The 288,358-nt window shown below is 46.1% G+C and overlaps 3 protein-coding genes across 6 annotated transcripts; 2 read left to right on the forward strand and 1 right to left on the reverse strand.

Annotated features, from left to right (window-relative positions):
- Positions 1–19,414: 19,414 nt before the first annotated feature.
- On the reverse strand, positions 19,415–20,183 carry LOC308507233 (ras-related protein Rap-2a-like; the record flags this gene model as incomplete). Its single annotated transcript, XM_081071937.1, has 1 exon — positions 19,415–20,183. One exon carries the CDS (start codon positions 20,181–20,183, stop codon positions 19,632–19,634), a length of 552 nt encoding a protein of 183 aa, XP_080928063.1. The 3' UTR covers positions 19,415–19,631.
- Positions 20,184–21,864: 1,681 nt separating this feature from the next.
- Positions 21,865–113,390, forward strand: LOC308507602 (uncharacterized protein). Of its 3 annotated transcripts, none has more exons than XM_081072807.1 (22): positions 21,865–22,235; positions 25,658–25,772; positions 25,934–26,107; positions 31,458–31,564; positions 32,866–33,003; positions 35,314–35,384; positions 47,637–47,687; positions 50,320–50,353; positions 53,471–53,543; positions 64,533–64,572; positions 64,943–65,001; positions 67,052–67,124; positions 69,146–69,325; positions 69,985–70,018; positions 72,568–72,619; positions 77,399–77,525; positions 77,812–77,870; positions 80,427–80,499; positions 82,480–82,659; positions 83,330–83,363; positions 85,881–85,953; positions 111,168–113,390. In XM_081072807.1, the coding sequence occupies exons 1-22, from the start codon at positions 21,985–21,987 to the stop codon at positions 111,333–111,335; spliced, it is 2,166 nt and encodes a 721-aa protein (XP_080928933.1). In that variant the 5' UTR covers positions 21,865–21,984; the 3' UTR covers positions 111,336–113,390. The 3 variants fall into 3 exon arrangements, with proteins under 3 accessions (XP_080928933.1, XP_080928935.1, XP_080928934.1); XM_081072808.1 differs by having other exon boundaries at positions 21,875–22,235; positions 77,399–77,438; XM_081072809.1 differs by lacking the exon at positions 82,480–82,659.
- Positions 111,308–180,183, forward strand: LOC308507601 (ankyrin repeat domain-containing protein 26-like). 2 transcript variants are annotated; one of them, XM_081072805.1, is made up of 15 exons: positions 111,308–113,755; positions 116,558–116,628; positions 117,801–117,941; positions 119,356–120,285; positions 121,624–121,773; positions 125,292–125,362; positions 125,702–125,795; positions 132,028–132,137; positions 133,416–133,470; positions 140,479–140,681; positions 148,246–148,474; positions 156,340–156,542; positions 157,750–157,975; positions 178,033–178,238; positions 179,461–180,183. In XM_081072805.1, exons 1-15 carry the CDS (start codon positions 113,728–113,730, stop codon positions 179,744–179,746), a joined length of 3,003 nt encoding a protein of 1,000 aa, XP_080928931.1. In that variant the 5' UTR covers positions 111,308–113,727; the 3' UTR covers positions 179,747–180,183. The 2 variants fall into 2 exon arrangements, with proteins under 2 accessions (XP_080928931.1, XP_080928932.1); XM_081072806.1 differs by lacking the exons at positions 132,028–132,137; positions 133,416–133,470.
- The last annotated feature ends 108,175 nt before the right edge of the window (positions 180,184–288,358 follow it).

Here is a 288,358-nt window from a genome sequence, read left to right on the forward strand (position 1 = left end):
GACAGCGACTGGGACAGACATACTAGGTCTGAGTTGAAGTGGCAGCCTCCCCACCAGACTGTGGTGGTGCCCGGGGCTGGGCTCCGTTACGGAGGCAGTGCCCGGGCGCTGGCAGTCACCGTGGGACCCCGGGGCAGGCCTCCAGGGTCCGCGGATTGCCACCGGGCTCCGAGCCCCGCCCGGGGTCCCGCATGCGGGAGGAGAGGAGCGGCCTCAAGCATCCTTCTTGTGTGGGTTGTGTGCATGCCCGCCTGCCTGCTTTTCCCCTGTGCTGCTCTCTCCTGGAGCCGGAGGGCACGTGTGCTCCCAACTCCTGCCGTTTTGTCCCTGCTCTTTTGAGGCTGTGGGCGGGGCCACCGAGGTCTGCGGGAACGGAGGGCGCCTGGTGCTCCTGGGAGATGAAAGGGGGGCGGGGAGGGGTCGTGGTGCCGGCCATCACAGACGGAGCTATCCGGTGGGGTGGGGCGGGTGGCGTTCCCCTTGGTCCGGTGTCGGGCGACACCTGGAGTCTCTGTCTCGGGGCCCAGGGGCAGGCAGAGCGATGGTCGTGCCCTGGGCTGGGTCCCGAGGTGCCAAGCACCAGCATGTCCTTGGCTGGAGAAAGCCGCCCAAGGCCGAGGCAGGCCTGCGCCTGCAGGCAGATCGGGGCTTGGGCCTTGGGGGCGGGGCGAACGGCTGCTGGCAGACGGCTTGCGGGAGGGAAGGGGACTAAGAAGGGGGTGCGTGGGGGGGAAGCCCGGGCCGAAGGGCCTGGCGTGGGGCCGGGGCAGCGAGATTGTAGTGCCGTGTGGCGCCACCCATTCCTCTCCCCCTGCTCACCAGCCCCCCCAGCGCCACCCCTGGCCTGGGTTTATTAGGCGGGCTGGGCCACTCCCGAAAGACGAGGGCCGGGGCGGCCGCAAAAGCAGTGGCGGGCGGAAGCAGAGGGCACCCGGTATTCCCGGGCGGTCCCCCATCCAAGTACTGACCAGGCCCGACCCTGCTTAGCTTCCCAGATCAGAGGACATCGGGCGCGTTCAAGGTGCTGTGGCCACAGATGCTGGGAGCAGGCCCCCGCGCCACAACCATAAAATATCTAGAAGAAAATATGGGAAGAAACTTCATGGACATTACCCGGAGTAAGATTTTTACTGATATATCCCCTCGCGCGAGCGAAGTAAGAGAAAAAATAAACATGTGTGATGACATCAAACTAAAAAGTTTTTTCACAGCAAAGGAAACCATCAATAAAACAAAAAGGGATCCTACTGTATGGGAAAAGATATTTGCCAATGATATATCTGATAAGGGATTAATATCACAAATGTATAAAAAACTTACTCAACTCAACTTCAAAAAAACAAACAACCCAATTAAAAAATGGGCAGAGGACTTGGGGAGACATTTCTCTAAAAAGGACATACAGAAGGCAAGAAGACATATGAAGAAATGCTCAACCTCACTAACCATCAGAGAAATGCAAATAAAAACCACAATGAGATACCACCTCACTCCAGTCAAAATGGCTATTATCAATAAATCAACAAACAACAAATGCTGGCGCGGATGTGGAGAAAAGGGAACGCTAGTGCACTGTTGGTGGGACTGCAGATTAGTGCAGCCACTATGGAAAACAGTATGGAGGTATCTCAGGAATCTGAAAATGGAACTACCCTATGATCCAGTAATTCCACTCCTAGGCATCTACCCGGAGAAATCCAAAACTCCAATTCAAAAATCTGTATGCACTCCTATGTTTATTGCAGCACTTTACACAATAGCCAAGATATGGAAACGACCAAAATGCCCATCGGTAGATGACTGCATTAAGAAGCTGTGGTACATTTATACAATGGAGTATTACGCAGCCATGAAGAAGAAAGAAATCTTATCATTTGCAGCAACATGGATGGATCTAGAGAGCATTATGTTAAGTGAAATAAGTCAGAAAGAGAAAGACAAGTACCATATGATCTCACTTATATATGGAATCTAAAGAAAAGACTATGTGAATGAACTAATCAGAGACAGTTTTGGGGACGCAGACAAAAAACCGAGAGTGGTTAGATGGGTGTGTGGGAGGGGGTTGGGCATAAGGGGAAAGGTGAAGGGATTTGGAAGCAGCTGGTAACCACAAGATGGCCTCAGGGTTTTTTTGAAAATTAATTTGGGGAAGGTATTCTATAATGTTGTAAAGATTTTGTTGGGTATCCGATGGACATGCGTCCTATTTGGGAGACCACCTCAGGGATACAGTGGATACCTGATCATGGCATTGTACACCAGAAGCTAAACATTAATGAATGCCAACAATAATTTTATATATATAATGTGATGGTTCAGTATGAGGTCGGAGGGATAGTGGATGGGGGTGGGGGGTTCACAGTATGAGGGATATAAATGATGAACGTCTAAGTATCACCTTGTTTTGTACACCTGAAACTAATAAATGAATTAATTAATAAAAAAAAATAAATAAAATTTTAAAAAAATGAGCAGCGGACCAGCCTGCGTGGTGAGCGCGAACCACGCTGCTGGGCTGCTCCAGTCCGGAGCATCTCCCCGCTGGCGGGCTCCACCAGGGCCCCGCCTCCCGCCTGCTCCCCGCCTCCTCAAAACGCCGCCTGGGTGGACTGCCTTTTACTCCTTGCCCGAAGCGAGGCCCCTTCGCGCCATCCGAGACTCCACGGGGCCTCTACCACTTCCCTGGAGGTGGCAGAAGACAGACAGACAGGGGTTGGGAGTTGGGGAGGAGGGGGGAGGGACGCACAGCGTGGGACAGCGACTGGGACAGACGTACTAGGTCTGAGTTGAAGTGGCAGCCTCCCCACCAGACTGTGGTTGTGCCCGGGGCTGGGCTCCGTTACGGAGGCAGTGCCCGGGCGCTGGCAGTCACCTTGGGACCCCGGGGCAGGCCTCCAGGGTCCGCGGATTGCCGCCGGGCTCCGAGCCCCGCCCGGGGTCCCGCATGCGGGAGGAGAGGAGCGGCCCCAGGCACCCTTCTTGTGTGGGTTGTGTGCATGCCCGCCTGCCTGCTTTTCCCCTGTGCTGGTCTCTCCTGGAGCCGGAGGGCACGTGTGCTCCCAACTCCTCCCGTTTTGTCCCTGCTCTTTTGGTGCTGTGGGCGGGGCCACCGAGGTCTGCGGGAACAGAGGGCGCCCGGCGCTCCAGGGAGATGAAAGGGGGGCGGGGAGGGGTCGCGGTGCCGGCCATCAGAGACGGAGCTATCCGGTGGGGTGGGGCGGGTGGCGTTCCCCTTGGTCCGGTGTCGGGCGACACCCGGAGTCTCTGTCTCGGGGCCCAGGGGTAAGCAGAGCGATGGTCGTGCCCTGGGCTGGGTCCCGAGGTGCCAAGCACCAGCATGTCCTTGGCTGGAGAAAGCCGCCCAAGGCCGAGGCAGGCCTGCGCCTGCAGGCAGATCGGGGCTTGGGCCTTGGGGGCGGGGCGAATGGCTGCTGGCAGATGGCTTGCGGGAGGGAAGGGGACTAAGAAGGGGGTGCGTGGGGGGGAAGCCCAGGCCGAAGGGCCTGGCGTGGGGCCGGGGCAGCGAGATTGTAGTGCTGTGTGGCGCCACCCATTCCTCTCCCCCTCCTCACCAGCCCCCCCAGCGCCACCCCTGGCCTGGGTTTATTAGGCGGGCTGGGCCACTCCCGAAAGACAAGGGCCGGGGCGGCCGCAAAAGCAGTGGCGGGCGGAAGCAGAGGGCACCCGGTATTCCCGGGCGGTCCCCCATCCAAGTACTGACCAGGCCCAACCCTGCTTAGCTTCCCAGATCAGAGGACATCGGGCGCGTTCAAGGTGCTGTGGCCACAGACGCTGGGAGCAGGCCCCCGCGCCACAACCATAAAATATCTAGAAGAAAATATGGGAAGAAACTTCATGGACATTACCCGGAGTAAGATTTTTACTGATATATCCCCTCGCGCGAGCGAAGTAAGAGAAAAAATAAACATGTGTGATGACATCAAACTAAAAAGTTTTTTCACAGCAAAGGAAACCATCAATAAAACAAAAAGGGATCCTACTGTATGGGAAAAGATATTTGCCAATGATATATCTGATAAGGGATTAATATCACAAATGTATAAAAAACTTACTCAACTCAACTCCAAAAAAACAAACAACCCAATTAAAAAATGGGCAGAGGACTTGGGGAGACATTTCTCTAAAAAGGACATACAGAAGGCAAGAAGACATATGAAGAAATGCTCAACATCACTAACCATCAGAGAAATGCAAATAAAAACCACAATGAGATACCACCTCACTCCAGTCAAAATGGCTATTATCAATAAATCAACAAACAACAAATGCTGGCGCGGATGTGGAGAAAAGGGAACGCTAGTGCACTGTTGGTGGGACTGCAGATTAGTGCAGCCACTATGGAAAACAGTATGGAGGTATCTCAGGAATCTGAAAATGGAACTACCCTATGATCCAGTAATTCCACTCCTAGGCATCTACCCGGAGAAATCCAAAACTCCAATTCAAAAATCTGTATGCACTCCTATGTTTATTGCAGCACTTTACACAATAGCCAAGATATGGAAACGACCAAAATGCCCATCGGTAGATGACCTAAATTTTCTTGAACATTAGAAGCAAAAAATAAAAATAAAAAGAAGAGAGAGAGAGAGAGAGAGAGAGAGAGAGAGAGAGAGAGAGAGAGAGAGAGAGAGAGAGAAAATTAAAAATATTTTTAAAATCCTAACCTTTTCCTGGCTTTGCAAATTCAACCTAGGCTGGGGCACTCCTTCAGCGCTTAGCCAGGCCATTCACAAGTGCTTCTTACCCTTTCCTTCCTGCTACACTGAGCCCAGAGATCAGCCAATGGTGAAAGCTTAGAGTTTTCTTGTGTCTTTCCTGAGCAGGCATCCTGCCTTGAGGATGTGTGTGTCTAAATTTCCAGCATACAGGAGTGCCTTTGAATACCTCAATTTTACAAAGAAACTCCATCTCTAGCTCTTCACCCATGGCTTTCACTGGTCTATTGTGTGCCTCAATCTATAATGTTTTGTCCTTACTGGCTGTGGGTTGACAGTTTGCCTTACATTGCTTTTGCAGACCGCCTGCCTCTTTTCACCAGGAGTGAGTTCTGAAGTAGTCAAAAGGGGGCAGTGCTTTGTGTGTCTTTTAGCTTTCAGACAGGTTTGAACATACAAATACCTCTTTGTTAACAAGCTCTGTTCTGCGCCCTCTGAAACACAGCCAAGGGTCCCATATCAGGAATACAGGCCCCCTTCTTGAAGACCACCACCAGCACTGTCCTTACCAGGCAGTGGGTTGGAACAAAGGCTAATTAAAATGCCACAAAACATTCTATCATTTTAAGTTGTTTTTTTCTCTCCCAGATTTAGTGTTCACTTTGTTGATATAAAGATTGGCTTGTTTTCTAGAGTTCTGTCAGAGTTGATTTTGACAATTTTATGTAATTTTTTAAAGTTTCTGTGGTGAAACAGGCTCTACGATTAGCCTCTTCTCTTTTGTGCACTTATGTCAACCCAGATATATTTTGCAGTGTGTTGTGAGTTCAATCCAGGGCCCCAAACCAACAAATTTCATAACCAAAGTAAATTGCTTTGTTACGATAAATCTTGATTATGATGAAGACTTTCTTAAATTAGAGTATCAGTTTATAAAAGTTTAAGATAAAAGTACCTAAGGTAAATTTTGAAATCTGAAAGATTAATGAGGACAACAGTTGTATATGACGTTAATTCTCATTCTATCTTTCAAATTTCTGTATTTTGTGATGTAATTTTTTCAGAGAATGGAGAGACTAAAGTATATTATTGGGTATTGTGACATGACTTGACTAGTTGAGGTGTTGACTTTCTCTACATGACCTATATTTTAATGTTCAGTAGACAATGGGAGAAAAGATTTGAAGGTGGAACACCATAGGAGTTCAGTGAATAGACTTGAAGATATTCCAGTTACCAAGAAGGCAATCATTTAAGCAGTTTATCAGAATGAACGAGAAGAGTGTAAAACCTTAGATTCCCTGGAACCCAGCGGTCTAGATTCTGATTTAATAGGTTTGTAGTGAAGCTTCAGAATCTTGTGTCTAAAAATTTACTGATATAATTCCAGTGCTCAAGCTGATTTGGACATCACTGGCAGCAAAATAGCCAATTTCTTGAATTTTCAATTCACATAGTATGGAAGGCCTCAATTAGAAAACCATCTATATGTTTGGTGAGGAATTCACATCTCCTTTGAAAAGGATCATGAGCAAGGAGTAGTTTACTGTATATTTGAGAGGCACAGATTTTTCCAGATTTTATCGTCAACTGACCTATTTAGTATAAGTTTTGTCATTTCCAAAATGTCAGACAATTTTGAAATAGTTTACAAGCTCAATATACCACTACATGCCATAGAATGAAATTCCTTTTGGAGCATAACCTTTTAAAAACGTCTCACTGTTGCTCAAATGCATCTCTACAAAACAATAAGTATGGAACCCTAGGTTGTATTTGCATTAGGGTCTGTCTGAGGTGAATGCAGGTAGGCAAAGAATAACCATCACATATGAGTGTGTGTGAGACAAACAGGATGGGGATATCTTAGGGATGGTCGAGGAGGTGCTGTCCAGAAAAGAGTTGAAATTCTCAGGATAACAGAGAAGTAACAGTGAGAGATGTCCAAAGAACTTTCAAAAGCACTCACGTGAGAATGAGTTTTATATTCAAGCCCAGAGAAGGCATGTATTAGACCATCATGGCCGCATGTGTGACTTAAGAATTTTCCTGCTCCCTATCCTTTTCTCATTGGGCATATTCCCACCCAGGAACCAACTTGACAAGATGGAAAGGAGAAGAATCTATGGTTGTGAGGCCTGGCAAAAAAAAAAAACAAACAAAAAAGTTTATTCTACTAATTACACAACAGAATGTTTTCATTCTGCCTACCCCCATGCTTTTTTGGTTTGTTTTCTAAGAGATGTTGTTTCCTCTCCAGAATAAGGAATTTATGAGGCAATTTATTAGTGGTACTCACAGTGGCCACGTCCCTATACCTACTGGGGCCATGTTTCTCCTCCTTAAAACTAGGCCAGAAACCAGTATTCACAAGGAATGGAGTTGGCTCCTTGCTTGGCTTGGGCTCAGCTTGTGCTCTGACAACCAGAATATCTCTGGGCCCTGCCCCAATGCTGGTCTCAGTTTAGGGCCCTGGATCTCAGGCTTACAAAACCTGTGACTTAGGGCCAGTTGTGTGGCTTGGATATGGCCCCTGCTCCCATACTTATCTTTTTTCTAGATCTCCCATCTTTCCTTTGAGGACCCCAGTGTCTCTGACCCCTGTTCTGACTGACGACTGCTAAGAAACCCTCTGGGGTTGCCAAAGAGCTCCCTGCCCTGACTCCATTTCTGGTTCCAGACTTGCTTCTGGTTCTAGCCTTGCTTCTGGTTTTAGGCTCCCTTCAAGCTAGGATCAGACTGGGCTTGGGATCTGCCTCTTACACAACCTTAGAGGGACTGAGGATCATGTCCTGGAAAGAGAGGCAATGTTCTCAAACAACAAAGTGTCAACTGATTGTCATTGGTGCTAATTCAATGTCAAGAGGATTTACAATTTGTGGTGTGGTGAAAGAGGGAAGTTTATTCAATGTAAACTGCTCAAGTGTGATACAGCAAAGCTATGGTGGAGCTCAATAGTGCTACAGTTCAATTAAGAGACAGCACGACTGTGCGTCTGCATGGATTTGAGATGGCCCTGGGGCACGGCCCCTCTCTGGCTTGATAGTTCTGCTCTGCTACAGTCTTGTCTGGCCCACTCCACCTGCTCTCCTCCACTCAGCTCTGGTCTGCCCTGCTTTGGTGAGATGTCTTCGGTATTTCAACTCCAACTAGGTCAACTCAGCCTTCAATAACAAGGGAGAGTGTGGTCTCGAATGGGGTTGGAGGGGGTGATTTATACAGAGAGAAGTCCCCACCCCAGGTCCCTGATTGGTCTTTATGCCCATGAGAATGTCAAATCTCAATTTAATTGGTCCAAAAATCACGGTCTTATTTGGTCAGAATGGAGCCACTCTGTTTGGTCGGTGTAAATGCTAATGGGGTTATAGCTGTGCAGTTCCAGCTCTTATTGAAAGAAGAAACAGCTCAATCCTTTTGGTTGAAATACAATTCCAGGATCTCCTCTGTACAGGTTAGCTCCAATGGTAGGAACACAGTGCAGGCAGAATGTTCTGTTCAGTGTGGGAGGCACGCAGCTTAGAGCAGGTTTCTCCCTGAAGGGCAGTTTGCCTGAGAGGCCCTTGTTTAGAAATGGCTGCTAGGCTCTGTTATCATAATTGAGCTCAGTTAGCCATCAGGAGCCCTTCTTGGTGGGTATCTTCTCAAGATCACCAAAAGTAGCTGCTGGATATGTTGCCCATCTCCACCCTACCCAACAGTTTCCGGGAGAATTTCCAAGGAAGTCAGTTTGAGCTCTGATTACTTGCATGCAGATGCTGGAGCTCTGTTGGGCAGCACGTTATTTGCCCTGTAGCCTGACCACCCCCATATGTGTCTGTGGCCTGTCCTCTCAGGAGTCCAGTTAATACAAGGAACATTTTAAAGGCAAATAATGTGTGTGCCTGTCTTACATGATCCACGTTATTGGAAGACTTTAGCTTGTTCACAGGCAAACACATACATATCACACAGATATTACATGTGTTGTGATTGACATTTTTTTTCCTTCATGAGACTCATCCGGTGGCATATTTCTCAGTGAAGGCTTTAATGAACCTGGTTTCACCTAATTTATTTTTTCTAACTACAATTATTTTTCCTAACTACACATGTAATATATACACATATGTTAGAAATAATTATATACAATGAAAGTTGAAAATAAAAAATCCAAAATCTATCCCTAAACCATCTTTCTATCCCATTCCTCTCTTTGAAGAACGTGGAAGAAAGTGGGTGTTTGTCCTCACAAACTCTATGCATTTATAGGAATATCAAAATATATGTAAATATATATTTTCATAAATATTATTGAATTATTTGTACATGCAAATTACATTTTTGACCTAAGATGTACAAAGAGCTCACCATAACATATAAGTGCATATAAATTTATCTTCTTCTTTTAAATTGCTCCATAATTTTTCCAGTATATGGGTGAAACATAAATTAATGAGTCATAACCTTATTGATAGACCTGTGAGTGGTTTAGAGTCTTTTACTGATACAAGCAGTGTCGAATGAATGAATGTCTCTTATTTAGAGAATAAGAACTGTGTGTATGAGATAATTTTAGAAGTAGGTTTACTAGGGCAAAGGGTATCCCCCTTTTAAATTTCTACAAATATTGATTAAGATATGTAGAAGTTGTATCAATTGACACCTTCATAAACAGTGTATGAGGTTTTGTTTTTCTATAGCCTATCTCAGAATGTCAGTCAAGTGTTTGATTTGTTCCATTGGCATATTATTTTGGTTTTATTTTTAATTTATTGCTTAGAATCACCATATTTCCTCTTTGGGTGAACTATCTTCTATCTTTTGCCAGTTTTCCTTTTGGATTGTGGGGATTTTCTTCTGGATGTATAGGAACCATTTATATATTGAAATGATTATGTTTTACTGTCTTTTGAGTCATGAGCCTCCACCCTGCCTCACCCATATTGCTGCTTGTCAAGGCTGTGTTTTCAGTTGAATTAACTAATTCTTTTCTTCTATGAGCTCTGGATTTTGTGTCATAATTGACAGACTTTTCTTTTTTTCTGTTATTATAATTACCTACTTTTTTTCATTTAAGTATTGATCCATCTGGGGAATTCATTTTACTGAAATACATGAAAGTAAGAATCAATGACATTGAGTGCTTGCTGTCAATCAAAAATTGTGTTACCTTTCCATAATATAAAACTGAAATGGAAACATGACAGCCACATCAAGGACGGATTTTCTAGTCCTTTTGACTCGAATGTGTGACCAGTAAACAATTATAAAATATGCAAAGAAGTGGTATGTGTCACCTACAGGCCAAGACTTTTAAGAAGTTCTCTGTCCGGTTTACCATCTAGACATAGGCAACAGAGGAGCCTATTTGAAATATGGTGACGTAAGTTACCAGGAACTTGGGTCTCTGAATCACCAGGGGCAAGATAACTGTTCAGTGACCAGTCACATCTTCAGTGACTATTACATGAAGGAGAAATACACTTCCATTGTAATAAGCCACTAAAATCTTGGGGCTTATTTATTAAAGTGGCTGGCATGGCTTTACCAATAAAGAGTCCAATGAAGAGATAGGTATCTCTAACCACTCGTATGTGAGCACACTTCATTTTATTTAGTGAGTGTTCTGCCCACTGCCGATGAAAGGGAATTGCTAGTAACCTAGCATCTGTAAAGGACCTGGAATGGAGCTGATAAATCAGCTGGTGATGTTTAGAGTTAACCACATATTCAAGTGAGAATTCTGTTCAGTGCACCTGTGTCATCCACATGAGTAGACCAGAACTTGGCAGAATCTGAAAGTAAAAAACAGAGGTATATCAAACCAGTGAAAGCTTCTTATAATTCACCTATTAATCATCATAATGCATTTCAAAGAAGACATCTAGGACAAAGTTAAATTAGAGTTGTATACCAGGACAACAGTAGAATACTAGTTCTGGCTGAAGGCAACAGAGTTACCTATTGCATAGGAAATTTATTAATGACCTATACCATCCAAAATAGGCATCATTTGTCAACACGAATGGAGAACCAAAGATTTTATCTGCGGAATACATGAAGAAGGAACTTGATGAACAAATAAAAAACAAATATTTGGTGCTTAAGCTGAGGTTGATTGAAAAGCGTGACTGTATGAACTTTTCCTCTTGGCTGTCTGGCATGAGCCAGATTTTACAAGTAGTTCTTTGAAGAACTACTTGGAAAACCAATCTAGTGCTTTACAGTAGTATTGAAGTAGTTTGTGAGTGCATCTTCTATTCATTTTTGCTGCAATCTCTTCAAAACCATTTGTGAATCTTTAATCAAAGCGTTCAATGAAGGGAACACCTTGGAAACTGAAAGTTTTGAAGCCTTTAGCAAATTGGAATTATTAAAAACGGAGTGTGTAAATAGGAAGCCATTGAATTTGTCACTACCAAAGCGAGGAAGGATGTGAATTAAACACAGAGAGCTCGGTGTATCTGGTTTAAGTTTGAAATGTTATAACTGTGTTTTGTAATTTCCTCCCTTTTGAGAAGAATTTTTTGATGAGCTTCCTGGGGATGAATTTGCATTTGTATTGAATGGAATGAAATAGAAAAGGCCTGTTATTTTGCAACATCTCCATTTGGTTTGACAAAACATTCAAGATAATCAGAAATGGAAACAACTTATTTGCTGAGTTTTATGGCATAAAATATTTATCTAAGAATGGCAGTGTCAATGAAATAATGAAGACAATGATGACGAAAATATTTGGACTAAAATATTTAAACATTTTCACATATAAAAGCATAAATCATAAGCTCTACATAGTAGAATTTCCTTGAACTTTCCAGGAATCTCACCATAGGTAGAAACAGCATTTTTTTTCCAATAAAATATGGGCTACAGAGAAGTGTCAATTAAAGGCATCAATAAATTCAAATTCATTAATGATAAAATGCAAACTTGAAGAATATTGCCATTTTATAAACCGACTAAAAATAACAAGTTGGAGCACCAGAAAAGGAGGAGAAATACTTGAAGAAATAAAGGTTAAAATATTTTCAAGTATGATGGAAAATATCAAACAGGTTCAACAGCTCAAAGAGAACCTTAGAGGCCTGAATAGAAAACACATCATACACAACCATATCATCGTCAAATTCCTGAAAACCAATCATGAAGAAAAAATATCTCAAAAAGTAGCGAGAGAAATAAAAAAGGCAGATTTTATAGAGAAGAACTATGTAACAGGGAAGGCTGACTTCTAATCCAAGCATTACATCAAGAAGACAATGGAATTACATTTTCAAAGTGCTGAAAGAAAATAACCATGCCAACATAGAATTCTATGCCCAGTTAAAGAATTCTTTAAAAAGAAAGAGGAAATAAAGGCATTGATTGATCCCTAGTCAAAGAAGAAATCACAAGGGAAATAGGAACTTATTTTGAAATGAATGGTAATGAAAATTTCTGGGTATAGTTAAAACTGCATTTAAAACAAAATGTGTAACATTAAAGGCTTTCAGAGAAAAGAATAAATGTTTAAATCCATGGCTTGAACTACCACATTAAAAAGCTTGAAAATAGAAAGAAAATTAAAGTAAAAGTAGAAAACAAGAAGCAATAAAGAAAAGAAATCAATGAATTAGTGAATGGAGAAATCATAAAGAAAATTCAGAAAGCCAAAATTTGGTTCTTGGAAAAACATGATGTCATCAGTAATCCCTTGATCAAGACATAAAAGGATGTAATACACATGGTCAATATCAAGAATTGCACAGGAGACATCACTGGGAGCTTTAAAATGATGCTAAGAAAATAATTAATGGCCACTTATGAATATGGGTCCTTGTAAGATAAGACATACCTAAACTGACCCAGTAAGAAACACGACATCTGAATGGTATTTCATTTGTTAAAGAAAATGAATTTGAAATGCAAAGCCTTCCCAGAAAAACTGAAGGCCCCAATGATTTCACTGGTGAATTCTTCAAATATTTAAGGGAAAAATAAAGAAATGATATTAATTATACATCATAAATTTCAAAAAATAGAAGAGGAGGATTATTGACCAGCTCATTTCCTGAAGGCAACATAACCCTGATATCAAAACTTGAGAAAGATGGTACAAGTAAATGGAAGTACAGACCCATATGTCTCATCATCACAGGAACAAATATTGACAAAGTAGTCACAAAACAGAGCAATATTGAAAATCATCATATGACATGATCAAATGTGAGTCATCCTAGGAATGCAATGTTGGTATCATATTTTTTTAAATTTATGTATTGGGGTGACAATTGTTAATGAAATTACATAATTTCAGGTGTACAATTCTGTATTACATCATCTATAAATCCCAGTATGTGTTCACCACCCAGAGTCAGTTCTCCTTCCATCACCATATATTTGATACCCCTTACCCTCATCTCCCTCCCCCCACGCCCCTTACCCTCTGGTAACCACTAAACTATTGTCTGTGTCTATGAGTTTTTGTTTCTCATTTGTTTGTCTTGTTCTTTTGTTGGTTTTGGTTTATATACCACATATCAGTGAAATCATAGGGTTCTCTGCTTTTTCTGTCTGACTTATTTTACTTAGCAATATACTCTCAAGATCCATCCATGTTGTCACAAATGTTCTTATATCATCTTTCCTTAACGCTGAATAGTATTCCATTGTGTATATATACCACAACTTCTTTATCCATTCATCTATCGAAGGACATTTTGGTTGTTTCCATGTCTTGGCCACCGTAAACTAAGCTGCAATGAACATTGGAGCACACGTGTCTTTATGTATAAATGATTTCAAATTCTTTGGGTAGATACCCCGGAGAGGGATTGCTGGGTCATATGGTAATTCTATTTGTAATTTTTTGAGGAACCTCCACACTGCCTTCCATAGCGGCTGCACCAGTCTGGATTCCCATGTTGGTGTCATATTAAGAAGTCATTCAACATAAAGAGAATTAGATTAAAGTAAGAAATGACATGATAATCTTAAAAGATGGATGAAAATTGTATGATAAATTTCAGTATCTATTCGTGATAAAGCATTTCAGCTTACTCAGAGTAGAGAGGATCTTTCGCAACCTGATAGAAACCACTATGAAATACCTCCAGGTAATTATTATACTTGATGTTTCCCATAGAGATGGGAACAAGGCAGTGATCCTGCACTTAGTATGTTTTCCCACGTTTTTCTGGATGTTTTAAACCAATATAATAAGACAAGTAAGAAATAAAGATTATATCAGAAGAAATAAAATGGCTTTTATGTGCCCTTCCCATAGTTGTATAGATATACTACTAAAATCTGCAAGAACTAATAAATGGACATAATCAAGTTACACTATATAAGGTAAGTTTACAAAATCAATTGTATTTTTATGTACTAGAATAACATGGGAAAGGAACTTAAAATTAGTGTTATTCAAAATGCCATAAAAATAAACAATACTTGGAAGTAAATATGCCTAAATCTATAAGATGTTCTTGAGACAAATTAAGGACATAAGTCAATACACACATAGACTATTTTCACAGATGGAAGAATCCACATTGCTAAAATGGCTATTTTCCAAATTGATCTGTAGATTCACCATAAACTCGTCATGATCCCAGAAGGCTTTCTCTCTCTCTGTCTCTCTCTTTTTTTTTTTTTGGATAAATTGACAGGTGATTCTAAAATGAATATTTAAATCTAAAGAAACTAGAATAGCAAAAACAATTTGGAAAAGAAGAAAAATGTTGGACAACTTACACAACCTAATTTCAAGAATTACTGTACAGCTTTAATAATCAAGGCAGGGTGATATTGGCTTTAGTACAGATAATAAGATCAATGATTAGAAAAAAGCCACACATAAATTGTCAACTGATTCTTTGACAGAGGTGCCAAGTTAATCCAAATTAATTAGGGAAAGGTTAGTCTTTTTACTAATGATGCTGAAAAAACCAGAAAACTATTATGGAAATAAATGAATCTCTTTGCATACTTCCTGACAAACACAAGTTTATGGATCAAATGTAAAATCAAAACTACCGTGTTTCGCCCAAAATTAGACCTAGCCGGACAATCAGCTCTATCGCATGTTTCGGAGCAAAAAATAATATAAGACTGGGTATTATATTATATCACATTATATTATATAAGACCCGGTCTTGTATTACAGTAAAATAAGACCGGGTCTTATATTAATTTTTGCTCCAAGAGATGCATTGCAACTGATTGTCCAGCTAGGTCTTATTTTCAGGGAAAGACGGTGTCTGTCTTGAGAACAACACAGGGATGAATTTTTTTTGTAATCTTGGAATAGGCAACATTTTCTTAGAGAAGACACAGAGAGCTCTAACCAAAAATGGAGAACGAAGGGGAAGAGGAGGAGAAGATGGAGAAGGAGGAGAAAGAGAAGAAAAATGGGATTTCAAAACTTTAAAAACTTTAGTTCATCAAAATACACCTCTAAAAGAATGCATAGCAAAGCCCCAGATTGAAAGAAAATGTAAGTTGAACTTTTACATAATAATGCATATTGGAAATATAATGAAAATAATACTCTATGCAAGCATAACATAAAAATCTGAAAAATACTCTTCATCTAGAGTAAAATATTGTGTCATGTAGAATCGTAACTTGCTAAATTTCAAAGATCGAAAATTTTTGCACTTGGAAACAGCTACGTCCACTACTTAGGAGGTGCATAATGTATAGAAGCACTGCCAAAAACTTGCACTCAGTGCTTGTGACAAAAAGGCCAAAATACTCTCCAGAGCATCAGAAATAGTCTTTCTCTGCTGGAATCCATTTCTGAAAACTCAGAAAAACGCAACAGCTAAAATTGGACTCTTTCCTCTGAAATGGTAGATTAGAAAAATAGTAGATACTTTTTCCACTAGCTGCCAAACTTACGTAGTGATTAAGGAGAAGTGATTATTAGTGCATAGCATTTTAGGTTCAAATGTATATGCAACTTAAAAGCACAAAAACCTAATAGTAGCCTTAACGTGTTATAATGTAAGGGTTTCATCCCAAGAAAGTTGTCAGAGCTATTACTGGTTTTACCTCGATTACCTCGATTTTTACCTCGATTTTTAGCTATAATCTTCCATGATTTATTTCTAATGATTTATATATTTAATTTGTTTCACTTGACGTAAGGATGTTTCTCAGAATGCCTAATGATGTCTTAGTTTAATAATTGTATTATGTCTGTATGATCTGTGCTTCTGGGTGTTGGTAAATTCATTTTTATATTTCCCACTCAGTTTTATAAGGACAAAAAGATGATTAAATACTCAAATATTGGCAAAATAATTGTACAGACAAGTGTGGTGACACTGCCAAAAATGAACAGTCAGTAGTGTGGTTAGTTATGAACTGATTAACTTAATGCAAACTCACCTTTGGAAAGACAACTGAAGGATTTAAGTGACAAATTTAAGGTGGGTTTTTATTTTTTTTTATTTTTTTTATTTATTTATTTTTTTTTCATTAAATAAATTTATTTGTTAAAATAATTTAACTCCAAATACAACTGTTGAATTTGCATTGAGTTATAACTACAATTCATGTTTTAATTGAAACGTCAAAGTTTAACAACTGACATTGTTACAAAACAATAAACTGTTGTTCAATTTTAAATGGTCAGTTGTATTAGAGCTCAACAATTAACTGTGAACTATATTTTTCTCTGGGAAACCCCAAATCAATAATGATAAGTCTGTTTCCAAAACCCACTGCAGTCATTCTTGAAACCCTGATCAAGATTTAATAGATGCACAATGACGCATTAAAAAAAAAATAGACCCTCCCCCATAGTCTTTAACATTTGATTGGCTAAGGAGACAATTAAAGCTTACCCAGAGCTAACACAAGACTACAAAAAACTAAAAAACAAAACAAACAAAAACTCAACACAATAAACAAAATAGCACTTTCATATTCATACACGCACAGACAATATTCCCACTGGACAACTCTTGAAAACAAAGAGCAGACATCCTTAGGCAACATTTCTTTACATAGAAAAGCAGATATCAGTAGTTTTACCACAGAAAAGTGATGGCAACTATAGCGATTAGTCAAGTTCAGTCTTAATTCTATAAACCAAAGGAGAAAATCATCAAAGCACCTTTCAATAGTTTAAGATATTATGTAATACTTTTGATCAGATGCTGGCTTGTTTTGTGTAAGTGGAACAAAATGAAAGGCATCAGTTACCATCACTACCACAGCGTAAAAGAACCAAAATAAAAGCTGCAATATAAAAGAAAAAAAATTTAACAAATGCTGCCTTTGTATAAAAAATAAGACAAAACAAAAACAAAAAAATCCTTAGCATAATAGCTAAAAAAAAAAAGTGGGTCTTTGGATCAAACCATAATATTTTTAAGGCATGTTAGAAAAACTTTCACTTATCTAGTTGCTAGTCTGATCAGGGCATAAAATAAATAGTGACACAAGGTCACAAACTTTTCTCTGTAGCCACTATTTTACTTCATGTGCCAACAAATTTAATCTTGTTCTTAAGCTTTTTATTAACATCTCAACAAACACATTCATTCAAGCTGAGTTATAGTCATACCAGATGAAATACCAACAGTAAGAGCGCACGAGGGTTTCCCCGTTTCTGGATCTTTGATGCTTTGTCACTAAATATGTAGGCTGTGTGGAAACACTGTGATCAGGCAGCCACTAAGTCAGTTATTAGTAACATCTTTACAGTAAAAGCCCACCTTATTGTCTGACACAATCACTTCTAAGTAAAACCCCAATTTGAAGATAATCTTTTCCACCTTACATTTTGCCATACTGTTCATATTATTTTTCTTATCTGCATAGCAATCCATAATGTGAATGTTATTAGATGTTTCTAATAAGTAATTTTAGTTGTGATAAATTGCTATTAAATATGGAATTCTAAAAATCAATCATTCTGAGAAGTGAGAGGCTTTAAAACTCAACCAATTCACTAACAAAATATTTGTTTCAGTAGATAAATCGTATTTCTCGAATCTTTGATTTCTCTACATGCTGAGTCGAATTTTACACAATGAAATTTGTTTCAATAGAACTGGTTAGGGCTTTTGTTCTATAAATGAGGTGCTTATAATTGGGGTATAAGAAAACCTATACTGAAGAATGCAAACATTCACAATTCAAAGACGCTGATCACCATGGCCTGGTTTCCCCCACATAGTCTGTTTTCTTATCTATGAAAAGTCCACCTTTTTCTATCCTCTAAGCTTAATGCCAATTTACTAAACACTTGGGGAGGGGGGGTGTGGGCACCAATGATTTCAATTATGTATAATAAACATTTAAATAATTTATATTCTGCAGTACGGATTTTCAGTATAGGCAATTATCTCCAACTTGTGCCAAATTCTTAGGAACAATAAACACACATGCACACATACAGTCTTCTCTCAGTTACACACATAAGACCAGAGGTTACTTGCACAAGAGTGTGAAACCAACAAAACATGGGGCAGTATGTAGATCACAGGCTCAGTGATATTGCAGTTCAAGGCCAAATTTATCTCCAGAGAATCAGCTCAAGATACTCTCTTTAGCATTTGTAACTCTGAAGTTAGTTAAAAACCCTTCTACACTTGATTGTAAAATGTATGAGTAGGTTTTTCCTGTGCCATTACTCATGCAAATGATAAATACTTCACGGCTATGAAAACCAAGAGTATCAGAGCTTGAGCACCTTTTCAAAACAAAATGTTCTCTAGCTTTATTTGCCACTTCAGTAATCAGAGCAAAATTGTTATAAGAAAATCTTAATATAATTCTCCAGGAAAATGAAAGATAAAAGGTTTTTCTGTCCCTTACCTTCCACTCTATAATTTACGTTCTACTTTTAAGCCCAAATTATTTCACATGGTTATTCAATTTTTTTAAATGCCTGCAATAAAGCTCTGCTAGAGCAAACTCGATTTTGAAAGCAGGTTAACCAAGAATCACACCACAACCATAGCCCTTAAAGGCAAGAAGGAATTTGCTGCTTAAACAAACGTAAAAATGCAAGATATTTGTAGTGTCCTGTGAGGTTCTGCAAATGGGAACATGTGGATGCAGCATGGCTTCATTTTCCTTACATGATGGTACTAGTCAGTCTATCAGAACGCTTCTCGTTAGTAAGGCGAGGCAATCTCTTTGCATCCCAGTTGCTCTTCCTTCTTGTTCAGTAAAGTAATCAAGACCATACCTGCTTGGTTAACAGAGGGTGGGTTTGGGGTTGTAATTCGGATCAAACCCTTGTGAGAGCCTCCATTTTCTGTGGCAAAGCAGGTGATTTAACACATTTAAAACCAGATTGTATTTTTACACAACCTGTTCTGACTTATGCTCTACTAAGGATTGATGCATGAATTAGTTCCGTGTCACAAATTAGGATAACATCTACAATTAAGCATCAATTTTGAAAAACAGAAATGTGTCGGCTGAGCAAAGAATCTCTCCCTGTAATGCTGCTGGCAGGTCAGCTGTTATTATGTTACTTGACAGAATACATTGGTTAGAAGCACTATCTCAATGCCTGAAAATTCAGTACTCTCGTAGGAAAATATTTCTCCTTTACTTATTTCTTTTTTAAAGAAGACAAAATATTTTAATTGTAAGTGGTCACAGGAATTCTTCTGGGTTCTCTCTTGTGATTATTTTTAATTTATACAATAGTTGCTTCTGTCAACTCAGGGACCATGCCATCATAGCTTTCAAAGGAGATCACCCTGAAGATCGATTGGCTATGCCTTAAAGTTGCAGGTGCATACAGGAGACTGAGGACAATGGTGAAAACTGTAGTTACTGAACCCAAATGTTACTCAGAGACGTCAACTGACAATCACGGCTGAATTCTGAATAAGGGCAGCTATTTCACTGTAGATCACACCACATGTCCTGCAAACTCCGCAGTCGAGTAGACGGCGTTTGTATCGCCTAGGATATGGGGCAAATCCTGTCCAGGAGAGCCATTTTTGAATGCTATTGTATGTTACATGCGGAACAGCATGGGTCGTCTTTGTCAGGCTGCGCGGCATAGTTCATTTGCCTCACAATTTCTGCAAAGAGTTCATCCACCATTGTTTTACTTTTAGCAGAAGTCTCCATACAGGGGCAGCCCCACTCTTCAGCAAGGGCTCGGCCTTCATTGGATGACACTTCTCTCTCACTTTCCAGGTCCACTTTGTTCCCAACCAAGATGACTGGCACTTTCTCATACCGCTTCACGCGGATGATCCGGTCCCGCATGGGCTTGATGTCCTGGAAGCTCTGCTGGTTGACAAGGCTGTAGACGAGGATGAAGCCCTGGCCGTTCTTGATGTACAGGTCCCGCATGGACGCGAACTGCTCGGTACCCGCCGTGTCCAGGATCTCCAGCACCGACGACGACGAGTCCACCTCGATCTCCTTGCGGTAGAAGTCCTCGATGGTGGGGTCGTATTTCTCGATGAAGGTGCCGGTCACGAACTGCACGGTCAGGGCGGATTGGCCGACCCCGCCCGAGCCCAGCACCACCACTTTGTACTCGCGCATCGTCCCTCCGCGGCCGCCCGCGACATAGACCTACGCCCGCCGCGCCGAGCTCCCGGACCCTGCCCCGGCGGCCGGCACCGCTGCCTGCCGCGGCCGCCCCCACCTCACAGCCGTCGCGGCCCCCCGGGCGCCGGCGGAAGGAGCGGCGGCCCAAGACATGGACCGATCCCGGCGGCAATGCGCCCCGCGGGGGCCGGCAGGAACTAAGGGCGAGCAGCGAACGCGAGCCGCCCGAGCCGCCCGAGCCCCCCGAGCCGCCCGAGACCCCCGAGCCGCCCGAGCCGCCCGAGCCCCCCGAGCCCCCCGAGCCGCCCGAGCCCCCCGAGACCCCCGAGCCGCCCGAGCCGCCCGAGCCCCCCGAGCCGGCCGAGCCCCCCGAGCCGCCCGAGCCCCCCGAGCCGCCCGAGCCCCCCGAGCCGCCCGAGCCCCCCCGAGCCGCCCGAGCCGCCCGAGCCGCCCGAGACTCCCGAGCCGCCCGAGCCGGCCGAGCCGCCCGAGACCCCCGAGCCCCCCGAGCCGCCCGAGCCCCCCGAGCCGCCCGAGCCGCCCGAGACTCCCGAGCCGCCCGAGACTCCCGAGCCGCCCGAGCCCCCCGAGCCGCCCGAGCCGCCCGAGCCCCCCGAGCCGCCCGAGCCGCCCGAGCCCCCCGAGCCCCCCGAGCCGCCCGAGCCCCCCGAACAACCCGACCCCCCCGAGCCCCCCGAGCCCCCCGAGCCGGCCGAGCCGCCCGAGCCCCCCGAGCCCCCCGAGCCCCCCGAGCCGCCCGAGCCCCCCGAGCCGCCCGAGCCCCCCGAGCCGCCCGAGCCCCCCGAGCCGCCCGAGCCGCCCGAGCCCCCCGAGCCGCCCGAGCCGCCCGAGCCCCCCGAGCCGGCCGAGCCCCCCGAGCCGCGGGCCCGCAGTGCTGCCCGCCAGCCTCCTAAGGTGGCTTTTTAAAAAGGTGTCTGAAAATCAAACCGGCTATAATAATACTGGTCCAGTTGTCACAAATTGACAAGTGAATATAATACCAACTAAAGAAAGGATTGGAAATGTGGATCTTTTCTGGCCATTCTAGACTGAATAAATCGGTGAAATCCTGAGGCAAAACAGCAAATTTCCTTTCTTTCTTAACATATATACTGAAAAGAGAAAGAGATTTCTAGTTTCACAGGCCTTATTCAAAAAGCAGATAAGTACAAAGTATACTCCAATTTTTAAAGAAGATTTTTGGGTCTAAGGTGATAGATATTGAGGTTGAAAATAAAACGTTTCAAAATACAAGAGTTTTCTCTGGGAAATCAAGCTTTTAAATGCTTTTGTGTTTTATACATCGAAATTAATACATTTCAGTTTTAGGGTACATAAAGTTTTTTTTTTCTTCTCTCATTTATGGTTTTTGCTTCCCCCAAGTTCTCTGCCTGTTACATACCTGTTTTCTTAATTCAGGAAATGAAATTTCGTATTTCATTTTGCTCAGACGACCCAGCAGAAGCCTGGGCCAGCGCCCACCGAGGTCCGAATGGAACTCAGCGCTGCCCACAGGCCACCTCTGAAGCTTGAGGCGCCTGGGCCTTGCACGTGGGCTCCGGGTGCCCTTGACCTTGGCCCCGGGGCTCTGTGCGCATGCGCAGCCCTCGGCCTCTGCCCCGTGCACCGTTGCTTGGTGACGGCCGTTCTGGGCGGAGAGATTCCAAACCGCCTTGCTGTCCTGCGGGGATACTGTGGCGACTGGAGTTGGCTGCTCTAGAGGCTACTGTTGGCTGGGCGCGGAGAAAACAGGCGTGAGAAGTGCGGAGGAGGTTCTGAAGCCCGTGGCTTGGCCATGAAGAAGTGTTTTGGCTCTGGGCTTCAGAAGGTCAGGTCCCGCTTGGGTTTCCGAAGGAGACCCCAGAGCGATGGTGGTGGCTGGCAGCCTGAGACCGGAGGTGGGGTCACCTCGGAGTCCGGGTACTGCAACCAAGGCAGAGATCGCATACAAATCTACAGAGCTGCCGCCAGGGGCAACGTATCAGAAGTGCAGAGGCTGCTCTCGCTCCATCCAGAGAGACTGGATGACAGAGACCTGCAGAAGAGGTGAGCGGGCCTGGGGGGCCGCAGGGCACGGGCCGGAGGCGGCGGGGGCCTGGGAGAGGGGCCTGGGAGGGGCGCTACGCTGGTGGGGACCTTACCCCGGGGGCAGGGCCCAGGCCGCCGTGGTGAGCACCAGGACAAACTCTCAAGGTCCCGTCACTCATAATTCCCCTTACAAAGCACTTTACTGACAATTTTAAACAAATTCAACTAAATATCAGTAATAGAAATGAAAAGAAGTATAGCATTTGAAAAAGAAGCATTTTACTTTTGATGTGCACAGTTTTAGACCATGTTGTTAAACACTACAGAAAAGTGCGTAATGAGAAAACTGATTCCCATAATAGAGCGACTTGTGGGCTAAAAAAATCAGCTAAAACCCAGTATCCGTTTTACATCAGTGTCCACCCATGTATGTATGGTGTTTATTGAGGGGCCTTAGAAGGGAAGCTTCCAGTGGAAGATGGCTGTGGTCTGTCTAGGAAGACTCGTTTTCTCACCGCGTGTGCTCTTCCTCTAGTTATCAGTTTTCCACAAGCCAACTAAACTCTCAGGGTTTTAAAAGTTTTGGGTTGCACATGGTGTCTCTTTGATTGTAGTGATAAAATTAAGAATCATTCTGCATAGTAGACGAAGATTTGCCCTTCTAGGTGTCAACGGGTGCTCTATTGCCACCATTTCTTTACTAAGAGCTGAAAAGAGAGATAAATGATTGGAATATAGCAGAAAATGCCCAAACACCCTAATATATGCAGGATGTTAGAGCTTCATAGTGATGACATTTCGCGTTAGTAGAAAATATGAATTACTCATGAATGATGGAGAAATACCTGTTAAGTATTTGGAGAAAATTTGTTAGATTTTCATGTCACAAAAATAAGTTCCAGATGTACTGTAGATTAAAAATTATAAATATACAAAATGAGGAAGGTACCAGAAGAAAACAGAAATGCCTATTTATACAATTTTTTATGTTGGCGAAGACTTCAAAAAAACCAAGAGTTCAGAAGGTTGGTTGAGCAATATAAGAAATCAATAGTCTCTGTATATCAGAAAATAATACTAACAAAATAAAAGAAAAGGTACTTGCAAATTATGTACAGCATACACATATCAGGGAAAAGTGTATCTTTGTTTTATAGAGAAGTGTCTGAAATCAACAGAAAAAAGCGCTCGAATTTTGAATTGGACCAAGTTCTTTCTGTGTATCTATAAGTGACCAATATTTAGTGCCCCAGGTAAAAAAAAAAAAAGGAATTAAAGTTGAAAGAGAAATGAAAACTTCTTTTCCATCCTCAAAGGTTGAGAAGATGAGGAGTCATGGTACTTGTACTTCTGCTTCAAATTAAAGTTGCTTCAGACTTTTCAAAGTTTGGTGACTTTTCATTTTGGTGATAAGTACCACATTTAAAAATGTATATTCCCTTTACTCATCAATTCCAAGTGCTAAAATGTTTTTATGAAATAATTATATAAATCACATACAATTTGCTTTTCTCAGCACTGCTTACAATATCAATGTATTGTGAAAAACTCACATCAACACATTTCGTAAATAAATTGCAGTGCATCTGTAGGATGGAATTACCTGAGACCGCTGAAGGTGGTATGGATAATACATACATGTTTACATGCAAAGATGTACTTTGGTAGATTGGAAAAGGAGAAAGAATTCCTTTGATTATACACACACACAGACTACGATGTTATTTTAGCCAAAAATATGTGCAAACTTGATTACTGAGTATTTGTACAGTGACATTTTCTTTTTTAAAAAGTCTGATCTCTACACTGAACATATACAGAAATTCTAGTAACAGTTTATTATTAATAAAGTAGTCCCAGGTAATATTTCATTATTCCCAGGAATATGAATCTTGTACAGATTAAAACAATTTCTCACTTCTATTTTCAATTTTTTTTTTTTAAAGATTGGTATTTTCTGGCAACTTTTAGCCTCTTCAGAAGTAAAGGCAGTCTTTTTATCTGTGCCGGTAGAAGTTCATGTATCTATATTTCTGTACACACTTATTTTTTTATTATATAGAGCTTCATTACCTATAACATTAAGTGATTTTTGATTCATCATTTTGGTTCTGTCTTTATGGAAATCAAAAATAGCACATATAAGTGATTATTACTATTGCAGAAGTACTGCTTTACTATAAACATTTTGTTTAAAAACATTGAACTCTCCAGCTGTAGTTATCCCTTCTTTCAATCCATTTATTCATCAAATATACACTGAATAACTGTTACGGAGCAGACACAGTCTACTCGGGACTCTCAGAATCTATCTCTCAGGCCCTCTTCATCCTTAAAAACTTTATGTTGCCCAGTAGGAGCGAAATGAAAAATTGTAAATGGACGTAATAGTACCTAATCTCCATTGAAGCTTTTCCTCCCTCGTTTCAAATAAAAGGATTTCTACAGTTAGGACATTGTGAACAGTAACCAAACTTGCTGTTTACCTAGTGTACAATAGTATTAAATATGAGTATCGATCACTGGAAATCGTCCGATTTTCATATAATCTATGACTCGAAACAGACAATGAAAGGAGCCATCCTTAGTCACTTGAATGCTGAGTCTCCTTTGGCTTCAAGTTTCTTGAAAATCAAAACAAGAATTACTTTGTGATTTTAGTCCTCTTTCCCCATGATGCCCTTAAGAATGAACATTTATTTAGATGCCAATTTATGACGAGAACTGCGGAAGGTCTGGTGTGTTTCCATTATTTCACTTCACGTCAGGGTGGTAAGATGCCGGTTCTTGTAAATACCAGTAAGAAATTATTTAAATGCTGCCAACTATACTTTCAAGGCACTCTGAATTGTACATTGCCTTCCAGAGTCAGAGGTGTTAAAATATGAGAAAAGAAGCATCTTAGAACCACTGAAATACAGTGTTCTTTCTTAATCCTTAAAACATAGCTGCAAAGTAGGTGGAATGATATCATTTTACTTAATTGAAATGTTGTCTTGTAAAGTAGTAGTGATGGTAATAATTCTGATAATATTACCAGTTACTGAGCTGTGTGTTTTGTGCTAGGAACCTAAGTAAACACTTTACATAGATTTCCATGTGAGCCCACAACAGTGTTAACTACTGTTTTTATCCCCACTTTGTTGATGAGGAAATGGAGGCACACAAAGGCTAAGGGACAGCTAATAAGTGGTCGAATTAAATTAGGATCAAACCGAGTTGAGCTGATTCCCCAGGGCATGCTCTCTGTAGTCACATAGGCTGCTCTGTCCTTAGTGTGGCGAGTAACCAGAGCTCGTGAATATTGTACTTTGTGCAGAAGAAAACTCCATGTTGGTTCTGAAGGCATTGGAGTGGCGCGTCATGTTTACAATTGCGTGCAGAGCTGCATGTTTGAGACAGTGCCCTGTAATGTCCTAAATGTCCTCTCACCCTCATAGGACTGCTCTCCATTTGGCCTGCACCTTTGGCCATTCGGAAGTGGTGACTCTTCTAGCAGAGAAAAAATGCCAGATGAATTTCGGTGACAACAAAAACAAGACAGCTCTAATAAAGGTATGTGGTAGCCAGCTCTGTCAACAGGAGATGGATTTTATTTTAGTATTTAGAATAAAAATGAATTTATCTCAATTAACTATAACTAATTGTGGAAACTTGTGGAATGCTTACTTTGAATTCCCATAATTTACCGTTTATTTAATGACGTATCCTGACAGGCCGTGGAGTGCCAGGAAGAGGAGTGTGCAACAATCCTACTACAACATGGAGCGGATCCACATGTGAAGGACGATTGTGACAACACGGCTCTCCACTACGCGGCCATAGGGCAAAACACCGCGATAGTTGAACAGCTGCTGCAATATCAGGCAGATATGGAAGCAACCAATGAGGTATAGATCCACAGACTGTATTTACACAATATTTGTTATACGTGTGTTTCAGTCACAAGCATTTTATTTCTAGTCGACATATACTGCATGCTGTACATCGCTCCCTGTCGCCATAGAAACAAGTCCAAAGCCAAGTCAGGAAGGGGAAATGAGGTGGCCACAGAAAGGGCCCAGCTCTGTCCTGTAACAGTCCTGTTACTGCGTGGGAGTGGGTGGCAGGCTCAGAGCCCACCAAGGACTGACGACCCGGGGGGAGGGAAGTATGTGGGGGTGGCTGCTGCAGGGCAGGGCCTAGGAGATGGGTGAGCCTGGGTCCCGCCAGGGAGCTGGGGGGTGCAGGTAGGGAGGGGAAGCAGCAGGACACAGGCCCTGAGCACCCCAGGCCTCGGGGATTCTGAAGATCGGGGCAGGAGGGCCAGCACGTTTGGACATCCAGCAAGGGCATCGGCCTGTGCTCCTAGCCACTCTGCCAGCCACGGCCCCCCTTGGGGTCTCCACCTCGGAGTGGGGCTCCTGCTCAGGCTGGCGGAGGTGCTGGGCGGGTTTTAGGTGTACAGAGGGAGCAGGTGATGGGGACGCGTTCACCCCTTTTTGTTCTTGGACATACATCACCGCTCGCCACTGCAACCCCAGCAGGAATGCCCTTGGTTGACAGAGGAAGGGTCAATTTTACACCTTTGGAAGCTCAAGTGTTCCCTGAATGCAAACAGTTGGAACTTAATTTTCTAAAATTTTACTTTACGTGATGATACCTCTAAAGTAGCAGTAGAGGGCACAGCTCTCTTTTATGCACTTATGATAAATTACTTGTGAAAACAACACTTGTAACAGGCAACACTTCCTTTTTTAAGTGTTTTTTCACGTCCGAGTTGTTTTCCAATTAATGCAAAACAATGCAGGAAAGCAAAATTTGCCTTTGAAATCGGCTTTACCTTAAAACTCAAACAAACAAAAGCATTTTACAATATCATAGTAATCTTCCCGCTGTTGACAAATTGCTATTTATAAACAAATGATTTATATAAAGCTATTTAGTTTTCATTGGCTAAAGCCTAAGAGGTAAAAAGGAAAGGGAAAGGAAATAACTATCAGAAATATGCAGGGCAATTTGGAAATTTGGCTATTGAGGGGAAATAACAAGAAGAGGTTTTTCAAAACCTCATGGACACAGACAGCAGTTCAATATTTGCCAGAGGGTAAAGGCGGGAGGGGTGATAGATGAGGAAAAAGGGGTCAAACATAATGGTGGTGGAAGGAGAACTGACTCTGGTGGTGAGCACACAATGCGATATACAGATGCTGTATCATAGAAATGACACTTGCAACCAACGTGATTTTACTAATCAATGTCACCCCAATAAGTTTAATTAATAAACAGAGGTTTTTTTATTTTTGTTTTCCTTCAGTTTATATGCTTAGTCAAGGTCCTCTTCAGTTTTGGGGGATAATAATCCTTAGTTTGGGAGAGAGAGTTAGTGAGTTTTAAATTCCCCTAAGACCACATCTAGGAAGGCTCCGAATCCACCAGATTACAGTGAACAGGTGGCAATTAAGTGGGAAAGGAAGGAAAGACAGATAATTAAGTGACATATCATCTGTTCTGGCAGAAAGAGCCACCTAGGTAAGAGTCTAAACTCTGCTGTGAAATGTAGACTGTCCCATGAGAAGTAAGGAGTTTAGCAGTAATGAAATCAAGTTGCATTTTAATTGTTAATCCCGTTTCCACTCCTACCCAGGAAATTAAGTGTGGTTTTCATAAGTGACATGTCTCTTCCACTTTTATTTGGCCTAATCCTCAATATCAGAGGAAATTGGTGACATAGGCGAGAGAAGAGGAGACTGAAGTGATCGTCTACTGGACTAGTTCTTGGCTAGAATTATGCTGGCGAATCACAGTCACCCTAGGAACTTTAAAAACATTCACAACCATTTACAAGCTAGGCTCTTCCTGAAGGTTTTGACTATGTAAAGCTAATAAGGCCTGGACATGTGTTGTTTAGAAATATTTCCCTGAGATTCTGATACAACTCTTGGTTAAGAACTACTAGTGCAATATATCAATTCGCAGATCTCAAATACTTAAGAAATCTCTAGAAGAGGTGGAGTTTGAGAGGTGATTTTCCTTCAGCTCTCTCCTTCCCAACACTCTTTGCCTGACTTTTGAACTGTCTGTACCTCTGGGCTCGAGAAGTGGAAGGAAATATCATTGGCAGTATCTACTGGCTTAAAGAAGAACACCTTTTTCCTTTCAGCCATCAGTCATTCACTGGTGCTCTGAGAATCTTTAGAAACTTGCTGATGGGTGGTCTCCTAATGCATAGAATCGGGCCCTTTAAGAGTTTTGCCGATGGACATGCGTCCTATTTGGGAGACCACCTCAGGGATACTGTGGATACCTGATCATGGCATTGTACATCAGAAGCTAAACATTAATGAATGCCAACTATAATTTTATATATATAATGTGATGGTTCAGTGTGAGGTCGGAGGGATAGTGGATGGGGGGAGGGGGGTTCACAGTATGAGGGATATAAATGATGAACGTCTAAGTATTACCTTGTTTTGTACACCTGAAACTAATAAATAAATTAATTAATTAAAAAAAAAAGAGTTTTGCATGTTTGTTTGTGCTCAGGTTGTTAGATCAACAAATGCTTACTGCATGCGGGGTTTTCCTGCAGTAATAGGAAATTGTGAACCTGCTTTTTTTGCCTGTTGTTCTGTAAATCTCCAGTTTTCTTTTCTTTGTTTTTAATTAAATTTATTAGGATGACAATGGTTATTGTATTTAAATAGGTTTCAAGTGTACATTTCTATAATGCATCATCTATATGTCATAGTATGTGCTCACCACCCAGAGTCAGTTCTGCCTTCACCGTATATTTGACCCCCCTTACCCTCTTCTACTATCCACCGTCCCCCCTTATGTTCTGGTAACCACTGAACTGTTGTCTGTGTCTGTGAGTTTTTGTTTCCTTGTCTTGTTCGTCTGTTGCTTTCAGTTTCATATCCCTCATATGAGTGAAGTCGTATGGTCCTCGACTTTTTCTGTCCGATTTGTGTTGCATAGCATAATACTGTCATGATCCATCCATGTTGTCCCAAATGGCAGCATTTCATTTTTTTCTATGGCAGAGTAGTATGCCATTGTGTTTGCATACAACATCTTTTTTATCCAGTCATCTATTGAAGGACAGTTTTGTTGTTTCCATTTCTGGGCCACCGTAAATGTTGCTGCAATGATCGAAGGTGTGTGATAAACTCTCTCAGTATGTCTGTGAAATTCATAGAGCCGTGGCATAATCACGATGGTAGGTTTCAACATGAAATCCCGTGAAGTTAGTAGCAATACAGATGGGAAGTGTCAATAATTTAGTGTCAGCAGTTCTATAATGTAATTATCCATTGGGTTAACAATCTGAAAAATGAATACAAATAGATTATGGTTTGAATAAGAATGGGAAAAATTCTTGAAGTGGGTGTAATGAGTCTACATGACAGTTTTATTGCATGTTGGGGCCCAGTTTTTTAATGAAGCATATGATACTAAAAAACAGAAAGATTTTACATACAAATATTCACATTATACACAAACATTTGGAAACAGCAGATAAAAAATTCCAAGTGGGCCACGGACTAATTATGGCTCCTCAATATGTTTCGTTTGCCTCCATATGTTGAGTCAACATCGAAAGTTTTGGAGACTCATGAAGAAGTAAGGATGTCAAGCTTCTCTGAAAGAATCAAGCCTGGTCCCCTTGAGCCCTGACTACAGTTGGGTGTCCTGTGGCGAGGCTGCACCTCTTATATGAGACATGTGTTCCCTAGTGTGCCACTGTCCCCACCTGGGTTCTTCACTTACTTGGGTCACCTTCTTTGCCTCCGTAAGCACTGGAGTGTGCGATTCCTGTTTTATAGAATATTTTGATAAACGCTTCAAGATTTTCAAGACAGTCTATATTGATTTATTATATGTATTCTATATTAATCTCCTTAGAATGAGAGTGAGTTTTTCAAGCTAGAATTCTAAGTTTTTCTTTTTAAAAAACAAAAACCAAAAAACTTCCTTTTTCATTATATGTCCTATAAATAATTATACCCATTGAAATGTCTTTAAGTCTTATGAGGTCAATGATGGTTATAGTTGTAGATGTTATGCATATTCCAGGCAGTATTCTATCATCCTCCTCAACGTGGTTCCTTAAAAATGCAAGTGATTTAGTCGCTTTCATGATGCTAAAAATCATCCATATAGATCAGCATTAAAACGTGAACTGATAAGCCATGATATTTTATTTCGGAGTTACATTTTGCCTGAGCTATAAAATAATTTTAAGTAGCAATTAAAATAGAACCAGAATAAAAAAGAGATTTTTTCAGAAAGTAGATAGGCATTGGGGTCCCAAGGTTATCATTGTAACTGAGAATAAAATTTCACATTGAGCTTACCAACAGCTAAGATAAAAACCCATCGTCTTATAATGGGAGAAAACCAATGGACCATTTAGTGATAAGCAATCAAAGGTCATTTGAAGCCTAACTCTTTTTAATTTAGAGTCCACTTCCTTAGTGACCCTTTTGGAGCAGGAGAGCCTGAAGTTGACATCTGGGATCCTGAGAACATGGATAGAAGAGAAGCAAGCAAGTTTGTATAAGCTGCAGAAAACCTCACCTCTGTTGGAAAGCTCTCCGAACTGTATCCCTGAAATTCTGTGATATTTCAAACGTTAATGTTTGCCACAGAAAAGTATTGTCAAATCGGGATTAAGCAACCTGAAACACTTCTTTAGTAATAACCATATAAAGCACAGTTTTATAATACTTCTCAAACACAGGTGATCTTTCTGGAATCTTCCTACTGGGGCACAGTAATTAATTTCTGCTAAAGTACATATTCTTTGGAATATAATGTAACAAACACTACCCCAGAAATAATTATTTAGGTTATCAATTCAATGAAACGACTTAAAGCATTTACATCTATGTTTTCGAGCTTGGAGATACAGGGATGAAGAATAGCCCCTGCCCTCAGAAGGCTCTGGGTTCTGGTGGGGAACGATAAAATAACTGCTGTATAGTGCGATAGAGATTGTGATGGGAGCAAAGTTCTTGGCACCAGGACTGTCAGTGTTTGAAGGGAGTTCTGGAGAATGAGGTGGAAGTCCATCTGTTGGAGAGGAAGGGGGAGGATATTTTAAAGGGAAGGAGCAGCAGACGACAACACAGAGGGCTACTTTTTATTTACTTTCTCTAGTGTATGTTCAAGTTTAGAGGATCTTTTATGAGTTTTCAAATTCAATTTAGAACTACGTAGTTTTTTAAGCTATAAATTGTTTTCTCTGTTTTACAGTTTGGTTTTACACCACTTTTATTTGCTGTGAATGAGAACTGCCCGAAAATGGTGGAATATTTACTCGAGAGACATGCAAACATACATGCAGTTGATAAGTGGAAAAGGTACTTGTTTGTTTGTTTTTTAACTTAGAACTGTTTTAGAGCGGTAACAGTTACTCAAGTCAGAAAGATTAAATTAAGAAGAAGAGGATTAACCTATAATTACAAAGTGAAAAATATCAGCACATCGTCAGTTAGGTAGAAAAGCAATTATTCTGCCTGGTGAACAGGAAGAACCGTATCCTGCAGGATTCATATTCATTTATGATATCGACTGATGTCATTTGTCATTGCAGTTTTTGGTCACATGGTATTATATTAGCTAAAGGGTTTTCACGGTAATTTTACTAGTTTTGTATAGTATGGACTCTAACTTAGTTTATGATACAATATTGGGTTTAGTCTCTCTGACAGTTTTTTTAACCTCTACTGTGTATTCAGGTTTCCTTAAAAGATGCACGTTAAACATAAATAGGAGTTGATTTTGTTGTTTGGATGACTCTGCTTTAAATTGTTTTCCTGAAGGAATACTGATGTTATAGGGTTTTCCCTAAATGACTGTGAATTACTACTACCAGATATTCCTCAGTTTTTATTCTTTTTTCATTTCTAGTCTATTTTGATGTTTTTTTAAATCATTTTTAATTGGTATGGGTAGAAGGGAGAAAGACAACATTAACTGAATAAACTTCTTCTTTAATGAAACAAGTCATAGATGGGTGATTAAAAAAGAGATGGGCTTTCAGTTCACTCAGGACTGGGTTAAAAGCTCAGCTTTCCTACGTGTCACGTGTGTGACCGTGGGAACATTACTGTCATCACCAAACATGTTTCCCGATGTGGAAACGAGGGAAATAATATCTCCTTCAAGTACGGTCGTGTGTCATGACCTGGCATGTGATTCAGTGCCCAGCACATGCTTATGAGCACCGTTAACTCAACGATGACAATGTTTACTAGAATTATCACTAATATTATTGTTTTGAGCCTGCCAAGTAGCTTTAACTTACTTGACTTCTAGCTGACTTTGGATGCACCATATATAAGACTAAGGAAGAAACGGGAAATTCTTCATTGAAATCTTCACCTACTTCAGTTAAGTGACCTCAGCAGAGTTACTTGGCTATTAGAGAACTTTAAATTAGCACCTTCTAGGTAATACCCAGTGGGGCAAGAGGCTTTTTTTTTGTTTTTATGTCCCTTCATTTTAGCCTTGGACATAATTTACAAAGATGAACACTTAAGCATGTAAATGGTCGATTGTATACAGATAAGCACTGTATTGAACTTGGTAAAGTCTCTCAATGTTGCTGTGTACGTAACTGAAAGTTCCTAAGGGTGAAGTTGTCTCTCCGTTATTTCAGAACAGCCCTCATGCTTGCTGCAAGGAATAAGTCCTCAAATACAGTCCGGCTTCTGCTTCAGGCAGGTGCAGATGTCTTTGCTCGAGATGACACTGGGCGCACCGCGGAAGAATATGCTTTCTCTAAGGGTTTGAAGGAGTAAGTGTGTACATTGAAATGCTAGTTATCACCAAACTGGGCTTCCAAACACTTGAACTGTTACTTCTTAGGGAACAGGTGAGACGTCCTAACTGGGGTCAGGCAGGGGGGGAATGGCAGTGAGTTAGTAGACATCCTCAGCCAGAAACCAAGCAAACGATCAGACGTGTAAGACGTAGCAAAGGGACAGATTCCTTATCCCAGAACTTTGAAGACCTTTATCTTTAGGGATCCCCACATTCTCCGTTTCATTCCAAGCATAACCCCTGTGTGTCAGGTACCAATAATGTCTCTTCTCTGACTTTTCCTACTAGTTATTTGGGGGTGTAAAATGTACAGTTTAGCAGGAAATTCTGTATTTTCTGGAGGCTATTGGCTATGCTCCCCCCTTGAATTTTTCAAGAAGCCAGAGTGTTCCCTAAGTCCAAGGGGGACCATCCTCTTTCACAAGTCAGATGGAGAGGGAAGGAAGGTCATTCTGGTCATTCATTGGTTTCCATCGATTGTGTTGCTGCATGGTTGCTATAGAAACGGATCCTGTCGTCATGACTCCCCGTGCTCCCAGGTTCCCTTGCTGATCCCGAGTCCTCTGTGTCCATGGTTTTCCACATTTGGACTTCGAAGTGGCGATATTTTTAACTTGACATGCAGATGCTTGCTTACATTCTCAGCCCCTATTCCAGAGCACCAGCTCCCTGTCCCGGGAGCCAGGACTTCTAGCTTTAGCCACACACAGCCTTCCCTAACACTGAAAAACTATGCGGGGCCCACATCTTAGCCCAAACCTCATGATGACTTACCCTTTGGAGTGTCTTGTTGTGTCTTCTGCTGGCACATGTTAGTTGGAACTTTCTGAGCTGTCAGAGAGGTGCTAGTAATGCTGCAGGAAAAGATCAGACTTTCCTTTCTCCTGTTACCAGATCTGTACCCCAAGGCCACTTGCTATCCCATGGAGTATCTTTCCTTAGGTCCTGGAAGGTCCCATAACGCCTTTCCCAGAGTAGACACTAACTTGCCTGTGATTCCTTAGTTAAGATGAGGCTCAGTGATCTGTTTTCCAAAATAATGAAAATCTGGCCAGTGACTTGACTCTCCCTCAGGTTTCAGAATATTTAAAGTTTTGCCTGACATGGAAGCCAGTAAACAGAAAGCTCTGGATCTAAAGGAGGTTACTTGGTGTTAGAATAGCTGCACCCCTTCCACGCCTCATGAGTGTGCATATATGTTCTATCTTTCAAGTCAACTGGGGATGCCTAGGAAGGTTAGAAAGATCTGATAGGTCAGAGTTTCAGCAGGTAGACATGAGACGGAAGTAGTCCAAGCCAGGTCTTGACTTCTGTGACTTTTCTGCCACTGGTGTGATTAGCTACGATAATAGGGGCAGTTATGTTATCTACCTTATTGAGGTAACATATTTCTAAACGCATTTAATTACAAATTACATAATAGCTGAGATGTACTGAATTACAAACCACAAAGAGAGTAGCTGATAACCAAAATTAAAAACATTTTCTGTAAACTGCAACATTTGAATGTTAAATAGAACCTATGAAAAGCACACATTAGGTTTATTTGGAATTCCAAAATAATTTCAAAAACTAAAGCTCAAAAAAACTTATTCCGTTGCCTTAACATTTTGCTGTATTATCTATTTGATCCTCTGACAACCTGTAAAATAAGGCAGTGAGATGCTTGGTTTGTAGAGGAAAGCTCTGAGCCTAACAGCGGTGACTTCCCCGAAAATGGATCTTGTGGACTATAGAACTAGGATTTCTGAGTTCTCAACTCTCGCCCCTGCTAATTCTAATTAACTGACTGAACTATACTGCCCTCAACATGACTGGTTCACCTTGTTTTTTTGTCTTCTTTAATCACATGCTTAAGAAAAATTTTGTACAACTTACTATGGTTTTTTTTTTTAACTTAAATTTATAGGGGTGACAATGGTTAGTAAAATTACATAGGTTTCAAATGTACAATTCTTTAATATATTGTCTATATATCACATTGTGTGATATACCACCCAGAGTCAGTTCTCCTTCTGTCACCATATGTTTGACCCCCTTTACCCTTTTCTACTATCCCCTCTTCCACTTACTCTCTGACAACTACTGAACTGTTGTCTGTGTCTATAAGTTTTTGTTTCTTTATTTGTTTGCCTTTAGAACTTACAAAATTGAAGCGTATGGGATAATTCAAGTTTTTATATTAGTTCAGATATTACCTGAAATACTCTAAGAATTCCATGTTTTGATAAATGTTTTCCTGTCAGTATTAAGACAGTAATATTCTCACCTCTTTTATACATAGCAACGTCCAACTAATTTCTGGTTATAAAAAAGGATGGAGATGTGAAACGTCTTCTGACAGTAACAGTCGAGGTAAGACTCTTAATAGTGAAGTATTCTTTGTGGTCCTACCAGACATACAGTAAGACTAAGAAAGTTTTGCTATTGAAAGAGCTGTTAAAAAATGTGTATATTGCATGTATATTTTTTCTTTGTTAGTTAATGTCTTTCTTAATAGTCTAGTATTCAGAATTATTATAAAAGTTAATTGTAGGTAATTTAAAATCTGAGAGAGTATTGTGTGAAAAGAAACTCATTTATCTAGTCATGACCCCTACAATCCCATATGATATTTGTGTAAATAAGAAAAATGATTTTTAAGTTAGTATGTTGTATGTTGCTTCTATAATCACCTTATAAGTTGGACAATAAGTTGGACTTGTAAAAATGGATATTTGTTTAAATTTTACAGCAAATGGATTACACGTAGTGAATGAATTCTTGTTATTACATTGTGGTTTGTCTCACCATAATGTAACTAAAACTAAGAACTCAACAATACCTTCATAGTCCCATAAACAAATGGCAAACAACAAGAACTACAAAACTTAGCCAGTGTGAAGGAATCGCAGTGAGACTGTTTTTTTAAAAAATTTATTTATTGGGGTGACAATTGTTAATGAAATTACATAATTTCAGGTGTACAATTCTGTATTACATCATCTATAAATCCCAGTATGTGTTCACCACCCAGAGTCAGTTCTCCTTCCATCACTATATATTTGATCCCCCTTACCCTCATCTCCCTCCCCCCACCCCCCTTACCCTCTGGTAACCACTAAACTATTGTCTGTGACTATGAATTTTTGTTTCTCATTTGTTTGTCTTGTTCTTTTGTTGTTTTTGGTTTATATACCACATATCAGTGAAATCATAGGGTTCTCTGGTTTTTCTGTCTGACTCATTTCGCTTAGCATTATACTCTCAAGATCCATCCATGTTGTCACAAATGTTCCTATATCATTTTTCCTTAACGCCGAATAGTATTCCATTGTGTATATATACCACAACTTCTTTATCCATTCATCTATCGAAGGACATTTTGGTTGTTTCCATGTCTTGGCCACCATAAACAAAGCTGCAATGAACATTGGAGCACAAGTGTCTTTATGTATAAATGATTTCAAATTCTTTGGGTAGTTACCCAGGAGAGTGATTGCTGGGTCATATGGTAATTCTATTTGTAATTTTTTGAGGAACCTCCACACTGCCTTCCATAGCGGCTGCACCAGTCTGCATTCCCACCAACAGTGTAAGATGGTTCCTTTTTCTCCACAGCCTCTCCAACACTTGTTGCTATTTGTCTTGTTGATGAAAGCCATTCTGACTGGGGTGAGGTGATATCTCATTGTGGTTTTTTATTTGCATTTCTCTGATGATTAGCGATGTGGAGCATTTTTTCATATGTCTATTTGCCATTTGTAAGTCCTCTTTGGAGAAATGTCTCTTCAGGTCCTCTGCCCATTTTTCAATTGGGTTGTTTGTTTTTTTGTTGTTGAGTTTCATGAGTTCCTTGTATGTTTTGGATATTAGACCCTTATCAGAGGAACTGTTTGCAAATCTCTTCTCCCATTCAGTCGGTTGCCTCTTTATTTGTCGATGGTTTCTTTTGCTGTGCAGAAACTTTTAAGTTTCATATAGTCCCATTTGTTTATTTTAGCTTTTACTTCCATTGCCTTTGGAGTCAAATTCATAAAATGTTCTTTGAACCCAAGGTCCATAAGTTTAGTACCTATGTTTTCTTCAATGCAGTTTATTGTGTCAGGTCTTATGCTTAAGTCTTTGATCCATTTTGAATTAGTTTTGGTACATGGTGACAGATAACAGTCCAGTTCATTCTTTTGCACGTGGCTATCCAGTTCTCCCAGCACCATTTATTGAAGAGGCTGTCTTTCCTCCATTGTATGTTTTTAGCTTCTTTTGTCAAAAATTATCTGTCCATATTTATGTGGTTTTATTTCTGGGTTCTCAATTCTATTCCATTGGTCTATGTGTCTGTTTTTCTGCCAATACCATGCTGTTTTGATTACTGTAGCCCTGTAGTACAAGCTAAAGTCAGGCAGTGTGATACCTCCAGCATTGTTCTTTTTTCTTAAGATTGCTTTGGCTATTCAGGGCCTTTTGTGGTTCCAAACAAATCTGATGATTTTTTGTTCTATTTCTTTAAAAAATGCCATTGGGATTTTGATGGGGATTGCATTAAATCTGTATATGGCTTTGGGTAATATGGCCATTTTAACTATGTTGATTCTTCCAATCCATGAGCACGGAATGTCTTTCCATTTTTTTGTGTCTTCTTCAATTTCTTTCAAAAATGTCTTATAGTTTTCAGCATATAAATCCTTCACTTCCTTGGTTAAGTTTATTCCTAGGTATTTTATTCCTTTTGCTGCAATTGCAAAGGGATTGTTTTTTGTATTTCTTTTTCTGAGATTTCATTGTTAGTATATAGGAATGCAATGGACTTTTGTATGTTGATTTTGTAGCCAGCAACTTACTGTATTCGTTGATTGTTTCTAACAGCTTTTTGGTGGAGTCCTTAGGGTTTGCTATATATAGCATCATGTCATCTGCAAAGAGTGATATTTTAACTTCTTCATTCCAAATTTGGATGGCTTTATTTCTTTCTCTTGCCTGATGGCTCTGGCAAGGACTTCCAACACTGTGTTGAAAAGCAGAGGTGATAGGGGACAGCCCTGTTGTGTTCCTGAACGTAGAGCAAAGGGCTTCAGTTTTTTACCACTAATTATGAGATTAGCTGAGGGCTTGTCATAGATGGCCTTTATTACGTTAAGGTATTTTCCTTCTATGCCTTTTTTTTTAAGTGTTTTAATCATAAATGGATGTTGTATCTTATCAAATGCTTTTTCCTCATCAATTGATATAATCATATGATTTTTGTCCTTTATTTTGTTCATGTGATGTATCACATTGATGGATTTGCGGATGTTGAACCATCCTTGTGCCCCGGGGATGAACCCCACTGCATCGTGGTGAATAATCTTTTTGATGCATTGTTGTATTCGCTTTGCTAGAATTTTGTTCAGGATTTTTGCATCAGTATTCATCAGAGATATAGGTCTGTAGTTTTCTTTTTTTGTGTTGTCCTTACCAGGTTTTGGTATCAGGGTAATGTTGGCCTCATAAAATGAGTTAGGGAGTACTGACTCTTCTTCAATTTTTTGGAAGAGTTTGAGCAGGATTGGTATTAGATCCTGTGTGAAGGTTTGGTAGAATTCACTAGGGAAGCCATCTGGTCCTGGACTTTTCCTTTTGGGAAGGTTTTGGATGACTGATTCAATTTTGTTACTGGTGATCGGTCTGTTTAGATTTTCCAGTTCTTCATGGTTCAGCCTTGGAAGGCTATATGTTTCTAAGATCTTATCCATTTCTTCTAGGTTATTGAATTTGGTGGCATATAGTCCTTCATAGTATTCTTGCATGATCCTTTGTATTTCTGTGGTGTCCATGATAACTTCCCCTTTCTCATTTCTGATTTTGTTAATTAGTGTCTTCTCTCTTTTTATCTTAGTGAGTCTAGCCAAGGGTTTGTCGATTTTATTAATTTTTTCAAAGAACCAGCTCTTTGTCACATTAATTTTTCCTATTGTCTTTTTGTTCTCTATTTCATTGAGCTCTGCTCTGATTTTTGTTATTTCCTTTCTTCTGCTGACCTTGGGTTTCACTTGTTCTTCTTTTTCTAGTTCTTGGAGGTGTAACATGAGGTTGTTTATTTGGGATTTTTCTCGTTTCTTGAGACAGGCCTGTAATGATATAAACTTCCCTCTTAAAACTGCTTTCGCTGCATCCCAAAAATTTTGGTAGGATGTACTTTCATTGTCATTTGTTTCTATGTATCTTTTGATCTCTCCTCTAATTTCTTCTTTAACCCAGTCGTTCTTTAAAAGTATGTGGTTTCATCTCCATGTATTTGTGTTTTTTCCTGCTTTCTTTTCGCAGTTGATATCCAATCTCAATTTCAAAGCCTTGTGATCAGAGAATATGCTTGGTATGATTTCAATCTTCTTAAATTTGCTGAGGCTGCTTTTATGCCCCAATATATGGTCTATCCTTGAGAATGTTCCATGTACACTCAAAAAGAATGTATAGTCTGATGTTTTAGGATGAAGTGCTCTATATATGTCAATGATGTCCATTTCATGTAATGTGTCATTTAGGGCTGCTATTTCGTTATTTATTTTCTGTTTGGATGATCTATCCATAGCTGTCAATGATGTATTTAAGTCCCCTAGTATAATTGTGTTTTGGTCAATTTCTCCCTTTAGTTCTATTAGTAGTTGCTTGGTATATTTCGGTGCTCCCTGATTGGGGGCATAAATATTGATGACTGTTATGTCTTCTTGTTGTATAGTCCCCTTTACCATTATGAAATGTCCATCTTTGTCTCTTGTTATCTTTTTCACCCTGAAGTCTGTTTCATCGGAAATCATTATGGCTACACCTGATTTTCTCTGGGTACCATTTGCTTGGAGTGTCAATTTCCACCCTTTCACTTTGAGTCTATGCTTGTCCTTGTAGCTGAGATGTGTCGCTTGGAGACAGCATGTGGTTGGGTTTAGTTTTTTGATCCAATCTGCTACTCTGTGCCTTTTTATTGGTGAGTTCAGTCCATTTACATTTAGGGTGATTATTGATACGTGAGGATTTCCTGTCATTCTATCTTTAGTTTTCTGGTAAGGCTGTGACTCCATTGTTTCTTTGCCTTTTTGTTGTTGTCTATTATTTCTGTGTGGGGTATTCTATGATGTTTCTCTCTGTTTCTTCTTTTATTACAGTATATATTTCAGTTCTGGATTTTTTTTGAGTTGTTACCCTTAAGATTATGTAAAAGAAAGTTTTATATTTAGAGTATTCCATTTTCTTCAGCACGCTTACTTTCTCCATTCTCCATTTCCATATTCTGGTTCAGGCCTTTACACTCCCCTTTTTTTTTTTTTATGTTTCGGTTGCCACAAATTGTCCCTGTTGATGGTGGTCTAATAGCCTCCTTTAGTGTTTCTTGTAGTGCAGGTCGTGTATTAGAAAATTCCCTCAGCTTCTGTATGTCTGGAAAAGTCTTTATTCCTCCTTCATCTCTAAAGGATATCTTTGCTGGATATATTATTCTTGGCTCATGATTTCTCTCTTTCGATATTTTGAATATTTGGTTCCACTCCCTCCTGGCTTGTAGAGTTTCTGCTGAAAAATCTGATGATAACCTAATGGGGTTTCCTTTGTAGGTTACCGTCTTCTTTTCCCTGGCTGCCTTGAGGATTCTTTCTTTGGTGTTAATTTTAGACAGCTTCAATATAATGTGCCTTGAAGAAGGCCTGTTGGGATTGAGGTAATTAGATGTTCTATTTGCTTCTTGGATTCAAGGATCCAGTTCTGTCCACAAATTTGGGAAGTTCTCATTAACAATTTCTTTGAATATATTCTCTATTCCCTTCTCTCTTTCTTCTCCTTCTGGTATGCCCGTTATTCTTATATTGCTCTTTCTGATGGAGTCAGATACTTCTTGTAGAGTTCTTTCATTTCTTTTAAGTCTCAAGTCTCTTTCTTTTTCCATCTGTGTAATTTCCAGGTTTCTATCTTCGATGTCACTGATTCTTTCCTCCATATGGTCAACTCTACTACCTAAGCTGGTTATTTCATTCTCAATTTCTTCTATTGAGTTCTTAATCTCCAGAAATTCCATTTGGTTCTTTTTCAAATTTTCAATCTCTTTCATAAAATGCTCATGTTGTTCTTTGATTGCGTTTCTGAGTTCATTAAATTGCCTACCTGTGTTTTCTTGCATCTCTTTGAGGTTTTTCAGAACTGCAATCTTGAATTCTCTATCATTTAAGTCACATATTTTTATATCTTTAAGTTCCTTTTCTGCAGACTTCCCTTTCTTTCTGAGCTGTCTTGTTGCCTTGGTTTTTCTTGGCAATTACTGATTTATTATTTCTCTTCTTAGACATCTACAGGAGAGGCTTCTGCAACAGGTTGATAGGAAGAGGTCTTTCTTTTGTTTTCCAATACTTGTTGGTAGAACATTTTATTTTCTCTCTGACTGCAGCCTTTTTTTTTCTCTCTGACACAGTAGTGCTATGTTTTCTCTGCACTATTCCAGCTTCTCACACAATGGGGGGATTTCCTGGGAGACGGGCCTCTCCTCTGTTAACAGTTCACCTGGGTCATAGGGCGCCACGTCCTTGTGGGGGTGCAGAGAACTTTTGAAGTTCCAAAGCTCTTTTTGCACCCGATTAAGAGCCCGTATGTTTTAGCAGTTCTGTTTACTCCTGCAGGGATCCGCCCAGATAGGTTGGGCCAGGGGCGGGGTGAGTTGTGAGAGGTGGCCCAGAGCAATGGCGGCGACCACCACCACAGCCGGTCCCGCTTCCATAGCTCCCAACCCTTCACCGGAACTAGTTGAGCTGCGAATCTGTGTCTACGGTCCACAGTTCTCAGATCTGCAAATATCCTGTCCTTTTGATCTGACACTGCTACTTTTTCGCTTCTAGCACCGGGCAGGTGGGGGTGGGGCGAGCTCTGGGAGGGTAGGGCGGGGTCGCTAGTCTCCGTGCCTAAGGCTTCCGTTCTCCGCTCGGCAGTGAGGGCTTAAACCACCGTTTTCAGCCTTCTTCCCTCAGTCTTCACTCCAAGTTCTCTGCCGTGAGCGTTGGGTTCAGCTGTGTTATATGCTGCCCCCTCAGTGCTGTGGGCCGTAAGCAGAGCCCTAGCAGTCCGAGTCCTTCCCTCTCCCGCAGCTGCGGTAGTTCCGGGATGCAGCGAGCTTGGAGCTCTGAGCTAGGTCTGTGTCCTGCCCCTGCGCGGCTCCATCCCCGCACTTCTCCCTTCCCTCCTCCCCCGCTCACGCAATTCGCCCACCTGGAGGTGAATTCAGTAGTCGGCCTCTTCATCTTGCCTGTCTGCTGTGCAGGGAGTCCTTTGTGGAGTTATTGTTGTCCGATTAGTTGTAAATTCCAGGGGAGCGTTACAGAGGCTCACCTCACGCCGCCATTTTTGGTAGTTCTCCGCAGGGAGACTGTTTTTAAAAGGTATCTACTGATACAAGTCAGTAAAGCTGTGCCTTGTTGAGAAGCATGGATTATTTTCCATGTGGATATGCCAACCAGGTCTCCCTATTATCACCTTTTTTTCTCATAAGTCAAAACAGAGTGAGACATGTTGACCTCATTAGAAGAAAATGTTTTCTTCTGTTAGTTGGATAGTTGTCATAACAGTGTAATTTCTCTAGAACAAGATGCTTTGTAGCCATTAGTCAAAAGATAATCATAATAAATGTTCCCATAGCCTAACTTAGGACTCAAAAGATTATAATAAAAGTACAGAAAAGTTTCACAATGACAAAAACACTATTCTGCTCACTGAATGTGGCACATTGTGCAATCTGAAATGCCCGAGGACCCCTTTAACTTAGTAGACCTCTATCAAAGCACTTGTGTCGGTGGTTTTGCAAATTATAGGAAACACAGAGATGAAATGGAATTTGATCTTTAATGTGCCCCTAAGACTTTAGAGCTGTCCCTGGCTTATTTCTATGGTTTCTTAAAACAGAATTTTCAAGGACAATCTTTTCATTCATGTATTTATTTGCCTCTGCAGCCATTTGCTATGTAACCATCAGGAGTCTTTTAGGCACTAAGTGTTATTTTGATGTTGCAGAAGGCAAGCATTTTAAAACCACAGTCCCTACCTCCAAGAGCGTGTTCTTATCATTGTCATTTTTATTATTTATTATACTTTACACAGTGCTTACTAGGTGCCAGAGCCCACTGAGAGCTTATAATTATCATTATTGTTTGTTATTCGGTGTGTAGCATCAGATCTGACAATTAAGTTTGAGAACTTGCCACTGTGCGCTTACATTGGCAGCACTGTACAAACAGCTCAGTAAGGTTTCATAACCTTGGTATATCAGTGTCTCAGAGCTGTGTTCGTGTTGATGTGTGGCGGTGTCTTGCTGAGTAGCAGTGTCTTGCTCGTTGTTGTTGCATGTTTTTGTGTGCCATTGCGAGGCTGTTTGAGCTTGAATCAGAGCTATGATCAAACATTAAATTTCTTGTTAAACTTGGCAAGAGTAGAAGTGAAATCAGGAACATGTTAGTCCAGGTTCATGGGGATAATGTCACGAGGAAAACGGCCATGTAAAAATAGATTAAACATTTTTCTGAGGGGAAAGATTGCGTCACTGATGAAGAGACGTCATGGTGGCCAGTAACGACCAGAACGGAGGAAAACATTGCAAAAATTCATCGAATTGTGAGTCAAAATCATTGGCTGACTGTGAGAAGCATAGCAGACCAAGTAAACATCGATACAGAAACAGTTAGGAAAATTTTAACTGACAATCTTGGCATGAGAAAGGTGTGTGCAAAAATAGATCCAAAGGAGCTCACCGATGAACAAAAGCAAAGGAGAGTCAAAGGCTGCCAAGACCTTTTGGAGAGGCAAGACAATGTTTTGAGCCGTGTTTTCAATGGTGATGAAACGTGGGTGTACCAATACAATTCTGAAACAAAGCATCAAAGTACACAATGGAAGTCAGCCAATTCTCCACGACCAAAAAGTTCTGTCAGTCGAAATCAAGAGTCAAAACAATTTTGCTAAACTGTTTTGACATCAGAGGGATTATTCATTATAAATTTGTACCAACTGGACAAACAGTTAACCATGTTTAGTTTTTGGAAGTTCTGAAAAGACTGCATGAAAATGTTAGAAGAAAACAACCTCAACCTTTGGCCCACTATTCATGGCTGTTGCATGACGGCAATACATCAGCTCCCATGGCACTGTCTGTGAGAGAGTTTTTAGCCAGTAAACAAATAACTGTATTGATACACCCACCCTACTTATCCGATCTGGCCCCCAATGACTTCTTTCTTTACCCGAAGATAAAGGAAATACTGAAAGAAAGACATTTTGATGACATTCAGGACATCAAGAGTAATACAACAACAGCTCTGATGGCCATTCCATATAAAGAGTTCCAAAATTGCTTCGCAGAGTAGACTAGGTGCTAGCATTGGTGCATAGTTTCCCAAGAGGTGTACTTCGAAGGTGACCATAGTGATACTCAGCAATGAGGTATGCAGCACTTTTTCTAGGATGACTTCGTGAACCTAATTGTCAGATCTCGTGGGCCAGACACTTTATGACCATGATGACGATTTCGGTTGTGAAAATCTGGGTAGGATTTAAGGGAAGTATGCAGTGTGAGTGGGAGTTGGCCAGATAAAGAGGCAGAAGGACCGTGTTGGGCAGGGGAAACAATAATCAAGATTATAGGTTTGGCAGAAGGAACTGCAGACATAGGCTAAGATATACAATGAACTTTGCAGGATTTACAAGCAGTTCAGTTTTGATGGTATAAAAAGCGTGCTGTGGGAATGGTTGAGAAGGTGGTGAATACCTAGGTAAGGCAAGCTTAGGAAAGTCTTTAGTTCTAGAGAAAGGAGTTGCTCTTATCCTGTAGGCCTTGGGAAATATGTCAGTTAGAATGTTTTAGCTGCAGGTAATAGGTGACCTAATTAACAGTGGTTACAACAGGAGGCACCAGGATGGTTTTGGTGGTTCTGTGATGCCATGAGTTGCCTGTTGTTGTCCCTATTTCAGTTGTGAGGTTGTCAGTGTTTCGTTTAAGTCTCATTTGCTGGCTGGTTAATTAGCAACGGCTCCAAGCATCATATTCTCACAGGACAATATCCAAAGGCTGAAGGACTGCGTTTCTATAGGTTTTCCATTTTCTTTGCTGGCTGGTTAATTAGCAATGGCTCCAAGCATCATATTCTCACAGGACAATATCCAAAGGCTGAAGGACTGCGTTTCTGTGTTATATAGTTGGCATACAACATTATATCCGTTCAGGTGTACAACATAGTGATTTGACATTGATATGCCTTGCGAGGTTATCACCACAATATGTCTAGTAAGCATCTATCACCCTTCAAAGTGACTGTAATATTATTGATATTTTCCCTGTGCTGTTAACTACATCCCTGTGGCTTAGATATTTCATCACTGGAAGTTTGTACTTCTCATACACTTTCTTTTTCGTTCATCTCTTCAACTCCCTTTCATCTGGGAACAATCAAGTTAGTTTTTTGTAGCTATGGGTCTGTTTCTGTTTTGTTTGTTTTGTTTTTTTAGGTTCCACATATAAATGAGATCATAAGGTATTTGTCTTTCTCTGTCTTCTTTCACTTACATAATACCTCTAGGAACTTCCATATTGTTACAAAGGGCAAGATTTCATCTTTTATGGATGAGTTATTATTATATCAGTTATATTATGGATGAGTTAATTATTCTAATATCAGTTATAGTATTACTGTATACACACACATACACACACACACACACACACACCCCACACACACATATCAAATCCTCTTTATGCATTCATCTATCGAAGGACGCCTATGTTGCTTCCATATCCTGGCTATTATATATACTGCTGCGGTGAACATAGAGGTGCAGATGTCTTTTCAAATTACTGTTTTGGTTTTCGTTGGACAAATACCCAGAAGTAGAATTGCAAGATCTCATGGCAGTTCTATTTCTGATATTTTGAGGAATCTCCATACTGTTTCCCACAGTGAATATAACAATTTACAAATCCAAAAACAGTGCAGGCTCTGTTTTCCCTTTCCTCCACTTCCTTGCCGACATTTGTTATCTGGTGCCATTTTGATGATAGCCATCTGACAGTAATGAGGTGGTATTGCTCTGTGGTTTTGATTTCCGTTTCCCTGATAAACAGTGATGATCAGCTATGTGATTCTTTTAAATAGGAAGAAGACTGAGAGGCTGCCAGTAGATCCCTTAACATTTCCAGGCTGGGGTACAGCACATGCTGGTTCCCACAGCAGTTAGGGGTAAAGCAGTCACTGTGATTAGCATAGTATAATCATTTTTCTTTGTGGAGCTGGAGAGAGGCCATGTTCTTTGTGTATTGGGACAGTAAATATCCACACAGCATTGTGGTTCTCCAGTGAGAATGAAGATGAAGAAATGGCAAGTGGGCAGGGACTCAGCAATGGTTACTGCAGGGATCATGGGAGAGTTTTGAGCAGACTAGGAACAAGATGAGACAGCATTCGGACACTCTGGTTGTGGTATAAAGCAGGGACCAGCAAGCTTATCTGTAAAGGGCCTGATTTTAGGCCATGTGGTCTCTGTCATACCTACTCAAATCTGCCATCATGGTATGAAAGCAGTCGTGGGCCAACTGAATAGGCAAGACCGTGCTACAGTAAAGCTTTATTTACAAAAACTGATGGCAGGTTGGAGTTTGCTGGCCCCTCACATAGAGGATAGATTGAAGAAAAGCACATAAAAATAAGTCGCAGACAAAGGAAGCTTTTACTTCCTTGGACTAGTATCAGTCCATTGTGATGTTTTCACCCATCCATTTTGAAAGAAAAGAAAGTCAGGAAGGTTAATTTATTCAATTTAACATGTTGGTCTTTGCTGGCTTATGTCTTTCTCATTTGTTTTGCTGAAAATAAATCCTATTCATTTAGGAAGCAACAATAACAGTCGGTGGTGTCTCATTTTTCCCCCTGTGAAAGCCATCTGCTAAGAGCCCCTGTTTGACTAGGGCAGTGGCTGTGGAAAAATAAAGCAGAGCCTGGAGAGTGTTATGGTTAATACAATTTAGTGATAATTGAATGTAAAAAGTTAGTGGGGAGTGAGAAAACTAAGATGATTCCTAGGTTTCCAGAATGTGCACTAGCATTTCAATGGGACATGAGAAGAGTGACTAGGACATTATCAGATGGAGAGAGAAAAGCAGCAGGTCAATAGGGAAGACATGTTTTTTTCCTCTGAATGTTGAGTTTCTTGGTATATCCAGGGGTAATTCATCCTACATGGATATAATTTTTTGTTTCATTTTCACATATTCTGTTAACCACTGCCTTTTCACACGAGAGCTATGTTTTTAGTTTTATAAGAAATAAAGAAGTTTAGAAAGCAAAGGAACTCTATAATCAGTGTACATTATTATACTACAAGTGATAGTTATATGTTTTTCTGTAATTATCCCAGTTACTTGATTGATTCATAAGTATTATAAAAAGAACATAAACCTTGCCTAGTTGTAGAAAATTGACAGTGCGATCTCTTCATTTGCTATATAGGAACTGATAGAACATGTTGTCATTAGGATTTTTTATTTTTTATTCTGATTAAAATAGGATGGTTGCTTGTTTTACAGTATTTTCTGACATCATTTCATTTATCCTCTTTATGCCTTTATTCAAATATATCTAGCTCTACAGGAATCTGCAAAAGAAGAATCAAAAAAAACAAATTTAATGACAGGTAATCTGCAAAATCACCTTCTGACCTTAATCATGTAGAAAGCATCAACCCACAGAATGAAAATTTCATATAATGCCATTTATTAGAGGTTCTTAATACCACCCCTGGGTTTGGTTATTCACTAGAGCACTTTACAAGACTCAGCTTATAGCTGTACTAGTGCCTGTGATTTGTTACAGTGAGAGCAAAATCAGCAAAGAGAAAAGGTGTGTGTGGCAATGTCTATGACAGGAGGGAACCAGGCGCAAGTTTCCAAGACGCATGTCCTGTGGAGTTAGCAGGATGTGCTTAATACCCCACTATTAAATTCTGGCACCACATGTGAAATGCTGTCTAGTGGTACTGGAGTCTCATTAGACTCAGTGCCTTCATGGAGTGCTTTCATGGCACGCCAGTCACATAGGCAGCGTCCCCCTAGCAGATGCTAACATTCCTGATTCCCAGAAGGAAAGCGAGTGTCCAGCATGAACCACCTTGTTTGTACAAGCAGTTCAGGCACGGTGAGCCACACTTAGTTAGGGAATGGTGGGAACCCTCCCCATATGCAGGTTTCCAGATACCAGCCAAGGGCCAGCCATTCAAGCAGGACTTTCAAAGGATAGCAGTCAGGCCTGCTGTATGAAATCTTTTCTGCACAGCAGTTACAGGCCTGACTTAATTTTTAGTGTAGCTTAAAATTTTATTTTAATAGCAAGGAATATGGTGACGTGCCTTGGTATTGGTTTCAGTTGTATCATCCATTAAACATTGCAGTGCTGGTTACTTTTTTGCCTTTTCGTGAGTATTTCACAGGTATTGCACATACATTACTATGGCAATAACCATGGCAACTCCAATCTTTTTGTGTGATTAATGTTTCAATATAGCTTTTGAATAAAATCAGCACAATGATTTCTGATTTACAATGAGAATCAAAGTTGCCCTGTAAGTACAGGGACGATTCCATTTTGATTCACTTGGCATCACTATTCAGCATGCTAAAGCGAGATGTTCAGTCACGTTTATCAGTGATTTTCTTGTGTAAGTATTCCAAAAATGACTTGCTTTGTTTATGGCTTTTCATACGCTTCATTCGGTTGGGTGAATAATCATATTCTGATACTGGACCTTGATATTCATTTTCAAGGTGACTGTAGTTTGAAAATAGCATTAATGTGTTCATATCTGGTAATAGCAGTTTCAGTGGAAATTTTTTTTTTTTTTATTAGTAAGCCTTCGTTTTTAGAGCAGGTTTAGGTTCAGGGCAAAATTGAGTAGAGAGTAGAGAAAGTTCCCTCAAAACCCACATCCCCGTCCACACAGAGCCTCCCTCGCTGTTGACACCTGCACCCGGGTGGTACATTCACGACGATCTATGAATTGCACTGACTCAGCATGACCACTCACAGCCCACACTTTACGTTAGAGTTTACTCTTGCTGTTGTACAATCTGTGGGGTATGACAAACGTATAATGACAGGTCTCCACCCTTCCAGTATCACACAGAATAGATTCACTAATAGATACTCTCTGCCGCATTTCCTCAGCCCTCCCTTCTCCCTAACCTCTGGAAACCACTCGTCTTTTTACTGCTTCTATAGTTTTGTTTTTTTCTGAATATCATATAGTTGGAATCATACAGTGGCCATCTTTTTGAATGTTTAAAAACTTAAAACTCCAGGGTCATTGAAGGTTGTTATTCAAGATAACCACTTTGTCTTTTTTTGGGGGGGGGTGTTTGTTTGTTTGCTGTTATTCATCGGCTTAGGATTTGATGATATATGACTTACAAGGTAAAAAACCATGATTTCTATACACATTTGCCACTAAGGGGAGGGATGAGAAAAATGGCATCACACGCTGCTGTACAGCAATAACCCTTTGGACCTTCCTGCTCTATGAGGTGAGCCGGATAGACTCTCCAGCAATGGAGGGAAACAGTCTCAGGGGTTAGACTTGATAAAACTGGAATCGCAAAGTCTTTCATACTTACCCTGCACTGGAGAGAGGGCCAGAAAGAGTCTATTTCCTGTGTTTTGCCGTGCTGCAAAGTAGACTGCCTTTGACTAAGCTGCTAATGACAGGGTGTTTCATCCTAAACTGAACACCCTTGACTGAAGAGCGGCACAGCGGTACTGTGTCAGAGCAAAACAAGTGGACTCTCTTCTAACTGCTCTTCATGACAGAAGTGCAGAAAAATCATGCTATTTAAATTGCACCGTGTTAGTTTATGATACTGATTTTACTGCTGATACCGTTTCGTTGACTGCAATGGGTTTGGGAGGATTACAATCATTGTAAGTAGCACTTGACTTGTAGCTATCAAATGATTGCACATCCCGTTTATTTTTCTTTCATTAGATATAAATGTATAATACATACAAACATGCATAAGTACATGCATGTACATATATGTGTACGTATCTATGTATGAATATATAAATATAAATATATGTACACACATATAAATAGGAGTGGAAGTAAAAGTTCTGCACGTATTAATTTCCCACCAATAGTATCATTAACATTCATTCTACTGTAGTCTTCAGGGGTTGTCCCAAAAATATTTTTTCATAAGTTCAGCCTGATAATTTTAAAGTTCTGTGTTTTTCTGTTGTGTATTTACAATGTATGTAAATTTTTTCTTTAACAGTGGATGAATGCTCTAAATGCAACTCTGCAAGCAGGTAGGATTTTATGGATTTCTAAAATTGCATGTTAACTGAGAGACTGCCCAGAGAAGCCAGTAAGCTTTAATGAGTGTTCTGCTCTGGCCTAGATCCTATACTATGTGCCTAACATTGGTAATCCCAGGTCGTCGGCACAGTAGATTCGCAAAGTAGCTGTGCTGTTCGGCCTAGATTTATTCATTAGCCGAGCTTCCGGGAGGTGGATTAACTGACCCTTGGTTCCATTGTTACCAAGTGGCTGACCTGTGATGTGACCTTCACCTGCTTGGCTTCCCAAGTCCGTTCTCTTGTCCCTCGGCCTGTACTGAAAAGTGCCTGGACAGGTCTGGATTCAAGATTCAGGTGCACGTCAGGTGGCCTCAGAGAGTCCCGTTTAGTGATGCCTTAGTGCTGATTTAGAAGTTTCCTACCAAGCCCAGTTAGCCCAAGCTCTTGTCTGAATGTACTTGACAGTTGCAGCAGTCACGAGAACCTTGTTTTCACCATCAGTGTTTAGGGCAGATCTCAGTTCGTTGTGGCCACCAAACCACAGGTTGTACATAAGCAAGACCTAATCAGATAAATGTTTTCAGGTATAATGCGATGTACACTTCTTGGGATGAATCGTTGTTCTGTAAGTGAAGAACATCTATGTATAGACCATGTTGTGTTAATGCAGCACAAATTGAGATGATATTTCTAATTGATTCCTCTACTGACTGACTTCCCAGCCTGTGTTTCCCTTCTGGCTAATACCTTTCCCTTGTTGTAGGAAGTTTTTTCTCTTTTTCCAGAGTCTTTCTTCCCTCTTCCATGAGTTTTCTTGATTTTTTTCCCCTTTTTCTCTGCATTCTCGGGGTATTATTGTTGCCGTTGTTGTGTTATTTTTTTTCCACTTCTGCCAGCTAAGTGTTCTCCATTTTTCTTGACAGAATCAAAAGTACATAGAATTCCAGGTGTTAAAGGAATGTTAGCGATGGATCTAGAGAACATTATGTTAAGTGAAATAAGTCAGAAAGAGAAAGACAAGTACCATATGATCTCACTTATATATGGAATCTAAAGAAAAGACTATGTGAATGAACTAATCAGAGTCAGTTTTGGGGACGCAGAGAAAAAACCGAGAGTGGTTAGATGGGTGTGTGGGAGGGGGTTGGGGATAAGGGGAAAGGTGAAGGGATTTGGAAGCAGCTGGTAACCACAAGATGGCCTCAGGGTTTTTCTTTTGAAAATTAATTTGGGGAAGGTATTCTATAATGTTGTAAAGATTTTGTTGGGTATTCGATGGACATGCGTCCTATTTGGGAGACCACCTCAGGGATACTGTGGATACCTGATCATGGCATTGTACATCAGAAGCTAAACATTAATGAATGCCAACTATAATTTTATATATATAATGTGATGGTTCAGTGTGAGGTCGGAGGGATAGTGGATGGGGGGAGGGGGGTTCACAGTATGAGGGATATAAATGATGAACGTCTAAGTATTACCTTGTTTTGTACACCTGAAACTAATAAATAATTAATAAAAAATAAAATAAAATAAAAAAAAAAAGGAATGTTAGCAATTAATTATTCAAAACACCCCCTAGTACTTCATGCTGCCATTAATGTTTTGGTCAAGTAGTTGATCACATGAGGAGTTTGAGCTCCAAGAGATTAAAGTGACTTATTTAAGTATAGTGAGTGATGAAATGAGATTAAGTGTAGGTTTCTAAGCCCAGCACACTTCCTTCTTTATCATCCTTTGGGTGAGGGTTTAATTATGGAAAGGTCTAGTGAATGCAGTGGAAGAGGATAAGAATGGAATTAGCAGGGGAATCCAAGTCTCAATAGGACCAACACTGGGTTGGAATAGGAATAAAGCTTTTAGAATAGAGATCACAGATCAGATAAGGGAAAAGAGATCAGAATAGTAGGGTATGACAAGGTAAAGAGAAATTACAAGCAAGAAGGACACCGGATGTTGGTAGTTGTCTAAAGAAGCAGATTAAAGTAAGGGGTTCAAGGGTATCTGAACAGGTTGCTGCTTTTTTGTTTGTTGAATTGGAGGAACCAGCAAAATTTAAGGTTGTATGAAAACATATTAAACCTTTGAGCCTCTGGAAACATTCTCTTAATAGCAAGTAGGAATGTGGTATCATCCACCTGCACCCGAAATTACAGAGGGGGTCCCCTCGAGTCCAAAGGCACTGGAGATTGCTGAACTACATAGATCTATGGCCCACGGCAGGTGTCTCGTCACCTCCACCTCTTTTCCCAACGGGCTGATGTCCTTCCCAGGGAGATGGAGGGTTGGGCAGAGGGAGGACTGATTGTGAAAACAGTAATGGAGTTGGGTAGGTGGTAACATGCCTGTGTTGGGAGTGGATGACTGAGGCTCCATTGAGCTTATTTTCCAGGAACGGGGAAATAGAGAAGTCCTACTGTGGGTCATTTGAGCCCAACCTTGTTTCAGGAGTCTCTATGCCTTCGTAGGCTGAAGTTTTCAAGGTTGGAGATTGCCAGGAAGCTGTGCGGACAAGTGATCGGAGAGTGGGGAGGCTAACAACATACATTATTTGTTCTTTGACTTTTGTACGTGTAACTTGCAAACATTTCACACATTTCAGGGACCTCACTGTAATGTTTCAGGGTGAAAGGAAGGAATGGGGTCAATTTAATAACTGCTTTCTACGTTAAAGACGCAAGACTGCCGTTTTTGACCCACACAGATTAATCTTTGAACCAGGGACAGACCGTGGAGAAGGCTCAGTGTATTGTTCTACCTTGGTTTAGGTCATTGCTTTTGTCCCAGTTCAGGTTCCTCTTGTCAGCTATTAATTGCGTTTTCAATTCAGCCCTGGGGACTTTTGGTGAAAACAAGGTACTTTCAGGTGTTACCAACATATTGGCTGTCATTCTTTGTTATGGAAACTTAGAGTGTATCTTCATTAACTCGTGCATGAGTTGGGAGTGGTGCATTCAGAAATAGATAACTGATCGCTTTTCTAGAACATCATCTAAATTTTAATCATATAAAGAAACTTCATTTCATATGCAGATAGCTGAATTTTACTCCTTTTGTTGTTGTTGTTGCTGCTTTTGTAAAGAAATGAATTCACTTGTTTCTTTTGTGTATCTTTCCCCGAAGTCTTTCCTGGAAACATGGCAGTGATGATTCATGGTCTTCGTCAGACGATGGACTCTTCGATGTTGGTACCAAGGTAAAAGGCTCCTGTGTGAAATTAACTGTTGTGCTCTTAATTTAGTTTTGTGTAGCACCGAGTTGTAAAATTTGGTAGTGTTCCACCTATCATTGTTTTATGTTTGTTATGGAAAATTGGTCAGTGTGAAACATTTTATAACATATGACCATTTGACACTTCATTGTTTTGTTGTTGTTCTTTTAACTTTAGTAAGTATCGAAGATGGGAGCTGAGAAAAAGAAGGGGCTGGGATATGTATAGTGATAGTAAAATTCTATAGGGAGTTTTCCCACAGTGACGGAGATATGCAATTTGGTTAAGGGTAAGGATTTTTAATGTGACTTTTACGTTATACCAGCCTGACTTTTATCATACTCGTGCCTAAATGGAATCTTTAATGGATTCCGGTACTCATTGTAACAGTCATGAAATCTTCCTGGTAGCTTTCAGTTATAAAACTATATAGCATAAGACATATAGTTTTATTTTTTTACACTTTGTATGTTGGTATGGTATACTTGTTAGGAGGAAGTGTTTTCTCCATTTTCTTTTTCGCTTACAGTCCGTGGACATTCCATATTGTTTTATATTAGTTTCCAGGATATTAGGTTCATCATTTAGACTAAAATAATAGTAGAGTTTTGAAAGTTTCGAATTCACGTTCTCCATCTCAAAACCCATATTACAAAAGGATTGCACTATGATCTAAATCATTTCATTGTGAATATATTTAAGTGTCTTCATCTAATTGAAGAGTACATGTGTTGCATAAAATAATAACCAATTTGAAAAGCAGAGATTCTTTTTTTTGTTTGTTTAGTGTTTGTTTTTTTTTTTAATTAATTTTATTGGGGTGACAATTGTTAGTAAATTTACATTCATTTCAGCTGTACAATTCTGTATTACATCATCTATAAATCCCATTGCGTGTTCACCACCCAGAGTCAGTTCTCCTTCCATCACCATATATTTGATCCCCTTTACCCTCATCACCCACCCCCCCACCCCCTTACCCTCTGGTAACCACTGAATTATTGTCTGTGTCTATGAGTTTTTGTTTCTCATTTGTTTGTCTTGTTCTTTTTGGTTTATATACCACATATCAGTGAAATCATAGGGTTCTCTGCTTTTTCTGTCTGACTTATTTCACTTAGCATTATTCTCTCGAGATCCATCCATGTTGTCACAAATGCTCCTATATCATCTTTCCTTAACGCCGAATAGTATTCCATTGTGTATATGTACCACAACTTCTTTATCCATTCATCTATCGAAGGACATTTTGGTTGTTTCCATGTCTTGGCCACCGTAAACAAAGCTGCAATGAACCTTGGAGTACACGTGTCTCTATAGAGACATGCTTTTATATTTTTGGGGTAGATACCCAGGAGAGCGATTGCTGGGTCATATGGTAATTCTATTCGTAATTTCTTGAGGAACCTCCACACTGCCTTCCATAGCGGCTGCACCAGTCGGCATTCCCACCAACAGTGTATGAGGGTTCCTTTTTCTCCACAGCCCCTCCAACACTTGTTACTATTTGTTTTGTTGATGAAAGCCATTCTGACTGGGGTGAGGTGATATCTCATTGTGGTTTTCATTTGCATTTCTCAGATGATTAGCGATGTTGAGCATTTTTTCATATGTCTATTTGCCATTTGTATATCCTCTTTGGAGAATTGTCTCTTCAGGTCCTCTGCCCATTTTTCAATTGGGTTGTTTTTTTTTTTGTTGTTGAGTTTCATGAGTTCCTTGTATATTTTGGATATTCGCCCCTTATCAGAGGAACTGTTTGCGAAAATCTTCTCCCATTCAGTTGGTTGCCTCATTATTTTGTCAATAGTTTCTTTTGCTGTGCAGAAGCTTTTCAGTTTCATATAATCCCATTTGTTTATTTTAGTTTTTACTTCCATTGCCTTTGGAGTCAAATTCATAAAATGCTCTTTGAACCCAAGGTCCATAAGTTTAGTACCTATGTTTTCTTCAATGCAGTTTATTGTGTCAGGTCTTATGCTTAAGTCTTTGATCCATTTTGAATTAGTTTTGGTACATGGTGACAGATAGCAGTCCAGTTTCATTCTTTTGCACGTAGCTATCCAATTCTGCCAGCACCATTTATTGAAGAGGCTGTCTTTTCTCCATTGTATGTTTTTAGCTTCTTTGTCAAAAATTATCTGTCCATATTTATGTGGTTTTATTTCTGGGTTCTCAATTCTATTCCATTGGTCTATGTGTCTGTTTTTCCGCCAATACCAAGCTGTTTTGATTATTGTAGCCCTGTAGTACAAGGAAAAATCAGGGAGTGTGATACCTCCAGTATTGTTCTTTTTTTTTTAATATTGCTATGGCTATTCGGGGTCTTTTGTGGTTCCAAACAAATCTGATGATTTTTTGTTCTATTTCTTTAAAAAATGCCATTGGGATTTTAATGGGGATTGCATTAAATCTGTATATGGCTCTGGGTAATATGGCCATTTTAACTATGTTGATTCTTCCAATCCATGAGCACGGAATGTCTTTCCATTTCTTTGTGTCTTCTTCAATTTCTTTCAAAAATGTCTTATAGTTTTCAGCATATAAATCCTTCACATCCTTGGTTAAGTTTATTCCTAGGTATTTTATTCTTTTTGCTGCAATTGCAAAAGGAATTGTTTTTTTCTATCTCTTTTTCTGAGATTTCATTGTTGGTATATAAGAAAGCAATGGACTTTTGTACGTTGATTTTGTAGCCAGCAACTTTACTGTATTCATTGATTGTTTCTAATAGCTTTTCGGTGGAGTCTTTAGGGTTTTCTATATATAGCATCATGTCATCTGCAAAGAGTGACAATTTAACTTCTTCATTCCCAATTTGGATGCCTTTTATTTCTTTCTCTTGCCTGATAGCTCTGGCGAGGACTTCCAACACTATGTTGAAAAGCAGAGGTGATAGGGGACAACCTTGTCGTGTTCCTGAACGTAGAGCAAAGGGCTTCAGCTTTTCACCATTAATTATGAGATTAGCTGAGGGCTTGTCGTATATGGCCTTTATTATGTTGAGGTATTTTCCTTCTATACCAATTTTAGTAAGTGTTTTAATCATAAATGGATGTTGTATCTTATCAAATGCTTTTTCTGCATCAATTGATAGAATCATATGATTTTTGTCCTTTATTTTGTTTATGTGATGTATCACATTGATGGATTTGCGAATGTTGAACCATCCTTGTGCCCCGGGGATGAACCCCACTTGGTCGTGATGAATAATCTTTTTAATGCATTGTTGTATTCGATTTCCTAGAATTTTCTTTAGCATTTTAGCATCTGTATTCATCAGAGATATAGGTCTGTAGTTTTCTTTTTTTGTGTTGTCCTTACCAGGTTTTGGTATCAGGGTAATGTTGGCCTCATAAAATGAGTTAGGGAGTACTGACTCTTCTTCAATTTTTTGGAAGAGTTTGAGCAGGATTGGTATTAGATCCTCTTTGAAGGTTTGGTAGAATTCACTGGTGAAGCCATCTGGTCCAGGACTTTTGATTTTGGGAAGGTTTTTGATGACTGATTCAATTTCGTTACTGGTGATCAGCCTGTTAAGATTTTCCAGTTCTTCATGATTCAGCCTTGGAAGGCTATATGTTTCTAAGAACTTGTCCATTTCTTCTAAGTTATTAAATTTGGTGGCATATAGTCCTTCATAGTATTCTTGGATAATCCTTTGTATTTCTGTGGTGTCCGCGATAACTTCCCCTTTTTCACTTCTGATTTTGTTAATTAGTGTCTTCTCTCTTTTTATCTTAGTGAGTCTAGCCAAGGGTTTGTCGATTTTGTTAATCTTTTCAAAGAACCAGCTTTTTGTCACATTAATTTTTTCTATTGTCTTTTTGTTCTCTATTTCATTTAGTTCTGCTCTGATTTTTGTTATTTCCTTTCTTCTGCTGACCTTGGGTTTCGCTTGTTCTTCTTTTTCTAGTTTTTTAAGGTGTAACATGAGGTTATTTATTTGGGATTTTTCTTGTTTCTTGAGATAGGCCTGTAATGATATAAATTTCCCTCTTAAAACTGCTTTCGCGGCATCCCAAAAATTTTGGTAGGATGTATTTTCATTGTCATTTGTTTCTATGTATCTTTTGAGCTCTCCTCTAATTTCTTCTTTGACCCAGTCGTTCTTTAATAGTATGTTGTTTAATCTCCATGTATTTGTGTTTTTTCCTGCTTTCTTTTTGCAGTTGATATCCAATTTCAAAGCTTTGTGATCAGAGAATATGCTTGGTATGATTTCAATCTTCTTAAATTTGCTGAGGCTGATTTTGTGTCCCAATATATGGTCTATCCTTCAGAATGTTCCATGTACACTAGAAAAGAATGTATAGTCTGATGTTTTAGGATGAAGTGCTCTATATATGTCAATGATGTCCAATTCATCTAATGTGTCATTTAGGGCTGCGATTTCGTTATTTATCTTCTGTTTGGATGATCTATCCATAGCTGTCAATGATGTATTTAAGTCCCCTAGTATAATTGTGTTTTGGTCAATTTCTCCCTTTAGTTCTGTTAGTAGTTGCTTGGTATATTTCGGTGCTCCCTGATTGGGGGCATAAATATTGATGACTGTTATGTCTTCTTGTTGTATAGTCCCCTTTACCATTATGAAATGTCCATCTTTGTCTCTTGTTATCTTTTTCACCCTGAAGTCTGTTTCATCGGAAATCATTATGGCTACACCTGATTTTCTCTGGGTACCATTTGCTTGGCGTGTCAATTTCCACCCTTTCACTTTGAGTCTATGCTTGTCCTTGTAGCTGAGATGTGTCTCTTGTAGGCAGCATATGGTTGGGTTTAGTTTTTTGATCCAATCTGCTACTCTGTGTCTCTTTATTGGTGAGTTCAGTCCATTTACATTTAGGGTGATTATTGATATGTGAGGATTTCCTATCATTCTGTCTTTAGTTTTCTGGTAAGGCTGTGTCTCCATTGTTTCTTTGCCTTTTTGTTGTTGTCTGTTATTTCTGTGTGGTGGTATTCTATGATGTTTCCCTCTGTTTCTTCTTTTATTACAGTATATATTTCAGATTGGATGTTTTTTGAGTGGTTACCCTTGAGTTTATGTAAAAGAAAGTTTGATATTTAGAGTATTCCAGTTTCTTCAGTACGCTTACTTTCTCTATTCCCATATTCCAGTTCAGGCCTTTACGCTCCCCCTTTTTATGTTTCGGTTGCCACAAGTTGTCCCTGTTGATGGTGGTCTAATAGCCTCCTTTAGTATTTCTTGTAGTGCAGGTTGTGTATTAGAAAATTCCCTCAGCTTCTGGATGTCTGGAAAGGTCTTTATTCCTCCTTCATATCTAAAAGAGATCTTTGCTGGATATATTATTCTTGGCTCATGATTTCTCTCTTTCAATAGTTTGAATATTTGGTTCCATTCCCTCCTAGCTTGTAGAGTTTCTGCTGAAAAATCTGATGATAATCTAATGGGCTTTCCTTTGTAAGTTACTGTCTTCTTTTCCCTGGCTGCCTTGAGGATTCTTTCTTTGTCATTGATTTTAGACAGCTTCAATACAATGTGCCTTGGTGAAGGCCTGTTGGGATTGAGGTAATTGGGTGTTCTATTTGCTTCTTGGATTCGAGGATCCAGTTCTGTCCACAACTTTGGGAAGTTCTCATCGACGATTTGTTTGAATATATTCTCTGTTCCCTTCCCTCTTTCTTCTCCTTCTGGTATGCCCATTATTCTTATATTGCTCTTTCTGATGGAGTCAGAAAGTTCTTGTAGAGTTCTTTCATTTCTTTTAAGTCTCAAGTCTCTTTCTTCTTCCCTCTGTGTAAATTCCAGGTTCCTATCTTCGATGTCACTGATTCTTTCCTCCATCTGGTCAACTCTACTACCTAAGCTGGATATTTTATTGTTAATTTCTTCTATTGAGTTCTTAATCTCCAGAAATTCTATTTGGTTCTTTTTCAAGATTTCAATCTCTTTTGTAAAATGCTCATGGTGTTCTTTGATTGTGTTTCTGAGTTCATTAAACTGCCTTTCTGTGTTTTCTTGCATCTCGTTCAGTTTTTTCAGAATTGCGATCTTGAATTCTCTGTCATTTAAATCACAAAGGTCCATATCTCTAAGTTCCTTTTCTGGAGACTTTTCACTTTCTTTCTGAGCTATCTTGTTGCCTTGGTTATTCATGGCAATCACTGATTTACTATTTCTCTTCCTAGACATCTACAGGAGTGTCTTCTGCAACAGGTTGTTAGGTATGTGAAGAGCTTTTGGAGTTCCAAAGCTCTTTCTGCACCAGATTCAGAGCCCATATGTTTCAGCAGTTCTGTTTACTCCTGCAGGGATCCGCCCAGATAGGTGGGGCTAGGGGCGGGGTGAGTTGTGAGAGGTGGCCCAGAGCAATGGCGGCGACCACCACCACAGCCAGTCCTGCTTCCACAGCTCCCTCCCCTTTGCCAGAACTAGTTGAGCTGCGAATCTGTGTCTGCGGTCCACAGTTCTCAGAGCAGCAAATATTCTGTCCTTTGAATCGACACTGCTACTTTAACGCTTCTAGCACCGGGCAGGTGGGGGCAGGGCGAGCTCTGGGAGGGTAGGGAGGGGGCAGCTAGTCTCTGTGCCTAAGGCTTCCGTTCTCCGCTCGGCAGTGAGGTCTTAAACCACCGATTTCAGCCTTCTTCCCTCAGTCTTTGCTCCGAGGTCTGCCGTGAGAGAGCATTGGGTTCAGCTGTGCTATATGCTGCCCCCTCAGCCCTGTGGGCCGTAAGCGGAGCCCTAGCAGTCCGAGTCCTTCCCGCTCCCGCAGCTGCGGAGGATCCGGGAGCAGCGGGCTCCGAGCACTGAGCTAGGTCTGCGTCCTGCGCCCGCGCGGCTCCGTCTCCGCACTTCTCTTCTCCTCCTCCCCTGCTCGTGCGATTCACCCACCTGGAGGTGAATTCAGTAGTCGGCCTCTTCGTCTTGCCTGTCTGCTGTGCAAGGAGTCCTTTGTGGAGTTATTGTTGTCAGATTCGTTGTAAATTCCAGGGGAGCGTTACAGAGGCTCACCTCACGCCGCCATTTTTTTTGATCTCTTGATTAGTGTTTTAATGGCCTGTTTGATTATGTGGTATTGATGCATGGGCCCTGGCCTGTATAAGCAAGAGCGACACAGATTTTCTTTTCACTGATATGGTGAAATACTCCATAGTCAAATCAACACTTGTTCTGGACCTATTCTGTAACCAGCACGATGTGAGTTAATCCTCAGAATAGCTTTGTGAAGGAAGGGAATCTTCATCTTCAGAGATAAGTAAATGGAGACCAAGACAGTCTAGGCAGCATGACTTGCAGTAGCCAGGGAGAAGTTTGAGGGTTTGATGCAAAATCCACTTGGCTCCAAAGCTGATGATGCTCTTGGCTGCTCTCTATAAAAATATGTCCGTGAGATTCTATGCCCATGTCCATGATGCATTGACCAAAGTAAAGAAAGGAGCCGTGTCTATAAAAGATAGGATCCTTTCTTTACTCTGGTCAAAAGCAGAGATTCTTAAAAACCATATAGTCAAATGTCAACTTTCAGAAAGTTTTTAGTTTTGTTTTTTAAATGTAAAATTTTTCATTTCTGTTACAGTTGATATTCAATATGATGTGAGCCTCAGGTGTACAGCATCGTGATTAGGCATTTATATAATGTGCAAACTGGTACCCCGATTAGTGTGGTATCCCTGATACCGTACTTCGTTATTACAATCTTATTTACTGTATTCTTTGTGCTGTACTTGAAATCTTCACAACTATTTTATATCTGCCACTTTATACTTCTTAGTGTTGTTTCCATTTCAAGCATTCCTTTAACAATCCTTGAACCGGGCAACGATCCGTTAGTTCTCTGCTCCTATGAGTTTGTTTCCCTTTTCTCTGTTCATTTATTTCGTTTTGCATATCACCAATAAGTGAAATCATGTGGTGTTTGTCTTTCTCTGTCTGACTTTTTTCACTTAGAATAATACCCTCTAGGTCCACACAGGTTGTCACAAACGATAAGTATTTATTCTTCATTACAGAAAAGTAGCATTTTGTTATATATATGTCCATCTTCTTCTTTCTCCAAGATGATGGATCCTTTGGTTACTTTCTTATCTGGACTATTGAAAATAATGCGGCAAACAATAAAAAAAAAATAATGTGGCAACGACCATAGAAATGCATGTTGTTTTCAAATTAGTGTTTTGGATTTCTGTGGAGGAAAACCCAGGGAAGGGACTGCTGTGCCACATGGTAGTTCTATTTCTAAATTTTTGAGGAACTTCCATATTGTTTTCCATTGTCTGCCTGGATTTGCAGTCTCACCAACAGTGCACGAGGACTCCGTTTTCTTCACATCCTCACCAACACTTGTTGCTTGTTGATTCATGGATGATGGCCATTCTGACAGTTGTGAGGTGGTAGCTCATTGTGTTTTTAATTTGCATTGCTCTGATGATTAGTGACACGGAGCATGTTTTCGTATGTCTCTTGGCTATCTGTGTGACCTCTTTGGAGAAAAGTCTATTCAGGTACTCTTCTCATTTTGTAATTGCATTGTTCGTCTTTTGGTGTTAAGGTTTATGAATTCCTTATATGTTTTGGATGTCAACTCTTTATCAAATATATCAGTGGCAAATATTTTCTCCATTCTTCCCGTCGTGACTTCATGTTGTTGTTGGTTTCCTTTGCGGTGAAGAAAGTTTGTAGTTTGATTGTCGTGTGTATGGGTCTTGCATTCTTAACCATTCAGCTACCTTATGTCTTTTCTGGAGCATTTAATCTATTTACATTTAAAGTAATTATTTGTAGGTACGTAGTTATTGGCATTTTCTTATTCACTTCTCCCCCTCCTGCTCTTTCTCCTCCTTCTCCTCATCCTCCTTTTTTTTCTAGTCGTGGTTTTACATTTCTTGTGATAGTGGTTTCCTGGTGCTGAACTGCAACACCTCCTTTTTCTCTGGCAAGCTCTTTTCCTCTCGTTTGATTCGAAATGAGAGCCTTGCTGGATACAGTGCTCTTGGTTGTAAATTATTGCGTTTCATCACATTTCTATATTTCTTCCCCATTCCTCTGTCCTTCGGATTTACTTTTGAGAGATCACCTGACAGTCTTATGCAAGCTCCCTTGTATGTACCTAACTGCTTTTCTCTTGCTGGTTTTAATATCTCTCTGTGTCTTTACCCTTTGGTGTTTTAATTCTGGTATGTCTTGGTCTGGGCCTGTTTGCTTTATTTTGTTTGGAGCTCTGTGTGTTTCCTACTCTTGCGTTTCCTTCAACAGGTTAGGGAAGATTTCCGTCATTATTTATTCAAATAGGTTTTCAATTCCTTTCTGTCTCTCTCTTCTCCTTTTGATAGCCTTACGAGTGCTGTTACACTTTATCTTGTCCCAGAAGTCCCTTAAAGCCTTCTCTCTCTCGTTCTTTTTGACACATAATCATTTTTCATATCTTTTTCTTCTGTTCTGATTGTGTGTTTTCTGCTCCCTTGTCTTCCAAATCACTGATTTGAACGTCTGCTTCAACCAAATCTGGTGCTGATTCCATCTATTAATTACTCATTTCAGATGTTGTATTTTTCATAGTCGACTTTCGTTAATGATTTCCATGTCCATTTTTTAGGTTTGCTGTCTCTGTTGATGTGTTACAACGTTTATCTACTTTTCCCCAAAGTTCATTGACATCCTTAGAAGTAGTATTTTGAACTGTGTGTCTGGTAAATAACTTGTCTCCATTAGGTTTAGTTCTTTCTCTAGTTTTTTTTTCCTGGTCTTTCATTAGAGAAAAATTTCTTTCTCTCTTCTTTTTTCACTTCCTCTCTGTGTTTGTTTCAGTGTTTATGTGGATCTTCTAATTCTCCTCATCTGGACAGTATTGCCTTATATACCAGGTGTCGTGTGCCGCCCAGTGGTACAGGCCCCAGTTACCTGAGCCTTGTGTTCCAGAAGCTCATGTGGGTGATGTGTGCCCTCCTGTTGTACTTGAGCCTTATTGCTGTTGGCACATCTGGGTGTGGAATTGACCCTCAGGACGACTGGCTGTGACGACAGTAGATGAACCCCTGTGTGTGGGCTGACCTCGCAGAGTGAGATCGGCTGTAGCAGGGCTCCGGTGTCTGCTCAGTCCATGGCTTGGCTTTGTCATTTGTGAAGCTAATTTGGTCATGTTCTGGTGTCACTTGAAGCTGGTCCCAAGGTGTGTTGGATTTGGGGCTCTTGTGAGGGGCTGTCTGGCAGGCCCAGATCAGCTGCTGCTTGTGCCCAACCGGGAGCCACTAGGGGAAGGTACAAAGTGACCTGTTGTTGGTAGCTGCGTTTGTGAGTTTGTAGGCAGCTGCGAGGCGCTATGTCGTGAAGCAAGACAGGCTGATGGATAGGCTCCTAGAAAGAAATGGAACTCCTCAATATCATAAATGGTGCCCGAGTGGCTGTTGTAAACTAGAATTGTGATGATGCAAACCTCTGTTTACTGAGTGACTCCCCATGACGTGAGGGTAGAATTCATCTGCTAGCATGACACGTGCCTTCTTTGATTTGGTTCTGATTCTGCAGTTGTCTCTCCATCCCATTCTCAGAGTTCCAGGCTTACCCCATTCTTCTTCTGCCCTCACTTACAATATGTTGTTTCATACGCAGGCTTTTGCGCCCGCTGCCCTTTCTGGACTCCCCTTCATGGTTTCCCTCCGCACCTCGTATGTCTTTCAAGATGCAGCCCTGTTTTTGCAGCATGTGGTACAACTGATTGTTGTTTCTTTTGTGCCCGTACTATACTTTATTGATCTGAGGTGTAGGACTGGAGAGCGGTACTTTTCTGTTCTGATTGTTTTCACAAATTATAGTATATCGACCTCTACTAGAATATAGGACAAAATCTTTCATTTCTATTTCCAGCTTCCCCTGGGTCTATGCCTATGATTTGATGGCTATGATAGCGGTTTGTTGTCTTACTGACTGAAGGACTGAGTGAGCGAGTGAACGAGTAAATGAATACGATGTTTTCTGAAGTTGGGTTTTTCTTTTCTTTTTTTTAATAGAAAGAAGCAACCAAGCCGCCAATTGGAAAAAGAGAAAAAGGTGTGGATATTATTGAAAGTGCTCCACAAGAGCAAACAAAAACTGATATCTTGACTTGTGTTGATGGAGCACACCAAAATAATACAAGTGATAATTTAGTGACTATCTATGAATTCTTTCTAGCTTAAGTGCTGCTATACACAAATCTAACACGTGTAGATCCAACTGTGATTTTCATTTCTTATAAGCATTTGTTCCTATCTTTTTTGCAAAAGTATCCCCATTACTAACAACTGCTTCTTCTTGCAAATGCTTCGACCCCCTGAAATTCTTTTCTGCTGTTACTTTTATGGAAATATTCATGACTTGGATGTGTATTTAAAATGCATAGAAATATATGTTCACATTAATGTTCTGTGACGTTTTATAGTTAAAACATCGGCATTAAGATTGAAAGAAGAAGCTGAAAAATTATGTTGGGATTCTGAGGTACTGTCATTCACTACTATTATTTTTATCATTATTATTTTAAATGTCACCATCCGGTGATGTTAAAACATAAAAGGTATGGTTTGACTATACTTTCTTACCTCTGCATTTCCCCACCTAAATTATTTTATTATGGTATAGCCTATAATTAATAAAATACATATGTGCTGAATATAATGAGACTGCATAGTACAGCTTGGCTAACTTGCATGGGTCACTTAAGGCGGTCGGTGTAGAATAGTATAAAACGAGAAGGCTTCCAAGTCATAAGGAATCAGTTGGGTTCTGAAGTTAAGTTTACCTAAAAGCTAAAGAATCATTCCAGCTTGAAGTATGCCCAAATGCATGCTTCTGTGGTATTTACGGTTGTGTAAATGTCCTAATGAGATTCAGAAAGAAAGAATTTGGAATTTAGGGTTTTTTATACCTTGGAATTTGAAAAGATAATGCCTGCTACATGCAAGTATTATTGTATTTGTATTCTCCAATAGATCTGCAAGGAACTTTTCCAGGGAAGGAAGAGCATTGTTAATAGTAATACTGTGCAGGATTATACTAACAACAATCGGCCGAGTGCTGCTTTAATACACAACAACTGTCCTGTTCAGTTAAAATAGCATGCATTGAGTATCTTGATGGCAACCATGCTTGTAGTAATAGAAGTACAAAGTAATGATGAGCCAATGTGAGATGACAGCTGTGAAAAGAGACAGGAGGAGTGTGATCTTCTGATATAGGCAGCTGCTGCCTACTGGTGTAGACACTGTGTTTGACGATAAGAACACACTAGAACCCTGGATAGGTCACTTAGTAGCTGTGGGATCTGGGGGAAACTTCTTTTTAACCTGTTGGATGTCAGTGACCTCATTCATCATAAAGGTACTTATGCCTACCTTTCAGGGTGTGAAATGAACTAATGTGGTAACAAATGTGAAAACACTTTGTGAAGTGTAAAGGGAGCTATAGAAATGTAAACTCAATGATCACAGTGGGTGGTAGTGACTTACCAAATGGTGGGGACACTTTTTGTAAACCTGAAGGACAATCAAATGGCTGTAGTGTGAAGAACAGAGTGGAAAAGTTAGAAGGGGCATGTGGATTTCTAATGTGGGGGATGCTAAACTTCAGGAGACTGTGATAGGCGATACCCTGTTGATGTGTAGTGTTTCGGTACTTGAGGCTCTATTGGTGCGAGCTCAGTGTTTTGACCTGAAGTAAATGTCTGTGTGGGATACTGCCACGTGAAGCATGAGAAGGAGCCAGTCATGTGAAGGTCTAGGAGCGAAACCTGCTGGGCAGGGACAGCAATGGATCCTGTGGGTTCATCATTTTATTCTAGTGTCTTGGAATGGTCAGGAAGCAGGAAGAGGGTCAACCACCATCAAACCATTTTTATATTTGTTTTTTGTGTGGATAAGAAATAAACTGTGCATGGCAGATGCCTGGTACATTTGAGATGGTTAATATATAAATGTTCTTATTTTACCCTGATTAGATCTTATTAAACTTTTTGAAAAGTTGCATAACTATATATAACATTTTCCTATTATTTATTTAAATATAACTTAAAGAAAGGTTTTTCTTACACCTTTGTCATTCTGTTTAACCACTTTTCCTATCAAAATTTTTATCAAATAAGAGTTTGGTTTTGCCAAGCACTTGTTGACCTAGATGAAGTAGGTTCTAATATGTTCTGTTTAGACTCCACAGGACATACACCAAGGTTTCTTACCATGTCGGTCAAGTATCTTGTTTTAACACTAAAAAAACAAACAAAAAGAATGTATCATTAGAAATATTTCAAAGTATAGGAAGTACACTTTTCAAGGTATTTAGTTCGCTGCAAAAGTAATTGCAGTTTAAAAGGTTTTAAAAAATTGCACAAACTGCAATATCATTTGTACCAACCTAATATTTGCTTAAATACCTATTTTTCAAAAAGTCCTTTTCTTGGAGTTTATAACGTTAATATTGTTATCCTGAATTGTTAGCTAGAGATTGCATGAAGTGTCCATTAGTTACTAATCATCTTGTTTCCTAACCCCTTCAGCCGAGCATTGAATTGGAAGATCCTGTTCCTAACAAAGCTGTAGGAATGGATTTGGTGCAACTCTTCGGACCAGGTACACTTTGTAATACCAATTTAATTTTGCGCAGGAGTACGCAAGGACATGTGACATGCTTGCAGTCTTCTCTTTCTCATTCCTTTTTTTTGTTACAAATTTAATTGAAGGATTTGACATAAATAATGTGATGTCATTGTTGGTATCGGTGTTTGAGAAAAGGTATTCACAGGAATAAGAAAATGAGATTTTAAATTGGTGACTTCACTAAGATGGTTCTCCGTTTGTTCCATAGCCTAAATGTCCCAGTTTAAAATCCCTGTACTTAATAGCGTTACCAGAGGTCAATTATCACACTGGAAGATTTTTCCAGCGTTTTCAAATGGTCATTTGAATTTTGACGTTTACCCAAGTAAGCTTCAGTTGCTACCATGACAATTGTTTTTAACTTTACTTCCTCTTAGTGTTGTGACACTGATGGTCTTAAGACAACCAGATGTTCTGCTGAGCAGACACTGGCTATGTGTGTACATGCGCCTATGGTGTCTTCGATTATTAAAAATGGGAGAAGTAGTTAATGGTAATGAATATTTGGTAGACACAATCTTTGAAAACAGGAATTCTGAAGCTTTTGTGCCTTGGGATGCTTTTATGCGATTAAAAATTATTGAGCATTCCAAAGAACATTTTTAAGTCGGTAGGCTCCATACATAGTGACAATATTAGAAATAAAAACTGAACAATTTAAAATAGGAACACACACAGTCATGCATTCTGTGAGCCATTGGAGCTACGACCCAGTAACCGTAGACCTATGATGTCACCATCAGAGCTGTGATATCACGGCTGTGGAAAACTCTACTGTACACTTAGAAGAGAATGAGAGTGAAAATGGCAAATGACATTCAGTATTTCTGTGAAAATAGTTTTGACTTTTTCGGGCCCCTCGACTGACAGACCTTGGGACTTCACGGATTCTCACATGACATTGGAAACCACCGTCTTAAATGATGTACGGGCTTCCTGGATGTGAAGTGATAAAAGAGGCTTTAAAGCTTCACTTCTACAGTGTGGTTTTCTTTCACTTGTCTCGTAGATTTAAGCTGAGATTTTGTTTAAAAAGCAAAAGGAAAATGTTTTGTTATGTATTTGTTTTCTGTCTCATGGTGCCCTGTATTCTTTGGAGCTAATGTATACCTAGTTTGATCGTATTTTTTTTTAAGATTTTTTTTTTATTGGGGAAGGGGAACAGGACTTTATTGGTGAACAGTGTATTTCCAGGACTTTTTTCCAAGTAAGGTGTTGTCCTTTCAATCTTAGTTGTGGAGGGTGCCATTCAGCTTCAACTTGTTGTCCTTTCAGTCTTATTGGTGGAGGGCGCAGCTCAGCTCCAGGTCCAGTTGCCATTAGTAGTTGCAGGGGGCGTAGCCCACCATCCCCTGCGGGACTCGAGGAACTGAACCGACAACCTTGTGGTTGAGAGTCCACTGGCCCCTGTGGGAATCGAACCGGCAGCCTTCGGAGTTAGGCGCATGGAGCTCTAACCACTTGAGCCACCGGTCTGGCCCTGATCGTATTTTACTTGGAAACAATAAGGTCACCCAAGCCTGTCATTTGTCATTTGAATTTCAATTATCAAAGGCTTAAAAAATGAATTCTGAACGTATTGGAGCATTTAGAAAAGACCATTTTCTTGTAATAAGTAGTTTCTTATTTGAAATAGTACGATTCATTGAAACTTGTTTTAAACCCATGTTTGTCACACATATTTAAACTTAAGCGGTTAGACATAACTTTTGATAATGACAAAAAGATTCATACCCACACCATTTTAACTATTAAGAAGAAAAGCTTTAATTGGAAACACATTATATAACAGAAATTGCTGAGTGACAATAGTTAATTCAACTTAACTTACGTGAATGGCAAGTATAGGACAACTAAAATAAAATGTACTAAGAAGGAACAGAGTGTTTGGGAGAAAGGAGGACGTGGGACTGCTTCTCTGAAGAAGGACGTTTTACAAGATGGTCAGCTTTGTGTTATTTTTACCTCCTCATAAACGAAAATTTTATTTTCAGATTCTTCCAGCTGGAATGTTGCTTCTTTGATTTTCAATCATGAAACTTGTCAAAGATCCTGGGATTCGAAATTTCGTGATAAATGGCCATTTGTCACACACTCATTTAGAAAACCTCTGTCAGCATCCACAGAGTTTGGACAGATGGCCGCAATAGACAAACGAAAGACGCAAATTGGAGGTGTGTTCCTCTTACATAATTCTTCCCTCCATGACTAGTGTGAATCACAGCCACCAGGAAACAGAGAAAGCAAAGAAGGAAATAAAAAACACAGAAAGAGTTCAACCCTAGCCTATCTCTGTGTAGGATGATCGTAGTTCTGAATTTCCTACAGTCATTTTGTAGCAAAATCTGCTTTATGTTTACTCTGTTTACACAACTTACAGCCAAATAGAATAACTTTTAGCAGGACATTGGCATTCTTCCTCAATCAGAGTAACATAAGGAAATAAGAAAGGGAATAAGGAGAAAGTGTGATTCCATTTAGACTAGTATTTAGCGTACACTGGGGAGTATATATGCATACATACACACATATGTAGGTACATACGTATATATGTATATATATCTGTGCATATGTGTATGTGTATGAATATATATTAAAATATATATGTGTGTATACACACACACACACACACACACAGACAGACATAGAGCAGAGGAAGTAAAAGTTCTTCATGTATTAATTGCCCACCAGTTGTATCAGTAACATTCACTCTACTATAGTCTTCAGGGGTGTTCCCAAAGAAACATTTTTACATCACTTGAATCTGATGCTTTGAAAGTTCTGTGTTTTTCTGTTGTGTATTTACAATGTATGTAAATGTTTTCTTTAACAGTGGATGAGTGTCCTAAATGCGACCCTGCAAGCAGGTAGGATTTTATGGATTTCTAAAATTGCATGTTAACTGAGAGACTGCCCAGAGAAGCCAGTAAGCTTTAATGAGTGTTCTGCTCTGGGCTAGACCCAATATTATGTGCCTAACTTTGGTAATCCCATGTCGTCGGCACAGTAGATTCGCAAAGTAGCTGTGCTGTTCGGCCTAGTTTTTATTCATTAGACAAGTGTGGTTCCGGGAGGTGGATTAACTGACCCCTGGTTCCATTGTTACCAAGAGGCTGACCCGTGATGTGACCTTCAGCCTGCTTGGCTTCCCAAGTCCGTTCTCTTGTCCCTCGGCCTGTACTGAGAAGTGCCTGGACAGGTCTGGATTCAAGATTCAGGTGCACGTCAGGTGGCCTCAGAGAGTCCCGTTTAGTGATGCCTTAGTGCTGATTTAGAAGTTTCCTACCAAGCCCAGTTAGCCCAAGCTCTTGTCTGAATGTACTTGACAGTTGCAGCAGTCACGAGAACCTTGTTTTCACCATCAGTGTTTAGGGCAGATCTCAGTTCGTTGTGGCCACCAAACCACAGGTTGTACATAAGCAAGACCTAATCAGATAAATGTTTTCAGGTATAATGCGACGTACACTTCTTGGGATGAATCGTTGTTCTGTAAGTGAAGAACATCTATGTATAGACCATGTTGTGTTAATGCAGCACAAATTGAGATGATATTTCTAATTGATTCCTCTACTGACTGACTTCCCAGCCTGTGTTTCCCTTCTGGCTAATACCTTTCCCTTGTTGTAGGAAGTTTTTTCTCTTTTTCCAGAGTCTTTCTTCCTTTTTCCATGAGTTTTCTTGATTTTTTTCCCTTTTTCTCTGCATTCTCGGGGTATTATTGTTGCCGTTGTTGTGTTATTTTTTTTCCACTTTTGCCAGCTAAGTGTTCTCCATTTTTCTTGACAGAATCAAAAGTACATAGAATTCCAGGTGTTAAAGGAATGTTAGCAATTAATTATTCAAAACACCCCCTAGTACTTCATGCTGCCATTAATGTTTTGGTCAAGTAGTTGATCACATGAGGAGTTTGAGCCCCAAGAGATTAAAGTGACTTATTTGAGTATAGTGAGTGATGAAATGAGATTAACTGTAGGTTTCTACGCCCAGCACACTTCCTTCTTTATCATTCTTTGGGTGAGTGTTTTAATTATGGAGAGGTCTAGTGACTGCAGTGGAAGAGGATAAGAATGGAATTAGCAGGGGAATCCAAGTCTCAATAGGACCAACACTGGGTTGGAATAGGAATAAGGCTTTTAGATTAGAGATCAGAGATCAGATAAGGGAAAAGAGATCAGAATAGTAGGGTATGACAAGGTAAAGAGAAATTACAAGCAAGAAGGACACCGGATGTTGGTAGTTGTCTAAAGAAGCAGATTAAAGTAATGGGTTCAAGGGCGTCTGAACAGGTTGGTGCTTTTTCGTTTGTTGAATTGGAGGAACCAGCAAAACTTAAGGTTGTATGAAAACATATTAAACCTTTGAGCCTCTGGAAACATTCTCTTTATAGCAAGTAGAATTGTGGTATTATCCACCTGCACCCGAAATTACAGAGGGGGTCCCCTCGAGTCCAAAGGCACTGGAGATTGCTGAACTACATAGATCTATGGCCCACGGCAGGTGTCTCGTCACCTCCACCTCTTTTCCCAACGGGCTGATGTCCTTCCCATGGAGATGGAGGGTTGGGCAGAGGGAGGACTGATTGTGAAAACAGTAATGGAGTTGGGTAGGTGGTAACATGCCTGTGTTGGGAGTGGATGACTGAGGCTCCATTGAGCTTATTTTCCAGGAACAGGGAAATAGAAAAGTCCTACTGTGGGTCATTTGAGCCCAACCTTGTTTCAGGAGTCTATGCCTTCGTAGGCTGAAGTTTTCAAGGTTGGAGATTGCCAGGAAGCTGTGCGGACAAGTGATCGGAGAGTGGGGAGGCTAACAACATACATATTTGTTCTTTGACTTTTGTACGTGTAACTTGCAAACATTTCACACATTTCAGGGACCTCACTGTAGTGTTTCAGGGTGAAAGGAAGGAATGGGGTCAATTTAATAACTGCTTTCTACGTTAAAGACGCAAGACTGCCGTTTTTGACCCACACAGATTAATCTTTGAACCAGGGACAGACCGTGGAGAAGGCTCAGTGTATTGTTCTACCTTGGTTTAGCTCATTGCTTTTGTCCCAGTTCAGGTTCCTTTTGTCAGCTATTAATTGCGTTTTCAATTCAGCCCTGGGGACTTTTGGTGAAAACAAGGTACTGTCAGGTGTTGCCAACATGTTGGCTGTCATTCTTTGTTATGGAAACTTAGAGTGTATCTTCATTAACTCGTGCATGAGTTGGGAGTGGTGCATTCAGAAATAGATAACTGATCGCTTTTCTAGAACATCATCTAAATTTTAATCATATAAAGAAACTTCATTTCATATGCAGATAGCTGAATTTTACTCCTTTTGTTGTTGTTGTTGTTGCTTTTGTAAAGAAATGAATTCACTTGTTTCTGTTGTGTATCTTTACCCTGAACTCTTTCCTGGAAACGTGGCAGTGATGATTCATGGTCTACATTAGACGATCGACTCTTCAATGTTGATACCAAGGTAAAAGTCTCCTGTGTGAAATTAACTTTTGTGCTCTTAATTTAGTTTTGTGTAGCACTGAGTTGTAAAATTTAGTAGTGCTCCACCTATCATTGTTTTATGTTTGTTATGGAAAATTGGTCAGCGTGAAACATTTTATAACATATGACCATTTGACGCTTCATTGTTTTGTTGTTGTTCTTTTAACTTTAATAAGTATTGAAGATGGGAGCTGAGAAAAAGAAGGGGCTGGGATATGTATAGTGATAGTAAAATTCTACAGGGAGTTTTCCCACAGTGACAGAGATATGCAATTTGGTTAAGGGTAAGGATTTTTAATGTGACTTTTACGTTATACCAGCCTGACTTTTATCATACTCGTGCCTAAATGAAATCTTTAGTGGATTCCGGTACTCATTGTAACAGTCATGAAATCTTGCTGGTAGTTTTCAGTTTTAAAACTGTATAGCATAAGACATATAGTTTTATTTTTTTACACTTTGTATGTTGGTATCCTATCCTTGTTAGGAGGGAGTGTTTTCTCCATTTTTTTTTCATTGACATTCCGTGGACATTCCATATTGTTTTATATTAGTTTCCGGTATACTAGGTTCATCGTTTAGACTAAAATAATAGTAGAGTTTTGAAGTTTCGAATTCACGTTCTCCATCTCAAAACTCATATTACAAAGGGATTGGACAATGATCTAAATCATTGCATTGTGAATATATTTAAGTGTCTTCATCTAATTGAAGAGTACATGTTTTGCATAAAATAATAACCAATTTGAAAAGCAGAGATTTTTTTTCCCAAGTTTAGTGTTTTAATGGCGTGTTTTATTATGTGGTATTGATGCATGGGCCCTGGCCCGTATAAGCAAGAGCGACACAGATTTTCTTTTCACTGATATGGTGAAATAGTCCATAGTCAAATCAACACTTGTTCTGGACCTATTCTGTAACCAGCACGATGTGAGTTAATCCTCAGAATAGCTTTGTGAAGGAAGGGAATCTTCATCTTCAGAGATAAGTAAATGGAGACCAAGACAGTCTAGGCAGCATGACTTGCAGTAGCCAGGGAGAAGTTTGAGGGTTTGATGCAAAATCCACTTGGCTCCAAAGCTGATGATGCTCTTGGCTGCTCCCTATAAAAATATGTCCGTGAGATTCTATGCCCATGTCCATGATGCATTGACCAAAGTAAAGAAAGGAGCAGTGTCTACAAAAGATAGGATCCTTTCTTTACTCTGGTCAAAAGCAGAGATTCTTAAAAACCATATAGTCAAATGTCAAGTTTCAGAAAGTTTTTAGTTTTGTTTTTTAAATGTAAAATTTTTCATTTCTGTTACAGTTGATATTCAATATGATGTGAGCCTCAGGTGTACAGCATCGTGTTTAGGCATTTATATAATGTGCAAACTGGTACCCCGATTAGTGTGGTATCCCTGATACCGTACTTCGTTATTACAATCCTATTTACTGTATTCTTTGTGCTGTACTTGAAATCTTCATGACTATTTTATATCTGCCACTTTATACTTCTTAATCCTTTTTCCATTTCAATCATTCCCTTAACAATCCTCGAACCGGGCAAGGATTAGTTCGTTCTCTGCTCCTATGAGTTTGTTTCCCTTTTCTCTGTTCATTTATTTTTTTTTTTTTGGACATAACCAATAAGTGAAATCATGTGGTATTTGTCTTTCTCTGTCTGACTTTTTTCACTTAGAATAATACCTTCTAGGTCCACACATGTGTCACAAACGATAAGTATTTATTCTTCATTACAGACAAGTAGCATTTTGTTATATATATATGTCCATCTTCTTCTTTCTCCAAGATGATGGATTTTTTGGTTACTTTCTTATCTGGACTATTGAAAATAATGCGGCAAAACAATAAAAAAAGAGAAAAAGACAATAATGTGGCAACGACCATAGAAATGCATATTGCTTTTCTAATTAGTGTTTTGGATTTCTGTGGAGGAAAACCCAGAAGAGGGACTTCTGTGCCACATGGTAGTTCTATATCTAAATTTTTGAGGAACTTCCATATTGTTTTCCATTGTCTGCCTGGATTTGCAGTCTCACCAACAGTGCACGAGGACTCCGTTTTTTTTCATATCCTCACCAACACTTGTTGCTTGTTGATTCATGGATCATGGACATTCTGACAGTTGTGAGGTGGTAGCTCATTGTATTTTTAATTTGCATTGCTCTGATGATTAGTGACACGGAGCATGTTTTAGTATGTCTCTTGGCTATATGTGTGACCCCTTTGGAGAAAAGTCTATTCAGGTACTCTTCTCATTTTGTAATTGCATTGTTCGTCTTTTGGTGTTAAGGTTTATGAGTTCCTTATATGTTTTGGATGTCAACCCTTTATCAAATATATCATTGGTAAATATCTTCTCCATTCATCCGGTCGTGACTTCATGGTGTTGTTGGTTTCCTTTGCGGTGAAGAAAGTTTGTAGTTTGATTGTCGTGTGTATGGGTCTTGCATTCTTAACCATTCAGCTACCTTATGTCTTTTCTGGAGCATTTAATTTATTTACATTTAAAGTAATTATTTGTAGGTACGTAGTTATTGGCATTTTCTTATTCACTTCTCCCCCTCCTGCTCTTTCTCCTCCTTCTCCTCATCCTCCTTTTTTTTCTAGTCGTGGTTTTACATTTCTTGTGATAGTGGTTTCCTGGTGCTGAACTGCATCACCTCCTTTTTCTCTGGCAAGCTCTTTTCCTCTCGTTTGATTCTAAATGAGAGCCTTGCTGGATACAGTGCTCTTGGTTGTAAATTATTGCGTTTCATCACATTTCTATATTTCTTACCCATTCCTCTGGCCTTCAGATTTACTTTTGAGAGATCACCTGACAGTCTTATGCAAGCTCCCTTGTATGTACCTAACTGCTTTTCTCTTGCTGGTTTTAATATCTCTCTGTGTCTTTACCCTTTGGTGTTTTAATTCTGGTATGTCTTGGTCTGGGCCTGTTTGGCTTTATTTTGCTTGGAACTCTGTTTTTCCTACGCTTGTGTTTCCTTCAACAAGTAAGAGAAGATTTCCGTCATTATTTACTCAAATAGGTTTTCAATTCCTTTCTGTCTCTCTCTTCTCCTTTTGATAGCCTTACGAGTGCTGTTACACTTTATCTTGTCCCAGAAGTCCCTTAAAGCCTTCTCTCTCTCTTGTTTTTTTTTGACCCATAGTCATTTTTCATATCTATTTCTTCTGTTCTGATTGTGTATTTTCTGCTCCCTTGTCTTCCAAATCACTGATTTGAACGTCTGCCTCAACGAAATCTGGTACTGATTCCATCTATTAATTACTCATTTCAGATGTTCTATTTTTCATGTTTGACTTTCGTTAATGATTTCCATGTCCATTTTTTATGTTTGCTGTCTCTGTTGATGTGTTACAACGTTTATCTACTTTTTCCCAAAAGTTCATTGAGTGTCCTTAGAAGTAGTATTTTGAACTGTGTGTCCTGTAGATAACTTGTGTTCATTAGGTTTAGTTCTTTCTCTAGTTTTTTTTTCCTGGTCTTTCATTAGAGAAATTTTTTTTCTCTCATCTTTTTTCACTTCCTCTCTGTGTTTCTTTCTGTGTATTCTGTGGATCTGCCAATTCTCCTCATCTTGACAGTATTGCCTTATGTACCAGGTGTTGTGTGTGGCCCAGTGGTACAGACCCCGGTTACCTGAGCCTTGTGTTCCAGAAGCTCATGTGGTTGGTGTGTGCCCTCCTGTTGTACTTGAGCCTTATTGCTGTTGGCACATCTGGGTGTGGAATTGACCCACAGGACGACTGGCTGTGACTGCAGTAGATGAACCCCTGTGTGTAGGCTGACCTCGCAGAGTGAGATCGGCTGTAGCAGGACTCCGGTGTCTGCTCAGTCCATGGCTTGGCTTTGTCATTTGTGAAGCCAGTTTGGTGCTGTTCTGGTGTCACTTGAAGCTGGTCCAAGGTGTGTTGGATTTGGGGCCTCTTGGGAGGGGCTGTGGGGCAGGCCCAGGTCAGCTGCTGTTTGTGCCCTATCGGGAGCCACCTAGGGGAAGCTACAGAGTGACCTGTTGTTGGTAGCTGTGTTCGTGATTTGTAGGCAGCTGCGAGGCGCTATGTCGTGAAGCAAGACAGGCTGATGGATAGGCTCCTAGAAAGAAATGGAACTCCTCAATATCATAAATGGTGCCCGAGTGGCTGTTGTAAACTAGAATTGTGATGATGCAAACCTCTGTTTACTGAGTGATTCCCCATGACGTGAGGGTAGAATTCATCTGCTAGCATGACACGTGCCTTCTTTGATTTGGTTCTGATTCTGCAGTTGTCTCTCCATCCCATTCTCAGAGTTCCAGGCTTACCCCATTCTTCTTCTGCCCTCACTTACAATATGTTGTTTCATACGCAGGCTTTTGCGCCCGCTGCCCTTTCTGGACTCCCCTTCATGGTTTCCCTCCGCACCTCGTATGTCTTTCAAGATGCAGCCCTGTTTTTGCAGCATGTGGTACAACTGATTGTTGTTTCTTTTGTGCCCGTACTATACTTTATTTATCTGAGGTGTAGGACTGGAGAGCGGTACTTTTCTGTTCTGATTGTTTTCACAAATTATAGTATATCGACCTCTACTAGTATATAGGACAAAATCTTTCATTTCTATTTCCAGCTTCCCCTGGGTCTATGCCTATGATTTGATGGCTATGATAGCGGTTTGTTTTCTTACTGACTGAAGGACTGAGTGAGCGAGTGAATGAGTAAATGAATATGATGTTTTCTGAAGTTGGGTTTTTCTTTTCTTTTTTTTTAATAGAAAGACGCAACCAAGCCGCCAATTGGAAAAAGAGAAAATGGTGTGGATATTATTGAAAGTGCTCCACAAGAGCAAACAAAAACTGATATCTTGACTTGTGTTGATGGAGCACACCAAAATAATACAAGTGATAATTTAGTGACTATCTATGAATTCTGTCCAGCTTAAGTGCTGCTATGCACAAATGTAACACGTGTAGATCCAACTGTGATTTTCATTTCTTATAAGCATTTGTTCCTATCTTTTTTGCAAAAGTATCCCCATTACTAACAACTGCTTCTTCTTGCAAATGTTTTGACCCCCTGAAATTCTTTTCTGCTGTTACTTTTATGGAAATATTCATGACTTGGATGTGTATTTAAAATGCATAGAAATATATGTTCACATTAATGTTCTGTGACTACGTTTTATAGTTAAAACATCGGCATTAAGATTGAAAGACGAAGCTGAAAAATCATGTTGGGATTCTGAGGTACTGTCATTCACTACTATTTTTTTATCTTTATTATTTTAAATATCACCATCCGGTGATGTTAAAACATAAAAGGTATGGTTTGACTATACTTTCTCACCTCTGCATTTCCCCACCTAAATTATTTTATTATGGTTTAGCCTATAATTAATAAAATACATATGTGCTGAATATAATGAGACAGCGTAGTACAGCTCAGCTAACTTGCATGGGTCACTGAAGGCGGTCGGTGTAGAATAGTATAAAACGAGAAGGCTTCCAAGTCATAAGGAATTAGTTGGGTTCTGAAGTTAAGTTTACCTAAAAGCTAAAGAATTATTCCAGCTTGAGGTATGCCCAAATGCATGATTCTGTGGTTTTTACGGTTGTGTAAATGTCCTAATGAGATTCAGAAAGAAAGAATTTGGAATTTAGGGTTTTTTATACCTTGGAATTTGAAAAGATAATGCCTGCTACATGCAAGTATTATTGTATTTGTATTCTCCAATAGATCTGCAAGGAACTTTTCCAGGGAAGGAAGAGCATTGTTAATAGTAATACTGTGCAGGATTATACTAACGACAATCGGCCGAGTGCTGCTTTAATACACAACAACTGTCCTGTTCAGATAAAATAGCATGCATTGAGTATCTTGATGGCAACCATGCTTGTAGTAATAGAAGTACAAAGTAATGATGAGCCAATGTGAGATGACAGCTGTGAAAAGAGACAGGAGGAGTGTGATCTTCTGATATAGGCAGCTGCTGCCTACTGGTGTAGACACTGTGTTTGACGATAAGAACACACTAGAACCCTGGATAGGTCACTTACTAGCTATGGGATCTGGGGGAAACTTCTTTTTAACCTGTTGGATGTCAGTGACCTCATTCATCATAAAGGTACTTATGCCTACCTTTCAGGGTGTGAAATGAACTAATGTGGTAACAAATGTGAAAACACTTTGTGAAGTGTAAAGGGAGCTATAGAAATGTAAAATCAATGATCACAGTGGGCGGTAGTGACTTACCAAATGGTGGGGACACTTTTTGTAAACCTGAAGGACAATCAAATGGCCGTAGTGTCAAGAACAGAGTGGAAAAGTTAGAAGGGGCATGTGGATTTCTAATCTGGGGGATGCTAAACTTCAGGAGACTGTGATAGGCGATACCCTGTTGATGTGTAGTGTTTCGGTACTTGAGGCTCTGTTGGTGCGAGCTCAGTGTTTTGACCTGAAGTAAACGTCTGTGTGGGATACTGCTACGTGAAGCATGAGAAGGAGCCAGTCATGTGAAGGTCTAGGAGCGAAACCTGCTGGGCAGGGACAGCAATGGATCCTGTGGGTTCATCATTTTATTCTAGTGTCTTGGAATGGTCAGGAAGCAGGAAGAGGGCTAACCAGCATCAAACCATTTTTATATTTGTTGTTTGTGTGGAAAAGAAATAAACTGTGCATGGCAGATGCCTGGTACATTTGAGATGGTTAGTAAATAAATGTTCTTATTTTCCCTAATTAGATCTTTTTTTTAAATGTATTTTTAAAAAGCCAAAGGAAGTAAAAAGAGTAATAAATTTAATATTCTGTACTAGAACAATACCCAAACTCCTAATATATAAACTTAACTCTTAGTTTTGAAAATGTAAACTAAATCTTAATATAATTGTATTCAAGGGCAGCCGCAACCATGGAACCCTGTTACCTTACAGAGGAAGGGAAGGGCTTCCTCAAATTGTTCTTTTTTTTTTTTTTCATAAATTTATTTATTTATTAGTTTCAGGTGTACAAAACAAGGTAATACTTAGACGTTCATCATTTATATCCCTCATACTGTGAACCCCCCTCCCCCCATCCACTATCCCTCCGACCTCACACTGAACCATCACATTATATATATAAAATTATAGTTGGCATTCATTAATGTTTAGCTTCTGATGTACAATGCCATGATCAGGTATCCACAGTATCCCTGAGGTGGTCTCCCAAATAGGACGCATGTCCATCGGATACCCAACAAAATCTTTACAAACTTTTTGAAAAGTTGCATTACTATATATAACATTTTCCTATTATTTATTTAAATATCACTTAAAGAAAGGTTTTTCTTACACCTTTGTCATTCTGTTTAATCACTTTTCCTATCAAAATTTTTATCAAATAAGAGTTTGATTTTTCCAAGCTCTTCTTGACCTAGATGAAGTAGGTTCTAATATGTTCTGTTTAGACTCCACAGGACATACACCAAGGTTTCTTACCATGTCAGGCAAGTATCTTGCTTTAAAACTAAAAAAGCAAACAAACAAACAGAAAGAATGTATCATTAGAAATAAGTCAAAGTTATAGGAAGTACACTTTTCAAGGTATTTAGTTCGCTGCAAAAGTAATTGCGGTTTAAAAGGTCTAAAAAAATTGCACAAACTGCAATATCATTTGTACCAACCTAATATTTGCTTAAATACCTATTTTTCAAAAAGTCCTTTTCTTGGAGTTTATAACGTTAATATTGTTATCCTGAATTGTTAACTAGAGATTGCATGAAGTGTCCATTAGTTACTAATCATCTTGTTTCCTAACCCCTTCAGCCGAGCATTGAATTGGAAGATCCTGTTCCTAACAAAGCTTTAGGAATGGATTTGGTGCAACCCTTCAGACCAGGTACTCTTTGTAATACCAATTTAATTTTGGGAAGGAGTACGCAAGGACATGTGACATGCTTGCAGTCTTCTCTTTCTCATTCCTTTTTTTTGTTACAAATTTAATTGAAGGATTTGACATAAATAACGTGATGTCATTGTTGGTACCGGTGTTTGAGAAAAGGTATTCACAGGAATAAGAAAATGAGATTTTAAATTGGTGTCTTCACTAAGATGGTTCTCCGTTTGTTCCATAGCCTAAATGTCCCAGTTTAAAATCCCTGTACTTAATAGCGTTACCAGAGGTCAATTATCACACTGGAAGATTTTTCCAGCGTTTTCAAATGGTCATTTGAATTTTGACGTTTACCCAAGTAAGCTTCAGTTGCTACCATGACAATTGTTTTTAACTTTACTTCCTCTTAGTGTTGTGACACTGATGGTCTTAAGACAACCAGATGTTCTGCTGAGCAGACACTGGCTATGTGTGTACATGCGCCTATGGTGTCTTCGATTATTAAAAATGGGAGAAGTAGTTAATGGTAATGAATATTTGGTAGACACAATCTTTGAAAACAGGAATTCTGAAGCTTTTGTGCCTTGGGATGCTTTTATGCGATTAAAAATTATTGAGCATTCCAAAGAACATTTTTAAGTCGGTAGGCTCCATACATAGTGACAATATTAGAAATAAAAACTGAACAATTTAAAATAGGAGCACACACAGTCATGCATTCTGTGAGCCATTGGAGCTACGACCCAGTAACCGTAGACCTATGATGTCACCATCAGAGCTGTGATATCACGGCTGTGGAAAACTCTACTGTACACTTAGAAGAGAATGAGAGTGAAAATGGCAAATGACATTCAGTATTTCTGTGAAAATAGTTTTGACCTTTTCGGGCCCCTCGACTGACAGACCTTGGGACTTCACGGATTCTCACATGACATTGGAAACCACCGTCTTAAATGATGTACGGGCTTCCTGGATGTGAAGTGATAAAAGAGGCTTTAAAGCTTCACTTCTACAGTGTGGTTTTCTTTCACTTGTCTCGTAGATTTAAGCTGAGATTTTGTTTAAAAAGCAAAAGGAAAATGTTTTGTTATGTATTTGTTTTCTGTCTCATGGTGCCCTGTATTCTTTGGAGCTAATGTATACCTAGTTTGATCGTATTTTTTTTTAAGATATTTTTTTTTTTTATTGGGGAAGGGGAACAGGACTTTATTGGGGAACAGTGTGTACTTCCAAGCCTTTTTCCAAGTCAAGTTGTTGTCCTTTCAGTCTTAGTTGTGGATGGTGCAGCTCAGCTCCAGGTCCAGTTGCCATTAGTAGTTGCAGGGGGCGTAGCCCACCATCCCCTGCGGGACTCGAGGAACTGAACCGACAACCTTGTGGTTGAGAGTCCACTGGCCCATGTGGGAATCGAACCGGCAGCCTTCGGAGTTAGGAGCATGGAGCTCTAATCACTTGAGCCACCGGTCTGGCCCTGATCGTATTTTTAATTGGAAACCATACGGTCACCCAAGCCTGTCATTTTTCATTTGAATTTCAATTTTCTAAGGCTTAAAAAATGAATTCTGAAGCTATTGGAGCATTTAGAAAAGACTATTGTCTTGTAATAAGTAATTTCTTATTTGAAATAGTACGATTCATTGAAAGTTGTTTTAAACCCATGTTTGTCACACATATTTAAACTTAAGCGGTTAGACATAACTTTTGATAATGACAAAAAAATTCACACCCACACCATTTTAACTATTAAGAAGAAAAGCTTTAATTGGAAACACATTATATAACAGAAATTGCTGAGTGACAATACTTAATTCAGCTTAACTTACGTGAACGGCAAGTATAGGACACCTAAAATAAAATGCACTCTAAAGGAGTAGAGTGTTTGGGAGAAAGGAGGACGTGGGACTGCTTCTCTGAAGAAGGACGTTTTACAAGATGGTCAGCTTTGTGTTATTTTTACCTCCTCATAAACGAAAATTTTATTTTCAGATTCTTCCAGCTGGAATGCTACTTCTTTGATTTCCAATCATGGAACTTGTCAAAGTTCCGGGGATTCGAAATTTGATGATAAAGGGCCATTTGCCACACACTCAATGAGAAAACCTCTGTCAGCATCCACACAGTTTGGACAGATGGCCGTAATAGACAAACGAAAGACGCAGGTTGTAGGTGTGTTCCTCTTACATAATTCTTCCCTCCATGACTGGTGTGAATCACAGCCACCAGGAAACAGAGAAAGCAAAGAAGGAAATAAAAAAACAAAGAGTTCAACCCTAGCCCGCCTCTGTATAGGTTGATCGTAGTTCTGACTTTCCTACAGTCATTTTGTAGCAAAATCTGCTTTATGTTTACTCTGTTTACACAACTTACAGCCAAATAGAATAACTTTTAGCAGGACATTGGTATTCTTCCTCAATCAGAGTAACATAAGGAAATAAGAAAGGGAATAAGGAGAAAGTGTGATTCCATTTAGACTAGTATTTAGCGTACACTGGGGAGTATATATGCATACATACACACATATATAGATAGGTACATACGTATATATGTGTATATATATATATGTGCATATGTGTATGTGTATGAATATATATTAATATATATATGTGTGTATACATACACACACACACACACACACACACACAGAGACATACAGCAGAGGAAGTAAAAGTTCTTCATGTATTAATTGCCCACCAGTTGTATCAGTAACATTCACTCTACTATAGTCTTCAGGGGTGTTCCCAAAGAAACATTTTTACATCACTTGAATCGGACGCTTTGAAAGTTCTGTGTTTTTCTATTGTGTATTTACAATGTATGTAAATTTTTTCTTTAACAGTGGATGAGTGTCCTAAATGCGACCCTGCAAGCAGGTAGGATTTTATGGATTTCTAAAATTGCATGTTAACTAAGAAACTGCCGAGAGAAGCCAGTAAGCTTTAATGAGTGTTCTGCTCTGGCCTAGACCCTATACTATGTGCCTACCATTGGTTATCCCAGGTCGTCGGCACAGTAGATTCGCAAAGTAGCTGTGCTGTTCGGCCTAGTTTTTATTCATTAGACGAGTGTGGTTCCGGGAGGTGGATTAACTGACCCCTGGTTCCATTGTTACCAAGAGGCTGACCTGTGATGTGTCCTTCAGCCTGCTTGGCTTCCCAAGTCCATTCTCTTGTCCCTCAGCCTGTACTGAGAAGTGCCTGGACAGGTCTGGATTCAAGATTCAGGTGCAAGTCAGGTGGCCTCAGAGAGTCCCGTTTAGTGATGCCTTAGTGCTGATTTAGAAGTTTCCTACCAAGCCCAGTTAGCCCAATCTCTTGTCTTAATGTACTTGACAGTTGCAGCAGTCACGAGAACCTTGTTTTCACCATCAGTGTTAAGGGCAGATCTCAGTTCACTGTGGCCACAGAACCACAGGTTGTACATAAGCAAGACCTAATCAGATAAATGTTTTCAGGTATAATGCGACGTACACTTCTTGGGATGAATCGTTGTTCTGTAAGTGAAGAACATCTATGTATAGACCATGTTGTGTTAATGCAGCACAAATTGAGATGATATTTCTAATTGATTCCTCTACTGACTGACTTCCCAGCCTGTGTTTCCCTTCTGGCTACTACGTTTCCCTTGTTGTAGGAAGTTTTTTCTCTTTTTCCAGAGTCTTTCTTCCTTCTTCCATGAGTTTTCTTGATTTTTTTCCCTTTTTCTCTGCATTACTCGGGGTATTATTGTTGCTGTTGTGTTATTTTATTCCACTTCTGCCAGCTAAGTGTTCTCCATTTTTCTTGACAGAATCAAAAGTACATAGAATTCCAGGTGTTGAAGGAATGTTATCAATTAATTATTCAAAACACCCCCTAGTACTTCATGCTGCCGTTAATGTTTTGGTCAAGTAGTTGATCACATGAGGAGTTTGAGCTCCAAAAGATTAAAGTGACTTATTTGAGTATAGTGAGTGATGAAATGAGATTAACTGTAGGTTTCTAAGCCCAGTACACTTCCTTCTTTATCATCCTTTGGGTGAGGGTTTAATTATGGAAAGGTCTAGTGAATGCAGTGGAAGAGGATAAGAATGGAATTAGCAGGGGAATCCAAGTCTCAATAGGACCAACACTGGGTTGGAATAGGAATAAGGCTTTTAGAATAGAGATCAGAGATCAGATAAGGGAAAAGAGATCAGAAGAGTAGGGTATGACAAGGTAAAGAGAAATTACAAACAAGAAGGACACCGGATGTTGGTAGTTGTCTAAAGAAGCAGATTAAAGTAATGGGTTCAAGGGCGTCTGAACAGGTTGGTGCTTTTTCGTTTGTTGAATTGGAGGAACCAGCAAAATTTAAGGTTGTATGAAAACATATTAAACCTTTGAGACTGTGGAAACATTCTCTTTATAGCAAGTAGGAATGTGGTATCATCCACCTGCACCCGAAATTACAGAGGGGGTCCCCTCGAGTCCAAAGGCACTGGAGATTGCTGAACTACATAGATCTATGGCCCACGGCCGGTGTCTCGTCACCTCCACCTCTTTGCCCAACGCGCTGATGTCCTTCCCATGGAGATGGAGGGTTGGGCAGAGGGAGGACTGATTGTGAAAACAGTAATGGAGTTGGGTAGGTGGTAACATGCCTGTGTTGGGAGTGGATGACTGAGGCTCCATTTAGCTTGTTTTCCAGGAACAGCGACATAGAGAACTCCTACTGTGGGTCATTTGAGCCCAACCTTGTTTCAGGAGTCTATGCCTTCGTAGGCTGAAGTTTTCAAGGTTGGAGATTGCCAGGAAGCTGTGCGGACAAGTGATCGGAGAGTGGGGAGGCTAACAACGTACATATTTGTTCTTTGACTTTTGTACATGTAAGTTGCAAACATTTCATGCATTTCAGGGACCTCACTGTAGTGTTTTTGAGTGAAAACAAGGAATGGGGTGAGTTTAGTAACTGCTTTCTATGTTAAAGAAGCAAGACTGCCGTTTTTGACCCACACAGATTAATCTTTGAACCAGGGACAGACCGTGGAGAAGGCTCAGTGTATCGTTCTACCTTGATTTAGGTCATTGCTTTTGTCCCAGTTCAGGTTCATCTTGTCAGCTATTAATTGCGTTTTCAATTCAGCCCTGGGGACTTTTGGTGAAAACAAGGTACTCTCAGGTGTTGCCAACATGTTTGCTGTCGTTCTTTGTAATGGAAACCTGGAGTGTATCTTCATTAAATATTGCACGAGTTGGGAGTGGTGGAGGCAGCAATAGATAACTGATAGCTTTTCTAGAACATCGTCTAAATTTTAATCATATCAAGAAACTTCATTTCCTATGCAGATAGCTGAATTTTACTCCTTTTGTTGTTGTTGTTTTTGTAAAGGAATGCACTCACTGTTTTTGTTGTGTATTTTTACCCTAAAGTCTTTCCTGGAAACCTGGCAGGAATGATTCACGGGCTCTATCAGACGATGGACTCTTGGATGTTGGTACCAAGGTAAAAGGCTCCTGTGTGAAATTAACTTTTTTACTCAGAATTTAGTTTTGTGTAGCACTTGTAAAATTTAATAGTGTTCCCCCTATCATTGTTTTATGTTTGTAATGGAAAATTTGTCACTGTGAACCATTTTATAAAATATCACCACTTGAGGGTTTTTTTCCTTTAAATTAAAGTTTATTGGGGTGCAATTGTTAATAAAGTGACATGGATTTCAGGTGTACAATTCTGTAATATATTATCTATATCTCACATTGTGTGGTCACCAGCCAGTCAGTTCTCTTTCCATCACCCCATTAGACCCCATTTAGCAATAGTTTTATTTCATCTTTACTTACCACCGAATACTATTCCATTATTTATATGTACCACAACTTCTTTATCCGTTCATCTATCGAAGGACGTTTTGGTTGTTTCCGTTGTCTTACCCACCGTAAGTAAAGCTGCAATGAACACTGGAGCACACTTGTCTTTATGATTAAAAGTTTTCAGATTATTTGAGTAGATACCCAGGAGAGAGATTGCTGGGTCATGTGGTAATTCTATTTGTAATTTCTTGAGGAACCTCCACACTGCCTTCCATAGCGGCTGCACCAGCCAGCATTCCCCCCAACAGTGTATGAGGGTTCCTTTTTCTCCACAGCCTCTCCAACACTTGTTACTATTTGTCTTGTTGATGATAGCCATTCTGAATGGGGTGAGGTGATATCTCATTGTGGTTTTTATTTGCATTTCTCTGATGATTAGTGATGTGGAGCTTTTTTTCATATGTCTATTTGCCATTTGTATGTCCTCTTTGGAGAAATGTCTCTTCAGGTCCTCTGCCCATTTTTCAATTGGGTTGTTTGTTTGGTTTTTTGTGTTGAGTTTCATGAGTTCCTTGTATATTTTGGATATTAGCCCCTTATCGGAGGCACTGTTTGCAAACTTTTTCACCCATTCAGTTGGTTGCCTCTTTATTTTATCGATGGTTTCTTTTGCTGTGCAGAAGCTTTTAAGTTTCATATAGTCCCATTCATTTATTTGAGCTTTTACTTCCATTGCCTTTGGAGTCATAAAATTCATAAAATGCTCTTTGAACCCAAGGTCCATAAGTTTAGTAACTATGTTTTCTTCAATGCAGTTTATTGTGTCAGGTCTTATGCTTAAGTCTTTGATCCATTTTGAATTAATTTTGGTACACGGTGACAGATTTCAGCCCTGTTTTATTCTTTTGCATGTGGTTTTCCAATTCTACCAGCACCATTTATCGAAGGAGCTGTCTTTTCTCCATTGTATGCTTTTTGCTTCTTTGTCAAAAATTGTCTGTCCATATTTATGTGGGTTTATTTCTGGGATCTCAATTCTATTCCATTGGTCTATGTGTCTGTTTTTCTGCCCATACCATGTTGTTTTGATTATTATTGCCCTTTAGTACAAGCTAAAGTCAGGGAGTTTGATACCTCCAGCATTGTTCTTTTTGCTTAGGATTCCTTTGGCTGTTGATGTCTTTTGTGGTTCGATACAAATCTGATGATTTTTTTGTTCTATTTTTTAAAATGTGCTATTGGGATTTTGATGGAGATTGCATTAAATCTGTATATTGTTTTGGTAATACGGGCATTTTAACTATGTAGATTGTTCCAATCCATGAGCATGGAATGTCTATCCATTTCTTTGTGTCTTCTTCAATTTCTTTTAAAAATGTCTTATAGTTTTCAGCATATAAATCCTTCACATCCTTGGTTAAGTTTAATCCTAGGTGTTTTATACTTTTTCTTGCAATTGCAAAAGGAATTGTTCTTTTGCTTTCTTTTTCTGAGATTTCATTGTTAGTATATAGGAATACAATGGACTTTTGTACATTGATTTTGTAGCCAGCAACTTTACTGTATTAGTTGATTGTTTTCAATGGCTTTTTGGTGGAGTTTTAGGGTTTTCTATATATAGCATCATGTCATCTGCAAAGAGTGACAATTTAATTTCTTCATTCCCAATTTGGATGCCTTTTACTTATTTGTCTTGCCTGATTGCTCTGGCGAGGACTTCCAACACTATCCTTAAAAGCAGAGGTGATAGGGGACAGCCCTGCGGTGTTCCTGAACGTAGAGAAAAGAGCTTCAGTTTTTCATCATGAATTATGAGATTAGCTGAGGGTTTGTCATATATGGCCTTTATTATGTTCAAGTATTTTACTTCTATACCTATTTTATTAAGTGATCCAATCATAAATGGATGTTGTATCTTGTCAAATGCTTTTTCTGCATCAATTGATATAATTATATGATTTTTGTCCTTTATTTTGTTTATGGGATGAATCACATTGATGGATTTCTGAATGTTGAACCATCCTTGTGCACCTGGGATGAATCTGCTTGGTCATGATGAATAATCTTTTTAGCATATTGTTGCATTCGATTTGTTAGCATTTTTCTTAGGATTTTTGCATCTGCATTCATCAGAGATAATAGTCTGTAGTTTTCTTTTTTTGTGTTATCCTTACCAGGTTTTGGTATCGGTAATGTTGGCCTCATAAAATGATTTAGGGAGTATTGTCTCTTCTTCAATTTTTTGGAAGAGTTTGAGTAGGACAGGTATTATATCCTCTTTGTAGATTTGGTGGAATTCACTAGTGAAGCCATCGGGTCCTGGACTTTTGCTTCTGGGAAGGTTTTGAATGACTGATTCAATTTCCTCAGTGGTGATCGATCTATTTAGATTTTCCAGTTCTTTATGATTCAGCCTAGGAAGGCTATATGTTTCCAAGGACCTGTCCATTTCTTCTAGGTTATTGAATTTGGTGGCATGTAGCCCCTCATAGTATTCCTGGATGATGCTTTGTGTTTCGGTGGCGTCCGTGATAACTTCCCTTCTCATTTCTCATTTTATTAGTCTTTCCTTATCTTACTGAGTCTACCAAGGGTTTGTCAATTGTATTAATCTTTTCAAAGAACCAGCTCTTTGTCACATTAATTTTTTCTATTCTCTTTTTGTTCTCTGTTTCATTTAGTTCTGCTCTGATTTTTATTGTTTTCTTTCTGCTGCTGACATTCAGTTTCATTTGTTCTTCTTTTTCTAGCTCCATATGATGTAAAGGTGAAGTTATCTATTTGGGATTTTTCTTATTTCTTGAGATAGGCCTGTAATGATATAAATTTCCCTCTTAAAACTGCTTTCGCTGCATCCGCAAAATTTTGGTAGGATGTATTTTCATTTTCCTTTGTTTCTATGTATCTTTTTTTCTTCTGTAAGATAGTTTTTGTTTTTTTATTTTTTTTGAAGCTTTTCATTGTTCCCTTTCCAGTTTACTGTTTTTTTGGTTTTTCACATTCTTTTATTTGTTTCAGGTGCACAAAACAATGTAATAGCTAGACATGTATCATTTATATCCCTCACACAGTCATAACCCCCTCTCCCCTCCACTGCCTCTCTGACATCTCACACAGCCATTACATTTCCACTGTCTCTATTCTTAATGCTGTACTCCACTTCTTGTAACTATATGTAATATATATGTAATATATATATTTATATAAGATATATATATAGTATGTATATATATTTTTTTATATAAAATATGTATATGTATTATATGTATATGTAAATTGTACTTGACATTCATTATTCAGCTTCAGATGTACAGTGCAGTGATCAGCCATCTACATCATCCCTGAGGTGGTCTCCCTAATGAGACAAGTATCCATTGGATACCCTACAAAATCTTTACGAAATTATTGATTACATTCCCCAAATTGACTCTCGTATCCCCGTGGCACTCTTGTGGTTACCAACTGTTCATTCTGATCCCCTCACTTTCCCCCTAATCCCCACCCCCTCATCTAGCAACCCTCAGTTTTTCCTCTGTGTCTTTGAGACTGTTTCTGATTAGTTCATTCATTTATTATTTTCTTTAGATTCCCCATATGAGATCATATGGTATTTGTCTTTCTCTGTCTGACTTATTTCACTTAATATAATGTTCTCTAGGTCCATCCATATTGTTGCATGGTAAGATTTCATTCTTCTTCATGGCTGAGAAATACTCCATTGTATAACTGTACCAGTTTCTTAATCCAATCGTTTACCAATGGGCATTTCGATTGTTTCCATGTTTTGGCTATTGTGTATAGTGCTGCAATAAAGATAGTGGTGTATAAATTTTTTTGAATTAGAGTTTTGGATTTCTCCGGATAGATACCTAGGAGTGGAATTGCTGGGTCATAGGGTAGTTCCATTCTCAGATTTTTGAGATACCTCCATACTGTTTTCCATAGTGGCTGCACCAATCTGCAATCCCACCAACAGTGCACAAGCGTTCCCTTTTCTCCACATCCAGGCCAACACTTGTTGTTTGTTGATTTGTTGATGAAAGCCATTTTGACTTGGGTGAGGTTGTATCTCATTGCGGTTTTTATTTGCATTTCTCTAATGATTAGTGAAGTTGAGCATTTTTCATATGTCTGTTTCCCATCTGTATGTCCTTTTTAAAAAAATTACTCTCCATGTCCTCTACACATTTTTTAACTGGGTTGTTTGTTATTTTGGAGTTCAGTTGACTGAGATTTTTTATAAATATGGGATTTTAACCCCTTATCAGATATATCATTGGCAAATATCTTCTCCATTCAGTAGGATCCCTTTTTTTTATTATCATTTTTTTATTTTTTATAGTTTTATTTTATTTTATTTTATTTTATTTTTACATCCCTCACACCGTGAACCCCCCTCCCCCCAGCCACCACCCCCCCGACCTCACACTGATCCATCACATTATACACCTAAAATTATAGTTGGCATTCATTAATGTCCAGCCTCTGGTGTACAATGCCATGACCAGGCATCCACAGCATCCCTGAGGTGGTCTCCCAAACAGGACACATGTCCATCGGACACCCAACAAAATCCCCAAACACTATTGAATAAGTTCCCCAAAGTAATTCTCAAAAAACCCTGAGGCCATCCTGTGGTCACCAGCCGCCCCCCAATCCCTTCACCCTTCCCCCCATCCCCAACCCCCTCCCCCCCGCCCATGTAACAACTCTCGGTTTTTTGTGTCCCCAAAACTGTTTCTGATTAGTTCATACACATATTCTTTTCTTTAGATTCCGCATATAAGTGAGATCATATGGTACTTGTCTTTCTCTTTCTGACTTATTTCACTTAACATAATGTTCTCTAGATCCATCCATGTTGTTGCAAATGATAAGATTTCTTTTTTCTTTATGGCTGCGTAGTACTCCATTGTATAAATGTACCACAGCTTCTTAATGCAGTCATCGACCGATGGGCATTTCGGTTGTTTCCATATCTTGGCTATTGTGTAAAGTGCTGCAATAAACATAGAAGTGCATACAGATTTTTGAATTGGAGCTTTGGATTTCTCCGGGTAGATGCCTAGGAGTGGAATTACTGGATCATAGGGTAGTTCCATTTTCAGATTCCTGAGATACCTCCATACTGTTTTCCATAGTGGCTGCACTGATCTGCAATCCCACCAACAGTGCACTAGCGTTCCCCTTTCTCCACATCCCCGCCAGCATTTGTTGTTTGTTGATTTATTGATGATAGCCATTTTGACTGGGGTGAGGTGGTATCTCATTGTGGTTTTGATTTGCATTTCTCTGATGGTTAGTGAGGTTGAGCATTTCTTCATATGTCTTCTTGCCTTCTGTATGTCCTTTTTAGAAAAATGTCTCCTCAAGTCCTCTGCCCATTTTTTAATTGGGTTGTTTGTTTTTTTGGAGTTGAGTTGAGTAAGTTTTTTATAGATTTGTGATATTAATCCCTTATCAGATATATCATTGGCAAATATCTTTTCCCATTCAGTAGGATCCCTTTTTGTTTTATTGATGGTTTCCTTTGCTGTGAAAAAAACTTTTTAGTTTGATGTGATCCCACATGATTATTTTTTCTCTTACTTCTCTTGGCTGAGAGGATGTATCAGTAAAAATCTTACTCCAGGTAATGTCTTTAAAGTTTCTTCCTATATTTTCTTCTAGAAATTTTATGGTTTCAGATCTTACACTTATGTCTTTAATGCATTTTGAATTTATTCTTGTATATCGTGTAAGGAAGTGGTCCAGCTTCATTCTTTTGCATGTGTCTGTCCAGGTTCGCCAACACCATTTATTGAATAGACTGTCTTTACCCCACCATAAATTCTTGCTTCCATTGTCATAGATTGAATGACAATATAGGCATGGATTTATTGCTGGGCTCTCTATTGTGTTCCATTGATCAATGTATCTGTTTTTATACCAGTATCGTGGTGTTTGATTACTGTAGCCTTGTAGTATAATTTGATGTCAGGTATCGTTATACCTCCCACTTTATTCCTATTTCTCAAGATTGCCGAGGCCAACCAGGATCTTTTATGGTTCCATATAAATTTCAGGATTATACGTTCTATTCCTGTGAAAACCATCCTTGGTAATATGATGGAAATTGCGTTGAATTCGTATGTTGCCTTAGGCAGTATGGACATTTTCACTCTATTAATTCTTCTTATCCATGAGCATAGTATGTGCTTCCATCTATTTGTATCCTCTTTAATTTCTTTCTTCAGTGTCTTATAATTTTCTGAGTATAGATGTTTTACTTCTTTCATTAAATTTATTCCCAGGTATTTTATAGTCTTTGGAGCAATTGTAAATGGGATTCTTTTCTTAATTTCTCCTGATATTTTATTATTGGTATATACACATGCAACTGATTTCTGAATATTAATTTTGTATCCTGCTACTTTACTAAATACATTGATCAGTTTTAATGGTTTTTTGGTGGAGTCTTTAGGGTTCTCTCTATATAGTATCATGTCATCTGCATATAATAACAATTTTACTTCCTCCTTACCAATTTGGATGCCTTTTATTTATTTTTCTTGTCTGATTGCTGTGGCTAGGACTTCCAGCACTATGTTGAATAGAAGTGGAGAAAGTGGGAAACCTTGCCTTGTTCCTGATCTTAAGGGGAATATTTTAGCTTTTCCCCATTGAGTGTGATGTTAGCTGTGGGTTTATCATATATGGTCTCTATTATGTTGAGATATGGTCTCTCTATTCCCATTTTCTTAAGAGTTTTTATCATAAATGGCTGCTGGATTTTGTCAAATGCTTTTTCTGCATCTAATTGATATGATCATATGATTTTTATTTTTTATTTTGTTAATGTGGTGTATCACGTTAATTGATTTGCGGATGTTGAACCACCCTTGCATACCAGGAATAAATCCCCCTTGATCATAGTGTATGATTTTTTTAATGTATTGCATAATCCTGTTCAGTAATATTTTGTGGAGGGTTTTTGCATCTATGTTCTTTAGAGATACAGGCCTATAGTTTTTTGTTTGTTTGTTTGTTTTTTGTAGTGTCTTTGTCTGATTTGGGGATCAGAGTGATAGTGGCCTCGTAAAAAGGTTTTGGGAGCCTTCCCTCCTTCTGAATTTTTTGGAATAGCTTGAGGAGAATAGGTGATAATTCTTTTTTGAATGTTTTGTAAAATTCACCTGTAAAGCCATCTGGTCCAGCACTTTTGTTTGTTGGGAACTTGTTGATTACTGATTTAACTTCCCTGGTGGTAATCAGTCTATTCAGGTTTACCATTTCTTCTTCTTTTTTTTTTTAATTTATTTATTGGGGTGACAATTGTTAATGAAATTACATAATTTCAGGTGTACAATTCCGTATTACACCATCAACAAATCCCATTGTGTGTTCACCACCCAGAGTCAGCTCTCCTTCCATCACCATATATTTGATCCCCCTTACCCTCATCTCCCTCCCCCCACCCCCCTTACCCTCTGGTAACCACTAAAATATGTCTGTGTCTATGAGTTCTTGTTTCTCATTTGTTTGTCTTGTTTTTGGTTTATATACCACATATCAGTGAAATCATAGGGTTCTCTGCTTTTTCTGTCTGACTTATTTCGCTTAGCATTATGTTCTCAAGATCCATCCATGTTGTCAGAAATGTTCCTATATCATCTTTCCTTAACGCTGAATAGTATTCCATTGTGTATATATACCACAACTTCTTTATCCATTCATCTATCGAAGGACATTTTGGTTGTTTTCATGTCTTGGCCACTGTAAACAAAGCTGCAATGAACATTGGAGTACACGTGCCTCTATAGAGAAATGCTTTTATATTTTTGGGGTAGATACCCAGGAGAGCGATTGCTGGGTCATATGGTAATTCTATTCGTAATTTCTTGAGGAACCTCCACACTGCCTTCCATAGCGGCTGCACCAGTCTGCATTCCCACCAACAGTGTATGAGGGTTCCTTTTTCTCCACAGCCTCTCCAACACTTGTTGCTATTTGTCTTGTTGATGATAGCCATTCTGACTGGGGTGAGGTGATATCTCATTGTGGTTTTTATTTGCATTTCTCTGATGATTAGTGATATTGAGCATTTTTTCATATGTCTATTTGCCATTTCTAAGTCCTCTTTAGAGAAATGTCTCTTTAGGTCCTCTGCCCATTTTTCAATTGGGTTGTTCGTTTTTTTGTTGTTGAGTTTCATGAGTTCCTTGTATATTTTGGATATTAGACCCTTATCGGAGGAACTATTTGCAAAAATCTTCTCCCATTCAGTCGGTAGCCTCTTTATTTTGTCGATGGTTTCTTTTGCTGTGCAGAAACTTTTAAGTTTCATATAGTCCCATTTGTTTATTTTATCTTTTACTTCCATTGCCTTTGGAGTCAAATTCATAAAATGCTCTTTGAACCCAAGGTCCATAAGTTTAGTACCTATGTTTTCTTCTATGCAGTTTATTGTGTCAGGTCTTATGCTTAAGTCTTTGATCCATTTTGAAATAATTTTGGTACATGGTGACAGATAACAGTCCAGTTTTATTTTTTTGCACGTGGCTATCCAATTCTCCCAGCACCATTTATTGAAGAGGCTGTCTTTTCTCCATTGTATGTTTTTAGCTTCTTTGTCAAAAATTATCTGTCCATATTTATGTGGTTTTATTTCTGGGTTCTCAATTCTATTCCATTGGTCCATGTGTCTGTTTTTCTGCCAATGCCATGCTGTTTTGATTATTGTAGCTCTGTAGTACAAGCTAAAGTCAGGCAGTGTGATACCTCCAGCACTGTTCTTTTTTCTTAAGATTGCTTTGGCTATTCGGGGTCTTTTGTGGTTCCAAACAAATCTGATGATTTTTTGTTCTATTTCTTTAAAAAATGCCATTGGGATTTTGATGGGGATTGCATTAAATCTGTATATTGCTTTGGGTAATATGGCCATTTTAACTATGTTGATTCTTCCAAGCCATGAGCACGGAATGTCCTTCCATTTCTTTGTGTCATCTTCAATTTCTTTCAAAAATGTCTTATAGTTTTCAGCATATAAATCCTTCACATCCTTGGTTAAATTTATTCCTAGGTATTTTATTCTTTTTGCTGCAATTGCAAAGGGAATTGTTTTTTGTATTTCTTTTTCTGAGAGTTCATTGTTAGTATATAGGAATGCAATGGACTTTTGTACGTTGATTTTGTAGCCAGCAACTTTACTGTATTCATTGATTGTTTCTAACAGCTTTTTGGTGGAGTCTTTAGGGTTTTCTATATATAGCATCATATCATCTGCAAAGAGTGATATTTTAACTTCTTCATTCCCAATTTGGATGCCTTTTATTTCTTTCTCTTGCCTGATAGCTCTGGCAAGGACTTCCAACACTATGTTGAAAAGCAGAGGTGACAGGAGACAGCCCTGTCGTGTTCCTGAATGTAGAGCAAAGGGCTTCAGTTTTTCACCATTAATTATGAGATTAGCTGAAGGCTTGTCATAGATTGCCTTTATTATGTTGAGGTATTTTCCTTCTATACCTATTTTATTAAGTGTTTTAATCATAAATGGATGTTGTATCTTGTCAAATGCTTTTTCTGCATCAATTGATGGAATCATATGATTTTTGTCCTTTATTTTGTTTATGTGATGTATCACATTGATGGATTTGCGGATGTTGAACCATCCTTGTGCCCCGGGGATGAACCCCACTTGGTCATGATGAATAATCTTTTTAATGCATTATTGTATTCGATTTGCTAAAATTTTGTTTAGGATTTTTGCATCAGTATTCATCAGAGATATAGGTCTGTAGTTTTCTTTTTTTGTGTTGTCCTTACCAGGTTTTGGTATCAGGGTAATGTTGGCCTCATAAAATGAGTTAGGGAGTACTGACTCTTCTTCAATTTTTTGGAAGAGTTTGAGCAGGATTGGTATTAGATCCTCTTTGAAGGTTTGGTAGAATTCACTAGTGAAGCCATCTGGTCCCGGACTTTTGCTTTTCAGAAGGTTTTGGATGACTGATTCAATGTCTTTACTGGTGATCGGTCTGTTTAGGTTTTCCAGTTCTTCACGGTTCAGCCTTGGAAGGCTATTTGTTTCTAAGAACTTGTCCATTTCTTCTAGGTTATTAAATTTGGTGGCATATAGTCCTTCATAGTATTCTTGGATGATCCTTTGTATTTCTGTGGTGTCCGTGATAACTTCCCCTTTCTCATTTCTGATTTTGTTAATTAGTGTCTTCTCTCTTTTTATCTTAGTGAGTCTAGCCAAGGGTTTGTCGATTTTATTAATGTTTTCAAAGAACCAGCTCTTTGTCACATTAATTTTTTCTATTGTCTTTTTGTTCTCTATTTCATTTAGCTCTGCTCTGATTTTTGTTATTTCCTTTCTTCTGCTGACTTTGGGTTTCACTTGTTCTTCTTTTTCTAGTTCTTTGAGGTGTAACATGAGGTTGTTTATTTGGGATTTTTCTTGTTTCTTGCGATAGGCCTGTAATGATATAAATTTCCCTCTTATAACTGCTTTCGCCGCATCCCAAAAATTTTGGTAGGATGTATTTTCATTGTCATTTGTTTCTATGTATCTTTTGATCTCTCCTCTAATTTCTTCTTTGACCCAGTCGTTCTTTAAAAGTATGTTGTTTAATCTCCATGTATTTGTGTTTCTTTTTGCTTTCTTTTCGCAGTTGATATCCAATTTCAAAGCCTTGTGATCAGAGAATATGCTTGGTATGATTTCAATCTTCTTAAATTTGCTGAGGCTGCTTTTATGTCCCAATATATGGTCTATCCTTGAGAATGTTCCATGTACACTCGAAAAGAATGTATAGTCTGATGTTTTAGGATGAAGTGCTCTATATATGTCAATGATGTCCATTTCATTTAATGTGTCATTTAGGGCTGCAATTTCGTTATTTATTTTCTGTTTGGATGATCTATCCATAGCTGTCAATGATGTATTTAAGTCCCCTAGTATAATTGTGTTTTGGTCAATTTCTCCCTTTAGTTCTGTTAGTAGTTGCTTGGTGTATTTTGGTGCTCCCTGATTGGGGGCATAAATATTGATGACTGTTATGTCTTCTTGTTGTATAGTCCCCTTTACCATTATGAAATGTCCATCTTTGTCTCTTGTTATCTTTTTCACCCTGAAGTCTGTTTCATCTGATATCATTATGGCTACACCTGATTTTCTCTGGGTACCATTTGCTTGGAGTGCCAATTTCCACCCTTTCACTTTGAGTCTATGCTTGTCCTTGTAGCTGAGATGTGTCTCTTGGAGACAGCATATGGTTGGGTTTAGTTTTTTGATCCAATCTGCTACTCTGTGTCTCTTTATTGGTGAGTTCAGTCCATTTACATTTAGGGTGATTATTGATATGTGAGGATTTCCTGTCATTCTGTCTTTAGTTTTCTGGTAAGGCTGTGTCTCCATTGTTTCTTTGCCTTTTTGTTGTTGTCTATTATTTCTGTGTGGTGGTATTCTATGATGTTTCCCTCTGTTTCTTCTTTTATTACAGTATATATTTCAGTTCTGGATTTTTTTTGAGTGGTTACCCTTAAGATTATGTAAAAGAAAGTTTGATATTTAGAGTATTCCATTTTCTTCAGCACGCTTACTTTCTCCATTCCCATATTCCGGTTCAGGCCTTTACGCTCCCCCTTTTTATGTTTCGGTTGCCACAAATTGTCCCTGTTGATGGTGGTCTAATAGCCTCCTTTAGTATTTCTTGTAGTGCAGGTCTTGTATTAGAAAATTCCCTCAGCTTCTGTATGTCTGGAAAGGTCTTTATTCCTCCTTCATATCTAAAGGATATCTTTGCTGGATATATTATTCTTGGCTCATGATTTCTCTCTTTCAGTAGTTTGAATATTTGGTTCCACTCCCTCCTGGCTTGTAGAGTTTCTGCTGAAAAATCGGATGATAATCTAATGGGCTTTCCTTTGTAGGTTACCGTCTTCTTTTCCCTGGCTGCCTTGAGGATTCTTTCTTTGGAGTTAATTTTAGACAGCTTGAATACAATGTGTCTTGGAGAAGGCCTGTTGGGATTGAGGTAATTAGGTGTTCTATTTGCTTCTTGGATTCGAGGATCCAGTTCTGTCCACAAATTTGGGAAGTGCTCATTGACAATTTCTTTGAGTATATTCTCTGTTCCCTTCTCTCTTTCTTCTCCTTCTGGTATGCCCATTATTCTTATATTGCTCTTTCTGATGGAGTCAGAAAGTTCTTGTAGAGTTCTTTCATTTCTTTTAAGTCTCAAGTCTCTTTCTTCTTCCATCTGTGTAATTTCCAGGTTTCTATCTTCGATGTCACTGATTCTTTCTTCCATCTGGTCAACTCTACTACCTAAGCTGGTTATTTCATTCTTAATTTCTTCTATTGAGTTCTTAATCTCCAGAAATTCCATTTGATTCTTTTTTAAAATTTCAATCTCTTTCGTAAAATGCTCATGTTGTTCTTTGATTGCGTTTCTGAGTTCATTAAATTGCCTTTCTGTGTTTTCTTGCATCTCTTTGAGGGTTTTCAGAACTGCAATCTTGAATTCTCTATCATTTAAGTCACATATTTCCATATCTCTAAGTTCTTTTTCTGGAGACTTTTCACTTTCTTTTTGAGCTGTCTTGTTGCCTTGGTTATTCATGGCAATTACTGATTTATTATTTCTCTTTCTAGACATCTACAGGAGTGGCTTCTTCAACAGGTTGATAGGAAGAGGTCTCTCTGACACAGTAGTGCTATACTTTCTCTGCAGTTTTCCAGCTTCTCACACAATGGGGGGATTCCCTGGGAGACGGGCCTCTCCTCTGTTAACAGTTCACCTGGGTCATAGGGTGTCAAGTCCCTGTGGGGGTGCGGAGAGCTTTTGAAGTTCCAAAGCTCTTTCTGCACCAGATTCAGAGCCCGTATGTTTCAGCAGTTCTGTTTACTCCTGCAGGGATCCGCCCAGATAGGTGGGGCCAGGGGCGGGGTGAGTTGTGAGAGGTGGCCCAGTTGTGAGAGGTGGCCCAGGTGAGTGTGTGGTGGTGGCGGCGACCACCACCACAGCCGGTCCTGCTTCCACAGCTCCCTCCCCTTTGCCGTAACTAGTTGGGCTGCGAATCTGTTTCTGCGGTCCACAGTTCTCAGAACAGCAAAGATCCTGTCCTTGTGATCTGACACTGCTAGTTTATCGCTTCTAGCACCGGGCAGGTGGGGGTGGGGCGAGCTCTGGGAGGGTAGGGAGGGGCGGCTAGTCTCTGTGCCTAAGGCTTTTGTTCTCTGCTCGGCAGTGAGGGCTTAACCACAGTTTTCAGCCTTCTTCCCTCAGTCTTTTCTCCGAGGTCTGCCGTGAACGTTGGGTTCAGCTGTGCTATATGCTGCCCCCTCAGCCCTGTGGGCCGTAAGCCGAGCCCTAGCAGTCCGAGTCCTTCCCTCTCCCGCAGCTGCGGTAGTTCCGGGATGCAGCGAGCTCGGAGCACTGAGCTAGGTCTTTGTCCTGCGCCCGCGGGGCTCCGTCCCGCACTTCTCCCTTCCCTCTTCCCCCGCTCGCGCGATTCACCCACCTGGAGGTGAATTCAGTAGTGGACCTCTTCGTCTTGCCTGTCTGCTGTGCAGGGAGTCCTTTGTGGAGTTATTGTTGTCCGATTAGTTGTAAATTCCAGGAGAGCTTTACAGAGGCTCACCTCACGCTGCCATTTTGATCAAGACTCTCACCATTTCTTCTTGAGTTAGCCTTGGAAGGATGTATGCTTCTAGAAAATTTTCCATTTCTTCCAGATTGTCTAATTTGTTGGCATATAGATGCTGATAGTAATTTCTTAAATATTTTTGTATTTCTGTGGTGTCTGTTGTCACTTCTCCTCTTTCATTTCTGATTTTATTAATTTGGGTCCTCTCTCTCTCTCTTTTTGATAAGTCTGGCTAAAGGTTTGTTGACTTTGTTTATTTTGTCTAAAAAACAACTCTTGGATTCATTGATGTTTTTTATTGTTTTTCTGGTTTCTATTTCATTTATTTCCGCTCTGACCTTTATTATGTCCCTCTTTGTACTCCCTTTGCGGTTATTTTGCTGTTCTTTGTCCTGATCCCTTAAGTGTGAAAATAAACTGTTGATTAGTGATTTTTTTGGTTTCTTTAGGTAGGCCTGCAATGCTGTGAATTTCCCTCCTAGGACTGTTTTCGCTGCATCCCATAGATTTGGTTTGTCATGTTTTGATTTTCATTTGTCTCGAGACATGTTTTGATTTCTTCCTTGATCTCATTGTTGATCCATTCATTATTTAGTAACATGTTATTCATGCTCCATGAATTTGTGTGTCTTCCAGTTTTTTTCCTGTAGTTGATTTCTGATTTTATAGCGCTGTGGTCAGAGAAGACAATTGGTATGATTTCAATTTTCTTACATTAATCAAGACTTGTTTTCTGGCCTAACACGTGGTGTATCTTGGAAAATGTCCCGTGTGCGCTTGAGAAGAACGTGTATTCTGCAGCTTTGGGGTGAAATTCTCTGAAAATGTTGATTAAATACAAATGGTCCAATGTGTCATTTAAGGCCATTGTTTCCATATTGATTTTCTGTCTGGAATACCTGTCCCTTGTCAGAGGTGTGTTGAAGTCCCCTACTATGATAATATTACTGTTGAGTTCTGTCATTATGTCAGTAAATATCTGTTTTATATATTTAGGTGCTCCTATGTTGGGTGCATAGATGTTTACTAGGGTTATGTACTCTTGTCGGACCAATTCCTTTACTATGTATAGTGCCCATCTTTGTCTTTTAATATATTCTTCAGTTTAAAGTCTATTTTGTCAGATATAAGTATTGCAACTCCAGCTTTTTTCTCATTTCTGTTTGCATGAAATATCTTACTCCAAGCCGTCACTTTCAGCCTGTGTGTGTCTTTTGATCTGAGGTGAGTCTCTTGTATACAGCATATACAAGGGTCTTGCTTTCTTATCCACTCAGCCACCCTATGTCTCTTGATTGGAGCATATAATCCGTTTGCATTTAAAGTGATTATTGATAGGTACATAGTTATTGCCATTTTTAAATTTGTAGTTAGATTGTTTTCATCTTTCTTCTGTTTACAGAAGCCCTTTTAATATTTCCTGCGATGCTGCCTTAGTGGTAATAAATTCCTTTAGCTTATTCTTTTCTGGGAAGCTCTTTATCTCTCCTTCAATTTTAAATGATAGCCTTGCTGAATAAAGCAATCTAGGTTGTAGGCCCTTGTTTTTCATCATTTTGAGTACCTCCTGCCCCTCCCTCCTGGCCTGCAATGTTTCTGTAGAAAAGTCATTTGATAGTCTTACAGGAGTTCCCTTGTATTTAACTTGCTATCTTTCTCTTGCTGCTTTTAGGATTCTGTCTTTGTCTTTAATCTTTACCGTGTTAACTGTAATGTGTCTTGGTGTGGGCCTGTTTGAGTTTATCCTGGTTGGAACTCTCTGCACTTCCTGGAGTTATACGTCGGTTTCCTTCACCAGGTTAGGGAAGTTTTCAGACATTATAACTTCAAATATGTTCTCGATCCCTTGCTTCCTTTCTTCACCTTCTGGTATTGCTGTGATGCGCATGTTGTTGCGCTTGATGTTATCCCAGGGGACTCTTAAGCCATTTTCGTTGTTTTTTACTCTTTTTTCTTTTTGTTGTTCCATTTGGGTGATCTCTGCTGACTTGTCTTCATGTCGCTGATTCGATCCTCTGCTTCATCTAGCCTGCTGTAATTCCTTCAAATGGGTTCTTTATTTCAGTTATTGTATTCCTTAGTTCTAACTGGTTGTTCATTATGATTTCTCCATCCTTCTTTATGTCGTCACTAAACCCCTTCAGTATTCTTATCATCAGTGTTCTGAACTCTGTCTCTGACAGGTTGGTTACCTGTATTTCATTTGGTTCCAATTCTGGAGGTTTCTTCTGTTCTTTTATTTGGGACATGTTTCTTTGTTTCCCCATTCTGGCTGACTCTCTGTGTTTGCTTTGATGTATTAGGTAGGTCCCTTATGGGTCTTTGTTTTTATTGGTTATCTTACGTAGTATGCGTCCTTTATATTTGACTTGCATGACTTTCTTCTTCTCCTCTGCGTGTGCACCAAAGGTGACTCTCGTTTTGTGTATATTGTCCTGTTAAAGTTGATCTTGAATTGCTTTTGGCTGGTCAGTAGGTGGGATTGACTCCTAGGCTGACTAGTTGTGAGACTTGGCTCTGCCCACAGTGGTAGTTCTGCTGAGTGAGGGTTGACTGCTCAAATGAGGCTTGGCCCCTATGGGCTCTTGTGCCTGTAGAGAATTCCTTCTGGGTGTGTCACTTGTAGGTCAAACCCGATAATACTCTAACTTGGTCTGGAGTCGGCCTCAGGGTGTTTTGAATCTTGTGCCTCTTGAGCTGGGCCCTGGTGTAGAGCAATTTCAGAACAAAGCAAATCACCCAGCACAACAGCAACACCAACAGCAAAGAAAAAACAAATACACCCATGTAAAAACAACTGATAACCCACACTCAACACCGGCAAAAATATCAAAAATACACAAACAAAACAAAACCAAAAAAGCAGCGTCAGTCTTTGCTTAAGCCTACCAAGTAATCTCCAGGTTGTCCTCTCCTGTACCAAAGAGTCCTCTGCGTCTTGGGCAGGCAGAGATGCTCACCTGGTGCCCAGAGTGACCCTGGGACGGCAGTTTTAGATGTGTGGTGCCATAAATTCTGAATGTCAGTTTTTACAAAGTCAGTGCATTTTCCTCTCTTGCCTGCACATATGCGCACTGAGAGTAACACAGCCAGCCCTGTGCCCAGGTCTCCTGAGTCTTAGGGTACTTCTTCCCTATGTGTGTGTGGAGGGCAGGAGATTTCTGAGTTGATGAAAGCCCAGAGCTGCGTCTGCCGCCTACTGCTGATCCCTGGGAGTGCCTCCGCAGTTGTAATTGCCCTGCCCTAGGCAGGCCAGAAAAGGTGAGAGCTGGAGATGGAGGAGTCTTCTCTCTCCCAACCCAGTAGCGTCACACTCTTCCCAGCCTCTTCCCTGAGTCAGAGCTGCAAACCGGGTCCTCCCAGATCCTGAGTGCTCTGACTCCTCTGTAAACTGACACTGCTCTTCAGTTCAGGGGCCAGCTTGAGTCTCTGGAAAGGCAGGGGTAGGATTGGGAGAGTGGGCGGAGGGGCCCAGGTGTGTTGATCATGTCCTTTGTCCGACCTAGGGCCCAGCTGGAGGTCTCAGCTGAGGTGACTGCCTCAAATGCTGGATATGCTGCTCTCTTGGCAGGAGAGATCAGCTGTGGGATGCAGGGAAAGAGCCTATGTCTTGGCTCTTGTGGTCTCTGTTCTGTCCTGGGATCCTCTGTGTCTCCACAGCCGCAGATGCGGGCTGAGGTCGCCACTCCGCCCCCTTCTGTCTTCCCCTGCTCGCCCAATTTTCCCACCTTCAAGTAATCCTCGAACGAGTCTCTTACCTTTTCTGTGTGATGAGCAGAGTCCATTGACCTGGTCAAAGAAGAAATAAGAGGATAGATCAAAAGATACATAGAAGAATGACATCATAGGAATGGCAGCAGTCGCTGCTGCCATTCGTATGATGTCACTCTTCGCTGCTGCCATTCGTATGATGTCACTCTTCGCTGCTGCCATTCCTATGATGTCACTCTTCTATGTATCTTTTGATCTATCCTCTTATTTCTTCTTTGACCAGGTCGTTCTTTAAAAGTATGTTGTTTAATCTCTATGTATTTGTGGTTTTTCCTGCTTTCTTTTTGCAGTTGATATCCAATTTCAAAGCCTTGTGATCAGAGAATATGTTTGTTTGGTATGATTTCTATCTTCTTAAATTTGCTGAGGCTAGTTTTATGTCCCAATAGATGATCTATCCTTGAGAATGTTCCATGTACACTCGAAAAGAATGTTTAGTCTGATGTTTTAGGATGAAGTGCTCTATAAATGTCAGTTATGTCTAGTTCATCTAATGTGTCATTTAGGGCTGCTATTTATTTATTTATTTTGTTTGAATGATCTATCCATAGCTGTCAATGATGTGTTTAACTCCCCTAGTATAATTGTGTTTTGGTCCATTTCTCCCTTTAGTTCTGTTAGTAGTTTCTTGGTATATCTTGGTGCTCCCTGATTGGGGGCAGAAATATTGATGACTGTTATGTCTTCTTGTTGTATAGTCCCCTTCATCATTATGAAATGTCCATCTTTGTCTCTTGTTACCTTTTTTATCCTGAAGTCTGTTTCATCTGATATCAATCAGTATGGTTACACCTGACTTTCTCTGGATACCATTTGCTTGGAGTGTCAATTTCCATCCTTTCACGTTGAGTCTATGTTTGTCCTTGTAGCTGAGATGTGCCTCTTGGAGGCAGCATATGGTTGGGTTTAGTTTTTTGATCCAATCAGCTACTCTGTGCCTTTCTATTGGTGAGTTCAATCCATTTACATTTAGGTGATTATTGATATGTGAGGATTTCCTATCATTCTATCTTTTCTTTTCTGGTAAGACTGTGTCTCCATTGTTTCTTTGCCTTTTCGTTGTTGTCTCTTATTTCTATGTGGTGGTATTCTATGATTTTTCCCTCTGTTTCTTCGTTTATTACATTATGTATTTCAGTTCTGGATTTTTTTTGAGTGGTTACCATTAAGTTTATGTAAAAGAAAGTTTGCTATTTAGAGTATTCCATTTTCTTCAGCATGCTTACTTTCTCCATTCCCATTTTCCGGTTCAGACCTTTACTCTCCCCACTTTTATGTTTTGGTTGCCACAAATTGTCCCTGTTGATGGTGGTCGAATAGCCTCCTTCAGCATTTCTTGTAGTGTAGGTCATGTATTAGAAAATTCTCTCAGCTTCTGTATGTCTGGAAAGGTCTTTATTTCTCCTTCATATCTAAAAGATGTTTTTGCTGGATATATTATTCTTGGCTCATAATTTCTCTCTTTCAATAGTTTGAATATTTGGTTCCACTCCCTCTTGACTCGTAGAGTTTCTGCTAAAGAAATCTGATGATAATCTAATGGGCTTTCCTTTGTAGGTTACCATCTTCTTTTCCCTGGCTGCCTTGAGGATTCTTTCTTTGTCATTGATTTTTGACAGCTTCAATATAATGTGCCTTGGAGAAGGCCTGTTGGGGTTGAGATAATTAGGTGTTCCATTTGTTTCTTGGATTTAAGGATCCAGTTCTTTCCATAAGTTTGGGAAGTTCTTATCAACTACTTGTTTACATATATTCTCTGTTCCCTTCTCTCTTTCTTCCCCTTCTGGTATGCCCATTATTCTTATATTGCTCTTTCTGATGGAGTCAGAAAGTTCTTGTAGAGTTCTTTCATTTCTTTTAAGTCTCAAGTCTCTTTCTTCTTCCATCCCTGTGATTTCCAGATTTTTAGCTTCGATGTCACTGATTCTTTCCTCCATCTGGTCAACTCTCCGACCTAAACTGGCTGTTTCATATGTCATTTCTTTTGATTTCTTAATCTCCAGAAATTCTATTTGGTTCTTTTTTAAAATTTCAATCTCTTTTGTAAAATACTCATTTTGTTCTTGATTATGTTTCTGAATTCATTAAACTGCCTGTCTGTGTTTTCTTGCATCTCATTGAGTTTTTTCAGAACTGCAATCTTGAATTCTCTGTCATTTAAGTCACATATTTCCATATCTTTAAGTTCATTTTCTGGAGACTTTTCAATTTCTTTCTGAGCTGTGTTGTTGCCATGGCTATTCATGGCAATTGGTGATTTATTATTTCTCTTCCTAGACATCTATAGGAGTGGGTTGTGCAACAGGTTGATAGAAAGAGGTCTTTCTTTTGCTTTCCAGTAGGTTTTGGGATAATGTTTTATTTTCTGTGTGACTGCAGCCGTTTGTTCTGTCTCACACTGTAGTGTTATGTTTTCTGTGCGCTATTCCGGCTTCTCACACAGTGGTGGGATTCCCTGGAAGGCGGGAGTCTCCTCTGTGAACAGTTCGCTGGGGTCACAAGGCCCTGCTTCCGTGGGGAAATGCGGAGAACTTCTGAAGTTTCAAAGCTCTTCCTGCACCAGATTCAGAGCCCCTGCATTTCAGCAGTTCTGTTTATTCCTGCAGGGGTCCACCCAGATAGGTGGGGACAGGGGTGGCACCGGTGGGTTGTGAGAGATGGCCCAGAGCAATGGTGGTGACAACCACCTCAGCGGGTCCTGCTTCCACAGCTCCCTCCTCTTTGCTGGAAGTACTTGGGCTGTGAGTCCTTGACTACAGACCACAGTTCTCAGAACTGCAAATATTCTGCTCTTTTGATCTGACACTGCTACTGTTCTGCTTCTAGCACTGGGCAGGTGGGGGCGGGTCGAGCTCTGGGAGGGCTGGGAGGGGGCAGCTAGTCTCAGTGTCTAAGTCTTCCATTCTTTACTCTGCAGTGAGGGCTTACCACTGTTTTCATCCTTCTTCCCTCAGTCTTTGCTCTGAGGTCTCTGCCATTAACGTTGGGTTCAGCTGTGTTATATGCTGTCCTCTCAGCCCTGTGGGCCATAAGCGGAGCCCTAGTAGCACGAGTTCTTTCCTCTTCTGTAGCTGTACTAGTTCCCGGACTCAGGGAGCTCGGAGCACTAAGCTAGGTCTGGGTCCTGAGCCTGCATGGCCCCGTCTCCGCACTTCTCCCTTCTCTCCTCCACCGCTCGAGCAATTTGTCCACCTGTAGGCTATTGCAGTAGTACGCCCCTTAGTCTAGCCGGTCTGCTGCGCAGGGAGTCCTTTGTGGAGTGATAGTTGTTCAACTTGTTGTAAATTCCAGGGAAGATTTCAAGAGGCACACCTCACACTGCCATTTTCACGACATCACTCTTTCTTTTTTCCCCTTAACTTTAGGAAGTATTGAACATGGTGACTGAAAAAAAGAAGGGGCTGGGAAATACATAGTGATAGTTAAATTTTCTTGGGAGGTTTCCCACAGTGATGGAGCTATGCAATTTGGTTAAGGGTAAGGAATCTTAATGTGACTTTTACATTACATCAGTGGGTCTTTTATAATACTCGTGCCTACGTGAAATCTGTAATGGATTCATTTACTTATTGTAATAGTCATGAAATCTTCCTGGTACATTTCAGTTTTTAAAACTATGTAGCATGTAATATATAGTTTTTATTTTATTACACTTTGTATTTTGGTATCACATAGTTGGTAGGCGTGAGTGTTTTCTCTGTTTTTTTTTCTTTTTTTAAGTTATATTCAGTTGACATTCAGTATTATTTTATATTAGTTTCAGGTATTCTGGGTTCATCATTTAGACTAAAATAATAGAAACTTTGAAAATTTAGAACTCAAGTTCTCTATCTCAAAACCCATATTACAAAGGGATTCCACTATGTCCTCAATCATTACATTATGAATATATTTAACTGTCTTCATCTAATTGAAGAGTACATGTTTTGCTTAAAATAATAACTAATTTTAGAAGCAGAGGTTCTTAAACCATATACTAAAATGTCAAATTTCAGAAGGTTTTTAGTTTCGCTTCTTAAATGTAAAATTTTTCATTTCTGTTATAGTTGACATTCCATGATGTCAGCCTCAAGTATACAGCATAGTTGGTAGGCATTTATATAATGTGAAAACTGGTACCCCGATTAGTGTGGTATCCCTGACACCGTACTTAGTTATTACAATGTTATTTACTGTATTCTCTGTGCTGTGCTTGACATCTTCATGACTATTTTATAACTGCCACTTTGTACTTCTTAATCCTTTTTCCATTTCAAGCATTCCCCCAACAATCCTCGAACCGGGCAACGATCAGTTAGTTCTCTGCATCTATAAGTTTGTTTCTCTTTTCTATGTTCATTTATTTTTTTTGCATATCACCAATAAGTGAAATCAGGTGGTATTTGTCTTTCTCTGTCTGACTTTTTTCACTTAGAATAATACCCTCTAGGCCCACACACGTCACAAACGATAAGTACTTATTGTTTATTACAGACAAGTAGTATTTTGTTATATATATGTCCCACTTCTTCTTTATCCAAGATGATGGATCCTTTGGTTACTTTCTTACCTGGACTATTGAAAATAATGTGGCAATGACCATAGAAATGCATATTGCTTTTCAAATTAGTGTTTTGTGTTTCTGTGGAGGAAAACCCAGAAGAGGGACTGCTGTGCCACATGGTACTTCTATTTCTAAACTTTTGAGGAACTTCCATATTGTTTTCCATTGTCTGCCTGGATTTGCAGTCTCACCAACAGTGCACGAGGACTCCGTTTTTTTTCATATCCTCACCAACACTTGTTGCTTGTTGATTCATGGATCATGGACATTCTGACAGTTGTGAGGTGGTAGCTCATTGTGTTTTTAATTTGCATTGCTCTGATGATTAGTGGCACTGAGCATGTTTTCGTATGTTTCTTGGCTATCTGTGTGACCTCTTTGGAGAAAAGTCTATTCAGGTACTCTTCTCATTTTGTAATAGCATTGTTTGTCTTCTGGTGTTAAGGTTTATGAGTTCCTTATATGTTTTGGATGTCAACCCTTTATCAAATATATCATTGGCAAATATCTTCTCCATTCACCCGCTCGTGACTTCATGTTGTTGTTGGTTTCCTTTGCTGTGCAGATATTTTGTAGTTAGATTGTCGTGTATATGGGTCTTGCATTCTTAACCATTCAGCTACCTTATGTCTTTTCTGGAGCATTTAATCTATTTACACTTAAAGTAATTATTTGTAGGTACATAGTTATTGGCATTTTATTATTCACTTTTCTTCTCCTCCTCCTGCTCTTCCTCCTGCTCTTTTTCCGTCTTCTCCTCCTTCTCTTCCTCCTCCTCCTCCTCCTTCTCCTCCTCCTTTTTTTTCTCGTCGTGGTTTTACATTTCTTGTAATAGTGGTTTCCTAGGGCTGAACTGCATCACCTCCTTTTTCTCTGGCAAGCTCTTTACCTCTCGTTTGATTCTAAATGAGAGCCTTGCTGGATACAGTGCTCTTGGTTGTAAATTATTGCGTTTCATCACATTTCTATATTTCTTGTCCATTCCTCTGGCCTTCAGATTTACTTTTGAGAGATCACCTGACAGTCTTATGCGAGCTCCCTTGTATATAACTAACTGCTTTTCTCTTGCTGGTTTTAATATTCTCTCTGTGTCTTTACCTTTTGGCGTTTTAATTCTGGTATGTCTTGGTGTGGGCCTGTTTGGCTTTATTTTGTTTGTAACTCCCTGTGTTTCCTACACTTGTGTTTCCTTCAACAGGTTAGGGAAGATTTCCGTCATTATTTATTCAAATAGGTTTTCAATTCCTTTCTGTCTCTCTCTTCTCCTTTTGATAGCCCTACGAGTTCTGTTACACTTTATCTTGTCCCAGAAGTCCCTTAAAGTATTTTCTCTCTCTTTTTTTTTTACTCATAATCATTTTTCATATCTCTTTCTTCTGTTCTGATTGTGTGTTTTCTGCTACCTTGTCTTCCAAATCACTGATTTGAACGTCTGCCTCAACCAAATCTGGTGCTGATTCCATCTATTAATTACTCATTTGAGATGTTGTATTTTTCATATTTGACTTTTGTTAATGATTTCCATGTCCATTTTTTATGTTTGCTGTCTCGGTTGAAGTGTTACAACGTTTATCTATTTTTCTCCAAAGTTCACTGAGCGTCCTTAGAAGTAGTATTTTGAACTCTGTGTCTGGTAGATAGCTTGTGTCCATTAGTTCTTGTGTTTAGTTCTTTCTCTAGAGTTTTTTCCTGGTCTTTCATTAGAGAAATGTTTCTTTCTCTCTTCTTTTTTCACTGCATCTTTATTGTTGTTTCTCTGTATTCTGTAGATTGCTAATTCTCCTCATCTGGACAGTATTACCTTACATACCAGGTGTTGTGTGTGGCCCAGTGGTACAGACCCCGGTTACCTGAGCCTTGTGTTCCAGAAGCTCGTGTGGGTGATGTGTGCCCTCCTGTTGTACTTGAGCCTTATTGCTGTTGGCACATCTGGGTGTGGAATTGACCCTCAGGACGACTGGCTGTGACTACAGTAGATGAACCCCTGTGTGTGGGCTGACCCCACAGAGTGAGATCGGCTGTAGCAGGGCTCTGGTGTCTGGTCAGTCCATGGCTTGGGCGTGTCATTTGTGAAGCTAATTTGGTGCTGTTCTGGTGTCATTTGAAGCTGGTCCAAGGTGTGTTGGATTTGGGGCCTCTTGGGAGGGACTGTGGGGCAGGCCCAGGTCAGCTGCTGCTTGTGCCCAACCGGGAGCCACCTAGGGGAAGCTACAAAGTGACGTGCTGTGGGTAGCTGCGTTTGTGAGTTTGTAGGCACCTGCGAGGCGCTATGTTGTGAAGCAAGACAGGCTGATGGATAGGATCCTAGAAAGAAACGGAAGTCCTCAATATCATAAATTGCAGCCCGAGTGGCTGTTGTAAACTAGAATTGTGATGATGCAACACCTCTGCTTCCTGAGTGACTCCCCATGACGTGAGGGTAGAATTCATCTGCTAGCATGACACGTGCCTTCTTTGATTTGGTTCTGATTCTGCAGTTGTCTCTCCATCCCATTCTCAGAGTTCCAGGCTTACCCCATTCTTCTTCTGCCCTCACCTACAATATGTTATTTTATACGCAGGCTTTTGCGCCCGCTGCCCTTTCTGGACTCCCCTTCATGGTTTCCCTCAGTACCTCGTATGTCTTTCAAGATGCAGCCCTATTTTTGCAGCATCTGGTACAACTGATTGTTGTTTCTTTTGTGCCCGTACTATACTTTCTTCATCTGAGGTGTAGAACTGGAGAGTGGTACTTTTCTGTTCTGATTGTTTTCACGAATTGTAATATATCGACCCCTACTAGAATATAGGACAAAAATCTTTCATTTCTATTTCCAGCTTTCCCTGGGTCTATGCCTATGATTCGATGGCTACGATAGCGGTTTGTTGTCTTACTGACAGAAGGACTGAGTGAGCGAGTGAACGAGTAAATGAATACGATGTTTGCTGAAGTTGGGTTTTTCTTTTCTTTTTTTTAATAGAAAGAAGCAACCAAGCCGCCAATTGGAAAAAGAGAAAATGGTGTGGATATTATTGAAAGTGCTCCACAAGAGCAAACAAAAACTGTTATCTTGACCTCTGTTGATGGAGCACACCAAAATTATACAAGTGATAATTTAGTGACTATCTATGAATTCTTTCTAGCTTAAGTGCTGCTATACACAAATCTAACACGTGTAGATCCAACTGTGATTTTCATTTCTTATAAGCATTTGTTCCTGTCTTTTTTGCAAAAGTATCCCCATTACTAACAACTGCTTCTTCTTGCAAATGCTTCGGCCCCCTGATATTCTTTTCTGCTATTACTTTCATGTAAATATTCATGACTTGAATGTGTATTTAAAATGTGTAGTAATATATGTTCACATTAATGTTCTGTGACTACATTTTATAGTTAAAATATCAGCATTAAGATTCGGAAAAGGAGCTGTAAAATCATGTTGGGATTCTGAGGTACTGTAATTTTTTATCATTATTATTTTAAATATCACCATTCAGTGATGTTAAAACGTAAAAGGTATGCTTTGACTATACTTTCTCACCTCTGCATTTCCCCACACTAACTATTTTCTTATGGTTTAGCCTATAATTAATAAAATACATATGTGCTTAATATAATGAGACAGCGTAGTACAATTCTGCTAACTTGCAAGGTTCACTTAAGGCGGTCGGTGTAGAATAGTATAAAACAAGAAGTCTTCCAAGTCATAAGGAATCAGTTGGGTTCTGAAGTTAAGTTTACCTAAAAGCTAAAGCATTATTCCAGCTTGAAGTATGCCCAAATGCTTGATTATGTGGTTTTTATGGTTGTGTAAATGTCCTAATGAGATTCAGAAAGAAAGAATTTGGAATTTAGGGTTTTTTATACCTTGGAACTTGAAAAGATAATGCCTGATACATGAAAGTATTATTGTATTGGTATTCTCAAATAGATCTGCAAGGAACTTTTCCAGGGAAGGAAGAGCATTGTTAATAGTAATACTGTGCAGGATTATACTAACAACAATCGGCTGAGTGCTGCTTTAATACACAACAATTGTCTTGTTCAGTTAAAATAGCATGCATTGAGTATCTTGATGGCAACCATGCTTGTAGTAATAGAAGTACAAAGTAATGATGAGCCAATGTGAGATGACAGCTGTGAAAAGAGACAGGAGGAGTGTGATCTTCTGATATAGGCAGCTGCTGCCTACTGGTGTAGACACTGTGTTTGACGATAAGAACACACTAGAACCCTGGATGGGTCACTTAGTAGCTGTGGGATCTGGGGGAAACTTCTTTTTAACCTGTCGGATGTCAGTGACCTCATTCATCATAAAGGTACTTATGCCTACCTTTCAGGTATGTGGAATGAACTAATGTGGTAACAAATGTGAAAACACTTTGCGAAGTGTAAAGGGAGCTATAGAAATGTAAAATCAATGATCACAGTGGGCGGTAGTGACTTACCAAATGGTGGGGACACTTTTTGTAAACCTGAAGGACAATCAAATGGCAGTAGTGTCAAGAACAGAGTGGAAAAGTTAGAAGGGGCATGTGGATTTCTAATCTGGGGGATGCTAAACTTCAGGAGACTGTGATAGGCGATACCCTGTTGATGTGTAGTGTTTCGGTACTTGAGGCTCTGTTGGTGCGAGCTCAGTGTTTTGACCTGAAGTAAACGTCTGTGTGGGATAGTGCCACGTGAAGCATGAGAAGGACCCAGTCATGTGAAGGTCTAGGAGTGAAACCTGCTGGGCAGGGACAGCAATGGATCATGTGGGTTCATCATTTTATTCTAGTGTCTTGGAATGGTCAGGAAGCAGGAAGAGGGCTAACCAGCATCAAACCATTTTTATATTTGTTGTTTGTGTGGAAAAGAAATAAACTGTGCATGGCAGATGCCTGGTACATTTGAGATGGTTAGTAAATAAATGTTCTTATCTTTTCCTGATTAGAATTTATTAAACTTTTTTGAAAAGTTGCATAACTATATATAACGTTTTCCTATTATTTATTTAAATATAATTTAACGAAAAGCTTTCTTACAGCTTTGTCATTCTATTTAATCATTTTTCCTATCAAAATTTTTATCAAATAAGAGTTTGGTTTTTCCAAGCTCTTGTTGACCTAGATGAAGTAGGTTCTAAAATGTTCTATTTAGACTCAACAGGACATACACCAAGGTTTCTTACCATGTCAAGCAAGTATCTTGTTTTAACACTAAAAAAACAAACAAACAAAAAGAATGTATCATTAGAAATATTTCAAGTTATAGGAAATACACTTTTCAAGGTATTAGTTCGGTGCAAGAGTAATTGCGGTTTACAAGGTTTAAAAAAAATTGCACAAACTGCAGTATCAGTTGTACCAAACTAATATTTGCTTAAATACATATTTTTCAAAAAGTCCTTTTCTTGGAGATTATAACATTAATATTGTTATCCTGAATTGTTAACTAGAGATTGCATGAAGTGTCCATTAGTTACTAATCATCTTGTTTCCTAACCCCTTCAGCCGAGCATTGAAGTGGAAGATCCTGTTCCTTACAGACCTATAGGAATGGACGATGTGCAACCCTTCATACCAGGTACACTTTGTAATACCAATTTAATTTTGGGAAGGAGTACGCAAGGACATGTGACATGCTTGCAGTCTTCTCTTCATCATTCCTTTTTTTTGTTACAAATTTAATGGAAGGATTTGACATAAATAACGTGATGTCATTCTTAGTATCGGTGTTTGAGAAAAGGTATTCACAGGAATAAGAAAATGAGATTTTAAAACGGTGACTTCACTAAGATAGTTCTCCGTTTGTTCGATACCCTAAATGTCCCAGTTTGGAATCCCTGTACTTAATACGGGTTACCAATGATCACACTGGAAGATTTTTCCAGCGTTTTCAAATGGTCATTTGAATTTTGACGTTTACCCAAGTAAGCTTCAGTTGCTACCATGACAATTGTTTTTAACTTTACTTCCTCTTAGTGTTGTAACACTGATGGTCTTAAAACCAGATGTTCTGCTGAGCATACACTGCCTATGTGTGTACATGCGCCTATGGTGTCTTCGATTATTAAAAATGGGAGAAGTAATTAATGGTAATGAATATTTGATAGACACAATCTTTGAAAATAGGAATTCTGAAGCTTTTGTGCCTTGGGATGCTTTTATGCTATTAAAAACTATTGAGAATTCCAAAGAATATTTTTAAGTCGGTAGTCTCCATAGATAGTTACAATATTAGAAATAAAAACTGAACAATTTAAAATACGAGCACACACAGTCATGCATTTCGTGAGCCATTGGAGCTACGACCCAGTAACCATAGAGCTATGATGTCACCATCAGAGCTGTGATATCACGACTGTGGAAAACTCTACTGTACACTTAGAAGAGAATGAGAGTGAAAATGGCAAATGACATTCAGTATTTCTGTGAAAATAGCTTTGACCTTTTCGGGCCCCTCGACTGACAGACCTTGGGACTTCATGGATTCTCACATGACATTGGAAACCACCGATTTAAATGACCTAGTTTGATCCCATTTTTCCTTGGAAACAATAAGGTCGCCCAGGACTGTAATTTGTCATATGAATATCTGTTTATCTAAGGTTTAAAAATGAATTCTGAAGATATTGGAGCATTTAGAAAAGACCATTTTCTTATAATAAATAGTTTCTTATTTGAAGTAGTACGATTCATTAAAAGTTTTTGTAAACCCATGTTTGTCATGCATATTTAAACTTAAGATAAGTGGTTACACATAACTTTTGACAGTAACAAAAAAAATCATACCCTTCACCATCTTAACTATTAAGAAGGAAATATTTAATTGGAAACACATTATGTAATAGAAATTGCTGCGTGACAATAGTTAATTAAACTTACCTATGTAAATGGCAAGTATAGGACACCTAAAATAAAATGTATTCTGAAGGAATAGGTGTTTGGGGGAAAAGAGGACGTGTGACTGCTTCTCTGAAAAAGGAAGTTTTACAAGATAGTCAACTTTGTGTTATTTTTACATCCTAATAAATGAAAACTTAATCCCAGAATTCAGATTGGGATTCTACTTCTTTGACCTCCAATCATGAAACTGGTCAAAGATGCAGGGATTGGAAATTTGGTGATAAAAGGCCATTTGCATCACACTCCATGAGCAAAACTCTGTCAGCATCCACAGAGTTTGGACAGATGACCGTAATAGATAAACTAGAGACTCAGATTGTAGGTGTGTTTCTGTTAGGTAATTATAGGCTCCATGACTTGAGTGAATCACAGCTACCAGAAAACAGAGAAAGCAAAGAAGGAAATAGAGAAACAGAAAGTGTTCAACTCTAGCCCACCTCTATGTAGGTTGATCGTAGTTCTGACTTTCCAACAGTCATTTTGTGGCAAAATCTACTTCATGTTTACTCTGTTTATGGAACTTAACAGCCAAACAGAATGACTTTTAGCAAGACATTGGCATTCTTCCGGAACCACAATAACATATGGAAATAAGAAAGAGAATGAGGTGAAAGCGTGATTTCCTTTAGACTAGTATTTAGCATACTCTGGGGAGTGGGCAGCAGAATTATACTTAGAACATTAGGACCAGATGGGAAAACTTCATAAAGATCTAAAGGTTGCCTAGTGAAACAAAACATAGTTTCTTAGCTTTAGTTTCATATTCTGAATTCAAAAGTATCAGTTAAAACTGTATGTATTGTAAATGAAAAAGCACCTTCCGAAACCAACAATCAAATATTTCTTGGATTTTCTATGGCTTTATATATTTTAGAATTGACTTTCCCAGCAGTGATGGGAATCTCAGCTGTGTCCGCAGTCTGTCTCCTCTTCTCTGTCTTCTTCCTTAAACCCCAGTGCTGAATCCTCAAAGGTGAAAAGAAATTTTCAGAATAGTGGAGGAAAACATTTCAGATATAAGGAAGGGTGATGATAAATGCATCAGAAGTAAGTCATTCTGGAAACAATGAATGACATTGCAGTTGAATCTTAGGGTGTTGTTCAAAAGGTATATTACGAGGTAGAGAACAGAGTATATAGTGCAACTCGATATGTTTGTACTGCATTTCTAAATTGTAGGTTTTTTTTTTCTGATTGTTTTTCCATCGATGTTCAATGAATGAATTTGTGGATGAATTTTTGACATGTTTGTATGCCTTTCACTTTGTGACATCTCATATTTCCCAAATGGTTTGTTAGCTAATTAGAAGTGTTAGCTAATTAGAAGTATTTCTTAAGTAAAGTAAATATTCAGGAAAAGATGACGCTTAATTTGAAGTCTCAGTTGATAAGATGTTATTTTCTGTATTTATAAAGATTATAGCTTTTATCTAATTGTTCTAAGCAGTTCGTTTTAACTAATACATAGATTTGTCAGCAGGACAACACCTAGGAATGACATCAGAGGAAGGACAAGCGAGGCTTGATGGAAATGAAAAGAACTACACACATGTATGTGGAATTTAATTTTAAATTTCTAGTATAATATGGTTTTCTGTGCTTTAATAATATAATAGAGTCCAATTGAAATTACCTTTCATGCTAGCCTTTTAGAGTCAAAAGGTCATAACTGAATGATATTTATAACATTTGAACTAGTTACAAAACTTAAAATATTGTTAGAAACTATAGATATTCATAGCTCAACTTTATCTTTGGATTGAGGCAAAAATAATAATAATAAAGTCCTGAATGTTGTTTGCTCCTTTAATTTTTATAAGTCCCTTAAATAAAAAAGAAAGTAACATCAAATATTGAATCACATGATGAGACAGTTGAAATTATGAACCATGTAAAAATGATGGCCACTGATTCAGGCTCACGTGAAAGGAGTCATGGTTTTCAGGGGTTCAAAATGTGCAGTTCCGTATGGCTGGTCACTAAGGCCAAGGTTAGAGATGGATTCTTTCTTGTGACCTCTGTGTAATGGACTCTGCGTCTACATTGAGGGAGAGAAAGGGGTCATGCACTCAACTCAACTGCTTTTTAAGAGAATCACATCTTCTCAGGATGGAACCTTTGGTTGTTAGGACACAAACAATAACTTTCTAATATCTTTCCTTTCAGTGTAGGAAATCAGTAAATATGATTTAATTTTTTGTCTGCTCTTACTAGTGGGTATTGAATAAGTTAGAATTGGATGCAACAGATAATTATGTCAATGTATAACACAATGTGTAACACTCATAGTGTATAATGTGAATTAATATTTAGGAATTTACTTCTCTTACTGATTGATGTTAATGATGTGGGCTTCTAATTAAAGTTTGCCTATTCTCCAGTTATTAATCTTTAAAAAATATTCTTAAATTCACTGTAGGGGCTCACTATTTAAGACATGGTGAGGTGAACTATTTTAAATGAGAAAGCCTCTGTGACATTAAAAATCATCTACTATTTCATTTTTTGGGTGGATTTAACATATAACCAATTGTTTAGTTCAAACAGTGACAAAATTAGTTTTGCGGATTCATGTTTTTCTTCTAATTTAGACTAAGGCAAGTTATTTTTCACTTTCTAATTAAAGTCCGATAATTTGGGAGTAAGTAAACGTAGATTAAGATTTTTAACAGTTAAATTTTAGTTATATTCTAATTTTTCTTTGTTCATATTCGATTCTCTAGCTTGTACAAGAGGAAAACAACACTTTCCCGAGAACACTTTCCCGAGAACAGGACAACAAAATATTACATGACACAATTCTGACCAATTGCCTTCAACAACATAAGGAGACAGAAATAAATCTTAAGAAAATGAATTCTGAGGTATTTTGTTTAGTCATTTTCAAATGTGTGTTTATGTACATATTTTAAAAACCAATGTTGTACATATGGGAATTGTAGAGGATTTTAAAAGTGTGTGTGTGTGTGTGTGTGTGTGTATGTGTGTGTGTGTATTTTAGGGAGAGTGACATTTTTGGTCCATTGCAATAAATGATATTCTTGATTGAAATCCTTTTATGTCCAACAGTCAAGTAGTGACGTTCCCAATGTGTCATCTAAAGGGGAGGTTTTCAATACTTTTTACAGGGATCAATGAGCTTTCTACAATCTCAAAACTATTGTTACTAATAACAGAAGTTTCAATTTGAGGCAGTGATTTCATCCCCTTGCTGTATTAGTAGAGAGGTTAGTTTTCACTTCCGCTGATTGTAAGGAGTAGAAGTATAGCCAGTGCAGAGACCGTCTTTTAGATCTACTTTTGAGAAAAGGAACAATTTGTTCCAAGTAGAGTCCTATTTCAGTGCTAGGAACTTTTGAAGAAAATTGTATGCCATGATGCATACTTAGCGATAATTTATTGGTGAGTATTTTATTCAAAGAAGTCAGTGTGTTTTCCCCTATTACACATTTATTTCTCCTTTAAACATTATGAAAAGGAAACAACACTTAAGCAGCAGCAAATATTTTCTAACAATAATTTTCTATTTTCTAAGAAGAGCTCTATAATTTTTAGCCTATTTACCCTGAGTTTTTTTTTTTTTTTGAAATCTAAGGCTTCTTTTGAATTTATATATTTACACTAGAAGAGCAGCAAGCACACTATTGTAGAGTCCAAAGTCCTGGGAAAAAATCCTGAACTTGCTCATCTTTGTAATCATTCTATTTGAAACTGTGATAACGAAGAGTTCATTGATGTATAAAGAAGTGCTTAGCGTAATGCCTAGATTTATCAGTGATTAGTAGATTTCATCTTACAACTGACTCTGAAAATATTAGAAAAGTAGAATATCTTTTGAGTATTCTTGGGAAAAAAAATTCTAGGAAATGTAATCAGTCCAAATGTATGCAGAGTGAATACTCTTACTGTGGGATAGGTGTATATTCACACGGTGACCTCTATTTTAAAATGTAGTCAGACTTCTTAATCTTCCATTTGATGCCTTCTGGGTTTGCTGCCTTTCCAGTTCTGAGACTCTTAAAATGCTCTGATGATTTTAAAATTCTCTTGTTCACTTTCATGGATTCAGCATCTTATATTATTTTTTTTTTAACTTTGGGGAATTTATGCTTATATAAAGTTGGAGGTTTGGATTCAACATTGTATTTTCCCAGTGGGATATCCACTTACTGCCACCTTTTCATTATATAAACATTTAGGTTCTTCTTTAATTTCAGAGGATATCATGATATGTCATTTCATTGAGTGCTAGCTACAAGTCTCCTTTGTTTTACTTAGGATTCTGAGAGTTACGAAAGAGCAAAAGACCTGTTGCATGAAAATCACGTGTTGCAGGATGAAATCGCCATACTAAGACTACAAAGGGACACACTCATAACTCAGAAGCAGGAAATGGAAAAAAAATACTTTGAGGACACTGCAAATGTAAAAGAAAAGAAGGACCGTCTTCAAAAGACAGTAAAACAGAATGACAAAACGCTAACAAAAAGAGTATTTGAATATAACAGACAGCTTAATGTCCCAACAGCTGAGAATACAATGCTGAACTCTCAACTGGAGAATGAAAGACAAAGCAAAGAAAGATTGAAAACAGAAGCGGAATCCGACCATCATCATGAGTTTAGTAAGCAATTAAGACACCTACAAAATCCTTTCCAGGGATTAAGAGATAAATGCTTGCATTTCGTGGACAACATCGGGTTTGCTGTGTGTAACCTAAAAGAAAACAGTGAGATTCATTCTCAGCAACTTCCTAAAGCTGGAAGTAAATCCAATAGCTTAGACACTGAGCTCCCTCACGCAAGATACGATGTCAGAGAAAGGACATTGGTTGCTGAACCTGTACTGAAAGACCTAAACCAAACTCAGTGTCAAGAGGAGGAAATTGAACACATGAATCAAAGGGAACAAGGAAAAATGAACCCGTATATTGGAAAGCTGGAATCCCTAAAGGAGGAAGGATCTGACCTACAGAGTGGAAACATGCTTCTTCGAAGGCAACTGGATGATGCGTTCCACAAAAGTGACAATAATGAAAACTCAGGAATGAATATTGAAGAGCAGCTTCAGGGGCTTAGAAAAGTGCGTCAAGCTGAATGTGAAAAACAAGATCCAGTGGTGAAAGAGAGCCATAAGGAGTTAGTCAGCAAATTGAATCACTTGAAAGGAAGAATGTGCCAGTATGAAAACGATATATCAGAAAGAGAGGTAAGTATCCAGAAAGATAGTTTTCAGATTTCCTGAAAGAAAATTCAGTGTTCAAATATTTGATGATGGCTAAATGTTGAATCTAGCAGAATATTAAAAATATATAGATTACAAATGTATTTGCTCTAACAGCTTAAAAGCGTCCATTGTATCCAGCAAACAAAACTTAGACCTGTGAGGAGCTTTACTTTGAGTAAAGGCATTGTGTTGACTATGAAATTTTAAGGTATAAATTGTTATTAGATACATATTGATATGAATGATTTAGTCTTATACTGCTACAATAATAATTTTCATCTTTCTGTTACCACACTGTAATACCATTATGAAGCAGATAAATGGAAATGCTCCTATGCAAACAGAGTTTTTAGAGATAAAGGTTCAATTAAGTGGATTACCTAGAGAGTTAATTCTAGATTTCCCACATGAACTGAAGTGTAGATGCTGTCCCTTTCCCTCAGTAGTTTCTTCCACATTTTAGTTGGTATAATTTTGTTTTTATTCATGTCAATTTGATATAAATTGGAACTATTTCAGTCTCAAATAATGTATTCTTAGGACCTGTGACCTCTTTAAAGGCAGCTAATTTTTCATTAAATCATAATTTGGGACAAATGTGAGGAGTTTTATCAAAACTCTACTTGATTTAATCTTCCCACTGCTATCTATAATTGTCCTTGAATATTTTTACAAATTCATTTTTCTCATCGCAAGGCCCATTTACTATCATTTGGACATAAGTTTGTCCATTTCAAAGAGAATTTAGCAGTCTCTGATTTATTAATTTGGCACTGGGTCTCCATTTTCAGACGAGTGAGGGGAGGCAGGATTCATGTGTAGCAGGGAGAGAGGTCCAGGCCATGAAGACCACTGGAATGAGTTCGCTTTTCTTCTAAGATACAGGAATCTGTTGGAAGGTTGTGAGCAGTGGACTGCATATGTGAGGACCTGTGAAGTCAATTTAAGCCTGTGATAAAAAAAGGGGAAAACATTCCACAATGTATACTTGACGACCGCTAGTCCCACCGACATACCAATTTCCCCTTGAGATGTCAGTAGATTGTTAAGCTCTGCGGCTTCATCAGGGGAAGTGGAGAGTGGGGCTGAATCTGTTGTTCAAGTAACCTACGTAATAGTGAGTGGGCAGCAGGATAACACCTTCTGTGTCTTACCCAGATTCAGTAGACAGAATTGTGTCCAAAAGAAGAAAAGAAGGTGAACTGATGCATGGGGTGATCTTTTTCGAGTTACATATTATATTAATATGTTAGAGTTAGCAAATTTTAACATAATTTAATAGGTGTGTTTATGAGATCACTAACAGAATCATCTTCCTAGGTGCTTGGGAGACGATTTCAACAAGAGCTACCTGACTCCACAAAAAAACTGTCTATGTCAGAGGCTTCACTGGAGGATAGATCACGTTACCGTATGAATTCAGAAGCTGAGACACAGGATTTCAAGACATTAGAGCAAATCAGACATCAGGTATGTGTGAAATGTAACCTGTCAACAGTTCATCTATAGTTGATTAATATAAAGTGTTTTAAGATCCTGATTTTCAAGGGCAGCTTTCTTTTGTGTTTTCGGTGTAATTAATTTATTATAATTTTATTGTCTTTATAATGCACTTCTTAAACTCTGGCTTCTATCCTGCTATTTGCAACGTATGTTTTTTCTTATATCTATACCCTTGGTAACGTTGAGAAATAGGCAGCATTCCTCATAGAAATCGAGAGACTTTCTTCCTACTAAACAATATTTTGTAGTGATATCTCCATTACCAGGATGAAGCAGCCATTTAAAATCAGAAGATAATGCTTACTAGAACGATTCAGAAATTTGTCTTATTTCTTATCATCACTTTTGTAAATGGTTACAGCATTGGTATATATTTCATGGACTTCAAACTAACTTGTACAGAAAGTTCATTATACAAACCAGTTGAAGTAGGCATTTCCTTCATTTTGTTTTCATTTTTGAAATATTGTAAAAGTGTAGAAATATGTTGATCATTATAGTATGCACACCCACAATAGAGAATTAAGAAAATAATCCACATTCACTATATTTGTGTTTTTTTAATCTTCATTGGGATGCAATCCCCATATCATATTTCACCATTTAAAATATACAATTCAATATCTCTTGTTACATTCAGAGAGATGTGGAACTATCACCACAATTATAGAACATTTCCATTACCCCCAAAAGAAACCCCACATCCCTTAGCTGTCACCCTATCTTCCTGTCTCTCCCAGCCTCAGGCAACCACCAATCTACTTTCTGTCTCTGTAGATTTGCCTACTTTGGATATTTCATGTAAATGGAATCACACGATGTGAGGTCCCTTGTGACTCGCTTCTTTCACGTAACATCACGTTTCCAGGGTTCCACCGTGTTGTAGCACACATCAGTTGTGAGCTATTTCTTCCTATTGCCCAATGTTGCTTCACCTTGTGGACAAAATACTTACCCATTCATCAGCTGATGGAACTTTGTGTTGTTTCCACTTTTTGGCTGTTAATAATTCTGCTATGAACATGAGTTTACAAGTTATGGTGGGAGCCAGTGTTTTGATTTCCCTGCCCCCCGGATTTCTGGCTCCCAATCTGGCCTCTCCATGAAGCTTTCTCTCACTGTTTGAACTCTCATTGAACTCGTGTTCCTCAGCACTTGTCAGATAGTCTGTGCAGAGCAATCAAGCCCTAAATTTGACATAGTTTCAATTTTTCATGAGAGAGAATTCTGTCTTTCTAAGTATAACTTTGTCTAAGGGGAAATAGTATTTGATATGATGGCACCTATCCTTGCATAAATTGAAAATGTTTTCTTCAACAGTTGTTAGGATAAAATTAAATATTTTATACCAAACCAATACTTCCCCTTGGAGACATTGATATAATTAAACTTTTATTCTGAAAGTATTTCTCACAATTATATATAAAACTGAAAGCACGAATCTAATAGAAAATTGTTCAGTGAAATGCTCATGTTCCCCCTCTCCATAAAAATAAAAAACTAAAATAAAAGGGAGCCAGCCCTTCCTGTCTACAGCCAGCCAGGGTGTACAGGTGGATAGCACATTCTAACTACAGCTCTGAGGACGGCTTTTCTGATCTGCCAGAGCGTGCTGCTTCCATCTGCTCCTCTGAGTTCTGACACATCCCCACAGAACCAGTTGCTGGGAAGGAATTGATTTGGAAAGTTGGCTTTAGCACTAGAGTCCGTTATTTCCATATCAGTGGCTTTACCCTGCCTCTCATGGTCATATAAATTGTATGCTCAATCCAGGAGGTGGTATTTGCATTGTAGTCCATACTCATTATGGACTACACTGAGTGTACATAGGAACGTATACATTATTACAAGCAGAGAAAATGTACTATTGGCTCTTGGAATTGGGAAAAGGATTTTAGTACTGGGGTTATATTCTGGGCTTAATGCTCCCCATTTGCTGACATTGCCGATAGTTTGATGAATGATTTCAGTGTAACTGGTGTACTCTTACACTGGTTCCACTTCCATTGGCATCCCATCTGTGTAAAATATCAAATTTTATTAGAACCTAAAATACAGCAACAATAATGCTAACTGCAAACCCTTTGATTTTACTGTGTGCCATGTCCTTTTCTATTACATATGTTCCCTAATTTAATCTTCCCAATATCTCAGTGAGGTAGATACCACTATTGTCTCATTTTATACATGAAGAAACTGAGACCCCCAAAATTTAAGTATTTTGCTGTCGGTGCCTGCTGACGAGACAACAGTCCCTGAAGTGGGGAGTGAGGATTGAGAGAAAAGAAGAGAGACAAAGATGGGATCGGGAGGGCAGGCAATTCTAAGTAGACTGATGCAGTTCTAAGTAGAATGCCTCAGTTCTAAGTAGAATGCCTCAGCCCAAGTTTATTTTTGCAGCTTATATACTCTGGGCATCAAAAAGTAACAGAACTGTCTGCAATCTAGTAGTTACAATGTTTGCATGAACAAGGGCTTGTTTTTTGGCCAGCTCCACACTTCCTGACCTTGTCTAGTTCTGTGTTCTCAAAGTAGCAAGTTTTGCCTTGCTGGGAGCACAAACCACTCAAGGAAGTCAAAGGTTCAACATTTCACAAAACAACACCTGCTAGCACTTCAGCACGGTTTCCCACATTTTGCTCAAGGTTACCCAGCTAATAACTGATGGACTTGGGATAAAAACCCAGGCATTTTGGCTCTTATTTAGTTACTGCCCCTCAAACTATTCCATGACTATCTGACTGCCCCCAAGAGTAGCCTGTTAACTTTCATAATCACTGGACTAGCCTGGTAATTCACGTATGTGAATATTTAAAATTAGAGTTGATGGGATGCTTGGAATACAGTATGTTTGATTTCTTGGGTCATTTGTACCACAAGGTATGATAATTAAGTGTGAGAACTCATTCAAGCAAAAGTGCTCCATACCTCGTTGCTGAATATCACTGCGGTCACAACGGTCCCTTTGGGAAACTCTGCACCAATGCCACCGCCTAGTTCACAGTTCAAAGCACATTGGAACTCTTTTTCTAGAATGGCCATCATTGCTGTCATCATATTACCCTTGATGTCCTGAATGTCATCAAATAGTCTTCCTTTCCATATTTTCTTTATCTTTGGATAATGACATATTTAGTCACTGGGGACCAGATCAGGTGAGTAGGGAGGGTGTTGCAATACAGTTATTTGTTTACAGGCTAAAAACTCCCTCAGACACAGTGCCCTGTGAGCTGGTGCATTGTCGTGATGCAAGAGCAATGAGTCGTTGGCTAAAAGTTCAGGTCATCTTAACTTTTTCACACAATCTTTTAAGCAATTCCAAAGAGTAAACTTGGTTAACTGTGTGTCCAGTTGGTAGAAATTCATAATGAACAGTCCCTCACATATATATAAAAAAAGGGGAGCAACATCATTGCAACAAGTTTGCGAACTTAATTGTCAGATGTCATAGATCATCAGTAAACATAACTTTTTCTTTATTTTAGCTGCAAGAAGCAGGAGCTCGACATCCAGAGGATGCACGATGCACTGAGAAGATGCAAGATCACGTGCAAAAGTATAAGTTAAAGCAGCACAGAAAATAACTTGAGTATTTATAAAGCAGATGTGTAGTGTAGTGTGACTATTATATCAGTTATAACAATAAACACATGAGTGTGAAGCTGGGTCAAAATGTCAGCTTTGAGCTACCTTGAAAAGAATAATTTGTGTACATTATCTCTAATTTTGCATATTATGCAAAATTCACAACTAGAAAAATAGCACAATTGCCAAATCATGCGCTTTTCAAATTGTAAGATTTTATGTAGTTGCACCTTAGATATTTGTTCAGTGATTATGTGGTATGCTTTAAAGTCAAGGTGTGAGAATAATTATGTCAAAATATTCACTTTAGGCTTGCAGCTGAAAATACTGACCTAAGACTGACAAATAAAAAGCTAGTGGGCATAATCGAACAGCTTCTCAGGCACCTGTCAGGTACAAGTTTGGTAAGTGAATCTCTTCATTTCTGTCATACTGCAAAGGAATTTCTATGTCTGTCATAGTAGCATATAAGGATATTTTAGACAATAAGAACAGTCTCATTAATAAAAGTACTGTATTCATGTTGATACTACTTGCTGGGAGTAACGTAATTCCTCTCCACAGAGAAAGAAATCTCAGTTCATAAAATTAATGATTTTTGTAGTAAGATTTTTATAGAAAAAGATTGTGATAGTCTAAAGGCAACATTTGATATACACCATGTTTCATTTATCCTTTCGTGTGTCCAACATTTGGGTTTTTCCAACTGTTGGCTGTTGCTATTTATGCTGCCACAAACATCGGAGTACAAATATCTGTTTGAGTCCAGGCATTTGAGTAATGATTTGATCCAGAATTCTAAATTTCCCTTGAAATCTAAACCCTTTAGTGAGATTTGGAGAATGAATTACTTTTAATGTTCTAATTTGTTTTCTTCATCATTAACGAATACTGGGTCATTAGGCAAATGTTTCCTGAAAAGAATATACTTTTCTCTTTGTTGGATTTTGAAAAAGAAAAGAGATGCCAGTGTAAAAGTAGAAATGAATGCCCAATCAAGTCCTTACATAGTAACATAGTGCTTCTAGCTTTGCAAGTTTAGAAACTAATCTTTTTCCATTCACTTGAGTTAATCATACGCTTTTAAAAATTTAACAGTTCGATGTCAGAAAAGATTGATGTGTCATCCAGGATGACAATTTCCTGATGGACAGTGAAAACCGTGTCACTATCTTTCCTAAGCAGAACAACATTCCCCTGCCATCCTTCTGTCCTCTGTAGGAGAGGCTCCCTAGGATTTCCCATCACAAGATCGCATTGTGACCCCTGAGGTGGACCAATGACATAGATGTATCTTCCAGCTGGTGTCTTTCAGTCACAGTAGCCAGGGCTAAGCAATTTCATTAGACAGTCATGCCCATCAAGGGAAACAGAAGATTGTTCTGATGGTCCTTCTTGTGGCCAAAGAAACTTTGAAAAAAAATTTTTGTCTAGACTTCTTGTCAATTAAGTCACATTATGTTGCTAACATACTTTTCATATGAGTGACATGATAATGTGTTGATAAGGAGTCTTACATGAATTTGAGTTCCATGAGTTGTCACATCACAGCTTTATAGAGAAATCTATTATATTAAGGTATCAAAAATTGAAAAATTGGGGATTTGTGGTCAAGATAGCAGAGTAGGTAAATGCCATGCTTGCCTCCTCTCACGACCACATCAAAATTACAACTAAACTACAGAACTATCATCACTGAGCATCACCTGAAGTCAAGCTCAACCAAAGTCGTCCTACCTCTAGGGACATACAGAAGAAGTCACGTCGAGACTGGTAGGAGGAGCAGAAAAACAGAACGAGCTGATGCCAGACCCTTGTGCGACTGTCAGAAGTCTAGAGGGATATCTTGCTTGTCGAGGTCCACTAGGGGTGTGAGAGGTCCCAGCTCCACACCAGGCATCCTAGCCCAGGATTCCAATGCTAGAGAGAGATGTCCCCATAGCTCTGGCTGTGGAAACCACTGGTCATTCTGGTTGGGTGAGATAAAAGGATGGCTAGAGTCCCAGTTGATTCTTTTATAGGGCTTGGAATGGGCTTACTAACTGACAGATTCATTTGCCCTGAACTCTAACACTGGGCAGTAGTTCAGGGATATAAGGGGGGGAACTAAGTTTTTTGCCTTTAGGGTGATGGCTGGAGGGGAGCTTCTTCCCACACAGAGGTGCTTGTAGAATCCATTGTTTCTGTACTGATCCATCACCCGTCGCAGTGTGAGACATAGACGGCCTCCATCAGTTGAGTCTACATCAACCTGGCTAACACTGTCCCTGAGAACAGTGATTCCCTGAGAACCTGCCCCACCTAACTTGAGAGCCAACCCAAGCTTCTTCCAGTGACTTTTCCAAAAAAAAAAACATCCTGTCTTGGCTCATGCTGCAGACTTGCCTAAAATCTCTCAAAGGTTCACAAAACCTAAATAAGCGTTACGTGGCCTCAGCTGTCTTTTACTTCTTGCTGTGTAGACCCAAGATGGCACTAATGGAAGCTGGCTATGGTTCATAACTGGAACTCTTGAGGCACCTCCAAAGCCGGTGCAGGTGGCAGCCATCTGCATCCTGCTTTGTGGTCAAGCTAGGTGGCCCTCTGCAGGACACAGGCTGCGGCTGAACTAGGCCTGTGGCCGGGCCACTTCTAGGAGTCCCTAGGGCTGACATACCTGGTGGCCATCTTTGGACAGAGCAGGAGCATCACCGCTCTGGTGCCTCCCAGAAAGACACAACCAAAGTGTACACAGGGCAGACACCAGTGCCCTGCTAAAGCAAATCCTGCTCTATAGGGGCAGCCCCTGCCAAAACAGCTCCTCCACTGTAGTCATGGTCAGTCCTCACAACCACACAGTCTGACGATCAATGCCTCCCATTGACATACCAACAGCACCCAAGGCTGCACTACAACAGGAGAGCACAGAGAACTCACACAAGGGGCAGAGCTGCCGCCCCTGGCTCTGGGTACCAAGGAGGCTGTGCCACACGGCCCCACAGGACACCTACTATATAAGGCCACTCAAATAGGCCTGGGAGACACAGCAGTCCTACCTCATACACAGAAACATTCAGAAGGAGGGAGCCAAAATGGGGAGTCAAAGAAACATGCCAAATAAAAGAACAGAAGAAACCGCCAGAAAAATACTGAGCAAGATAGAGACAAGCAATCTATCAGATGCAGAGTTCAAAACACTGGTTATTAGGATGCTCAGGGACCTCAAGAAGAACTTCCACTAAGACATAGGAAACATAAAAATGAAGATAGAAAACATAAAAATGAACCAGTCATAAGTAAAGAATAAAATAACTGAAAAAGCGAATGTCTTAGAGGGAATGAAAACTGACTAGATGAAGCAGAGAATCGAATGAGTGATTTAGAAGATACGGTAGCAGAGAATACCCAGTCAGAACAGCAAAAAGAATCCAAAATATGAGGACAGTTTAAGGGACCTCTGAGAATGTCAAGCATACCAACATTATCATATGGGGTACTACGAGAAGAAGAAATGAAGGAATTCGAAATGTACTTGATAATGACTGAGAACTTCCCTAACTTGGTAAAGGAAATGGACATATAAGCCCAGAATTTCAAAGAAGATGAGCCCAAACAGGCCCATACCAAGAATACGTCATAATTAAAATGCCAAAGTTTATAGGCAAATAAAGACTTTAAAACAGCAAGAAAAAAGCAGTTAGTAACCTGTAAAGGAGCACCCATAAGACTAGCAGGTGATTTCTCAAGAGCAACTTTGTAGGCCAGAAGGGATTGGCACAAAATATTCAAAGTGATGAAAGACATGCCTACAACTAAGATTTCTTTACCCAGCAAAGCTATAATTTAGTATCATAGGACAGATCAAGAGCTTTCAGGAGGAAAAAAAAAAAAACTGAAGGAGTTCATCAGTACCAAACCAGTATTACAAGGAATATTAGAGGGACTTCTTTAAAACGAACAAAAAAGGAAGAACAAAAATATCAATCATAAAATAGCAGTAACTACATATCTATGCACAATTACTTTATGTGTAAATAGATTAAATTCTCCAATCAAAACACAGGGTGGCTGAAAGGATAAGAAAATAAGATCCTTACATATGCTCCCTACAACAGACTTGCTTCAGATCAAAAGACACAGAGACTGAAAATAAAGGGATATTTCATGAAAACAAAATAAAATTTAAAAAGCTGTGGGAGCAATACTTATATCACACAATATAGACTTTTAAACAAAGGCTATCACAAGAGTTGAAGAATGACCCAGATATCCCACTTCAGAGTATTTATCCAAAGAAACCAAAAAATGCCAATTCGAGGCGACGTGTACATCAATATGTTCACTGCAGGATTCTTTACAATGGCCAAGATGTGCATGCAGCCTATCAATGGATGAATGGATAAAGAAGAGATGATACATGTATGCAATGGAATATTGCTTGGCCACAGAAGGAAATGGGCTCTGGCCATCTGTGGCGGTGTGGATGGACCTGGAGAGTACAGTGCTGAGTGGAGTGTGTCAGACCGAGAAAGATGCACTGTGATTGTGCTTCTAAGTGGGATTTAAGAACAGAACAAACAAACAGAAAAATGTTCATACATACAAAGAACATTTTGTTGGTTGCCAGCTGGAAGGGGGTTTGTGAAGTGGGTTAAAAGGGGAGAGATTAAAAAGTACAAATTGGTTGTTACAAAGTAGTCATGGGGATCCAGGGTATAGTATAAGGCATGTATTAATGATATTGCAATAACAACACATGGCATCAGATGAGTACTAGATAATTTAGGGTGATAGATGGGAGAGGAGTTAGGAGCAGGGCGGAAAAGGTGAAGGGGTTAAAAAGTACAAATTGGTAGTTACTAAATAGTCATGGGGATGTAATGTAAAGCATAGGGAATATAGTTAATACTATGACAATAACTATGTATAGTGCCAGGTGGGTACTGGATGAGTCAGGGGAATCACTTTGTTAAATTACTTAAATTCTAACCACTATGCTGTACACCTAAAATTAATATAAAATAATATTGAATGTCAAAAAATAGAAAAATTTGTAAGCACACCCACAACTGATTAAGCTTATACCAAAATAATGAGGTACGATAGGTTCCTAGGGGAAGTAATTAGGATCTCGACAGAATTATCAGCCACCATAAGGTCTACCCTGTAAATCAAAAGTTTAATTACGACAGGTTTCAACGAATTCGATCAATAGCCCCCAAGGTGAGAGAGTACCTGGGTTAAGATATTTGATTCACACAATGTGAGAGGAAGCATCTGGACTGGGAAGAAAGGATAGCTCCAACTGACTTAAGCTGTCAAACAAGATGGTGGAGTGTACTTGCAAAAGGAATTTCAGAACACTTCCATAGGTCAGGTCAGGTCCCAAGGAATAGGAAGTTATTCAATAGAGCAAACAAAAATGGAAAGGCGAATAGTAGATAATGTGAACCTTATGAAAAAACTTATGCATTCTGAGAGAAAAATAGGACAAAGTATGCTGGTCAACATCCTAAGGGTGAGGAGCTGCCAAGATCTGAAAATAACGCTATGTTCGTAGTAACAGTGATAAGAATCCCCATGAAATGTACCAGATGAGCTGATCCACAGCAAGTCATGGTTTATGAGTGTGTGGTTGAGGGACACTGTCTATGAGGAGCTCGAGGGGAAAAAGGAAAGTACAGATGACCTCAGTAAAGGGGTCAAGGCTGCCACTGTAGATGAGGGAATGTGGTTTGAAGCACTAGGATTTAAGGAGCTGAGAGCATTTAAAAAGAGGAATAGAAAAGGGTCAAGGCCTGCCCACCAGGACTGCTGTTTAGAGATGAGTGGGGCTGAGAAGACTATAGAAAGGGTGTGGGCATCCTTATCAGTTGCTGCTGAGAAGTAAAGCAGGACAAGGACTAAAAGAGATGACCCTGAAAAATGTTTTCGCGCAATTATAAGGACAGAAAGTCAGGTTCTCATGTAAAAGAAGAGAATAAGTGGCGAAAATATGGACCTGGGGATGAGACCACATATTAAAGAGGGTTAGAGTCTAAGGAGAAAAACAGGATGACAGAAAAAGTTACAGGAATCAAGAAAAAGTTATGTTTTTACATAATATAGAGAAGATAAACTTTAAAGAGAAAAATATTTACTAGAAAAGGAGAAATTGAAACCTATGGAAGAACGCTTACAGAGAATGAGAGTCTTCATCTGATGCTCATGTCAGATTATCACAATCTAAGGGGGACTGCACAGGAAGTTTTCAAAGATTATCATACGAAAATGTGATTCCATAAACCCTGTAAAATCTTGAAATGTTGATGAAAATGTCTCTGGGAGCATTTCTTGAAACTAAAATGTAAAGAGAACCACTATTTAAATCTATTCTTTAACACTTAGTATTTTTACATGTAAAAGCCTCTGTTTTTAAGAAAGTTTGGCAATTTAAATTCCAGGAAACCAATGATGACACTGCAAAATCCATTTCAGCTGCTTTAAGAAATGTCATTGTTTTTGAACTCTGTCCTTATTGGCATCAGGTCTACAACTACATTTTATACACCTGTGTACACATATTACTCATGAGCTCATGAGGAATCATATTTTAAAGAAAGAAGAGTGAGTCTCTAGATTTTTAAAATTAACTTTCTTTAAAAATGTTTTTCAAAGTCTGAGGATGAAAAGGAACAATTAAAGTACTATGAGAAGTTAGAATCTCTGCAATATAATATGAATCAACAAAAGAAGAAAAATGATGAATTAGAGACAGAGGTTACCAGGTAAGGTTTTAATATTTCAGATCATGTCAACCATTAATTACTATTTCATTATAATTCTCACTTTATGAAAACCTAAGTACAAATGTATTTCATACCTGTAATTTTCATAATTAAAAAAGCTATCCTACTTACAAATTTACATCAGAAACTCAGCATAGTCAAACTTGTGTGAATGCCAAAATATTATACCTACTTTTGAATGATTCCTAAAACTATAATGACCGTGTCTTTTGCATATACTGTCAACTGCACTCTTCCTGGTCTCCCTTGAATCTTTATTTCTGCAGGATGTCTGTGCTCTCTTTGGTAATCTTTCCTTCTTTTCGTAGTGTTCTTGCCTTCAGCATTCTAACAGTTTAATGTCTAAAAACCTATCTGTGGTATTGTTTAACAACATCAGAATTGTTATTGATTTGGCTTCTATGTTCTTTCTACTTTTTTGTCAGTTATAAAATATGTCATACATACCAAACCATATGTATAACTTAAAAAAGAATGAGATGAGTAATCATCTCACTCAAATAATAATGGAATCTTTCCCAACGTCTGGGAAGCCCGCACGTGGCTTGCTTTCTGTTTACTTGCTGCTTACTGAATGAAGTTCTTTCTCTGATTCTCCTCAGTGTTTTTTCTCCCATGTCACTGTCTTTCTCTGCATTGTTTTGTATTCTCATTTTGTTAACTTTGTGCTAGCAAAGATCTCTTCGTAAGACAGACTCGAAGAGACTGTGACACATTATCTCTCCAATTTCCTTTCTTCTAAAGCCCTGCCCCTTTCCTTTCCCCTCCACTCAGACTTCAGATTTTTCTTTCCGGTTTCTCTTTCTATTTTGAATGATCTCTTGTTGGTACGTACTTTCTTTTCTTCTGGTAGACTGTGGTCAGTAGGCACCGAATGGTATTTTGGCGTGTTTTCAAAACATCCACATATATTATACTTTTCTTCTTCACCTTGGATACTAATCTCTGGTTTATAGCTGATATTTAATATGTTTGATACTAACAATCTTAAGTGGATATTAATAATACTTTAATTATAAGAACCTTACATTGTTACAATGTGAAGTCTGTATCATATGTATCACAATTGTTTTATGTTACTTACCTAAGATTATAATTTAATTAGTATGCTTTCAAACTCTTATACTGGAACAAATAGGAGAGGATCATAATTTATAGATTTGTTTATTTTGTATGATAGACATATCATCTCTTTAAATAATTCCTAAACATTTACTCTTAAAGAATTTGACTTACTCGTTTTCTACAATTCTGCAGACTGAAGACCCTCTTTCAGAATACAAGGATGCTACATGACAGTCAAAATGGAGAGGTTAGTTTCCTTGGAGATTTAGAACCCAATCAATCTGAAATGGATATTCAGATGGCTAGGTTAAAACAGAAGGTACTTTGTAATCCGTTTGGGACCCAGAAATCACTTAATTTGGGGAAATAGAAACCACTCAATGCTTTGAGCAGTACAATACTGATTTCTCTCTTAATTTTACAGACTCAAGCAGTGAAAAAGATAGCTTATTTTCTATATCATTTTTCTATAAAAGGGCATACTGTTACCTCTCCTATGTCTCAACCCTGGCTAGTGATCTAAAGCCAAGAAGGACACCGTTGCATGACCCCAAAGCACTGGCTCCAATCTTCATTGAGATATAATGAACATAGCATGCAGTTCCATCATTTAAAGTGTGCAGTGCAGTGGCTTTTAGTGTATTAAAAGCTTTATGCAGTCATCATCACAATCAGTTTTACAACATTTTCATCACCCTGGAAAGTATCTGTGTACTGTTAGCCTTCACCGTGTGCCAGTCTGCCCTTCCCACTCTTCCTAGCCCTAAGGAACCACTAGTGAACTCTCTGCTCCATATTGTGGTTTTGATGTAGTTTTTTCTGATGAATAATGATGCTGAGCAATCTTTTCCCATGCTTATTATCCATTTGTATAACTTTTTTGAAAAACTGTTGTTTCAATTCCTTTGCCCTTTTAAAATTGCACTGTCTCTTTCTTGTTGAATTGTAAGAGTTCTTTATATATCCTGGATACAAATCGCTTATCAGATATAGGATTTTCAAATATTTCTCCCTTTCATTAGCTTGCTTATTTAGTCTTTCAATGGTATCCTTTAAAGCACAGAATCATTTTATTTTAATGGAGTCCAGTTAATCTATTTTTTTAAACACTCAATTACGAACTCTTTCATGAAGACGTATACCTATGCTTTCTTCTAAGCTTTTATAATTTTAGCTTTTACATTTTGAGATACTTTTTATATCTGGTATGATGTAGAGCTCTAATTTTTTCTTTTGCATGTGGATACCCAGTTGATCCAGTATCATTTGCTCAAAAGACTATTCACATCCAATTGGATTTTTTAGCACCCTTGTCAAAAATCACTCGGCTCTACATATGAGGTTAATTTCCGGATCCTTAATTTTGATTCATTGATCTATAGATCTGTCCTTACGCCATTACCAAATCAAATGTTATGAGAACGCTTCCCCAGTCATCTTGCATATTACCAGATGCCTTATGGAATAATAAAATGTCAATGTAGGGGAATATCTTTAATTCCACTTCTGTGGAGATGTTTTGCTTCTGGATGGAGACTGTGGCCCGCAGACCTTGGTGATCTTATGACATGATGGGATATTAGGCTTACAAAGTCGACTCATTCCTTTTGTTTTCTTCATTCAAAACATTAATCTTTAACCCAGTGCTTCCCTTTCCCTCCCATTTCCATCAAATATCGGTAATTAGATCTGATACTTGGTGGACAACTTTCTTCATTTTGTCTATCTCCTAATCCATAGCCTCTTCCATAGATTTCACTGTCTAGGAAAGAGAAGATGAAACCTGGACCATCTGCTTTCCTCTTTAGAAATCTCTCTAATCCATCATCTTGCAATTGAAAAGTAGATTCTGTTTGACCCGGTTCTTTTCTGAAACACTGGTGCCAATCTTGTTCTTGGCATAGATCCTACATTCTCAGAAACACATTGAGATGCATAGTTGTACCTTTAGCTTCATATATAATTAATGGAATAAATATTTCATCCCATCCAAAGAAAACATTTCAAAAGTACAGCTGTTAAAATTCAGGAAGTAATTAATCAATCAGAAACAAATAATAGATTCGTGATGTGAATTGTAAAATGTCAAAGCCTTTTTATGTGATACGGAGAAGCATTTCAGTATAAGATTCAGAAGACATGGTCTTCCCTTTTCATACAAACAAGCTTGAAGTATGGTAAAGGAGAGATTGTATTTAAATAGTGCCAGAGGACACTATGATTGTTTTACTACTGAGATTAAAAATTATTCCATAATGCTCTCTATTTTCTCACCGAGGAAAAGGAAGTGAAGATTGAGTACTAGATTGATGAATAAATATTGAAAGCTGCCTATCTCTTTTAGAATTTTAGGGAATGGAAATCAGGAAAAAGGTTTGATTTTGGTTATTAACTGGCTATTTCTAGTTTTACAACTATCATACTAGAAATCATATGTCTCCTTGCCAGTCTTCCTTATCCTGTACGTTGAGGGAAGCTTCTAAAGATGCCTACCTGCCTAGCTGTCATTGAAGGGAACCCTTGAGAAACTTCTTATGCCTTTTTTGTATTCACTGCTTCTTCTCTTTAGCATTGTGTGTCATTAATAAGTCAATCTCCACATTACTTAGATTACACCATAAAGGAGACTAAAGGCATACCTCGGAGATATTGCAGATTTGGTTCCAACCACAGCAATACACTAGTAACCCAATAAAGTGAATCACAAGAATTGTGCATATAAATTTATTTTACACTAGTCTGTAGTCTATCAAGTGTGTGGTAACATTATGTCTAAATAAACAGTGTACATACCTTAATTAAAAAGTACTTCATTGCTAAACTGCCAAACATAATCCAACTTGGTCGGAAAAGTGGTATTCATACACTTGCTAAATGCATGATTGTCCAAAGCTTTCAATTTGTAAAACATAGTTGCAAAACAGAATACAGCAAAGTGCAATAAAAGAAGATAACTGTAATTAATAACTTATAAGTTACGTTTACTATTATCTCTTTTTTTAATCCAGAAGGTGTGGCTATTTTTTCCTTAACTCTCCAATGGAGTGGTTGAAATAAACAACAGTTATTTGACTCACAGATCCATACTTAAGAAGAGTGTGGCCAAGGCCATCTGTCTCCGTTCCCCTCAGCTTCAATTGGGGCAGCTCGATGGCTGGAGGCTGCAATCATTTGAAAGTTTGTACAGCAATGTGTCCGGTAGTTGGTGCCTACTGTTGGTCGGCTCTCTAGCTGGAGGAGACAGCAGGAACACCTACACCTGAACACCCGGCTCGCATTGTGGCCCGAGCCTCCCCACAACACGGGGCTGGATTCCAAGGTTCAGATCCTCAGAGACATAACCAACAGGAGCTGTGTTGCCCTTTGTGAAGGAGTCTTGGAATTCACACGAAATGTCTTTCAACATATTCTGTTCATTAGGAGCCAGTCACTAATGTTGACCCATATTCTAGTGGTTTTATGCAATGAATATTTCAAAATTTACGGACACATTTAAAAACCACCTTGATCTGTCCACTGGCCACAATTCTTTATATTCCCCCCACATGGAAAATACACTCATCCCTACACAATACTCGCCACAAGTCTCAATTTAATGGCATCAGGCTCAGGTTTGAATCTAAGATTTTACCATCTTAGTCTGGTGCAAATGGGGATGAAGGGCCTGGGTTTTGGTTTCTAGGATAAAGCCCCTTGAGGACAATTCCTTTCAATATGAAAACATGAGAAAGGAAGAGACAAGTTATCTACCACCCACACACCCAACATTCTGCTCGACTGCTGAAGTTTCCCCTGCAGAAATAGAAAGTGGAAGGCACGTTAGTCCATAGCAATTCTGAAATACAGCCTGATGTGTGCTGTCCGTTCTTTGATTAGGACTTAGTCCTAATCATGCCAATGCTTCTCCATGGCCCTTGGCTGTCCCCTGTGAGCTCTTTGTTCTGTCCTTTTCATAAGAAATGACCTGTGCTTGCAGCTCTTCCCTCAGAGTCATTCCTCCACCCAAATGTCTAAGACCCACAAGCCTCCTCTTATTTTTCACTCTCTTGGTTTTTATTAGTCCAAGGTAACAAGGTGGTTTTTTGCTACTTGATTATCCTAAAAACTTGGAGTTGCGTGAGAGTTTATTGGGGTTCGTGCCATTAGAAAAGCCACCGTCATAAATTGTTTTGAGATAAGCTCTTGGGCTTCCTGTAGCTGTTGTAGGACCATGCCTATAAAATTATTTTCCTCTTAAGAGCCTTCCAGGAATTTAAGGCCCCACCTTAACTCTTTCGAAGTCTTGAGGAAGGCTTTACAGTCTTGTCCTCATCCGTAGATCATGTCTTCCTGGGAGCACAGCGAATTTGATCTTCACTCAGAAGCCATTTCTTCATTTTAGCATGATTTGATAACAGGGCATGTGGGAGAGGCTGTAATTGGGAAACACATTTGAACACAATAAGTCCTGGTTCCTTTACAGTTCACAGTCTTTTGTTAGCTCATGTATCTCATGGATGTTACTTGGTTACTTCACAGCAAAAGTCCCCTTTTATCCGGATTTCAGACTCATTTTCTTCACTAGCTGAGAAGTCTTTGTGGCCAGCCTCTTTAGGGGCCCGCAAGCCCCCAATAACCGTCTCTTGGAGGCTCTTGTGGGTGTCGTTCTCATTCTTCTCCACATCCTTTCGGGTTCCACCTACCTCCTGGTGGAAAGGCACTCCTACAGGTTTTAGATTGCTTTTCTTTGTGGCCTCACACCATTTTGAATATCAGTATCAATGCCAATTGTTCATTGCTGCTCAAGAAACCAACTCAAAAGCTAGTGGCTCAAAACAGCATCTGTTTTGTTCACCAGTAATGCAGTTGAGTGAAGCTCAGTGAGACTAGCTCATTTCTGTTCCACTTGGCATCAGCTGCGTTGCCATGAAGCTGCGAATGAGAATCATCTAAAGGCTGTTACACACACGTGTAGCAGTTGAAGCGGGGTTTTGGCCGGGATGCCCACTGGGGCCGTCTCAGCGCGAACATCTGTAGGAGGCCTCACTGTGTGTCCTGGGCTTCTTCATCTGCACAACATGGTGGCTGGGTTCTCAGGGCGAGCTTCCCTGAGATACAGATGGAAGCTGTATCACATTTTCTGCCGCAGGCATAGCATTCTCACAGCAGTTCTGCCCTATTCCATGCACTAGAATCCAGTTACTTCCTAAGGCCAGCACATATTAAAAGGGAGGGAATTTCATGGAGAAATGTCAAGAATTTGTAGCCATGTTTTAAAAACACTACATCCATCCACTCACCTCATCTTACCAAATAAGCATTGTATCTAAGGAAAGTAGTTCTACGCAACTCAGTATCACTGAAATTCCAGCAGATTTGTTGTTGTTATTATTGCTGTTTAGGATGTTCTTGTATACTGTGGAAAGAGGATTACAAGATAGCATTATCGAATTAAGACACTTTTTTGTTGTTGAAAAAAATGTAGCGATCATCTCACTAAACATTCACAGTGTGAGATGTGATTTCTCCTTAACCTTGGGAATCATTTCTTCTTGAAAGCAATTCAAATTACCATGAAACATTTGTAGCTGACGGAGGCCTAACTAACTCAAGATGAGTTACTCGTAACTCCCTACAACTTCGTAAGAAATTACGGAGAATTAAAATGGGGAACAGGTGAGAGACTATCAACTCAAAGGTGACTTACAGTCATTTTATAGAAGAAAAACGTGAACCAATCATTCAGGAAATCGTAGAAAATCAAGTACAGATGTTGTGTGGCAAAGTCGATGACAATAAAGGATACATTTTTGAGTCTCCTGGTGCTTTTCTCTTTGTTCTTCATTCTGAGTAATGCAAGTTTCCACATAATAAGGATCTACTACAGTACGGATGACATTTTATGGCAACTGAGTTTATTTCACAAGTTGATACTGGTTTGGGGTTAGACTATTCTCAGTCAACTTCCTTCGTAACCAAATCATACTATCTTACTCATTCAGAATGAGGCTCTCAAAGCAAAACTGGAAACTGCATCTTCAGAATGTCTCCATCTGTGGGGTGGCCAGTTGGCTCCATGGTTAGAGCATCGTGCTGGTTCCAATCCTTGGTAACCAAGGTCGCTGGTTCGATTCCCACATGGACCAGTTAGCTACACCCTCCACAACTAGGTTGAAAACAATGGCTGGAGCTTGGAGCTGAGCCCCCAGTGGGCGGCCGGCCAGTTGGTTCAGTGGTTAGAGCGCAGTGCTCATAACACCAAGGTTGCCTGTTCGATTCCCGCATGGGTCAGTGAGCTGTACCCTCCATAACTAGTAGATTGAAGAGAACAATTTGACTTGGAGCTGAGCTGCGCATCCCACAACTAGATTGGAAACTGTTACTTGACAGGGAGTTGATGGGTCCTGGAAAAAACACTGTTCCCCAATTATAAAAAAAAAAAAATTTGTTTTAAAAAGTGTTTTTAAAAAAAGATATCTATACCTTGTTGAAGAAAATCAATCTTAAACAGGAGTTATTATCTATGAAAGGAGTACAAAAGTCATGTGAAAAAGTAGAGAATAAAAAGAGTGGAGATAAAAATTATTAAACCTCAAAATTCATATAGTCACGAATGTGGTAGAAAAGAGTGAAGCAGAACACAGTAAATTCTGGGATATTGAAGACTGAGCAAGACAGGATGTAGTAGAAAAAAATTTTTAAATCTATTTTTACAGGTTAATTCATTGATTTTTAACACACCTTAATTCATTTTGCTGCAAATTACGTTTTCGATATGCATAGTGTATGTGATTCTTCTACTCCCCTTAATGGCAGTTGTTTTTATTTTTTATTTTTTTAGATTTTCTGGAACTAAGGTGCTATTTGCTCCTCCTTTTAAATATTTCAGTTCCCATCATTATTATCACTCAATTGATCTTTGAGATTTGTTCTTTCTGGATAATCATTTGATTTTTAAGACCAATTGATATAAAACGAGACTATTAGGAAATAAAGAAAATAAAATGCACCATATTCTTAGATTATTAAGTCATATTGTTCAATTTTTAAAATTTAAAATTGATTCTCTTATTGGAATTGTTAGATGAGATGATTCAAAATATTTTCATGATTCAGATTTATTTTATTCCGTATTGATGATAAATATTTTAAACTTCAGCTTTTTTCACATTTAAATTGCCATCCAAATCATTGACTTAAAACTAAAGAATACAAATAGACTGTAATTATTCAGTTTATAATTATTTTTAAAATGTATCCTTTCCGTTGGCTTTAGGAACCAGCAGCATCTCAAAAAAACGTACACCCGTTAAATGACCATGTTGGCGCTTACATAAGTGACATGGAACTCAGATTTAAACGTCTGGAATCTGAACTCTTCAAAGTGAAAACTTCTTGTAAAATAGAATTGGAAGAATGTAAACACCTCTACCTAGAGGAATTAAAACTTAGATCATCATTGGAAAACAAACTAAACAAGTAAGTCCAAAGTCAGAGAAAATCAATCGAGCTCATTAATTTGCCTCTAAAGTATAATTTTTATCCAGGCAGATTCCTGAGATTGATAGGAAATGAAAGCTTACTAAATAGTATAATTTTGGAAAATGATGTTAGTGAATAAATTACTTTTAAAATGTTAGTTAGTTCAGGACATTTGCATCTCTCTCCATTTTTGGTTTTACATGATTGTATTTTTCCTTCTCGCGGTTTTCATAGAGTTAATCTGATCTACCAGTCTTTAAGCAAAGTGTTTTTGAAGCTTTATGATTTAGACAACGCTATTTATTATAAAATTTCTTGTCAGAATTCCCCTAAATAGTTTTTAATGAGGTAACTATTTATTATAAGATAACAACTTAAACCCAAAGGGTTAAGTACTCTGCATATTCTGGCACTTGGTACATGTACTGTCTCCATTGTGCTCTGTGTTATTATCTCTAGAGGTCGCTTTCAGACAAGCTCTTCTTTCTAGTCTTTCTGATGTCCACAAAGGCATATATGTGAAATATAGCAGAGGGTTAACAACGTAGGGGTGAGGGTAGTATAACCCAAGAAGTGGCTAAAAAGATAAGGTGGTGAGCCTGAGGGGGTGTGTGGAAGACAGAAAGCGCAGAGCCCACGCCCAGCGCCTTGGTCACAGTGTTATATTATAAGCTACAGGCCTGCTGAGCGGTTTCGGTTCAGTCGGATCACCCACCAGGCTCCCTCCTTCTCCCCCAGAGGCTGCTGTTCTACATGACACCTCAGTCCTCAGGGTAATGAGGGCGTTACCCAAGGGCGGGGACAGCAAAGGCTTGAAAATATCTTGGTGGGATTTTTTTTTTAATTAATTTTATTGGGGTGACAATTGTTAGTAAATTTACATAGATTTCAGGTGTACAATTCTGTATTACATCGTCTATAAATCCCATTGCGTGTTCACCACCCAGAGTCAGTTCTCCTTCCATCACCATATATTTGATCCCCTTTACCCTCATCACCCACCCCCCACCCCCTTACCCTCTGGTAACCACTAAATTATTGTCTGTGTCTATGAGTTTTTGTTTCTCATTTGTTTGTCTTGTTCTTTTTGGTTTATATACCACATATCAGTGAAATCATAGGGTTCTCTGCTTTTTCTGTCTGACTTATTTCACTTAGCATTATTCTCTCGAGATCCATCCATGTTGTCACAAATGCTCCTATATCATCTTTCCTTAACGCCGAATAGTATTCCATTGTGTATATGTACCACAACTTCTTTACCCATTCATCTATCAAAGGACATTTTGGTTGTTTCCATGTCTTGGCCACCGTAAACAAAGCTGCAATGAACATTGGAGTACACGTGCCTCTATAGAGAAATGCTTTTATATTTTTGGGGTAGAAACCCAGGAGAGCGATTGCTGGGTCATATGGTAATTCTATTCGTAATTTCTTGAGGAACCTCCACACTGCCTTCCATAGCGGCTGCACCAGTCGGCATTCCCACCAACAGTGTATGAGAGTTCCTTTTTCTCCACAGCCTCTCCAACACTTGTTACTATTTGTTTTGTTGATGAAAGCCATTCTGACTGGGGTGAGGTGATATCTCATTGTGGTTTTCATTTGCATTTCTCTGATGATTAGCGATGTTGAGCATTTTTTCATATGTCTATTTGCCATTTGTATATCCTCTTTGGAAAAATGTCTCTTCAGGTCCTCTGTCCATTTTTCAATTGGGTTGTTTGTTTTTTTGTTGTTGAGTTTCATGAGTTCCTTGTATATTTTGGATATTAGCCCCTTATCAGAGGAACTGTTTGCGAAAATCTTCTCCCATTCAGTTGGTTGCCTCATTATTTTGTCAATAGTTTATTTTGCTGTGCAGAAGCTTTTCAGTTTCATATAATCCCATTTGTTTATTTTAGTTTTTACTTCCATTGCCTTTGGAGTCAAATTCATAAAATGCTCTTTGAACCCAAGGTCCATAAGTTTAGTACCTATGTTTTCTTCAATGCAGTTTATTGTGTCAGGTCTTATGCTTAAGTCTTTGATCCATTTTGAATTAATTTTGGTACATGGTGACAGATAGCAGTCCAGTTTCATTCTTTTGCACGTAGCTATCCAATTCTGCCAGCACCATTTATTGAAGAGGCTGTCTTTTCTCCATTGTATGTTTTTAGCTTCTTTGTCAAAAATTATCTGTCCATATTTATGTGGTTTTATTTCTGGGTTCTCAATTCTATTCCATTGGTCTATGTGTCTGTTTTTCCGCCAATACCAAGCTGTTTTGATTATTGTAGCCCTGTAGTACAAGGAAAAATCAGGGAGTGTGATACCTCCAGTATTGTTCTTTTTTTTTAATATTGCTTTGGCTATTCGGGGTCTTTTGTGGTTCCAAACAAATCTGATGATTTTTTGTTCTATTTCTTTAAAAAATGCCATTGGGATTTTAATGGGGATTGCATTAAATCTGTATATGGCTTTGGGTAATATGGCCATTTTAACTATGTTGATTCTTCCAATCCATGAGCACGGAATGTCTTTCCATTTCTTTGTGTCTTCTTCAATTTCTTTCAAAAATGTCTTATAGTTTTCAGCATATAAATCCTTCACATCCTTGGTTAAGTTTATTCCTAGGTATTTTATTCTTTTTGCTGCAATTGCAAAAGGAATTGTTTTTTTCTATCTCTTTTTCTGAGATTTCATTGTTGGTATATAAGAAAGCAATGGACTTTTGTACGTTGATTTTGTAGCCAGCAACTTTACTGTATTCATTGATTGTTTCTAATAGCTTTTCGGTGGAGTCTTTAGGGTTTTCTATATATAGCATCATGTCATCTGCAAAGAGTGACAATTTAACTTCTTCATTCCCAATTTGGATGCCTTTTATTTCTTTCTCTTGCCTGATAGCTCTGGCGAGGACTTCCAACACTATGTTGAAAAGCAGAGGTGATAGGGGACATCCTTGTCGTGTTCCTGAACGTAGAGCAAAGGGCTTCAGCTTTTCACCATTAATTATGAGATTAGCTGAGGGCTTGTCGTATATGGCCTTTATTATGTTGAGGTATTTTCCTTCTATACCAATTTTAGTAAGTGTTTTAATCATAAATGGATGTTGTATCTTATCAAATGCTTTTTCTGCATCAATTGATAGAATCATATGATTTTTGTCCTTTATTTTGTTTATGTGATGTATCACATTGATGGATTTGCGAATGTTGAACCATCCTTGTGCCCCGGGGATGAACCCCACTTGGTCATGATGAATAATCTTTTTAATGCATTGTTGTATTCGATTTCCTAGAATTTTCTTTAGCATTTTAGCATCTGTATTCATCAGAGATATAGGTCTGTAGTTTTCTTTTTTTGTGTTGTCCTTACCAGGTTTTGGTATCAGGGTAATGTTGGCCTCATAAAATGAGTTAGGGAGTACTGACTCTTCTTCAATTTTTTGGAAGAGTTTGAGCAGGATTGGTATTAGATCCTCTTTGAAGGTTTGGTAGAATTCACTGGTGAAGCCATCTGGTCCAGGACTTTTGATTTTGGGAAGGTTTTTGATGACTGATTCAATTTCGTTACTGGTGATCGGCCTGTTAAGATTTTCCAGTTCTTCATGATTCAGCCTTGGAAGGCTATATGTTTCTAAGAACTTGTCCATTTCTTCTAAGTTATTAAATTTGGTGGCATATAGTCCTTCATAGTATTCTTGGATAATCCTTTGTATTTCTGTGGTGTCCGCGATAACTTCCCCTTTTTCACTTCTGATTTTGTTAATTAGTGTCTTCTCTCTTTTTATCTTAGTGAGTCTAGCCAAGGGTTTGTCGATTTTGTTAATCTTTTCAAAGAACCAGCTTTTTGTCACATTAATTTTTTCTATTGTCTTTTTGTTCTCTATTTCATTTAGTTCTGCTCTGATTTTTGTTATTTCCTTTCTTCTGCTGACCTTGGGTTTCGCTTGTTCTTCTTTTTCTAGTTTTTTAAGGTGTAACATGAGGTTATTTATTTGGGATTTTTCTTGTTTCTTGAGATAGGCCTGTAATGATATAAATTTCCCTCTTAAAACTGCTTTCGCGGCATCCCAAAAATTTTGGTAGGATGTATTTTCATTGTCATTTGTTTCTATGTATCTTTTGAGCTCTCCTCTAATTTCTTCTTTGACCCAGTCGTTCTTTAATAGTATGTTGTTTAATCTCCATGTATTTGTGTTTTTTCCTGCTTTCTTTTTGCAGTTGATATCCAATTTCAAAGCTTTGTGATCAGAGAATATGCTTGGTATGATTTCAATCTTCTTAAATTTGCTGAGGCTGATTTTGTGTCCCAATATATGGTCTATCCTTCAGAATGTTCCATGTACCCTAGAAAAGAATGTATAGTCTGATGTTTTAGGATGAAGTGCTCTATATATGTCAATGATGTCCAATTCATCTAATGTGTCATTTAGGGCTGCGATTTCGTTATTTATCTTCTGTTTGGATGATCTATCCATAGCTGTCAATGATGTATTTAAGTCCCCTAGTATAATTGTGTTTTGGTCAATTTCTCCCTTTAGTTCTGTTAGTAGTTGCTTGGTATATTTCGGTGCTCCCTGATTGGGGGCATAAATATTGATGACTGTTATGTCTTCTTGTTGTATAGTCCCCTTTACCATTATGAAATGTCCATCTTTGTCTCTTGTTATCTTTTTCACCCTGAAGTCTGTTTCATCGGAAATCATTATGGCTACACCTGATTTTCTCTGGGTACCATTTGCTTGGCGTGTCAATTTCCACCCTTTCACTTTGAGTCTATGCTTGTCCTTGTAGCTGAGATGTGTCTCTTGTAGGCAGCATATGGTTGGGTTTAGTTTTTTGATCCAATCTGCTACTCTGTGTCTCTTTATTGGTGAGTTCAGTCCATTTACATTTAGGGTGATTATTGATATGTGAGGATTTCCTGTCATTCTGTCTTTAGTTTTCTGGTAAGGCTGTGTCTCCATTGTTTCTTTGCCTTTTTGTTGTTGTCTGTTATTTCTGTGTGGTGGTATTCTATGATGTTTCCCTCTGTTTCTTCTTTTATTACAGTATATATTTCAGATTGGATGTTTTTTGAGTGGTTACCCTTGAGTTTATGTAAAAGAAAGTTTGATATTTAGAGTATTCCAGTTTCTTCAGTACGCTTACTTTCTCTATTCCCATATTCCAGTTCAGGCCTTTACGCTCCCCCTTTTTATGTTTCGGTTGCCACAAGTTGTCCCTGTTGATGGTGGTCTAATAGCCTCCTTTAGTATTTCTTGTAGTGCAGGTTGTGTATTAGAAAATTCCCTCAGCTTCTGGATGTCTGGAAAGGTCTTTATTCCTCCTTCATATCTAAAAGAGATCTTTGCTGGATATATTATTCTTGGCTCATGATTTCTCTCTTTCAATAGTTTGAATATTTGGTTCCATTCCCTCCTAGCTTGTAGAGTTTCTGCTGAAAAATCTGATGATAATCTAATGGGCTTTCCTTTGTAAGTTACCGTCTTCTTTTCCCTGGCTGCCTTGAGGATTCTTTCTTTGTCATTGATTTTAGACAGCTTCAATACAATGTGCCTTGGTGAAGGCCTGTTGGGATTGAGGTAATTGGGTGTTCTATTTGCTTCTTGGATTCGAGGATCCAGTTCTGTCCACAACTTTGGGAAGTTCTCATCGACGATTTGTTTGAATATATTCTCTGTTCCCTTCCCTCTTTCTTCTCCTTCTGGTATGCCCATTATTCTTATATTGCTCTTTCTGATGGAGTCAGAAAGTTCTTGTAGAGTTCTTTCATTTCTTTTAAGTCTCAAGTCTCTTTCTTCTTCCCTCTGTGTAAATTCCAGGTTCCTATCTTCGATGTCACTGATTCTTTCCTCCATCTGGTCAACTCTACTACCTAAGCTGGATATTTTATTGTTAATTTCTTCTATTGAGTTCTTAATCTCCAGAAATTCTATTTGGTTCTTTTTCAAGATTTCAATCTCTTTTGTAAAATGTTCATGGTGTTCTTTGATTGTGTTTCTGAGTTCATTAAACTGCCTTTCTGTGTTTTCTTGCATCTCGTTCAGTTTTTTCAGAATTGCGATCTTGAATTCTCTGTCATTTAAATCACAAAGGTCCGTATCTCTAAGTTCCTTTTCTGGAGACTTTTCATTTTCTTTCTGAGCTATCTTGTTGCCTTGGTTATTCATGGCAATCACTGATTTACTATTTCTTTTCCTAGACATCTACAGGAGTGTCTTCTGCAACAGGTTGATAGGTATGCGAAGAGCTTTTGGAGTTCCAAAGCTCTTTGTGCACCAGATTCAGAGCCCGTTTGTTTCAGCAGTTCTGTTTACTCCCGCAGGGATCCGCCCAGATAGGTGGGGCCAGGGGCGGGGTGAGTTGTGAGAGGTGGCCCAGAGCAATGGCGGCGACCACCACCACAGCCAGTCCTGCTTCCACAGCTCCCTCCCCTTTGCCAGAACTAGCTGAGCTGCGAATCTGTGTCTGCGGTCCACAGTTCTCAGAGCAGCAAATATTCTGTCCTTTGATCCGACACTGCTACTTTATCGCTTCTAGCACCGGGCTGGTGGGGGCGGGGCGAGCTCTGGGAGGGTAAGGAGGGGGCGGCTAGTCTCCCTGCCTAAGGCTTCCGTTCTCCGCTTGGCAGTGAGGGCTTAAACCACCGATTTCAGCCCTCTTCCCTCAGTCTTTGCTCCGAGGTCTGCCGTGATCGTTGGGTTCAGCGGTTTTGTATGCTGCCCCCTCAGCCCTGTGGGCCGTAAGCGGAGCCCTAGCAGTCCGAGTCCTTCCCTCTCCCGCAGCTGCGGTAGTTCCGGGAGCAGCGGGCTCCGAGCACTGAGCTAGGTCTGTGTCCTGCGCCCGCGCGGCTCGTCTCCGCACTTCTCCTCTCCCTCCTCCCCCGCTCGCGCGATTCACCCACCTGGAGGTGAATTCAGTAGTCGGCCTCTTCGTCTTGCCTGTCTGCTGTGCAAGGAGTCCTTTGTGGAGTTATTGTTGTCCGATTAGTTGTAAATTCCAGGGGAGCGTTACAGAGGCTCACCTCACGCCGCCATTTTTTTTTATCTCCCCCGGGATTTCTAAAAAATTCTAAACTCGTTTGCTATGTATGTCTCATGGCAATCCTCAAGAATCTTATTGGTTCAGCCATTGCAGAAGGCAGCAAGTATTATCTGTGAAGCCGTGGATGTCACTGATAGCCCTTTTCCTCCCCTCCCTACTTTGAATTTCTTCTTAGTCTGGCATCCCCATAGAAACATATGTGCTTGTTTAGGATAATTTGAAACCTATCCTTGTGCATGGTAGGTCTGCCCTGACGCATTTTCAATGATAAATGCTGTTTAATGGGGGCCGGCCGGGTGGTGCAGGTGGTTAGAGCTCTATGCTCCTAACTCCGAAGGCTGCCGGTTCGATTCCCACATGGGCCAGTGGGCTCTCAAAAACCAAAAAAAAAATAAAAATAAAAAAAATTAAAAAAAAATGCTGTTTAATGGGAAATTTCTTTTACTATTTATTATGGCAACTTGAAAAAAATGCAAGTCATTCAGGAAAAATAAAATACTAAGCCTTTGTTCTTACAATCTTCACAGTGCTAATGACACGCTGGCAGAGATGAGAGCCCAGCTTCTCATGAAGACACCACGGAACACTTTACTCAGCCGCGCTCCTGGGAGGCCTGTCCTGCTGCCACCTTGTATTGGAAGGATAAGTGATGGGTTCCTACCTCGAGGAAATCTCGCTCCAAGAGAACAGTCGGTGATTCCTAGGTCAACCCCACAGACTTCTAATAATAATGACACGTTCACCTACTTCATGAAGGTTAGTTATATTATCTTCTTTCCTTTGGGTTTCAGATGTCCGATATAATTCTTGTTCTTAACTTGGTGAGATTCTCAGTTGTTTCATTGACTAATGCACACAATGTGAAAGGCATAATTATGTGTGTTAATGTAGGAAGGAGACAGAAATTTTACAATCTTTTGTAAGTCCCTGCATCTCCCATGTTTTAAGAGCTACCTGTCATTAACTGTATTCAATAAATGTAATTAACTGACACATTTTAAATTTCTGGAAAAGCTGCTTTTCAATTAGATTTTACAAATGAAATGTTATTGCCTAACAACGAATGGTATGCTTTGAGATGCTTTGGCTTACTTCTGCATTGGTTTTAATTTGGCGATGGTTTATAACAATTTTAGTTTTCCTACAGCCCAGTTTTGCCACCCCTAAGCGTAAGTGAATGATTGACATTCACTAACTATATGTTGATGTTTCTTATTTCCATGAAACCGAGGTAAATCCTTGTTATGAATTCTGCAAACTTGTAACACTGAAAAGATTAATTTGTTCTTTCTAAGTTAAAAGTTGTTCTCTTTGTACATAATAGTACATCCTTAATTTCTATTTTACTTATAGCATTTTTTATTTTGATGAGTTAAAATGTTTTGCTTAAAAAGTAATAATAAAATAAAATATCTTGCTAAGCAACAGTACATTTTCTAAAGAGGTAAATTGAGCAAATATTTGAATTTTTAAAATGAAGTTCACTTATATCTGTACATCTTTTTTTTTAAATGGAGATTAAAAAGAAATAGAAGTTGTAGCTCTAGAATTTTTTTTAATTAGTTTCAGGTGCACAAGACAAGGTAATACTTAGACGTTCATCATTTATTGCCCTCACACTGTGAACCCCTCCTCCCCCATTTCCCCTTCCACTATCCCTCCGACCTTGCACCGAGCCTTCACATTATATATATAAAATTATAGTTGGCATTCATTATTGTTCAGCTTTGGGCGTACAGTAGTACATTGATCAAGCATCTACATCTTCCCTGAGGTGGTCTCCCAGATGGGACCTGTGTCCATCAGATACCCTACAAAATCTTTACAACATTATTGATTACGTTCCCGAAATTATTTTTCAAAAACCCTGAGGCCATTTTGTGGTTACCGACTGTTTTCTAATCCCCTCACCGTCCCCCTTATCCCCCCCCCATCTAACAACCCTCAGCTTTTTCCTCTTTGTCCCCAGAACTGTTTCTGATTAGTTCATTCACTGATTCTTTTCTTTACATTCCGCATATAAGTGAGATCATATGGTACTTGTCTTTCTCTTTCTGACTTATTTCGCTTAACATAATGTTCTCTAGATCCATCCATGTTGTTGCAAATGGTAAGATTTCTTTTTTCTTTATGGCTGCGTAATACTCCAATATCTGTACATTTTGGCATCACTTGAATAATTGATGACTGAGGTGGCAATGATATGGCATCTTTAATAGCAACTTGTTTTCTTTGTGTAATATTGTTATTAAAATGTCCATTTTTAATCTCATTTCTTAAGTTCTTCATTCAGCTCCAGGATTTCTGTTTGGACCTTTTTTATAGTTTTCATATCTTAGATAAAGTACTCCTTCTGTTCGTTAATTTTACTCCTGAATTCGTTGAACTGCCTTGTGAGTTTTCTTGTATCTCATTGAGATTCTTCATGACTGCTGTTTTGAAATCTCGGTCACAGAGATCACAATCTTCATGACTTTGACTTGGTTTCTGGAGAAGTGTCATCTTCTCTCAGTGTTACCATGTCACCTTGGTTGTTCATGCTGCTGGATAGCTTGTTCTTCTGCAGGCTCATTTGAAGTAGTGAACACTTTCTTATTTACGTACATTTTGATTCGAGCAATTCAGCAGCTAGATAATTAGACGTCTCTGTTTTGTTTTTCAGTAGCTGATGCAATAGCACAGTTTCTGTTGTCTCTCACTGGTGCTACTTGAGCCTGGGGGGTCCAGGTGTGGGGGCTTAGCTGTGAGTGTGGGAGTGCTGGCCTGGGTGACCAGGGTGATGGGTGTTGCCGCTGTATCCAGATCACCAGGGAGTCTGGGCACCAGCACCGTGGGAGGGAACAGGAGAAGGGGGTGGTCAGGGAGAGCCTGTCTTGAGTCCACTGAGCCCACCTGGTTCCCCGTGGCCCTGGTAGCACTGTGCTGTGGGTGGAGGCTGGAGAAGTATTTCTGCTGCTGCTACTGGTCTCTGGTGGTGCCAGCACTGCTCTTCCTTCCTTCCTTCCTTCCTTCCTTCTTTCCTTCCTTCCTTCCTTCCTTCCTTCCTTCTTTCCTTCCTTCCTTCCTTCCTTCCTTCCTTCCTTTCTTTCGTAACAGCTTCAAGGAGATGTAATGAACATAGCATGCAGTTCACTCATTTAAAGTATGCAGTGCAGTGGCTTTTAGTGTATTCAAAGCTTTATGCAGTCATCATCACAATCAGTTTTACAACATTTTCATCACCCTGGAAAATATCTGTGTACTGTTAGCCTTCACCGTGTGCCAGTCTGCCCTTCCCACTCTTCCTAGCCCTAGGGAACCACTAGTGAACTCTCTGCTCCATATTGTGGTTTTGATGTATTTTCTGATGACTAATGATGCTGAGCTATCTTTTCACTTGCTTATTGTCCATTTGTATAACTTCTTTGAAGAACTGATGATTCAATTCCATTGCCCATTAAAATTGATTCGTCTTTTTCTTGTTGAATTGTAAGAATTCTTTATATATCCTAGATACAAATCGATTATCAGATATAGGATTTTCAAATATTTCTCCCTCTCATTAGCTTGCCTTTTCAGTTTTTCAATGGTGTCCTTTAAAGCATAGAGTTTTTTTTTTATTTTAATGAAGTCCAGTTATCTACTTTTGTTTGGTACTGTCATATCTAAGACACAATTGCCAACTCCAGTCATGAAGACATGAAGCTTCTTCAAAGCTTTTATAGTTTTGGTTTTTACCTTTTGAAATAATTTTATATATGGTATGATGTAGAGGTTTAATTTTTCTTTTGCATGTGGATATCCAGTAGAACCAGTATCGTTAGTTCAAAAGACTGTTCATGCCCAACTGGATTTTTCGGCACCCTTGTCAAAATTCACTTGACTATATATATGAGGGTTAATTTTTGGATCATCTTTTCCAATTTATTGGTCTATAGATCTGTCCTTACGCCATTACCAAATCAAATGTTATGAGAACGCTTCCCCAGTCATCTTGCATATTACCAGATGCCTTATGGAATAATAAAATGTCAATGTAGGTGAATATCTTTAATTCCACTTCTATGGAGATGTTTTGCTTCTGGATGGAGCCTCTGGCCCGCAGACCTTGGTGACCTTATGACATGATGGGATATTAGGCTTACAAAGTCGACTCATTCCTTTTGTTTTCTTCATTCAAAACATTAATCTTTAACCCAGTGCCTCCCTTTCACTCCCATTTCCATCAAATGTCGGTAATAGGATCTGATACTTGGTGGACAACTTTCTTCATTTTGTCTATCTCCTAATCCATAGCCTCTTCCATAGATTTCACTGTCTAGGAAGGAGAAGATGAAACTTGGACCATCTGCTTTCCTCTTTAGAAATCTCTCTAATCCATCATCTTGCAATTGAAAAGTAGATTCTGTTTGACCCGGTTCTTTTCTGAAACACTGGTGCCAGTCTTGTTCTTGGCATAGATCCCACATTCTCAGAAACACATTGAGATGCATAGTTGTACCTTTAGCTTCATATATAATTAATGGAATAAATATTTCACCCATCCAAAGAAAACATTTCAAGAGTACAGCTGTTAAAAATTAGGAAGTAATTAATCAATCAGAAACAAGTAAAAGATTTGTTTGGGGCAGACAGCAGGAAGACCTACACCTGAACACCCAGCTCGCATTGTGGCCCGAGCCTCCCCACAACACGGGGCTGGATTCCAAGGTTCAGATCCTCAGAGACATAACCAACAGGAGTTGTGTTGTCCTTTGTGAAGGAGTCTTGGAATTCACAGGGAATGTCTTTCAACATATTCTGTTCATTAGGAGCCAGTCACTAATGTTGACCCATATTCTAGTGGTTTTATGCAATGAATATTTCAAAATTTACGGACACATTTAAAAACCACCTTGATCTGTCCACTGGCCACAATTCTTTACATTCCCCCCACATGGAAAATACACTCATCCCTACACAATACTCGCCACAGGTCTCAATTTAATGGCATCAGGCTCAGGTTCGAATCTAAGATTTCACCATCTTAGTCTGGTGCAAATGGGGGTGAAGGGCCTGGGTTTTGGTTTCTAGGATAAAGCCCCTTGAGGACAATTCCTTTCAATATGAAAACATGAGAAAGGAAGAGACAAGTTATCTACCACCCACACACCCAACATTCTGCTCGACTGCTGAAGTTTCCCCTGCAGAAATAGAAAGTGGAAGGCACGTTAGTCCATAGCAATTCTGAAATACAGCCTGATGTGTGCTGTCCGTTCTTTGATTAGGACTTAGTCCTAATCATGCCAATGCTTCTCCATGGCCCTTGGCTGTCCCCTGTGAGCTCTTTGTTCTGTCCTTTTCATAAGAAATGACCTGTGCTTGCAGCTCTTCCCTCAGCGTCATTCCTCCACCCAAATGTCTAAGACCCACAGGCCTCCTCTATTTTTCACTCTCTTGGTTTTTATTAGTCCAAGGTAACAAGGTGGTTTTTTGCTACTTGACTATCCTAAAAACTTGGAGTTGCGTGAGAGTTTCTTGGGGTTCGTGCCATTAGAAAAGCCACCGTCATACATCGTTTTGAGATAAGCTCTTGGGCTTCCTGTAGCTGTTGTAGGACCATGCCTATAAAATTCTTTTCCTCTTAAGAGCCTTCCAGGAATTTAAGGCCCCACCTTAACTCTTTCGAAGTCTTGAGGAAGGCTTTACAGTCTTGTCCTCATCCGTAGATCATGTCTTCCTGGGAGCACAGCGAATTTGATCTTCACTCAGAAGCCATTTCTTTATTTTAGCATGATTTTACAACAGGGCATGTGGGAGAGGCTGTAATGGGAAACACATTTGAACACAATAAGTCCTGGTTCCTTTACAGTTCACAGTCTTTCGTTAGCTCATGTATCTCATGGATTTTACTTGGTTACTTCACAGCAAGAGTCCCCTTTCATCCGCATTTCAGACTCATTTTCTTCACTAGCTGAGAAGTCTTTGTGGCCAGCCTCTTTAGGGGCCCGCAAGCCCCCAATAACCGTCTCTTGGAGGCTCTTGTGGGTGTCGTTCTCATTCTTCTCCACATCCTTTCGGGTTCCACCTACCTCCTGGTGGAAAGGCACTCCTACAGGTTTTAGATTGCTTTTCTTTGTGGCTCACACCATTTTGAATATCAGTATCAATGCCAGTTGTTCATTGCTGCTCAAGAAACCAACTCAAAAGCTAGTGGCTCAAAACAGCATCTGTTTTGTTCACCAGTAATGCAGTTGAGTGAAGCTCAGTCAGACTAGCTCATTTCTGTTCCACTTGGCATCAGCTGCGTTGCCATGAAGCTGCGAATGAGAATCATCTAAAGGCTGTTACACACACGTGTAGCAGTTGAAGCGGGGTTTTGGCCGGGACGCCCACTGGGGCCGTCTCAGCGCGAACATCTGTAGGAGGCCTCACTGTGTGTCCTGGGCTTCTTCATCTGCACAACATGGTGGCTGGGTTCTCAGGGCGAGCTTCCCGAGAGAAAGTCAGATGGAACCTATATCACATTTTCTGCCGCAGGCATAGCATTCTCACAGCAGTTCTGCCCTATTCCATGCACTAGAATCCAGTTACTTCCTAAGGCCAGCACATGTTAAAAGGGAGGGAATTTCATGGAGAAATGTCAAGAATTTGTAGCCATGTTTTAAAAACACTACATCTATCCAATCACCTCATCTTACAAAATAAGCATTGTATCTACAGGAAAGTAGTTCTACCCAACTCAGTATCACTGAAATTCCAGCAGATTTGTTGTTGTTATTATTGCTGTTTAGGATGTTCTTGTATATTGTGGAAAGAGAGGATTACAAGATAGCATTATCAAATTAAGACACTTTTTTGTTGTTGAAAAAAATGTAGCGATCATCTCACTAAACATCACAGTGTGAGATGTGATTTCTCCTTAACCTTGGGAATCATTTCTTCTTGAAAGCAATTCAAATTACCATGAAACATTTGTAGCTGACGGAGACCTAACTATCTCAAGATGAGTTACTCGTAACTCCCTACAACTTCGTAAGAAATTATGGACAGTTAAAATGGGGAACAGGTGAGAGACTATCAACTCAGAGGTGACTTACAGTGATTTTATAGAAGAAAAACATGAACCAATCATTCAGGAAATCGTAGAAAATCAAGTACAGATGTTGTGTGGCAAAGTTGATGACAATAAAGGATACATTTTTGAGTCTCCTGGTGCTTTTCTCTTTGTTCTCCATTCTGAGTAATTCAAGTTTCCACATTCCAAGGATCTACTATAGTATGGATGACATTTTATGGCAACTGAGTTTATTTCACAAGTTGATACTGGTTTGGGGTTAGACTATTCTCAGTCAACTTCCTTCGTAACCAAATCATACTATCTTACTCATTCAGAATGATGCTCTCAAAGCAAAACTGGAAACTGCATCTTCAGAATGTCTCCATCTGTGGGGTGGCCAGTTGGCTCCATGGTTAGAGCATCGTGCTGGTTACAATCCTCGGTAACGAAGGTCGATGGTTCGATTCCCACATGGACCAGTTTTCTACACCCTCCACAACTAGGTTGAAAACAATGGCTGGAGCTTGGAGCTGAGCCCCCAGTGGGCGGCCGGCCAGTTGGTACAGTGGTTAGAGCTCAGTGCTCATAACACCAAGGTTGCCGGTTCGATTCCCGCATGGGTCAGTGAGCTGTACCCTCCATAACTAGTAGATTGAAGAGAACAATTTGACTTGGAGCTGAGCTGCGCATCCCACAACTAGATTGGAAACTGTTACTTGACAGGGAGCTGATGGGTCCTGGAAAAAACAGTGTTCCCCAGTTATAAAAAAAAAATTTGTTTTAAAAAGTTTTTTTATAAAAAGGTATCTATAGCTTATTGAAGAAAATCAATCTTAAACAAGAGTTATTATCTATGAAAGGAGTACAAAAGTCATGTGAAAAAGTGAGAATAAAAAGAGTGGAGATAAAAATTATTAAACCTCAAAATTCATATAGTCACAAATGTGGTAGAAAAGAGTGAAGCAGAACACAGTAAATTCTGGGATATTGAAGACTGAGCAAGACAGGATGTAGTAGAAAAAAATTTTTAAATCTATTTTTACAGGTTAATTCATTAATTTTTAACACGCCTTAATTCATTTTGCTGCAAATTACGTTTTCAATATGCATAGTGTATGTGATTCTTCTACTCCCCTTAATGGCAGTTGTTTTTATTTTATTTTTTTTAGATTTCTGGAACAAAGGTGGTATTTGCTTCTCCTTTTTAATATTTCAGTTCCCATCATTATTGTCACTCAGTTGATGTTTGAGATTTGTTCTTTCTGAAAAATCGTTTGATTTTTAAGACCAATTGATATAAAACGAGACTATTAGGAAATAAAGAAAATAAAATGCACCATATTCTTAGATTATTAAGTCATATTGTTCAATTTTTAAAATTTAAAATTGATTCTCTTATTGGAATAGTTAGATGAGATGATTCAAAATATTTTCCTGATTCAGATTTATTTCATTGTGTATTGATGATAAATATTTTAAACTTCAGCTTTTTTTACATTTAAATTGCCGTCCAAATCATTGACTTAAAACTAAAGAATACAAATAGACTGTAATTATTCAGTTTATAATTATTTTTAAAATGTATCCTTTCTGTTGGCTTTAGGAACAAGCAGCATCTCAAAAAAACGTACACCCGTTAAATGACCATGTTGGCGCTTACATAAGTGACATGGAACTCAGAATTAAACGTCTGGAATCTGAACTCTCCAAAGTGGAAACTTCTCGTAAAATAGAATTGGAAGAATGTAAACACCTCTACCTAGAGGAATTAAAACTTATCACATTATTGGAAAACAAACTAAACAAGTAAGTCCAAACAAATTCAGAGAAAATCAATCGAGCTCATTAATTTGCCTCTAAAGTATAATTTTTATCCAGGCAGATTCCCGAGATTGATAGGAAATGAAAGCTTACTAAATAGTATAATTTTGGAAAATGATGTTAGTGAATAAATTACTTTTAAAATGTTAGTTAGTTCAGGACATTTGCATCTCTCTCCATTTTTGGTTTTACATGATTGTATTTTTCCTTCTCGCGGTTTTCATAGAGTTAATCTGATCTACCAGTCTTTAAGCAAAGTGTTTTTGAAGCTTTATGATTTAGACAACGCTATTTATTATAAAATTTCTTGTCAGAATTCCCCTAAATAGTTTTTAATGAGGTAACTATTTATTATAAGATAACAACTTAAACCCAAAGGGTTAAGTACTCCGCATGTTCTGGCACTTGGTACATGTACTGTCTCCATTGTGCTCTGTGTTATTATCTCTAGAGGTCGCTTTCAGACAAGCTCTTCTTTCTAGTCTTTCTGATGTCCACAAAGGCATACATGTGAAATATAGCAGAGGATTAACAACGTAGGGGTGAGGGTAGTATAACCCAAGAAGTGGCTAAAAAGATAAGGTGGTGAGCCTGAGGGGGTGTGTGGAAGACAGAAAGCGCAGAGCCCACGCCCAGCGCCTTGGCCACAGTGTTATATTATAAGCTACAGGCCTGCTGAGCGGTTTCAGTTCAGTAGGGTCACCCACCAGGCTCCCTCCTTCTCCCCCAGAGGCTGTTGTTCTCCATGACACCTCAGTCCTCATGGTAATGAGGGCGTTACCCAAGGGCGGTGACTGCAAAGGCTTGAAAATATCTTGGTGGGATTTTTAAAAAATTCTAAACTCGTTTGCTATGTATGTCTCATGGCAATCCTCAAGAATCTTATTGGTTCAGCCATTGCAGAAGGCAGCAAGTATTATCTGTGAAGCCGTGGATGTCACTGATAGCCCGTTTCCTCCCCTCCCTACTTTGAATTTCTTCTTAGTCTGGCATCCCCATAGAAACATATGTGCTTCTTTAGGGTAATTTGAAACCTATCCTTGTGCATGGTAGGTCTGCCCTGATGCATTTTCAATGTTAAAATGCTGTTTAATGGGAAATTCCTTTTACTATTTATTATGGCAGCTTGAAAAAAATGCAAGTCATTCAGGAAAAATAACATTCAAAGCTTTGTGTCTTACAATCTTCACAGTGCTAATGAAAGACTGGCAGAGGCTAGAACCCATCTTCGCGCAAAGGAACAGCCGAAGGAGTTTCTCAGCACTGCTCTTAGGAGGGGAGTCCTTGAGCCACCATGTGTTGGGAGTTTGAATACTGAGTTACTCCTCAGTGGAAATCCTGCTCCAAGAGAAAATTTGGTGATTCCTAAGTCAACCGCACGGGCTTCAAATGACATCATGGGGTATTACTGTCCCAAGGTTAGTTATATTAGCTTCTTTCCCTTGCGTTTCAGATTTCTTTCTTTTTTATTTCTTTGATATAATATTGTTTTGTTTTGTCTTATATATTCATTGGGGTGATATTGGTTAGTGAAATCATATGGGTTTCAAGTGTACATTTCCATAATACATCTTGTATATATTTCACTGTGTGTTCACCATCCCGAGTCAGTTCTCCTTCCATCGCCATGTATTTGACCCCCTTTTCCCTCTTCTACCTCTCTCTCTCCCCCCTCACCCACTAAGTGTTGTCTGTGTCTATGAGTTTTTGTTTCTTTGTTTGTCGTTGATGAAATTTTGAGTTGTTTCATTGACTAATGCACACGAAGTAAAAGGCATAATATGTGTGCTAATATGCATAGAAAGGAGATAGAAATTTTACAGTCTTTTTTTAAGTCCCTAGAGCTCTCATGTGTTGAGTTATTTATTATTATTTAATAAATGTAACTAAAGTGATACATTTAAAATGCTTGAAAATTTGCCTTTAAATTTTATTACAGATGTTAAATATCATTGCCTAATAACCAATGGTATGCTTTGAGATGCTTTGGCTTCTTAATTGGTTTTAGTTGGAGATGATTCATAAAAATTTTAAAGTTTTGTGCATCCCAGTTTTTCTTCCCCTAAGTGTAAGTGAATGATGGCTGGCCAAACACCTAACCACAAATGGATGTTTATTATTAAATGAAACAGATATAATCCTTTTTATTAATTCGGCAAACTTATAATACTGCAGAAAGATTAGTCTCTGTTTTTATGGTTAATGTTATCTTCTAACAAGAGAGTATATCCTTAATTTTTATTTTATTCATAGCACTATCTATTTCAGTGTTTTAAAATGAGTTGCTTCACAGTTGTACATATTCTAAATAGGGACATTAAGCAAATAATTGAATTTTTAAAATGAAGTTCACTTATGTCTATATGTCTTGACAGCATTTGGGTAATTGATGAATAAGGTGGCAGTGCTAGGGAGTCTTTAAATCACAACTCGTTTTCTTCGTGTGACGTGGTTGTTAAAAATACTCATTCTTGAGTTCTTGACCAGCAGGAGTTCTGTTCGGTTCTGTTTCATAGTTTCCATCTCTTTGATAAAGTTCTCCTCCGGGTCATTAATTTTACTCCTGAACTCATTGAACTGCCTTGTGAGTGTTGTTATATCTCAGTGACATTCTTCATGCTGTTACTTTGTTTTGTTTTACCCTCCAAAATGTTTATTACATTTAAGCAACGTGGAGAATACAGGAAGGAAAGCACAAATCATCTGCTCGGAACAATTGGTCTAATTTATATGCAGCATACAATATAGAAAATCAGTTTAAAACGGTTAGTGGAGGTCAAATTGAGGAGGGCTTTAAGTGAGTTTGATTTTTTTTCTCTAGGCAGCAGTAGGCATAAAAAGGATAATGAAATAATAATTCTTTCATGGGGGAGTATATAATATGTGGCAGAGAGTCTGTTATCTCCTTTGTATTTGAAAAATTAAGTGAAGTATAATGTATGTCGTTAGTTTCAGGTGAACAAGCTTTCCCTGGTTCGTGCTAATCTTTGGCCCTAGAAGTAAATACTGTATGTCTTTTGACTATTGACATATAGTATTTTATATAATATAGTATATAATATACTCAGCTTCTTGCTGGGGCTACAGCTGAAAATAGCTCAGCCCTGTTTCTCTTTGGCCACTACTCGACTGTGTTGAACTGGGTTATTTTAAGCTGAGGGCCAGATTGCTGATTGACAGGTGTTATATATGTGCCTGAAAGTCATCAAGAAGTGCTATTTTTGTTTGTTTGTTTGTTTTACTGTGCAGAAACTAGTTCTGGGTGTCTTCTTTTTTTTCAGTGAATGAGTATTACTATTTTTAACTCTTTTTTATTATTAGTTTCAGGTGTACAAAACAATGTAATAGTTACACATTTATAATTTGTATGCCTCACATAATGATGACCCCTCTCCCCTCATCAACGACCCCTCTGACATCACATACAGCCATTACATTTCCACTGCCTCTATCCCTCAGGCTGTACTCTACTTCTTGTAAACATATATATACATACATATATATGTGTGTGTGTGTATAACAATTGTAGTTAACATTAACATTCATTATTGTTCAGCTTCAGCTTCAGGTGTACAGTGCAGTTGTCAGGCATCTACATCATCTCTGAGGTGCTCTCCCTAAGAGACAAGTGTAATCAGATACCCTACAAAATCTTTACATTATTGATTACATTCACCAAATTGACTTTCGTATCCCCATGGCAATCTTGGGGTTATCGATTGTGCTTTGTAATCCCCTCACCTTCCCCCTTATCCCCACCCCCCTCCCATCTAGCAACCTTCAGTTTTTCCTCTGTGTCTCTGAGACTGTTTCTGATTAGTTCACTCATTTCTTGTTTTCTTTAGATTCCACATATAAGTGAGATCATAAGGTATTTGTCTTTCTCTGTCTGACTTATTTCACTTAACATAATGTCCTCTAGGTCCATCCATATTGTTGCAAATGGTAAGATTTCCTTCTTCTTTATGGCTGCGTAATACTCCATTGTATAAATGTACCACAGTTTCTTAATCCAGTCCTCTACCGATGGGCATTTTGATTGTTTCCATATCTTGGCTATTGTGTATAGAGCTGCAATAAACATAGGGGTGCATACATTTTTTTGAATTAGAGTTTTGGATTTCTCCGGATCGATGCCTAGGAGTGGAATTGCTGGGTCATAAGGTAGTTCCATTCTCAGATTTTTGAGATACCTCCATACTGTTTTCCATAGTGGCTGCAGCAATCTGCAGTCCCACCAACAGTGCACAAGGGTTCCCTTTTCTCCACATCCTCACCAGCGCTTGTTGTTTGTTGATCTATTGACGATAACCATTTTGACTGGGGTGAGGTGGTATCTCAATGTGGTTTTTATTTGCATTTCTCTGATGGTTAGTGAGGTTGAGCATTTCTTCATATGTCTGTTTGCCATCTGTATGTCCTCTTTAGAAAAATGTCTCTTCATGTCCTCTGCCCATTTTTTAATTGGTTTGATTGTTTTTTCGGAGCTGAGTTGAGTGAGTTTTTTAATAAAGTTTGGATATATCAATGGCAGATATCTTCTCCCATTCAGTAGGACCCTTTTTTGTTGTAATGATGATTTCCTTTACTGTGAAAAAAATGTTTAGTTTGATGTAATCCCATATGTTTATTTTTTCTGTTACTTCCCTAGCCCAAGGGGATGATGTATCAGTAAAAATCTTACTCCGGGTCATATATGTAAAGTTGCTTCCTATATTGTCTTCTAGGAGTTTTATGGTATCAGATGTTACATTTAAGTTTTTGACCCATTTTCAATTTATTCTTGTATATGGTGTAAGGAGGTGGTCCAGCTTCATCTTTTTGCATGTGTCTGTCCAGGTTTCCCAGCACCATTTATTGAAAAGACTGTCTTTACCTCACCGTAAATTCTTGCTTCCATTGTCGTAGATTAAATGGCCATATAGGCGTGGATTTATTTTTGTTCCGCTTGTGTGTTCACTGTTAACTTGTCTTCTGAGTCGCTGATTCGATTCTCTGACTCATCTAACCCACTGGTAATTCCTTCAAGCGTGTGCTTTATTTCACTTGTTGTATTCTTTAGTTCTAACTGGTTGTTCATTATGATTTCTCTATCCTTCTTTATGTCGTCACTAAGCTCTTTAAACATTCTTATCGTCAGTGTTCTGAACTCTGTCTCTGATAGGTTGGTTACTTCTATTTCATTTGGTTCCAATTCTGGAGGTTTCTTCTGTTCTTTTATTTGGGACATGTTTCTTTGTTTCCCCATTCTGGTTGACTCTCCGTGTTTGCTTCGATGTATTAGGTAGATCCCCTAGGATTCTCGGTCTTTGCTGGCTTATCTTATGTAGTGTGTGTCCTTTATATCTGACTTGCACCACTTCCCTATTCTCCTGTGCGTGTGCTCCAAAGGTGACCCTGGTGTTGTGTATATTGTGCTGTGTAAAGTTGAACTTCCATTGCTTTTGTCTGGTCAGTAGGTGGGGTTGATCCTAGGCTGCCTAGTTGTGAGACTTAGCTCTGCCCTCGGTGGATGATCTGCTGCGTGAGGGTTGACCACTCCAATTAGACTTGGCCTCTATGGGCTCTTGTGCCTGTAGAGAATTCCCTCTGGGTGTGTCACTTGTAGGTCAAACCCAATAATACTCTGGTTGGGTCTGGAGTTGATGTCAGGAGGTGTTGAATCTTGTGACTCTTGGGCTGGGCCCTGGTGTAGGGCAATTTCAGAACAAAGCCAATCACCAAGCACAACAGCAACAACAAAGTCAAAACCAAATACACTCACGTGTGAAAACAACCAGTAACCCACACTCAACACAGGCAAAAATATCAAAGATACAAAAACAAAACAAAAAAAAAACCCAGCACCAGTCTTGGCTTAAGCCCACCAAGTAATCTCCAGGCCGTCCTCTGCTGTACCAGAGAGTCCTCTGTGTATTGTTCAGGCAGAGCCGGTCACCTGGTGCCCAGAGTGACCCTGGGATGGCAGATGTAGATGAGTGGGGCTATCGGGTCTGGATGGTAGTTTCTACAAAGTCACTGCAGTTTCTGTTCTTGCCTGCACATATGCGCACTGAGAGTAACACAACCAGCCCTGTGCCCAGGTCTCCTGAGTCTTAGGTCACTCCTTCCGTGTGTGTGTGCGTGCGTGCATGTGTGCGTGTGTGGTGGGAGATTTCTGAGCTGCTGAAAGCCCAGAGCTGCGACTGCTGCCTACTGCTAACCCCTGGGCATGTCTCCACAGTTGTAATTGCCCTGCCCTGGGCAGGTCAGAGAAGGTGGGGACTGGGGATGGAGGAGTCTTCTCTCTCTCAGCCCAGCAGTGTCACACACTTCCCAGCTTCTTCCCTGGGTCGCAGTAGCTACAAACCGGGTCCTCCCAGATCCTGAGCACTATGGGTCCTCTGTAATCTGACACTACTCCTCAGATCAGGGGCCAGCGTGAGTCTCTGGAAGGGTGGGGGTAGGATTGGGAGAGTCGGGGGAGGGGCCCAGGTATGGTGCTTACTTCCTTTGTCCTACCTAGGGCCCAGCTGGAGGTCTCAGGTGAGGTTACTGCCTCAAACTCTGGATATGCTGCTCTCTGGGCAGGGAGATGAGCTGTGGGACACAGGGAAAGAGCCCACCTCCTGGCTCTTGTGGTCTCTGTTCTGTCCTGGGACCACCTGCACCTCCGCAGCCATGGATGCGGGCCACGTCTCCCTTCCCACTTCCCCTGCTCGCCCAGTTTGCCCACCTTCAAGTCATCCTCCTACAAGTCTCTTAGCTGTTCTGTGTGATGAGCAGAGAGCATGACTGCTGTTTTGAAATCTCGGTCACAGAGATCACAATCTTCCGTAACTTTGACTTGGTTTCTGGAGAAGTGTCATCTTCTCTCAGTGTTAACCATGTCACATTGCTTCTTCATGCTGCTGAGTGGCTTGTTCCTCTACAGGCCCATTTGAAGTAGTGAATACTTTCTTATGTAGGTACATTTCGATTTGAACAATTAAACAGGTATATAATTAGGGGTCTTTCTTTTGTTTTTAGTAGATGGTACAAGAGTATAGTTTCTGTTTTCTCCCACAGGTGCTCCTTGAGTATGGGAGGTCCAGGGGCGGGGGCTTAGCTGTGGGGGTGGGAGTCCAAGCCTGGGTGACCAGGGAGATGGGTGTTGCAACTGTATCCAGGTCTCCAGGGTCTCTGGTCACCACCACCAAGCAGGTGGGGGAAGTGGGTGGTTGAGGGGGGCCTGTTCTTGAGCCCGCTGAGCTGCTACCTGGTTCCCTATGTCTACTGGTAGCACTGTGTGTGGTCGTGAGACTGGAGAATTGTTTCTGCTGCTGCTACTGGTCCCTGGTGGTGCCAGCACTGCTGCATCTGGAGAGGGGTGGGGGGATGCTGCTGCTGCCCCGCTTAGCCTCCCCTGGGCAGTGATGTGGGAGCTGCACCCCGTCCCCTCCACCGCCACTGCCTTTGCTGGGGCTTCAGGCTCAGCCTTGTCCCCCTGGAACTGCAGCTGTGGGCTGTCCCTGTGCTTTCCTCCATCCTGCCTCCCTTTCACATCCAGTGCACCCTCCTTCCCTTTTACAGATGCGTGGTCTTTTAAGGAATCGTAGTGTGTTGAGCAGAAGATCCTTTCTTGGGCTATAGATGCCCGATGAGTTGTAGATATCGTGGAGATAGAAAGGGGTTGTCTCTCTTGACATGATGTTTACATCATTCCAAAGAATATCCATTTTGATCAATGCAAGGTGGTTTGTGGTTTTGATGGTGTTTTGTGGCCTCCTTTTTTTTTTTTTAGTTTTATTTTATTTTTACATCCCTCACAACGTGAACCCCCCTTTCCCCATCCACCACCACCCCGACCTCACACCGAGCCATCACATTATACACATAAAATTATAGTTGGCATTCATTAATGTCCAGTCTCTGGTGTACAATGCCATGACCAAGCATCCACCGCATCCCTGAGGTGGTCTCCCAAACAGGACACATGTCCATTGGACACCCAACAAAATCCCCAAACACTATTGAGTAAGTTCCCCAAAGTAATTCTTAAAAGACCCTGAGGCCATCCTGTGGTCACCAACCGCCCCCCAATCCCTTCACCCTTCCCCCCATCTCCAACCCCCTCCCCCCCAACCATCTAACAACTGTGGCCTTCTTAATGCAGAGAAACATAGCACAGGCCTGTTCTAAATGGAGCTCCAACCTTGTGTTTTCATTTAGCTTCCCCTTAATAAATCATAGGAGAACAAAGCCAAGGATTTTCGGACAGCCCTTCGGCTAAATGGAGTCCAAGTCCTTCAAAGAGGTGAACCTGGAGGAAGGACTGGGTACAAAAAGAAAGTGAATGGCCAACGCTTCTGTAAATTCTTAAGCATGATGCACAATTAAAATGTTCTCAGTGGTTTCACCACAGAAATCAGAAGATGAAAGAGTGTAAAGGCAGGAGCAATGAGAGAGAATATGCTTGTGGACATTTTTCCTTTAATTATTTTTTGGTAGGAAAGAGGTGTTTAGTTTTCAGTATTTCCTCATAAATTGGAAAATTGTTTATGTTAAAGTCAATGCCCTCATTCCAAGGCCAACGTTGTTCCCTTGTGAGGCGTTGGGTTGCCCAATCATGCAGGGCTGAATAAGAGATGGAAAAGCCCCACTCTGTCGAGATCCAGAGATAAGTGTCCCAAATCACTAGGGAACACTGGAAAGACTGATGATGCAGTTGTGATGATGTGAGGTTGGACACAAGTGCACTAGATGGTAAAGAGAAATCTGTTTTGTGTTTCCCATTTCGCTATATTTAACCCCCACCATGAATATTACCTGTGTTGGTTTATATTGGTCAGCCAAATTTGATTCTGAGGAAAAGACAAGTCATTTTAAGGAAGAATTTCCTCAACTTGAGTTTGCTTTCTTTAACTCATGATTTTCTCCTTCAAGTTCCCTTTTCTGTGTTTAGAAATGTTTATGCTTTATAAATTGAGTGTGTTTGACTTCTGTTAATAGGACTTGTGATATTAATCTGTCTTTATTTTTATTAATGACTTTAAAGATAATACTTGAGTTAGAAAGCTACTATTTTGTTTCTCATGCTTTAACATTATTGAGCTACATGACAAAGTTTTACATATTCATATTCTTTGAGTTGTACTCAGAAATTGATGGAATTTTCCGGAATATGAGGCAGTAGCTGGCATAGCAGGCTAGCCTCAATAGGGAGACTTATCCCATTCCTGGCCCGCAGCTCCTTGGTTTGGTGACCTCAGGTGACCTATATAATCTCTGTGAGTCTTGGTTGCCTCTTATGCAAAATTAGGGACTTTCACTAAATCAGTGACTTTCAGACCTGAAAAATATTCTTTTTATCAAAGAATAGTACCGTTCTTTGAGAAAATTTTTTTTGTTTAATGACTCTGTTTACCCAAAAATAAGACCTAGCCGGACAATCAGCTCTAATGTGTCTTTTGGAACAAAAATTAATGTAAGATCCGGTCACGTCACGTCACATCATATCATATATCATACGCGGTCTTATATCATAGTAAAATAAGACCGGGTCTTAATTAATTTTTGTTCCAAAATGCATTAGAGCTGATTGTCTAGCTAGGTCTTATTTTCGGGGAAACACGGTATATAAAAACAGAGACCAAGGGTGGCCAGTTGCCTCAGTTGGTTAGAGTGCAAGTTCTTAACAACAAGGTTGTGGGTTCGATTCCCACATGAGCCAGTGAACTGCGCCCTCCACCGCTAGATTGAAAACAATGGCTTGAACTTGGAGATGAACCATGGTGGGCAGCCGGTTGGCCCAGTGGTTGGAGCACTGTGCTCATAACACCAAGGTTGACAGTTCGATTCCCACATAGACCCGTGAGAAGCAATGGGTTGAGCTTGGAATTGGGCTGCTGGTGGGGAGCCTGTTGGCTCAGTGGTTGGAGCGAGGTGCCCATAACACCAAGGTAACCGGTTCAAGTCCCACATTGGCCAGTGAGATGTACAATCCACAACTAGATTGAAAAAAAGAACAATTTGACATCCAGGAAAAGCAAACTGTTCCTCAGTAGTCCCCAATTAACACAAAACAAACCAAAGCAGAGACGTGTAGAGCTACCTAGCTAAAGGAGGGATGCAGACTCCTAAGCTGTGCTATCCCATGGGTGTCCCCAGTGGAACCTGAGCTTTCTCCGAGACGTAGTCTAGTGAGAACTGCCAGTAATGAGAAAATCCTTCTAGTTGAAATCCTTTGAATTAAAGTTTGCTGATACATTTTTTGTGTATAATTTTCTCACCTTTCTATATATTTGATAAATGGAAAGTATAAATAAGACTGCAGAAATGTTGTCCTTATTCATGTTGGACTTCAAGCTACTTCCACCATCTGAACACACTCCTCACCTAGAAATAAACATACCGTGTTTCCCCGAAAATAAGACATAGCTGGACCATCATCTCTAATGTGTCTTTTGGAGCAAAAATTAGTATAAGACCTGGTCTGATATTATTTTATATTACATAAGACCCGTTCTTATATTATGTTAAAATAAGACCGGGTCTTATATTAATTTTTGCTCCAAAGGTCGCATTAGAGCTGATGGTCCAGCTACATCTTATTTTCGGGGAAACACGATAGAAAGTGCTGAAGTAAATATTTAAGAAAAGAGCTGTTTTGGGGGAAAATAATAATAATGCTACGTTGGTAGTTCCTCAATTCAAGTCGTGTAAAAATGTGATTTACATTTTATATTGTTGATTAACAATAACTTAAAACTGTTTCATGAAAGTCTTTTCCCTTCCTATGGTATTTAGTTATTGATTTTACACGGTCTGTCTGGTGATGTTGTTGTCACATTATTCACGTTATAAGCCCTTTCTATCAGGCCATTCACAAAAAAAAGTGTTATGCAAATATTGGAAAACAAATTTGTCTTCCCCTGTCGGTGCCTGCCGATGAGACGAACACTCCCTGAAGTGGGGAGTGAGGATTGAGAAAAAAGAAGAGAGACAAAGATGGGATCGGGAGGGCAGGCAATTCTAAGTAGACTGCCGCAGTTCTAAGTTGACTGCTGCAGTTCTAAGTTGACTGCTGCAGTTCTAAGTAGAATGCCTCAGTCCAAGTTTATTTTTGCAGCTTATATACTCTGGGCATCAAAAAGTAACAGAACTGTCTGCAATCTAGTAGTTACAATAAAGGTAATACACAAGGGCCTGTTTTTTGGCCAGCTGCACACTTCCTGACCTTGTCTAGTTCTGTGTTCTCAAAGTAGCAAGTTTTGCCTTGCTGGGAGCACAAACCACTCAAGGAAGTCAAAGGTTCAACATTTCACAAAACAACACCTGCTAGCACTTCAGCACGGTTTCCCACAGGTCCCCCTTCTTTGTTTATATATATATATATATATATATATATATATATATATATATATATATATATATATATATATATATAAAATTAACACAAGGGTCGCGCGCCTGGCTTAGGTGGTTGGTACAGATATGTCCATTTACCCATCATAGGAGACCATCCCTCTAGCGAACGGTTCCTGTCTTAGGTTATGTACATTCTTACCAAATCCTTACCCGTCTTTGGCTGCCGACCCATTGTACGGGCTTTATACACGGGTGTCAGTGACACGGTGAACCTGGGCAGATAATCTCAACTCATGAACATTTGTTTGGAGATTGATGAAGCCCTTGAGTATTATCTTTCTGAGCAACGGAGTAAAACACATGAATAGAAGAACACCAACAAAGATTATTACAAAAGGCAGTAGCAAATGGAACAGAGCTAGAAAGGAGGGGAATTCTCCTCTGAGGTCCGAGTACCAAGGACCTGAAATGTTAACAGGTACCATAATGAAAGATGATCGGTGGAGAACTATAGCTCTACTTTTGTCATTTGACCAATTGATGCTATTACTTAGGTTACACTGTATACAAGATACATTAAACTGGACCCTGTCAATAGGGGTGATGTTAGAATTACCAATCATAAGCACATACGGAGCCTTGACACAAGCAGTGGTATTGCCTTCTACCTTGCCTTGTCCCTCGTCCATACTCATAGTCACTGTATCCACTGCTCCCACTAGTTTCCAAATATGTCTTGGGGGCCGGGAGGTATACTGTCTCCAAATGATGGATCTGTTGTTTTTTCTGTTCTCCTCACCGCAAGGACCATGGGCTTGTTGTGGAGGTGGGTTTTTATCCCTGATGTTTTTCCATCCTGCTGGCTGATGGAATGTGACACTCTGTCCTTGGTTGTCTCCGTGACTTGTCTGGTTGCCCACACGGAAACATCCGGTAACATTGACAGTCTTTGTGAAGCATATGAGGAGTCCTAAGCCCAAGCCGCTATGATTGAATCCAACAGCTTGTAGGATGGCAGGAGCGAATGGATGTCCTAATAGCCTAGTGTCATTTGTCCCACCAATGACTTCAGGCCCGTTCCACACAGTGGGGTGTAGCATGGGAGGGTCAGGAACATATGCCCAGTATGTCTCACCCTGAGGGATCTGTGCAACCAGCAGGATCTTGAAGACGCTCATCAGCAAGCCGCACCAACCTCTCAGGCAGCCACCGCGCACCTCCTTTGTCCTGTGAATAAACACAAACATGCCCTCGTCCCCAAATTAGGACTGGGTCTGGCCCATGCCACTGGTTAATAACTGGATCCTGCCATCTCACTTGGGCATAATCTTGTTGAGTGTTAGGATGCCAGAAGCGATCTGCGGCAGATCTGCCACGCGCATCCAGGTTTAAAAAATTTAGAACAAAGAGTGTGATTAAGGATTGTATGTGGGGAGACGGGGTAGACTCTAACGCTGCTGGCACACATTCTTGACATAGAGTAGGGCTATTAGCCATACCTTGAGGCAGCACCAGCCATTGATATCTCTTCATAGGTTCTTGTAAGTTAGTTGAAGCAAACCTTTTACAGTCCTTGGGGCACAATGGTATGGTATAAAAACAATCCTTTAAAGCCAGGATTATCTTATATGTGTTTTGGGGTATAGCAGAAGGATTAGGCAATCCTGGTTGTAAAGCCCCCATGAGCTCCATAGTCTCATTTATTTTTCTCCAATCTTGTAACAACCTCCATTTACCTGATTTTTTCTTAATTACAAATATGGGAGAGTTCCATGGAGAGTTAGAAAGTGCTGTATGTCCCTTATCGAGTTGCTCCTGTTCCAGCAACCTTGCAGCCTGTATCTTTTCTGATGATAGGGGCCACTGTTCTACCCAAACAGGTGTGTCGCTTTTCCAAGTGATAGCATCTGCATGGGGTACAGGAGGAGTAGTGACCCCCGTTAAAAATATCCCAAGCCAGCTCTTTGTGGTAAGGGCGAGGGAAAGATAGGCTCTTTTCTCCCTTGTCCAGAGGGACCTGAGCCATCTCTAGGCAGAAGTCCCTGATCGAACATCATCATAGTGACCTGTTGATTAGGGCTGTACAGGTAAACTCCCATCTGACTCATGACATGTCTGCCCCATAGATTGACAGGCAATCCTGCCACTATGTATGGTTGAAAGGATCCTTCATGTCCCTCTTGATCTTTCCACAACAATATATCACTGCTCTGTTGTGGTGACTGAGATTGTCCTATGCCTTGTAACTGGGTTAGTGTTTGCTGCTTTGGCCAGTGGCTAGGCCACTGATCTGCAGTTAAAACAGAGACATCGGCCCCCGTGTCTAAAAGGCCCATGAAGGAACGGCCATTAATGGATAGTGGTAATTCTGGCCTGGTGGTGAATGGCCTGGACCCAATAAGCATCTGATGAACCAAGGCCCGCGTCGCCTCGGGATTTACGGCCTGCTGTTTTACCCGGTTTGACATGTGGAATTAACAATGATTGTGCTATGCGTGGGCCCTTAGGGATCACTGAAGTGCCTCCAGGCGAATGTGTCATAATCTTGATCTCTCCTGTATAATCCATATCCACAACTCCCGGAGCAACCAATATCCCTTTCATGGTAATACTACTCCTTCCTAGGATGAGTCCCACAGTCTGTGGAGGCAGAGGCCCAAAGACCCCTGTAGGAATAGCTCGCATTCCCATCTCAGGTGTTAGTACTGTGTAGGCGGCGCTACTGAGGTCCAATCCTGCGCTGCCTGGGGTTGCTGGGAAGAGTTCCTGAATGGATTTCCCTGGTGGGGGACCAACTGCGGCAGCGCCCCATAGCATTGTTGCGGGGCCTGGGGCTGGCCCCTCTTCCTGTTTCCTGGAAGAAGAGGATTACCGGAGGCATCCCTCTTAGATTTACATGCATTGGCCCAGTGTTTACCTCTCTTACATTTTGGGCATAATCCAGGTTGTTTTGGGCCCTCCTTCCTTTGAGGCTGACCTTGTTTATTAGGGAAGTTTTTGATCATATGGCCCGGCTGTCCACACCCAAAACAGATGCCCTGTCCCTTTATTTTCTTTTGTTGTTGTTGTTGGAATAACATTTCTCTAACAGTCTTTCCTTGCAAAGCAGCGGCCATTGCAAGACCCTGTGTATAAGAAGGTCCTATTTTTGAGCACAACCAGACATAATCTGACAAGTCACTCTTATTTTTGTAAGGTCATAATGCAGCCTGGCATGCAGAATTAGCATTCTCAAAAGCGAGCTATTTAACTAACAGCATGCTGGCATCTGAGTCTCCCAGAATTCTTCCAGCCGCCTGCATTAATCGCGAAAGGAAGTCTTGGAAAGTCTCATCAGGCCCCTGGATAATTTTAGAGAGGTCCTCAGAACGTTTTCCAGGCATAGGAAAATTTTTCCATGCACGCCTGGCGGCAGCACTTGTTTGTGCATAAGCAGCCGGGTCAAAACTTAATTGTGTTTGCAAGTCTCTATAAGGTCCTTCACCTGCCAACATATCAAAGGAGATAGGAATGTTTTGTGTCTGATTTATCTCTGCAGTACTCTGACAGAATTCTGCAAAGTCAGACTGCCATAAGATATAGTCCCCTCCTGATAAGCAAGCCCTAGCAAGTTGCTTCCAATCACTAGGCGGCAGGGCTTCTGTAGCTAGTGATTCTAGCAGGGCCTGGGTGAACGGGGCATTAGGACCATATTGAGAACATGCCATTTTTAATTCTTTTAAACTTTTGAATGCAAAAGGCACATGGTCTCGGACAGGATTTCCTTGTGCGTCCTGTCTTTCTATCACTGGAAATGCCAACCCAGAATCTCCAGTATCTTCCCCTAACTTGCAGGCGGTTTGCAAAACCTTACGCAGAGGAGAATCACGAGGGCAAGTCTGTTCTGCCTGCCTCGATTGTACCATCTGCACCTGCACAGAGAGGGAGGCAATTGCTGACTGCAATCCATCAATCTCTGCCTGGAGAGGATTCAGATGTCCTGTCTTAGCACCTGTTTCTGTCTGAACCACCCCATTATAATCTTCAGGGTCATGATATCGAGGACCGGCTTCCTCTAGGCCTTCCTCATCTAGGCCCTCCTCATCTTGGGGGTCCAGTCCGTTTAGCACACTTTTTAACATTTGAGTAAAAGACATTCTGCTTTTACCCTGTCCCATGATTTTTTACTCCCGACTGTGGTATCTCACCGCACCCCTTACCTTATGTGACGCGTCTCAGCTCCTTGCGGTGTCCTTCACTTTATCCCCAGTATTCAGGTCCCTGTTCGGGCGCCACTTGTCGGTGCCTGCCCACGAGAGGAACAGTCCCTGAAGTAGGGAGTGAGGATTGAGAAAAAAGAAGAGAGACAAAGATGGGATGGGGGGGAGGGGGGGAGGGGGGGCAGGCAATTCTAAGTAGACTGATGCAGTTCTAGGTAGAATGCCTCAGTTCTAAGTAGAATGACTCACCCCAAGTTTATTTTTGCAGCTTATATACTCTGGGCCTCAAAAAAGTAACAGAACTGTCTGCAATCTAATAGTTACAATGTTGGAATACACAAGGGCTTGTTTTTTGGCCAGCTCCACACTTCCTGACCTTGTCTGGTTCTGTGTTCTCAGAGTAGCAAGTTTTGCCTTGCTGGGAGCACAAACCACTCAAGGAAGTCAAACGTTCAACATTTCACAAAATAACATCTGCTAGCAATTCAGCACGGTTTCCCACATTAGTGTATTCAAAGCTTTATGCAGTCATCATCACAATCAGTTTTACAACATTTTCATCACCCTGGAAAGTATCTGTGTGCTGTTAGCCTTCACCGTGTGCCCGTCTGCCCTTCCCACTCTTCCTAGCCCTAGGGAACCACTAGTGAACTCTCTGCTCCATATTGTGGTTTTGATGTATTTTCTGATGACTAATGATGCTGAGCTATCTTTTCACATGCTTATTGTCCATTTGTATAACTTCTTTGAAGAACTGATTATTCAATTCCATTGCCCATTAAAATTGGTTTGTCTTTGTCTTGTTGAATTGTAAGAATTCTTTATATATCCTAGATACAAATCGCTTATCAGATATAGGATTTTCAAATATTTCTCCCTTTCATTAGCTTGCCTTTTTAGTTTTTCAATGGTGTCCTTTAAATCATAGAGTTTTTTTTTTTATTTTAATGAAGTCCAGTTATCTACTTTTGTTTGGTACTGTCATATCTAAGACACAATTGCCAACTCCAGTCATGGAGACATGAAGCTTCTTCAAAGCTTTTATAGTTTTAGCTTTTACCTTTTGAAATAATTTTATATATGGTATGATGTAGAGGTTTAATTTTTCTTTTGCATGTGGATATCCAGTAGACCCAGTATCGTTAGTTCAAAAGACTGTTCATGCCCAACTGGATTTTTCGGCACCCTTGTCAAAATTCACTTGACTATATATATGAGGGTTAATTTTTGGATCATCTTTTCCAATTTATTGGTCTATAGATCTGTCCTTACGCCATTACCAAATCAAATGTTATGAGAACGCTTCCCCAGTCATCTTGCATATTACCAGATGCCTTATGGAATAATAAAATGTCAATGTAGGGGAATATCTTTAATTCCACTTCTGTGGAGATGTTTTGCTTCTGGATGGAGCCTGTGGCCCGCAGACCTTGGTGACCTTATGACATGATGGGATATTAGGCTTACAAAGTCGACTCATTCCTTTTGTTTTCTTCATTCAAACATTAATCTTTAACCCAGTGCCTCCCTTTCACTCCCATTTCCATCAAATGTCGGTAATAGGATCTGATACTTGGTGGACAACTTTCTTCATTTTGTCTATCTCCTAATCCATAGCCTCTTCCATAGATTTCACTGTCTAGGAAGGAGAAGATGAACCCTGGACCATCTGCTTTCCTCTTTAGAAATCTCTCTAATCCATCATCTCGCAATTGAAAAGTAGATTCTGTTTGACCCGGTTCTTTTCTGAAACACTGGTGCCAATCTTGTTCTTGGCATAGATCCTACATTCTCAGAAACACATTGAGATGCATAGTTGTACCTTTAGCTATATATATAATTAATGGAATAAATATTTCATCCCATCCAAAGAAAACATTTCAAGAGTACAGCTGTTAAAATTCAGGAAGTAATTAATCAATCAGAAACAAGTAAAAGATTTGTTTGGGGCAGACAGCAGGAAGACCTACACCTGAACACCCGGCTCGCATTGTGGCCCGAGCCTCCCCACAACACGGGGCTGGATTCCAAGGTTCAGATCCTCAGAGACATAACCAACAGTTGTGTTGCCCTTTGTGAAGGAGTCTTGGAATTCACACGAAATGTCTTTCAACATATTCTGTTCATTAGGAGCCAGTCACTAATGTTGACCCATATTCTAGTGGTTTTATGCAATGAATATTTCAAAATTTACGGACACATTTAAAAACCACCTTGATCTGTCCACTGGCCACAATTCTTTACATTCCCCCCACATGGAAAATACACTCATCCCTACACAATACTCGCCACAAGTCTCAATTTAATGGCATCAGGCTCAGGTTCGAATCTAAGATTTTACCATCTTAGTCTGGTGCAAATGGGGATGAAGGGCCTGGGTTTTGGTTTCTAGGATAAAGCCCCTTGAGGACAATTCCTTTCAATATGAAAACATGAGAAAGGAAGAGACAAGTTATCTACCACCCACACACCCAACATTCTGCTCGACTGCTGAAGTTTCCCCTGCAGAAATAGAAAGTGGAAGGCACGTTAGTCCATAGCAATTCTGAAATACAGCCTGATGTGTGCTGTCCGTTCTTTGATTAGGACTTAGTCCTAATCATGCCAATGCTTCTCCATGGCCCTTTGCTGTCCCCTGTGAGCTCTTTGTTCTGTCCTTTTCATAAGAAATGACCTGTGCTTGCAGCTCTTCCCTCAGCGTCATTCCTCCACCCAAATGTCTAAGACCCACAGGCCTCCTCTATTTTTCACTCTCTTGGTTTTTATTAGTCCAAGGTAACAAGGTGGTTTTTTGCTACTTGATTATCCTAAAAACTTGGAGTTGCGTGAGAGTTTATTGGGGTTCGTGCCATTAGAAAAGCCACCGTCATACATCGTTTTGAGATAAGCTCTTGGGCTTCCTGTAGCTGTTGTAGGACCATGCCTTTAAAATTCTTTTCCTCTGAAAAGCCTTCCAGGAATTTAAGGCCCCACCTTCACTCTTTGGAAGTCTTGAGGAAGGCTTTACAGTCTTGTCCTCATCCGTAGATCATGTCTTCCTGGGAGCACAGCGAATTTGATCTTCACTCAGAAGCCATTTCTTCATTTTAGCATGATTTGACAACAGGGCATGTGGGAGAGGCTGTAAATGGGAAACACATTTGAACACAATAAGTCCTGGTTCCTTTACAGTACACAGTCTTTCGTTAGCTCATGTATCTCATGGGTTTTACTTGGTTACTTCACAGCAAGAGTCCCCTTTTATCCGGATTTCAGACTCATTTTCTTCACTAGCTGAGAAGTCTTTGTGGCCAGCCTCTTTAGGGGCCCGCAAGCCCCCAATAACCGTCTCTTGGATGCTCTTGTGGGTGTCGTTCTCATTCTTCTCCACATCCTTTCGGGTTCCACCTACCTCCTGGTGGAAAGGCACTCCTACAGGTTTTAGATTGCTTTTCTTTGTGGCCTCACACCATTTTGAATATCAGTATCAATGCCAGTTGTTCATTGCTGCTCAAGAAACCAACTCAAAAGCTAGTGGCTCAAAACAGCATCTGTTTTGTTCACCAGTAATGCAGTTGAGTGAAGCTCAGTGAGACTAGCTCATTTCTGTTCCACTTGGCATCAGCTGCGTTGCCATGAAGCTGCGAATGAGAATCATCTAAAGGCTGTTACACACACGTGTAGCAGTTGAAGCGGGGTTTTGGCCGGGACGCCCACTGGGGCCGTCTCAGCGCGAGCATCTGTAGGAGGCCTCACTGTGTGTCCTGGGCTTCTTCATCTGCACAACATGGTGGCTGGGTTCTCAGGGCGAGCTTCCCGAGAGAAAGTCAGATGGAAGCTGTATCACATTTTCTGCCGCAGGCATAGCATTCTCACAGCAGTTCTGCCCTATTCCATGCACTAGAATCCAGTTACATCCTAAGGCCAGCACATATTAAAAGGGAGGGAATTTCATGGAGAAATGTCAAGAATTTGTAGCCATGTTTTAAAAACACTACATCCATCCACTCACCTCATCTTACCAAATAAGCATTGTATCTACAGGAAAGTAGTTCTACCCAACTCAGTATCACTGAAATTCCAGCAGATTTGTTGTTATTATTGCTGTTTAGGATGTTCTTGTATATTGTGGAAAGAGAGGATTACAAGATAGCATTATCGAATTAAGACACTTTTTTGTTGTTGAAAAAATGTAGCGATCATCTCACTAAACATTCACAGTGTGAGATGTGATTTCTCCTTAACCTTGGGAATCATTTCTTCTTGAAAGCAATTCAAATTACCATGAAACATTTGTAGCTGACGGAGGCCTAACTATCTCAAGATGAGTTACTCGTAACTCCCTACAACTTCGTAAGAAATTACGGAGAGTTAAAATGGGGAACAGGTGAGAGACTATCAACTCAGAGGTGACTTACAGTCATTTTATAGAAGAAAAACATGAACCAATCATTCAGGAAATCGTAGTAAATCAAGTACAGATGTTGTGTGGCAAAGTCGATGACAATAAAGGATACATTTTTGAGTCTCCTGGTGCTTTTCTCTTTGTTCTTCATTCTGAGTAATTCAAGTTTCCACATTCTAAGACTCTACTACAGTATGGATGACATTTTATGGCAACTGAGTTTATTTCACAAGTTGATACTGGTTTGGGGTTAGACTATTCTCAGTCAACTTCCTTCGTAACCAAATCATACTATCTTACTCATTCAGAATGATGCTCTCAAAGCAAAACTGGAAACTGCATCTTCAGAATGTCTCCATCTGTGGGGTGGCCAGTTGGCTCCATGGTTAGAGAATCGTGCTGGTTCCAATCCTTGGTAACCAAGGTCGCTGGTTCGATTCCCACATGGACCAGTTAGCTACACCCTCCACAACTAGGTTGAAAACAATGGCTGGAGCTTGGAGCTGAGCCCCCAGTGGGCGGCCGGCCGTTGGTTCAGTGGTTAGAGCGCAGTGCTCATAACGCCAAGGTTGCCGGTTCGATTCCCGCATGGGTCAGTGAGCTGTACCCTCCATAACTAGTAGATTGAAGAGAACAATTTGACTTGGAGCTGAGCTGCGCATCCCACAACTAGATTGGAAACTGTTACTTGACAGGGAGCTGATGGGTCCTGGAAAAAACACTGTTCCCCAATTATAAAAAAAAAATTTGTTTTAAAAAGTTTTTTTTAAAAAAAAATATCTATACCTTGTTGAAGAAAATCAATCTTAAACAGGAGTTATTATCTATGAAAGGAGTACAAATGTCATGTGAAAAAGTAGAGAATAAAAAGAGTGGAGATAAAAATTATTAAACCTCAAAATTCATATAGTCACGAATGTGGTAAAAAAGAGTGAAGCAGAACACAGTAAATTCTGGGATATTGAAGACTGAGCAAGACAGGATGTAGTAGAAAAAGTTTTTAAATCTATTTTTACAGGTTAATTCATTGATTTTTAACACGCCTTAATTCATTTTGCTGCAAATTACGTTTTCGATATGCATAGTGTATGTGATTCTTCTACTCCCCTTAACGGCAGTTGTTTTTATTTTATTTTTTTTAGATTTCTGGAACTAAGGTGGTATTTGCTTCTCCTTCTTAATATTTCAGTTCCCATCATTATTGTCACTCAGTTGATCTTTGAGATTTGTTCTTTCTGAAAAATCATTTGATTTTTAAGACCAATAAAACGAGACTATTAGGAAATAAAGAAAATAAAATGCACCATATTCTTAGATTATTAAGTCATATTGTTCAATTTTTAAAATTGATTCTCTTATTGGAATAGTTAGATGAGATGATTCAAAATATTTTCATGATTCAGATCTATTTCATTCCGTATTGATGGTAAATATTTTAAACTTCAGCTTTTTTTTTCATTTAAATTGCCCTCCAAATCATTGACTTAAAACTAAAGAATACAAATAGACTGTAATTATTCAGTTTATATTTAATTTTAAAACGTATCCTTTCTGTTGGCTTTAGGAACAAGCAGCATCTCAAAAAAACGTACACCCGTTAAATGACCATGATGGCGCTTCCGTAAGTGACATGGACATACTCAGAATTAAATATCTGGTATCTGAACTCTCCAAAGTGAAAACTTCTCATGAAATAGAATTGGAAGAATATGAACACCTCTACCTAGAGGCATTAAAACTTATCACATCATTGGAAAACAAACTAAACAAGTAAGTCCAAATAAAGTCAGAGGAAATCAATCGAGCTCATTAATTTGCCTCTGAAGTATAATTTTTATCCAGGCATATTCCCGAGATTGATAGTAAATGAAAGCTTACTAAATAGTATAATTTTGGAAAATGATGTTAGTGAATAAATTACTTTTAAAATGTTAGTTAGTTCAGGACATTTGCATCTCTCCCCATTTTTGGTTTTACATGATTGTATTTTTCCTTCTCGCTGTTTTCATAGAGTTAATCTGATCTACCAGTCTTTAAGCAAAGTGTTTTTGAAACTTTATGATTTAGACAACGCTATTTTTTATAAAATTTCTTGTCAGAATTCCCCTAAATAGTTTTTAATGAGGTAACTATTTATTATAAGATAACAACTTAAACCCAAAGGGTTAAGTACTCTGCATATTCTGGCACTTGGTACATGTACTGTCTCCATTGTGCTCTGTGTTATTATCTCTAGAGGTCGCTTTCAGACAAGCTCTTCTTTCTAGTCTTTCTGATGTCCACAAAGGCATATATGTGAAATATAGCAGAGGGTTAACAACGTAGGGGTGAGGGTAGTATAACCCAAGAAGTGGCTAAAAAGATAAGGTGGTGAGCCTGAGGGGGTGTGTGGAAGACAGAAAGCGCAGAGCCCACGCCCAGCGCCTTGGTCACAGTGTTATATTATAAGCTACATGCCTGCGGAGCGGTTTCATTCAGTAGGATCACCCACCAGGCTCCCTCCTTCTCCCCCAGAGGCTGTTGTTCTACATGACACCTCAGTCCCAAATGGTTAATTTCCTCAGGGTAATGAGGGCGTTACCCAAGGGCGGTGACAGCAAAGGCTTGAAAATATCTTGGTGGGATTTTTAAAAAATTCTAAACTCGTTTGCTATGTATGTCTCATGGCAATCCTCAAGAATCTTATTGGTTCAGCCATTGCAGAAGGCAGCAAGTATTATCTGTGAAGCCGTGGATGTCACTGATAGCCCGTTTCCTCCCCTCCCTACTTTGAATTTCTTCTTAGTCTGGTGTCCCCATAGAAACATATGTGCTTGTTTAGGATAATTTGAAACCTATCCTTGTGCATGGTAGGTCTGCCCTGACGCATTTTCAATGTTAAAATGCTGTTTAATGGGAAATTTCTTTTACTATTTATTATGGCAACTTGAAAAAAATGCAAGTCATTCAGGAAAAATAACATTCAAAGCTTTGTGTCTTACAATCTTCACAGTGCTAATGAAAGACTGGCAGAGGCTAGAACCCATCTTCGCGCAAAGGAACAGCCGAAGGAGTTTCTCAGCACTGCTCTTAGGAGGGGAGTCCTTGAGCCACCATGTGTTGGAAGTTTGAATACTGAGTTACTCCTCAGTGGAAATCCTGCTCCAAGAGAAAATTTGGTGATTGCTAAGTCAACCGCACGGGCTTCAAATGACATCATGGGGTATTACTGTCCCAAGGTTCGTTATATTAGCTTCTTTCCCTTGCATTTCAGATTTCTTTCTTTTTTATTTATTTGATATAATATTGTTTTGTTTTGTCTTATATATTCATTGGGGTAATATTGGTTAGTGAAATCATATGGGTTTCAAGTGTACATTTCCATAATACATCATGTATATATTTCACTGTGTGTTCACCATCCCGAGTCAGTTCTCCTTCCATCGCCATGTATTTGACCCCCTTTTCCCTCTTCTACCTCTCTCTCTCCCCCCTCACCCTCTAAGTGTTGTCTGTGTCTATGAGTTTTTGTTTCTTTGTTTGTCGTTGATGAAATTTTGAGTTGTTTCATTGACTAATGCACACGAAGTAAAAGGCATAATATGTGTGCTAATATGCATAGAAAGGAGATAGAAATTTTACAATCTTTTTTTTAAGTCCCTAGAGCTCTCATGTGTTAAGAGTTATTTATTATTATTTAATAAATGTAACTAAAGTGATACATTTAAAATGCTTGAAAATTTGCCTTTAAATTTTATTACAGATGTTAAATATCATTGCCTAATAACCAATGGTATGCTTTGAGATGCTTTGGCTTCTTAATTGGTTTTAGTTGGAGATGATTCATAAAAATTTTAAAGTTTTGTGCATCCCAGTTTTTCTTCCCCTAAGCGTAAGTGAATGATGGCCGGCCAAACACCTAACCACAAATGGATGTTTATTATTAAATGAAACAGATATAATCCTTTTTATTAATTCGGCAAACTTATAATACTGAAAAAAGATTAGTCTCTGTTTTTATGGTTAAAGTTATCTTCTAACAAGAGAGTATATCCTTAATTTTTATTTTATTCGTAGCACTACCTATTTCAGTGTTTTAAAATGAGTTGCTTCACAGTTGTACATATTCTAAATAGGGACATTAAGCAAATAATTGAATTTTTAAAATGAAGTTCACTTATGTCTATATGTCTTGACAGCATTTGGGTAATTGATGAGTAAGGTGGCAGTGCTAGGGAGTCTTTAAATCACAACTCGTCTTCTTCGTGTGACGTGGTTGTTAAAAATACTCATTCTTGAGTTCTTGACCAGCAGGAGTTCTGTTCGGTTCTGTGTCATAGTTTCCATCTCTTTGATAAAGTTCTTCTCCAGGTCATTAATTTTACTCCTGAACTCATTGAAGTGCCTGTGAGTGTTGTTATATCTCAGTGACATTCTTCATGCTGTTACTTTGTTTTGTTTTACCCTCCAAAATGTTTATTACATTTAAGCAACGTGGAGAATACAGGAAGGAAAGCACAAATCATCTGCTCGGAACAATTGGTCTAATTTATATGCAGCATACAATATAGAAAATCAGTTTAAAACGGTTAGTGGAGGTCAAATTGAGGAGGGCTTTAAGTGAGTTTGATTTTTTTCCTCTAGGCAGCAGTAGGCATAAAAAGGATAACGAAATAATAATTCTTTCATGGGGGAGTTTATAATATGTGGCAGAGAGTCTGTTATCTCCTTTGTATTTGAAAAATTAAGTGAAGTATAATGTATGTCGTTAGTTTCAGGTGAACAAGCTTTTCCTGGTTCGTGCTAATCTTTGGCCCTAGAAGTAAATACTGTATGTCTTTTGACTATTGACATATAGTATTTTATATAATATAGTATATAATATACTCAGCTTCTTGCTGGGGCTACAGCTGAAAATAGCTCAGCCCTGTTTCTCTTTGGCATGACTTGACTGTGTTGAACTGGGTTATTTTAAGCTGAGGGCCAGATTGCTGATTGACAGGTGTTATATATGTGCCTGAAAGTCATCAAGAAGTGCTATTTTTTTTTGTTTGTTTGTTTTACTGTGCAGAAACTAGTTCTGGGTGTCTTCTTTTTTTTCAGTGAATGAGTATTATTATTTTTAACTCTTTTTTATTATTAGTTTCAGGTGTCCAAAACAATGTAATAGTTACACATTTATAATTTGTATGCCTCACATAATGATGACCCCTCTCCCCTCATCAACGACCCCTCTGACATCACATACAGCCATTACATTTCCACTGCCTCTATCCCTCAGGCTGTACTCTACTTCTTGTAAAAATATATATACATACATGTATATGTGTGTGTGTGTATAACAATTGTAGTTAACATTAACATTCATTATTGTTCAGCTTCAGCTTCCGGTGTACAGTGCAGTTGTCAGGCATCTACATCATCTCTGAGGTGCTCTCCCTAATGAGACAAGTGTAATCAGATACCCTACAAAATTTTTACATTATTGATTACATTCACCAAATTGACTTTCGTATCGCCATAGCAATCTTGGGGTTATCGATTGTGCTTTGTAATCCCCTCACCTTCCCCCTTATCCCCACCCCGCTCCCATCTAGCAACCTTCAGTTTTTCCTCTGTGTCTCTGAGACTGTTTCTGATTAGTTCACTCATTTATTGTTTTCTTTAGATTCCACATATAAGTGAGATCATAAGGTATTGTCTTTCTCTGTCTGACTTATTTCACTTAGCGTAATGTTCTCTAGGTCCATCCATATTGTTGCAAATGGTAAGATTTCCTTCTTCTTTATGGCTGCGTAATACTCCATTGTATAAATGTACCACAGTTTCTTAATCCAGTCCTCTACCGATGGGCATTTTGATTGTTTCCATGTCTTGGCTATTGTGTATAGAGCTGCAATAAACATAGGGGTGCATACATTTTTTTGAATTAGAGTTTTGGATTTCTCCGGATCCATGCCTAGGAGTGGAATTGCTGGGTCATAAGGTAGTTCCAGTGTCAGATTTTTGAGATACCTCCATACTGTTTTCCATAGTGGCTGCACCAATCTGCAGTCCCACCAACAGTGCAGTAGCGTTCCCTTTTCTCCACATCCGCGCCAGCATTTGTTGTTTGTTGATTTATTGATAATAGCCATTTTGACTGGAGTGAGGTGGTATCTCATTGTGGTTTTTATTTGCATTTCTCTGATGGTTAGTGAGGTTGAGCATTTCTTCATATGTCTGTTTGCCATCTGTATGTCCTCTTTAGAAAAATGTCTCTTCATGTCCTCTGCCCATTTTTTAATTGGGTTGATTGTTTTTCGGAGCTGAGTTGAGTGAGTTTTTTAATAAAGTTTGGATATGTCAATGGCAGATATCTTCTCCCATTCAGTAGGACCCTTTTTTGTTGTAATGATGGTTTCCTTTACTGTGAAAAAAATGTTTAGTTTGATGTAATCCCATATGTTTATTTTTTCTGTTGCTTCCCTTGCCCAAGGGGATGTATCAGTAAAAATCTTACTCCGGGTAATATATGTAAAGTTGCTTCCTATATTGTCTTCTAGGAGTTTTATGGTATCAGATGTTACATTTAAGTTTTTGACCCATTTTCAATTTATTCTTGTATATGGTGTAAGGAGGTGGTCCAGCTTCATCTTTTTGCATGTGTCTGTCCAGGTTTCCCAGCACCATTTATTGAAAAGACTGTCTTTACCTCACCGTAAATTCTTGCTTCCATTGTCGTAGATTAAATGGCCATATAGGCGTGGATTTATTTTTGTTCCGCTTGTGTGTTCACTGTTAACTTGTCTTCTGAGTCGCTGATTCGATTCTCTGACTCATCTAACCCACTGGTAATTCCTTCAAGCGTGTGCTTTATTTCACTTGTTGTATTCTTTAGTTCTAACTGGTTGTTCATTATGATTTCTCTATCCTTCTTTATGTCGTCACTAAGCTCTTTAAACATTCTTATCCTCAGTGTTCTGAACTCTGTCTCTGATAGGTTGGTTACTTCTATTTCATTTGGTTCCAATTCTGGAGGTTTCTTCTGTTCTTTTATTTGGGACATGTTTCTTTGTTTCCCCATTCTGGTTGACTCTCCGTGTTTGCTTCGATGTATTAGGTAGATCCCCTAGGATGCTCGGTCTTTGCTGGGTTATCTTATGTAGTGTGTGTCCTTTATATCTGACTTGCACCACTTCCCTATTCTCCTGTGCGTGTGCTCCAAAGGTGACCCTGGTGTTGTGTATATTGTCCTGTGTAAAGTTGAACTTTCATTGCTTTTGGCTGGTCAGTAGGTGGGGTTGATCCTAGGCCGCCTAGTTGTGAGACTTAGCTCTGCCCTCGGTGGATGATCTGCTGCGTGAGGGTTGACCACTCCAATTAGACTTGGCCTCTATGGGCTCTTGTGCCTGTAGTGAATTCCCTCTGGGTGTGTCACTTGTAGGTCAAACCCAATAATACTCTGGTTGGGTCTGGAGTTGGTGTCAGGAGGTGTTGAATCTTGTGACTCTTGGGCTGGGCCCTGGTGTAGGGCAATTTCAGAACAAAGCCAATCACCAAGCACAACAGCAACAACAAAGTCAAAACCAAATACACTCACGTGTGAAAACAACCAGTAACCCACACTCAACACAGGCAAAAATATCAAAGATACAAAAACAAAACAAAACAAAAAACGCAGCGCCAGTCTTGGCTTAAGCCCACCAAGTAATCTCCAGTCCGTCCTCTGCTGTACCAGAGAGTCCTCTGTGTATTGTTCAGGCAGAGCCGGTCACCTGGTGCCCAGAGTGACCCTGGGACGGCAGATGTAGATGAGTGGGGCTATCGGGTCTGGATGGTAGTTTCTACAAAGTCACTGCAGTTTCTGTTCTTGCCTGCACATATGCGCACTGAGAGTAACACAACCAGCCCTGTGCCCAGGTCTCCTGAGTCTTAGGTCACTCCTTCCGTGTGTGTGTGCGTGCGTGCATGTGTGCGTGTGTGGTGGGAGATTTCTGAGCTGCTGAAAGCCCAGAGCTGCGACTGCTGCCTACTGCTAACCCCTGGGCATGTCTCCACAGTTGTAATTGCCCTGCCCTGGGCAGGTCAGAGAAGGTGGGGACTGGGGATGGAGGAGTCTTCTCTCTCTCAGCCCAGCAGTGTCACACACTTCCCAGCTTCTTCCCTGGGTCGCAGTAGCTACAAACCGGGTCCTCCCAGATCCTGAGCACTATGGGTCCTCTGTAATCTGACACTACTCCTCAGATCAGGGGCCAGCGTGAGTCTCTGGAAGGGTGGGGGTAGGATTGGGAGAGTCGGGGGAGGGGCCCAGGTATGGTGCTTACTTCCTTTGTCCTACCTAGGGCCCAGCTGGAGGTCTCAGGTGAGGTTACTGCCTCAAACTCTGGATATGCTGCTCTCTGGGCAGGGAGATGAGCTGTGGGACACAGGGAAAGAGCCCACCTCCTGGCTCTTGTGGTCTCTGTTCTGTCCTGGGACCACCTGCACCTCCGCAGCCATGGATGCGGGCCACGTCTCCCTTCCCACTTCCCCTGCTCGCCCAGTTTGCCCACCTTCAAGTCATCCTCCTACAAGTCTCTTAGCTGTTCTGTGTGATGAGCAGAGAGCATGACTGCTGTTTTGAAATCTCGGTCACAGAGATCACAATCTTCCGTAACTTTGACTTGGTTTCTGGAGAAGTGTCATCTTCTCTCAGTGTTAACCATGTCACATTGCTTCTTCATGCTGCTGAGTGGCTTGTTCCTCTACAGGCCCATTTGAAGTAGTGAATACTTTCTTATGTAGGTACATTTCGATTTGAACAATTAAACAGGTATATAATTAGGGGTCTTTCTTTTGTTTTTAGTAGATGGTACAAGAGTATAGTTTCTGTTTTCTCCCACAGGTGCTCCTTGAGTATGGGAGGTCCAGGGGCGGGGGCTTAGCTGTGGGGGTGGGAGTCCAAGCCTGGGTGACCAGGGAGATGGGTGTTGCAACTGTATCCAGGTCTCCAGGGTCTCTGGTCACCACCACCAAGCAGGTGGGGGAAGTGGGTGGTTGAGGGGGGCCTGTTCTTGAGCCCGCTGAGCTGCTACCTGGTTCCCTATGTCTACTGGTAGCACTGTGTGTGGTCGTGAGACTGGAGAATTGTTTCTGCTGCTGCTACTGGTCCCTGGTGGTGCCAGCACTGCTGCATCTGGAGAGGGGTGGGGGGATGCTGCTGCTGCCCCGCTTAGCCTCCCCTGGGCAGTGATGTGGGAGCTGCACCCCGTCCCCTCCACCGCCACTGCCTTTGCTGGGGCTTCAGGCTCAGCCTTGTCCCCCTGGAACTGCAGCTGTGGGCTGTCCCTGTGCTTTCCTCCATCCTGCCTCCCTTTCACATCCAGTGCACCCTCCTTCCCTTTTACAGATGTGTGGTCTTTTAAGGAATCGTAGTGTGTTGAGCAGAAGATCCTTTCTTGGGCTATAGATGCCCGATGAGTTGTAGATATCGTGGAGATAGAAAGGGGTTGTCTCTCTTGACATGATGTTTACATCATTCCAAAGAATATCCATTTTGATCAATGCAGGGTGGTTTGTGGTTTTGATGGTGTTTTGTGGCGTCCTTTTTTTTTTTTTTTAGTTTTATTTTATTTTTACATCCCTCACAACGTGAACCCCCCTCCCCCCATCCACCACCACCCCGACCTCACACCGAGCCATCACATTATACACATAAAATTATAGTTGGCATTCATTAATGTCCAGTCTCTGGTGTACAATGCCATGACCAAGCATCCACCGCATCCCTGAGGTGGTCTCCCAAACAGGACACATGTCCATCGGACACCCAACAAAATCCCCAAACACTATTGAGTAAGTTCCCCAAAGTAATTCTCAAAAGACCCTGAGGCCATCCTGTGGTCACCAACCGCCCCCCAATCCCTTCACCCTTCCCCCCATCTCCAACCCCCTCCCCCCCACCCATCTAACAACTGTGGCCTTCTTAATGCAGAGAAACATAGCACAGGCCTGTGCTAAATGGGGCTCCAACCTTGTGTTTTCATTTAGCTTCCCCTTAATAAATCATAGGAGAACAAAGCCAAGGATTTTCGGACAGCCCTTCGGCTAAATGGAGTCCAAGTCCTTCAAAGTGGTGAACCTGGAGGAAGGACTGGGTACAAAAAGAAAGTGAATGGCCAACCCTTCTGTAAATTCTTAAGCATGATGCACAATTAAAATGTTCTCAGTGGTTTCACCACAGAAATCAGAAGATGAAAGAGTGTAAAGGCAGAAGCAATGAGAGAGAATATGCTTGTGGACATTTTTCCTTTAATTATTTTTTGGTAGGAAAGAGGTGTTTAGTTTTCAGTATTTCCTCATAAATTGGAAAATTGTTTATGTTAAAGTCAATGCCCTCATTCCAAGGCCAACGTTGTTCCCTTGTGAGGCGTTGGGTTGCCCAATCATGCAGGGCTGAATAAGAGATGGAAAAGCCCCACTCTGTCGAGATCCAGAGATAAGTGTCCCAAATCACTAGGGAACACTGGAAAGACTGATGATGCAGTTGTGATGATGTGAGGTTGGACACAAGTGCACTAGATGGTAAAGAGAAATCTGTTTTGTGTTTCCAATTTCGCTATACTTAACCCCCACCATGAATAATACCTGTGTTGGTTTATATTGGTCAGCCAAATTTGATTCTGAGGAAAAGACAAGTCATTTTAAGGAAGAATTTCCTCAACTTGAGTTTGCTTTCTTTAACTCATGATTTTCTCCTTCAAGTTCCCTTTTCTGTGTTTAGAAATGTTTATGCTTTATAAATTGAGTGTGTTTGACTACTGTTAATAGGACTTGTGATATTAATCTGTCTTTATTTTTAATAATGACTTTAAAGATAATACTTGAGTTAGAAAGCTACTATTTTGTTTCTCATGCTTTAACATTATTGAGCTACATGACAAAGTTTTGCATATTCATTTTCTTTTGAGTTGTACTCAGAAATTGATGGAATTTTCCGGAATATGAGGTAGTAGCTGGCATAGCACGCTAGCCTCAATAGGGAGACTTATCCCATTCCTGGCCCGCAGCTCCTTTGTTTGGTGACCTCAGGTGACCTATATAATCTCTGTGAGTCTTGGTTGCCTCTTATGCAAAATTAGGGACTTTCACTAAATCAGTGACTTTCAGACCTGAAAAATATTCTTTTTATCAAAGAATAGTACCGTTCTTTGAGAAAATTTTTTTTGTTTAATGACTCTGTTTACCCAAAAATAAGACCTAGCCGGACAATCAGCTCTAATGTGTCTTTTGGAACAAAAATCAATGTAAGATCCGGTCACGTCACGTCACATCATATCATATATCATACGCGGTCTTATATCATAGTAAAATAAGACCGGGTCTTAATTAATTTTTGTTCCAAAATGCATTAGAGCTGATTGTCTAGCTAGGTCTTATTTTCGGGGAAACACGGTATATAAAAACAGAGACCAAGGGTGGCCACATGCCTCAGTTGCTTAGAGTGCAAGTTCTTAACAACAAGGTTGTGGGTTCGATTCCCACATGAGCCAGTGAACTGCGCCCTCCACCGCTAGATTGAAAACAATGGCTTGAACTTGGAGATGAACCATGGTGGGCAGCCGGTTGGCCCAGTGGTTGGAGCACTGTGCTCATAACACCAAGGTTGACAGTTCGATTCCCACATAGGCCCGTGAGAAGCAATGGGTTGAGCTTGGAATTGGGCTGCTGGTGGGGAGCCTGTTGGCTCAGTGGTTGGAGCGAGGTGCCCATAACACCAAGGTAACCGGTTCAAGTCCCACATTGGCCAGTGAGATGCACCATCCACAACTAGATTGAAAAAAAGAACAATTTGACATCCGGGAAAAGCAAACTGTTCCTCAGTAGTCCCCAATTAACACAAAACAAACCAAAGCAGAGACGTGTAGAGCTACCTAGCTAAAGGAGGGATGCAGACTCCTAAGCTGTGCTATCCCGTGGGTGTCCCCAGTGGAACCTGAGCTTTCTCCGAGACGTAGTCTAGTGAGAACTGCCAGTAATGAGAAAATCCTTCTAGTTGAAATCCTTTGAATTAAAGTTTGCTGATACATTTTTTTGTGTATAATTTTCTCACCTTTCTATATATTTGATAAATGGAAAAGTATAATAAGACTGCAGATATGTTGTCCTTATTAATGTTGGACTTCAAGCTACTTCCACCATCTGAACACACTCCTCACCTAGAAATAAACATACCGTGTTTCCCCGAAAATAAGACATAGCTGGACCATCATCTCTAATGTGTCTTTTGGAGCAAAAATTAGTATAAGACCTGGTCTGATATTATTTTATATTACATAAGACCCATTCTTATATTATGTTAAAATAAGACCGGGTCTTATATTAATTTTTGCTCCAAAAGTCGCATTAGAGCTGATGGTCCAGCTACATCTTATTTTCAGGGAAACACGACAGAAAGTGCTGAAGTAAATATTTAAGAAAAGAGCTGTTTTGGGGGAAAATAATAATAACGCTACATTGGTAGTTCCTTAATTCAAGTCGTGTAAAAATGTGATTTACATTTTATATTGTTGATTAACAATAACTTAAAACTGTTTCATGAAAGTCTTCTCCCTTCCTATGGTATTTAGTTATTGATTTTACACGGCCTGTCTGGTGATGTTGTTGTCACATTATTCACATTATAAGCCCTTTCTATCAAGCCATTCACAAAAAAAAGTGTTATGCAAATATTGGAAAACAAATTTGTCTTCCCCTGTCGGTGCCTGCCGATGAGAAGAACAGTCCCTGAAGTGGGGAGTGAGGATTGAGAAAAAATAGAAGAGAGACAAAGATGGGATCGGGAGGGCAGGCAATTCTAAGTAGACTGCCGCAGTTCTAAGTAGAATGCCTCAGATCTAAGTAGAATGCCTCAGCCCAAGTTTATTTTTGCAGCTTATATACTCTGGGCATCAAAAAGTAACAGAACTGTCTGCAATCTAGTAGTTACAATAAAGGTAATACACAAGGGCCTGTTTTTTGGCCAGCTCCACACTTCCTGACCTTGTCTAGTTCTGTGTTCTCAGAGTAGGAACTTCTGCCTTGCTGGGAGCACAGACCACTCAAGGAAGTCAAAGGTTCAACATTTCACAAAACAACACCTGCTAGCACTTTAGCACGGTTTCCCACATTCCCCCTAAATTTGTACAAGGATTGGCTGTCACATTGTTGTCACCATAGTGTCTATTAGTTTCTGGATATTATTTTAAGCACTACTTTGGACATTTTGTGAGAGGATAGCTTTCAGAAGAAAGGTTTCAGTAAGACCACTCTAGACTGGGACACTTGTAATATAGTTTGAAATACTCCCACACATTTCATAATTAAATAGACTATAACTACAGCTATTTTAGTGTTTCAAAAATTGGACCTGATTTCTAAGGAACAAAGTCACATTTAAAAATTATATATTATTTTTTGTTTCTAACTCTACAAAGTCATAAATGAGAAAGTAAATTTGAAAACTGGCTCTAGGTCATACTTTATTCAAGCAGCTTTTCGGAAATCTTTCTGTGCATACGAATACGGTAATGTTTCAGTCATAGACTGCAAAATCGTTTTGGTTATTGTTTCTGTCAGTAGAATTTTCACATGACGGCACAGTACCACTTTCATCATTTTATGTCTTTAAGGTTCTATGCTGAAAAATGAATAGCCTAGAATACACCTTGAGATTACTTTTCTAGAAGTGCAAGAATGGAAAGCTCATTTTAAGGAAAAGTCCATTAAAGTAAAAACAAAGAACAAGAAACATTTATAAAGGACAATTTTTCTAAAAATTGCAAAGTAATGCATTCAGTGTAAAATATGACTTGACTTGTTTAAACTTCATTGTACCAATCAAATCAAACGTCACTCTTTTGAAATTATGTATCTTAGGTAGACCAATATCAATTGCACTGTTGGTCAGATTAATCTAAATAGCATCTCATATAGATGGTCTCTATTATGTACAATCAAAATAAGCAGTAATTTATGTTATTCATTTTTAAACTTTTTTGTATTTATATAAATCATACGTTAAGTCTATTCTCTAAAGGCATTATTTAAAGAGCACATTTCATAAGATATATCATTTCTACAATAAAGTCTCTTGTTTACCTTAAATACTATAATAAGATTTGATTTATTTCAGTCGCTGCTGGAGTACCAGGAAAAAAAAACTAAAGAACTATACAAAGACGGTATGTTGCCAAAATGTATTAATTCAAGTTAGATATCATTGATTTCTGGAATAAAATGTAAATATTAAATGGCATCCCTTTCCATGTTCTGATAATAGATACTACATTAAATATTTTCTTGGCCTTAGCAAATAAAAAAGGTGAAAGCATAAACATTCATAGTGAAGACAAGGTCATATGAGTAATATCTCAAGAGTCTATGTATCTCTTTTTATTTATGGCCTGTCCCCTTCCTTTCTTCTGCCATCCCTATGGAACTTTCCACGTGCACGTTGAAAACGGGGCTTCATCAACTTTTATGTTTTTGCCAGTGATATGAGGCCCAATAACAAGACTTATCTAGTGATACTTAAGCAATTACTGTTCATATATGGTGTTTCCCCGAAAATAAGACCTAACCGGAAAATAATACCTAATGTGTCTTTGGGAGCAAAAATGAATATAAGTCCCGGTCTTATTTTTGGGGAAATACGGTACCTCCTAGAAGGGCCAAGCTACCATATTTCCCCGAAAATAAGACCAGGTCTTATATTAATTATAGCTCCAAAAGACGCATTAGGGCTTAATTTCTGGTTAGTCTTATTTTTGGAGGAAACACTGTAGCTGTCACCTGATGGGTGACATTTAAATCTCCAGTCATTTACTTTGTCATTAGTTTACCATGTACCCTCAGGAGAAACTCCACATTGCTTTGCATGGAATGAAAACACCCAAATCAATGTAGTTCTCACCAAACATCTCAGCCTATATCTTGCTACCAACCCTCGTTTGCCCCTTTGCTCTAGCATTTAGCTAAACCAGACTACTTCTCGTTCCGTAGTGTTCTCCCCCACACTAGTCTTCGCATCTGCGTCTTCCCTCTCTCTGGCATCCTCTGTCCTTGTCCTTCAGGCATCAACATCCATGTCACCTCCACCAGAGAGCAGACAATCAACACTGGGATGTCCCTTTTGTGGGTCCCACTCGCGTCCTGTTGTGCATTTGTATGGTATAGGGGCCTCTGAATGGAAATTGCCTGTTCATCTGTTCCTTCAGCTTATAGTAGATGATGGGTCAGGGCTGGACCGTGTCATCTTCGTCTTGTAACTTCAGTGCTTGTCGTACGACCTTGTTTATAAATGAATGAAGGATGAGACAACCAGAAGCTCTGATACTTGGCCACAATAGCAGTCAAGTCAGTGTGCAGCCGTGGGCAAACTGTATTGAATATGATCTCCTGTTGTGAGCTGTGGCCTCATCTAGAGGTTTTCTCATTCTTCTTAACACTTATACTTAGTTGTATTTTAAAGAACATAATTCTGTCTTTTTCTTTCCAGCTCCTGCTGAATTTGAATCTAAATTCAATCGAAAAGTTCCTCTATCACCTATTGATAATCTACTTGAGAATATAAAACTAGAAATCGTCTACGATTTGAAAAAAAAGTATAAGCTCTAAAATATAAATAGTACAAGTGTATTTACTGGGCTGTTTAAACAACATGTTAATTGTATCCCAAAATATATGGCATGTGAAATCCTTATTACAGGAAAATATTTTTGTATCATATGTTGTGGGGACAGAGCCCCAGAGAGCAGTTTCCAGGCTCTCGGCCTCACGTGGAGGGGTGCTGGCTCAGGTAGTAGATGGCCATCAACTGTGGTTGGATGGCTGTCAGCTGTGGCTAGTTGGCCGTCAGCTGTAACCAGTGAGCCACTGGCCACTAATATAACTGCTGTGGCTACACTAACTGTCGGTGCCTGCCGACGAGACGAACAGTCCCTGAAGTGGGGAGTGAGGATTGAGAAAAAAGAAGAGAGACAAAGATGGGATCGGGAGGGCAGGCAATTCTAAGTAGACTGCCGCAGTTCTAAGTAGAATGCCTCAGCCCAAGTTTATTTTTGCAGCTTATATACTCTGGGCATCAAAAAGTAACAGAACTGTCTGCAATCTAGTAGTTACAATAAAGGTAATACACAAGGGCCTATTTTTTGGCCAGCTCCACACTTCCTGACCTGGTCTGGTTCTGTGTTCTCAGAGTAGCAAGTTTTGCTTTGCTGGGAGCACAAACCACTCAAGGAAGTCAAAGGGTCAACATTTCACAAAACAACACCTGCTAGCACTTCAGCATGGTTTCCCACAGGTCCCCCTTTTTTATATAAAATTAACACAAGGGTTGCGCCTGGCTTAGGTGGTTGGTACAGATATGTCCATTTACCCGTCATAGGAGACCATCCCTCTAGCGAACGGTTCCTGTCTTAGGTTATGTACATTCTTACCAAATCCTTACCCATCTTTGGCTGCCGACCCATTGTAGGGGCTTTATACACGGGTGTCAGCGACACGGTGGACCTGGGCAGATAATCTCAACTCATGAACCTTTGTTTGGAGATCGATGAAGCCCTTGAGTATTACCTTTGTGAGCAACGGAGTAAACCACATGAATAGAGGAACACCAACAAAGATTATTACAAAAGGCAGTAGCAAATGGAACAGAGCTAGAAAGGAGGGGAATTCTCCTCTGAGGTCCGAGTACCAAGGACCTGAAATGTTAACAGGTACCATAATGAAAGAGGGTCGGTGGAGAACTACAGCTCTACTTTTGTCATTTGACCAATTGATGCTATTACTTAGGTTACACTGTATACAAGATACATTAAACTGGACCCTGTCAATATGGGTGATGTTAAAATTTCCAATCATAAGCACATATGGAGCCTTGACACAAGCAGTGGTATTGCCTTCTACCTTGCCTCGTCCCTCGTCCATACTCATAGTCACTGTATCCATTGCTCCCACTAGTTTCCAAATATGTCTTTGGGGCCGGGAGGTATACCATAATCCCACAACCACTCCAGTCTTTGTCCCGTGTTGGACATCAGCACCTGTGTCATGGCCTCTGGACCATCTATAACAGCTTGATTAAACCCAGGGACACTATATTCCCCGGGTTCTTTATAACATTGTCTCCAAAGGATGGATCTGCTATTTTTTCTGTTCTCCTCACTGCAAGGATCATGGGCTTGTGGTGGAGGTGGGTTTTTATCCCTGATGTTTTTCCATCCTGCTGGCTGATGGAATGTGACACTCTGTCCTAGGTTGTCTCCGTCAATTGTCTGGCTGCCCACACGGAAACATCCAGTAACGCTGACATTATCGCGAAGCATATGAGGAGTCCTATGCCCAAGCCGCTATGATTGAATCCAACAGCTTGTAGGACGGCAGGAGCGAATGGATGTCCTAATAGCCTAGTGTCATTTGTCCCACCAATGACTTCAGGCCCGTTCCACACAGTGGGGTGTAGCATGGGAGGGTCAGGAACATATGCCCAGTATGCTGAGGCATCTGCGCAACCAGCAGGATCTCGAAGACGCTCATCAGCAAGCCACACCAACCTCTCAGGCAGCCACCGCGCACCTCCATTGTCCTGTGAATAAACACAAACATGCCCTCGTCCCCAAATTAGGACTGGGTCTGGCCCATGCCACTGGTTAGTAACTGGATCCTGCCATCTCACTTGGGCATAATCTTGTTGAGTGTTAGGATGCCAGAAGCGATCTGCGGCAGATCTGCCACGCGCATCCAGGTTTAAAAATTTAGAACAAAGAGTGTGATTAAGGATTGTATGTGGGGAGACGGGGTAGACTCTAACGCCGCTGCCACACATTCTTGACATAGAGTAGGGCTATTAGCCATACCTTGAGGCAGCACCAGCCATTGATATCTCTTCATAGGTTCTTGTAAGTTACTTAAAGCAAACCTTTTACAATCCTTGGGGCACAATGGTATGGTATAAAAACAATCCTTTAAAGCCAGGATTATCTTATATGTGTTTTGGGGTATAGCAGAAGGATTAGGCAATCCCGGTTGTAAAGCCCCCATGAGCTCCATAGTCTCATTTATTTTTCTCCAATCTTGTAACAACCTCCATTTACCTGATTTTTTCTTAATTACAAATATGGGAGAGTTCCATGGAGAGTTAGAAAGTGCTGTATGTCCCTTATCGAGTTGCTCCTGTTCCAGCAACCTTGCAGCCTGTATCTTTTCTGATGATAGGGGCCACTGTTCTACCCAAACAGGTGTGTCGCTTTTCCAAGTGATAGCATCTGCATGGGGTACAGGAGGAGTAGTGACCCCCGTTAAAAATATCCCAAGCCAGCTCTTTGTGGTAAGGGCGAGGGAAAGATAGGCTCTTTTCTCCCTTGTCCAGAAGGACCTCAGCCATCTCTAGGCAGGAGTCCCTGATCGAACATCATCATAGTGACCTGTTGATTAGGGCTGTACAGGTAAACTCCCATCTGACTCATGACATCTCTGCCCCATAGATTGACAGGCAATCCTGCCACTATGTATGGTTGAAAGGATCCTTCATGTCCCTCTTGATCTTTCCACAACAATATATCACTGCTCTGTTGTGGTGACTGAGATTGTCCTATGCCTTGTAATTGGGTGACTGTTTGCTGCTTTGGCCAGTGGCTAGGCCACTGATCTGCAGTTAAAACAGAGACATCGGCCCCTGTGTCTAAAAGGCCCATGAAGGAACGGCCGTTAATGGATAGTTGTAATTCTGCCCTGGTGGTGAATGGCCTGGACCCAATAAGCATCTGATGAACCAAGGCCCGCGTCGCCTCGGGATTTACGGCCTGCTGTTTTACCCGGTTTGACATGTGGAATTAACAATGATTGTGCTATGCGTTGGCCCTTATCGATCACTGAAGTGCCTCCAGGCGAATGTGTCATAATCCTGATCTCTCCTGTATAATCCATATCCACACTCCCGGAGCAGCCAATAGCCCTGTCATGGTAATACTACTCCTTCCTAGGATTAGTCCCACAGTCTGTGGAGGCAGAGGCCCAAAGACCCCTGTAGGAATAGCTCGCATTCCCATCTCAGGTGTTAGTACTGTGTAGGCGGCGCTACTGAGGTCCAATCCTGCGCTGCCTGGGGTTGCTGGGAAGAGTTCCTGAATGGATTTCCCTGGTGGGGGACCAACTGCGGCAGCGCCCCATAGCATTGTTGCGGGGCCACAGTAAGCTGGGAAGGCGGCCAGGCCGCTGTGCCAGGTGAGTGGCCGCAATAAGACTGCCACAACCACGCGTGCACCTGCCGGGAGTCCTCGCGGGCGCTCAGCTGCGCGGGTTTCTCCCGGGGCGCCACGGCCTCCGGCGACTTGCAGCCGACCGGCTCGGGCAGCCCTGCCCTGGAGCTGGATATCGCATCCCCGCGCTTCACAGGCTCGCACTGTGGCTCCCACTCCTCGGCGGTGGCCGTAGTGGAGGCGAGGCCCGCGGCTCGTCCCAGGGTTGCTGGGTGGCGGCAGGAGGGCCCGTCAGAGAAGTGACGGGCTCTTGGTCTCCTCCACCTTCGCCCCGCCCGGGACGGTGGCCTCGGGCCTCGTCTGGCCCCTCTGCCATGTCTCAGCCCCACTCTGCTGTCTTGTCACTGCACCGTCTACCACCCTCACTGGCCCCTCCCCATCTAGGCCCTCCTCATCCTGGGGGTCCAGTCCGTTTAGCACACTTTTTAACATTTGAGTAAAAGACATTCTGCTGCTACCCTGTCCCATGATTTTTTACTCCTGACCGTGGTATCTCACCGCACCCCTTACCTTATGCGACGCGTCTCAGCTCCGTGCGGTGTCCTTCACTTTATCCCCAGTATTCAGGTCCCTGTTCGGGCGCCACTTGTCGGTGCCTGCCCACGAGAGGAACAGTCCCTAAAGTGGGGAGTGAGGATTGAGAGAAAAGAAGAGAGACAAAGATGGGATCGGGAGGGCAGGCAATTCTAAGTAGACTGCCGCAGTTCTAAGTAGACTGCTGGAGTTCTAAGTAGAATGCCTCAGCCCAAGTTTATTTTTGCATCTTGTATCCTCTGGGCATCAAAAAGTAACAGAACTGTCTGCAATCTAGTAGTTACAATGTTTGGATACACAAGGGCCTGTTTTTTGGCCAGCTCCACACTTCCTGACCTTGTCTGGTTCTGTGTTCTCAGAGTAGCAAGCTTTGCCTTGCTGGGGGCACAAACCACTCAAGGAAGTCAAAGGTTCAACATTTCACAAAGCAACACCTGCTAGCACGTCAGCACGGTTTCCTACAGGTTCGGATTGTCCGCGTTTGAGTTCGAGTTCGGGTTCGAGTTCAGAGATCAAAAATTCACGACCAAAACCATTGTCATCCTATGGTGACTGTAGTTACATGCAAAGCTGCACCTCCTTGGGGAGTAACAATAGAGGCTTAACAGTGGGGGAGGAAAAATAGGCTTCAGGAAAGTAATGCAAACATGTACTGAACACGCAAATAAGCCAATAACAATAACAATACATCAATAGCAGGTTAGACATTCATTTCAGGTACCCAAGGAACATTCTCTAGGATAGACATTGTGCTAGGCCATAAAAAAATTAAAATAAATTTAAAAGAAAAGAAATAACACAAATTATGTTTTCTGACAATATGGAATAAAAGCAGAACTAGCAGCAGAACAACACACTAATATATACTAATCGGTCAAAATATAAATCACAAAGGAAATCCTAAAAATAAAAAATATTTTGAAGTGAATAAAAATAAAGACAAAATAAATAAAGTTTTCTGATGCATCTAAAACAGTACTTAGAGGAAAATATACAGCTATAAAATATGTATATTAAGAAAAAGAAATATCTCAAGTCAATAATCTAAACTTTCATCCTCAAATGCTGAAAAGAGAGGAACAAACTAAACCTAAAGAAATTGTGAAGGAAATAACATATATTAGGGCAGAAATTAGTGTAAGAGAGAAGAGAAAAATAATAGAGAAAAATCAATAAAAATGTCAGCAAAATTGATCAACATTTAGCTATATTGATCAAGAGAAAAAGAGAGAAGACTCAATTCTAGAATCATAATCAAAAAAGGGGGCATTACCTTACAGAAATAAAAAGATAATAAAGGAATACTATGAAAAACTGTATTCCAACAATTAAGATAACTTGATGAAATAATAATTCCTAGACAGACACAAACTAACAAAGTTGACTCAAGAAGAAATAAACCGATTAAGTAAAGATATGAATAGGTAACGAAAAATGAGTCATAAAGAAATGCCCAGAAGTTCTCACTACTGAATTCTACCAAAAGTTAAAGAATTAATGCCAATTCTTCACAAACTATTCCAAAAGGTAGACGAGGGAACGTATCTCAACTCATTTTATGAGACCAGTGTTACACTGATTCCAAACCAAACACATCAAAAGAAAATGTACCTAAAGGCTAATATTTCTTATGAAAGTGGATGTAAAAATCCTCAGCAAAATACTAGCAAATCATATTCAGCAAAATACAGAAAAAAAGCATATTCCATGACCATGTGAGATATCCCTGAAATACAAAGTTGATTTAAAACTCAAACATCACTTAATGTAACACATCATATTAATTAAACAAAAAACACTATCATGATCATTGCTACAACTTCAGTAAAAGCATTTAACAAAATTCAATGCCTTTTCATGAAAAACAAAACAAACAAAAAACAAAAACAATCAACAACAACAACAAAAAAAATACCTCAACCAACTAAGCATGTGAGATAATTCTCTAAACCTGAAAAGAGCATCTATAGAACAGCTATAACTTGCATAATATTTAAGAGTGAAAGCCTGGATGCTTTCTTCCTAAGACAGTGAACTCGAAAGGATGACAACTGTGGCCAGTTCTATTCAATATTGTACTGAATATTTTATCCAGAGCAATTAGGTAAGACATGGAAATAAAAGCCATTCATATTGGAAAGACAGAAGCAAAATGCTCTCTATTCACAGATTACATAACCTGTAGTATACGACATTATGAGAATTCCGCTTAAGAACTACAGTAAGTCCTCACTTAACATCATGGGTAAGTTTTACGCTTTAAGTGAAACCACATATAAGGAAACCAATTCTACCACAGGCTGACTGGTATAAACAAGAGGTGCCTTCCTACCACAAGTCACCCAAGTTATAAGGAAACAACTCTGACCAAGGCCCAGCTGTATTTGCATGTATAAGTCAGCAGATTTGCAGGATTCAAGATCAATATATAAAAATCAATTGCATTTCTGCATACTTCAACTCAATTTGCAACAGCATCAAAAATAATAGAATACTTAGGAATATATTTAACAAAATAAGAGCCAAACTTATTCTCTAAAAACTGCAAAACTGGTGGAAACAAATTAAAGACAATCTAATAGGGAAAATATTCCACGATTTTGGTCTGAACACTGTTAACATGGCCATATTCCTCAACCTGTGAGGTCAGCTAGGGGCATGGTCAAAGCGGCCGGGAGCAAAGTCATACCCCTCTGCCAAGTCAGACCCCTCCTCTCATGACGGAAACTGGGGCCCCTGGCATTTCCCAGAAGAGGCAGCAGACCTTGGTGCAATAAACAACTCCAGACACAGCCACTGGGGCCCTATCTGCACTGGGGGTGTGGGCTTGCTCATCTGCCACCTCACTCAGCCAACCCCCTCCCCCAAATCGCATATCTGCCTCCCTCCTCTGCCCTGGGAGCGACTTCACCAGCCCCGTCTGCGGACCGCTGCACCTCGCCCGCCCGGGAGCGCAGAATAAAGCCCTCACTTTTCTCAACCTGCCTGACTCTCTTAGCTTCACTATCTCGCCTCAAGCCTTACACAACCTAATCAACAAATTCAACAGGAATCTTTCTAAGAATCCCAGCTAATTCTTTGTGCAGCAATTGACAAGCTGCGTGGGGCCGGGGCAGCGAGATTGTAGTGCTGTGTGGCGCCACCCATTCCTCTCCCCCTGCCCTCCAGCCCCCACAGCACCACCCCTGGTGTGGGTTTATTAGGCGGGCTGGGCCACTCCCGAAGGACGAGGGCCGGGGCGGCCGCCAAGGGAGTGGTGGGCCGAAGCCGAGGGCACCCGGTATTCCCGGGCGGTCCCCCATCCAAGTACTGACCAGGCCCGACCCTGCTTAGTTTCCCAGATCAGACGAGATCGGGCGCGTTCAAGCTGCTGTGGCCATAGACGCTGGGAGCAGGCCCCCGGCGCCACAAGAGCAGCGGAGCGGCCTGCGTGGTGAGCGCGAACCAGGCTGCCGGGCTGCTCCCGTCCTGAGCATCTCCCCGCTGGCTGGCTCCGCCAGGGCCCCGCCTCCCGCCTGCTCCCCGCCTCCTCAAGAAGCCACCTGGTGGACTGCCTTTTACTCCTTGCCCGCAGCGAGGCCCCTTCGCGCCATCCGAGGCTCCACGGGGCCTCTACCACTTCCCTGGAGGTGGCAGAAGACAGACAGACAGGGGTTGGGAGTTGGGGAGGAGGGGGGACTGACGCACAGGATGGGACACTGACTGGGACAGAGGCACTGAGGCTGAGTTGAAGTGGCAGCTTCCCCACCGGAGTGCGGTGGTGCCCGGGGTTGGGCTCCGTTATGGAGGCAGTGCCCGGGCGCTGGCAGTCACCGTGGGAACCCGGGGCAGGCCTCCAGGGTCCGCGGATTGCCGCCGGGCTCCGAGCCCCAACCGGGGTCCCGCATGCGGGAGGAGAGGAGCGGCCCCAGGCACCCTTCTTGTGTGGGTTGTGTGCGTGCCCGCCTGCCTGCTTTTCCCCTGTGCTGGTCTCTCCTGGGGCCCGAGGGCATGTGCGCTCCCAACTCCTGACATTTTGTCCCTGCTCTTTTGGTGCTGTGGGCGGGGCCACCAAGGCGGGCAGGAACGGAGGGCGCCAGGCGCTCCTGGGAGATGAAAGGGGGGCGGGGAGGGGTCGCGGTGCCGGCCAGCGGAGAGGCAGCTATCTGGTGGGGTGGGGCAGGTGGCCTTCCCCTTGGTCAGGTGTCGGGCAACACCCGGAGTCTCTGTCTCGGGGCCCAGGTGCAGGCAGAGCGATGGTCGTCCCCTGGGCTCGGTCCCGAGGTGCCAAGCACCAGCACGTCCTTGGCTGGAGAAAGGTGCCCAAGGCAGGTGCAGGCCTGGGCCTGCAGGCAGAACCGGGCTTGGGCGTTGGGGGCGGGGCGAACGGCTGCTGGCAGAAGGCTTGCAGGAGGGAAGGGGACTAAGAAGGGGTTGCGTGAGGGGGAGCTGGGGCCAAAGGGCCTGTTGTTGGGCCGGGACAGCGAGATTGTAGTGCCCTGTGGCGCCACCCATTCCTCTCCCCCTGCCCTCTAGCCCCCACAGCACCACCCCTGGCCTGGGTTTATTAGGCGGGCTGGGCCACTCCCTAAGGACGAGGGGCGGGGCGGCCGCAAATGGAGTGGCAGGTCAAAGCCTAGGGTACCCTGTATTCCCCGGCGGTCCCCCATCGAAGTACTATCTAGGCCCGACCCTGCTTAGCTTCCCAGATCAAAGGAGATAGGGCGCGTTCAAGCTGCTGTGGGCATAGACACTGGGAGCAGGCCCCCAGCACCATAAAGCAGCGGACCGCTGTGGCGGGCCAGCCGCCACAGATCGAAGGGTACCTGGGAGGGGTAGTGGAAATGAAAGAAAGAGGCACACACAAATGATGATGCGGCCGGTCTCCAGGGATGCTGGAGCGCGGATTTATTTTTCCTTCACCAATATATACCCTTTGGGTACGTGCAGTTTAACAATCACATGTGTGCATAACCTCACAGAAGGTAAATTTCTAACTTCAAAGAAACTATGGAGTCACTACAAGACTCCCCAAAGTAATTAACATACGAAAGAAACTACCATTTGCCCTGATAGCCATCAGTTATCTGTGTCCTGGAAAATGGGTCACTCCCACCTCATTTCTCTGCAACTTGCAAGCTCCCCAGGTGTTCTGCAGAGATAATGTTTTAGAAGCCAGACCACAAGACTCCTGAGAAACAAGAAATCATGGCTCCCCACATCTCCCCCTTTTTTATTTTAAAGCTGCAGAATTCTTCCTACAGCAAAAACAAGGTGAGGGTGCCTGACTTAGGCGTTTCAAGATATCCTTATCAACTTGCCCGTCTTCGGTGCTTCTATTAAACAACACAAGCCCTGTCTTAGGCGTTGAAAGGTTCTTTAAAACTTACCCGTCTTTGGCTAACCCGTCCCTTTCAGCATAGGAGGGAGAGGGCATTAAGGCCTTGTTTTAAGTTTAAGCTGATGAAGGTCAGCTCGCAAATCCAGCATTTGATTAATGAAATGCTTAATGAAGATGGGAAGTAGGCACAGAATTACACAGACACAGATGCCCAATGTAAGAAAAACCAAAATAGAATGAGTGAGATTTGGCATAGAAGGTATAACATTCTTAAGAACATTAATAAAATCTGAGGCAGCCTGGGCAGCATCAAATTTCAAAGGCTCAGCTTCTCTCATATTTCTAATCTCATTATGAAGCTGAAGCATATCTAGAGACACATTAGCATCATGCCAAATTCCTTGGATACGTAAACGAACCCGATTCCAATTGTATTGACTTTGATTATACTTTTTAGAAGTGACACATATCCAATGATATTCTGAATGACACTCCAAATGAGATCTAACTTTTAAACTCTGAATCACATCTCCCATATATTGAACTGTATCATAAAGGGCATTTACCTTTTGTTCTAATTTTACATTAACATCTTCTTGAATTCCTAAAGCCAAAGTAACATTCTTTAACATAATGAGCATTTTGGATAGTTTGAGAAAGAGCTACAGCTGCTGTAGCAGCAGTTGCAATAATAGTGACCAAAGCCATAATTCCTGCAATCAAAAGTCCAACAAACCGTTTTTGTCTGCTTAAGGCATACTCAATTTCTTTAAAAATCTGCAAGCTTTTTTCTGCATACCAAGGACCAGAAATATTAACAGGAAGCATAACAAATGAAGGTTGCTTAAGTACCATAACTTGAGTTCCGTGAGGTACCCATGAGACACAATTTGCAAGAGAACAATTATTGCAAGATACATGAAACTGATTCTCTATAAAATTTACATTAACATTTCCAATCAATAAAGCATAAGGAGAAGGAACACAAGCAGATACATTAACAGTTTTAGTAATAGTAGACCAGTCTCTAGATCCGTCTTCTAAAACAGTCACAGGAGTACAAGGAGTACCTGATTTACAAAACTCTACCATTTGAATAACCTCATCCATTACTCCCATAAGTTTCCATAAAGAATTTTGTTGATACTGTGCATCAGAAATCCAAAGTCCAGCAATCAATTCTCGGTCCCATCCTGACCGATTACTTCTCGACCAGTCAATAATATATCTGTCCGTTCCTGGAATGTCATAACGAAAAGAAGCATTGCCTGGACAGTCTTTCAATGGAACAGTCTCTGTATTAAACTTTGGCTTCTTAACACAAGATGGACGTGATGGGGGGACGGGCAGAATGACCTGGCGTCCTCCAGACCAGTCGCCTAGCATGTTGAGACGAATAGTCCATCCAATTAAAGAGTCATTAAGGTGCATGGTAACCGGAGAACTACGCAGGCACCCAGATGTTGACTTATTTTTGGCAATACAAATAGGCAAACCTATTCTTTTACCAATATAAGTGAAATTCTTTTCCAAATGCAATTTCATGTGTCCATCAGAAGGCAATCCTACAGCATGAGTATCATTGACATAGACTGGAATTTCAGGACCATCCCACACAGCAGGGTGGAGGAGAGGTGGATCAGGTACATAGGCCCAATACGTCTGGTCATCTGTTGCACTGCTGAGGGTCATCAGCATCATCAGTAGGTAGAGAGTCCACATGTCGCACCAATCTTTCTGGCAGCCACCGAGGGCTGTCTGCATCCTGTGGAAAAACACATACATGTCCTCGGCCCCATATGAGGACCGGGTCTGGGCCTTGCCACGAACCCGTAAGTGGGTCCTTCCATTTAACCAAGGCCTGAGGGCTGGCAGAAGGATGCCAAAAGCGATCTGCTGCACTCTTACCATAGGCATCCAAAGTCAAAAAATTTTGAATAAAAAGAGAATGAGACAGGTAATTATGAGGCGTCAGGGGATATAACTCCCCCTTTTTTATTTTTTGCAAATTAATTTTTAATGTGCCATGAGCGCGTTCAACAATCCCTTGGCCTTGGGGATTGTAAGGGATGCCAGTAACATGATTAATTGAAAACTGTTGGCAAAGTAAAGCAAATTTTTTGCTGGTATAACCAGAGCCATTATCTGTTTTAAGTTTTTTAGGAGTTCCAATCATGGCAAATGCAGCAAGACAATGCCTAATAACATGAGAACTAGCTTCTCCTGTTTGAACTGTAGCCACAATAAATCCAGAGAATGTATCTATGGAAACATGAACATATTTTAACTTTCCAAACTCAGGCACATGAGTTACATCCATTTGCCAGAGATCAGTAGGACGTAAACCTTGAGGGTTAACTCCATAATGAGGTACAGGCTCTAAATGTGAACAGTTAGGACACTGTTTTACTATTTGGCGTGCTGCTTCTCTGGGGATCTTATACTGTAATCTCAGGCTCTGGCTATTTTGATGATGAAGGCTATGAGCCTGTTGTGCCTTTTCTATTTGAGTTAAGGCAATGAGCTGCGTAGCAGAATCTGCAATTTGATTTCCTAGAGCTAAAGGTCCTGGAAGATTAGAGTGAGCTCTAATATGGCCAATATAAAATTTTTTACAACGCAGCTGAATGGCTTGTTGTATTTGAAGAAACAGATCCTGAATAACAGGATTACTAGTGGCAATAAAAGGTACAGTTTCTCAATTCCTGACTGCACGGACCACATAACGGCTGTCAGAGAATAAATTAAAAGACTGGTTAGCAAAATCAAGCAATACCATATGAACTGCTTGCAGCTCAACTATTTGAGCTGATGCTGGAGGCGTTTGTAGCCTTTTGATATTTTGTTGATTGAGCGCATAAACAGCCACTCCATTACTAGATCCATCAGTAAAAACATTAGGTACAGCAGAAATAGGATCATGAGACACAATTGAAGGGAAAATTGGATCATGATGTTGAAAAAATTGAAGCAATTTATGCTTGGGATAATGATTATCCAAAGTTCCTGCAAAATGAGCCAAGGCGATAGGAAAACTATCTGTAAACTGCATCAGGCCTAGAATCTGTGCCTTTGTAAAAGGAACAATAATTGAATCTGGCTCTTTTCCATAATATTTTCGAGCTTCTAAGCGGCTCTCTTGAATTAAACTGGCTACAAAATCATGATAAGGAGTAAGATTTCTCTGAGCAGCCACAGGGAGGTGTAGCCATCTGAGTGGCCCCTCCTGCCACAACACTGCCGTGGGCGTGTGTTTGGTTTGTAAAATATATACACACAGAGGTTTAGAATAATCTAAAAAAGAAACATGCTGTTGATGAATGGCTTTTTCAACCTTAAAAAGAGCTTCCCTTGCAGGCTCAGTGAGAGACCTGGGGGAAGTCGGATCAGAATCCCCTTTTAAAATTTTAAACAGCGGTTTTAAATCTCCAGTAGTTAAACCCAAAGAAGGGCGCAGCCAATTGATATCTCCTAACAACTTTTGAAAATCATTAAGAGATTTGAGATGATCTTTTCTAAGTTCTATCTTTTGTGGAGAAAAATACTGAGCAAACAGCTGAAATCCCAAGTAAGAGTAAGGTTCACTTCTCTGTACTTTTTCAGGTGCAATAATAAGACCTGAGGCCAGAAGGTTTTCTTTCGTGTTTACAAAGCAAGATAATAATACTCCTTTTTTGCAAGCCAACAATATGTCATCCATATAATGGATGATATAAACAGAAGGGAATTGTCTTCTGGTGTTATCAATTGCTTCGCTAACAAACTTCTGACATAAGGTGGGGCTGTTTGCCATGCCCTGGGGAAGGACTCGCCACTGATATCTCTTCACAGGCTCTTGAAAATTTGGGCTAGGAATGCTAAAAGCAAATCTCTTACAATCTTGAGGGTGAAGTAATATATTGTAAAAACAATCTTTCAAATCTAACACTATTTTGTAAGTATCCTCAGGAATAGCAGAAGGATGTGGCAACCCTGGCTGGAGGGCGCCCATAACCTCAACAGTCTCATTGACTTTTCTTAAATCCTGTAACAACCTCCATCCTCCTGATTTCTTTTTAATAACAAAAATAGGCGAGTTCCAAGGTGAAGTAGATTCAACCACATGGCCTTTTTCAAGCTGCTCCTGTACAAGCGCTTGAGCAGCTGATATTTTTTCCTGAGTAAGGGGCCACTGATCTATCCACACAGGCGTATCAGATTTCCAAGTCATAGCCTCTGCTGTTTTTTGGTGGAGTACAGGTAAATCTATGACCCCTGGGGAAAATACCCCAAGCCTGTCCTTTGTAAATTAGGATTAGGCGAAATGGGTTCCTGTCGTCCTTGTCCCTGAATACCTAAGCCTTGTCATGGGAGGAGCCCTTGATTAAACATTTGCTGAGTTACTTGAGTGCTTGGACTGAAAAGATAAACTCCCATATTGCTCATAACATCTCGTCCCCAAAGATTAACTGGGAGGCCAGGGAGAACATATGGCTGAAAAGTTCCCTGAATCGGTTTTCCATCTTTATCTGTTCTGGATCTGCACTCATTAGCCCAGTGTTTTCCTCTCCTACACTTAGGACACACATCTGGAGGCTTTTTTATAGAAGCTGCAATAGGAGTCGTGGAATTCTCAGGCTCAGCTCTACGCGGGCACTGAGCTGCCCGATGTCCTTTCTTCCCACAGGTAAAGCAAGCTTCTGTACGACTGCCTGCATTAAGCTTTGCCTGTTGAAACATAACCTCCTTTATAGATTTTCCTTGTCAAGCTGCAGCCATAGCTATACCTTGAGAAAAGGACGGGCCTACATCAGAGCACAAACGGATAAAATCAGATAAAGTTCCTTTCTTTCTGAATGGTCTGATAACTGCCTGACAAGCAGAATTAGCATTCTCATAAGCAAGCTGTTTTATGAAAGCCTGAGTAGCCACAGACGAGCCAAATGTCCGTCCTGCCGCTGTGCTAAGGTGGGAGACAAAATCTTGAAAAGTTTCGTCAGCCCCCTGCCTTATTTTTGTGACTTGTTCTTCCTTAAGGGAAGAATCAGGCAACATTCTCCAAGCATCCTTAGCTGCTGCAGCAATTTGGCCATAAGCCCCGGGCATATAGCCCATCTGGCGATCTAAATGTGCATAAAGGCCTTCTCCTGTGAGCATATCTAAAGTAACAGGAAAATGCCTTAATGCATTCTCGTTTGCCTTTGTCTTGCAATTTTCATAAAATTCTGACTTCCATAAAAGATTATCACCTCCGGAAAGGCAAGCATGAGCTATGTGCTTCCAATCTTCTGGAGGAGTAGCATCATTAGTCAAGGCATCTAAAATTGCCGTAGTAAAAGGGGCAATGGGGCCACATGGAGTACAAGCCTCTTTTAAATCCTTAATTTGCTTCCACTGAAAAGGTCTCCATTCCATAGCCCTGTTTCCTGCTTGATCAATTCTATCAAAAAGAGGATACACTCCAAAACTTTTTGTAGACTCTCCCTGCTTATGAGCCTCCTCACAGGCTAATTGAAGAGGAGAGCACATAACTGACTCTGATCCTGATTTAACATACCCAGGCGGAGGTTTTGTAGGCATATCCCAAGCCAGCGGTTGCGGTGGGGGCAATGGGGGACCTCACATGAACGGCTCCTCAGGAGGCGGAGCAGTAGGATCATTTACAGGGGGATCCCCACCCCCTGGATTTTATGGTTTGGTATAATCAATCAAGGGAGGTTGGATAATATCTTCCCTAGTGTAAGGCATGTGGGGAGGTCCAAGACGACCTTCTCCCTCTTTGTTGACCTTAAGCCTCACAAGCTGTTCCTGAAGAATCTTTATTTGCTGAGAAAGTGTATAAATCGGGTCTGCAGGCTCTCTGCTCTCTTGAGCTGCAGCCACTACTGGAGGATATTTTTCCTTATCATATTTAGCCGCAGCCTCCTACAAGCCTTCTTGATCTTGCAAATCTAAATCTTCCCAGGACTCTTCTGATGGTTTCTGACTAGTAAACTCCTTATTCCGCACAGGAGCTCCCTCCCCCTCCTCTCCTTTCTCCGGAGAAGTGGCAGATACGGGAAGCTCCGCATTCCCTGCTTGCTTTACCTTTTCTAGCTTACATCCTTCATGTCTAAGATTCAGACAGTTTCTAATTAGCCCGAATGTTTTTACCGGGACCCGCTGAGGTCCATGGGCAGTGTAATGATCCTGCAATCGCTCTCCAACTTTCTCCGAAGTTTCCAGGCTGACGGTACCTTCATCTGGAAACCACGGGCAAACTTCTTTCACAAATTCTAAAAATTTACCTAACTGATCTCTGCTCACCCTGCTGCCACGGGCGGCGAGTAATTTCTTCAATCCTCTCAAATAAAGGTCCTTGCTGCTAGCGTGACCCATCTCTTTTCCCTAACCTCGGCCCTTCTTTCACACAATGAAAGCAATCACTCACACACTCATTCAACCGAGGGGGACCGTGCCTTACTCACCGTGCATCCAATGAAATAAGCTCTTCTTTGAGAGCAGGGCCCTATCCACACGGTGTTCCTCACTGTTACCCCCATATCCAGGCCCCACGTTGGGCGCCAAGTGTGGCGGGCCAGCTGCCACGGATCGAACGGTACCTGGGAGGGGGAGTGGAAATGAAAGAAAGAGGCACACACAAATGATGATGCGGCCGGTCTCCAGGGATGCTGGAGCGCGGATTTATTTTTCCTTCACCAATATATACCCTTTGGGTACGTGCAGTTTAACAATCACATGTGTGCATTACCTCACAGAAGGTAAATTTCTAACTTCAAAGAAACTACAGAGTCACTAGGAGACTCCCCAAAGTAATTAACATACGAAAGAGACTACCATTTGCCCTGATAGCCATCAGTTATCTGTGTCCTGGAAAACGGGTCACTCCCACCTCATTTCTCTGCAACTTGCAAGCTCCCCAGGTGTTTTGCAGAAATAATGTTTTAGAAGCCAGACTACAAACTCCTGAGAAACAAGAAATCATGGCTCCCCACAATACTCTAACGCCGCGGTGGGCTTCACTTCCTTCTAAGTGGGCAGAGAACCCCCAAGCCACAGTGGCCTGGCTGGCTGTGGGGAGAAGGCCGCCCAGAGCTGTTGGTGGGTCTCAGAGCAGACGCAGCACAGCACAGCACAGCTCAGCACAGCTCAGCTCAGCTCAGCTCAGCTCAGCACAGCTCAGCTCAGCTCAGCACAGCACAGCACAGCTCAGCACAGCTCAGCTCAGCACAGCTCAGCACAGCTCAGCTCAGCTCAGCTCAGCTCAGCTCAGCTCAGCACAGCTCAGCTCAGCACAGCACAGCTCAGCACAGCTCAGCTCAGCTCAGCACAGCTCAGCACAGCACAGCTCAGCACAGCTCAGCTCAGCTCAGCACAGCACAGCTCAGCTCAGCTCAGCTCAGGTCAGCTCAGCTCAGCACAGCTCAGCTCAGCTCAGCACAGCACAGCTCAGCTCAGCTCAGCTCAGGTCAGCTCAGCTCAGCACAGCACAGCTCAGCACAGCTCAGCTCAGCTCAGCTCAGCTCAGGTCAGCACAGCTCAGCACAGCACAGCTCAGCTCAGCTCAGCTCAGCACAGCTCAGCTCAGCTCAGCTCAGCACAGCTCAGCTCAGCTCAGCTCAGCTCAGCTCACCACAGCTCAGCTCAGCTCAGCACAGCATAGCTCAGCTCAGCTCAGCTCAGGTCAGCACAGCTCAGCACACCACAGTACAGCACAGGGGACAGTGCAGTTTTACCCTCTACCATTGGAGACGCGACAGGCACATTTTGGGCACCACGTTCCACCCCTTCTGCCTTGTATTAGTTGGTTCGGGCCGTCATCACAAATACCATAGACCAAGTGGTTTAAAGGACAGAAATGTGTCGCCTCACACTACTGCAAGCTAAAAGTTCGAGTGCTAGGTTTTGGCATTGTTGGTTTCTGCTGAGGGCTCTGTCCTTGGCTTACAGATAACCGTGTTCTCAGAGTGTCCTCACACGGCCTTTCCTCTGTGCGTCCAGTTAGGTTTTTAAAACGACCCCGGGATTCCCCACTCACTGGGAGTCACGGTTTGCTCCGTGCCAGGGCTTCTCCCCTCTCCTCCCCTCCACCCCGCCCCCACCCCTTCATACAGAGCTGCCATTTATGGGGTTCCTTCATGGCTGTCTGCCATCCTGCCTCTTTTTCACGGTGAGGAGGCGGCACGTGAAATGGCTTGTTGGTACCCAGTGGGTACCTAGGGTGAGACCGGTAGGAAGAAGCGGGCGGGCAGAGGGAAGACAGGTCCTTCCTTCCTTCCCCGGAATCTGAACGCTAAAAACCCACACTTGGAGCAGAGTGTTCCTGCAGGGGTGTGCTTGTTGGGCCGTAACCCTGGTGGTGGGGCGCCGGGGTGGGCGGGCGTGGGTGGGGAAATAACTCCAACCATCAAAGCCGGACCTCCCCGGGATGCTCATCGTTCCGGCTGGTGTCTGGCGTGCCACCTCTAATAAGACTGGGAGGTCGGAGGTCGGCTGTTTAGCGATTCCCCCCCTTGGACTCGCGCGCACCCCTTCTCCCTCCTAGACCCTCCCCCGCCGCCAACGCCAGCCCTTGGTCACAACCTCCTCGCGTTTCGACCAGATAGAACCCCCCCCCTCTCTCTCACACTCACACACACCCTGTCCCTGTCCCCCCCTCCCTCTCCCTCTCCCTCTCCGTCTGGGACCCGCGGCCCGCCCTCGGTCCCCCAAGAGCCGCCGCCCGGCCTGCCTGGTGAGCGCGCGCCAGGCTGCTGGGCCAGTGAGGTCAGGAGTATCTCCCCGCTGGCAGGCTCCGCCAGCGCCCCTCCTCCCGCCTGCTCCCCGCCTCCTCAGGATGCCACTAGCAGCCCTAAGTGACACATTAGATGAAATGGACATCATTGACATGTATAGAGCACTTCATCCTAAAACATCAGACTATACATTCTTTTCGAGTGTACATGGAACATTCTCAAGGATAGACCATATATTGGGACATAAAATCAGCCTCAGCAAATGTAAGAAGATAGAAATCATACCAAGCATATTCTCTGATCACTAGGCTTTGAAATTAGATATCAACTGGGAAAAGAAAGGAGGAAAAAACACAAACACATGGAGATTAAACAACATACTTTTTTATTATTAATTAGATTTATTGGGGTGACAATTGTTAGTAAATTTACATAGATTTCAGGTGTACAATTCTGTATTATATCGTCTATAAATCCCATTGTGTGTTCACCACCCAGAGTCAGTTCTCTTACCATCACCATATATTTGATCCCCCTTACCCTCATCACCCACCCCCCCACCCCCTTACCCTCTGGTAACCACTAAATTACTGTCTGTGTCTATGAGTTTTTGTTTCTCATTTACAACATACTTTTAAAGAACGACTGGGTCAAAAAGAAATTAGAGGAGAGATCAAAAGATACATAGAAACAAATGACAATGAAAATACATCCTACCAAAATTTTTGGGATGCAGCGAAAACAGTTTTAAGAGGGAAATTTATGTCATTACAGGCCTATCTCAAGAAACAAGAAAAATCACAAATAGATAACTTCATGTTACAACTTAAAGAACTAGAAAAAGGAGAACAAGTGAAACCCAAGGTTAGCAGAAGAAAGGAAATAAGAAAAATCAGAGCAAAACAAAATGAAATAGAGAACAAAAAGACAATAGAAAAAATTAATGTGACAAAGCGCTGTATCTTTGAAAAGATTAACAAAATCGACAAACCCTTGACTAGACTCACTGAGATACAAAGAGAGAAGACACTAATTAACAAAATCAGAAATGAAATAGGGGGGGAGGGGCGGCCCAGTGGCTCAGGCGGTTAGAGCTCCGTGCTCCTAACTCCAAAGGCTGCGGGTTCTATTCCCACATGGGCCAGTGGGCTCTCAACCACAAGATTGCCAGTTCAATTCCTCGAGTCCCGGGCAGAGGAGTCCCGTGCTCTGCCCCCTGCAACTAAGACTGAACACGGCACCTTGAGCTGAGCTGCCGCTGAGCTCCCAGATGGCTCAGTTGGCTGGAGCATGTCCTCTCAACCACAAGGTTGCCGGTTGGATTCCCGGAAGGGATGGTGGGCTGTGCCCCCTGCAACTAGCAACAGCAACTGGACCTGGAGCTGAGCTGCGCCCTCCACAACTAAGACTGAAAGGAAAACAACTTGAAGCTGAATGGCACCCTCCACAAATAAAGATTGAAAGGACAACAACTCGACTTGGAAAAAAGTCCTGCAAGTACACACTGTTCCCCAATCAAGTCCTGTTCCCCTTCCCCAATAAAATATTTTTTTAAAAAATTGGTCTTTTTTAAAAAAAAAAAAAATGAAATAGGAGAAGTTATCATGGACACCACAGAAATACAAAGCATCATCCAAGAATACTATGAAGGACTATATGCCACCAAATTCAATAACCTAGAAAAAATGGACAAGTTCTTAGAAAAATATAGCCTTCCAAGGCTGAACCATGAAGAACTGGAAAATCTAAACAGACCGATCACCAGTAACGAAATTGAATCAGTCATCTAAAACCTTCCGGGACCAGATGGCTTCACTAGTGAATACTACCAAACCTTCAAACAGGATCTAATACCAATCCTACTCAAACTCTTCCAAAAGATTGAAGAAGAGACAGTACTCCCTATCTCATTTTATGAGGCCAACATTACCCTGATGCCAAAACCTGGAAGGACAGCACAAAGAAAGAAAACTACAGACCAATATCTCTGATGAATACTGATGCAAAAATCCTAACCAAAATTCTAACAAGTTGAATACAACAATGCATTTAAAAGATTATTCATCACGACCAAGTGGGGTTCATCCCCGGGGCACAAGGATGGTTCAACATCTGCAAATCCATCAACGTGATACATCACATAAACAAAATAAAGGACACAAATCATACGATTATATCAATTGATGCAGAAAAAGCATTTGACAAGATACAACATCCATTTATGATTAAAACACTTAATAAAATAGGTATAGAAGGAAAATACCGTAACGTAATAAAGGCCATATATGACAAGCCCTCAGCTAATCTCATAATTCATGGTGAAAAACTGAAGCCCTTTGCTCTACGTTCAGGAACACGACAGGGCTGTCCCCTATCACCTCTGCTTTTCAACATAGTGTTGGAAGTCCTTGCCAGAGCCATCAGGCAAGAGAAAGAAATAAAAGGCATCCAAATTGGGAATGAAGAAGTTAAATTGTCACTCTTTGCAGATGACATGATGCTATATACAGAAAACCCTAAAGACTCCACCAAAAAGCCATTAGAAACAATCAACGAATACAGTAAAGTTGCTGGCTACAAACAATGGACAAAAGTCCATTGCATTCCTATATACTAACAATGAAATCTCAGAAAAAGAAATACAAAAACAATTCCGTTTGCAATTGCAGCAAAAGGAATAAAATACCTAGGAATAAACTTAACCAAGGATGTGAAGGATTTATATGCTGAAAATTATAAGACATTTATGAAAGAAATTGAAGAAGACACAAAGAAATGGAAAGACATTTCGTGCTCATGGATTGGAAGAATCAACATAGTTAAAATGACCATATTACCTAAAGCAATATACAGATTTAATGCAATCCCCATCAAAATCCCAATGGCATTTTCTAAGAAATAGAACAAAAAATCATCAGATTTGTTTGGATCCCCAAAATACCACGAATAGCCAAAGCAATCTTAAGAAAATAGAACAATACTGGAGGTATCGCACTCCCTGACTTTAGCTTGTACTACAGGGCTACAATAATCAAAACAGCATGGCATTGGCAGAAAAACAGACACATAGACCAATGGAATAGAATTGAGAACCCAGAAATAAAACCACATAAATATGGACAGGTAATTTTTGACAAAGAAGCTAAAAACATACAATGGAGGAAAGAAAGCCTCTTCAATAAATGGTGCTGGGAGAACTGGATAGCCACGTGCAAAAGTATGAAACTGGACTGCTATCTGTCACCATGTACCAACATTAATTCAAAATGGATCAAAGACTTAAGCATAAGACCTGACACAATGAACTGCATAGAAGAAAACATAGGTACTAAACTTATGGGCCTTGGGTTCAAAGAGCATTTTATGAATTTGACTCCAAAGGCAAGGGAAGTAAAAGCTAAAATAAATGAATGGGACTATGCCAAACTAAAGAGCCTCTGCACAGCAAAAGAAACCATTGGCAAAATAAAGAGGCAACCAACCAAATGGGAGAAGACTTTTGCAAACAACACCTCTGATAAGGGACTAATACCCAAAATATGTAAGGAACTCATACAACTCAACAACAAAAAAACAAACAATCCAATTAAAAAACGGGCAGAGGACCTGAATAGACATTTCTCCAAAAAGGACATACAGATGGCTAATAGACATATGAAAAAATACTCAACATCACTAATTATCACAGAAATGAAAATGAAAATCACAGTGAGATGTCACGTCATGGCTTTTTTGCCTCGCCTCGCCTCGCCTCACCAACAGAGGGCTATGAAAAGATTTTTTAGTAGGAGTGGAATAGAGCAAAACTTATAGTGTAAAAACTTAATTTCTGATATTGTGGAAGGCAAAGTAAAGGAAAAAAGGGTCTGAAGGAATTTTTGTCTTTTGTCTTAAATGCTCGTTCTGAGGTGGGGCCTGTCATGCACAAGCCCCTTCTCCACAGATAGAGCTTGCAATAAATATTTTTGTTTTTTTGTTCTTAAATGTGTACAATCAGATATTTGAATATAAGTGAAAGAATATGAGTGAGCCTGAAAATAATGAGAGAGATATCAGAACTTGGGAACAAATCACAGGGAAATGAAATCTGCATCCTTTCGCATGGTTTTTTCTCCATGAACCCTGGGAGGCACTCACACAAGAGCTGGAGAATCCTAAGAAATGCTTCTCCTGGTGAAAAACTTGATGGGGAAGAGCGCCGCTGTAGAAGGAGCATTGAACTCCACTGGAACACTTTCTCTCTACCTCCTCTTTTGAATAGGAGCCTTGATCTGTGGGGCAGGGGAACCAAACACTTTGCTCTTAGAATACTAGTGAAAAGAGATTGCAGCTGGAGAAGAGAACAAGACAATCTATCCTTAGTTGAGGGGCAGGGAAGTACTTGAATTACTAAGAGGATCAGCATGCTGCCTTGAAGGATATGATATCTGGATAAGATTTAACAAAAAAATCAGCAGGTCAAAAATTTAAGGAAAAATAGTATCTTTCAGTCGTAAAGTATCTCCATTAAATATTATTTATCGAGGGGGAAAAAGGAACTTCTCAATGAAAAAACATGGTAGACATTACGTGAATAAAATGACCAAGTTTAACATAACCAGTAATAATACAGATTTACATCATGCCCTCCCTGAAATTGTGCAGTGAGAAGGGCGTGTCACCTCTCTGATAGTCATCTCAAAAACCCATAACTGTATTGTACTTATAAGGATATATCAGACAAAATCAAAATTGAGGAGCTGCCTATAAAATAGCTGAGAATTACGCTTAACATGTGTCAAAGTCATGAAAGTCAAGGAAAATCTGAGGAACTATTACAGATTAGAGGAGAACTATGGCAATCAAAGATTGGATTGGACTGGATCTTGAAACAGAAAGACAACACTTTAGGGGAAACTGGTGAAATCCAAATAAAGTCTCGAGTTTAGAAAACAGTATTGTACCGATGTTTATTTCTTTTTTTTAATTGAAGTTTGTTTGGGTGACAATTGTTAGTAAAGTTACATGGATTTCAGGTGTACAATTCTGTATTACATCATCTATAAATTCCATTGTGTGTTCACCTTCCATCACCATATATTTGATCCTTTACCCTTATCTACCACTCCCCTCCCCCCTTACCCTCTGGTAAAATGTTTACTTCTTAATTTTGATCATGCTAACATTAGGAAATTCTAGCTAATGGAAATAAGGGCACTGTGTACTATTTTTGTAGCTCTTCTCTAAATCTAAAATATTAAAATATTAGAAGCTATTTACATGTATAAATGTATGTCAAAATGTATGAATTTGAGGACACTAAGGAATCCAGGAAATACTGAAATGAGTTAGTAGAAGTACCAAGAAAACCAGGAGAAGATCAGATTTTTGGAAAATGTGGTCCAGAGATAAAAATCAGATTCAATAGAATATATAATTATTGAGAGCTTAGAAAAATATTCCAGATGTAATAAATTCATGAAAGACAGATAATTCATTTAAATTTCATGACAGAACTTCCTTTTTGTGGGGCAGAGGAGTCACAGCAATGGACCTACAGAGTAGGGAATGGAATTCTAGCACCCTTCTTGGGTAGGGAGAGAACTCATGTACTTACCGACCGTCAGCCTCCTCCTGAGCCTTACAGGTGTCCTCATCTTAACGAAATGTGAAGTCAAGAGATTTTGGCTCTGGTTTGTGGGATAGGAAATGCAGGTGTACGTATCTTGTTTGAATTTGCATAGTTGACAAATCAGAATAGTGATTCAATAAGTTACCAAAAAGAGTAGATAGGGGATGTAAGGGAGATCATCCTCATCTATCATATGAGGAAGGCAATAGTTAGACGATAACATCAATTGCAGAAGAACGTTTAGATCCAGAAGCAGTCTTTGGAGAATAAACATTAATCACCCAAAGAACTCAAAAAGAAAAACTGATGGAGGGCATGTGTTGGACTTGTACAGGAAGGGCAAGATTGAGACAGACACGTATAGTTAGTTCTTTACTGTAAACCTATGATCTTTTACCACATATTTGGAGATATTTTGTTTGCAATATATAGCAAGTAATCTGTTAGAACCATAAAATGATGGGTAAGACAAATAAGTGTGAATATGTTTTTCTTTACATTCTTTTGTGTGTTTATGAGTATATACACATCCATGTGTGGGTATCTATTTAAATGTCAGATACACACACATAGATAGATACATACGTACATAGATACGTAGATATAGATAGGAAAGAATCATATGCATTCCATATTATAGGTTACCAAATGTAATGCTAAATCACCAAGAAAGATTTTTAGCAATAGAGGCAGACAGTGAAATAGCTCATTTCATAAGCTCTTATATAAGAAAAGACTGCTTTTCTAAGTTGAAGGCAAACATTGCGGGGCATATTCCTTTACATTGAAAAATCCTCAGCTCTCAAATCTAGAGCATATTTCAACCAAACTTTCCAAACCAATGTTATGACAACATGATTTATATAAAAGTCACTTGAGAATCACTTGTATTCTTTGATAGGTCGGCTGGAAATGGAATGCACACAGTCAGGCAAGTTAAGAAAGCTTTATTGTAAGAGAGCAACAGTATATTGGCTGTGCAAAAGATGGCTACAATCCGGACTGCATGTCTAAAGGAGACTTCCAGTCCTGAAGAGGGGATGAGGAGGTTTCTATAGGGGCTGTGCAGACAGGATAGCATTGTTTGAACATGAAATGTTGAATGGCAGCAAGCTAGTAGCTCTTTTGTGGTATTTTTTGTTGTTACAAGCATGGCTCTGTTTGTGTAGGTCAGCCAACATGGCTCTGTCTGTAAGTCAAGGTCTCTGAGACCTAACATTAAATGAAGGTCTCTAACATTCAGAGACCTACCCTTCCACACTTGTTTGTTATTAAAATGTAGAAAGGCCACCGTGTCTCTATTCTGTAGTTTCTTCAGGCTGAATGAAGATGGAGAGAGGAGAGAGACATTGTGGAAGGGGCTGGTAATGTTGTTGTAGGTGAAGCATTTTATGGACAGCTCCATTTGTGCACACCTGGAGTAGGCTCTGCAGGAATTGGGTGAAAAGGTGGAAGAGGCAAAGACCAAAGCCTAGGACCATAAAAGATAATAGTTAAAGGCCCTATGAGGAGAACAAATCAAGAGCCACTCTTAGCTGTAAACTCGGATCGCCACTTGGTTCCTGAGGTGGTGTCTGTGATTCTGGGCCTGGCTGAGATCCTGTGGCAGGGTTTGAAATTCATGTAAGGAGACTCCTAGCCCTGCCGTTCCTTTCGTTACTCCCACAGAGATGTTCAGTGACACTAAAAGCGGATAAGGAGAACGACCATCTTTGGTGCATGAGAGTATATGTGGGGAGAGGTAGAAACTGACTATTGGCGGTGATCTCAATATCTGGAGAAAGGAAACCTAGGATGTAAGTCCCTGTACAATTGGTGAGCAGGCAAGCATATGTGGAAGATGAAGAATTAGCTTGTGAGCCGGGTAGAGATAAGGGGTAATGGTAGGCAAAGTGTTATGAGAGGGAAGAGTCATATAATAAAGACAATAATGGGACTCAAGTCTTCTTGGGTTGAAAATCAGGTGATGGAATCAAAGAAAAGGAGCTCTAAAATGGACAAGTAGAGATAAGGAGAAAGGTAGAGATAACGGAGAGGATTTGGAGGGAGAGAGAAGGGGCTGGAGTGAGGTTGGAGTTGTGTGGTTCACGCAATGAGGAAAAGAGGAGAGGGTAGGGATCACAGTTCGTTAGTCTCTGAGTTTTTCCTGCAGGATGTTACAAAGCCAAAACAAGGTGGAGTGGAAATCAGGTGCCATATCACGGAGCCTGGGTGGAGTGGCAGGACAGGGGGTTCAGCTGTTTTTGCAGCTGAGACAAATGAAAGCAGGAGGGGTGATCCAGCAATTGCTGCTGTGGATGTGGTGAGAAGATGGTGGCAAGGCTCTTTCCCAGTTTGTCCACGTCTGACAGGTTCAGGTGTTTGAGATGGACCAAGTTTCCTGGAGCTTAGTGAATGTGAGAAAAACCGAGGGGAAAAATGCAGTGTGCATACTCCCCATGGATCTGCGGAATGAGGCTGATGGCTAGGAGGTAGTCGACCATTGGTGAGCTATTAGCTGTGAGGTTGTCTGGAAGGAGGGATCTGACATGAGGGAGCTTCTCCCCATCTTCCCTTCCTCTGAGGTCACAACTGACAAGAGCTTCCTGGCTGCTCAGAATGGAGTCTGGGGTGACACCTTCCCTATGGAGGGGTGCGTGAGCCTCAGACAGGCGCAGAGCTGGCTTCTGTCTCCTCCAAGCACTAGCTGTGTGACTTCAGACAAAGACATGGGAAGTCAGTCTCCTCACCTGTCAGGTGGGGATAACGGCTCCCTCTCAGGGTGGCTGTGAGATCAGTGAGGTGATGCAGGTCAGCTCCTGCCCCACAGGAGATGGGCCCTCACTCCCCCTCCCTCTTCCCTTCTCAGTCCTTTCTCTACCTCCATGGGCTGGAAGGATCTATGAGCAAATAGAAGGACTATTAGCAAATAGTCTCCTGGTGGCAGAATGCGCTCTCCTGTTGGTGTCCACACAGCCAGTCCCCTGAGTGCTGACTCTGGCATCTGTGCCAGCTTCGTCCACAGGGCAGCGCTCACCACAGCCCCTCCCTGGTCTTCAAACCCTGCTCATCTCCAAATTCAAGGCCCTTGTCTCAGCTCAGGCCAGAGCGCCTCTCACCGCTCTTCTCACGGGTCTCCCTGCTGCCGTCCTTCCCTCGTCCAGGGCAACCTGCACACTGGGACCAGCTCCATCTTTCTAACTAAGGTGGGGTCTAACCCCGTCACTTCCTGTGCCTACAACCACCAGCAGCTTCACTGGGGCTGGAGAGGAAAGTCTCTGTCATCAGCACAGTGTTGCGACTTTATCAGGCCTCATGTTCTTCTCCTGGTCTCATTTCCTATCATAACACCCCAGTTCACTCACCAGGTACCCCCAGCTGTCACCATTAACCTGTCTGGTGCGGGCTTTGACAGACAGAGGTGTCAGCACTGAGACTGGGCCTGAAAGCAGGAATCTGAATAAAATACAGACTTCAGTGAACAGTCATGCATCAACATGTGTACGTTGATTGTAACAATTCTGGAAAGAGAGGAGAAAGTAAAACTAAAGTTAAGATACACCTATTGCGTCGAAATGGGTGATTTCCATGAACAAAATGGACCCTAAAATAAGGAAAATGCTAAGCAATGATGCATCCAGGACCTCATCTTCCCACTTATTCTCGTCACATTGCTCTGGAGTTCCCTCTCCTGGGACAGGGAAGGAAAGGGGACAAAGCAGTTTGGAAGTTCCCCTGAGATCGATCCCTACCCAGTGTCCTCATATCCTGCACCCAGGAAGTCTTGATTTTGATATGTCAGGTAGGACTGGAAGCCACTGAGTTCCCTGGAAGCTGAGGTGCTGGACTGGGGCCAGAGAACAGATGCTGGGTCAGGAAAGCAACAGATTGCACATCACTGAGCCCTAACCCTAACCCCAAACCGAACACCTAACCTGTAAAACCTAAACACTAAACCCTTAGCCCTAAGCCTAAATCTAAACCTTAACATAAACGTAAAACCTTACAACCATAAACCATAACCAACAGCATAAACCGTAACCTAAACCCTCAACGTAATACTAAACTATCTCCAGAAACCACAAACTATGAACCATATCCATAAACCGTGACTATAAACTATAACCAAAAACACATAGCCATAAACCATCCATGTAATCCATAATCAATCTCATAAACCATATAACATACATGTAGCCATAAACAATACACATAAACCATAACCAAACTGTAACCCACAATCTTCACTTTAAGCCCTGACTCAGCACCACACTGCCCCTCAGCCCCAACCCTAGCCCTGTTGGGACACTACTAGCCCCTAACCAGTCAAATCAGAAGTAGGTCACAAAAACAGAAGACACAGATCTATGTCCCTTATAGAGTTGTAGTGATGTTCTCTATGTGAAAGGAAGAACTGAAACTGTCTATGCACAGATGACAAGTCACATCTTAAATACATAACTTCCAAAAGAATCAACAAAAAAATTATTATTACTGTAAAGTAATTCAACGTTAAATGACAAAATATCAATACACAGGAATCTGTTTTATTTGTATACGCTAGCAAGGAGTAATCTAAAAAAGAATTTAAGAACACAATTCCATTTTAAATAACATCAACGTTGATAAAATACTTAGGAATAATGCAAGGCTTCTACACTGAAAATTACAAAACATAATGTCTTTGTTTGCTGAAAGAAATTAAAGGAAACTACCTACATAAACGTGAGGCCGTCTCATGGTGATGGAAATTGTTAGGATGGCAACAGAACAGATGCGATGTAAGGATTCAGTGTCATTCCTGTGAAAAGGCCCCAAGGCCTTTGTGGAAAAACGTGCAAGCTGATCCTAATATTCACAGCAAATTTCCAGGGAAGAAAAGAGCCATAAGGATCTTCAAAAACAAAATCAGGTTGGAGGCTCACCCTTCCCAAACGTAATTCGTAATTAGTACAGAGCCACAGTAAGGAAAACATGGTGACACTGGCGTAGAGATATACACAGAGATCAATGGAATTGTATTGAGGACCCAGAAATAAACCCGTCGGGCTAAATCAGTGGATTATTTTTGAACATACACATTAAATTTATCATTGTCATTTACAGCTTTAATTTATGAAACACAGAAATACGCTTTTTTTCTATTTTTTCTGTTCCTTTTTTTTTTTTTTTTTTTTTGGTAAGGAGGTCGCAGCTCACAGTGGCCCATGTGGGGATTGAACCGGCAACCTCGGTGTTAGCAGCACCATGCTCTAACCAAGTGAGCTAACAGGCCACCCTCAGAAAGACATTTTTAAAAGTGCTCTGTCAGGTCCCGCGCAACAAGGGCAGTGAGGGTGCGAGAAGGGGCGGTTTGGGTTAAGTTTTTAAGCAAGAAACAAACAGAGACTTAATGCAGTTAAATCTCTCCGAAGGCCAGGGGTCTCTCAGTCTCAGAGGACTGGAGCCCAGAATAAAGCTGGCAGGAGGTTTTATTGATAGGTCTACAGCTACAAGAAAGCAAGTACAAGAAAGCAAGTACAAGAAAGCAACATTGTTTCTTACACAATCTGTGAGGCTCAGACTTCATAACAGAAAATGTTTATTCCAATCACCCTTTGTCTGTAAGCAGCTGAAGCACAAGATCCCAGGATGTTTTGTACCTAAAGTATGTATCTTTTCAGGATCATGTCTTTCACATTGTAACAACTCTGCTGAGAGAAGTGGAAACGTGCAAGGGGAAAGCCAGAGCCGGCAACAGACTTTCCCAGGCTGCTGTCCAAGGCAGCTAGTTTGGGGTCCCCACTCAGTTCCGCCTGGCTTAGGTTGTGTCTCCCGTGAAATATCTTACTCGTCTTTGGCTCCAAACCATCTTTTGGGGACCAGACAGAGACATAAGGTGTAAACACAAGGATGGAACAGAGTCCCAGAAAGGCATAATCTCACAAACTCTTCTTTCCTTAAGGAAAGACATGAAGGGACATTTGGCCAGGCTGTTGTGCGACTACAGTGCTCTATGACCGGATTTAAACACTAGAAATATTAGTTTTGTAAGTGTAATTTGTATAAATTACAATCCAATAATTGGAGATTTTATTTTCAGTATGGTTACTATACAAATGAAATAAATGGCAAAAAGACTTAATAGCAATATTTTATTATCTATGTATTATCAGATACTTTAGGACCTAAACCAAGATTCTGAGTATTCAGACTTCATTTACTGTGTTTTATATTTAAATACTTCCCAACCTGTATTCTGAGTCAAGTCACTTGATGAAAGGGTGTGACTTGGGATGGCATTTTGTTTCATACGAAAACTTTTCCTATCTACAGTTACCACCTTCAAGGAATTAACATTACAAGGCCAAAGTAATCTGCTTTTTGTGTAAAAAAAAAGTGTGCAAAAGTGTGCAAAATATTGTGGCAACACCCTGGAAAGTCAAACAGATACCCCCAAAATGGGACAATCATGCACGGTCCTGTAAAGTATGTTAAGTTTTCCGCCATCTAAAAGTTAAGCTATAAAATATATGAACTACAGTTGACTTGGTTTCAGGAGAAGCACATCTGAGGATTTACGTTAGTGTTCTCATCTTCAGGCATTACCAGGGAGTCTGTAGGCCACCATGCGATTTACTCTGGATGATGGCAGTGAGGCAGGAAGGCAGACGTGCTCACAATTGGTGATCAACTATAGTCCTGACTCTTCCCATTTTTCAGGCACAACCTAATATTTGTATAAATCAGTAGATCAAATGAACAAGAAACTTCCAATAGTGGCAGGAATGTCATTGTAGCTGTGACCTGTCTGAACACAGAAAGAGTTTCATTTTGGAGAGCTTTCTGAGCCTTTTCTCTGAGTGTACTTTCATTTTTGGCAGTCTTGTCACAATCAATATCAATTATCTTTTAATGACTTCACCCCTTTCAATATTTGAGAGGACTGCCACCAGTTTCTGAACTGAACTCTTCTATAATGAAATTTTCAGTTGTTCCACCACATTATTTAGGTATTTCATGAGTACAGGATGAGTAGTTACAGGCAAAGTGAGCCCACATTTCGGCGTCGGAGTCAAGGTTTCAGGTGGATGTATGCACGCATGTTATATCCTACCATGCTGTTGGCGTCAAATAGAAACTCAGCCGCAGTTGTACCGCTCCCATGCAGGGGGGTGGTCGCAGGGCCATGTCCAGACCCACAAAGGGCAGACACCCTGACATTGGGGAAAGAAGGGTTTTCCAACAAATGGTACTGGGCAAATGACCATCCAAATGAAGAGAAATGAAATTGGACCCCTCCTCACACCACACACAAAACTTAAAATACATGAGGGGCTTAAATACAGGCAGTAAAAGTATAAACTCTCAAACAAAACGTGGAGATACATTGTCATGATCTTGGATTAGCGATGGTTTCTTAGATATGACAGCACATACAACAAAAAAAAGATAAATTAGACTTCCTCAAAATTAAAAACATACATGCATCAAAATAAGCAATCCAGAGAGCGAAAAGACACGCCATAAAATGGAACCAAATAGGTACGCATTATATATCTGATAATAGTCTGCTATCCAGGAGACAAAGAACTTTTACAACTCAAGAACAAAAAAAGAAAATGACTAACATTTTAAAATAGAATTGAATAGAACCTTCTCCAGATGAGACCTGCAAATAGTCAACAAGCACAGTAAGATGTTCCACATCCTCAGTCCCGATGCACATGCAAATGACAACCACATGTGATACCCCCTCACATAGTACCAGAAGGGCTATAATCCAGAAACTAAAACTAACAAACAGCAGCAACATTGTAGAAAAATTAGAACCCTTAAACATTGAACGTGAAAAATTACAATGGTGTGGCTTCTGCATACAACACTTGGAAATTTCCACCCCACAAAAAAATGCCCATGTGGCTCAACAGACCCACTTCTAGAAATATACCCCCAAAATTGAAAACAGTTGTTAAAGGTGGATACATGAATCCACAGAAGCGCTCTTCACAATAGCAGAGACTTAAACAATTCAAACGTCCATCTTAATCAGCAGTGGAAACTAAGTGACCAATCCTGCAGCTACACCAGGATTCTTTAGCTTGATGCAATTATGAACATATTTCATAACTTCTAGAAATATGTTTCCTCTTAGCACAAAAATTCTAACGTGGCAGAAGACATGTTTACTAATACACCCAAAAATATTTAGTTCATCTACAATAAATAGCAAAAAAGTTGATAAATCAATGTTCAGTACTTAGTGTTTCATTATTCTGCTACTTGGAAATGCTCTAGACATTCAATAATGATGCATCATTTAATTTATAGGATAAAACTTTATAATTTCCAATTACCAAAGACACCTGGAAAATCTTTTCCATGTATATATACAATGTAATTATCACTTAAAAGTTTACCTTTTATTTTAATTGTACCTATTTGATATAGTAGTTAAAACTTTGAGATTTCAAAGTCAGTAATGACCAAAGCTATTTTCTTGACATATTTTTAACAGATAACTAATTTTTATAAACCCAGTTAGAAAAAATTGTATTTTGTGCTGATAATTTTCAAACGCATGACTGTGTAATCAAACCAAACTAAAACCAGCTTTAACATCAACTATTTCACCAGATCATAAAGTATTTCTGTTTGTTTGTATTTTATTTCTTACTTTATATAATCATTTAACTTGTTCAAGCCAATCAAATATCACAAACTGGTAACACCGTACGGAGCTACAAAACGTCTTACCACACACAAACACAAACTGGTTTCACACAGAGATCACAAATTAACAGAGTTAGTAACAACTATAGAGAACACACACGATGTTTTACCAAGAAAACAGCTGGTTGTCACAAGAGTTCTATAACACAATGTAAATTTATAAGTTTTCCCCATTCCAAGGACCCATCGTCTTGATGTGGACAGTGAGGTCTAAATAGTGAGACACCAAGCAGCCTCTTTACTGCTCAGGCCAGGAAGCCAGAGGCCCCTCCACACCGAGTGCAGAGGAAGCAGCCCTCCCAGAGCCAAAGGGTCACCCCCAAAGACAGTCAGAGAAAGCACAGACCTTCATCACATAGGCAGTAGGGATGGTGGGGTGGACAGAGTGTCTCAGGTCTCCCACAAAATGTGAGGCACCTCCAGCCCCAAACCCACTAATCTGTGGCCCCGAGCAGGTGCTACTAGACCGGGATCTGACCAGCACTAAAGGGTAAGGAAGGCTGGGGGGGACAGATGCCCCTTATGGGCAGAGGCCCCTCAGAACACAGTCCCCTGGGAGCTGGCACAGCCAGGCAGAGGTGCACTGGGAACCCCAGCTTATCTCACTGGCCACCAGGTGCAATGGAGTAAGTGCACCTGGCCGAAGGTGGGGACCAAAGAGGATTAGCTTCCTTGGTCACAAAGCCAAGCTCCCAGGACTCAGAACAAGAAGGAAAGAAAAACCTAAAGAGACTTTTAGAGAGGGACCCACAGCAAAGTTTGTCTCTGCAGACACGGGTCTGGAGAGAAACACTTAACTCCCCAGCCAGTGGGGCCGGCTCCAATGACAGTCTTACTGGAGCCTGTGCCTGTGTTCTGTCCCCATGGTAGTTCCTTCTTAGGGCAAAGGATACGCAAGACACAGACACAAGAAACAAAGAACATCTCTGGGAGGAAAGAATAAAGAACATCTCAGGGAGGAAAGAATACAGAAAACCCTCGAGTCTCTAGGTGCAGGAAGTAGCTGCACAGATACTTTTTCTGCCTACCTAAATTCAGAAAGCAGACAAAGGCCTCGCACCCCTGCTATCTTCTGTCCAACTGCTGACAGAGACCAGGAATTGTAATCTATGAGCACCTAGAATTCACACACACACACAAAAATTCCAAAGACAGTGAGGAGAAATCAGGTAAATATGACATTTTAGACAAAGGTGGCAGTTGGCTCTTAGGCTTTAGACGTAAAAATGGGAGATTTACAGGTAATTCAGGAAAAGCTAAACACACATGGCAGGTAAAGTTTTGTGAGGCTCCTGCATGGAGTCTTCCTGTCTACTGCTAAGGGGATTGTGCTCAGGGTTTTATTTGTGCTTCATAGTCTTTAAGGAGGCTGGGAAAGGGGAGCCAGGCTGGAAAGGGGAGGCTTGTATTGTTAAAACTGCCCCTTTGAAATTTTTATTTTATTTACCTCAGCGGGCCTGGGACAGTTGTGGGCTCTGTTTCCGTTTCAGATCTACTCAGCAGAGGGTCCAGGGTGATGCTGAGACTTTCTCACGTCTATCGGACTGAAAAATCAGCTTCCATTTTTCTCAGGTTTCTGATTGGTTATTAAATCCTTTCAAGCCAGTTTCAACATACCAGTTCTCAAAATCTTAAATCTCCGTAAAGATTTTTAACACTTACACATCTCTTGATTTTCTCTTCTGCGTATTTTAAATCTAATGTTGACATTAGCATCTATTAAGACCCAAGAAGCTGAAGAACTAATTCAAAATCTTAAGAATAGTTAAACTTCCTTGTATCCGTTAGTATTAAACATGTGGTCTATCTCTAGGGTCCAAAAAAACAGCTTTGTTATGAGAGTTCTCTAACACATTTTCCAATTTAGAAGTTTTTCCAATTCAAAGGATCCATACTCTGGCCACTGATGGTAGGATTTTAATAGCTACTCAAACCAAAAAGCCTTTTGACAGCTTGACCAAGGAAGCCAAAGGCTTTCTGTCACTGTGGTATTTCCTTGTCAGGACCAACGACACAAGAGACACAGAGACACAAAAAATGACCATCTCTGGAAGGGAAGGCGGGAAGGGAGGGTCAGGGTTGGAGATTAGGGTCCAGGGTCCCTGGTAAGGTGTCCTACTCAGGCCCTGGTGTCTGGCTATGTGGGACAATGGTCCATTTAGAGGTCTGGATCTGGGGTCCATGGTCCAGCTCTGGTGTCTTCTCTTATCTGAACACACAGGTGAGTACACATGTGAGTACTTTCGCCAAACTGGTTTCCCACGCACATTTCCTCCAGGCCCTATTGAAGTGATCACTTCATTAAAGAAAACCTGTGGACATATCCCCTCATGAGAGGGAAGAAAAAAAATAAACATGTGGGATTACATCAAACTAAAGAGTGTTTTCACAGCAAAGGAAACCATCAATAAAACAAAAAGGGATCCCAATGAATGGGAAAAGGTATCTGCCAATGATATATCTGATAAGGGGTTAATGTCGCAAATTTATAAAAAACACACTCAACTCAACTCCAAAAAAACAAACTACCCAATTAAAAATGGGCAGAGGACTTGAAGAGATATTTTTCTAAAAAGGGCATACAGATGGCAAACAGACATATGAAGAAATGCTCAACCTCACTAACCATCAGAGAAATGCAAATAAAAACCACAATGAGATACCACCTCACCCCAGTCAAAATGGCTATCATCAATAAATCAACAAACATGGGTATCCGATGGACATGCGTCCTATTTGGGAGACCACCTCAGGGATACTGTGGATACCTGATCATGGCATTGTACATCAGAAGCTAAACATTAATGAATGCCAACTATAATTTTATATATATAATGTGATGGTTCAGTGTGAGGTCGGAGGGATAGTGGATGGGGGGAGGGGGGTTCACAGTATGAGGGATATAAATGATGAACGTCTAAGTATTACCTTGTTTTGTACACCTGAAACTAATAAATAAATAAATTAAAAAAAAAAAAATAAATCAACAAACAACAAGTGCTGGCGCGGATGTGGAGAAAAGGGAACGCTTGTGCACTGTTGGTGGGATTGCAGATTGGTGCAGCCACTATGGAAAACAGTATGGAGGTATCTCAAAAATCTGAAAATGGAACTACCCTATGATCCAGTAATTCCACTCTTAGGTATCTATCCGGAGAAATCCAAAACTCCAATTCAAAAATCTTTATGCACTCCTATGCTTATTGCAGCACTAAGCACAATAGCCAAGACATGGAAACATCTGAAATGCCCATCAGTAGATGACTGGATTAAGAAACTGTGGTACATTTATACAATGGAGTATTGCGCAGCCATAAAGAAGAAAGAAATCTTACCATTTGCAACAACAGGAATGGACCTAGAGAACATTATGTTAAGTGAAATAAGTCAGACAGAGAAAGACAAATACCATATGATCTCACTTATATGCAGAATCTAAAGAAAAGAATGAGTGAATGAACTAATCAGAAACAGTTTTGGGGACAAAGAGGAAAAACTGAGGGTTGCTAGATGGGTGGGGGGGGGGATAAGGGGGAAGGTGAGGGGATTAGAAAACAGTCGGTAACCACAAGATGGCCACGGGGTTTTGAAAATTGATTTGGGGAACGTAATCAATAATGTTGTAAAGATTTTGTAGGATATCCAATGGACACGTGTCCCATTTGGGAGACCACCTCAGGGATGATGTGGATGCCTGATCACTGCACTGTACACCTGAAGCCGAACAATAATGAATGCCAACTCTAATTTTATATATATAGATATGTGTATATATATGTATGTATATACTTACAAGTGGAGTACAGCATTAGGAATCGAGACAGTGGAAATGTAATGGCTGTGTGCGATGTCAGAGGGGTAGTGGATGGGGGGAGAAGGGTTCACACAGTGTGAGGGATATAAATGATAAATGTCTAAGTATTACTTTGTCTTGTGCACCTGAAACTAATAAAAATATATTTGATAACTAGGATACTTCACTAATTTTGGCAAACCTACATGACCTAGTTCTTCAAAATCAACAAGATTCTTCTCTCCTGAAAGAACTCTCCCTCACAGTCTCAAATAGATAGGCAGTCCTTAAGACAAATAACTAATTTATAACTGTTTCTAAAACCACATAGTGAGTCCATTTCCGTCACTATTCATTGCCATTGGTACAGCAAGAAGAGAGGGGCTCATATACACTATGTTTTCTTTGATAGTGAAAAGGGGAAAAAATTCCTGAGTCTTCAAGAGGGGAAAGATCAATTCTTAGCCTCCCAAATCCACAAAGATGATGGGAACTTTGGTGCCATTATAATTTTGATTGAGCAATGTTGAACGAGGTTTTAACTGTTTTTTGAAATAGGGAGATTTTCTAAACTAACCGAAAATGAACGTCTTGCACACTACATATTTTTATTTCTGAACTGTAAGCTGCAAGCCCGATGGAATCAATATACCCTAATTTCCTACATCCTCATACAAATTAATATTTTACTAATATTTATCAATAATAGAACCATATATTTTATTTTAGGTTTTAGTAAAAATAACTTGTATTTTCACAAGAGATATATTTTAATTTCATTTGAAAAAAAAAAGAAAACCTGTGAGTCTCTACTCTCGAGAAGCTAGGTTCACAAATATATTTTCCTGCCAGTCTACTTGTAGAGGAGGGGAAAAGGACGTGCAGTACTTCTAAATTCTCTCAAACCCTGCATAAATACATACACCAGAAAGGCTCACAGCATGAACAAAAACACCGCTTACCTCTGGCGGCAGACGTCCTTGCCAGCTGCGGTGGTTGCCAGGAGCCAGCAGTGCCCTGGCCATTAATTCTCCTTGCAGGCTTCCCCAATACTGTGGGGGCTTCACAATTATTTGTTTTGCTCTGACCCAGTAAGTGTGTTATTGGAGAGCAGGTCAGTCATCACAGGAAGGCATTCCAGGATGTAGGAACAACTCGTGAGCAAAGGCAAGCAGGAGGAGGATTTGTTTTTAAAAAGAAAATATATCCCCAAAATGCAGGAGTGCACAGGCACAGGAGGAGAGCGACTGTGCTGAAACAAACAAAATTTAGGATTATATTTTAATGAGGGTGGGAAACAATCAGGAGTGGAGTCACAGGTGGAGCCTAGGGCGTTTCCAGGGCGTTCCCAGGGTGTGTCTCTGCTGATCACTCCCTCCCATCAGGAAGAGGGATTTCCTTGTGGGAACTGTCCTGAGGACACAGGGGTGGAGATTTTTCCCAGCCTGCAATGCTAATAGTGTTATAACCCTTTACAATTAGCTGTAGCTGTAGCATTTCTGAGGAGTGATCTCATCTCCCTTTTCTTTGTTTCACAAATCATCTTCCTTCCTTTCCTTCTGTCTGTCCCTGAGGCACTGTTCTCTCTGTCCAGAAGAACAACTTCTTCTAGCTGAGCTAATCATCAAATTAAGAATCGGGTTAATAAGATAAAATTGAATTTTAACCTACGTGCATGGGGAATTCACGTATGCCAGTCGTCTAAAAGTACAACAGCTGCAATTACGTACAGTTCATAATACTTGATAGTAATAAATGATCATGTCCATGGTTAGTGTATTGATTTCAACTTTATCCTTATTTTTATGCTAGTTGGGCCTTTATGCACCTTACTTTAGTAAACGTGTACTTGTTTGAAAGGTCTTATAAACTGAATGAACGCCCACTAATGTGAGATATAAGTCATTCCACTCAGCAAGGTAATTTTTTCAGGGGATATTGTTACGGAACTCTTTTTCATCGCACTGTAGTTACATGAATATCAGATGTAATGACACGTACAACCTAAATAAGACAGGATAACCGAGAATGTACACGTTGTAAAAATACACATATTTCCCAAGTTAGCCCTGTGGACAGATAGGTGTTGTGGCGTGGAATTTACAAAAGGTGAAAGCATTCACAGACTCTACAAAGGAAGCTTTTATGACAGTTAGGGCAGAGAGAGAATGCCCATGGCAGTGTCCAACAATGACGGCTGCCTCTGGTAAGAAAGAGAGAAACACGGGGGGTTGGGGGTGAGGGGGAGTCGCCGGCGCAGAGTCCAGTGTCTGAGGGTGGACAGCTGCACCTAACTTCGGGTTAGCTTTTTCTTACGTAGGAAAGGAGGAGTCGGTCAGGCTGGTTTGAGGGCTGACATCCTTCCTGGGGTCTGGTCTGTTTGAAGACAAAGTTATGTCCGGACTCCAAACTAGGAGTTAGCCATAGCGGCCTGGGACTCGAATGCATCACCAGTAAAAAAGTGCAAGAAGTTGTAAATTGGATTCCAGTGTCCGGGTGCCTGGGGATTACGAAATTGCTCTTTCCCAGGTTAGGATGTTAGTTCACAAGGTATGGGTTTACTTGAGAAAGGGAACAAACAGTTAATCATTGAGGGGAGAAACAAAGAGAAAACAGCTGAATATCAGGGTGGATCAATAACTGGGTTTAATTACAGGTGGCTGGATAGCGAGCTCTGCGGTGAGTCACACTGCAAACGAGCTAAGTCTAAGTGTGTTAATGATTCCCCGAATCTCACCGATACAATAGAGGCATGCGGTGGGAGGAGTGGGCGATGCGATGTTTGCAGACCCAGGCCCCATATGCAGTAACACTGCCTCGTCCTCTCATTATAGTAAATAAGGTCCAGGCACTGCTGCCAGTGTCCCACACACAACTCAGTGCACAGGGGGCCGCTACCACTTCCCTGGAGGTGGAATAAGACAGACAAACAAGGGTTGGGAGTTGGGGAGGAAGGGGGACGGACGCACAGCATGAGACACCGACTGGGACAGACGCACTGAGGCTGAGTTGAAGTGGCAGCTTCCCCACCGGAGTGCGGTGGTGCCCCGGGCTGGGCTCCGTTAGGGAGGCAGTGCCCGAGCGCTGGCAGTCACCGTGGGAACCCGGGGAAGGCCTCCAGGGTCCGCGGATTGCCGCAGGGCTCCGAGCCCCGCCTGGGGTCCCACTAGCGGGAGGAGAGGAGCGGCTCCAGGCACCCTCCTAGTGTTTGTGGTGTGCATGCCCGCCTGCCTGCTTTTCCCCTGTGGTGGTCTTTCCTGGAGCCCGAGGGCAGGTGCGCTCTCTACTCCAGCCATTTTGTCCTGGCTCTTTTGGTGCTGGGGGCGGGGCCACCGAGGCGGGCGGGAACGGACCGCGCCTGGTGCTCCTGGGAGATGAAAGCGGGGCGGGGAGGGGTCCCGGTGCCGGCTATCAGAGACGGAGCTATTAGGTGGGGTGGGGCGGGTGGCGTTCCCCTTGGTCCGGTGTCGCGCGACACCCCGAGTCTCTGTGTCGGGGCCCAGGTGCAGGCAGAGCGATGGTCGTCCCCTGGGCTCGGTCCCGAGGTGCCAAGCACCAGCACGTCCCTGGCTGGAGTAAGCCGCCCAAGGTCGCTACAGGCCTGCGCCTGCAGGCAGACCCGGACTTGCGCGTTGGGGGCGGGGCGAACGGCTGCTGGCAGAAGGCTTGCGGGAAGGAAGGGGACTAAGAAGGGGGTGCGGGGGGGGGGGGGTCGCGGTGTTGGCCAGAGGAGACTCAGCTATCCGCTGGGGTGGGGCGGGTGGCCTTCCCCTTGGTCCGGTGTCGGGCGACACATTGAGTCTCTGTGTCGGGGCCCAGGTGCAGGCAGAGCGATGGTCGTCCCCGGGGCTCGGTCCCGAGGTGCCAAACACCAGCACTTCCTTGTCTGGAGAAAGCCGCCCAAGGCAGGTGCAGGTCTGCGCCTGCAGGCAGACCTGGGCTTGGGCGTTGGGGGCGGGGCGAACGGCTGCTGGCAGAGGGCTTGCGGGAGGGAAGGGGACAAAGAAGGGGGTTCCGTGAGGGGGAGCCCGGGCTGAAGGTCCTGACGTGAGGCCGGGACAGCGAGATTGTAGTGCCCTGTGGCGCCACCCATTCCTCTCCCCCTGCCCTCCAGCCCCTAAAGCACCACCCCTGGCGTGGGTTTATTAGGCGGGCTGGGCCACTCCCGGAGGATGAGGGGCGGGGCGGCCGCAAGAGGAGTCGCGGGTCAAAGCCTAGGGCTCCCGGTATTCCCGGGCGGTCCCCCATCCAAGTACTAACCAGGCCCGACCCTCCTTAGCTTCCCAGATCAAAGGAGGTAGGGCGCGTTCAAGCTACTGTGGCCATAGACATGGGAGCAGGCTCTGGGCGCCACAAGAGCAGCGGACCGGCCTGCGTGGTGAGCGCGAACCACGCTGCTGGGCTGCTCCAGTCCGGAGCATCTCCCCGCTGGCCGGCTCCGCCAGGGCCCCGCCTCTTGCCTGCTCCCCGCCTCCTCAAAACGCCGCCTGGGTGGACTGCCTTTGGCTCCTTGCCAGCAGCGAGGCCCCTTCGCGCCATCTGTGGCTCCACGGGGCCGCTACCACTTCCCTGGAGGTGGAAGAAGACAGACAAAGAAGGGTTGGGAGTTGGGGAGGAGGGGGGACGGACGCACAGCATGGGACACCGACTGGGACAGACGCACTAGGTCTGAGTTGAAGTGGCAGCCTCCCCAGCAGACTGCGGTGGTGCCCGGTGCTGGCCTCCGTTATAAAGGCAGTGCCCGGGCGCTGGCAGTCACCGTGGGACCCAGGGGCAGGCCTCCAGGGTCCGCGGATTGCCACCGGGCTCCGAGCCCCGCCTGAGGTCCCGCATGCGGGAGGAGAGGAGCGGCCCCAGGCACCCTCCTCGTGTGGGTTGTGTGCATGCCCGCCTGCCTGCTTTTCCCCTGTGGTGGTCTCTCCTGGAGCCCAAGGGCACGTGAACTTTCTACTCCTGCCATTTTGTCCTGGCTCTTTTGGTGCTGGGGGCGGGGCCACGGAGGTCTGGGGGAAGGGAGCGCTCCTGGTGCTCCTGGGAGATGAAAGGGGGGCGGGGAGGCCTCGCGGTGCCGGCCAGCGAAGACACAGCTATCTGTTGGAGTCGGGCGGGTGGCCTTCCCCTTGGTCGTCTGTCCGGCGACACCCCGAGTCTCTGTCTCAGGGCCCAGGTGCAGGCAGAGCGATGGTCGTCCCCTGGGCTCGGTCCCGAGGTGCCAAGCACCAGCACGTCCCTGGCTGGAGTAAGCCGCCCGAGGTCGCTACAGGCCTGCGCCTGCAGGCAGACCCGGACTTGCGCGTTGGGGGCGGGGCGAACGGCTGCTGGCTGAAGGCTTGAGGGAGGGAAGGGGACTAAGAAGGGTGTGCGGGAGGGGGGGGGTCGCGGTGTTGGCCAGCAGAGACGCAGCTATCCGCTGGGGTGGGGCGGGTGGCCTTCCCCTTGGTCCGGTGTCGGGCGACACCGCGAGTCTCTGTCTCAGGGCCTCCTGGCGTGAGGCCGGGGCAGCGAGATTGTAGTGCCAGGTGGCGCCAGCCATGCCTCTCCCCCTGCCCTCCAGCCCCCCTAGCGCCACCCCTGGCGTGAGTTTATTAGGCGGGCTGGGCCACTCCCGGAGGACGAGGGGCGTGGCGGCCGCAAAAGGAGTGGCGGGTCAAAGCCTAGGGCACCCGGTATTCCCGGGCGATGCCCCATCCTAGTACTATCCAGGCCGACCCTGCTTAGCTTCGCAGATCAAAGGAGGTAGGGAGCCTTCAAGCTGCTATGGCCATAGACGCTGGGAGCAGGCCCCCAGCGCCACAAAGCAGCGGACCGGCCTGCGTGGTGAGCGAGAACCAGGCTGCCAGGCTGCTCCCGTCCGGAACATCTCCCCGCTGGCCGGCTCCGCCAGGGCCCAGTCTCCCGCCTGCTCCCCGCCTCCTCAGGACGCCGCGGGCGTGGGCAGTGAGGCTCCTTCGGGCCACCCGTGGCTCCACGGGGCCTCTGCCACTACCCTGGCGGTGACAGAAGCCAGAGAGACAGCGGTTGGGAGTGGGGGGGGAGGAAGGAGGGACACACAGGCTGTGTCACGGAATGGGACCGACGCATGGGGGCAGTGTTGAAGGGACAGCTCCTCCACCGGCGGACGGTCGCGCCCGGGGCTGGGCTCCGTTAAGGATGTAGAGCCGGGGGGGGGGGGGGGGGGGGCGGGCAGTCACCGTGGGACCACGGGGCAGGCCTCCAGGGTCTGCGGAGTGCCGGTGGGGTCCGAATCTCGCCGGGGGTTTGTCACGCGAAAGGAGAGGCTCTGGCCCAGGCACCCTACTCCTGTGGGTTGTGTGCCTGCCTGCCTGCCTGCCTGCTTTTCCCCTGTGGTGGTCTCTCCTGGAGGCCCGGGGAGACGGCCGCGCGCGTGCAGGTGTGGCGCTCCCTCCCTCCGTTGCTTTGGCCGGGCTCTTTTGTGGCTGTGCGCAGGGGGCCGCAGCGGCCGGCCGGCGGGAACCGAGCGCACACGGCTCTCCTGGGAGAAGGAAGGGCGCTGGGGGAGGGGCCGCGGTGCCTGCCCGCGGAGACGGGGTCCTCCGGTGGGGTGGGGCGGCTGGGCGTCCCCTCGGCTTGCTGTCCTGGGACAACCAGTCCCTCTGTCTCCGGGCCCGGGTGCAGGCAGTGGGACGGTCACCCCTCTGCCAAGGACACCGAGGTGCCAAGAGCCGCACTGCCTTGGCAGGAGAAAGCCGCCCGAGGCCGTTTGGAGGCCTGCGCGGGCAGGCAGCCCTGGGCTTGGGCTTTGGGGGCGGGGTCGTGGGCGCGGCGAAGGTCTGCGGGTTGACAGCATGCGCTTGCGGGGGGGAAAAAAGAGGCTATAGAAGGGGCTGTGGGGGGAGACCTGGCCCAGGCGCCTGGCGTGAGTCCGGGTCTGCGAGGCTGTAGGTCTCGGCGTCGGCCCGGACTCCACCCTCCCACTACCCACCCCCCTACCCCGCCCAGCCCCGCTGGCCAGGGGTCCTGTGGCGGGGTTGGTGGCTGCAGAGGGTCCAGGGGCATGGCGGGTAAAAGCCTAGCGCACCCGGTATTGCCAGGCGGTCTCCCATCCAAGTACTAACCAGGCCCGACCCTGCTTAGCTTCCGAGATCAGAGGAATTCCGGCGCGTGCAGGGTGGTATGGCCGAGACGCTGGGACCGGGCTCGCGGCGCCCCAAGAGCAGCTGCCCGGCCTTCCTGGTGAGCATGCACCAGGTTGTTGGGCCGCGCCGGCGGCGAGCCTCTACCCGCCAGCCGGCTGCAGCAGCGCCGCGCCACCCGCCTGCTCCCCGCCTCCTCAGGACGCCGCGGGCGTGGGCAGCGGGTTACTCTTTGCCCGCAGTGAGGCCCCTTCGGGGCACCCGTGGCTCCACGGGGCTTCTGCCACTTCCCTGACGGTGACAGAAGCCAGAGAGACAGCGGTTGGGAGTGGGGGGGGGAGGAAAAAGGACACAGGCTGTGTCACGGAATGGGACCGACGCACGGGGGCAGTGTTGAAGCGACAGCTCCTCCACCGGCGGACGGTCGCGCCCGGGGCTGGGCTCCGTTAAGGATGTAGAGCCCGGGGGGAGAGGGGGACGGGCAGTAACCGTGGGACCCCGGGGCAGGCCTCCAGGGTCTGCGGAGTGCCGGTGGGGTTCGAGTCTCGCCCGGGGTTTGGCACGCGAAAGGAGAGGCTCTGGCCCAGGCACCCTACTCCTGTGGGTTGTGTGCCTGCCTGCCTGCCTGCTTTTCCCCTGTGGTGGTCTCTCCTGGAGGCCCGGGGAGACGGCCGCGCGCGTGCAGGTGTGGCGCTCCCTCCCTCCGTTGCTTTGGCAGGGCTCTTTTGTGGCTGTGCGCCTGGGGCCGCAGCGGCCGGCCGGCGGGAACCGAGCGCACACGGCTCTCCTGGGAGAAGGAAGGGCGCTGGGGGAGGGGCCGCGGTGCCTGCCCGCGGAGACGGAGTCCTCCGGTGGGGTGGGGCGGCTGGGCGTCCCCTCGGCTTGCTGCCCTGGGACAACCAGTCCCTCTGTCTCCGGGCCCGGGTGCAGGCAGTGGGACGGTCACCCCTCTGCCAAGGACACCGAGGTGCCAAGGAGCCGCACTGCCTTGGTAGGAGAAAGCCGCCCGAGGCCGTTTGGAGGCAGGCGCCGGCAGGCAGCCTGGTCTTGGGCTTTGGGGGCTGGGTCGTGGGCGCGCGAAGGTCTGCGGGTTGACAGCATGCGCTTGCGGGGGAAAAAAGAGGCTATAGAAGGGGCTGTGGGGGGAGACCTGGCCCAGTCGCCTGGCGTGAGGCAGGGTCTGCGAGGCTGTAGGTCTCGGCGGCGGCCCGGACCCCACCCTCCAACTACCCCCCCCACCCCGCCCAGCCCCGCTGGCCATGGGTCCTGTGGCGGGGTTGGCGGCTGCAGAGGGTCCAGGAGCGTGGCGGCCCCAAAAGGAGTGGCGGGTAAAAGCCTAGAGCACCCGGTATTCCCGGGCGGTCTCCCATCCAAATACTAACCAGGCCCGACCCTGCTTAGCTTCTGAGATCAGAGGAGATCCGGCGCGTGCAGGGTGGTATGGCCTTAGACGCTGGGACCGGGCTCCTGGCGCCCCAAGAGCAGCTGCCCGGCCTTCGTGGTGAGCGCGCGCCAGGTTGTTGGGCCGCGCCGGCGGAGAGCCTCTCCCCGCCTGCCGGCTCCAGCAGCGCCGCGCCTCCCGCCTGCTCCCCGCCTCCTCAGGACGCCGCGGTCGTGGGCAGTGGGTTACTCTTTGCGCTCAGTGAGGCCCGTTCGGGCCACCCGTGGCTCCACGGGGCCTCTGCCACTTCCCTGGCGGTGACAGAAGCCAGAGAAACAGCGGTTGCGAGTGGGGGGGGGAGGAAGGAGGGACACACAGGCTCTGTCACGGAATGGGACCGACGCACGGGGGCAGTGTTGAAGGGACAGCTCCTCCACCGGCGGACGGTTGCGCCCGGGGCTGGGCTCCCTTAAGGATGTACAGCACGGGGGGGGGGGCGGGCAGTCACCGTGGGACCCCGGGGCAAGCCTGCGGGAACCTAACGCGCAGGGCTCCCCTGGGAGAAGGAAGGGCGCTGGGAGAGCGGCCGGGGTGCCTGCCGGTGGAGACGGAGTCCTCCGGTGGGGTGGAGCGGCTGGGCGTCCCCTCGGCTTGCTGTCCTGGGACAACTAGTCCCTCTGTCTCCGGGCCCGGGTGCAGGCAGTGGGACGGTCACCCCTCTGCCAAGGACACCGAGGTGCCAAGGAGCCGCACTGCCTTGGCAGGAGAAAGCCGCACGAGGCCGTTTGGAGGCAGGCGCAGGCAGGCAGCCCTGGGCTTGGGCTTTGGGGGCGGGGTCGTGGGCGCGGCGAAGGTCTGCGGGTTGACAGCATGCGCTTGCAGGGGAAAAAAGAGGCTATAGAAGGGGCTGTGGGGGGAGACCTGGCCCAGGCGCCTGGCGTGAGGCCGGGTCTGCGAGGCTGTAGGTCTCGGCGGCGGCCCGGACCCCACCCTCCCACTACCCCCCCCCCACCCCGCCCAGCCCTGCTGGCGAGGGGTCCTGTGGCGGGGTTGGCGGCTGCAGAGGGTCCAGAAGCATGGCGGCCGCAAAAGGAGTGGCGGGTAAAAGCCTAGAGCACCCGGTATTCCCAGGCGGTCTCCCATCCAAGTACTAACCAGGCCCGACCCTGCTTGACTGCGAGATCGGGCGCGTGCAGGGTGGTATGGCCGTAGACGCTGGGACCGGGCTCCAGGCGCTACAAGAGCAGCCGCCCGGACTGCATGGTGAGCTCGCGCCACGTTGTTGGGCGGCGCCTTGGCGAGCCTCTCCCCGCTGGCCGGCTCCAGCAGCGCCGCGCCTCCCGCCTGCTCTCCGCCTCCACAGGACGTAGTGGGCGTGGGCAGCCGGTGACTCCTTACCCACAGCGAGGCCCCTTTGCGCTACCCATTGGTCTACTCAGCCTCTTCCACTACCCTGGCAGTGACAGAAGCCAGAATGACAGGGGTTGGGAGTTGGGGGGGGGGAAGGAGGCACGCACAGGCTGAATCACGGACTGGGACAGACGCACGGAGGCTGTGTTGAAGTGGCAGCTCCCCCACCGGAGTGCTGTCGCGCCCAGGACTGGACTCCGTTAAGCAGGCAGTGCCCGGGGAGTGGGCAGTCACCGTGGGACCCCCGGGCAGGCCTCCAGGGTCTGCGGAGTGCCGGTGGGGTCCGAGCCACGCCCGGGGTCCCGCACGCGGGAGGAGAGGCTCAGGCCCAGGCACCCTCCTCCTGTGGGTTGTGTACCTGCCTGCCGGCCTGCCTGCTTTTCCCTTGTGGTGCTCTGTCCTAAAGCCCCGGGGCGCGGGCCACGCGCAAACGCAAGAGGAGCGCTCCCTCATTCCACTGGTTTGTCCGGGCTCCTTTTTGGCTGTGCGCCTGGGGCCCCCGCGGCTGGCCAGGGGGAACCAAGAGCGCAGGGCTCTCCAGAAAGAAGGAAAGGCGCTGGGGGAGGGGCCGCGGTGCCTGCTGGCAGAGACTGACGCCTCCGGTGGGGTGGGGCGGCTGGGCGTCCCCTTGGCCCGCGGTCCGGGGACAACTGGGGCCTCTGTCTCCGGGCCCTAGTGCAGGCAGTAAGATTGTCACCCCTGTGACAAGGACCCCGAGGTGCCAAGGACCGGCACTGCCTTGGCTGGAGAAAGCCGCCCGAGGCCGTTTGGAGGCCGGCGCCGGCAGGCAGCCTTGGGCTTGGGCTTTTGGGGGCGGCGAAGTGGGCGCGGTGAAGGGCTGCCGGTTGACCGCTTGTGCTTGCGGGGGGAAAAATGAGGATTTAGAAGGGGCTGTGGGGCGCAGACCGGGCCGAGGCGCCTGGTGTGAGGCCGGGACTGCGAGGCTGTAGGTCCAGGCGGCGACCCCGACCCCATCCTCCCACTACCCACCCCCCCCATCACGCCCAGCCCCGCTGGCCAGGGGTCCTGCTGCAGGTTTGGCGGCTGCAGAGGGTCAGGAGCGTGGCGGCCACAAAAGGAGTGGCGGGCAAAAGCCTAGAGCACCCGGTATTCCCAGGCGGTCTCCCATCCAAGTACTAACCAGGCTCGACCCTGCTTGACTGCGAGATCGGGCGCGTGCAGGGTGGTATGGCCGTAGACGCTGGGACCGGGCTCCTGGCGCCCCAAGAGCAGCCGCCCAGCCTGATGGTGAGCGCGCGCCAGGTTGTTGGGCAGCGCCGGCGGCGAGCCTCTCCCCTCTTTCCGCTGGCCGGCTCCAGCGGCGCCGCGCCTCCCGCCTGCTCTCCGCCTCCACAGGACGTAGTGGGCGTGGGCAGCCGGTGACTCCTTACCCACAGCGAGGCCCCTTTGCGCTACCCATTGGTCTACTCAGCCTCTTCCACTACCCTGGCAGTGACAGAAGCCAGAATGACAGGGGTTGGGAGTTGGGGGGGGGGAAGGAGGCACGCACAGGCTGAATCACGGACTGGGACAGACGCACGGAGGCTGTGTTGAAGTGGCAGCTCCCCCACCGGAGTGCTGTCGCGCCCAGGACTGGACTCCGTTAAGCAAGCAGTGCCCGGGGAGTGGGCAGTCACCGTGGGACCCCCGGGCAGGCCTCAAGGGTCTGCGGAGTGCCGGTGGGGTCCGAGCCACGCCCGGGGTCCCGCACGCGGGAGGAGAGGCTCAGGCCCAGGCACCCTCCTCCTGTGGGTTGTGTACCTGCCTGCCGGCCTGCCTGCTTTTCCCCTGTGTTGCTCTGTCCTAAAGCCCAGGGGCGCGGGCCACGCGCAAACGCAAGAGTAGCGCTCCCTCATTCCACTGGTTTGTCCGGGCTCTTTTTTGGCTGTGCGCCTGGGGCCCCCGCGGCTGGCCAGGGGGAACCAAGAGCACAGGGCTCCGGAGAAAGGAGGAAGGGCGCTGGGGGAGGGGCCGCGGTGCCTGCAGGCAGAGACGGAGGCCTCCGGTGGGGTGGGGCGGCTGGGCGTCCCCTTGGCCCGCGGTCCGGGGACAACTGGGGCCTCTGTCTCCGGGCCCTAGTGCAGGCAGTAAGATTGTCACCCCTGTGACAAGGACCCCGAGGTGCCAAGGACCGGCACTGCCTTGGCTGGAGAAAGCCGCCCGAGGCCGTTTGGAGGCCGGCGCCGGCAGGCAGCCTTGGGCTTGGGCTTTGGGGGCGGCGAAGTGGGCGCGGTGAAGGGCTGCCGGTTGACCGCTTGTGCTTGCGGGGGGAAAAATGAGGATTTAGAAGGGGCTGTGGGGCGCAGACCGGGCCGAGGCGCCTGGCGTGAGGCCGGGACTGCGAGGCTGTAGGTCCAGGCGGCGGCCCCGACCCCATCCTCCCACTACCCACCCCCCCCACCACGCCCAGCCCCGCTGGCCAGGGGTCCTGCGGCAGGTTTGGCGGCTGCAGAGGGTCCAGGAGCGTGGCGGCCACAAAAGGAGTGGCGGGCAAAAGCCTAGAGCACCCGGTATTCCCAGGCGGTCTCCCATCCAAGTACTAACCAGGCTCGACCCTGCTTGACTGCGAGATCTGCGCGTGCAGGGTGGTATGGCCGTAGACGCTGGGACCGGGCTCCTGGCGCCCCAAGAGCAGCCGCCCAGCCTGCCTGGTGAGCGCGCGCCAGGTTGTTGGGCAGCGCCGGCGGCGAGCCTCTCCCCTCTTTCCGCTGGCCGGCTCCAGCAGCGCCGCGCCTCCCGCCTGCTCTCCGCCTCCACAGGACGTAGTGGGCGTGGGCAGCCGGTGACTCCTTACCCACAGCGAGGCCCCTTTGCGCTACCCATTGGTCTACTCAGCCTCTTCCACTACCCTGGCAGTGACAGAAGCCAGAATGACAGGGGTTGGGAGTTGGGGGGGGGGGGAAGGAGGGACGCACAGGCTGAATCACGGACTGGGACAGACGCACGGAGGCTGTGTTGAAGTGGCAGCTCCCCCACCGGAGTGCTGTCGCGCCCAGGACTGGACTCCGTTAAGCAGGCAGTGCCCGGGGAGTGGGCAGTCACCGTGGGACCCCCGGGCAGGCCTCCAGGGTCTGCGGAGTGCCGGTGGGGTCCGAGCCACGCCCGGGGTCCCGCACGCGGGAGGAGAGGCTCAGGCCCAGGCACCCTCCTCCTGTGGGTTGTGTACCTGCCTGCCGGCCTGCCTGCTTTTTTCTTGTGGTGCTCTGTCCTAAAGCCCCGGCGCGCGGGCCACGCGCAAACGCAAGAGGAGCACTCCCTCATTCCACTGGTTTGTCCGGGCTCTTTTTTGGCTGTGCGCCTGGGGCCCCCGCGGCTGGCCAGGGGGAACCAAGAGCACAGGGCTCTTGAGAAAGAAGGAAGGGCGCTGGGGGAGGGGCCGCGGTGCCTGCAGGCAGAGACGGAGGCCTCCGGTGGGGTGGGGCGGCTGGGCGTCCCCTTGGCCCGCGGTCCGGGGACAACTGGGGCCTCTGTCTCCGGGCCCTAGTGCAGGCAGTAAGATTGTCACCCCTGTGACAAGGACCCCGAGGTGCCAAGGACCGGCACTGCCTTGGCTGGAGAAAGCCGCCCGAGGCCGTTTGGAGGCCGGCGCCGGCAGGCAGCCTTGGGCTTGGGCTTTGGGGGCGGCGAAGTGGGCGCGGTGAAGGGCTGCCGGTTGACCGCTTGTGCTTGCGGGGGGAAAAATGAGGATTTAGAAGGGGCTGTGGGGCGCAGACCGGGCCGAGGCGCCTGGCGTGAGGCCGGGACTGCGAGGCTGTAGGTCCAGGCGGCGGCCCCGACCCCATCCTCCCACTACCCCCCCACCACCACGCCCAGCCCCGCTGGCCAGGGGTCCTGCGGCAGGTTTGGCGGCTGCAGAGGGTCCAGGAGCGTGGCGGCCACAAAAGGAGTGGCGGGCAAAAGCCTAGAGCACCCGGTATTCCCAGGCGGTCTCCCATCCAAGTACTAACCAGGCTCGACCCTGCTTGACTGCGAGATCGGGCGCGTGCAGGGTGGTATGGCCGTAGACGCTGGGACCGGGCTCCTGGCGCCCCAAGAGCAGCCGCCCAGCCTGCCTGGTGAGCGCGCGCCAGGTTGTTGGGCAGCGCCGGCGGCGAGCCTCTCCCCTCTTTCCGCTGGCCGGCTCCAGCAGCGCCGCGCCTCCCGCCTGCTCTCCGCCTCCACAGGACGTAGTGGGCGTGGGCAGCCGGTGACTCCTTACCCACAGCGAGGCCCCTTTGCGCTACCCATTGGTCTACTCAGCCTCTTCCACTACCCTGGCAGTGACAGAAGCCAGAATGACAGGGGTTGGGAGTTGGGGGGGAGGAAGGAGGGACGCACAGGCTGAATCAGGGACTGGGACAGACCCACGGAGGCTGTGTTGAAGTGGCAGCTCCTTCACCGTAGTGCTGTCGCGCCCAGGACTGGACTCCGTTAAGCAGGCAGTGCCCGGGGAGTGGGCAGTCACCGTGGGACCCCCGGGCAGGCCTCCAGGGTCTGCGGAGTGCCGGTGGGGTCCGAGCCACGCCCGGGGTCCCGCACGCGGGAGGAGAGGCTCAGGCCCAGGCACCCTCCTCCTGTGGGTTGTGTACCTGCCTGCCGGCCTGCCTGCTTTTCCCTTGTGGTGCTCTGTCCTAAAGCCCCTGGGCGCGGGCCACGCGCACACGCAAGAGTAGCGCTCCCTCATTCCACTGGTTTGTCCGGGCTCTTTTTTGGCTGTGCGCCTGGGGCCCCCGCGGCTGGCCAGGGGGAACCAAGAGCACAGGGCTCTTGAGAAAGAAGGAAGGGCGCTGGGTGAGGGGCCGCGGTGCCTGCAGGCAGAGACGGAGGCCTCCGGTGGGGTGGGGCGGCTGGGCGTCCCCTTGGCCCGCGGTCCGGGGACAACTGGGGCCTCTGTCTCCGGGCCCTAGTGCAGGCAGTAAGATTGTCACCCCTGTGACAAGGACCCCGAGGTGCCAAGGACCGGCACTGCCTTGGCTGGAGAAAGCCGCCCGAGGCCGTTTGGAGGCCGGCGCCGGCAGGCAGCCTTGGGCTTGGGCTTTGGGGGCGGCGAAGTGGGCGCGGTGAAGGGCTGCCGGTTGACCGCTTGTGCTTGCGGGGGGAAAAATGAGGATTTAGAAGGGGCTGTGGGGCGCAGACCGGGCCGAGGCGCCTGGCGTGAGGCCGGGACTGCGAGGCTGTAGGTCCAGGCGGCGGCCCCGACCCCATCCTCCCACTACCCCCCCACCACCACGCCCAGCCCCGCTGGCCAGGGGTCCTGCGGCAGGTTTGGCGGCTGCAGAGGGTCCAGGAGCGTGGCGGCCACAAAAGGAGTGGCGGGCAAAAGCCTAGAGCACCCGGTATTCCCAGGCGGTCTCCCATCCAAGTACTAACCAGGCTCGACCCTGCTTGACTGCGAGATCGGGCGCGTGCAGGGTGGTATGGCCGTAGACGCTGGGACCGGGCTCCTGGCGCCCCAAGAGCAGCCGCCCAGCCTGCCTGGTGAGCGCGCGCCAGGTTGTTGGGCAGCGCCGGCGGCGAGCCTCTCCCCTCTTTCCGCTGGCCGGCTCCAGCAGCGCCGCGCCTCCCGCCTGCTCTCCGCCTCCACAGGACGTAGTGGGCGTGGGCAGCCGGTGACTCCTTACCCACAGCGAGGCCCCTTTGCGCTACCCATTGGTCTACTCAGCCTCTTCCACTACCCTGGCAGTGACAGAAGCCAGAATGACAGGGGTTGGGAGTTGGGGGGGAGGAAGGAGGGACGCACAGGCTGAATCAGGGACTGGGACAGACCCACGGAGGCTGTGTTGAAGTGGCAGCTCCTTCACCGGAGTGCTGTCGCGCCCAGGACTGGACTCCGTTAAGCAGGCAGTGCCCGGGGAGTGGGCAGTCACCGTGGGACCCCCGGGCAGGCCTCCAGGGTCTGCGGAGTGCCGGTGGGGTCCGAGCCACGCCCGGGGTCCCGCACGCGGGAGGAGAGGCTCAGGCCCAGGCACCCTCCTCCTGTGGGTTGTGTACCTGCCTGCCGGCCTGCCTGCTTTTCCCTTGTGGTGCTCTGTCCTAAAGCCCCTGGGCGCGGGCCACGCGCACACGCAAGTGTAGCGCTCCCTCATTCCACTGGTTTGTCCGGGCTCTTTTTTGGCTGTGCGCCTGGGGCCCCCGCGGCTGGCCAGGGGGAACCAAGAGCGCAGGGCTCTTGAGAAAGAAGGAAGGGCGCTGGGGGAGGGGCCGCGGTGCCTGCCCGCAGAGACGGAGGCCTCCGGTGGGGTGGGGCGGCTGGGCGTCCCCTTGGCCCGCGGTCCGGGGACAACTGGGGCCTCTGTCTCCGGGCCCTAGTGCAGGCAGTAAGATTGTCACCCCTGTGACAAGGACCCCGAGATGCCAAGGACCGGCACTGCCTTGGCTGGAGAAAGCCGCCCGACGCCGTTTGGAGGCCGGCGCCGGCAGGCAGCCTTGGGCTTGGGCTTTGGGGGCGGCGAAGTGGGCGCGGTGAAGGGCTGCCGGTTGACCGCTTGTGCTTGCGGGGAAAAATGAGGATTTAGAAGGGGCTGTGGGGCGCAGACCGGGCCTAGGCGCCTGGCGTGAGGCCGGGACTGCGAGGCTGTAGGTCCAGGCGGCGGCCCCGACCCCATCCTCCCTGTACCCACCCCCCCCACCACGCCCAGCCCCGCTGGCCAGGGGTCCTGCGGCAGGTTTGGCGGCTGCAGAGGGTCCAGGAGCGTGGCGGCCACAAAAGGAGTGGCGGGCAAAAGCCTAGAGCACCCGGTATTCCCAGGCGGTCTCCCATCCAAGTACTAACCAGGCTCGACCCTGCTTGACTGCGAGATCGGGCGCGTGCAGGGTGGTATGGCCGTAGACGCTGGGACCGGGCTCCTGGCGCCCCAAGAGCAGCCGCCCAGCCTGCGTGGTGAGCGCGCGCCAGGTTGTTGGGCAGCGCCGGCGGCGAGCCTCTCCCCTCTTTCCGCTGGCCGGCTCCAGCAGCGCCGCGCCTCCCGCCTGCTCTCCGCCTCCACAGGACGTAGTGGGCGTGGGCAGCCGGTGACTCCTTACCCACAGCGAGGCCCCTTTGCGCTACCCATTGGTCTACTCAGCCTCTTCCACTACCCTGGCAGTGACAGAAGCCAGAATGACAGGGGTTGGGAGTTGGGGGGGGGGGGAAGGAGGGACGCACAGGCTGAATCACGGACTGGGACAGACGCACGGATGCTGTGTTGAAGTGGCAGCTCCCCCACCGGAGTGCTGTCGCGCCCAGGACTGGACTCCGGTAAGCAGGCAGTGCCCGGGGAGTGGGCAGTCACCGTGGGACCCCCGGGCAGGCCTCCAGGGTCTGCGGAGTGCCGGTGGGGTCCGAGCCACGCCCGGGGTCCCGCACGCGGGAGGAGAGGCTCAGGCCCAGGCACCCTCCTCCTGTGGGTTGTGTACCTGCCTGCCGGCCTGCCTGCTTTTCCCCTGTGTTGCTCTGTCCTGGAGCCCCGGGGCGCGGGCCACGCGCACACGCAAGAGTAGCGCTCTCTCATTCCACTGGTTTGTCCGGGCTCTTTTTTGGCTGTGCGCCTGGGGCCCCCGCGGCCTGCAAGGGGGAACCAAGAGCACAGGGCTCTCCAGAAAGAAGGAAGGGCGCTGGGGGAGGGGCCGCGGTGCCTGCCGGCAGAGACGGAGGCCTCCGGTGGGGTGGGGCGGCTGGGCGTCCCCTTGGCCCGCGGTCCGGGGACAACTGGGGCCTCTGTCTCCGGGCCCTAGTGCAGGCAGTAAGATTGTCACCCCTGTGACAAGGACCCCGAGGTGCCAAGGACCGGCACTGCCTTGGCTGGAGAAAGCCGCCCGAGGCCGTTTGGAGGCCGGCGCCGGCAGGCAGCCTTGGGCTTGGGCTTTTGGGGGCGGCGAAGTGGGCGCGGTGAAGGGCTGCCGGTTGACCGCTTGTGCTTGCGGGGGGAAAAATGAGGATTTAGAAGGGGCTGTGGGGCGCAGACCGGGCCGAGGCGCCTGGCGTGAGGCCGGGACTGCGAGGCTGTAGGTCCAGGCGGCGACCCCGACCCCATCCTCCCACTACCCACCCCCCCCATCACGCCCAGCCCCGCTGGCCAGGGGTCCTGCGGCAGGTTTGGCGGCTGCAGAGGGTCAGGAGCGTGGCGGCCACAAAAGGAGTGGCGGGCAAAAGCCTAGAGCACCCGGTATTCCCAGGCGGTCTCCCATCCAAGTACTAACCAGGCTCGACCCTGCTTGACTGCGAGATCGGGCGCGTGCAGGGTGGTATGGCCGTAGACGCTGGGACCGGGCTCCTGGCGCCCCAAGAGCAGCCGCCCAGCCTGCCTGGTGAGCGCGCGCCAGGTTGTTGGGCAGCGCCGGCGGCGAGCCTCTCCCCTCTTTCCGCTACCCGGCTCCAGCGGCGCCGCGCCTGCCGCCTGCTCTCCTCCTCCACAGGACGTAGTGGGCGTGGGCAGCCGGTGACTTCTTACCCACAGCGAGGCCCCTTTGCGCTACCCATTGGTCTACTCAGCCTCTTCCACTACCCTGGCAGTGACAGAAGCCAGAATGACAGGGGTTGGGAGTTGGGGGGCAGGAAGGAGGGACGCACAGGCTGAATCACGGACTGGGACAGACTCACGGAGGCTGTGTTGAAGTGGCAGCTCCTTCACCGGAGTGCTGTCGCGCCCAGGACTGGACTCCGTTAAGCAGGCAGTGCCCGGGGAGTGGGCAGTCACCGTGGGACCCCCGGGCAGCCCTCCAGGGTCTGCGGAGTGCCGGTGGGGTCCGAGCCACGCCCGGGGTCCCGCACGCGGGAGGAGAGGCTCAGGCCCAGGCACCCTCCTCCTGTGGGTTGTGTACCTGCCTGCCAGCCTGCCTGCTTTTCCCCTGTGGTGCTCTGTCCTAAAGCCCCGGGGTGCGGGCCACGCGCAAACGCAAGAGGAGCACACCCTCATTCCACTGGTTTGTCCGGGCTCTTTTTTGGCTGTGCGCCTGGGGCCCCCGCGGCTGGCCAGGGGGAACCAAGAGCACAGGGCTCTGGAGAAAGGAGGAAGGGCGCTGGGGGAGGGGCCGCGGTGCCTGCAGGCAGAGACGGAGGCCTCCGGTGGGGTGGGGCGGCTGGGCGTCCCCTTGGCCCGCGGTCCGGGGACAACTGGGGCCTCTGTCTCCGGGCCCTAGTGCAGGCAGTAAGATTGTCACCCCTGTGACAAGGACCCCGAGGTGCCAAGGACCGGCACTGCCTTGGCTGGAGAAAGCCGCCCGAGGCCGTTTGGAGGCCGGCCACGGCAGGCAGCCTTGGGCTTGGGCTTTGGGGGCGGCGAAGTGGGCGCGGTGAAGGGCTGCCGGTTGACCGCTTGTGCTTGCGGGGGGAAAAATGAGGATTTAGAAGGGGCTGTGGGGCGCAGACCGGGCCGAGGCGCCTGGCGTGAGGCCGGGAATGCGAGGCTGTAGGTCCAGGCGGCGGCCCCGACCCCATCCTCCCACTACCCCCCCACCACCACGCCCAGCCCCGCTGGCCAGGGGTCCTACGGCAGGTTTGGCGGCTGCAGAGGGTCCAGGAGCGTGGCGGCCACAAAAGGAGTGGCGGGCAAAAGCCTAGAGCACCCGGTATTCCCAGGCGGTCTCCCATCCAAGTACTAACCAGGCTCGACCCTGCTTGACTGCGAGATCGGGCGCGTGCAGGGTGGTATGGCCGTAGACGCTGGGACCGGGCTCCTGGCGCCCCAAGAGCAGCCGCCCAGCCTGCCTGGTGAGCGCGCGCCAGGTTGTTGGGCAGCGCCGGCGGCGAGCCTCTCCCCTCTTTCCGCTGGCCGGCTCCAGCAGCGCCGCGCCTCCCGCCTGCTCTCCGCCTCCACAGGACGTAGTGGGCGTGGGCAGCCGGTGACTCCTTACCCACAGCGAGGCCCCTTTGCGCTACCCATTGGTCTACTCAGCCTCTTCCACTACCCTGGCAGTGACAGAAGCCAGAATGACAGGGGTTGGGAGTTGGGGGGGGGGAAGGAGGGACGCACAGGCTGAATCACGGACTGGGACAGACGCACGGAGGCTGTGTTGAAGTGGCAGCTCCCCCACCGGAGTGCTGTCGCGCCCAGGACTGGACTCCGTTAAGCAGGCAGTGCCCGGGGAGTGGGCAGTCACCGTGGGACCCCCGGGCAGGCCTCCAGGGTCTGCGGAGTGCCGGTCGGGTCCGAGCCACGCCCGGGGTCCCGCACGCGGGAGGAGAGGCTCAGGCCCAGGCACCCTCCTCCTGTGGGTTGTGTACCTGCCTGCCGGCCTGCCTGCTTTTCCCTTGTGGTGCTCTGTCCTAAAGCCCCGGGGCGCGGGCCACGCGCAAACGCAAGAGGAGCGCTCCCTCATTCCACTGGTTTGTCCGGGCTCCTTTTTGGCTGTGCGCCTGGGGCCCCCGCGGCTGGCCAGGGGGAACCAAGAGCGCAGGGCTCTCCAGAAAGAAGGAAGGGCGCTGGGGGAGGGGCCACGGTGCCTGCAGGCAGAGACGGAGGCCTCTGGTGGGGTGGGGCGGCTGGGCGTCCCCTTGGCCCGCGGTCCGGGGACAACTGGGGCCTCTGTCTCCGGGCCCTAGTGCAGGCAGTAAGATTGTCACCCCTGTGACAAGGACCCCGAGGTGCCAAGGACCGGCACTGCCTTGGCTGGAGAAAGCCGCCCGAGGCCGTTTGGAGGCCGGCAATGGCAGGCAGCCTTGGGCTTGCGCTTTTGGGGGCGGCGAAGTGGGCGCGGTGAAGGGCTGCCGGTTGACCGCTTGTGCTTGCGGGGGGAAAAATGAGGATTTAGAAGGGGCTGTGGGGGCAGACCGGGCCGAGGCGCCTGGCGTGAGGCCGGGACTGCGAGGCTGTAGGTCCAGGCGGCGGCCCCGACCCCATCCTCCCACTACCCACCCCCCCCACCACGCCCAGCCCCGCTGGCCAGGGGTCCTGCGGCAGGTTTGGCGGCTGCAGAGGGTCCAGGAGCGTGGCGGCCACAAAAGGAGTGGCGGGCAAAAGCCTAGAGCACCCGGTATTCCCAGGCGGTCTCCCATCCAAGTACTAACCAGGCTCGACCCTGCTTGACTGCGAGATCTGCGCGTGCAGGGTGGTATGGCCGTAGACGCTGGGACCGGGCTCCTGGCGCCCCAAGAGCAGCCGCCCAGCCTGCCTGGTGAGCGCGCGCCAGGTTGGTGGGCAGCGCCGGCGGCGAGCCTCTCCCCTCTTTCCGCTGGCCGGCTCCAGCGGCACCGCGCCTCCCGCCTGCTCTCCTCCTCCACAGGACGTAGTGGGCGTGGGCAGCCGGTGACTCCTTACCCACAGCGAGGCCCCTTTGCGCTACCCATTGGTCTACTCAGCCTCTTCCACTACCCTGGCAGTGACAGAAGCCAGAATGACAGGGGTTGGGAGTTGGGGCGGGGGGAAGGAGGGACGCACAGGCTGAATCACGGACTGGGACAGACGCACGGAGGCTGTGTTGAAGTGGCAGCTCCCCCACCGGAGTGCTGTCGCGCCCAGGACTGGACTCCGTTAAGCAGGCAGTGCCCGGGGAGTGGGCCGTCACCGTGGGACCCCCGGGCAGGCCTCCAGGGTCTGCGGAGTGCCGGTGGGGTCCGAGCCACGCCCGGGGTCCCGCACGCGGGAGGAGAGGCTCAGGCCCAGGCACCCTCCTCCTGTGGGTTGTGTACCTGCCTGCCGGCCTGCCTGCTTTTTTCTTGTGGTGCTCTGTCCTAAAGCCCCGGCGCGCGGGCCACGCGCAAACGCAAGAGGAGCACTCCCTCATTCCACTGGTTTGTCCGGGCTCTTTTTTGGCTGTGCGCCTGGGGCCCCCGCGGCTGGCCAGGGGGAACCAAGAGCACAGGGCTCTGGAGAAAGGAGGAAGGGCGCTGGGGGAGGGGCCGCGGTGCCTGCAGGCAGAGACGGAGGCCTCCGGTGGGGTGGGGCGGCTGGGCGTCCCCTTGGCCCGCGGTCCGGGGACAACTGGGGCCTCTGTCTCCGGGCCCTAGTGCAGGCAGTAAGATTGTCACCCCTGTGACAAGGACCCCGAGGTGCCAAGGACCGGCACTGCCTTGGCTGGAGAAAGCCGCCCGAGGCCGTTTGGAGGCCGGCGCCGGCAGGCAGCCTTGGGCTTGGGCTTTGGGGGCGGCGAAGTGGGCGCGGTGAAGGGCTGCCGGTTGACCGCTTGTGCTTGCGGGGGGAAAAATGAGGATTTAGAAGGGGCTGTGGGGCGCAGACCGGGCCGAGGCGCCTGGCGTGAGGCCGGGACTGCGAGGCTGTAGGTCCAGGCGGCGGCCCCGACCCCATCCTCCCACTACCCCCCCACCACCAAACCCAGCCCCGCTGGCCAGGGGTCCTGCGGCAGGTTTGGCGGCTGCAGAGGGTCCAGGAGCTTGGCGGCCACAAAAGGAGTGGCGGGCAAAAGCCTAGAGCACCCGGTATTCCCAGGCGGTCTCCCATCCAAGTACTAACCAGGCTCGACCCTGCTTGACTGCGAGATCGGGCGCGTGCAGGGTGGTATGGCCGTAGACGCTGGGACCGGGCTCCTGGCGCCCCAAGAGCAGCCGCCCAGCCTGCCTGGTGAGCGCGCGCCAGGTTGTTGGGCAGCGCCGGCGGCGAGCCTCTCCCCTCTTTCCGCTGGCCGGCTCCAGCAGCGCCGCGCCTCCCGCCTGCTCTCCTCCTCCACAGGACGTAGTGGGCGTGGGCAGCCGGTGACTTCTTACCCACAGCGAGGCCCCTTTGCGCTACCCATTGGTCTACTCAGCCTCTTCCACTACCCTGGCAGTGACAGAAGCCAGAATGACAGGGGTTGGGAGTTGGGGGGGGGGAAGGAGGCACGCACAGGCTGAATCACGGACTGGGACAGACGCACGGAGGCTGTGTTGAAGTGGCAGCTCCCCCACCGGAGTGCTGTCGCGCCCAGGACTGTACTCCGTTAAGCAGGCAGTGCCCGGGGAGTGGGCAGTCACCGTGGGACCCCCGGGCAGGCCTCCAGGGTCTGCGGAGTGCCGGTGGGGTTCGAGCCACGCCCGGGGTCCCTCACGCGGGAGGAGAGGCTCAGGCCCAGGCACCCTCCTCCTGTGGGTTGTGTACCTGCCTGCCGGCCTGCCTGCTTTTCCCCTGTGGTGCTCTGTCCTGGAGCCCCGGGGCGCGGGCCACGCGCAAACGCAAGAGGAGCGCTCCCTCATTCCACTGGTTTGTCCGGGCTCTTTTTTGGCTGTGCGCCTGGGGCCCCCGCGGCCTGCAAGGGGGATCCAAGAGCGCAGGGCTCACGAGAAAGAAGGAAGGGCGCTGGGGGAGGGGCCGCGGTGCCTGCTGGCAGAGACAGACGCCTCCGGTGGGGTGGGGCGGCTGGGCGTCCCCTTGGCCCGCGGTCCGGGGACAACTGGGGCCTCTGTCTCCGGGCCCTAGTGCAGGCAGTAAGATTGTCACCCCTGTGACAAGGACCCCGAGGTGCCAAGGACCGGCACTGCCTTGGCTGGAGAAAGCCGCCCGAGGCCGTTTGGAGGCCGGCGCCGGCAGGCAGCCTTGGGCTTGGGCTTTTGGGGGCGGCGAAGTGGGCGCGGTGAAGGGCTGCCGGTTGACCGCTTGTGCTTGCGCGGGGAAAAATGAGGATTTAGAAGGGGCTGTGGGGCGCAGACCGGGCCGAGGCGCCTGGCGTGAGGCCGGGACTGCGAGGCTGTAGGTCCAGGCGGCGACCCCGACCCCATCCTCCCACTACCCACCCCCCCCATCACGCCCAGCCCCGCTGGCCAGGGGTCCTGCGGCAGGTTTGGCGGCTGCAGAGGGTCAGGAGCGTGGCGGCCACAAAAGGAGTGGCGGGCAAAAGCCTAGAGCACCCGGTATTCCCAGGCGGTCTCCCATCCAAGTACTAACCAGGCTCGACCCTGCTTGACTGCGAGATCGGGCGCGTGCAGGGTGGTATGGCCGTAGACGCTGGGACCGGGCTCCTGGCGCCCCAAGAGCAGCCGCCCAGCCTGATGGTGAGCGCGCGCCAGGTTGTTGGGCAGCGCCGGCGGCGAGCCTCTCCCCTCTTTCCGCTACCCGGCTCCAGCAGCGCCGCGCCTCCCGCCTGCTCTCCTCCTCCACAGGACGTAGTGGGCGTGGGCAGCCGGTGACTTCTTACCCACAGCGAGGCCCCTTTGCGCTACCCATTGGTCTACTCAGCCTCTTCCACTACCCTGGCAGTGACAGAAGCCAGAATGACAGGGGTTGGGAGTTGGGGGGGAGGAAGGAGGGACGCACAGGCTGAATCACGGACTGGGACAGACTCACGGAGGCTGTGTTGAAGTGGCAGCTCCTTCACCGGAGTGCTGTCGCGCCCAGGACTGGACTCCGTTAAGCAGGCAGTGCCCGGGGAGTGGGCAGTCACCGTGGGACCCCCGGGCAGCCCTCCAGGGTCTGCGGAGTGCCGGTGGGGTCCGAGCCACGCCCGGGGTCCCGCACGCGGGAGGAGAGGCTCAGGCCCAGGCACCCTCCTCCTGTGGGTTGTGTACCTGCCTGCCGGCCTGCCTGCTTTTCCCCTGTGGTGCTCTGTCCTAAAGCCCAGGGGCGCGGGCCACGCGCAAACGCAAGAGTAGCGCTCCCTCATTCCACTGGTTTGTCCGGGCTCTTTTTTGGCTGTGCGCCTGGGGCCCCCGCGGCTGGCCAGGGGGAACCAAGAGCACAGGGCTCTGGAGAAAGGAGGAAGGGCGCTGGGGGAGGGGCCGCGGTGCCTGCAGGCAGAGACGGAGGCCTCCGGTGGGGTGGGGCGGCTGGGCGTCCCCTTGGCCCGCGGTCCGGGGACAACTGGGGCCTCTGTCTCCGGGCCCTAGTGCAGGCAGTAAGATTGTCACCCCTGTGACAAGGACCCCGAGGTGCCAAGGACCGGCACTGCCTTGGCTGGAGAAAGCCGCCCGAGGCCGTTTGGAGGCCAGCGCCGGCAGGCAGCCTTGGGCTTGGGCTTTGGGGGCGGCGAAGTGGGCGCGGTGAAGGGCTGCCGGTTGACCGCTTGTGCTTGCGGGGGGAAAAATGAGGATTTAGAAGGGGCTGTGGGGCGCAGACCGGGCCGAGGCGCCTGGCGTGAGGCCGGGAATGCGAGGCTGTAGGTCCAGGCGGCGGCCCCGACCCCATCCTCCCACTACCCCCCCACCACCACGCCCAGCCCCGCTGGCCAGGGGTCCTACGGCAGGTTTGGCGGCTGCAGAGGGTCCAGGAGCGTGGCGGCCACAAAAGGAGTGGCGGGCAAAAGCCTAGAGCACCCGGTATTCCCAGGCGGTCTCCCATCCAAGTACTAACCAGGCTCGACCCTGCTTGACTGCGAGATCGGGCGCGTGCAGGGTGGTATGGCCGTAGACGCTGGGACCGGGCTCCTGGCGCCCCAAGAGCAGCCGCCCAGCCTGCGTGGTGAGCGCGCGCCAGGTTGTTGGGCAGCGCCGGCGGCGAGCCTCTCCCCTCTTTCCGCTGGCCGGCTCCAGCAGCGCCGCGCCTCCCGCCTGCTCTCCGCCTCCACAGGACGTAGTGGGCGTGGGCAGCCGGTGACTCCTTACCCACAGCGAGGCCCCTTTGCGCTACCCATTGGTCTACTCAGCCTCTTCCACTACCCTGGCAGTGACAGAAGCCAGAATGACAGGGGTTGGGAGTTGGGGGGGGGGAAGGAGGCACGCACAGGCTGAATCACGGACTGGGACAGACGCACGGAGGCTGTGTTGAAGTGGCAGCTCCCCCACCGGAGTGCTGTCGCGCCCAGGACTGGACTCCGTTAAGCAGGCAGTGCCCGGGGAGTGGGCAGTCACCGTGGGACCCCCGGGCAGGCCTCCAGGGTCTGCGGAGTGCCGGTGGGGTTCGAGCCACGCCCGGGGTCCCTCACGCGGGAGGAGAGGCTCAGGCCCAGGCACCCTCCTCCTGTGGGTTGTGTACCTGCCTGCCGGCCTGCCTGCTTTTCCCTTGTGGTGCTCTGTCCTAAAGCCCCGGGGCGCGGGCCACGCGCAAACGCAAGAGGAGCGCTCCCTCATTCCACTGGTTTGTCCGGGCTCCTTTTTGGCTGTGCTCCTGGGGCCCCCGCGGCTGGCCAGGGGGAACCAAGAGCGCAGGGCTCTCCAGAAAGAAGGAAGGGCGCTGGGGGAGGGGCCACGGTGCCTGCAGGCAGAGACAGAGGCCTCTGGTGGGGTGGGGCGGCTGGGCGTCCCCTTGGCCCGCGGTCCGGGGACAACTGGGGCCTCTGTCTCCTGGCCCTAGTGCAGGCAGTAAGATTGTCACCCCTGTGACAAGGACCCCGAGGTGCCAAGGACCGGCACTGCCTTGGCTGGAGAAAGCCGCCCGAGGCCGTTTGGAGGCCGGCGCCGGCAGGCAGCCTTGGGCTTGGGCTTTTGGGGGCGGCGAAGTGGGCGCGGTGAAGGGCTGCCGGTTGACCGCTTGTGCTTGCGGGGGGAAAAATGAGGATTTAGAAGGGGCTGTGGGGGCAGACCGGGCCGAGGCGCCTGGCGTGAGGCCGGGACTGCGAGGCTGTAGGTCCAGGCGGCGGCCCCGACCCCATCCTCCCACTACCCACCCACCCCACCACGCCCAGCCCCGCTGGCCAGGGGTCCTGCGGCAGGTTTGGCGGCTGCAGAGGGTCCAGGAGCGTGGAGGCCACAAAAGGAGTGGCGGGCAAAAGCCTAGAGCACCCGGTATTCCCAGGCGGTCTCCCATCCAAGTACTAACCAGGCTGGACCCTGCTTGACTGCGAGATCTGCGCGTGCAGGGTGGTATGGCCGTAGACGCTGGGACCGGGCTCCTGACGCCCCAAGAGCAGCCGCCCAGCCTGATGGTGAGCGCGCGCCAGGTTGTTGGGCAGCGCCGGCGGCGAGCCTCTCCCCTCTTTCCGCTGGCCGGCTCCAGCAGCGCCGCGCCTCCCGCTTCTCTCCGCCTCCACAGGACGTAGTGGGCGTGGGCAGCCGGTGACTTCTTACCCACAGCGAGGCCCCTTTGCGCTACCCATTGGTCTACTCAGCCTCTTCCACTACCCTGGCAGTGACAGAAGCCAGAATGACAGGGGTTGGGAGTTGGGGGGGGGGAAGGAGGGACGCACAGGCTGAATCACGGACTGGGACAGACTCACGGAGGCTGTGTTGAAGTGGCAGCTCCTTCACCGGAGTGCTGTCGCGCCCAGGACTGGACTCCGTTAAGCAGGCAGTGCCCGGGGAGTGGGCAGTCACCGTGGGACCCCCGGGCAGGCCTCCAGGGTCTGCGGAGTGCCGGTGGGGTCCGAGCCACGCCCGGGGTCCAGCACGCGGGAGGAGAGGCTCAGGCCCAGGCACCCTCCTCCTGTGGGTTGTGTACCTGCCTGCCGGCCTGCCTGCTTTTCCCCTGTGGTGCTCTGTCCTAAAGCCCAGGGGCGCGGGCCACGCGCAAACGCAAGAGTAGCGCTCCCTCATTCCACTGGTTTGTCCGGGCTCTTTTTTGGCTGTGCGCGTGGGGCCCCCGCGGCTGGCCAGGGGGAACCAAGAGCACATGGCTCTGGAGAAAGAAGGAAGGGCGCTGGGGGAGGGGCCGCGGTGCCTGCCAGCAGAGACGGAGGCCTCCGGTGGGGTGGGGCGGCTGGGCGTCCCCTTGGCCCGGGGTCCGTGGACAACTGGGGCCTCTGTCTCCGGGCCCTAGTGCAGGCAGTAAGATTGTCACCCCTGTGACAAGGACCCCGAGGTGCCAAGGACCGGCACTGCCTTGGCTGGAGAAAGCCGCCCGAGGCCGTTTGGAGGCCGGCGCCGGCAGGCAGCCTTGGGCTTGGGCTTTGGGGGCGGCGAAGTGGGCGCGGTGAAGGGCTGCCGGTTGACCGCTTGTGCTTGCGGGGGGAAAAATGAGGATTTAGAAGGGGCTGTGGGGCGCAGACCGGGCCGAGGCGCCTGGCGTGAGGCCGGGACTGCGAGGCTGTAGGTCCAGGCGGCGGCCCCGACCCCATCCTCCCACTACCCCCCCACCACCACGCCCAGCCCCGCTGGCCAGGGGTCCTGCGGCAGGTTTGGCGGCTGCAGAGGGTCCAGGAGCGTGGCGGCCACAAAAGGAGTGGCGGGCAAAAGCCTAGAGCACCCGGTATTCCCAGGCGGTCTCCCATCCAAGTACTAACCAGGCTCGACCCTGCTTGACTGCGAGATCGGGCGCGTGCAGGGTGGTATGGCCGTAGACGCTGGGACCGGGCTCCTGGCGCCCCAAGAGCAGCCGCCCAGCCTGCCTGGTGAGCGCGCGCCAGGTTGTTGGGCAGCGCCGGCGGCGAGCCTCTCCCCTCTTTCCGCTGGCCGGCTCCAGCGGCGCCGCGCCTCCCGCCTGCTCTCCTCCTCCACAGGACGTAGTGGGCGTGGGCAGCCGGTGACTCCTTACCCACAGCGAGGCCCCTTTGCGCTACCCATTGGTCTACTCAGCCTCTTCCACTACCCTGGCAGTGACAGAAGCCAGAATGACAGGGGTTGGGAGTTGGGGGGGGGGGAAGGAGGCACGCACAGGCTGAATCACGGACTGGGACAGACGCACGGAGGCTGTGTTGAAGTGGCAGCTCCCCCACCGGAGTGCTGTCGCGCCCAGGACTGGACTCCGTTAAGCAGGCAGTGCCCGGGGAGTGGGCAGTCACCGTGGGACCCCCGGGCAGGCCTCCAGGGTCTGCGGAGTGCCGGTGGGGTTCGAGCCACGCCCGGGGTCCCGCACGCGGGAGGAGAGGCTCAGGCCCAGGCACCCTCCTCCTGTGGGTTGTGTACCTGCCTGCCGGCCTGCCTGCTTTTCCCTTGTGGTGCTCTGTCCTAAAGCCCCGGGGCGCGGGCCACGCGCAAACGCAAGAGGAGCGCTCCCTCATTCCACTGGTTTGTCCGGGCTCCTTTTTGGCTGTGCGCCTGGGGCCCCCGCGGCTGGCCAGGGGGAACCAAGAGCACAGGGCGCTGGGGGAGGGGCCGCGGTGTCTGCTGGCAGAGACGGAGGCCTCTGGTGGGGTGGGGCGGCTGGGCGTCCCCTTGGCCCGCGGTCCGGGGACAACTGGGGCCTCTGTCTCCGGGCCCTAGTGCAGGCAGTAAGATTGTCACCCCTGTGACAAGGACCCCGAGGTGCCAAGGACCGGCACTGCCTTGGCTGGAGAAAGCCCCCCAGAGGCCGTTTGGAGGCCGGCGCCGGCAGGCAGCCTTGGGCTTGGGCTTTGGGGGCGGCGAAGTGGGCGCGGTGAAGGGCTGCCGGTTGACCGCTTGTGCTTGCGGGGGGAAAAATGAGGATTTAGAAGGGGCTGTGGGGGCAGACCGGGCCGAGGCGCCTGGCGTGAGGCCGGGACTGCGAGGCTGTAGGTCCAGGCGGCGGCCCCGACCCCATCCTTTCACTACCCACCCCCCCCAACACGCCCAGCCCCGCTGGCCAGGGGTCCTGCGGCAGGTTTGGCGGCTGCAGAGGGTCCAGGAGCGTGGCGGCCACAAAAGGAGTGGCGGGCAAAAGCCTAGAGCACCCGGTATTCCCAGGCGGTCTCCCATCCAAGTACTAACCAGGCTCGACCCTGCTTGACTGCGAGATCTGCGCGTGCAGGGTGGTATGGCCGTAGACGCTGGGACCGGGCTCCTGGCGCCCCAAGAGCAGCCGCCCAGCCTGCGTGGTGAGCGCGCGCCAGGTTGTTGGGCAGCGCCGGCGGCGAGCCTCTCCCCTCTTTCCGCTGGCCGGCTCCAGCAGCGCCGCGCCTCCAGCCTGCTCTCCGCCTCCACAGGACGTAGTGGGCGTGGGCAGCCGGTGACTCCTTACGCACAGCGAGGCCCCTTTGCGCTACCCATTGGTCTACTCAGCCTCTTCCACTACCCTGGCAGTGACAGAAGCCAGAATGACAGGGGTTGGGAGTTGGGGGGGGGGGGGAAGGAGGGACGCACAGGCTGAATCACGGACTGGGACAGACGCACGGAGGCTGTGTTGAAGTGGCAGCTCCCCCACCGGAGTGCTGTCGCGCCCAGGACTGGACTCCGTTAAGCAGGCAGTGCCCGGGGAGTGTGCCGTCACCGTGGGACCCCCGGGCAGGCCTCCAGGGTCTGCGGAGTGCCGGTGGGGTCCGAGCCACGCCCGGGGTCCCGCACGCGGGAGGAGAGGCTCAGGCCCAGGCACCCTCCTCCTGTGGGTTGTGTACCTGCCTGCCGGCCTGCCTGCTTTTTTCTTGTGGTGCTCTGTCCTAAAGCCCCGGCGCGCGGGCCACGCGCAAACGCAAGAGGAGCGCTCCCTCATTCCACTGGTTTGTCCGGGCTCCTTTTTGGCTGTGCGCCTGGGGCCCCCGCGGCTGGCCAGGGGGAACCAAGAGCGCAGGGCTCTCCAGAAAGAAGGAAGGGCGCTGGGGGAGGGCCCGCGGTGCCTGCAGGCAGAGACGGAGGCCTCTGGTGGGGTGGGGCGGCTGGGCGTCCCCTTGGCCCGCGGTCCGGGGACAACTGGGGCCTCTGTCTCCGGGCCCTAGTGCAGGCAGTAAGATTGTCACCCCTGTGACAAGGACCCCGAGGTGCCAAGGACCGGCACTGCCTTGGCTGGAGAAAGCCGCCCGAGGCCGTTTGGAGGCCGGCGCTGGCAGGCAGCCTTGGGCTTGGGCTTTTGGGGGCGGCGAAGTGGGCGCGGTGAAGGGCTGCCGGTTGACCGCTTGTGCTTGCGGGGGGAAAAATGAGGATTTAGAAGGGGCTGTGGGGGCAGACCGGGCCGAGGCGCCTGGCGTGAGGCCGGGACTGCGAGGCTGTAGGTCCAGGCGGCGGCCCCGACCCCATCCTCCCACTACCCACCCCCCCCACCACGCCCAGCCCCGCTGGCCAGGGGTCCTGCGGCAGGTTTGGCGGCTGCAGAGGGTCCAGGAGCGTGGCGGCCACAAAAGGAGTGGCGGGCAAAAGCCTAGAGCACCCGGTATTCCCAGGCGGTCTCCCATCCAAGTACTAACCAGGCTCGACCCTGCTTGACTGCGAGATCTGCGCGTGCAGGGTGGTATGGCCGTAGACGCTGGGACCGGGCTCCTGGCGCCCCAAGAGCAGCCGCCCAGCCTGCCTGGTGAGCGCGCGCCAGGTTGGTGGGCAGCGCCGGCGGCGAGCCTCTCCCCTCTTTCCGCTGGCCGGCTCCAGCGGCGCCGCGCCTCCCGCCTGCTCTCCTCCTCCACAGGACGTAGTGGGCGTGGGCAGCCGGTGACTCCTTACCCACAGCGAGGCCCCTTTGCGCTACCCATTGGTCTACTCAGCCTCTTCCACTACCCTGGCAGTGACAGAAGCCAGAATGACAGGGGTTGGGAGTTGGGGCGGGGGGAAGGAGGGACGCACAGGCTGAATCACGGACTGGGACAGACGCACGGAGGCTGTGTTGAAGTGGCAGCTCCCCCACCGGAGTGCTGTCGCGCCCAGGACTGGACTCCGTTAAGCAGGCAGTGCCCGGGGAGTGGGCCGTCACCGTGGGACCCCCGGGCAGGCCTCCAGGGTCTGCGGAGTGCCGGTGGGGTCCGAGCCACGCCCGGGGTCCCGCACGCGGGAGGAGAGGCTCAGGCCCAGGCACCCTCCTCCTGTGGGTTGTGTACCTGCCTGCCGGCCTGCCTGCTTTTTTCTTGTGGTGCTCTGTCCTAAAGCCCCGGCGCGCGGGCCACGCGCAAACGCAAGAGGAGCACTCCCTCATTCCACTGGTTTGTCCGGGCTCTTTTTTGGCTGTGCGCCTGGGGCCCCCGCGGCTGGCCAGGGGGAACCAAGAGCACAGGGCTCTGGAGAAAGGAGGAAGGGCGCTGGGGGAGGGGCCGCGGTGCCTGCAGGCAGAGACGGAGGCCTCCGGTGGGGTGGGGCGGCTGGGCGTCCCCTTGGCCCGCGGTCCGGGGACAACTGGGGCCTCTGTCTCCGGGCCCTAGTGCAGGCAGTAAGATTGTCACCCCTGTGACAAGGACCCCGAGGTGCCAAGGACCGGCACTGCCTTGGCTGGAGAAAGCCGCCCGAGGCCGTTTGGAGGCCGGCGCCGGCAGGCAGCCTTGGGCTTGGGCTTTGGGGGCGGCGAAGTGGGCGCGGTGAAGGGCTGCCGGTTGACCGCTTGTGCTTGCGGGGGGAAAAATGAGGATTTAGAAGGGGCTGTGGGGCGCAGACCGGGCCGAGGCGCCTGGCGTGAGGCCGGGACTGCGAGGCTGTAGGTCCAGGCGGCGGCCCCGACCCCATCCTCCCACTACCCCCCCACCACCAAACCCAGCCCCGCTGGCCAGGGGTCCTGCGGCAGGTTTGGCGGCTGCAGAGGGTCCAGGAGCTTGGCGGCCACAAAAGGAGTGGCGGGCAAAAGCCTAGAGCACCCGGTATTCCCAGGCGGTCTCCCATCCAAGTACTAACCAGGCTCGACCCTGCTTGACTGCGAGATCGGGCGCGTGCAGGGTGGTATGGCCGTAGACGCTGGGACCGGGCTCCTGGCGCCCCAAGAGCAGCCGCCCAGCCTGATGGTGAGCGCGCGCCAGGTTGTTGGGCAGCGCCGGCGGCGAGCCTCTCCCCTCTTTCCGCTGGCCGGCTCCAGCAGCGCCGCGCCTCCCGCCTGCTCTCCGCCTCCACAGGACGTAGTGGGCGTGGGCAGCCGGTGACTCCTTACCCACAGCGAGGCCCCTTTGCGCTACCCATTGGTCTACTCAGCCTCTTCCACTACCCTGGCAGTGACAGAAGCCAGAATGACAGGGGTTGGGAGTTGGGGGGGGGGAAGGAGGGACGCACAGGCTGAATCACGGACTGGGACAGACACACGGAGGCTGTGTTGAAGTGGCAGCTCCCCCACCGGAGTGCTGTCGCGCCCAGGACTGGACTCCGTTAAGCAGGCAGTGCCCGGGGAGTGGGCAGTCACCGTGGGACCCCCGGGCAGGCCTCCAGGGTCTGCAGAGTGCCGGTGGGGTCCGAGCCACGCCCGGGGTCCCGCACGCGGGAGGAGAGGCTCAGGCCCAGGCACCCTCCTCCTGTGGGTTGTGTACCTGCCTGCCGGCCTGCCTGCTTTTCCCCTGTGGTGCTCTGTCCTAAAGCCCAGGGGCGCGGGCCACGCGCAAACGCAAGAGTAGCGCTCCCTCATTCCACTGGTTTGTCCGGGCTCTTTTTTGGCTGTGCGCCTGGGGCCCCCGCGGCTGGCCAGGGGGAACCAAGAGCACAGGGCTCTGGAGAAAGGAGGAAGGGCGCTGGGGGAGGGGCCGCGGTGCCTGCAGGCAGAGACGGAGGCCTCCGGTGGGGTGGGGCGGCTGGGCGTCCCCTTGGCCCGCGGTCCGGGGACAACTGGGGCCTCTGTCTCCGGGCCCTAGTGCAGGCAGTAAGATTGTCACCCCTGTGACAAGGACCCCGAGGTGCCAAGGACCGGCACTGCCTTGGCTGGAGAAAGCCGCCCGAGGCCGTTTGGAGGCCGGCGCCGGCAGGCAGCCTTGGGCTTGGGCTTTGGGGGCGGCGAAGTGGGCGCGGTGAAGGGCTGCCGGTTGACCGCTTGTGCTTGCGGGGGGAAAAATGAGGATTTAGAAGGGGCTGTGGGGCGCAGACCGGGCCGAGGCGCCTGGCGTGAGGCCGGGACTGCGAGGCTGTAGGTCCAGGCGGCGGCCCCGACCCCATCCTCCCACTACCCCCCCACCACCAAACCCAGCCCCGCTGGCCAGGGGTCCTGCGGCAGGTTTGGCGGCTGCAGAGGGTCCAGGAGCTTGGCGGCCACAAAAGGAGTGGCGGGCAAAAGCCTAGAGCACCCGGTATTCCCAGGCGGTCTCCCATCCAAGTACTAACCAGGCTCGACCCTGCTTGACTGCGAGATCGGGCGCGTGCAGGGTGGTATGGCCGTAGACGCTGGGACCGGGCTCCTGGCGCCCCAAGAGCAGCCGCCCAGCCTGATGGTGAGCGCGCGCCAGGTTGTTGGGCAGCGCCGGCGGCGAGCCTCTCCCCTCTTTCCGCTGGCCGGCTCCAGCAGCGCCGCGCCTCCCGCCTGCTCTCCGCCTCCACAGGACGTAGTGGGCGTGGGCAGCCGGTGACTCCTTACCCACAGCGAGGCCCCTTTGCGCTACCCATTGGTCTACTCAGCCTCTTCCACTACCCTGGCAGTGACAGAAGCCAGAATGACAGGGGTTGGGAGTTGGGGGGGGGGAAGGAGGCACGCACAGGCTGAATCACGGACTGGGACAGACGCACGGAGGCTGTGTTGAAGTGGCAGCTCCCCCACCGGAGTGCTGTCGCGCCCAGGACTGGACTCCGTTAAGCAGGCAGTGCCCGGGGAGTGGGCAGTCACCGTGGGACCCCCGGGCAGGCCTCCAGGGTCTGCGGAGTGCCGGTGGGGTCCGAGCCACGCCCGGGGTCCCGCACGCGGGAGGAGAGGCTCAGGCCCAGGCACCCTCCTCCTGTGGGTTGTGTACCTGCCTGCCGGCCTGCCTGCTTTTCCCCTGTGGTGCTCTGTCCTGGAGCCCCGGGGCGCGGGCCACGCGCAAACGCAAGAGGAGCGCTCCCTCATTCCACTGGTTTGTCCGGGCTCCTTTTTGGCTGTGCTCCTGGGGCCCCCGCGGCTGGCCAGGGGGAACCAAGAGCACAGGGCGCTGGGGGAGGGGCCGCGGTGCCTGCTGGCAGAGACGGAGGCCTCTGGTGGGGTGGGGCGGCTGGGCGTCCCCTTGGCCCGCGGTCCGGGGACAACTGGGGCCTCTGTCTCCGGGCCCTAGTGCAGGCAGTAAGATTGTCACCCCTGTGACAAGGACCCCGAGGTGCCAAGGACCGGCACTGCCTTGGCTGGAGAAAGCCGCCCGAGGCCGTTTGGAGGCCGGCGCCGGCAGGCAGCCTTGGGCTTGGGCTTTTGGGGGCGGCGAAGTGGGCGCGGTGAAGGGCTGCCGGTTGACCGCTTGTGCTTGCGGGGGGAAAAATGAGGATTTAGAAGGGGCTGTGGGGGCAGACCGGGCCGAGGCGCCTGGCGTGAGGCCGGGACTGCGAGGCTGTAGGTCCAGGCGGCGGCCCCGACCCCATCCTCCCACTACCCACCCCCCCCACCACGCCCAGCCCCGCTGGCCAGGGGTCCTGCGGCAGGTTTGGCGGCTGCAGAGGGTCCAGGAGCGTGGCGGCCACAAAAGGAGTGGCGGGCAAAAGCCTAGAGCACCCGGTATTCCCAGGCGGTCTCCCATCCAAGTACTAACCAGGCTCGACCCTGCTTGACTGCGAGATCTGCGCGTGCAGGGTGGTATGGCCGTAGACGCTGGGACCGGGCTCCTGGCGCCCCAAGAGCAGCCGCCCAGCCTGCCTGGTGAGCGCGCGCCAGGTTGGTGGGCAGCGCCGGCGGCGAGCCTCTCCCCTCTTTCCGCTGGCCGGCTCCAGCGGCGCCGCGCCTCCCGCCTGCTCTCCGCCTCCACAGGACGTAGTGGGCGTGGGCAGCCGGTGACTCCTTACCCACAGCGAGGCCCCTTTGCGCTACCCATTGGTCTACTCAGCCTCTTCCACTACCCTGGCAGTGACAGAAGCCAGAATTACAGGGGTTGGGAGTTGGGGGGGGGGGGAAGGAGGGACGCACAGGCTGAATCACGGACTGGGACAGACGCACGGAGGCTGTGTTGAAGTGGCAGCTCCCCCACCGGAGTGCTGTCGCGCCCAGGACTGGACTCCGTTAAGCAGGCAGTGCCCGGGGAGTGTGCCGTCACCGTGGGACCCCCGGGCAGGCCTCCAGGGTCTGCGGAGTGCCGGTGGGGTCCGAGCCACGCCCGGGGTCCCGCACGCGGGAGGAGAGGCTCAGGCCCAGGCACCCTCCTCCTGTGGGTTGTGTACCTGCCTGCCGGCCTGCCTGCTTTTTTCTTGTGGTGCTCTGTCCTGGAGCCCCGGGGCGCGGGCCACGCGCACACGCAAGAGGAGCGCTCCCTCATTCCACTGGTTTGTCCGGGCTCCTTTTTGGCTGTGCGCCTGGGGCCCCCGCGGCTGGCCAGGGGGAACCAAGAGCGCAGGGCTCACGAGAAAGAAGGAAGGGCGCTGGGGGAGGGGCCACGGTGCCTGCAGGCAGAGACGGAGGCCTCCGGTGGGGTGGGGCGGCTGGGCGTCCCCTTGGCCCGCGGTCCGGGGACAACTGGGGCCTCTGTCTCCTGGCCCTAGTGCAGGCAGTAAGATTGTCACCCCTGTGACAAGGACCCCGAGGTGCCAAGGACCGGCACTGCCTTGGCTGGAGAAAGCCGCCCGAGGCCGTTTGGAGGCCGGCGCCGGCAGGCAGCCTTGGGCTTGGGCTTTTGGGGGCGGCGAAGTGGGCGCGGTGAAGGGCTGCCGGTTGACCGCTTGTGCTTGCGGGGGGAAAAATGAGGATTTAGAAGGGGCTGTGGGGGCAGACCGGGCCGAGGCGCCTGGCGTGAGGCCGCGACTGCGAGGCTGTAGGTCCAGGCGGCGGCCCCGACCCCATCCTCCCACTACCCACCCCCCCCACCACGCCCAGCCCCGCTGGCCAGGGGTCCTGCGGCAGGTTTGGCGGCTGCAGAGGGTCCAGGAGCGTGGCGGCCACAAAAGGAGTGGCGGGCAAAAGCCTAGAGCACCCGGTATTCCCAGGCGGTCTCCCATCCAAGTACTAACCAGGCTCGACCCTGCTTGACTGCGAGATCGGGCGCGTGCAGGGTGGTATGGCCGTAGACGCTGGGACCGGGCTCCTGGCGCCCCAAGAGCAGCCGCCCAGCCTGCCTGGTGAGCGCGCGGCAGGTTGTTGGGCAGCGCCGGCGGCGAGGCTCTCCCCTCTTTCCGCTGGCCGGCTCCAGCAGCGCCGCGCCTCCCGCCTGCTCTCCGCCTCCACAGGACGTAGTGGGCGTGGGCAGCCGGTGACTCCTTACCCACAGCGAGGCCCCTTTGCGCTACCCATTGGTCTACTCAGCCTCTTCCACTACCCTGGCAGTGACAGAAGCCAGAATGACAGGGGTTGGGAGTTGGGGGGGGGGGGAAGGAGGCACGCACAAGCTGAATCACGGACTGGGACAGACGCACGGAGGCTGTGTTGAAGTGGCAGCTCCCCCACCGGAGTGCTGTCGCGCCCAGGACTGGACTCCGTGAAGCAGGCAGTGCCCGGGGAGTGGGCAGTCACCGTGGGACCCCCGGGCAGGCCTCCAGGGTCTGCAGAGTGCCGGTGGGGTCCGAGCCACGCCCGGGGTCCCGCACGCGGGAGGAGAGGCTCAGGCCCAGGCACCCTCCTCCTGTGGGTTGTGTACCTGCCTGCCGGCCTGCCTGCTTTTCCCTTATGGTGCTCTGTCCTAAAGCCCCGGGGCGCGGGCCACGCGCAAACGCAAGAGGAGCGCTCCCTCATTCCACTGGTGTGTCCGGGCTCCTTTTTGGCTGTGCGCCTGGGGCCCCCGCAGCTGGCCAGGGGGAACCAAGAGCGCAGGGCTCTCCAGAAAGAAGGAAGGGCGCTGGGGGAGGGCCCGCGGTGCCTGCAGGCAGAGACGGAGGCCTCTGGTGGGGTGGGGCGGCTGGGCGTCCCCTTGGCCCGCGGTCCGGGGACAACTGGGGCCTCTGTCTCCGGGCCCTAGTGCAGGCAGTAAGATTGTCACCCCTGTGACAAGGACCCCGAGGTGCCAAGGACCGGCACTGCCTTGGCTGGAGAAAGCCGCCCGAGGCCGTTTGGAGGCCGGCGCCGGCAGGCAGCCTTGGGCTTGGGCTTTTGGGGGCGGCGAAGTGGGCGCGGTGAAGGGCTGCCGGTTGACCGCTTGTGCTTGCGGGGGGAAAAATGAGGATTTAGAAGGGGCTGTGGGGCGCAGACCGGGCCGAGGCGCCTGGCGTGAGGCCGTGTCTGCGAGGCTGTAGGTCCAGGCGGCGGCCCCGACCCCATCCTCCCACTACCCACCCCCCCCACCACGCCCAGCCCCGCTGGCCAGGGGTCCTGCGGCAGGTTTGGCGGCTGCAGAGGGTCCAGGAGCGTGGCGGCCACAAAAGGAGTGGCGGGCAAAAGCCTAGAGCACCCGGTATTCCCAGGCGGTCTCCCATCCAAGTACTAACCAGGCTCGACCCTGCTTGACTGCGAGATCGGGCGCGTGCAGGGTGGTATGGCCGTAGACGCTGGGACCGGGCTCCTGGCGCCCCAAGAGCAGCCGCCCAGCCTGCCTGGTGAGCGCGCGCCAGGTTGTTGGGCAGCGCCGGCGGCGAGCCTCTCCCCTCTTTCCGCTGGCCGGCTCCAGCGGCGCCGCGCCTCCCGCCTGCTCTCCGCCTCCACAGGACGTAGTGGGCGTGGGCAGCCGGTGACTCCTTACCCACAGCGAGGCCCCTTTGCGCTACCCATTGGTCTACTCAGCCTCTTCCACTACCCTGGCAGTGACAGAAGCCAGAATGACAGGGGTTGGGAGTTGGGGGGGGGGGGAAGGAGGCACGCACAGGCTGAATCACGGACTGGGACAGACACACGGAGGCTGTGTTGAAGTGGCAGCTCCCCCACCAGAGTGCTGTCGCGCCCAGGACTGGACTCCGTTAAGCAGGCAGTGCCCGGGGAGTGGGCAGTCACCGTGGGACCCCCGGGCAGGCCTCCAGGGTCTGCGGAGTGCCGGTCGGGTCCGAGCCACGCCCGGGGTCCCGCACGCGGGAGGAGAGGCTCAGGCCCAGGCACCCTCCTCCTGTGGGTTGTGTACCTGCCTGCCGGCCTGCCTGCTTTTCCCTTGTGGTGCTCTGTCCTAAAGCCCCGGGGCGCGGGCCACGCGCAAACGCAAGAGGAGCGCTCCCTCATTCCACTGGTTTGTCCGGGCTCCTTTTTGGCTGTGCGCCTGGGGCCCCCGCGGCTGGCCAGGGGGAACCAAGAGCGCAGGGCTCCCCAGAAAGAAGGAAGGGCGCTGGGGGAGGGGCCACGGTGCCTGCAGGCAGAGACGGAGGCCTCTGGTGGGGTGGGGCGGCTGGGCGTCCCCTTGGCCCGCGGTCCGGGGACAACTGGGGCCTCTGTCTCCGGGCCCTAGTGCAGGCAGTAAGATTGTCACCCCTGTGACAAGGACCCCGAGGTGCCAAGGACCGGCACTGCCTTGGCTGGAGAAAGCCGCCCGAGGCCGTTTGGAGGCCGGCGCTGGCAGGCAGCCTTGGGCTTGGGCTTTTGGGGGCGGCGAAGTGGGCGCGGTGAAGGGCTGCCGGTTGACCGCTTGTGCTTGCGGGGGGAAAAATGAGGATTTAGAAGGGGCTGTGGGGGCAGACCGGGCCGAGGCGCCTGGCGTGAGGCCGGGACTGCGAGGCTGTAGGTCCAGGCGGCGGCCCCGACCCCATCCTCCCACTACCCACCCCCCCCACCACGCCCAGCCCCGCTGGCCAGGGGTCCTGCGGCAGGTTTGGCGGCTGCAGAGGGTCCAGGAGCGTGGCGGCCACAAAAGGAGTGGCGGGCAAAAGCCTAGAGCACCCGGTATTCCCAGGCGGTCTCCCATCCAAGTACTAACCAGGCTCGACCCTGCTTGACTGCGAGATCTGCGCGTGCAGGGTGGTATGGCCGTAGACGCTGGGACCGGGCTCCTGGCGCCCCAAGAGCAGCCGCCCAGCCTGCCTGGTGAGCGCGCGCCAGGTTGTTGGGCAGCGCCGGCGGCGAGCCTCTCCCCTCTTTCCGCTGGCCGGCTCCAGCGGCGCCGCGCCTCCCGCCTGCTCTCCTCCTCCACAGGACGTAGTGGGCGTGGGCAGCCGGTGACTCCTTACCCACAGCGAGGCCCCTTTGCGCTACCCATTGGTCTACTCAGCCTCTTCCACTACCCTGGCAGTGACAGAAGCCAGAATGACAGGGGTTGGGAGTTGGGGGGGAGGAAGGAGGGACGCACAGGCTGAATCAGGGACTGGGACAGACCCACGGAGGCTGTGTTGAAGTGGCAGCTCCTTCACCGGAGTGCTGTCGCGCCCAGGACTGGACTCCGTTAAGCAGGCAGTGCCCGGGGAGTGGGCAGTCACCGTGGGACCCCCGGGCAGGCCTCCAGGGTCTGCGGAGTGCCGGTGGGGTCCGAGCCACGCCCGGGGTCCTGCACGCGGGAGGAGAGGCTCAGGCCCAGGCACCCTCCTCCTGTGGGTTGTGTACCTGCCTGCCGGCCTGCCTGCTTTTCCCTTGTGGTGCTCTGTCCTAAAGCCCCTGGGCGCGGGCCACGCGCACACGCAAGAGTAGCGCTCCCTCATTCCACTGGTTTGTCCGGGCTCTTTTTTGGCTGTGCGCCTGGGGCCCCCGCGGCTGGCCAGGGGGAACCAAGAGTGCAGGGCTCTGGAGAAAGAAGGAAGGGCGCTGGGGGAGGGGCCGCGGTGCCTGCAGGCAGAGACGGAGGCCTCCGGTGGGGTGGGGCGGCTGGGCGTCCCCTTGGCCCGCGGTCCGGGGACAACTGGGGCCTCTGTCTCCGGGCCCTAGTGCAGGCAGTAAGATTGTCACCCCTGTGACAAGGACCCCGAGGTGCCAAGGACCTGTACTGCCTTGGCTGGAGAAAGCCGCCCGAGGCCGTTTGGAGGCCAGCGCCGGCAGGCAGCCTTGGGCTTGGGCTTTGGGGGCGGCGAAGTGGGCGCGGTGAAGGGCTGCCGGTTGACCGCTTGTGCTTGCGGGGGGAAAAATGAGGATTTAGAAGGGGCTGTGGGGCGCAGACCGGACCGAGGCGCCTGGCGTGAGGCCGGGACTGCGAGGCTGTAGGTCCAGGCGGCGACCCCGACCCCATCCTCCCACTACCCACCCCCCCCACCACGCCCAGCCCCGCTGGCCAGGGGTCCTGCGGCAGGTTTGGCGGCTGCAGAGGGTCAGGAGCGTGGCGGCCACAAAAGGAGTGGCGGGCAAAAGCCTAGAGCACCCGGTATTCCCAGGCGGTCTCCCATCCAAGTACTAACCAGGCTCGACCCTGCTTGACTGCGAGATCGGGCGCGTGCAGGGTGGTATGGCCGTAGATGCTGGGACCGGGCTCCTGGCGCCCCAAGAGCAGCCGCCCAGCCTGCCTGGTGAGCGTGCGCCAGGTTGTTGGGCAGCGCCGGCGGCGAGCCTCTCCCCTCTTTCCGCTGGCCGGCTCCAGCGGCGCCGCGCCTCCCGCCTGCTCTCCGCCTCCACAGGACGTAGTGGGCGTGGGCAGCCGGTGACTCCTTACCCACAGCGAGGCCCCTTTGCGCTACCCATTGGTCTACTCAGCCTCTTCCACTACCCTGGCAGTGACAGAAGCCAGAATGACAGGGGTTGGGAGTTGGGGGGGGGGAAGGAGGCACGCACAGGCTGAATCACGGACTGGGACAGACGCACGGAGGCTGTGTTGAAGTGGCAGCTCCCCCACCAGAGTGCTGTCGCGCCCAGGACTGGACTCCGTTAAGCAGGCAGTGCCCGGGGAGTGGGCAGTCACCGTGGGAACCCCGGGCAGGCCTCCAGGGTCTGCGGAGTGCCGGTGGGGTCCGAGCCACGCCCGGGGTCCCGCACGCGGGAGGAGAGGCTCAGGCCCAGGCACCCTCCTCCTGTGGGTTGTGTACCTGCCTGCCGGCCTGCCTGCTTTTCCCCTGTGTTGCTCTGTCCTGGAGCCCCGGGGCGCGGGCCACGCGCACACGCAAGAGTAGCGCTCCCTCATTCCACTGGTTTGTCCGGGCTCTTTTTTGGCTGTGCGCCTGGGGCCCCCGCGGCTGGCCAGGGGGAACCAAGAGCACAGGGCTCTGGAGAAAGGAGGAAGGGCGCTGGGGGAGGGGCCGCGGTGCCTGCAGGCAGAGACGGAGGCCTCCGGTGGGGTGGGGCGGCTGGGCGTCCCCTTGGCCCGCGGTCCGGGGACAACTGGGGCCTCTGTCTCCGGGCCCTAGTGCAGGCAGTAAGATTGTCACCCCTGTGACAAGGACCCCGAGGTGCCAAGGACCGGCACTGCCTTGGCTGGAGAAAGCCGCCCGAGGCCGTTTGGAGGCCGGCGCCGGCAGGCAGCCTTGGGCTTGGGCTTTGGGGGCGGCGAAGTGGGCGCGGTGAAGGGCTGCCGGTTGACCGCTTGTGCTTGCGGGGGGAAAAATGAGGATTTAGAAGGGGCTGTGGGGCGCAGACCGGGCCGAGGCGCCTGGCGTGAGGCCGGGACTGCGAGGCTGTAGGTCCAGGCGGCGGCCCCGACCCCATCCTCCCACTACCCCCCCACCACCACGCCCAGCCCCGCTGGCCAGGGGTCCTGCGGCAGGTTTGGCGGCTGCAGAGGGTCCAGGAGCGTGGCGGCCACAAAAGGAGTGGCGGGCAAAAGCCTAGAGCACCCGGTATTCCCAGGCGGTCTCCCATCCAAGTACTAACCAGGCTCGACCCTGCTTGACTGCGAGATCGGGCGCGTGCAGGGTGGTATGGCCGTAGACGCTGGGACCGGGCTCCTGGCGCCCCAAGAGCAGCCGCCCAGCCTGCCTGGTGAGCGCGCGCCAGGTTGTTGGGCAGCGCCGGCGGCGAGCCTCTCCCCTCTTTCCGCTGGCCGGCTCCAGCAGCGCCGCGCCTCCCGCCTGCTCTCCGCCTCCACAGGACGTAGTGGGCGTGGGCAGCCGGTGACTCCTTACCCACAGCGAGGCCCCTTTGCGCTACCCATTGGTCTACTCAGCCTCTTCCACTACCCTGGCAGTGACAGAAGCCAGAATGACAGGGGTTGGGAGTTGGGGGGGGGGAAGGAGGCACGCACAGGCTGAATCACGGACTGGGACAGACGCACGGAGGCTGTGTTGAAGTGGCAGCTCCCCCACCGGAGTGCTGTCGCGCCCAGGACTGGACTCCGTTAAGCAGGCAGTGCCCGGGGAGTGGGCAGTCACCGTGGGACCCCCGGGCAGGCCTCCAGGGTCTGCGGAGTGCCGGTGGGGTTCGAGCCACGCCCGGGGTCCCGCACGCGGGAGGAGAGGCTCAGGCCCAGGCACCCTCCTCCTGTGGGTTGTGTACCTGCCTGCCGGCCTGCCTGCTTTTCCCCTGTGGTGCTCTGTCCTAAAGCCCCGGGGCGCGGGCCACGCGCAAACGCAAGAGGAGCGCTCCCTCATTCCACTGGTTTGTCCGGGCTCCTTTTTGGCTGTGCGCCTGGGGCCCCCGCGGCTGGCCAGGGGGAACCAAGAGCACAGGGCGCTGGGGGAGGGGCCGCGGTGCCTACTGGCAGAGACGGAGGCCTCTGGTGGGGTGGGGCGGCTGGGCGTCCCCTTGGCCCGCGGTCCGGGGACAACTGGGGCCTCTGTCTCCGGGCCCTAGTGCAGGCAGTAAGATTGTCACCCCTGTGACAAGGACCCCGAGGTGCCAAGGACCGGCACTGCCTTGGCTGGAGAAAGCCGCCCGAGGCCGTTTGGAGGCCGGCGCCGGCAGGCAGCCTTGGGCTTGGGCTTTTGGGGGCGGCGAAGTGGGCGCGGTGAAGGGCTGCCGGTTGACCGCTTGTGCTTGCGGGGGGAAAAATGAGGATTTAGAAGGGGCTGTGGGGGCAGACCGGGCCGAGGCGCCTGGCGTGAGGCCGGGACTGCGAGGCTGTAGGTCCAGGCGGCGGCCCCGACCCCATCCTCCCACTACCCACCCCCCCCACCACGCCCAGCCCCGCTGGCCAGGGGTCCTGCGGCAGGTTTGGCGGCTGCAGAGGGTCCAGGAGCGTGGCGGCCACAAAAGGAGTGGCGGGCAAAAGCCTAGAGCACCCGGTATTCCCAGGCGGTCTCCCATCCAAGTACTAACCAGGCTCGACCCTGCTTGACTGCGAGATCTGCGCGTGCAGGGTGGTATGGCCGTAGACGCTGGGACCGGGCTCCTGGCGCCCCAAGAGCAGCCGCCCAGCCTGCCTGGTGAGCGCGCGCCAGGTTGGTGGGCAGCGCCGGCGGCGAGCCTCTCCCCTCTTTCCGCTGGCCGGCTCCAGCAGCGCCGCGCCTCCCGCCTGCTCTCCGCCTCCACAGGACGTAGTGGACGTGGGCAGCCGGTGACTCCTTACCCACAGCGAGGCCCCTTTGCGCTACCCATTGGTCTACTCAGCCTCTTCCACTACCCTGGCAGTGACAGAAGCCAGAATGACAGGGGTTGGGAGTTGGGGGGGGGGGAAGGAGGGACGCACAGGCTGAATCACGGACTGGGACAGACGCACGGAGGCTGTGTTGAAGTGGCAGCTCCCCCACCGGAGTGCTGTCGCGCCCAGGACTGGACTCCGTTAAGCAGGCAGTGCCCGGGGAGTGTGCCGTCACCGTGGGACCCCCGGCCAGGCCTCCAGGGTCTGCGGAGTGCCGGTGGGGTCCGAGCCACGCCCGGGGTCCCGCACGCGGGAGGAGAGGCTCAGGCCCAGGCACCCTCCTCCTGTGGGTTGTGTACCTGCCTGCCGGCCTGCCTGCTTTTTTCTTGTGGTGCTCTGTCCTAAAGCCCCGGCGCGCGGGCCACGCGCAAACGCAAGAGGAGCGCTCCCTCATTCCACTGGTTTGTCCGGGCTCTTTTTTGGCTGTGCGCCTGGGGCCCCCGCGGCTGGCCAGGGGGAACCAAGAGTGCAGGGCTCTGGAGAAAGAAGGAAGGGCGCTGGGGGAGGGGCCGCGGTGCCTGCAGGCAGAGACGGAGGCCTCCGGTGGGGTGGGGCGGCTGGGCGTCCCCTTGGCCCGCGGTCCGGGGACAACTGGGGCCTCTGTCTCCGGGCCCTAGTGCAGGCAGTAAGATTGTCACCCCTGTGACAAGGACCCCGAGGTGCCAAGGACCTGTACTGCCTTGGCTGGAGAAAGCCGCCCGAGGCCGTTTGGAGGCCAGCGCCGGCAGGCAGCCTTGGGCTTGGGCTTTGGGGGCGGCGAAGTGGGCGCGGTGAAGGGCTGCCGGTTGACCGCTTGTGCTTGCGGGGGGAAAAATGAGGATTTAGAAGGGGCTGTGGGGCGCAGACCGGACCGAGGCGCCTGGCGTGAGGCCGGGACTGCGAGGCTGTAGGTCCAGGCGGCGACCCCGACCCCATCCTCCCACTACCCACCCCCCCCACCACGCCCAGCCCCGCTGGCCAGGGGTCCTGCGGCAGGTTTGGCGGCTGCAGAGGGTCCAGGAGCGTGGCGGCCACAAAAGGAGTGGCGGGCAAAAGCCTAGAGCACCCGGTATTCCCAGGCGGTCTCCCATCCAAGTACTAACCAGGCTCGACCCTGCTTGACTGCGAGATCGGGCGCGTGCAGGGTGGTATGGCCGTAGACGCTGGGACCGGGCTCCTGGCGCCCCAAGAGCAGCCGCCCAGCCTGCCTGGTGAGCGCGCGCCAGGTTGTTGGGCAGCGCCGGCGGCGAGCCTCTCCCCTCTTTCCGCTGGCCGGCTCCAGCAGCGCCGCGCCTCCCGCCTGCTCTCCGCCTCCACAGGACGTAGTGGGCGTGGGCAGCCGGTGACTCCTTACCCACAGCGAGGCCCCTTTGCGCTACCCATTGGTCTACTCAGCCTCTTCCACTACCCTGGCAGTGACAGAAGCCAGAATGACAGGGGTTGGGAGTTGGGGGGGGGGAAGGAGGCACGCACAGGCTGAATCACGGACTGGGACAGACGCACGGAGGCTGTGTTGAAGTGGCAGCTCCCCCACCGGAGTGCTGTCGCGCCCAGGACTGGACTCCGTTAAGCAGGCAGTGCCCGGGGAGTGGGCAGTCACCGTGGGACCCCCGGGCAGGCCTCCAGGGTCTGCGGAGTGCCGGTGGGGTTCGAGCCACGCCCGGGGTCCCGCACGCGGGAGGAGAGGCTCAGGCCCAGGCACCCTCCTCCTGTGGGTTGTGTACCTGCCTGCCGGCCTGCCTGCTTTTCCCCTGTGGTGCTCTGTCCTAAAGCCCCGGGGCGCGGGCCACGCGCAAACGCAAGAGGAGCGCTCCCTCATTCCACTGGTTTGTCCGGGCTCCTTTTTGGCTGTGCGCCTGGGGCCCCCGCGGCTGGCCAGGGGGAACCAAGAGCACAGGGCGCTGGGGGAGGGGCCGCGGTGCCTGCTGGCAGAGACGGAGGCCTCTGGTGGGGTGGGGCGGCTGGGCGTCCCCTTGGCCCGCGGTCCGGGGACAACTGGGGCCTCTGTCTCCGGGCCCTAGTGCAGGCAGTAAGATTGTCACCCCTGTGACAAGGACCCCGAGGTGCCAAGGACCGGCACTGCCTTGGCTGGAGAAAGCCGCCCGAGGCCGTTTGGAGGCCGGCGCCGGCAGGCAGCCTTGGGCTTGGGCTTTTGGGGGCGGCGAAGTGGGCGCGGTGAAGGGCTGCCGGTTGACCGCTTGTGCTTGCGGGGGGAAAAATGAGGATTTAGAAGGGGCTGTGGGGGCAGACCGGGCCGAGGCGCCTGGCGTGAGGCCGGGACTGCGAGGCTGTAGGTCCAGGCGGCGGCCCCGACCCCATCCTCCCACTACCCACCCCCCCCACCACGCCCAGCCCCGCTGGCCAGGGGTCCTGCGGCAGGTTTGGCGGCTGCAGAGGGTGTAGGAGCGTGGCGGCCACAAAAGGAGTGGCGGGCAAAAGCCTAGAGCACCCGGTATTCCCAGGCGGTCTCCCATCCAAGTACTAACCAGGCTCGACCCTGCTTGACTGCGAGATCTGCGCGTGCAGGGTGGTATGGCCGTAGACGCTGGGACCGGGCTCCTGGCGCCCCAAGAGCAGCCGCCCAGCCTGCCTGGTGAGCGCGCGCCAGGTTGGTGGGCAGCGCCGGCGGCGAGCCTCTCCCCTCTTTCCGCTGGCCGGCTCCAGCGGCGCCGCGCCTCCCGCCTGCTCTCCTCCTCCACAGGACGTAGTGGGCGTGGGCAGCCGGTGACTCCTTACCCACAGCGAGGCCTCTTTGCGCTACCCATTGGTCTACTCAGCCTCTTCCACTACCCTGGCAGTGACAGAAGCCAGAATGACAGGGGTTGGGAGTTGGGGGGGGGGGAAGGAGGGACGCACAGGCTGAATCACGGACTGGGACAGACGCACGGAGGCTGTGTTGAAGTGGCAGCTCCCCCACCGGAGTGCTGTCGCGCCCAGGACTGGACTCCGTTAAGCAGGCAGTGCCCGGGGAGTGTGCCGTCACCGTGGGACCCCCGGGCAGGCCTCCAGGGTCTGCGGAGTGCCGGTGGGGTCCGAGCCACGCCCGGGGTCCCGCACGCGGGAGGAGAGGCTCAGGCCCAGGCACCCTCCTCCTGTGGGTTGTGTACCTGCCTGCCGGCCTGCCTGCTTTTTTCTTGTGGTGCTCTGTCCTAAAGCCCCGGCGCGCGGGCCACGCGCAAACGCAAGAGGAGCGCTCCCTCATTCCACTGGTTTGTCCGGGCTCCTTTTTGGCTGTGCGCCTGGGGCCCCCGCGGCTGGCCAGGGGGAACCAAGAGCGCAGGGCTCACGAGAAAGAAGGAAGGGCGCTGGGGGAGGGGCCGCGGTGCCTGCAGGCAGAGACGGAGGCCTCCGGTGGGGTGGGGCGGCTGGGCGTCCCCTTGGCCCGCGGTCCGGGGACAACTGGGGCCTCTGTCTCCGGGCCCTAGTGCAGGCAGTAAGATTGTCACCCCTGTGACAAGGACCCCGAGGTGCCAAGGACCGGCACTGCCTTGGCTGGAGAAAGCCGCCCGAGGCCGTTTGGAGGCCGGCGCCGGCAGGCAGCCTTGGGCTTGGGCTTTGGGGGCGGCGAAGTGGGCGCGGTGAAGGGCTGCCGGTTGACCGCTTGTGCTTGCGGGGGGAAAAATGAGGATTTAGAAGGGGCTGTGGGGCGCAGACCGGGCCGAGGCGCCTGGCGTGAGGCCGGGACTGCGAGGCTGTAGGTCCAGGCGGCGGCCCCGACCCCATCCTCCCACTACCCCCCCACCACCACGCCCAGCCCCGCTGGCCAGGGGTCCTGCGGCAGGTTTGGCGGCTGCAGAGGGTCCAGGAGCGTGGCGGCCACAAAAGGAGTGGCGGGCAAAAGCCTAGAGCACCCGGTATTCCCAGGCGGTCTCCCATCCAAGTACTAACCAGGCTCGACCCTGCTTGACTGCGAGATCGGGCGCGTGCAGGGTGGTATGGCCGTAGACGCTGGGACCGGGCTCCTGGCGCCCCAAGAGCAGCCGCCCAGCCTGCCTGGTGAGCGCGCGCCAGGTTGTTGGGCAGCGCCGGCGGCGAGCCTCTCCCCTCTTTCCGCTGGCCGGCTCCAGCGGCGCCGCGCCTCCCGCCTGCTCTCCGCCTCCACAGGACGTAGTGGGCGTGGGCAGCCGGTGACTCCTTACCCACAGCGAGGCCCCTTTGCGCTACCCATTGGTCTACTCAGCCTCTTCCACTACCCTGGCAGTGACAGAAGCCAGAATGACAGGGGTTGGGAGTTGGGGGGGGGGGGAAGGAGGCACGCACAGGCTGAATCACGGACTGGGACAGACACACGGAGGCTGTGTTGAAGTGGCAGCTCCCCCACCGGAGTGCTGTCGCGCCCAGGACTGGACTCCGTTAAGCAGGCAGTGCCCGGGGAGTGGGCAGTCACCGTGGGACCCCCGGGCAGGCCTCCAGGGTCTGCGGAGTGCCGGTCGGGTCCGAGCCACGCCCGGGGTCCCGCACGCGGGAGGAGAGGCTCAGGCCCAGGCACCCTCCTCCTGTGGGTTGTGTACCTGCCTGCCGGCCTGCCTGCTTTTCCCTTGTGGTGCTCTGTCCTAAAGCCCCGGGGCGCGGGCCACGCGCAAACGCAAGAGGAGCGCTCCCTCATTCCACTGGTTTGTCCGGGCTCCTTTTTGGCTGTGCGCCTGGGGCCCCCGCGGCTGGCCAGGGGGAACCAAGAGCGCAGGGCTCCCCAGAAAGAAGGAAGGGCGCTGGGGGAGGGGCCACGGTGCCTGCAGGCAGAGACGGAGGCCTCTGGTGGGGTGGGGCGGCTGGGCGTCCCCTTGGCCCGCGGTCCGGGGACAACTGGGGCCTCTGTCTCCGGGCCCTAGTGCAGGCAGTAAGATTGTCACCCCTGTGACAAGGACCCCGAGGTGCCAAGGACCGGCACTGCCTTGGCTGGAGAAAGCCGCCCGAGGCCGTTTGGAGGCCGGCGCTGGCAGGCAGCCTTGGGCTTGGGCTTTTGGGGGCGGCGAAGTGGGCGCGGTGAAGGGCTGCCGGTTGACCGCTTGTGCTTGCGGGGGGAAAAATGAGGATTTAGAAGGGGCTGTGGGGGCAGACCGGGCCGAGGCGCCTGGCGTGAGGCCGGGACTGCGAGGCTGTAGGTCCAGGCGGCGGCCCCGACCCCATCCTCCCACTACCCACCCCCCCCACCACGCCCAGCCCCGCTGGCCAGGGGTCCTGCGGCAGGTTTGGCGGCTGCAGAGGGTCCAGGAGCGTGGCGGCCACAAAAGGAGTGGCGGGCAAAAGCCTAGAGCACCCGGTATTCCCAGGCGGTCTCCCATCCAAGTACTAACCAGGCTCGACCCTGCTTGACTGCGAGATCTGCGCGTGCAGGGTGGTATGGCCGTAGACGCTGGGACCGGGCTCCTGGCGCCCCAAGAGCAGCCGCCCAGCCTGCCTGGTGAGCGCGCGCCAGGTTGGTGGGCAGCGCCGGCGGCGAGCCTCTCCCCTCTTTCCGCTGGCCGGCTCCAGCGGCGCCGCGCCTCCCGCCTGCTCTCCTCCTCCACAGGACGTAGTGGGCGTGGGCAGCCGGTGACTCCTTACCCACAGCGAGGCCCCTTTGCGCTACCCATTGGTCTACTCAGCCTCTTCCACTACCCTGGCAGTGACAGAAGCCAGAATGACAGGGGTTGGGAGTTGGGGGGGAGGAAGGAGGGACGCACAGGCTGAATCAGGGACTGGGACAGACCCACGGAGGCTGTGTTGAAGTGGCAGCTCCTTCACCGGAGTGCTGTCGCGCCCAGGACTGGACTCCGTTAAGCAGGCAGTGCCCGGGGAGTGGGCAGTCACCGTGGGACCCCCGGGCAGGCCTCCAGGGTCTGCGGAGTGCCGGTGGGGTCCGAGCCACGCCCGGGGTCCCGTACGCAGGAGGAGAGGCTCAGGCCCAGGCACCCTCCTCCTGTGGGTTGTGTACCTGCCTGCCGGCCTGCCTGCTTTTCCCTTGTGGTGCTCTGTCCTAAAGCCCCTGGGCGCGGGCCACGCGCACACGCAAGAGTAGCGCTCCCTCATTCCACTGGTTTGTCCGGGCTCTTTTTTGGCTGTGCGCCTGGGGCCCCCGCGGCTGGCCAGGGGGAACCAAGAGCACAGGGCTCTTGAGAAAGAAGGAAGGGCGCTGGGGGAGGGGCCGCGGTGCCTGCCGGCAGAGACGGAGGCCTCCGGTGGGGTGGGGCGGCTGGGCGTCCCCTTGGCCCGCGGTCCGGGGACAACTGGGGCCTCTGTCTCCGGGCCCTAGTGCAGGCAGTAAGATTGTCACCCCTGTGACAAGGACCCCGAGATGCCAAGGACCGGCACTGCCTTGGCTGGAGAAAGCCGCCCGACGCCGTTTGGAGGCCGGCGCCGGCAGGCAGCCTTGGGCTTGGGCTTTGGGGGCGGCGAAGTGGGCGCGGTGAAGGGCTGCCGGTTGACCGCTTGTGCTTGCGGGGAAAAATGAGGATTTAGAAGGGGCTGTGGGGCGCAGACCGGGCCTAGGCGCCTGGCGTGAGGCCGGGACTGCGAGGCTGTAGGTCCAGGCGGCGGCCCCGACCCCATCCTCCCAGTACCCACCCCCCCCACCACGCCCAGCCCCGCTGGCCAGGGGTCCTGCGGCAGGTTTGGCGGCTGCAGAGGGTCCAGGAGCGTGGCGGCCACAAAAGGAGTGGCGGGCAAAAGCCTAGAGCACCCGGTATTCCCAGGCGGTCTCCCATCCAAGTACTAACCAGGCTCGACCCTGCTTGACTGCGAGATCGGGCGCGTGCAGGGTGGTATGGCCGTAGACGCTGGGACCGGGCTCCTGGCGCCCCAAGAGCAGCCGCCCAGCCTGCGTGGTGAGCGCGCGCCAGGTTGTTGGGCAGCGCCGGCGGCGAGCCTCTCCCCTCTTTCCGCTGGCCGGCTCCAGCAGCGCCGCGCCTCCCGCCTGCTCTCCGCCTCCACAGGACGTAGTGGGCGTGGGCAGCCGGTGACTCCTTACCCACAGCGAGGCCCCTTTGCGCTACCCATTGGTCTACTCAGCCTCTTCCACTACCCTGGCAGTGACAGAAGCCAGAATGACAGGGGTTGGGAGTTGGGGGGGGGGAAGGAGGGACGCACAGGCTGAATCACGGACTGGGACAGACGCACAGATGCTGTGTTGAAGTGGCAGCTCCCCCACCGGAGTGCTGTCGCGCCCAGGACTGGACTCCGGTAAGCAGGCAGTGCCGGGGGAGTGGGCAGTCACCGTGGGACCCCCGGGCAGGCCTCCAGGGTCTGCGGAGTGTCGGTGGGGTCCGAGCCACGCCCGGGGTCCCGCACGCGGGAGGAGAGGCTCAGGCCCAGGCACCCTCCTCCTGTGGGTTGTGTACCTGCCTGCCGGCCTGCCTGCTTTTCCCTTGTGGTGCTCTGTCCTAAAGCCCGGGGGCGCAGGCCACGCGCAAACGCAAGAGGAGCGCTCCCTCATTCCACTGGTTTGTCCGGGCTCTTTTTTGGCTGTGCGCCTGGGGCCCCCGCGGCTGGCCAGGGGGAACCAAGAGTGCAGGGCTCTGGAGAAAGAAGGAAGGGCGCTGGGGGAGGGGCCGCGGTGCCTGCAGGCAGAGACGGAGGCCTCCGGTGGGGTGGGGCGGCTGGGCGTCCCCTTGGCCCGCGGTCCGGGGACAACTGGGGCCTCTGTCTCCGGGCCCTAGTGCAGGCAGTAAGATTGTCACCCCTGTGACAAGGACCCCGAGGTGCCAAAGACCTGTACTGCCTTGGCTGGAGAAAGCCGCCCGAGGCCGTTTGGAGGCCGGCGCCGGCAGGCAGCCTTGGGCTTGGGCTTTGGGGGCGGCGAAGTGGGCGCGGTGAAGGGCTGCCGGTTGACCGCTTGTGCTTGCGGGGGGAAAAATGAGGATTTAGAAGGGGCTGTGGGGGGCAGACCGGGCCGAGGCGCCTGGCGTGAGGCCGGGACTGCGAGGCTGTAGGTCCAGGCGGCGGCCCCGACCCCATCCTCCCACTACCCACCCCCCCCACCACGCCCAGCCCCGCTGGCCAGGGGTCCTGCGGCAGGTTTGGCGGCTGCAGAGGGTCAGGAGCGTGGCGGCCACAAAAGGAGTGGCGGGCAAAAGCCTAGAGCACCCGGTATTCCCAGGCGGTCTCCCATCCAAGTACTAACCAGGCTCGACCCTGCTTGACTGCGAGATCGGGCGCGTGCAGGGTGGTATGGCCGTAGATGCTGGGACCGGGCTCCTGGCGCCCCAAGAGCAGCCGCCCAGCCTGCCTGGTGAGCGTGCGCCAGGTTGTTGGGCAGCGCCGGCGGCGAGCCTCTCCCCTCTTTCCGCTGGCCGGCTCCAGCGGCGCCGCGCCTCCCGCCTGCTCTCCGCCTCCACAGGACGTAGTGGGCGTGGGCAGCCGGTGACTCCTTACCCACAGCGAGGCCCCTTTGCGCTACCCATTGGTCTACTCAGCCTCTTCCACTACCCTGGCAGTGACAGAAGCCAGAATGACAGGGGTTGGGAGTTGGGGGGGGGGAAGGAGGGACGCACAGGCTGAATCACGGACTGGGACAGACGCACGGAGGCTGTGTTGAAGTGGCAGCTCCCCCACCGGAGTGCTGTCGCGCCCAGGACTGGACTCCGTTAAGCAAGCAGTGCCCGGGGAGTGGGCAGTCACCGTGGGACCCCCGGGCAGGCCTCCAGGGTCTGCGGAGTGCCGGTGGGGTCCGAGCCACGCCCGGGGTCCCGCACGCGGGAGGAGAGGCTCAGGCCCAGGCACCCTCCTCCTGTGGGTTGTGTACCTGCCTGCCGGCCTGCCTGCTTTTCCCCTGTGTTGCTCTGTCCTGGAGCCCCGGGGCGCGGGCCACGCGCACACGCAAGAGTAGCGCTCTCTCATTCCACTGGTTTGTCCGGGCTCTTTTTTGGCTGTGCGCCTGGGGCCCCCGCGGCTGGCCAGGGGGAACCAAGAGCACAGGGCTCTGGAGAAAGGAGGAAGGGCGCTGGGGGAGGGGCCGCGGTGCCTGCAGGCAGAGACGGAGGCCTCCGGTGGGGTGGGGCGGCTGGGCGTCCCCTTGGCCCGCGGTCCGGGGACAACTGGGGCCTCTGTCTCCGGGCCCTAGTGCAGGCAGTAAGATTGTCACCCCTGTGACAAGGACCCCGAGGTGCCAAGGACCGGCACTGCCTTGGCTGGAGAAAGCCGCCCGAGGCCGTTTGGAGGCCAGCGCCGGCAGGCAGCCTTGGGCTTGGGCTTTGGGGGCGGCGAAGTGGGCGCGGTGAAGGGCTGCCGGTTGACCGCTTGTGCTTGCGGGGGGAAAAATGAGGATTTAGAAGGGGCTGTGGGGCGCAGACCGGGCCGAGGCGCCTGGCGTGAGGCCGGGAATGCGAGGCTGTAGGTCCAGGCGGCGGCCCCGACCCCATCCTCCCACTACCCCCCCACCACCACGCCCAGCCCCGCTGGCCAGGGGTCCTACGGCAGGTTTGGCGGCTGCAGAGGGTCCAGGAGCGTGGCGGCCACAAAAGGAGTGGCGGGCAAAAGCCTAGAGCACCCGGTATTCCCAGGCGGTCTCCCATCCAAGTACTAACCAGGCTCGACCCTGCTTGACTGCGAGATCGGGCGCGTGCAGGGTGGTATGGCCGTAGACGCTGGGACCGGGCTCCTGGCGCCCCAAGAGCAGCCGCCCAGCCTGCGTGGTGAGCGCACGCCAGGTTGTTGGGCAGCGCCGGCGGCGAGCCTCTCCCCTCTTTCCGCTGGCCGGCTCCAGCAGCGCCGCGCCTCCCGCCTGCTCTCCGCCTCCACAGGACGTAGTGGGCGTGGGCAGCCGGTGACTCCTTACCCACAGCGAGGCCCCTTTGCGCTACCCATTGGTCTACTCAGCCTCTTCCACTACCCTGGCAGTGACAGAAGCCAGAATGACAGGGGTTGGGAGTTGGGGGGGGGGGGGAAGGAGGGACGCACAGGCTGAATCACGGACTGGGACAGACGCACGGAGGCTGTGTTGAAGTGGCAGCTCCCCCACCGGAGTGCTGTCGCGCCCAGGACTGGACTCCGTTAAGCAGGCAGTGCCCGGGGAGTGTGCCGTCACCGTGGGACCCCCGGGCAGGCCTCCAGGGTCTGCGGAGTGCCGGTGGGGTCCGAGCCACGCCCGGGGTCCCGCACGCGGGAGGAGAGGCTCAGGCCCAGGCACCCTCCTCCTGTGGGTTGTGTACCTGCCTGCCGGCCTGCCTGCTTTTTTCTTGTGGTGCTCTGTCCTAAAGCCCCGGCGCGCGGGCCACGCGCAAACGCAAGAGGAGCACTCCCTCATTCCACTGGTTTGTCCGGGCTCTTTTTTGGCTGTGCGCCTGGGGCCCCCGCGGCTGGCCAGGGGGAACCAAGAGCGCAGGGCTCTCCAGAAAGAAGGAAGGGCGCTGGGGGAGGGCCCGCGGTGCCTGCAGGCAGAGACGGAGGCCTCTGGTGGGGTGGGGCGGCTGGGCGTCCCCTTGGCCCGCGGTCCGGGGACAACTGGGGCCTCTGTCTCCGGGCCCTAGTGCAGGCAGTAAGATTGTCACCCCTGTGACAAGGACCCCGAGGTGCCAAGGACCGGCACTGCCTTGGCTGGAGAAAGCCGCCCGAGGCCGTTTGGAGGCCGGCGCCGGCAGGCAGCCTTGGGCTTGGGCTTTTGGGGGCGGCGAAGTGGGCGCGGTGAAGGGCTGCCGGTTGACCGCTTGTGCTTGCGGGGGGAAAAATGAGGATTTAGAAGGGGCTGTGGGGCGCAGACCGGGCCGAGGCGCCTGGCGTGAGGCCGGGACTGCGAGGCTGTAGGTCCAGGCGGCGGCCCCGACCCCATCCTCCCAGTACCCACCCCCCCCACCACGCCCAGCCCCGCTGGCCAGGGGTCCTGCGGCAGGTTTGGCGGCTGCAGAGGGTCCAGGAGCGTGGCGGCCACAAAAGGAGTGGCGGGCAAAAGCCTAGAGCACCCGGTATTCCCAGGCGGTCTCCCATCCAAGTACTAACCAGGCTCGACCCTGCTTGACTGCGAGATCGGGCGCGTGCAGGGTGGTATGGCCGTAGACGCTGGGACCGGGCTCCTGGCGCCCCAAGAGCAGCCGCCCAGCCTGCCTGGTGAGCGCGCGCCAGGTTGTTGGGCAGCGCCGGCGGCGAGCCTCTCCCCTCTTTCCGCTGGCCGGCTCCAGCGGCGCCGCGCCTCCCGCCTGCTCTCCGCCTCCACAGGACGTAGTGGGCGTGGGCAGCCGGTGACTCCTTACCCACAGCGAGGCCCCTTTGCGCTACCCATTGGTCTACTCAGCCTCTTCCACTACCCTGGCAGTGACAAAAGCCAGAATGACAGGGGTTGGGAGTTGGGGGGGGGGGAAAGGAGGGACGCACAGGCTGAATCACGGACTGGGACAGACGCACGGAGGCTGTGTTGAAGTGGCAGCTCCCCCACCGGAGTGCTGTCGCGCCCAGGACTGTACTCCGTTAAGCAGACAGTGCCCGGGGAGTGGGCAGTCACCGTGGGACCCCCGGGCAGGCCTCCAGGGTCTGCGGAGTGCCGGTGGGGTTCGAGCCACGCCCGGGGTACCGCACGCGGGAGGAGAGGCTCAGGCCCAGGCACCCTCCTCCTGTGGGTTGTGTACCTGCCTGCCGGCCTGCCTGCTTTTCCCTTGTGGTGCTCTGTCCTAAAGCCCCGGGGCGCGGGCCACGCGCAAACGCAAGAGGAGCACTCCCTCATTCCACTGGTTTGTCCGGGCTCTTTTTTGGCTGTGCGCCTGGGGCCCCCGCGGCTGGCCAGGGAGAACCAAGAGCACAGGGCTCTTGAGAAAGAAGGAAGGGCGCTGGGGGAGGGGCCGCGGTGCCTGCAGGCAGAGACGGAGGCCTCCGGTGGGGTGGGGCGGCTGGGCGTCCCCTTGGCCCGCGGTCCGGGGACAACTGGGGCCTCTGTCTCCGGGCCCTAGTGCAGGCAGTAAGATTGTCACCCCTGTGACAAGGACCCCGAGGTGCCAAGGACCGGCACTGCCTTGGCTGGAGAAAGCCGCCCGAGGCCGTTTGGAGGCCGGCGCCGGCAGGCAGCCTTGGGCTTGGGCTTTGGGGGCGGCGAAGTGGGCGCGGTGAAGGGCTGCCGGTTGACCGCTTGTGCTTGCGGGGGGAAAAATGAGGATTTAGAAGGGGCTGTGGGGCGCAGACCGGGCCGAGGCGCCTGGCGTGAGGCCGGGACTGCGAGGCTGTAGGTCCAGGCGGCGGCCCCGACCCCATCCTCCCACTACCCCCCCACCACCACGCCCAGCCCCGCTGGCCAGGGGTCCTGCGGCAGGTTTGGCGGCTGCAGAGGGTCCAGGAGCGTGGCGGCCACAAAAGGAGTGGCGGGCAAAAGCCTAGAGCACCCGGTATTCCCAGGCGGTCTCCCATCCAAGTACTAACCAGGCTCGACCCTGCTTGACTGCGAGATCGGGCGCGTGCAGGGTGGTATGGCCGTAGACGCTGGGACCGGGCTCCTGGCGCCCCAAGAGCAGCCGCCCAGCCTGCCTGGTGAGCGCGCGCCAGGTTGTTGGGCAGCGCCGGCGGCGAGCCTCTCCCCTCTTTCCGCTGGCCGGCTCCAGCAGCGCCGCGCCTCCCGCCTGCTCTCCGCCTCCACAGGACGTAGTGGGCGTGGGCAGCCGGTGACTCCTTACCCACAGCGAGGCCCCTTTGCGCTACCCATTGGTCTACTCAGCCTCTTCCACTACCCTGGCAGTGACAGAAGCCAGAATGACAGGGGTTGGGAGTTGGGGGGGAGGAAGGAGGGACGCACAGGCTGAATCAGGGACTGGGACAGACCCACGGAGGCTGTGTTGAAGTGGCAGCTCCTTCACCGGAGTGCTGTCGCGCCCAGGACTGGACTCCGTTAAGCAGGCAGTGCCCGGGGAGTGGGCAGTCACCGTGGGACCCCAGGGCAGGCCTCCAGGGTCTGCGGAGTGCCGGTGGGGTCCGAGCCACGCCCGGGGTCCCGCACGCGGGAGGAGAGGCTCAGGCCCAGGCACCCTCCTCCTGTGGGTTGTGTACCTGCCTGCCGGCCTGCCTGCTTTTCCCTTGTGGTGCTCTGTCCTAAAGCCCCTGGGCGCGGGCCACGCGCACACGCAAGTGTAGCGCTCCCTCATTCCACTGGTTTGTCCGGGCTCTTTTTTGGCTGTGCGCCTGGGGCCCCCGCGGCTGGCCAGGGGGAACCAAGAGCGCAGGGCTCTTGAGAAAGAAGGAAGGGCGCTGGGGGAGGGGCCGCGGTGCCTGCCCGCAGAGACGGAGGCCTCCGGTGGGGTGGGGCGGCTGGGCGTCCCCTTGGCCCGCGGTCCGGGGACAACTGGGGCCTCTGTCTCCGGGCCCTAGTGCAGGCAGTAAGATTGTCACCCCTGTGACAAGGACCCCGAGATGCCAAGGACCGGCACTGCCTTGGCTGGAGAAAGCCGCCCGACGCCGTTTGGAGGCCGGCGCCGGCAGGCAGCCTTGGGCTTGGGCTTTGGGGGCGGCGAAGTGGGCGCGGTGAAGGGCTGCCGGTTGACCGCTTGTGCTTGCGGGGAAAAATGAGGATTTAGAAGGGGCTGTGGGGCGCAGACCGGGCCTAGGCGCCTGGCGTGAGGCCGGGACTGCGAGGCTGTAGGTCCAGGCGGCGGCCCCGACCCCATCCTCCCTGTACCCACCCCCCCCACCACGCCCAGCCCCGCTGGCCAGGGGTCCTGCGGCAGGTTTGGCGGCTGCAGAGGGTCCAGGAGCGTGGCGGCCACAAAAGGAGTGGCGGGCAAAAGCCTAGAGCACCCGGTATTCCCAGGCGGTCTCCCATCCAAGTACTAACCAGGCTCGACCCTGCTTGACTGCGAGATCGGGCGCGTGCAGGGTGGTATGGCCGTAGACGCTGGGACCGGGCTCCTGGCGCCCCAAGAGCAGCCGCCCAGCCTGCGTGGTGAGCGCGCGCCAGGTTGTTGGGCAGCGCCGGCGGCGAGCCTCTCCCCTCTTTCCGCTGGCCGGCTCCAGCAGCGCCGCGCCTCCCGCCTGCTCTCCGCCTCCACAGGACGTAGTGGGCGTGGGCAGCCGGTGACTCCTTACCCACAGCGAGGCCCCTTTGCGCTACCCATTGGTCTACTCAGCCTCTTCCACTACCCTGGCAGTGACAGAAGCCAGAATGACAGGGGTTGGGAGTTGGGGGGGGGGGGAAGGAGGGACGCACAGGCTGAATCACGGACTGGGACAGACGCACGGATGCTGTGTTGAAGTGGCAGCTCCCCCACCGGAGTGCTGTCGCGCCCAGGACTGGACTCCGGTAAGCAGGCAGTGCCCGGGGAGTGGGCAGTCACCGTGGGACCCCCGGGCAGGCCTCCAGGGTCTGCGGAGTGCCGGTGGGGTCCGAGCCACGCCCGGGGTCCCGCACGCGGGAGGAGAGGCTCAGGCCCAGGCACCCTCCTCCTGTGGGTTGTGTACCTGCCTGCCGGCCTGCCTGCTTTTCCCCTGTGTTGCTCTGTCCTGGAGCCCCGGGGCGCGGGCCACGCGCACACGCAAGAGTAGCGCTCTCTCATTCCACTGGTTTGTCCGGGCTCTTTTTTGGCTGTGCGCCTGGGGCCCCCGCGGCCTGCAAGGGGGAACCAAGAGCACAGGGCTCTCCAGAAAGAAGGAAGGGCGCTGGGGGAGGGGCCGCGGTGCCTGCCGGCAGAGACGGAGGCCTCCGGTGGGGTGGGGCGGCTGGGCGTCCCCTTGGCCCGCGGTCCGGGGACAACTGGGGCCTCTGTCTCCGGGCCCTAGTGCAGGCAGTAAGATTGTCACCCCTGTGACAAGGACCCCGAGGTGCCAAGGACCGGCACTGCCTTGGCTGGAGAAAGCCGCCCGAGGCCGTTTGGAGGCCGGCGCCGGCAGGCAGCCTTGGGCTTGGGCTTTTGGGGGCGGCGAAGTGGGCGCGGTGAAGGGCTGCCGGTTGACCGCTTGTGCTTGCGGGGGGAAAAATGAGGATTTAGAAGGGGCTGTGGGGCGCAGACCGGGCCGAGGCGCCTGGCGTGAGGCCGGGACTGCGAGGCTGTAGGTCCAGGCGGCGACCCCGACCCCATCCTCCCACTACCCACCCCCCCCATCACGCCCAGCCCCGCTGGCCAGGGGTCCTGCGGCAGGTTTGGCGGCTGCAGAGGGTCAGGAGCGTGGCGGCCACAAAAGGAGTGGCGGGCAAAAGCCTAGAGCACCCGGTATTCCCAGGCGGTCTCCCATCCAAGTACTAACCAGGCTCGACCCTGCTTGACTGCGAGATCGGGCGCGTGCAGGGTGGTATGGCCGTAGACGCTGGGACCGGGCTCCTGGCGCCCCAAGAGCAGCCGCCCAGCCTGCCTGGTGAGCGCGCGCCAGGTTGTTGGGCAGCGCCGGCGGCGAGCCTCTCCCCTCTTTCCGCTACCCGGCTCCAGCGGCGCCGCGCCTGCCGCCTGCTCTCCTCCTCCACAGGACGTAGTGGGCGTGGGCAGCCGGTGACTTCTTACCCACAGCGAGGCCCCTTTGCGCTACCCATTGGTCTACTCAGCCTCTTCCACTACCCTGGCAGTGACAGAAGCCAGAATGACAGGGGTTGGGAGTTGGGGGGGAGGAAGGAGGGACGCACAGGCTGAATCACGGACTGGGACAGACTCACGGAGGCTGTGTTGAAGTGGCAGCTCCTTCACCGGAGTGCTGTCGCGCCCAGGACTGGACTCCGTTAAGCAGGCAGTGCCCGGGGAGTGGGCAGTCACCGTGGGACCCCCGGGCAGCCCTCCAGGGTCTGCGGAGTGCCGGTGGGGTCCGAGCCACGCCCGGGGTCCCGCACGCGGGAGGAGAGGCTCAGGCCCAGGCACCCTCCTCCTGTGGGTTGTGTACCTGCCTGCCAGCCTGCCTGCTTTTCCCCTGTGGTGCTCTGTCCTAAAGCCCCGGGGTGCGGGCCACGCGCAAACGCAAGAGGAGCACACCCTCATTCCACTGGTTTGTCCGGGCTCTTTTTTGGCTGTGCGCCTGGGGCCCCCGCGGCTGGCCAGGGGGAACCAAGAGCACAGGGCTCTGGAGAAAGGAGGAAGGGCGCTGGGGGAGGGGCCGCGGTGCCTGCAGGCAGAGACGGAGGCCTCCGGTGGGGTGGGGCGGCTGGGCGTCCCCTTGGCCCGCGGTCCGGGGACAACTGGGGCCTCTGTCTCCGGGCCCTAGTGCAGGCAGTAAGATTGTCACCCCTGTGACAAGGACCCCGAGGTGCCAAGGACCGGCACTGCCTTGGCTGGAGAAAGCCGCCCGAGGCCGTTTGGAGGCCGGCCACGGCAGGCAGCCTTGGGCTTGGGCTTTGGGGGCGGCGAAGTGGGCGCGGTGAAGGGCTGCCGGTTGACCGCTTGTGCTTGCGGGGGGAAAAATGAGGATTTAGAAGGGGCTGTGGGGCGCAGACCGGGCCGAGGCGCCTGGCGTGAGGCCGGGAATGCGAGGCTGTAGGTCCAGGCGGCGGCCCCGACCCCATCCTCCCACTACCCCCCCACCACCACGCCCAGCCCCGCTGGCCAGGGGTCCTACGGCAGGTTTGGCGGCTGCAGAGGGTCCAGGAGCGTGGCGG

Source organism: Rhinolophus hipposideros (genome assembly GCF_964194185.1).
Source record: "Rhinolophus hipposideros genome assembly, chromosome: 14".
Taxonomy (NCBI): domain Eukaryota; kingdom Metazoa; phylum Chordata; class Mammalia; order Chiroptera; family Rhinolophidae; genus Rhinolophus; species Rhinolophus hipposideros.

Excerpts from the sequence above, each read along its gene's own strand:
- LOC308507601 (XM_081072805.1), top strand. The coding sequence starts at position 113,728 with ATGGACGATGTGCAACCCTTCATACCAG. Across the intron at positions 132,138-133,415 it reads TTAGAGACAGAGGTTACCAG|ACTGAAGACCCTCTTTCAGA; the intron begins GTAAGGTTTTAA and ends ACAATTCTGCAG. Across the intron at positions 156,543-157,749 it reads TTGGAAAACAAACTAAACAA|TGCTAATGAAAGACTGGCAG; the intron begins GTAAGTCCAAAC and ends CAATCTTCACAG.
- LOC308507602 (XM_081072807.1), top strand. The coding sequence starts at position 21,985 with ATGAAGAAGTGTTTTGGCTCTGGGCTTCAGAAGGTCAGGTCCCGCTTG. Across the intron at positions 47,688-50,319 it reads AAAAACAAATTTAATGACAG|TGGATGAATGCTCTAAATGC; the intron begins GTAATCTGCAAA and ends TTTCTTTAACAG. Across the intron at positions 70,019-72,567 it reads AAATGCGACCCTGCAAGCAG|TGATGATTCATGGTCTACAT; the intron begins GTAGGATTTTAT and ends GAAACGTGGCAG.